This window comes from Conger conger, chromosome 17 (assembly GCF_963514075.1).
Source record: "Conger conger chromosome 17, fConCon1.1, whole genome shotgun sequence".
Taxonomy (NCBI): domain Eukaryota; kingdom Metazoa; phylum Chordata; class Actinopteri; order Anguilliformes; family Congridae; genus Conger; species Conger conger.
In genome coordinates, this window is record NC_083776.1 from 23,309,376 (window position 1) to 23,549,090 (window position 239,715).

At 43.8% G+C, this 239,715-nt stretch overlaps 15 protein-coding genes across 25 annotated transcripts; 10 read left to right on the forward strand and 5 right to left on the reverse strand.

The window, feature by feature from the left end:
• Positions 1-10,319: 10,319 nt before the first annotated feature.
• LOC133116277 (prolactin receptor-like) lies at positions 10,320-31,297 on the forward strand. The gene is made up of 9 exons (XM_061225716.1): positions 10,320-10,573; positions 19,391-19,534; positions 23,812-23,950; positions 26,934-27,103; positions 27,872-28,050; positions 28,202-28,355; positions 29,119-29,206; positions 30,091-30,160; positions 30,590-31,297. The coding sequence occupies exons 2-9, from the start codon at positions 19,399-19,401 to the stop codon at positions 31,295-31,297; spliced, it is 1,644 nt and encodes a 547-aa protein (XP_061081700.1). The 5' UTR covers positions 10,320-10,573; positions 19,391-19,398.
• Positions 31,298-35,928: 4,631 nt separating this feature from the next.
• Positions 35,929-42,460, forward strand: LOC133116946 (serine/threonine/tyrosine-interacting-like protein 2). Its single transcript, XM_061226977.1, has 6 exons — positions 35,929-35,951; positions 36,646-36,772; positions 38,009-38,097; positions 38,378-38,609; positions 38,723-38,940; positions 39,555-42,460. Exons 2-6 carry the CDS (start codon positions 36,660-36,662, stop codon positions 41,846-41,848), a joined length of 2,946 nt encoding a protein of 981 aa, XP_061082961.1. The 5' UTR covers positions 35,929-35,951; positions 36,646-36,659; the 3' UTR covers positions 41,849-42,460.
• A 2,387-nt stretch (positions 42,461-44,847) lies between these two features.
• pou2f1b (POU class 2 homeobox 1b) lies at positions 44,848-74,104 on the forward strand. Its single transcript, XM_061225548.1, has 15 exons — positions 44,848-44,912; positions 57,300-57,365; positions 57,489-57,580; positions 60,387-60,482; positions 64,189-64,368; positions 64,730-64,859; positions 65,222-65,310; positions 65,629-65,802; positions 65,994-66,135; positions 66,521-66,666; positions 68,192-68,371; positions 69,373-69,478; positions 71,344-71,680; positions 71,912-72,012; positions 72,954-74,104. Exons 1-15 carry the CDS (start codon positions 44,867-44,869, stop codon positions 73,253-73,255), a joined length of 2,187 nt encoding a protein of 728 aa, XP_061081532.1. The 5' UTR covers positions 44,848-44,866; the 3' UTR covers positions 73,256-74,104.
• An 8,454-nt stretch (positions 74,105-82,558) lies between these two features.
• LOC133116880 (T-cell surface glycoprotein CD3 zeta chain-like) lies at positions 82,559-97,074 on the reverse strand. 2 transcript variants are annotated; one of them, XM_061226883.1, is made up of 8 exons: positions 96,902-97,074; positions 84,670-84,770; positions 84,515-84,559; positions 84,079-84,156; positions 83,944-83,976; positions 83,627-83,680; positions 83,490-83,525; positions 82,559-83,143 (listed from the first exon to the last, which is right to left on the reverse strand). In XM_061226883.1, exons 1-8 carry the CDS (start codon positions 96,957-96,959, stop codon positions 83,075-83,077), a joined length of 474 nt encoding a protein of 157 aa, XP_061082867.1. In that variant the 5' UTR covers positions 96,960-97,074; the 3' UTR covers positions 82,559-83,074. The 2 variants fall into 2 exon arrangements, with proteins under 2 accessions (XP_061082867.1, XP_061082868.1); XM_061226884.1 differs by lacking the exon at positions 96,902-97,074 and adding an exon at positions 87,094-87,204.
• Positions 97,075-106,465: 9,391 nt separating this feature from the next.
• Positions 106,466-125,689, forward strand: LOC133116278 (uncharacterized). The gene is made up of 23 exons (XM_061225717.1): positions 106,466-106,564; positions 107,818-107,977; positions 108,364-108,533; positions 109,051-109,075; positions 109,237-109,350; positions 109,850-109,996; positions 110,401-110,492; positions 111,525-111,645; positions 111,879-112,425; positions 114,072-114,166; positions 114,679-114,842; positions 115,251-115,275; positions 115,971-116,146; positions 116,626-116,718; positions 116,948-117,068; positions 117,764-118,216; positions 120,929-121,093; positions 122,055-122,075; positions 122,467-122,580; positions 122,714-122,845; positions 123,155-123,411; positions 124,282-124,399; positions 124,924-125,689. The coding sequence occupies exons 1-23, from the start codon at positions 106,487-106,489 to the stop codon at positions 125,475-125,477; spliced, it is 3,942 nt and encodes a 1,313-aa protein (XP_061081701.1). The 5' UTR covers positions 106,466-106,486; the 3' UTR covers positions 125,478-125,689.
• On the forward strand, positions 114,056-119,415 carry LOC133116214 (coagulation factor VII-like). The gene is made up of 8 exons (XM_061225549.1): positions 114,056-114,166; positions 114,679-114,842; positions 115,251-115,275; positions 115,398-115,511; positions 115,971-116,111; positions 116,591-116,718; positions 116,948-117,068; positions 117,764-119,415. The coding sequence occupies exons 1-8, from the start codon at positions 114,091-114,093 to the stop codon at positions 118,333-118,335; spliced, it is 1,341 nt and encodes a 446-aa protein (XP_061081533.1). The 5' UTR covers positions 114,056-114,090; the 3' UTR covers positions 118,336-119,415.
• Positions 125,690-126,615: 926 nt separating the features above from the next.
• Positions 126,616-131,879, forward strand: prozb (protein Z, vitamin K-dependent plasma glycoprotein b). Its single transcript, XM_061227174.1, has 8 exons — positions 126,616-126,874; positions 127,380-127,543; positions 127,999-128,023; positions 128,129-128,242; positions 128,852-128,983; positions 129,088-129,200; positions 129,568-129,685; positions 131,081-131,879. The coding sequence occupies exons 1-8, from the start codon at positions 126,787-126,789 to the stop codon at positions 131,653-131,655; spliced, it is 1,329 nt and encodes a 442-aa protein (XP_061083158.1). The 5' UTR covers positions 126,616-126,786; the 3' UTR covers positions 131,656-131,879.
• A 7-nt stretch (positions 131,880-131,886) lies between these two features.
• pcid2 (PCI domain containing 2) lies at positions 131,887-140,549 on the reverse strand. The gene is made up of 16 exons (XM_061227176.1): positions 140,507-140,549; positions 140,067-140,134; positions 139,797-139,850; positions 139,351-139,440; positions 139,151-139,224; positions 138,559-138,626; positions 138,042-138,081; positions 137,814-137,868; positions 137,292-137,392; positions 136,562-136,637; positions 136,213-136,354; positions 135,879-135,979; positions 134,427-134,500; positions 133,474-133,599; positions 132,688-132,811; positions 131,887-132,150 (listed from the first exon to the last, which is right to left on the reverse strand). The coding sequence occupies exons 3-16, from the start codon at positions 139,830-139,832 to the stop codon at positions 132,061-132,063; spliced, it is 1,197 nt and encodes a 398-aa protein (XP_061083160.1). The 5' UTR covers positions 139,833-139,850; positions 140,067-140,134; positions 140,507-140,549; the 3' UTR covers positions 131,887-132,060.
• A 2,556-nt stretch (positions 140,550-143,105) lies between these two features.
• Positions 143,106-154,226, forward strand: lamp1a (lysosomal associated membrane protein 1a). The gene is made up of 9 exons (XM_061227175.1): positions 143,106-143,477; positions 146,839-146,954; positions 147,352-147,568; positions 147,888-148,055; positions 148,380-148,594; positions 148,856-148,984; positions 149,819-149,885; positions 150,859-151,026; positions 151,663-154,226. Exons 1-9 carry the CDS (start codon positions 143,417-143,419, stop codon positions 151,800-151,802), a joined length of 1,281 nt encoding a protein of 426 aa, XP_061083159.1. The 5' UTR covers positions 143,106-143,416; the 3' UTR covers positions 151,803-154,226.
• A 1,835-nt stretch (positions 154,227-156,061) lies between these two features.
• Positions 156,062-167,042, reverse strand: grtp1a (growth hormone regulated TBC protein 1a). The gene is made up of 8 exons (XM_061226649.1): positions 166,204-167,042; positions 165,135-165,286; positions 163,570-163,728; positions 163,021-163,145; positions 160,480-160,576; positions 157,451-157,623; positions 157,164-157,349; positions 156,062-156,614 (listed from the first exon to the last, which is right to left on the reverse strand). Exons 1-8 carry the CDS (start codon positions 166,281-166,283, stop codon positions 156,522-156,524), a joined length of 1,065 nt encoding a protein of 354 aa, XP_061082633.1. The 5' UTR covers positions 166,284-167,042; the 3' UTR covers positions 156,062-156,521.
• Positions 167,043-176,606: 9,564 nt separating this feature from the next.
• Positions 176,607-182,083, reverse strand: adprhl1 (ADP-ribosylhydrolase like 1). Its single transcript, XM_061227230.1, has 7 exons — positions 181,822-182,083; positions 179,213-179,377; positions 178,660-178,785; positions 178,181-178,321; positions 177,925-178,052; positions 177,224-177,356; positions 176,607-176,764 (listed from the first exon to the last, which is right to left on the reverse strand). Exons 1-7 carry the CDS (start codon positions 182,033-182,035, stop codon positions 176,607-176,609), a joined length of 1,065 nt encoding a protein of 354 aa, XP_061083214.1. The 5' UTR covers positions 182,036-182,083.
• A 3,661-nt stretch (positions 182,084-185,744) lies between these two features.
• On the reverse strand, positions 185,745-197,027 carry dcun1d2b (DCN1, defective in cullin neddylation 1, domain containing 2b). 5 transcript variants are annotated; one of them, XM_061225659.1, is made up of 7 exons: positions 196,892-197,027; positions 194,406-194,622; positions 192,526-192,694; positions 191,581-191,711; positions 190,614-190,696; positions 189,778-189,874; positions 185,745-188,567 (listed from the first exon to the last, which is right to left on the reverse strand). In XM_061225659.1, the coding sequence occupies exons 2-7, from the start codon at positions 194,578-194,580 to the stop codon at positions 188,488-188,490; spliced, it is 735 nt and encodes a 244-aa protein (XP_061081643.1). In that variant the 5' UTR covers positions 194,581-194,622; positions 196,892-197,027; the 3' UTR covers positions 185,745-188,487. The 5 variants fall into 5 exon arrangements, with proteins under 5 accessions (XP_061081643.1, XP_061081642.1, XP_061081645.1 ...); XM_061225658.1 differs by lacking the exon at positions 196,892-197,027 and adding an exon at positions 196,199-196,270; XM_061225661.1 differs by lacking the exon at positions 196,892-197,027 and adding an exon at positions 196,108-196,221.
• tmco3 (transmembrane and coiled-coil domains 3) lies at positions 196,543-209,260 on the forward strand. 3 transcript variants are annotated; one of them, XM_061225653.1, is made up of 14 exons: positions 196,543-197,112; positions 198,407-199,081; positions 200,376-200,555; positions 200,975-201,163; positions 202,207-202,335; positions 203,093-203,185; positions 203,522-203,708; positions 204,114-204,231; positions 204,353-204,403; positions 205,864-206,059; positions 206,237-206,387; positions 206,525-206,604; positions 206,926-207,075; positions 207,870-209,260. In XM_061225653.1, the coding sequence occupies exons 2-14, from the start codon at positions 198,659-198,661 to the stop codon at positions 207,981-207,983; spliced, it is 2,061 nt and encodes a 686-aa protein (XP_061081637.1). In that variant the 5' UTR covers positions 196,543-197,112; positions 198,407-198,658; the 3' UTR covers positions 207,984-209,260. The 3 variants fall into 3 exon arrangements, with proteins under 3 accessions (XP_061081637.1, XP_061081638.1, XP_061081641.1); XM_061225654.1 differs by having other exon boundaries at positions 198,609-199,081; XM_061225657.1 differs by lacking the exon at positions 204,353-204,403 and having other exon boundaries at positions 196,548-197,112.
• Positions 209,261-210,464: 1,204 nt separating this feature from the next.
• tfdp1b (transcription factor Dp-1, b) lies at positions 210,465-225,066 on the forward strand. 4 transcript variants are annotated; one of them, XM_061226243.1, is made up of 13 exons: positions 210,465-210,675; positions 211,704-211,811; positions 213,088-213,181; positions 215,111-215,177; positions 216,974-217,074; positions 219,271-219,392; positions 220,447-220,612; positions 220,712-220,858; positions 221,552-221,620; positions 221,712-221,863; positions 222,772-222,938; positions 223,354-223,432; positions 223,601-225,066. In XM_061226243.1, exons 3-13 carry the CDS (start codon positions 213,170-213,172, stop codon positions 223,737-223,739), a joined length of 1,221 nt encoding a protein of 406 aa, XP_061082227.1. In that variant the 5' UTR covers positions 210,465-210,675; positions 211,704-211,811; positions 213,088-213,169; the 3' UTR covers positions 223,740-225,066. The 4 variants fall into 4 exon arrangements, with proteins under 4 accessions (XP_061082227.1, XP_061082229.1, XP_061082228.1 ...); XM_061226245.1 differs by having other exon boundaries at positions 211,776-211,811; XM_061226244.1 differs by lacking the exon at positions 211,704-211,811.
• Positions 225,067-229,332: 4,266 nt separating this feature from the next.
• Positions 229,333-235,785, forward strand: grk1a (G protein-coupled receptor kinase 1 a). The gene is made up of 7 exons (XM_061226347.1): positions 229,333-230,034; positions 232,181-232,308; positions 232,721-232,878; positions 233,294-233,377; positions 233,680-233,804; positions 234,275-234,476; positions 235,391-235,785. Exons 1-7 carry the CDS (start codon positions 229,333-229,335, stop codon positions 235,681-235,683), a joined length of 1,692 nt encoding a protein of 563 aa, XP_061082331.1. The 3' UTR covers positions 235,684-235,785.
• The last annotated feature ends 3,930 nt before the right edge of the window (positions 235,786-239,715 follow it).

The window sequence follows — 239,715 nt, forward strand, 5'->3', positions numbered from 1 at the left end:
ATCTCCTCTTCAGGAGAAATGCATGCTCAATTTGGTGAATAACGCAGCCAGTCTAAAACCTTTTCTCCCTAATGAAGTCCTTTGTTGTGTTAGTAGTGTGTTTTGAGTCATTGTCTTGTTGCATGATGGACATTGGACATATTTCTCCGTAAATTGGCATACAGAATGTTTTGGATCCAAGCCATGATACTTCCTCCACCGTGCTTCACAGATGACCTTGTATGTTTTGGATCATGAGCAGATCCCTTCCTTCTCCACACTTTGGCCTTTCCATCACTTTGGTAGAGGTTAATTGTGGTCTCATCAGTCTGAACGTTCCAGAACTTTTGTGGCTCATCTCTTTGCATATTGTAATCTCACCTTCCGATTCTTACTACTGATGAGTGGTTTGCACTCCATTATTTAATATTTAACCTCAAATTGTGTTAGAAAATAGATAATTAAATAAATGCGAATGCATAAATAAATAAAAGGGTCACTATTGCTTGCACTCAAGCATTTGGAAAAGACACTAAAGGGTGGCAGGTATTGTTGGAGGGTGTGTTGCCTAGCAACTTGCCAGGAGACTCAAATGGCTTGCAGGCAGAGCAGCTGCTGTTGCTAGTTGAAATTCAAAGTTTAGCCGTGTATAATTAGAAGACATATTCTTGCCTCATTGCATGAATGCGCAATTTCTGAAAGAATTCAAACTGAAAAACCACCCCATTAACAAGTAAACAATGTTTCCTGGTACATGCACAGGGATAACTCTTGATTCAGTAGTTTTGCAGGTCTTATAAGCTTGTGACAAATCTGGAAATCTATACCCATATTAACTGTGTTACCTATGCACTTAAAGAGAGGCAACAGAGAGGGTGTCAGGATTGATAGTGGATTGCCAAGTTCAGTCAGAAGATTGAGTTATTTTAATTTCTGGTCAATCGAAGGCTATAATATCAAACTGACAGTTCTGCGTTGAAATTGAGGCATCCTGAGGGGCCGCGGTGGCACAACAGGCTAAGATGCAGCAGACTTGCGGTTGCAGTTCACTACAGTTGCACACCGGGGACCGGGGCTCGATTCTCGGTCCTGCCAAAAGCCAAGTTTGGCCGGCTCACGTGGAGCAGCATAATTGGCTCGCTGCTCCAGGGGGAGGGACTTGGCAGGGTTAGTAGATCGCTGCACAATAAAGCACCTCGGGCACCTCGGAATCACGGTTACCAGCATGTGGCGAGACGGCTTGAAGAAGGCGCGTCGCTCTCGTAGGGCCGCCGAGGGACGGGGTGTGGGCGGTGCATCTAATACTAGCTCTAATTGAATTAGACGGGGTACAATTGGCTACCAAATTGGGAGAAAAAAGGGAAAAAAATCAGGGAAAAAAAGAACAAAAAGAAATTGAGGCATCCTCAAGAAGCAAGACACTATAACTTTGACTGGAAGCAGAGGAGAAGAAAGCCATAATAGAAGAGGGACTGCACTCATTCCAATCCTGTTAGTTCAACATGCATCTTAAGCAAAATGCAACAATTTTGTTTTTTGTGACAAGTCGAAACAATTCCTTGAAAAAAAAGAAAAAAAGACATTTCACTTAATGTTTAAGGGCTTCCAAACGTATGTTTAACCGGCTTAGCGGGAATGTGTCAAAGGGGATTTGCTTGTACAAAATGTTCTTAAAGCACTGAAAGCACTGAAAGTTCAGGACATAAATCCTGAACATGATGCATAAATAAATGGCCAGCAGCTAGTCAGCATTTTTCACACAGCTCCCAAAAATACAAAATGTATTTTATATTAATGCTAATCGCTAATGTCTTTTTCTATATGCATATTTGTCAGATCAAGACAAAGCTGAAGACTATTTTTGGAGTGGCACAAACCCGGCCCAGACTCCAAATGTGTGAGACATATTGATTTATTTAATGAGTGTTCATTAATTTATCCAGGAGAAAAACACTAATTAGACAGACAAGAGGGACCCACTTTACAGCAGCATGCATTAGTACCGTAATACTTCTTGCAGGCATGGAAACGGGAGCATTCAGCAGTTGCAGTTCTTACCTAAAAGCAGTGTCGCCAAGTTCAGAGTATGGTAAAATGCATGCATCCTTAAAATAGGTCTCTTGGTGTCAAGAGCCATTTAAATGCAATCTAATAAACCTATATATCAGTTACTTTTTGGATCTCATATAAACCAACTTCCAGAAGTGGAGAGTATCAGTGCTAATATCAGAAATACAAAATTGCAATATGGCCAATGAAGCACAGGAGTCAGACTTTGCACAGCTATTCCTATGTGATTGGAAAGAGAATCAATCTCAGGAGGAAATTGAGAGGTTCCTGTAATAATATGAACGGTCGCGCCTTCCATTCCTTTGCTCCCGCAGATCTGCAATTAAGCAGAGTGATTTAAATTCTGCTGGGAATTAAGCTCTGTGATAAATTGATCATGACTGGCCCTGAACAGTTCTGATTGAACCTGATTGGTTGGTAATGAGAGAACTCATCACTAGCATGGCCAATGTAATGAGAGGATAATGGGAGCTGGTAATGAAACATAAGACAGCACGCAAATTAGACCATTAATGTGCCTCCTGTATGACAAGGAATCAGGGTGAACTGATTGGTGTAGGCCTGTCACAGCACCAATAATAAGAGCTGCTAACTCATCACTCTCTCTCCATTACTGCAATAGAAATGTTAGATGTGTTATATATGAGCTTGTCGGCATTCAAATACTTCCTTCTGCTTCTCCACGGTGACCTAGTTTCAAGTCAAAATCAGTTCCTGCACCCTTTCATAAAGCACACACACACAGCCAGTGTGTTCTCACATACACGCTGATGTACACACATGCAGTGTGTTCTCACATACACGCTGATGTACACACATGCAGTGTGTTCTCACATACACACTGATGTACACACATGCAGTGTTACATCGCACATTTATTATAGGTAGCCATTTTCTTTTAGACGGACACTTTCTTTTCAAGAGGGACCTGTGCATAAATGTCCTATCTCTGCTAATTGCACACAAAACCATGGAGTTTGATAGATTGGCCTCTAGTTCTTCTTCCCATCTTGCTATTATAAAAAATTAAAAAAACGGACCTCGACAGACTAATTTCCATTTATCCTTTATTCCAGTTATAGAGGAAGAGACAGGCTTCTGAGAAAAGTGAAACTAAATTATCCTTTTATTTTGATTTTTGGACAGGCAGCTTATGAACAAACTGTCAGGATGAAAGGACAGTCAAATAACAGGGATGTGACTGTATATATTTTACCACTGTGTATGATCATATGATATTCATGTGATTATGTATGATTAAAATGCCCACAGTATTAATCACTGTGTTGTTATCTTCATGTACCCTGTAAAGAAATAACTATTTTAGTGTTATCTGTCCAGGGACAACAGTACACCAAAGCATCTTGACAGTCAATTATGGGAAAGCACAAAAGGCCTGAGAGTAGCTATGATGTGAGTCCTTCAACCAGGGTCAGTCAAAAAAATATGAAATTGAAGTATGAAATTGAATAATACCACTACTAATAATAACATAGTGCCAGGGTGCTGCAGGTACCATATAGTCTGAGGAAGAGGGAATTGTGGGTATACACTCACTGAGCACTTTATTATTTAATGCACAACAGTCTCTAGAGAATGGTGCGAAAAACAAAAAACAACCAGAGAGTGGCAGTTCTGCAAAAACGCCTTGTCAATGTGAGAGGTCAGAGGAGAAGGGCCAGACCGGTCGAAGCTGACAGTAATAGAATAACCACACATTACAACAGTGGTATTACTGAACACAACACATCAAACATTTAAGTGGCTATGCTACAGCAGCAGAAAACCAATAAGTCAAAAAAATAAGTCTAATAAATACCTAATAACATTAAATTACATTATTGGCATTTGGCAGACGCTCTTATCCAGAGTGACTTACAGTTGATTAGACTAAGCAGGAGACAATCCTCCCCTGGAGCAATGCAGGGTTGAGGGCCTTGCCCAAGGGCCCAACGGCTGAGCGGATCTTATTGTGGCTACAACGGGATTGGAGCGACCGACCTTGTGTGTCCCAGTAATTTACCTTAATAACTACGCTACAGGCTGCCCAGTGAGGGCTAATAAAGTGCTCACTGAGTGTACATTGGCCATTCCTGTCAGCTGACTCCCAATACAGTGGACTGTGGAAACTCTATGTTGTAGTACTGCTAGAGACCTGCAGGGGGCTCTGAACTACAGGTGTAGCTCTTGGGCCTGGCAGTCTTGTCTCCCTGCCCACTCTTAACAAGATGGGGTGCATCCCACCGCTCCGTACTAGGGCATGACAGGAGCAGACGAGGGGAGGAAAGGAGGATCATTTTTTTTGGAGTATTGGGAGGCAGCCATGCTGTTATCGCTAGGCTAAACAGCCATTGGGGATGTGTCACACAGTCAAGCACCCAGGTGGTTCTGGGATACGCTTGGGCCAGTTTCACCTTAAACGTCCTGGGGTGACCTGAAAGGTCATGATAAATGCAAAACCCTGTTTAAACTGTCAAAAGAAATAAAATAAACACATTATAGCCCAAATAGACAGTGATGGCTTCTGACAGCGCTCCACACCCCACCTAATCAATGGGCTTCCCACAGTGTCAGGCTCCTCATCTGCACTCCCACCTCATCATTTATAGAGAAACCTGTCATCACTCATTACCCAGCAGCCCCCTGGGCCCGCACAGACTCCTGTGACCTCTGCACATTTAATGAGTCCATCATCACCGCCAGCTCCTCGCTCAGGCAGCAGATCTGCCAGATAAACAGGACCTGCATTTTCTGGTATTCATATATATACACCCCTTAGAGAGAGTTTTATCAGTGTTTATTAATGATTAGTAAAACAATCATTGATATTTGTACTGGTGTGTAAAAATAAAAAGGAGAAAAAAAAGAAAAGCAGTGATTTCAGTGTGTGCATCCTCGTTATCTGTTACATCTTACAGGGTAGTTCCATCAAAAAGTGGACATGGACCAAAGCATTTTATTTTTTGTTTATTATTTAACTGGTGTACTAACATTATAAGACCTAAAAGTTACTGGAAATAATAGATTTTATCGAAAAGGCCTCTTATATTCGTAATGTGGCTCCCACAAATAAGTGGCACTTGAACATCATCACAAACCATAGAATTGCCTTTATGTTTGAAATGTGCTATATAAAGGTGCTATATAAATAAAGCTTATAATTATTATTTAAAAACGCTGCCTTTCAAGTGTTAGAATATCAGTCATGTTTTGTGATGTCAGACACACAAGTTATTTGAATAATTTAACTAAAGCTCTATATAAAAAGACAAATGTTAATTTTACCTAAATCAATAGATACGACCTCATCTGGATGTTAGTTGAAATGTGTTTACATTTTCTGTCATGTTCATACTGCTTATGTTCTACTCCAACATCAATGTACTGTAATTAATTTTTAGTTCTAAGTATTTTGTCATTAAGGAATTAACATGGTGGTTGGTCACACTTTCTTGGTGTTTATATGCTATTTGCACAAGAGGACACTGATGAAACATGATGAAAGTATTAAATATGTCCATTCTTTAGTTTTGGTGAAATATGCCTGTTAAAATTATTGTCCTGTTTTCAATCGGTTGAGAATGTTCTCCTCGTGGTGTGTCACACGAGGGTTGTTTTGTTGTCGCCTAAAGACAACTGGTACAACAGCACAAAGAAGCACATAGCTAAAGATAAATTAAAAATATTTCCATGTCAAACAAGGGCCTAGTATTGTTAGGCAAAAGCCTTGAAATCTAATCACAAATACAATGGCAGCTGTACAATAATAAACTATCCATCAGTCACAACGGATTCGTTCTACATATGTCCTATTCCAACTGATTTTTAGCCCCCTCTTGAACTTATTTTAAGAACGTACATTTGGGAGAGCGCTGACAAATGCCTCAAAGGACTGTAGAGTTCACTTGGTGCTGTTAGCGCAGGCAGACTGCAGCCTCCTGATGGACCAACTGACTGAGGCTACATTCAAATTACAGGCTGAAATGGTCCAAATACATTTTAGCCAACATGTGATCAGATTTTTATCGGAGTTGTGAGAACACAAAAATCTGATTGTTTCATATCAGATTTAGATCAATTTCATATGTGGTCCAAGGTCGGGTCACATAGATGCCTCAGTGTCGTACACACAGTGGCACACCTTAAATTGTTTCTATTAAAATCTAATATTGAAGCCATTTGATATAAATAAGTCAATTTCATATATTCCCTGCATTTGAAGGATCAGAATATAAGGTGCTGAATTGCTTGGACATGGAAAATGACCGTGGGCCCAAGCATGCTTTGCTTGAGTTTTGTTATCACTGCTTTTAACATAAACAGAGAAAAAAAATGAATTATAATTTGTTGGGAGTAAGGGCCATTGAAGTACATGAAGGCTTTGTCCAATGCAATCACTGTAATAATGTTAGTCAGTGCAAGGTTGCTTATACAATATTAGTGATGTACATCAACACTTCAGCAAAGACCCAGAAATCAAATGGAACACAACTTCAGGTTAACATTGCAAAAAGGGGAAATATATTTTTTAAAATTGAGCATGGATACAATTATAATTTAAGTAACAGAACCATTATCTGCAAGATTTCTGTATAACCTGGATTTTGGTTTTCAATTTCTTTTTGAGGGGAGTTTTGTATTACAAGCACCTGAGTGTAATGCCATGAAACAAATCTGCAACATAAACCACACAGACTAGTAGGGTACAGGAACATAATATGATCCTGTGTTACAGAATAGAGTATTAAGAGCAGGTCGCTGTGTTATAAAAGCATTTTTCTCACATGTCGTTGACAGTTTATTTCACATACAGCAGAGACAAGTGGGAAGAGGTTTGCATGTGATGACAAATCAAACCTTATCATATATCAAGTACCTTATCATTTATAACATGTTACAAAACACACTCAGCAGAGCAATATAAAAAGCACTGGATTTATATATTTATCAGCACCTTATATCTTTATAGCTACACTTTAAAGGTTTCTGATTTTGAATCTGACGTGTCATCGCCTCACTGTTCTGGGTTCTTGTCCTAATGTGCAAAAAAGTTTTGTATGCATGCACTGTCAAAACATCAAATTTACATCTCCCTTTAAATTTCATGAATTATTAAGTCGAATTCATTAAATTATTTTTCCATTCATTTTCTCATAATTACAATTGAATTACGATTTTAAGAATCGTAACTCAAATTCAGTACTTTCTCACAATTTCTGAAGTTCAATTCCCTTAAATTCCTCATCTGAATTCCCTTCATTCTGAGGCAGTGCTATATACTGCTGTGCTCAGACACAGGTCTTGTCTAAAATGTTCGTATTCTACCCAGCTGATTATCCAGGTCCTGACGGGACAAGTGGTTTAATTTGGGGGGTTCAGGCCTGTTTTTTCCCTTCTTCTATCTTCTATTTCCACTGTAAAGCAGAGAGTCCCTGTAATAAGTACAATATAAATAAAATTCAATAATGCAATGCTCTCTCCTTCTACCCCTCCAGCTCATTCAGAATGCCGCAGCTGATCTCTTCTGCAATCAGCCAAAATACACCCGCCTCATGCCTCGCCTCCTCATCCACTGGCTGCTTACTGTGAGTAAATAAAAGACCAATCTCTGGTCTTATTTATCTGGTCTTTTATTTATAGGTGGCCTATGATTCTGCAAGAGGAATAATGACCATACGCTCCTGCCAGGCTGTCCTGCATCACGCTGACTGGAGCCCTTACTGTTCCCTCTCTAAGGGAGCCCCCTCTCCTGTCTTCTCTACTGTATTCTGGCTCCCCTCACCCCCAAGACACACACATATATTATCCAATGCTGACTGAAAAGTCACCTATTTAAACTGCACCTTGGCTCAGCTAAAGCTGAACTCTGAGCATTTCACATGGGAATTTTAGCCTTATCTGTGGAATCTAAAATCTCTAACCCTGCCTTAATCCCTTATGCCATTTTTCCCTCTTGTACTGAACATATTATACTACATTAATGGCATTTGACGTACAGTTGATTAGCCTAAGCAGGAGACAACCGGGGATCGAACTACAGGCCGCCCTGTAGGATTATGAATATTGTAGGATTATGCTTTGACTTCTGCAAGCAGTTGTGACTGTGATGACTGGGAATCAACACCCTTTGTGGTCTTTGGCCAAAGTGATACGTTTTTGGCCGAAATATCATGATTCCACTGACCCAGTGCATACGTATGATGTCCATTTTAACACAAGCATCCGTTTTCTCATGAATTCTTATGAACTTCATTTGCCCGCACAAAGCTAGTCTTGGACACAAGACCTCACAACATTACCAACAAAACACATTGCTTCACTTAACAACCCACACACACACACTTACACATACACAAACACATAAACACACACACACACACACACACACACAGCATGACGTCAGTCAATAATTGGTTAATTCTTATACAGAATGCTCAATTCATGTCTCGCCAAACTCACTATTTTTATCTAATCTGACCAGAACACTGTGTGTGTGTGTGTATTATACATACGTTGTATATATCGGCCCATCATTGATTTACATGAGAAATGACACGTGAGTTATACAGAAGAAAATCTATAGCAAATGCAAAAAAAAAGGGGGGCGACCAATACTGATATGCCTTCGATAATGTTTTATGCAAGATATTAATGGTTATAAAGCGCCTTCATCCAAAGTGCTGTACAATTGATGCTTCTCATTCACCAATTCATACACACACTCACACGCTGACCAGCTTGTCAGGAGCATTTGGGGGTTGGGTGTCTTGCTCTTACTGCCTGAGCCATGCCTGAGCCATGTCGCCCCTTACATAACTAGGTTCCTGAGTAATTAATATTGAGTCCTCTGAGACAACATTTGCAGTGGCGCAAAACACGACTCAGATATCACCTTGTTCAGAAAGATAGGATTCGATAAGATACATATTTTCTAGCTCAAAAGGCAATGGCGGGATCTCAGCTTGGCAAAGTCATCTCACCAGGTCTGATTCTGACAGTTTGGCTGGGTGTGTCTCACAGGAAACAGTAAATAACATTACTAGAGCGATTCTCACAAATCTACTCTGCCCGAGTAAAACTTCCTCTTACAGAGTTGTTGATTAGATCAGACTGAAATGGTGCAGCATATACATTGGTGTATATGAGAGTTTTTACTTTGTCTATGAATGCCAGTGAGTGTGTGCTTTTCCCATTCTTGAGTACAAATTTGTATGCACACGTATATGAATGCACATGCATAATTACGTACGAATCTGTTATGTCGCTTGGATCGTGTCTGTGCAATTTATGTATCAAACACCCCACCCCTCGTAAAAAAATCAACAGTATGCATAACAAAAATTATGGATTTATATGCTGATATACATTTCCAGACAATGGCTGCTGTAGTGTATGGGATGCCAAATAGGACACTAAGCACCATCATTTTTTTCTGTGAATACTTTCCTCACTTTTAGAAAAAAGAAATGACACATTTGCCCACATTTACCAACTTTGAAATTACATGCGTAAATGCTAAATGTGTTATCCCAAAATTATATACATGAGTGGTTTTTATTCTTTAGCTAATGTATAACCATTTAGCTAAATGTATGAAACATTTAGATTATATATATAATTTTGAAACGACACATTTTACTTTTAGATCTGTTATTTCAAATACAGCAACTGTGCATTTATTTAATTTATTTTGCTAAATGTGAAAAAACTAAAGGATATTTCGCTTAAATATGGGAAAACATGCACAGAAAAATTATAGTGTTTAATGTCACATTTGTCACCCCAAAGTAATGCTCATAAATATGAGGTGATGAAGCATCATATTAACTTTTTTTTTAAACAACCCCCAACAGCAATCCGAAAATGCATTTAAGAAATCCTTTCAATGTTTCCTACGGACAATATAATATCATATAATATAATATAAACAAATGTACTATTTATATTATGCCAGGTCTCTCGTATTCCATATTTGTACAGTGCATCTATAGAGCATCTTTCGCAATAAATACACGCAAGTGGACAAGCACCGTTCACTGTAATGTTGGACCAAAAGAAAAAACAGATATTGTCGGTTGCAGCGCTTGCAGATTCGCCCGGCGTATTTGATTTTCATTGTCGGATAGGTGATGCGTAGTGAAGTGGAGCGAAGCAAATCCCCTTTGGATCAACGAGATCAACGCTGCACGCACACGCACGCGCGCACGCACACGCACACGCACACGCACACGCACACACACACACACACAAGGGAGGTTACAGTCGTTCAGGACGTGCGACAGGGTCTGAGGATAAGTGCTATACAACATAACTCATAACAAGCTCAATGCCATTTCACCTTCTAAGATCACTTCTCACCTTTACTTTTTGGAATTGGCATAAATCAGATCATTGACGCGTATGACGTTAAATAGGGTACTCTGAGAAGAACGTTTGCCAGGTCCTGTCAAGCTCGTCTTGAGGAGACGACTCCTCGTTACCTTGCGCATAAGTCTTGAAAATAATTGCAGGACACATTTAAAAGGTAAGTTTCAGTTTTGATGATTACCATTTGCAACACGCTGTACAGATTGCAAAAGAGAAAAGTGAAAAATTGTATTATTTTCTTGCTGTTTAGTCTAATTGTGAGAACTTGGGCGACAGCTTTCCTTATTGATTTTATACTTGAGTCAATTATTAAATGTCCATTATCTGTGGCTGAGACAGGGGATAAGCTAGGGGATAAGCTATAGGCTACTCTATGTACCTGGACTTTGGACTGCATCGGACTTTATATTACCGTTCATCACCAAAAGCAGCCAGTCGAGCATCTCCCGTAAATTGTCCGACTAAGAAAACCAAACATATTTTTCCCGTTGTACTTCGGCGGAATGGTAGAAACTGGTGTTGACGGACGTGTCTCGGTGAAGCGTTCGATGCTAATAAGTAAAACAATAGGGTTTCTGGTTGTACAATCCTTCTTACTTTATATACGAAAGCACAATTAATATGAAGTATCGACGTTCTAAAAACACTGCCTGTCTTCCATTGATGAAGTGATGTGAATGTGTTCTTTACTACGGTAACACTTTATGATTTATTACACAATGGAAGCTTTAATAACTCTGAAAAAAAATGTATCTCTCCATTTCTACACCCGACAATCTAATGTGTGTTCCAGTGTTGTAACTCCATCTCTAATGATTCTACAGAACATCTGGCAGCATAACTGGCTTTATAATAAAATAATAATAAAAATATGATATTATTACTTTGATAATAAAAAATAAGACGGTGCTAATTATGACTGGCTTCATGGGGCTTTCTCTCATTTAATGGTGGCAGACTTGTGATCTGCCCTGAAACAACCTTCAGTGTTTTTACTGATTACCAATATTCTGATTCATGTTTCATTCCATTTTCTGCAGCCATTATAGTCAGCAGAATTATTAAGGACCAGTGTGAACAACAAGTGGCACCCATTGCAATTTGTAATGAATTAAGACCATTGTATGCCCTGATGCCAAAAGGGCATATCTTTGTACTAGTGTTAAGTCCTGCTGATCATATATGTGACCTTAACCCAGGGCATCCCATTAGTCATGGCTGGTTGTGATACTGGAAAGGAGGGCTAAAAACTAAGTCTATCAATAGCTCACAATCCACCATTGCGGTTGAAAATATGCCATTCGAATAAATGGCATTTGATGAATGCTTTCATCCAAAGCACCTTACAATGCCATGAGCACATGCGCATACATTTTTCAGTATGGCTGGCTTCAGTGAGTGGGGATTGAATCCATAACCTTTGGCAGTTTTAGTGCCAAGCAGCTCATATTGACTTGTCTCAGACATGCAACTTAGTGACCAGTGTGTTAAACAAGTGATCGGCTAACTAAAAAAAAAAGAGAACTGGTCAACCAGGTCTAGAAACTTGCCCTGGTGTAAATGATGTGGTAGTTTCATCCTACTCAACGCAGAGCAAACTTGTGTCCTCCACAAAAAAGTTCATTCTGTCTCTGTATGTTATGACTGAGTTGCGATTAGTTACCTTCGTCAAGCTGACAGGCTATGTTAACTTTATTAACCAGCATTAACAGATTGACATTTCCAAGTTTCCAATTCGTGCTTCCAATTTTTCTCCAATAAATGTTTCAAGTCTGTAATACCTTACTGAGTCCTTGCCGTGTCTAATCTAAAAAGCAAACATGGGAAGCAGAAATGTTCATTCTTAGCTAGCTTGCTATTAGCTAGCCAGCCCTTTCGTTCGAACCAAGAAACACAAAACTTACAATTTTGTAATTTGTACTTTTGTCTAAGTTGCATATCGTTTTATCCTCAATCTCTTTATTTCAAGTTTTTCCTCCCGCCATTTCATTATTTTGCCAAAATTCACGTGCCTTCTCTGGATAACAAAATGCATGCCACACAAAGCCCTTCATGTAAAGGGCTGAGTAAATTTAGTACACATGGATAACAAATCCAGGAGCGTGCTACTATATGTAAAGAACATCACACACTTGACACTGTAATATGTTGACTAGCCCTGTAGCTAAAATATTGCCCATACCCTATGTTTTTCTTATGACCATTAGATGGTGCTGTGGTTCTTGGTTTCCCCATAATTCAATCAAAACCGCTTCAATGTATTTATTGATATGAAATGAGAGAACAAACAAGACCTACACAAGGGTAATTTTGAGGTGTTTTTGGTATTTGTTTTCAAATTTCTAAGTCAGTGTTCGAGAACTTCATTGTTTTCGGTAAGTAATGGTAATTACATCAGCATTAGAACGTTCAGTTAAGAATCTAATCACTTATTTGTGATGTCATACCTTAGAGGGTCAGTAGGCATCAACCAATGGTCTGATGGGATACCCAGGACTGGGGCAAAGTGAGCCACAGCCTCTGCATAGTTGCCATTTTTCCTGCCTGGTCTACCAAAGCTCAGCCAACCACACAACCCACTGTCCCTTTCCACTGCCATGTACGTTGTTGTTGTGGGGAAAAAAAATGTATCGTATTGATCAGTATGGATTTTCTTCATGCTATTTTGAGGATGGAATTAGCTACTGCCACTGTATCTCTTCAATATTATCTTGGTTGCCATGGTAACAGAAGGCCACGGAATGCCCTGGGTCTTCGCGATTTGCAATGCAACAGGAAGGGGGCGGGGTGATTTTGGTTCACCTGATCAATGACGTTCCTACTGGAGCTCAGCACCAGCTCTGAGCAGAACCATTCATCTCGCACCTTCTCTTGCGCTTTATTCTGCCCATCACTGCTTCTCCTCATCACCAAAACATCATGCTGTACATATGGGCCAGCTTGTAGCCTAGTGGCTAAGGTACATGTCTGGCACCCGGAAGGTTGGTGGTTCAAGCCCCAGTGTCACCACGATAAGATCCCCACAGCTGTTGGGCCCTTGAGCAAGGCCCTTAACCCTGCATTGCTCCAGGGGGGATTGTCCCCTGCTTAGTCTAATCAACTGTAAGTTGCTTTTGATAAAAGTGTCAGCTAAATAACAAATGATTCATTATGTTGGGTATGTGTGTGGGGGATAGCTCGCACACAGAGGTTGAAGTCACCATGGAAATCGATTCCTCCGCTGATGTACTTCCTGGGCTGAAATGATACTGGTTCTGATCACAAGCTGATGATGGTGGAAATACTGCCTTATTTCAAGGCCCAGGACTTTAGACAAGCCCGGCCCTTTTTCTCCTCCAGGCGGGATTATCTTCATCTCCACGTGTGGCCAGCACCACATGCCTCTCCAGCCAAAGTACAGCTGCAGCAAAGCAGGTCTCATACCGTATTTCTTTTTCACAGAATCACACTCTGCAGCACGTGGAGAGGGAGGGAGGGTACAAGACACAGACAGACAGAGAGACAGAGACAGAGAGATTGGCACCCCTAACATTGACAATAAAACTTTACTTTACCTGGTATTTTACATATTTTTAAACAAGCCAAATAAGATAAGCAAATGTTTATCAACAGTTTCAACAGGACAGAATGTAATTAAAGAAAATGAAACCACTTTTGTTTGCTTTTGTTGTTTATTTGTTGCTTTTTAATTAGCCAGCCGAAAAGGCCTGACCTGACTTTTAATGTCTAGTTGAACCTTTCTAAGGAGATCACGTTTCTCTGCAACTTTGTCAATGGCTTTTATTTATTCATTTATTTTTTATTTTTAAAATACTAATTATTACAGTCTCTTAAATGACATAGCCCACTCAATTAAGCACCCTAGTCCTTGCTGGTAATGATATAGGCTTTTATTGTAGACAGGTGATTCTGATTCAAAGGCTTTTGCAATGGAAAGTAGCATACGTCTTTTCCAGGAAATAATGTGATGCCACTTGTCTAAAGGGGTAACATGGCACAGTTTTACAGAATACTTAAAAAACTGTAGATTTACAATCTTCAAATACTCTATACATTGCGTGTCACAATGAGGAAAAAAAAATCAAATCTACCCGACTCAGGTCACATTTCCTGTTGGTCCTCCACATTCTTCTTTGCTGGTACCAGCTGTACCTTTGCAAATTAAGTGGTTGAAAAATACATATGTTAATAGCTGATCCTAAGCCCCACCCACTCTAGTGACCTTGGTTCGGAACACAGTGAGTCTAAGTTAGGCTGCAGTCTATATGAGGAAAAAATATGTAGGCTACAATACCTAGCCCATTGTTTCTGAGCACATGAAACCAATCACTCAAAATGCATTCACTGAAATTAGCCAAGTGATGAAGATGTGGCAAGATTCGTGGGATTAATTCTTGTGACTCATTTTTATTCAAAATACAGTGGTGTCATGTTCCTGTTTATTCTACTTGGCTTGTTGCTGGCGTCTGTGCACCCACTTTTTCCGGTCTGTTTCAAAGATGCTCCAAATAAAACAATTTGCTACACATCATTAGAGGCTACTAAAAAGAACTGTTTAATTCAACAAACATAGGCTAACTTTTACCCATACAATTAAGCCAGCTCCCGCAATAAATAATAGTTTGTTGCTGGAGATCAGATACCATTTCTTCAAGCCGACAGCAAGCCTTAGCATTATGCTGTTGAACACCTCATTTGTGTGTCCAGTCACAAAGTGCTGTCCACAATATTGGTAACACTGTACCTAGTTATGTAGAAAAAAATTAAGTTATTTCATTCATTAGCCTACTTTTGTCATTTTTTTGTCGGATGTGAAATAGATTGGATGTCTTTCTTCTATGGGGAGACAGCAGATAGGGAATTTGGGGTGGAAGAATGGTTTCAGGATGCTAAGTAAAGCTTTTTGAGTTTGACGTTGATGAATGGTACTTTTGAGGTAAGAGGTGCTTCGAGAATGTCTCTGAATGTCCTGAAGGGTGAGCTGAATGCTGATTAGACTCAGACCTTTTCTGGGGGGCAGCAGAGACTGCAGGCTTGCATGGAGTTCAGAAAGATTTTAACCTTTTATGCCATTTAAAGTGCAAGATCACAAATATGTGATAACAATGACAGAAGAATCACATCTGGTGACTGAAAGGACTTCCAGATCACTGACTTTGAATTTTGAAAATATATACTCTTCAAAGGTGTAACATCACAAATATGCTTAGAATGTTCTTAACTGAACATTTGAATGCTGATGTAACAATCAGAACTGGCATTTGAGTTCCAGAACACTGACTTTTAAAAAACTCTCTCTTCAAAGGGTTGAAAATCCTCTAAGAAAATAAAAATAAGATTGGAACTCTCTTATATGCCACATCTCTACCTTATACGAACTGTTACCCGACAGTATTCTTTCGCACCCCACCCCACACCCCATACAAATTACTCTCATTCTTCTCTTTCATTTTGATCCCCAAATACTGTTGGCCTGCTGTCATGTCCTGATCAAAGAAGGAAGGTACAAGGACTGCAGGTAGAAAAAATCTCTGTCTATTCCTCTGCTGCTTTTAAGCTCTTGGTTACAAATTTATTGATGTTTTTGACTCAAGCTGCATTTATAGTAGTCGATGTACAGACTACTGCTGAAAGCAGATCAGCTAACATAAGAACATATACACTCTTGCAAAATACAGGAATATAAAACAATATATTAAAACGCTGTACTTTTGACTTTAAGTGCATTCAACTTTACTAATTGTGTCTTACAAATCAGGCTGGTTTACTTGTCAAGGTTTCCCTCAAAGGTGTATGTTTTGGTCCTTCCTTGGGGATGACTCAAGGAGGATTGTTTTTTCTCCTGCTCTGAAGGGTAACTCATCCTCCTGGAAAAGGGCTCTGGTCAACCCAAGTCACTGACTGCGACTGTGACTGAGGTTATTACCCAGCATCAAAGAAACGGATGGGTGAAGCAGCCACACACTTATCTAGCTCTCAAAGTAGCTCACTTCACTGATGGGACACGCATACTACCTGCCATCTGACAGCGGTAAACGTATAGCCTATATAGGTATTATATACAGTTGAAAGCAAAAGTACTGGGACAGTGTAATTCCTGTATTCCTCTGTATTCCTGCACATTGGACTCGAGATAAACCAATGAATATGAGGTTAAAGTGCAGACTGTCAGCAATTTCCCACTACACAGATGATCTGGTATGGATGTAAATACACTCAAATTAAAGCTGACAGTCTGACCTCATAGTCATTGTTTCATTTCAAATACAATGTGCTGTAGTTGAGCCACTGTCTCAATACTTTTGCATTTATTTTGCACAAGCAGAGAATCACAGTGCTCCTCTGACAGTTATGCACACAGGCAAAAACATTCAAAACTACATATGTGCACACACAGACAATATAAACACACACACAAGTACAAACATTCACAATAACACATAACAATCACGTGCACACAAGCAAAAAACTAGCCATGCACACACCAGTAATTCCTTCTCAATGAGATCTCCAGAGATATGGCAGCCTGTTGTGGGATTTCATTCGCGCACATCACTGAGAGTGAGGTTAATTTGAGGAAATACACAGAGACTCAAATCCACTTAGGCAGGAGCAGGGCGGCGGCCAGTGGCTTTGATCTCCGTCCTGTGACCTGTCCCGTGACTTCGCTGAATGTTCCACCAAATTAAACCAAATTAATTAATTGCTGATCACATAGTTTACCTTTGAAGAGTAGGTTTTTTGGAATGTTATTTTAGAATTCTAAATCAGTGTTCTAGAACTCCCTTCTTCTCAATAATCAGTATTGATTATTACATCAGCATTGGAATGTTAATTTAAGAACATTCTAATCACATTTGTGATCTCACACCTTAAAGGGTTAAAAACCCTCCTGAAGAGGAGAGAGGAGTGAAAACATGATGAGGTATGAGAGAAGGAGAGAGAATAATAGAAGGAAGTAGAGAAACAGAGTGAGAGAGTAAGAGAGAGAGAGAGAGAGAGAGAGAGAGAGAGAGAACTTAAACTGTTCTAGATGCAATTAAAATGACCATCCAGTATTATGTAGACGTTAGTCCTTGGTTACATCCAAATATGGCTTTACCAGAATTTATAATCCTCCTACTACATTAAATACAGTACAGGATTTAAATCTTTTAGTTCTAGGTACTGCTGTAAAGGAATTGCTGTGAAATATTTGGCATATCATAGCACATGGCGGGCAGCTCTTAGTTTTTCCATCTAAAGCCCCACCATGTCCCGTTAAAGGCTTTCAGAGCTGCTGCCCCTCACTTGGTCAGCCTGGGAGCCAGTGACAGGAATGAACCCTGAAACTGGATAAACCACTCTTCATATCTTCATATCTTCTTTCTTACCCATTACATACGACAGTTTTCCAACCCAGTAACATCACTAATCAGCAGGTTTGCTCATGTTCCTCTCAGCAGCCGTATGTCTTAATGCTTTAATCCCCCTCTCCCCATTCTAATCTGACTCTAATCTGCGTCTGTGTGTGTCTGTAGAGTATCGTGTTCTGTTGCTGCTTGCCTGTTTGCATGCTGCATGTTTGCTACCTGCTTATGACCTATCTGCTAATTGCTTGTTTGTAATGATGTGTGCGTGTGCGTGTCACTAGTGGAGTAAAAGATGATTCTAGGGGCCCACATCTTGGGGGAGCGGTGTTGGGTTGGAGGAGGGAGTCACAGCTGGAGAGGGCCCACAAAAATTCCAGTAGGATTAAAAAAGGGAGCAATATTCTTTCAGGGGGCCCAAAATTCCTAGCTGTGCCCCTGTATGTGCATGTCTGTGTTAGAGGGAAGGAGAGTGAGCGGCTTAGTAAGGCATTGTGTTTATGTGTGAGTGTGTTTGAGTGTGTTTTGTCTTCAAGATGCTGTCTGACTTTTTTCAGGTTCTCTTTGTAAATCAGAATTTGCCATGAATTGACTTGCCTTGGTTATAATCGTAAAAAATATATTTAACATGTTAGATGACTTTCTTAAGGCCTGCTGGTTTTGCAAGGACAAGACATAACAGCACATACACCCAGTGAGCACACATACTTATTCATGCAGTTATCTAATCAGCCAATTGTGTGGCAGCAGTGCAATGCATAAAATCATGCAGATACAGGCCTTGAATGGATCTCTATGGGAATTGGGGGTGGGACTAGATTCAGCTGTAAATTACACTGCTTCAGTAAGGAACATATTTGTTGGCTAATTGGCTTTAAGTCATCAAGGGGCCAAGGCAAATGAGCCTCAAACCATCATGTTGCTGCCAGATATGCAGAAGGTTCGAAATTTTGCGAAGATTGGACAGGAAAAACTATTCTTTTCGTATTTACTACATATCTGGGAGCAGCACATTGGTTTGAGGCTCATTTGATTAGCTTGGACCCTTGATGACCCGTCATGTGTTTCTTCCACCCATGAACTCAGCCAGCTGACTTGACTAATCGGTTCGACCTCCTGGCTCCAAGTCATTGGAACAAAACACTGGGGAGGAATTTGAGCCTGGATTTCCACCATTGTTAGTAATCTACTGCAACTATAAATTCCATATTTTATCCAATATAACTGGGAAACAATGAAGGTACCATGGTTTAAATGGAGTTACTATGACGAAGTATGGTAACCACAACACTCACCACAATCACTCATATATACTCAGTTCAGATACTTATCGATAGTCTTTGTACAAGGCTTGTCTGAAATTGTGTGGCCTGCAGGGCTCGGTTCTGGGGCAGCACTAGGTAAGGGGTAAGGGTGCTCCTGTTTGGATGCTTTGTGGGTGGGATTGACGTGCTGAATTTTCTTTCTGCCATGGTTTCTCAACTCTTTTTTGTGCACATCTGTTCGGAGAATGCAATCCTAATTGTCACGATCACAAGGCTCCGAAAGAGAAAGAGAGAGACATGCAATGGTAGTTGAAGAGACAGAACAGAAGGTGCAGTTAATCCTTTCCGCTTTGTTCCCAGTGTCCGGGATGCTGTGGTCTCCGCTCCTGTTTGCGTTGGTGATGGAAGCCTCATCACACAGCCAGAACATAACACACTCTTCAGCCTCCGCCAAGGACCGAGCCACCTCACACACCTGGGGATCCTCACAGCACAGGGAACAAGGCAAGCGCTATCTGAACATTAAGTACTCTACCTGATGGGGCAAGAGAAAGGCCAAGGCCCCCCAATACCTGCAGTGCAACAGGGTCACTGCCAGGTGCGGTGTGAAGGACTGTCTATGGTTATTCAGAGCTGTGGCGAATCCACAGGTGACGATCCCCACTGCAGTTTCCCTTTATGTTCAGCCATGGGGAAGGTTAATGCTGAACTTGTGAAGGGCAGAAGGGAGGCCTTGTGGAGGGTTTACTGGTAAAAAACAAAGCAGGAGCAGTAATGCCGAGGGCTGCCGGAGACGCAGAGTCTGATTAAATCTCCTTATGATTACAGCAGCCAGGAGCATGGGTCAGACCATGGGTTTGTTTCCGTTTATTCAGACAAAATGTCCAAGGGCCCCAGGCAAAGGAAAACAAGAGGCTCTTGTTTGGAGCACTGAGGGTCTGGTGGCAAAGCCAGCCCAGGATCTAATGTGAAATCTGCACAGACGTGGCAAAGGAAAGCACTCGTGACTGCGTGATGTTGGCAAGCTTGGGTGCAGCCAATTATGGCTCGCTCTGTTTTGGAAGGTCAGTACACTCCATGTACAGTTTGGGCCCGTTTGCTGGTTCAGGCCTGAACTTCTCTAGAGCGTGGATCCCAGTGGTCACCCCAGCATTAAAATGTATAAGGTGTTTGATCCATGTGGAAGCACTGGTTTGCCCATGGCTGATTGTTAACCAGTGGCGAGTCTGCTAGGCCGACACATGTCAATTTGAGTCTGCTAGGCCGACACATGTCAATTTGAAGACTGTGATCAAAGGAGACGGTCTGCAGATGCACTGTTGGCTTAAAGTGACATTTCACAATCTACAGTCCTCTCACAGACATTTGACTGGAGCTTTTAAAGGGTGTGTCTCAGGTCAAGAGAAACGGAACCTCTCCTGCCCCCCTTTCTTTAAATCTCAACTATGCTAACCCTCTGTTGATTCATGATCCAATCCCCATAACATAACTTTTTTTTTATTACACAGTGCAAGTAAAGTTTTACCATACTTTTGATTCAAACTACCACCTGTAGTCTGGATATGATACTTAACAGTCAGACCAGGGCATTGCATTTGAAATATTAATTTTGAATCTCTTCCAAATAATTGAATCTCACAAAATAAATATTACTTCAATGGTAAATACTACTCAAATATTACTCTCAAAAGTAACATTTTGTGAGTTTTCGTTCCAAATGAGGTATCTCAATTGACCACAAGATGGTACAAAGTGAAAATGTCAAGGGTTTAACAGTTCTTAGAAATGGTTGGAGCATTTGTACATAGAAAATGCGTTGAACACTTATCAAAACCTCCTAGGCAAGCAGTTGCTCATTCTATTAGCCGGCCAGGCTACAAACCTTCCACTGAAGACCAGTTACAGTGGGCTCAAGAATTATGGGCACCCCTCACCAGCAATGCACAAACAAGGCTTAAAAAAATATATATATATCATTATAGAGAAAGGTAATACACCAACATGTGTCAAATACTGTACTTTATTAATGTTTCAATGGAAACAACCAAAATCATAACAATCATTTAATAAAAAATAAATTTCAACAAAATCAATGTTTCAGAATTATTGGCACCCTTCACCTAGTACTTAGTGCAACCACCTCTGGCAGGGATAACAGCATGGAGTCTCTTCCTGTAATTTTTGACAAGATTAAGGAACACATTTGGAGGGATTTTGGACCATTCTTCTTTGCATATCCTTTCAAGATCCTTCACGTTCTTGGGTTTGTGTGTTATCAACTGACCTCTTCAACTCAGCCCACAGGTTTTCGATTGGATTGAGGTCTGGTGACTGAGATGGCCATTGCAGAACGTTGATTTTGTTGTCACGGAACCATTTCTGTGTGGATCTTGAGGTGTGTTTTGGGTCATTGTCTTATTGGAAAGTCCACCTACGACCAAGTCCCAGACTTCTGGCAGAGGGAACCAGATTTTCAGCCAAAATTGCCTGATACTTGCTGGAATTCATTATGCCATCAATCCTAACCAGTGCCCCTGGACCTCTGGAATTAAAACAGCCCCAAAACATGACTGACCCACCACCATATTTCACTGTGGGTATGAGGTGCTTCTCCTTGCATGCATCTCTGTTCCTATGCCAAACATACCGATGCTGTATCTGACCAAAATGTTCAATTTTGGTCTCATTTGACCAGAGAACCTTGTTCCAGTCATAATGTAAATGTGCTTTCTTCTGTGTCTTGTGGTCAGAAAAGGCTTTCTTCTGGCAACCCTTCCAATGAGGCTATGGTTATGGAGGTGGCGTCTGATGGTGCTTTTTGAAACCTGGTGACCCCAAGATGCCACCAAGGCCTGCAATTCTTTCACTGTGATCCTTGGGGATTTTGTTGCTTCTCTCACCATACTCTGGGGGGCAAGATGCAGTTGCGTCCTCTACCCATGAGATTTTCAACAGTTCCATATCTTTTGAACTTTTTTATAATTGCTCTGACAGTGCTCAGTGGTATATTCAATCGTTTGTGAATTTTCTTGTAGCCATTACCACGTTTATGAAGGTCTACGACCATCTTCCTCTTTTGAACTGCCAATTCTTTTGTTTTCTTCATGGTGTTGGATGACAAAGGGATATTGCCTGTGTGTTACCTAATTTTTATACCCTAATGAAACAGGAAGTGATGTAATCACTCAATACAGTTCCTTAACACATAGATAAACTTAAATAAGCGGAATTTAATACCTGGTTTAATTTTGGTAGGTGTTATTTACAATAATCTTTCAGGGTGCCAATAATTGTGAAACATTGATTTGGAGGAAATAGATTTTTAATTAAATCAGTAAATGATTTTTGTTGGTTCGATTGAAACATTAATATAGCACAGTATTTATCACATGTTGGTATTTTGGGTTTGTCTATAAATATATTGTTTAGAATTTTTTTGTATTGTTTGTTCATTTTCTGTCAGGGGTGCCAATAATTTTTTATCCCACTGTATATGCAATAATGTGTAAAAGATATTAATAGTGCTATGTTGTCAAGGAATGTGAAAGTTTCAAGCCAACTCCAATGAGTGGTTTGAACACATAAAAATCCATTGAGATGTTTTTCATGTGGTGTTGTTGCCAATCTTATGTTTTGGAGGAATATTGCTCCTTCAGTCTCACCCAGTTCATGATGCGCTTGGCAGGACAATCCACAGTTATTTCTGTTTGTCTCCAGTGTGTTACGGCAGCGGCTTGCTTGTCACGGGGTGCTGCTCTGCGTCTGTAGTGCCCTTTTCACTGCCTGACCGTGGAACAAATTCAATTTCCTCTGTCACTGCGAATATCCCCACCAAAGCCCCTGCCTCAGTCCACTGCTCCTCACCCTAGTGTGTGCACATAGTCCACAGTTCCTCACCCTCATGTGTGCACATAGTCCACAGCTCCTCACCCTAGTGTGTGCACACAGTGGCCAAGCTGACCAAGCTCATATCCTCACGGAAGCCCCTGCCTCAGTCCACAGCTCCTCACCCTAGTGTGTGCACATAGTGGTTTACACCGCTTTCATTTGATTTTTTTAGGCAACAATACCCAGGTTATGCCGGTATTTAGATTGCTGACTGTATATATCCATGTGTATTCAGTGATGTAAGTATACCAATAGCTGCGCTTACATGATTCGTTCCATAATCAGAATATGCTCAACGAAAACGGTGTACACGGCAACCACGCTTTGTTTTCATCCGGGATCTTTGACTTCAGCCTGACGTGAACAGTTTCAAAAAGGCAAAATAAATTCCCCCAAAAAAGAAAAGATCCAGGTGTCTTAATTGGGATTTGAATAAATGTTTTGTGGCCTTTTATAAAGGCATTTATATGATAATTTCAATAATCAGGGTAGTGCTAAAATCAGGTTAAGATGGGAGCATTTGTCTGCATGTAAACACATCCAATGTTGTTAGCCTGTCACAAACAGGAAGCCAGTCCCCACTCACACCACATGGCAAGCGAGCCACTGCCTGTGTGTGACCTGTTTTAGAGTGAATACGTGACCCAGGTACAGAGAGAGGGCCAGCAGGATAAACATTGTTTTCATCATTAGATCACCTCCCACCCCAAACGGACCAGAAGTCTGGCACTGTGGAAGGCATCCATGACAGTCCGTAGAAGGCACATGGCTGACATAGGCTTAACAGACTTAATGGATTTCCAAGTAGAGTAATTACTGCAGACTAAATATTTGCTTATTTAGGGATTCCCCGATGGATGATTAAAGATGTTATCGACTCCTTATTTCCACAGATGACCCATCGCTCCTCCGGCCGAGGATCCACTACTGCCGATCACCTAACATGGAGACTTTCACCTGCTGGTGGCATTTCCCTGACAACGGCTCCCATAGCAACGACAACATCACCTACACGCTGACCTACTCTGTGGGGTAAGGGAACATGAGACACCAGCAGAGAAAGAGGAACTGGGTTTCCTGGGATTGTCCCGCATATCCAGCAGATATCTGGCACTCAACCTCAGATGCTGCATGTGTGAACTTCTACTTCTCACTTCACACGATGGACGTCCAGTCAACCACAGCAGTGATTTGGTTGTGTCCAGGGTAGTGAGAAAGCACATGCAGTGCTTCCCTGCAACTCAACACAGCAGGCCATCTTCAGCCCCCTTACCCAAGAAGAGAATGACAGAAACTAATTGTTCCCACTGGCGTAAATTACACAAAAATATTCAATCTTCTAATATTTTTTTTTCAATCAATGTGCACAAGATATCAAACCTTTCGGTCTCTTGGAAAACCTTGTAAATTATGAAAAATTATTCTGTGTACCAAGGAGGCAAGACAAAAAAAATGTAATTGCTTTGGACACACTTGTAAAATACTGGAGAAAAACATAACTGACATTACTGAGAATTGGTTAAATAAAGATTAAAGATATGGGGAAAAGCAAGCACAATGTAGCCAGTAAGATAAAAATTGTTCAGACGGAACATATCAATAATTGGTGACTTGATTCGCGGAGAAATTTGCATTAGAAAATGAAATGGTTGAGCAAGTGCTTTCATGCAATTTGTTCGTTACCATTCTCTAACAATGGAAATTCCTGTCCTGACATATCTACTGATTGAAGTGATGTATTGGGTGAAGTGAAAATAACATGACCACATCTGAGGTCAGCCCCAAACCATCTCCTCTATAATGTTTTCAGTATTGAGAAGCTAATTTTAATTAAATGAAAATTTTGTCAGCAACACACAGCATTTAAATAGAAATGAGTGATGCAAAATAGTCTTAAATGGTGTTTTTCCTGTTGCAGCATCAAAACAAAAATCAGAGCAGACTGCAGGGTGATCACAAGTATCCACAACCAACGTTTTGATCCAGCTTGTTAGCTAGATATTTACTTACTTGTTGCTTAGTTGCCCTCCTGAGCCTCTTGGTTGTGGATACTTCTTCCAATTAATGTGAGAGTGTTATGTGATCGCCTGGATGGGTGGCCGTCCATAAACCAGTCTCTGTGTTCAAGGGTGGAGTTTGAGTGCCAGTTACCTTCTGGCAAACACAGGCTGGAGATTCAAACCAAACTGGACGTGTTTGTTTTGAGAAGTTTTGCCCCATCTTTAGGAAACGGCTACACTGACGGTGATTTTAAAAACGCCTACACACATAATTTAAGCATTTAATCAAAATAAGCTCAACAGAAACACGTGTGACAGTGCTAGTTTAGTAAGTAACAAAGAATAATCCAAAAGGGTTCCCAAACTTTTGCACGGGGCCTTTTCCTTTTTTATAGAAAAAATGAAAGGTTTGCTTTCGATTACATACAGATTCACTGTAACAGACATTTAAACCAGGTTTGGCCAAATGTTGCACCCCACCGTAATAGGCTACTACGTACTGCGCAATGCTAAATGTTCGGTAATCACACAACTAAATGTGTAGCTACTGACCATCAGTGCGAGCCCTGTGTCTGCTCCCGAGGTGAAGCGACGACGTCAGTAGTGTTTTTCTTGCGTCAGTTGTCCTTCCTGGGCCTCATCTTGTAGCCGTCAAGAGTAAGCCTCAAAAGCAAGCCTCAAACAAGCATGTGGGTGGGGAAGGCAATAAGATACGGTGCCTATGTGGCCAGGTCAGGGAATGCGGTCTCTTCACAAAACAAACTCACCGGTTTGAAGAGGGAATGTTTTTTTTTTTTCAGAAAAAGTCGCAGACTACCGTCTCCACGCATAACAGGCCTACAGTTGGGGGCGTTAACATCACCTGTCACAATGAAGCGATATTTTATGTATCTTTTTGGCACCTCCACCACCATCACTTTCATCTTAATTGAGCCTTTACCTGACCGTGATTTAAAAAGGTTTCCCATTGCAGTTTGTTTCCTCTTCTTGTTTTGATCATAGTAGCAAGCAAACAGAAGATTTTAACAATCTTTCATGCAAAATGTTTATGCACGACCAAGACAATTTTGTTGTATCTCTCTGATAATTCCATTGAGTATTCCACTGATCCCACAATATCTTTCCTTGGACAACTAATGGCAAAAGTTTATAATTATAATATATAAAAAAGAAAAAAAGAAAAATTGTTTAATCTAGCCAACATTAGCCAGAGTGTCTTTTTAAATGGCTTCCTTCCTGTGTCCGAAACAACTTATTGTTACAAGCCTACTATTGCATACGTGAATTGAGTATAGTGCATGAGAAAGTTATTAAGTGTGCAAAAAGTGTAGTTTACTTTAAATTCCTGGATGATAAACATATATCCACGGTTTCACTGAGTGTGGGCGTGCACAAGACTACTGTGCACTCAAAATATGTACTGTCCACTAAACACACTGCACTTTCTGACATATACTCTGCACTTGTAATAAAAATGTTATTGATAAATTGAAAAGCATCCATCTCTTGCTTGAAGAATTGGACTAATTGGACCCAGAGATGGCTCCGCCTCTTCCTTTCTGTGGGACCTCCTAAAAAGCATGCTTTACTTCCTGGAAAGTGTACTCCCAAATATATTCAGCAAATATGTATAAAATCTGGGATTCAAAGTACACTACATTACATAGTACCACCTACTTGACAAGTTTCTCATCCATTGTACTCTACATTCGGGGGCACATTGCATACTAAAATAAGTAGGTAGTATGTTTACTAGACAGCACTTATTTGAGGACACTGTAGTGAGCAGCCTGTTTCAGACACGGCAAGGCTGTGTTTGAACCCGCACACTTGGCATACTACTCATACTAAATTTCAATGAAAATCAGCCTGAAATTTAGTACAGGTAGTACGCTAGTTTCGAACACAGCCCTAATATCTGAGCACTGCACACCATCCTTTTCCATAGTATCTGAACTCTACACATTGCCCTGTCTCTCAGTGCTCTGAGCTCTGCCCGCTGTCCTGTGTTCCAGGAAGGGGCGTATGAGGGAGTGTCCAGACTATGTGACGGGCGGGCCCAACAGCTGCTATTTTGACAGCCGTCACACACAGGTGTGGGAGATATACTGCATGAAGCTGGTGGCACACTGCAGCCATGGCAACTACACATCTGAGGAGCACTGCCTGGATGTGGCTGACATTGGTATGACCTGGGGGGGTAACCTGGGCAATCCTTTTAATCCTGTCCCCTCTGCCCCATTTCCTCAGGGCTGCTCATTGTGAAATTATATTGAAATTATATTAAATATATTTATAGTAAAGTTTATAGTTAATATAACTTAAAGTAACCTGTGAGAGGTACACAGCTGCATTTGTTTTAAGTTTATGGTATCACAGTGGAATTTCTGTCAAATGATTGCCATATTTTTTTCAGCGTCTTATTTTCAATATTTTGTGCTTCAATTCTGCCATCTGCTGGTGATTTTGTTCAGTGATTCTGATCGTTTGGCCTCATTTGTGTGCTGTATATTGTTTTGCTTGAAACATTTCTGGGATATTTTTACATTTTCCATTTTGTTTTGATGATGAGAATATGAAAGCGATAACCTAAAGGTCTAAAAAAGACATGTTTTGCCTTGAAGAGTATACTAATTGATGGCAAAGAGAATAATATAGGGCAAAAATCTTCCTAATGATGCTCCTAAACTTCCTAAACTTTTCTAAAAATGAATTCTATTCTATTCTCATAAATTTGGCCAAATTGGAAAAGAGAATTTTGCACCTCTCGTCACTAACCTTCTGGTCTCTAGTGGAAGCTTTTTGAATGTCTGGGCCAAGCTTTTTTCAGCTTATCTAACCTTCTTGTCTGTCCTCCCCGCCCCCCCCCCATTTCTGACCTGCGCTATCATAATCAGTCGTAAACCTACTACTCAAAGGGTTAAGCATTCTCTCCCTGTCCACCTGTCCACAGTGGAGACAGACCCACCCTTCAACCTCACCTACTGGCTGACCAACAGCAGTGGGGAGGGGGCCGGCTGCTCAGCGCTGGTGTCGTGGCTGTACCCAAACGCTGCGGATGTGCACGTGGGCTGGGTGACGCTCGACTTTGAGCTGCAGTACCGCCGCAAGTCCGAGCCTCACAGCTGGAAGGTGAGGCCTCTCCTTTCAGGCCCCGTTAGGGGAGAACAGACTAATGCTCATTAAAATACAGAAAGGGATGAATAGGAAAGATTCATGAAAAAGAATGAACTCTGGGCAGTCTGCCTGTGAAATGTACTGGTGTTTATGTCGCCCCCTGCAGGCGAAGGGGGTACAGCGCGAGCCCCAGCTGGAGCTGCTGGACCTGCCCGCGGGGAGCTATGTGGTCAGAGTGCGCTGCAAGTCCCACAACTCCCGGCTGTGGAGCAAGTGGAGTGAGCTCCTCACACTCAACATCCCGTCCCACCAGACCATAGGTATGCACCCTGAGAGTGAGTCTGTATGTACCCCCCCCCCTCCAGCCCATACCGTCTGTCAATATCCCACCAAAGATCCTATCTACCCTTCCTGCAATGTAGTTCTGAACGTGCCCACTTTGTCATCATCCTGTAACTTGTTCAAATGTACAATTCCGCTACCAAAAATATAATGGGTATAATAGTAAGCTAGGTTGTAAATAACAACAGTGTTTATTGTCATACATTTCCCACAAAGACTGTGAAGTGTTAGACAAAAATCCATAATGTTTTTTTTCTAATAACACATTTCAATGAAAGACATTCTTATAATGAGTAAATACTTGTGATGTTGACCAGCTGCAGTGTTGGATACATTCAGCTATGTATCGCAAAGTAACAGTTGCTTAGTTACTGCTGTGTTTAGTTACCGGGAAGCACCACAGGTGAAAAGGGCAATTTTGGTTGGGTAGGTCAACTTTAAATTGTTCATTAAGATGTTTTATACCAGCCACATCAAGTATACCAAGCACTCAAATAACTTCTTTAGTTTTTTCCCCCTAAAGTTCATTATTTCCCAACTTAACTTAAAGATATACAGTAGCTACCAAATTTAACATGGTACTTTTCTCGGAATTGTGATTTGCATTTTGTCGCTGTGTTGTCATAAGCTTCACTAGTCTCTAGTTGTGATGTTGAGGTGCAGATTCTGAGTGCCTGAGTGATCCTGTGTGTCAGCCATTTTGAGAGGATGTGGAGCTGAGACCCTTATCTGCTCTTCCAGATAAGATGCTGGCTGTCATCCTGGTGATAGGGATTAGCATAGTGGCTTTCCTCATGATTGGTCTGGGAATTATACCAAATGGTAAAAGGTAAGGAAGCACCTACATGCACATATCAGGAAACAGAATCACACTGATACTGAAGCACACTGCAGCACAAACATGCCTACTGCAACGCATTCACTCACACACCTGTACCACAAACAGACATGCACACAGTGCATGGACACACAAACATGCCTACTGCAACGCATTCACTCACACACCTGTACCACAAACAGACACGCACGCAGTGCATGGACACACAAACATGTCTGCATGCACGTTCATAGGGTGATGGTGTGTGCGTGAGCTTTGCTGTTCTCTCAAACAGATTTAATGACTCTACTGCTTTAATCTAATCAACTGTGTTAGGACATTTTTCCCCGGAAGGCGCTTTTAACCACAAAAAGTTTATAAAGAATATTTAAGTTTAAATTTAATTTCATACTTTGGTCTGAGGACATGTAGTATACACTGCAGTTTCTGCTTTAATGATCTGAGCACACAAATGGTGAGATGTATCTTTGATGACTTTGAACTTCTGTCCAGCATATTAAATATACATCACTGAGATGCTGCCCTGTATTGAAGTGCTATACAACATATAGATTTATGTATGCACAGTTATTATACAACTCACTGTGAGAAAGAAGAGAGCTCTAGATTGAACTATGTTGATGAAATGTATGGCGGTTTGCGTTTGTTCTTATGTGTTTATGTATGTTTGTGTGTGCGTGTGTGTGTGCCTGTGTGTATCCGTGTGCCATGTGAGTGTCTGTGAGTGTGTGTGTGTGCAGGCGTGTGTGTTTGAGTGTGTGTATTTGCATGTGCAGACATGTATGCGTGTGCCATGCGTGTGCGCATGTGTGTGTTACAGAGGGAGAGCGAAAGGCTTAATAAGACGTTGTCTTTTTGATGTCTTGTCTTTGCAGGATTAAAGCTTTTCTCCTCCCTCCAGTCCCAAAACCGCGCATCAGAGGGATCGATCCCACCCTTCTGAAGGTATAACCTCATCTCCATAACGAGCATCATCTTCATCTTCATCAAAGCCAACTCTCTGGCCATTTCAATCTTCCTCTTCCTCAGCCACCATTTCAGCATTTCATTCCTTTGGCTAGAACACCACCTCCTGCACACAGACACACATACACACAACTGTGTGTGTGTGTGTGCATACAAACCACTCATACAAGTCCACACACACATCAATGCACCTTGACACATGCTTACATACACGCTCATAAACATGCCAATTACTATGTCCTAAACAGCATAGCAAACCAAACAGTGCTACACTTTATCTGTCGCTGTGTGTGTCGTAATTATGACGAATAGTCTCTCATCACTCAGCGGTGTCGATTATGAGACTGTTACCTTTCACACATTTTAGTAATATCACTGTTATTAATTCTCTCTTTCTGTGTTTCTCAGAATGGGAGGATGGATGAGATAACCCGTCTCTTCAAATCCTTCCATGGCTACAGCCCCCCGCAGTACAGCTCAGAAAGCTGGCTCCACGTCACCACAGAAGAAGAGCCGTCTCTTCAGGGTTGCCATCTGAGTAAGGTGTCTGAGAAGGCCGGGGAGTTTACGCCCAGCACCCTGTGTCCCGGCTCTCCGGTGGACCTGGAGACGCCCCAGGGCTCGTCCCCGTACTGCCAGGTCCCGTCTCAGGCCCCGGGGCCCACAGGGGGCCCCACCTGTGCATGGCCCTGGAGTGCAGGGCTGCTGCCCATCCCCAGTTTGGGCTACACCGTGCCCCCGGCACCCCCCCCGGGCCTGGACTTCTACGCCTGCGTGAACGGGGTGAACACCAGCGGAGCCGTCCAGCTGGTGCCCTGCGTGTCCGCCCGCGTCAGATCAACGCCCCTCCTGCAGGTGACGGACAGCGCGGAGAAGGGCAAAGCCAAGCCCAGGGCATCGGGGGGCGGGGTTCCGTCAGGGGTGGGGGGAACGGGGTCGTCGGGCGGAGGGGTGACATGCTGTTACACGACCATGGATGACCTGCAGCAGGGCAGGGACTGGCCTGTGGATGGGGCCACAGCACAGGGAGACGGACAGGGGGAGAGACTGAGCACAGAGCAGGGTCAGATACCCGCTACCTCACTGTCAGCTGAAACTCAGGGGTTTGAGCCCTGAACACGGCTGTTTAAGCCAGCACACACACACACACATGCATACACACACACACACACACACACACAAACACACACACACATACATACACACACACATCCACAAATGCATACACACACACAAACACACACACATACATACACACACACATCCACAAATGCACACACACACACACACAAACAGACACACACATACGCATACACACACAAACGCACACACACACACACACACAAATGCACACACACATACACACACACCCACAAACGCATACACACACATACCCACACACACAAACACAAACGCACACACACAAATGCATACACACACACAAACACAAACGCACACACACACACACAAAAACACAATCTGTACACGCTTGCACAAACACACATGCGTGCACACACACCCGACATGGGGGCTCAGGCAGTAAGTCGTCTGGCAGTCGGAGGGTAGCAGGTTCGATCCCCCTCCCGGGCTGTGTCGAAGTGTCCCTGAGCAAGACACCTAACCCCCAAATGCTCCTGACGAGCTGGTCGGTGCCTTGCATGGCAGCCAATCGCCATCGGTGTGTGAGTGTGTGTATGTGAATGAGAAGCATCAATTGTACAGCGCTTTGGATAAAGGTGCTATATAAATGCCAACCATTTACATTTTTACACCGACACAGGCCCTCACACACAAACATGCTTGGAGGCACAAATGCAAACTTGTTGCTTTTTTATGTTTGCCAAATTATCGGGTCAGACTGAAAACTGTGGCGACATTCGTCTGTATGCTTAAGGAGAGAGAGAGAGCTGAAGCACTAGCAGCTGCATGCTAATTACCATTAGCCATTCAGCCTAAGAGTATCAGTATTAGAGAGACATCAGTTTGCTCATTGGCTCCCCTTGTTGCCACAAATGCTTCTGTTTCTTTAGGTCTCCAGTAGCTTCCCGGACTGTACGACCTTGTTTGTTCATTTCGTATGAAAATACGGCAACATAGAATTTAATACCGCAACATATACTGTATGTACTGCATTTAGCCTTAAAGGCTAATGTTTGCTAACATACTGAGGGTGATGTCTTTTTGATGTGTCATTTTATTTTTTATGCTTTTTTAATGCTTTTTTTAAAGCACAAAGGTTATGGTATCATTTATTTTATTGCTTTCATCCATAAACACACACACACACAAACACACACACTGTGCTCTTGTTATTGGAATCGAAGTGCACTGTCCATGGTAGCCTTTGGGAGCAACTTGCGGTTGAAATGTGAGCCAATTTTTCAGTCTCTTTTCAATCGTACCAGTTTGGTGCCGTTGAAGGCACAGATGGTAAACATGTCTGACCATACTCACCAAAAAAACCCAACAACCTGCTTTCTGTCCCTGGGTTTTTCCATAGGCCGTGTATATACAGAAGCTTCATATGTTCATGAGATGTCAGCACGTTGACGATCACTCTTGTTCACACTGCCCCTACTGGCCGTTAGTGTCCTTACGGCTCAAACTCGACTTGCAGAGTTGACTGAATTGTTGGAGGCAGAAAGTGGCTGATTTGATGAAATTGATGTCGATCAGTCGGAAGGCATCCGGTTGTGAATCAGAATTAGGAGGAGTCACAGATCTGTGTGATTGCTCTCCTGGGTCAGAGCTGAGACATTGAAATCGACTCGGATGCCACTCCACACCCAAGCCAAGGACAACTGGGAAAGTCAAAGTCTTGAAAAGGATTGAGACATGGCTTCTCCAGGAAGACGGAGGATGGACTGCTGTTGTTATGTGAAAAGCAGCAGATGACAGTGCCTCCAGGCACCATGATGAAAAGGGGGAATATGATGAATTTGGGAGGCTACATTCCTTCAAAGGCATAACACATACACCTGGTATACCAATCATTGTCATTTGCCTAATATATTGAAACATGCTGGACAGAAGTTGGTTTGATGTAGCTGATGTGTGTGTGCAGGCTGATGTGTGGGTGCATGTGTGCGTGTGTGTGCGTGCATATGCGTGCTCCGTGCGTGAGTGTGATATGTGCGTTCATACGCATGAGTGCTGTGTGTGTGTATGCGCGTGTGTGTGAGATATGGTGTTATTATATTAGCATATGCATTCCAGACAGGATTAAAGCACATGCAGCAGAAGGCTAGGATTTTGGCAGCGATGGACTTGTATATCATGCTAACAAACAGATTATCTTATTCTGGTTTGTGCTTTTAAGACTGCTGCCCTAGACTGTGAATTTGACACAGAATCATTGTGTCAGTTTTCATTCCAGATCAAATCACTCCTTTTGTGCACTTGAGGCAGATGAACAGTTTGTTTCTGAATCTGAGATAGAATCACTGTGTTGCATTATCTATTGCACATTTGTCGGTAGGCTTAAAATTGCTTTGTGTTGGTTTGTCAAGATGTACAATTTTAAATGATATAAATAAAGTTTATTTAGGCCTCCAGTGATGGTGTTATATTGTGTGTTACCACAGGCTCGTAATGCTGCAGAAAATGTATTTGTGTTTTTGCCTTATCTGTGTGGACTTTTTTCAAACTCGCTTTTTACTGCTCTGAAAGACGGTCACAGTAAAATCTCAAATTAAAAATCCTGTCACAATTCTCACAGGAGTGCATTCCTGTTCCTTCCCTGATCCCCTGCCCCCCCACATTCCCAAAACTATGGTGGCTCTTTCCAATAAACATTCCTTGTCCCCCACCAGGACCAGAAGTCTTAAAGCTCCCGGCCAGCACCTCTCATGCATCGTCCAAAAACCAGACAACTGTTCTGTCAGGGGCCGTGTGAAAATGTGTGAACTGTTCAAATACAACCTGTCTCTTACCTTCTCTTCTGAGAGCGAATTACACTCTGTTCTGAGCACTTTGATGTAGTGGATGAACTTTCACATATCCTGAATAAATCCTAAAGTTAGCCGACAAGTGTCTGTCTGTCTTTTTAGACATAACTCCTTCCTCGCACACACAGTGCAGAACCCCCCCCCCCCCAAAAAAAACACTGAACTAAAATTGGTAGTCTGCAGTATGTTAAATTGCAGATCCAGATGATTGTGGTGTGTGTATGTGTGTGTGTTAGGCACAGTGACTGGTGTGACTGCACTCCACAGGTTATTAATATAGCACCAATGTCACTGTGAGCTGCAGATAAAACAGCACAGAGAAAAACAGTGCACATATAAAGAGAGGACTCCAAAATAGAGTTTGCATGAGTAAGAGGGCTTTATAAAATGGAGTTTGCATAAGTAAGAGGGCTTTATAAAGTGGAGCTTTCAGGAGGAAGATGTCTCTTTAAAGCAGAGTTTGTGTGAGGAATGGGACTCTTTAAAATGGAGGTTTGAAAGAGAGGGGCTTTTGGTACACAGAGGGCTGCTCTGTGTGGATCTGGCAGAGAGAGAGGGGAGTCCTTTCTCCCGTGAACAGTGGAGACACCAGGAACAGTGGAGACACCAGGAACAGTAACTCACTGAAAGTAAGCCGATGATTTCTTGTAGTCCACTCATGAAAAATGGCTCAGAAAGTTATCTTACACGGTTCAAGAGGAAGAGATGAACAACATTTTGCATTTGTCTGGTATGTTTCACACCTGATCATTATGGAGTTTCTTCAACCGATTGGGGAAGTCTTTGTAGTTCTGTAATATTCACTGCATAGGCAATGCACACTGCAGACATTCCCAGCTCCAGTGCCAGTTACTGCCCTTGAATGTTTAAAAGCCTCCTTGTTGCTTTCACCAGAGCTATGAGATTCTGATTCTCCAATATTAAGGTTTTCATATTGCCCTTCTGGTGGAATTCAATAAAAACAACTGTCAGTATTGTGCTAAAAATCTGCAGACGAGAAATAGTTTAGCGCTGTGAAGAAGACTGCACACCTTTCTCCCACACATTTTCACAGCAACCCAAAAGGTTCAGAACATTTATGGACAATTTGTGAGCACCCATTCGGGAGAATTGTAGAATATGTTGTTCCCAAATTTCTGTTTAAAAGAGGCACCATATGCATTTCATGTTGGAGTTTTGACTAGGTCTCTGCCTTTATTACTTGTTAAAATAGGCAGTGTTTTCAAAGACAGATTCCCACGTGTAATCATCCAGAAAAAATATTAGGATTAAAAAGCTTAGTATATAGATATTTTTCTGCAAAAAGATTTCTTATCACAAGTCATGTTTCTTTTTAAATTAAATGTCTTGGCATGTGTGTGCATGGCTGAATAAGTACTGTAGAGAAGCAGCCATTTTGAATCCTGTCGTGATTCAGTTCAGTTGATTTAATGTAACAATAACAATGCAGGTGATAAACGGCTGAAATACTTCAGTGGTGCTGGACTCGTAAATAAACACCGCTCGGGTATTGTGTGTTTGTGTGCGGTGAGAGTGGTGAGAGGTAATGGCTTGGCACTGCAGAACTCGAGGGGTTAATATTCCAGACAGGCCGTACTGTGTCACGCTGCTCTGGGAGGGTGGGTGGGGGGGGGGGGGGGGGGTCTAGGGGGTTATAGGGGGAAATGGGGAAGGCCCTCCCACTAGAGTTGCCAGTCAGAGAAACCACTAAATTTAGGATTGCCCCCCAACCCTACCGCTCATCCTCATTCTATTTACCTCTCTCTCTCTCTCTCTCTCTCTCCTCAGAGTTGCAGAACAGAAGCCCCGCTGTGGACCCTCAGGTAAGACGAATGTGAGGGACAGGTATTGTGCTGGGGGAAGGGGGAGGAGAGGGGGTAAATCTGATTTGAGGGGAACTAGAGCTTGGGGGTGGATTTGACGATTGGGACAAAAGTCCCGACGGCCCTCGCTCTAGTGTCTTGTGGTTTTGTTTTCAGCCTGCCCCTCGGGTAATTCTTACAGACCTTGTGCAGCTGTCTCAGTCACTATAAATACACACATCTACACGCATCATGCCGTCTGTGTCTCCTATGGGGCTATTCACGCTGTGTTGAGACATTGCACTTCTATTCACTGAAACAGCAGCCAAAGGTAACCAACTGTGTGTGTGAGGGTCTTTCATCTTTCTCCTACTTGAAAGGACCTGTCTTTTAAGTCACAAAATCACAAAAAACCCCCATAAAATAAGCCATGGCTTCATTTGTAAATGCTTTGATTGGTGTGAAGTACAATTTCTTTGTGTTGAAGTCATATTGAGTCATATTGATTGAAAGAGTGTCATTTTATTTTTACAGGAAATGCTATTTCAGGCTTTAAATAGTCAAATGCTAAGTCACGCAGCTAGAAAACTATACTCATTCCTGTTTGTGTGGGTACTTCTCAAAGAGCTATCTTTGGCTTTCCACGTGTAACTATCTTTGTGAGCAGCTGTGCAACTAGTGTGTTCATTTGTTGACTGTATATGCATTTCACCAGTATACAGGGTTGCCATGGCGTCCGGGGGGAATAATGACAATGATCCAGATCAGGAGGTACCAGAAGACAGCAGGGCCGATGTCAGGTCCATCCAGTCCTACTATCTCCGCTGTCCTTCCCCCAGCAGGTCCGTACACCAAACCCTGCTCCTTAACGTTGACCCTCTCAGGCAGGGGTGCACAACTCCAGTCCTTGAGGGCCGGTCTGCGTACTGATTTTTGTTCCAACCAATTGCCTTGTTTTTAATTTGCTGACAGCTCTATAAATTGGGTGCCTCATCTTCCCTTTGCTGGTTTTGTTCCGTAAGGGCACACCTCTGGGTAATGGGTGCCACACTGCTCCTCTCACTCTTGCACGTGGAGGAGGAGGATTATGGCAAGAGTGAGATGAGCACACACAGCTCTATAAATTACCCTGTGACACAAAAAAATAACTTTCATGGCAATGGCAAATAACCAAATTGCATTTTCCTCAGTTTAACTTATAGATATAGCTACCAAATTGAACATGGTGCTTCCTTACCAAAATATCTGATAATTGACAGAACCTTTTTTGATATATTCTTTCATTTCAATTTCACGGGGTATTTTATGTGGAGAAATGGCAAAGAATCAGAATTTTAAGCATATGCATGGACAGGTTTTGCAGTGTTTTAAATAATACATCAATAAAACAAAACTGCAAAAGATCAGCTGTTGAGTCATTCATCATAGTGAAAAAATAAGTCTGACTTAATCCACTGAGAAAATAAAATTTTAACTAATATGCACATTTTCTTCTTTTAAATAATTAATGAGTTAATTTGCATATGTTCAAAAGTTCAAAAAAGTTCACATTTACCCAAAAGTTTGCATTTCTGTCCACATTTACAATATATAATGTCATTTTTGTAATTCTGCTTGGTCTATGGCGGAATTTATATACCAGGTAATATCACCCAGGTGTTCCTGGTCCTGATTTTTAATCACTGGGCCAAGGTTTAAATGTTAAACAACTGGCAACTAGCTATTATTAAAACAACATGCTACTAATTCCCACACAATATTAAGGTACCCTCCTTTGGCCAGTGTAGGCTGTGGACTGACATTCATGTTTGGCCATCCAACTGTATCAATGCTGGTAGCATAACATACATACCTCTGGAACAAAAAATGTATTTAAATCCCCTTAGTTGCAACTACCCATCACGGCTCCACTCCATACGGCCGAGATACTCAAATATGGCCCTCAAGGCCAGTAGTACAGGTGGTTTTTTTAGACCTGAAAGTTATTTGATTAATGCCACTGATTTGCCGGAGATTTAACTCACCTGGTGAATGACAGCAACATTGACCACTGTTTCACTGTTCTCTGACAACTGCAGGTCCACAGTGATTTCAGAAACAGAGAGCATCTTCCTGGAACCCATCCACCTCTCTTCTGCAGTGGCTGCCAAAAAGATTATCAGAGAGGGTGAGGTATTAATAACCAACCACATACACAGTGGCATTTCAGCATTGGCATCATTATTTTAGAGTCACAATGTGTTCAGGTGCACCTTAAACCTCAACTGATCTCAATTACAACACAAAAAACTTCCAATATTTGAAAATATGTTTTTAAAATCATTTAAAGGCCGCAATTTCAGGCTTCCGTGGCTTGCTGGGTGAAGGGTCTCACAACTTCAAAAGTATGTGGTTCAAAATGTGCCTGACTGGTGACTCTAACTGCTCATAAATGCCTCTTTTTACAGAGCTGAAGCCACGAGCAGTCAAGGTCAGGCCAGTTCCAGAGAGCATGCTCGAGTCAGCCAGGCAGCTCATGTTTGAGGATCTGTACATCCGTGTGAAGGACATGTTGGATGACACCAGCTCTTATAACACCCCGTGCCTGCTGGACATTCAGCGAGCCTTGGTGCAAGACCGACTGGAGGCACCCTTCAACCCTGTTGACGAGGTGTGGCCCAACATCTTCATTGCAGAAAAGTGAGTAACCCCAGAAACAGTGTTTGTGTCTGTTATATAGAGCGGTATTTTGAATGTCACACCTCCATTGTGTTGTGTTGCTTTGTCCAATTGGTTGCACATCCGCCTTGCAGAACAGTAGCACTCAACAAGTCACGTCTGAAACGGATGGGAATCACCCACATCTTGAACGCAGCCCATGCCACAGGTGTATATACGAGCAAAGATTTCTACAAGCACATGAAAATCCGGTACCATGGAGTCGAAGTGGATGACTTCCCATACGTGGACATCTCCCTGCACTTCCGCAAGGCTGCAGAGTTTCTGGATGAGGCCCTGCTGACACATCAAGGTGAGGGCTGAGGGTAGGGGCCAGAGGAGCCTTGGTGATTGCAGGAGTGGGGACCTTAAACACCACGACATATAGGAAGCCCGGGTCCTGCCATGCCATAGTGTCTGCTCACTGCTGGGCTCAACACTGATGCAGGAGGGTGCATGAACTAGACTGATCACCACAGCGAGATAGCTCTGCAGTCAATAGTACAGTAAATACCAGGGTCATTTGTGGAATGTTGTGCTCTTGCTATATATTTGTTCTGAGCATGCCACTGCATATCATGCCAGAGTTGTAGGGAACTCTGTTTATAAAAAAAACTTCCAACCCCACAAATATAACAGCATTATTCCATTAGCATTAAGCAGTTGATTTAGACATAAAAAGGTAATTGAGCCCTCAGAGTGCAGTTATTTGATTGTAGATGATCTGAAGTAAATAGCAATGAGGTGTTTTGGACATTATTCATGTTTGATTTAATCAGAAGTGATTTTGCAGTGGGCAAGTGATTATTTAAGTGATGAGCTAAAGAAAAAAATCTATAACTTGTTCAGTCCTAAAGAGTGGAGATCTGAATACAATAGAAGGGATGCTCAGTACAACCTGGTGGCTCTCTCTTTCACCCCCTGTAGGAAAGGTGCTGGTGAACTCCGTCATGGGAATCAGTCGCTCCGCAGTTCTTGTGGCAGCCTACCTCATGATCTTCCATCACATGACCATCATGGAGGCCCTGCTGGTGCTTCGTAAGAAGCGGCCCATCTGCCCTAATGAGGGTTTCCTGAAGCAGCTGCGTCAGCTGAACGAGGCCCTGCTGCAGGAGAGAGATGGGGATGAACGCAGTGACAATCTCAGCCAGGGCTCTGCTATCGAGGCACACACTCATCAGGAAGAGGAGCAGAGTGTCCTGGGTACTGAAGTGCATTCCATTGCCGTGGAGGAGGAGAATTATGGCAAGAGTGAGATGAGCAGTGTGGCACCCATTACCCAGAGGTGTGCCCTTACGGAACAAAACCAGCAAAGGGAAGATGAGGCACCCAATCTGCCCAATGAACAGAAGGTGGATGTCGTCAATGAGTGCATGGTCCGTGAGTGGCAGCAGAAGAATGAAAGGTACCAGGGTGAAGACTGGTGTCAGGCAAAGCTGCCAAGAGAAGATAAGGACACCCTCCTGGCTGGAAGTGACCACCTTCCAGGGAACTTGGAGAGTGTCCGCAGTGTAGACGTTCAGACCCTGAAGGAAAAGCTGTGGGCCAGAGGGACGTGGCGCTACCCACAGGAAGACTCCACATCCACTATGGGAAGCAGCTATGCTGACATGGGGAAACAGCGACTTGTAGAGACTGAAAAGGAGCCAGCGAACCAATACAGGAGCAGACACCAGGATGAGGGCAACATGACTAGGGCCATGTATCAACAAGTAGATGATGGGAGTCTCTCAGAGACTCGCCCCCTCTACAGGTCCTGTTTGAAGAATAAGGACACATTGACACCTCTTGAGTGGAGGCATGTGAGGCGGATCCAGTTTGGGTGGAATGAGGACACTGACATCATGAAGACACACATTACTGACTGGGACACCAAAGTACCTGGGCTGGAAGATGTTGACCTCACAGCATACCAGGCTTGGAAACTGAAACAGCAAAAGAAGATGGGAGCTCAGAATAAGGATGAGATTGTAGATCTCAGCAGAGATCGGGACTCTGCGTCAGCTAAGAGGAAGGAGCACCATGAGAATATCTTGGAGCACTCCCACCGAAGCCTGGAGGAAGGTCAGTCCACATCCGGCTGGGACACAGAGAGCTTGCTGAGCATTGGTAGTGTCCCAGTCTCCACAGCCTGGTCCAAAGTATCCAACAGGAGTGCAAGTGACAATGCCACCTCCTTGCTAAGCATGCAAAGCAGTTGTTCCTCTTTATCGCAGATCCACAGTGAACTGGGCCAATCGGATCCTCCCATGATCCCATCCCAAACTGCACCACAGGTCCTCATAGAGCCTACAGCCCTTTTGCCTGACACTCAGAAGCCTGAGGTAGTAAACTTAACCAGCATTCAGAATTTGATCTCCAATGTCGTAACAGAAAACCTTTTCCAAAAGCAAGATGAGGCGATGAAGATGGAGGAAAATGTGCCTCCAAACATGCTATCATGTGGGGAGAACACAGTGGATGAGGGTAAGACATCAATACAGAGCGAAGCCTCATACTTAAGCTCTCTATCCCAGAGCAGGCCTGAGTCTGTGCTTTCTGCCCATGCGACGTCTAGCTTCTCAAGCAAGGGTGCCTACAAAGGGAAGATCACGGACACTAGCGTACCCCTCTGCAGTCTCTTCCAGGACCAAGTGGACAAGTTGGACGCTGTGGATAAGGAGATTAAGTTTGAGATGAGGGGCAAGATAACTACCTATGAAATGCAGAAGACTGCCACAGACAACAAACGCAGCACCTTGTTCAACAAGAAGCCAAAAGAGGAGAGCAATGAGGATGATGAGGACCACAGTGTTGAAATGTCAAGTAAACACAACCCAACTCAAACCCCAACTCATTCCACTCACCCTGAGTGCCGTAATGCTAAGGGTACTAAGCCTCAAAACTCCAGTTACTTTCCATTTGAAGAGCAGGTCACAGAGGGCACATTTGCTAGGGAACAAGAGGAACATGAAAGGATATCAAGATTTTACCCCAGAGCTGTGAGTGAGCGGTCAGCATCCAATCAATTCCAAGCCGGTGGCACAAATGTTGAATCCCATCAAGATCCTTGTTCAGAACTTCCACACCACTCCAAGTTGCCCCCGGTAGAAGACTTCTTGTCCAATAGTCTGGCAGAATCCAAAAGCAGGAGAATGTGGAGATCTTACACTACTGATGTAGAGGAGAAGGAGGAGGAGGAGCTTCAGGACTACACAGTAAAAAGGAAGGTCAGACACTAGTCTGGGTATAAAGACACAGAGGTAAACCAAGGAGGACAAGTAAAGAAGGAAAAGGAGGAAGATGGGCCCTCCTACATGAGCCAGCATCGGATAAGCTCTTCAACAAAGGCAGAAGAGGATCAGTGGTGATACTGAGAAGATGAGATTTCATACAACCGCTGACAGCTCCTTGGATGCAAATATTTCTTTCAACTTCTGAAAATAGAAAACTTCATAAGTTTGTTTGTTTGGTTATGTTAACTTAAATGAAAACTTGAGGAGCTATGTGCTTTCTCATGTGCAGTCCTTAGTTTTGTTGAGGACACAAAGAACAGCAGTATGACTAGCCATCATTTTCACTCACTATATAGTATTTGGACGGTAGTGATTTCAAATGAAGGAATGGGTGTATGTTCACACAATTACATATAATGTAGAAGAAAATAACATGTGACACATACAGATGCCATTTTCTGGACAATATTTCATAAACTATCACACATGATATGTCATGAAATTTAAATCACAACCTCACATCTATTGTTGCCTCATTCCATTAATGGACAATGCCACAAATATAATACATTTCACCATTTCACAATTGCGTTATCGGTGTATGTCAATCAGGTATAATCGTCCCAAATGTTTTTTTTTCCTTGTCTCTCTGTGCTAGTATCTGAGAAGAATCTAAGACCAGATGGTCTACATGGTTTAAATGTGCTAGGAACACAGTGTGATTTGTGTGTCGAATACAATAGACTTGTGTCATGTTTATATTTTAATGGGAGAGGTTACAATAAGGGAGTACTTTATTTATAGTACCTTATAAAGTGCAGGAAATGGCACCAGGTGAATAGGATACTTCCTTATGGGCCATTTGTCTTGGATTATGTCAAGTGCTGGTAGCATATAATAAATGAGGGTATTTTTTCTTTGCTGTAATATACCAGGCATAAAATACAAACAGTGAACATGAGCTATGACACAAGCATAAGATTGTGCATGTTTGCCAAGCAAAGAGATCTTGACAAACTGTTTAGTTTAAACATTATTAGAGTATTGATTATCAGTGAAACAAAAAGAAAACTCCCTGCTTTTATGTTCTGTTTGAGGAAACAGCAGCAGAACATTGACTCCTGCATAACTTGCTCTCCTTCCAGGGCATTTGCAATAAACTACCTGCGATCCGCCCGGAGTCTGCCTGATAATTCCTTAAGCGGAGGTACCACAAGTAAATTTGACAAAAAAACTTTCCTCCAATCAATCAATATTATATTTTATATTTTGAATGCAGACACAAATGTAAATATGCAAATTAGCTCATAAATAATTAAAAGATACATATTTGCATATTGGCGCATTACTTTTCTCCTCAGTGAATTAAGTAGTTTTCTTAACTATTCCTTTTTCTGTTTTCAGTGTGATGAATGACTCAACAGCTGGTAATTTAGTGTGTGTGTGTGTGTGTGGGGGGGGAAATTTTGTTTTATTGATGAATTATTGATGATTTGTCCATATAAAACTCTACATAACATGACACACTATTTAAAAAAAGTTTTTTTTGTTAAAAAGGAAATCTTTCATTTAGAGAAAATAAGTTTTTTTGGTGCTTACTTGGTATACTTGACACAGCTGGTATAAAATGATCAAACATTCAAATGAAGTGTCCTTCATTCCTACAGTGAAGTATGGTGGGGGGATTGTCTCTGCTTAGTCTAATGAACTGTCAGTCGCTTTGGATAAAAGCATCAGATAAATAGCTGAAATGTAGAAGAAATCTGATGAATAGTGCTTCCACCAAAGATTAAGGTGAAGGGTCTGCGCAAGTAATATTTTCATTTTAATTCTCTTTAAAATATTTGTTGATATTACTAATTTTTTACTGGTTTCGCTACTCAGCACTACAACGTACAGGGTAAAAATGGTAGCGCATGGAGGTGGATTTCTGTGACATTCAACACATACACACCTGGTAAGAGGCACTGGCTCTGCATGTTGACTCATTTATTGATAACGGTTGCAAGTCAAAACGGTTGTTTTGACTTGTAGGCTACACAATTTCCTGTGGCTCACTCACCACAGTTAGATGGTCAATAAATAAATCATATTCTAATATGATATATAATATAATAGTATTCTTATTGCCTTTTCTTTATAGCTATAGGCCTACAACTTCTATTATACACGTTTTACCTCCCAAAGGTAAAACCCAACTAAAACTGATTTTTACGAAGTTAGTTAAAATTGTTGTGGGCTACAATAAGCAATTTAATGTGCACGCCATTTTTTAGTTTCTGTGAAATTTCCTAGAAATAAAAACAGATGCGACCTAGCATTAAAACTCTGGCGTGTATAAATTGGATGTTTTCGACATGTCTGAATTTGTCTAAGTCTTCAAAGGTGCGAGATAACTCAACTTTACACAAGGAAATCAAACCCGCGTTCAGAGACCTTAGCAAGTCTCTACAAGTTCACTTACTTAATCCCTCTCAAATTCACAAGGCAATGGCAAAGTCAGTTGCCCATACCATTTCTGCTTTCGTTGACAAATGAATGTGTTCTGAACACAATTGCCTGCCATCATTCATCATAATTTCTGGATAAAACCAAGTCCACAACCTAAAACTGCAGCTAAGGCTTGACGTTACTTCGTGTTTACTTGGGCAGCTTACCTCTTACTACATAATTATTCAAAATTTCCCGCCCAGGAATAAACACCGGAAATGCTAAGCTAGAGTTTTTGCATAATATTATTTAAAAGTTTTTGCAAATTTGCGTTGTTTTTCTGTTTCATTTTTTCTGTGTAGTTCGTCACTTTCACCATAGGCAGCTGTTCACTTTTTAATTAGATAAATATTTAACACGTGCCAACAGTTTCGCAGAGAGACTCTTGCTGTAGGCGCAAATGATACATGAGTTGAATGTGTTGTATTTTTATTAATTAAAAATAACGATATTCGCACACATAATGCAAATTCTTGTGGTGGCGCGGGTGTAGTTTTCTATCTCGGGGCTGGGATTTCTGGTTAAATATTCAAAATGGCGGATGGAGGAGCAGCGAGTCAACATGAGAGTTCGGGACCAGGTAATCATTACTGCATTTTACATATTCATATTCATATTCAAACGCTCTTTCTCTCAACCTGGATCGGGACGAGAGAGAATCAAAACAAAAAAACTTTACATAATTTATTAGTAATGCAGTGCTATGATTTAGATCTAGCTAGTTGGCTATTTCTCAGACCCCGACGAGGAAACTGGGACAGTGCAATGGCAAATTTAAAGGAAAAAAAGACCCATTTCTTTCTTGTGAGATTATAACCTACTGAGCACGTTACATATTCATATTCCTGCCCAGTTACCGCAATTTTGCATATTTTATTAGTAATCAGCGACACGGTTGTGTAATTTATTTCGATTTTTCTGATGTTCTGAAAGGTAATGTTAAACGCGAGTAGCTACCAAAGGCTAAACGCAAGCATGCTAGCTATGTGCTTTGTGTTTGATATTGCAACGTGACCATTACCTAGCCTAGCTTTTACATATTCATTTGCTCGCCAGTAAGACGCGCATATTTTGCCGTCGTCTTCACATTGTAAATATCTCATCTTCAGGGAGAGGCTTGCTTAGTGTATAATTATAAGAGTGCAAGGATGTGTATATATGCCGATTTATGCTATCCTTTGTGCCATCTTTGCAGCAGGCTTCCAGCTTGTTGGGTTATTCATTCGCGCGTCCCTCCGGACGGCGCCGAGTTCGGCAACATTGGCAAACAAACTAGCTAACAAAACACGATCTTTTACTTATCTGTTGATTATATTAACGTTACTCCGTAGATGCCAGCTACAGGCTGAGATAAATATTCCCATAGAGAACAATGGGAACGGTTCGCTAGATCATGTCACTCCACGCCTTTTTATGGCTGGCCAACTAGCGTTTAATAATAAGCTAGCTAGCCACGCTATCTTCACATTACCATGGTGTTAGCCAGTCGTATACATAAACCGCCGATTTATTTTGATAGCAAAGTTTAACTGCTACATAGGCTACTTCCATGGATAAGTAGGTAGCTGGGCTAGTAAGCTAATGTTAGATGTCTCTCTTGATTTCTGAAATAATAACGCATTAACATGATTATAGCTAGTCAAAAATGTGATTGCGCTATCCTTAGCTAGCTAGCTTATTTTATCCTCACAAGAACCTTTAGCGAGATCCAAACCCCAAACATGAACTTGGACCTGATCACAACAGATCCAAGTGTTTCGAACTTGTCGCTAGACACTAGCTATGAATCGATTTGCCTGTGCACAGCTATCGAGACGTTCTTGATGAATTAAAACTACCCCCCCCCCCCCCCCAGGTCGTTTGAACGAAGCACACACCTACAGCATAATGTTTCTCACTAAATAAGATTTATATAATATGCTGATCAGTTTAGCTGGCTTTAACCTAGGTTTATATTTCAGTTGCTATATTTGGCGTTCAATACGGTTTCTTCAGTGTTGCCCTTGGTGTACTGACTTGCCTTACTGTTGAGAGTAGCTAGTTAGCAATGAAGCCTAGCGCCAGCTAACTAACGTTTGCATTTTTTGTTTTCAGTATTTAAAGTTGTTCGCGACTACCTTGTGTGATGTTGGTTATCTGTGAGATCTGAAGCTGGCTTGGCATAATCTTTAGGTAGCTAGATGGCTAATGATGTCTGGTTGTTGTTTCTTCAGTGTAAACCCCCCAAATCGTCCATTTCAAAAACTCAACTACAGTAGCATGGTTTGCTAGCAGTATTGTGCTTTTGAATGGTAGTTAAAGTTAATGTTTCTTTTGAATTGATAAAATCTAAGTCTGCAAGAAGCTAGCTACATACGTTAGCTGTATGTTTGTCTTGGAGCTAACTTGCACAGAAGACTTGTATGGGGTGGTGTTTGTTTACAATGCGTCTGAATATATTAAAGTGTCTCATTAGAATTTCTAATTTGGGGAGGTTTCTTTTATTTAAAATGGCCGAATTGATCTCCGCCTCTCATGTTTAGTAATGTTTTATCTTGAACAGCGACTCGCTGGTCTTGGTATATTTTTATCGAATAATGTGCTTTGGGATTGTCTAATTTCCTTTTTAGTTTTATTAGCGAATTTCAGGCCTACTACGATGTCCGAGGCCCAAGTCTCCCCTCAAGGCCCAGGCTGTAGTTGAAAAGCAGGCCGCGGTGTTTATTTAATTATTTATGCTATTTTTTAGCTGCTTGTCATGTAGTCTTAACTAGTACGTGATTCATCCTGCTTGGTATATTGCATTTAATATAATTGAATTTATCTAAAATAGAGTTTTTATGATTGAAAAACTGGCGATCTTGTCTATGCTAGGCTTGCTTTTGTTGTATCATCAGGAAAACGTCATTGGTTAACTTGCTGGTTAGCTAACGTTTGCTGCGAGGCAGAAGTTCAACGTTTGAACAACATTGGATGTTTTATAGTTATCGTTACTTTATTTAAAACGTAATGTTTACAATGCTACTTTCTTTGTGTGTAATTGCCTGTATATTGCCAGCCATTAGTAATTCTGCGATTCAGTATCAAATGACGAGACAAGAATATTATCATGTTGATTTCGCGGAGCTAGTCCCAATAATATTTTTTTGCTTTAATATTCATGCAGTTGCTTTGCTTAAGTTATGCGTTATTTTTGTTGGTTACCTAACGGAATCTAATTTAAATATTTTCTGTTGTGAACATGTAGTATAACGTTTACGTTATAGCATGCATGTTTAATTGGCTAACCCCCTTTCCTGCTTGTGAAACTAAATTCAACTAAATGCCTACGGGACTGGTTCGTAAAGCAAGCGATGCGCCTGGTAATGTTTGAGGGTTATTCAGTATGGCTGTACTGATAAACTCAGTGTTGTCAGGGTGTTTTCTGTGGTACGAGTCAAGTAATTATTCTAAAGAATGCAGCATAGATTCAGTGGAATCTCCTCTCGCTCGGAGCCTGGATTCTGAACAGCACTTAAAAAGCTATTCCCTGTAGGGCCGCATTCCCCCTTCTTTGTCCAGAATCCTTTCTTTTTGTCTTCTGGTAACATTTGTGGCAGTTTACCAACAGTGTATTCATTTATTTTGCTACCGACTTCTTTCCCTAAGCACCAAGCTCCTATGTTTTGGGTTTGAGCGACACAAAGCTCTGTAAAGATGAGGACTTTGTGTACTGAGTACTGAATGTTGAACAAGACCCTTTTTGCCACGGACAGGCCTGCTTTTGTTGTGTCTTCCAACGGTGCACATTCTGCTCCCCAAATGCTTAACTATAGCGTTTATGGGCATAGTGATGAGGCTAATATGAAACTATTTCTTATGAAAAGGAACAATTAAGGAGATATGTAATTTCACACAAGAAACCTATGAGCAGTTATTTCAGTCTATAAAGCTGATGAAAACTAGGCTGCTGTTCAGTATTGTAGCTATAGTTCAGAAATGCTTTTAATGTGTAGCAGGTTTCTATTTCTGTTTCCGGGCCAGGGGTCTGAAAATAAATATTGAATTCTTTGCTGCCTTACTGGCATCTGCTGAAGTAAATAAAACACCTTTTCCCCCCCCACTCCATATTACCCAAGCAACTCCAAATGTTTGGGTGGATCACTGTATTAGTGAGGATGAGCAGAGCAGACATGATTGACGGTGTGATTGTGTGTCCCCTGAATAGCTCAGTTAAAAAGGCCCTTTTCATGAGCACAGGTAGGACCTGTGCCCCAGGGGGTCCAGCCCTAATCCTGAAGAGCTGCAGTGTATGCTGGGTATTGTTGGCGCTCAGCACTTAAGTGAGCAATTAAAGTAGTCGATTACACCACTAACTGGGTCCAAGTTGGTGGCTGATTTGGAAGTCTGCAATGGAAGAGTAGTCTGAACGCTCACCCAAAAAAGGCCAAATAATCACATGTGAAAAATTGAAAATTCCACACTTCTTTCCATGCCACTAAAAATATATTTTTAATTAGAAAATAACCGGCGGCACGGATGGTGCAGTGGGTAGCACTGCCGCCTCACAGCAAGGAGGTCCTGGGTTCGAATCCCCGTCGGCCGGGGCCTCTCTGTGTGGAGTTTGCATGTTCTCCCCGTGTCTGCGTGGGTTTCCTCCGGGTACTCCGGTTTCCTCCCACAGTCCAAAGACATGCAGGTTAGGCTGATTGGAGAGTCTAAATTGCCCATAGGTATGAGTGTGTGAATGAATGGTGTGTGTGCCCTGCGATGGACTGGCGACCTGTCCAGGGTGTATTCCTGCCTTTCGCCCAATGTATGCTGGGATAGGCTCCAGCCCCCCTGCGACCCTGTTCAGGATAAGCGGGTTAAGATGATGGATGGATGGATGGATAGAAAATAACCGACATTTCTTTGGCAGTATGCCAGGGTGATTTGGAAGTTTGAACGAAAACCCGGAAGTCCTCCCCAGGACCTGAGTTTGCTAGCTGTGCTAGTGCATGTACATCGCATGGTAGAGTGTTGGCCTTTTCATTTTCTATCTTTGGGCAGAATCTGCAGAGGCATGGCACAATTGAGCCATCTTGCCTTTGATTGACCGATTAGTCATAGGTAGGACTGACCCATCAGGGCCGTCCATGACGGTTATGTGTTTTTGTCATAGACTGCAGAAAAAATGTGGTCCAATTGTCTGGGAAGTCACGCATTGCCTTTCCATGGGGTTGTGAAAGGCGCTTTGAACCTGCAAAAGTGCAGTTTGCAGTCACCGCCATTTTGCGCTGATTGGAGCCAGAGACCGTAGGAAAGGGGGGGCCCTTGTATGGGCATGAAGTCTGGGAGAGTGCTGGTTGTCCACTATGCATGAGAGGCAGTTAACTCGGCGGTGACTTAAACTGTCCCTGATTCGTCCACAAAATATTAAAATGTTTCCCAAATAACACAATACCATAACAAATCAGAACTTGGGGCGGCATTAGATGAAGGAGAATAAACGCCTATTTGAAACAGGTTGCTGAAAGGCCTGTTCTGAAGCCAGCTGCACTGGCATTAGTGAGCTCTGTCTCAACAAGACCATGCAGCAAGCCTGGGGCTGTGGCACAGCCTCCGAACTACTGTCCTCAAAATGTATACTGTCTACTAAACATAGCCTTCTGCTTACTTATATTTGTATGCAATGCATTCTGGAATGCAGACTTGAGTACACGGGATGTGAAAGTTGTTAAAGTCAGATTGCAGGATTTCTTTCCCTGATTCGCTCCTGTTTACCATCAAAAACTCAACCCCATTTATACCGCCAAGATGACGGAGACTCACTCACCAGTGAAACCTCTAGATATTTTGCTCTGGCTGGCTATGTCAGGTAGCTTTGTAACATTGTGTTGCAGACTGCTGGAATTGCACCTCTCTCATAAATACAGTAATGGCTGCATTCCTACCATTCTGGCAGTCAAAGGCATTCCAAAGTCCTGACGTATCCAATTGCAGAAATCATACATTAGACAAGTTCGCTTTAGCTAAAAGGTAGTGGTGATGTTAGTGGATCAGACCTCTGAAGTCCTGGGATGGGCTTCCTGCCCATGAAAATAAGCGGTAGTACCCAGCAAACCCAGCTAAGGTACCCCTGTAGTAACAGATCCATACCTGCTTCCTCTTTCTCCTATTGGCCACATGCCTTTCAGATACAGTACCCAAAGAAAAAAGGGTCACGTCCAGAACACTCTTTAGAATAACAAATACAGGTAGATAAGCATGATATTGGCAGAAGTGTACAGACAGAGATTGCCAGTGCATCATAGTAATGATTGAGCATGCTTGTTTTATGGTCCAATCACAGTCCCAATAAATTGTAAAGGAAGAGGCCGGGGGTTTTTATTACAAGGGAGGGCGTCTTACAACATTTTTGCGGTGTTGTTGGAAAAAAGCATGGGGATACGTTATACACATTCTGCGTATGTTTAGTAGACACCACACATGTTAAGGACACAGTAGTTTCGGGCACGCACTCATAGAGAATCGCTGGAAATATGCATATAATCATGACTACATTTACAGAAACTTTTAACCTACTTAATGACCTACTTCTCATCCAGTGTACCCCATTTACATATGCAATCGTAAGCAAGCAAGCAAGCTGTTTTAGACATGGCCCTGAGTTTGGCTTCTTGGTTTTTGTTCCACACTATACCTGTCCTGGGGTCTGTTTAACAAGTGAATGAGGTCAACTGTTCTGAATGTTTTCACTGTAAAAAGATACATCTGTGAAGCAAAACAGCCAGTGCCTTCAGTGCCCTTCTATATCTATCTGCTGAGAAAACATGCTTCATATATTGAAACATAAATTGAAACAAATCTTTGTATTTATTGTTGTGCTTCTTAAAACTGAACAGCTGTTACATTTTTGCGGAAATAAATGAAAACTGTTGTCAAAATCTAAGAACAGACTCTTGCTTTTTTAACATGGGTTGCGGAAAGCTTTCCTCTCACTTTAAAGTGCGAAAAAAGGATTGCTTGAGCTCTCTTTTTCCCACTTTTTTACATGGATAAATATACACTGCTTCACATGAATATTCATGGACGAAAACATTGAATTCATGAATGTTTTATGATCTAAAAAAAAAGGAAACTGAAGTGCTGTGCAGGCCTGACTGCTGCACAGAATCCATCTCCAGAGCACAGCACAGTTTTCACTGCACAGCACCTCTGACAGCACAGTCTAGGACACAGTCTTGGCATGAGAACAGAGGGGTGAATGCAGCAGACGTAACCCGCTCAGCAAGCCTGGCATAGTTTCACCATCAGTTGATGTATAATTTTTATAATTATTTTGTCCCATAGGGGGGAATTTGACAGCAGCAGGGGTTACAAAGAACATTTAGACATTTAACTGTTTGTAACCGGACAGTAGAGACTGTGATGTGGTCGCTTCACTACATATTATCTGGAGGTAGTGGCAGGGGGAAAAGCTATGATGATTCAAAGGCCCCTGATTGTCATCATAGGGCATAGGATTTCATGGGGTGGCCTGGGGTGGTGGGGCCCAATGTGTGCTATTTGCATGGGGCCCAAAGTCTCTGGAGCCCCTGGGTACTGATAAAATGGACCATTTCTTTGTGTCTGTTCACCCATCTGTAATGTTGCCTGCATTAGCTAAAACAGCCCTACCCTACCCTGTGCAATGGGTTTGGTAGACACAGTGCTATATGATCTCTTTCTGCCTGACAGTTTGGTGCCAAGAAGGCATCTTAAAAACATGCTCCAGGAAGTTTTTGTACGTTTGATCAGGCAGATTGATGAGGTAACCACCCACTATGAGCTCATGGTTTATGCAAATAAGCTCATTTGACAGTGCTGCCATTTCTATTGTGCACTTTGCTTACAAGAACTTAAGTGTATCAAGCTTATGAAATTAACCATTGTAATTTCCCTATTTGTGATTTATTTTGTAAAGGCACTGGTTGAAATAATTTATTCTCCTTGTGTAATGATTATGCACTCATATCACACATTCTGAAGCCTCGCTGCCTGTATCCACCCTTTAAAAAAAAAAAAAGAAAAAAAAAGAAAAAGGTGTGTAATCCTGGTTCTTTTTTTTAATTTTTTTTGCCAGTGCACTTTACTGAAGACTGTGTAGCGGTCAGATCTGTGTATTATCAGTGCAGGTGTGTGTTGGTACAAGCAGGTCTGTTCAAACATCAAAGCCTTCTGAAGCCGGGAGTGGTAAAGGGTGAAGGCCCATAGAAACTCCTGTCTGAAGGACATTTGCACAGAACTATGCTCGCCAAGAAAATGGGTGTGATCCTGCTAAGTGTGTGCCAGCATGTGGCTGTCTCCGTCCAAGGAGCTCAGTTTTGGTCGGTCGGCTTCAGATAGGAGGTCGGGTTGAATTTGAGTCGAGCTCTGCATGTGTCATTTTCTCAGTTTTCTTTTTGTGCGTAGATGAATTAGAATTTTTCTGCGATTTAAATATATGCATAATTTTCTCAATGTCTGTTCTCGGTGCTGCACGAGGAACCATAACTCTGTCCTTTCATATCTGGAACACATTATTCAGTCAGAGCGACAATAAAGGGAAGCTAATTAATTGCCAATTTAAAATTCTATTAATTGAAGTATTTGCATAATGTGTCGTATAGCAATTAGTTTTTTTTTTCCTGAGCTGTGGCAGCAGCGAAATGCAAATTTATTTTCCTCACCTCTGTTTTCATTTTTTCTCCCCATCTTCAAAGCTCTCAAGGTTTGGTTTTTAAAATATACTTGAATAGAAGAGTGTAGTCATGGCAACAATGTTGTTAAGAGAGAAAAACTGCCAGTTTGGAGTTGATGTTATGAGAGAGAAACTTTGGATTTTTTTCTGAGCTACGGACTGATTTCAGTAGTTTTATTTCACACTTTATGTACCTAGTTTTTTAGCTGTACAAAACCACTGTTGAAATAAGCAGGTCTCACGTTATCCAGTGAGTGCAGTTTTAGCTGTTTGTATAAAACCAGCAGTGGTCATGGAATTGGGCTGTTTGAAATAGAAAGGCAAGTGTTTCTTCTTAGAAAGACAAAAAAGTTTCCAAAAGTCACTTCAAAATGTGACCCATAATCCGAAATGAATCTCTGTCACAGCAGTGAAAATGTAAATATGCTCATTTCCCAGCTCCTGTCTGTGCATGTGCATAGGTAAATGCAGAAGATTCTTCATAGATTTTGAAGAATGTTCTGTTGCCTTGTACATTGCTTTTGGCAGAGAGTAATGTACGGCAGTTTTATCATGGTGTCTTGATAGACTGGCTTCTGTGGTCCTAGAAAGAAAAGGATCAGCCTTGAGTTTGGAAGAGATTCCCCCCCCCCCCCCCCCCCCCCATCTCCCCCCTTGCATTTCTTTCTGTTGGCTGCTGCCATGTTAAGTGTGTGTGTGTGTGAGAGAGAGAAAGAGAGAGAAAAAGAATCAGAGAAAGAGGGGAAAGGGGGATGAAAGAGAGGGAGAGAGAGTGAAGAAGTGAGGCATCCACTGCTTCCTCCCGATGGTGCTGGTTCTGCTCGCTCTCTCCCTCACTGCTGTGCTGGGGTGGAATTCCTTTCCCTTTTAAAAAAAAAAAAGAAGCTATCCAATTAATATGCTAATGAGATGATAAATATTTATGGGAGATTTAAATTATGCAGAAAGCTTTCAGTGCTGGGCACGTAATGAATTGCACACAGGACTTCAAAGCACGCTCTGCGGCACTAACGAGAAGGGAGGATTTGCATACGACTTTAATCAGCTGCATACTGATTAAGCCTCATTATGGGAGCTGCCAGCTGCAATCTTTGTTTCTGTTTTATTGGGGAAAAAGGGGGACTTTTCCACACCGGGCTTGTCTCGACGATCACGCCGTGCTGTGTGAGGTAGCGCTCTTAAGACGTGCGGAGGGACGAGCGGCTGGAGAGTTTCGACTTCAGATCCACCCTTCCGTGCCCCCCGTTTTCGTCCGGTAGCAGACACTCTGTCAGGGGCCTTTGAGAACTAGGGGCCGCTTGCTCTGTCCTGTTCGGAGGGTCCAGGGGCCCCGGGGACGCGCTCTTTGCTGTTGGCGGAGCAGAGTTTGCACAGGCGGTTCAGAGGCCATGCTGGAGGACGGCCGTTCTGTTACGTCTGGTGAGCGGGACCGTCGTGCGCCAGCTCTGACGGGAGGGTTTGGTAATGCACGTTGTACGGTAGTGTGTGTGTTTCTTTACAGGGTGTGCTGCTGTGTGCTGTTTTGTGAGAATGTATCACTGTTTTTGCTGATGGTCTGTTGGTCTCTAGTGCTTGAGTGTTTGGTGTGTGTGTGTTGGTGCTGTGCATGACTCAGAACACCTGTATGAGGAGCCTCTTTGGGCAGGACGCCAGAGAAAGCCTCTTTGACCAGACCAGACCTCTTTAGTTGAATGTTCGGGTGGTCTCCCTTAATGCTGCATCTTACGGTGTGTTTCTACTTTTAATGTTTTTACTAATACTGCTGCGGTATACTGTCAGTGTTTGTGTTGAATCCCGCTGTTCCATTGGCACCACACTTGTGTGTTTTAATCGTGGCTCATTGCGTGTCAGTGTGTAAACAATGCTGCATTCTTCAGTTTTGGCATCTAAGCAGAGTTCCTGTAACACTGCATTTTTAGCATTTAAGAAACATGGCACCTCTTCATTTAAGTGCTTTTTTAAAGATATGTTTTTCCAGTCATAATGCGCTTTACCATGCTTGTCATTTTTAATGGCTGTTTCATGAACTGTGCTGTTTATGAAATACCGAGGCTCTTTTAGCTTGGTGAGGGTACGTTTTATCGTAATCTACACTCAGTGAGAACTTTATTAGGTATTTATTAGACTTATTTATTTTATTTTTTTATTGGTGCTGTAGCCTATCTACTTAGAGGTTTGACCCGTTGTGTGTTCAGAGATTCTCTTCTGCATACCACTGCTGACCTCTCATTAACACCGTGTTTTTGCCTGCCAAACTGCTGCTCACTGGATGTTTTTTGATTTTCGCACCATTCTCTGCAAACTCCAGAGACTGTGTGTGGAAATTGTAGGAGATTTCTGATATCCTCAAACCACCCTGTCTGGCACCAACATTCATTCCATGGTCAAAGTCACTTTTCTTCTCTATTCTGACAGCTGAACCTCTTGACCACATCTGCAGGCTTTTATGCATTTAGTTGCTGCCACATGATTGGCTGATTAGATATTTCCATTAACAAGCTGGTGTACAGGTCAACCAAATAAAGTGCTCAGTGAGTGTATATTGGTATCATTCAATTATGGTGGTCAAAAGTATGGTCCAAAAAAGAAAAAAATATTTGCAAAATAGCCCAATAGATATTGATGATTGATAATACGTGTTAACTGATGTTAGTGGCTTGGCTTTCACCGTGGAATGGTTGGTGTGTACCCCATACTGTTTCACTCATTTATGCTGGTTATGAGGAGATTATTACAGATTGAGTCGGGGGAGATCTCATCATGTACATCTTCATTGGTCAGTGGTTTACATTTTCAGTTTAAAAATGTTCTGATGTTCGAGTCTGCTAACTAGAAATGTAGAAAACATGTGACCAGTTTCTCTTCCTATTTTTCACTCCAAGTCCTTGGATAAATGCTCTGAATTTCATACCAGCTCGTTAATATTTGAGTTGTCCATGGAACCCGTCTTTGAAATATATTATGTTTACATTTTGTCATGCACTGGCATTAGTTTTTCATAGCTTAGCACTCCTCGCCTTCTTAACTCAGGTCTACGTATTGGTTAGTAGCGCCTGGTCTTACTGGTTAACTGTTGAAACGATAAAGTTTGATGATTATATTTATGTATTGTGTTTTGAATAATATAAAGGTGTGTATGAACCTCTTACACCTTTGTTGGGCTTGATATGTCTTCTTGTGGATACATCGTTCAAGTGTATGATCAAATTTCAGCTCTACATTAAAGTTTACAGTTAACATGGGTGTCTCATGTATGTTTCCTGTTTTCTAGAATAATCCTTGCTTGTTTCCCAATTGGAAACGCATCATTCAATCCAATTTCTAGAAATGTGTATGTTGCAACACCCTGCATTTTTTATGGTACATACCTGTCTTAAAGCATGCCTGTTATCATCTTTCAGTGTACAGATTTTCTTAAAATAAATAATTTTAAAAAATACATCCTGGTATGAACCACATGTACTTCTAGTTTACAAAAATAGTTCTATAAATACAGATAAAGATGATGGCATAAATAAAGCAATATAGAACATTTACAAGCAGCTGAAGGGGAATAATCCATAATTCATTAACACTCCGGTACTCCTGGTGTTGTTTTCCTGCGTCATATCTTCCATTAAGATTATTTAGGTACCAAATTTAATATCAAAATATACTGAACAGTCTATGTCATGATGGCATTGCATTTAAATGTATTATGACCTGTTCAAAGTTATTAAAAATCCAATCATTTTGAGACTCATACCTTATACATGTGGTAATTTATGATTAATGGGAATTCAGTTGAGTTTTATAGATCAGCAGGTCTTTAATCCGTGCTGTATGCCTGAGGTTTTGCATTGGAGCACATTTACCCGAGCCCAAAGGTTCACAAAGGCTTTGCTTAATATTTTCCAAAATACTCAATAATGGTGGAAAATTCCGTAAGTCCTGACCTTCTAGACCCAGGAGAATGTTTTTGTCTTTGTGTAGGAAGCCCGTTTAGCAAGTTTGAGACTGGAATGTTCATTATTTTGATCCTTGTGTACATTGGTCGGATTCCAAAACTTCTTCTAAATGTAATTTAGCTGTGTTTCTTTTCTTAATAACACTCGGCAGTATGTTCTGTGCATTCATACAGCATTATTTTGTGTTGACCACATCTTTCTGAAAGTGTCTTAAACTGATTTGGAGAGGGGGTCATTTTTAAGTGTGTTTACGAGGTAATGTGTTTGACGGGTTGGTTTTTGCTTTGGGTGCTGACTGTAGTCCATGCATTATTATTCACTGGCCCGAATTCTGTAGCCTACTATTTTTCTGTTTCAGAGTCAAGAATGAGTAATCCGTCAGAAACGAGTAAAGGTGCAATGGAGACTGGGAATGGCAACACAGGTGAATTTTTTTTTAATCTGCATGGATTTACTTTGCACCAGATAGCACTCTTTACCTTCTGTTTGTTTTTTTGGGGTTTTTTTAAACCCAATTTATTACCTCTCTCTCCTCCTCCTTCTGCAGGTGCCCAAACAAATGGACTGGACTTTCAGAGACAAACTGTGCAGGCAACGAGCGCGATCACCAACGCGCACACACAAGCCCTGCTGCAACAGGTAAGCCAATCACCAACGCGCACACACAAACCCTGCTACAGCAGGTAAGCCAATCACCAACGCGCACACACAAGCCCTGCTACAACAGGAAAGCCAATCACCAATGCGCACACACAAGCCCTGTTACAACTGGTAAGCCAATCACCAACGCGCACACACAAGCCCTGGTACAACAGGTAAGCCAATCACCAACGTGCACACACAAACCCTGCTACAACAGGAAAGCCAATCACCAACGCGCACACACAAGCCCTGCTACAGCAGGTAAGCCAATCACCAACGCGCACACACATGCCCTGCTATCAACTGCTAAGCCAAACCTGCTCAGACAGACTCAGTCACACCATTGTGTGTGGACCATAGTGGTCTTGATGAATCTCAGTTCTCACGGCAGTTGTGGTCTGCTCTGACGTGCGGTGGCTCCCCGGGTTTGGGTGCAGCTTGCGGCCTGATCCGAGGCTGAAGGGTGCAGCAGTGTGTGTACAGGGATGATGTATGGGAAAAAAAAGCATTCCTTTCATCCCAGGGACTTTAAAGAGTGGCTAAAGAAGGGAGCACTTTGAACCCTTTGAAGAGTAGGCTAAATGGAAGGTTTTTTTCCCAGAAGTCAGTGTTCTAGAACTCAATTACCCGCAGTGACTGTTAAATCGGCATTAGAACGTTCAGCTTCCAACATTCTAATCGCATTGGATCTCTTCCTGTCGGACACGCCCCATTTTCAGTCACATGACCCTGCCCTGGACAGTGTAAGGAAGTGTGTGTCTGAATAGCATGGTGTGAATTATTTATTATTTTAGGAGCTTTCATATGGTACGCTTTCAGTGATTAGGTAATATCCGTGTTGTAATGCATAACGGGTATATTGATGCTGTATTTATATTGAATTGTGTTTATGTTCATGTATGTCAAAAAACATGCAGTATTCATAATTCATCATGTATTACTGTTTTGGAGAATGGCACCTATTCAGTTATCAAAATAAATTCAGTATTTAGAAATTAAATTCCTATTATCATGTCCGTTTAGTTTGGAGGTATCATAAACTATACCTCTATTTATTTAGTTCTGAAGGTTATGGGTTGTTGAAGGTAATTTAGATGGGGACCTATTCAGATTTTATCGACGCATGTGAGCAAAGTCAGCTTACTTCTGTGCATGTGGGCAGTCTAAGCAAATTCAGAGTCAGATGTGCTGAGTGGGCGGAGCTTGAGGGTGTGTCCCATCGGACCCTGGGAAGCTCTGAGCCGGTTGGGATCTGCCAGAGTTACACAGCAGCTGTGGCGTAAAGCAGGCTTTGAGCTGTGGTGTTGAGGCTTTCACTGCCTGACCTGCGATTGTGCAGCCTTCACCAAGTCAGTCAGGAACCCAAACCAAATGTATTTATTTATTATTAAATTAGATTTTGCACAGCATTGCAAAAAAAAAATATTTGAATCTTAATGAGTATTTTCGACTTAAATTATTCATAATTATATGATTATTTATGTAGATTTTATGCTAAATAAACAAAGATTGCCAATGAGTTCAGCCAGTTGAACTAATTTCAAGATTTGGCAGTGGGGTAGGAAAATTTCACTTGTAGAGCAAGCAGTAACTTAAAACAAGCTAATATTTTCTAGTTGAAAGCTTTAAAAAAAGCGATATCCCCAAGTGTTACCTGTGCACCACGCCGGTCTGAACCGCCATGCTGCGATGGTTCTGCAGGGAACACGCAGGAGAACAAGTCGGCCTGATATGCTAATGAGCTATTCTGCTGTTGCCCAGAAACAGGTGGTGAATATGCAAATCTATGCAGAATTTATATGCGGTGCATATCCAGATTTTAATTAACACCCCCACCCCCCCAAGCACGAACACACACACACACACACGCACACACACACGCACACACTCCCACATACACACACCCCCACCCCCCAAGCACTAACACACACGCGCCCACATACACACACCCCCACCCCCCAAGCACTAACACACACGCGCTCACATACACACACGCACCTCAGATCCTTGCATGTCATTATATTGTAAAAATTGCTGATACTATTTTGGGGTATTTGGATATCTGATTTTTTAAAATATGGTTTATTCAGCTCCATGCTTGCTCATGCAGGTAGGAAGGTTCGGTGTGTAACACTCGGGAGCTCCTGACAAAGGAACCTTTTTAATGAAACTACTCCTATAAGTCAGAGGTGAAGATTGTGGGGTCGACCAACCCATTGTATTTCTGCGGGTATGAGGCAGTTTTTGTTTGTTTCCTCCCTCCACTATCCCAGCATTCCCTCTGTACTGTGTCATGAGCAGGCACAGAGAATGCAGTGCATGTGGGCAATGCAGTGCGTGTGGGCAATGCACACCCATGCTGAAGTTCTGTCACATCCTGTGGGCTGTGTTGTCGAGTAAGATGGTAGAATACACTTCTTCAAAGTACATCAGAACCTTCTGAGTTACAGATTAACCTGAGGGGGGTGGGGCAGGCAGCAGTGTGTAGTTTACCCATGGGATTTGTTGGTATAATCCAAAGAGTTGTAGTAATTCTTTTGGCTGATGCATAGTGTTTGATTGCAGAGAACAAGCTGAAAATGATTCCACAGTGCAGGTGAAGGACTTGCGGTTTGAGTTACAGATTATCGTTTTTCGGTTTTATAGGTGCCCTGAATCTTTGGTAATGCTTTTGTCTCAGTTTTACAACTGAGTCCCCACATCCATTCCCAAACATCCCACAGGGACTGTGTGGAGCCCTCGGGCTGACTGAAACCTCACCCCCAAACCCACACTCTCACCCTGCCCTGTGTTCTGGTTGTAGTCTAAAACCGAGGATTCGGGGGAGCCTGCGGCCTCCAGCCAGCAGGGGGCGCCGCCCCAGACACAGCTGATGTTGACCGGGGGACAGATCGCTGGAGTAAGTGCTCTGTCACGCGCTGTCCGCACTGGCATTTCCCCCCCCCCCATCACACTGCACGTGCTTAGTAGAAGCCCAGGGATTGGTCCCCTGAGAACACAGCTGGCCAATCCCACAGGCTCTGAGAGGCAGGTGTGGTGTGTGGTGTGGTGGAGGAGGAGGATCTGCCTATTGCTGAACTCGCCGGTCTGTTGCATCACGCATGTGAATCGCATGGCCACCGTGTCCCAGCCCACTCAGCTTGCACCTGAATCCTGAAGGCAAAGCACACGTCTGGGGCGGGGATTCTGCTGTTGGAGAGTTGGTTGGAAAAAAATACTGGAACATTTTCATGGATTGGAAGCCTTTAGTTACGGTTATTTAACCCTTTAATAAGTAGGTATTTTGGAATGTTCTAGAACTCTTTGCATCATTGCATTGCAGCAGTGATTGCTACATCTGCATTGGAATATTCAGTTAAGTAATGACATATTTGTGTTTTCACACCTGAAAGGGTTAAAGGACTGCTCGTTCTCCAACTGAAGCATGATGTATGCCCAGCAAGGCAATTACAGAAATGGCAGCCATTTTGTGGCACGTCTATGTGATCCAAGGGGGAATTTTTCAAACGCTTTTCATCGCTCCCTGCTTCGTGACTGCCCAGGATTCTGGTCCTGCTGGCTGCTTGATTAACTGACGTCCAGCCACAGGTGGCCCTTGTGCCCTTTTAGTCCAAAACGTCCTCTGTCCTGGCGTATCCACAATTAAAATAATTTTCCTATTCCCAAACTCTGCTGGTGTCAGAAGGAGATGGCAAGCACGTGGCTCCTATTCTCGCTATTTAACACTGCAGGTGCATCACCAATCACGCACTGCCCATGTCGCTGGTGGAAAACAGCGTTGGAAGTTTGTCTGCCTGGAGCCGCCTGGTCTGACCACAAGGGGCCGTTGGAGAGTGATGAGCCTGAGTTGGCAGCTCCCCCCCCCATCATTCCCCAGAGAGCCAGTGATCGCCATGCCAGAGTGGACCTCCGGCCATAGCCAGGAATTGCTCTGCCAGGACTCAGATACTCTGGGCTGCTGCTCTGGAAGGAGCGGAGTGTAGTCTGGGACCAGGCTTAATCTGTGTCTGCAAAACTGGCCCATTGTGTTCTATACATTAAAAAAAAGAACGTCTTCATAGAAGCACTGTGAATGGCCTTCTCTGTGTGCTTCTCTACCCATATAACGAATGCGACCTCGTCCAAACTTATAACATTTAATCTTCCTACACCATGGTAGTTATTCTGCCCCCTTACAATTGTACATTTGGTGTTCTTTGGGAATTATCAACCTCCTCAACCAGTGTCTCCTTGTGGTGTATAAAACATTTCATTGTGTTACAAAGCAACAAGCTGAAAAGCAAAGGCACCGGTAACTACTGAACTACTTTTCAGTTCTCCTGAGCCACGTCTTGTGCTGCACCTGATCCATGCGTTGCATGCGACCACATCCAGTGAACCTTCACTAGGCACTCTTGCGTGGCATTTGCATGCGATTGATGCACGGGGTGTAGCCCTGAATAAAAACTCTGCACTTTAGCACTGAGCATGCGTCTATAATGCCACATTACCCTATATGGGGTTGTGCTGTCCCCTAAGCTCACACTGGGAAAAATAAGTCCATCTTAACAAGCATTTTAGTTGAATGTTTAGATCTTGTTTCAATTGCGTGTTTGCTAAATAATACGATAATATTGCCAATGCGGACAGTTTGACTCATTTCAAGTTTTGCCGATGGAGTAAGAAAATTTCACTTAACAGCAACTTAAAAGCAAGTTAACATTTTCTACTAGAGATTCAAAAAAAATATTTTTAAGTCTTCGTTTCAAGACTAAGACGCTTGTTAAGACAGGCTTTTTCTTGCTGTGCAGAGGTGAATAAGTTCTTCGCCAACGTCCAAATCAAGTCCCCGGGAGTATGCAGTGAATGCAGCCCTGGAATGTAATTGCGTTAAAAGACTGATCTTATTGTAATGGCTTATTAATGCACTAATGAGGGATAAATTCCAGCAGTGCAAATTATAATCTAAATATTTCAGGGTGCGCTGGCCCTCTGTAAGAAGGATAACGGACGAGCAGAAACTGCCTTTCATCTGCTGAGGGAGAGGAGCTGACGGCCTTTGATAAAGACATTCCTCCCCTCGCTCGGCTACTAATGAGAGAAAGAAAGCTAGTTTCGGTTTCCCTCGTCTGAAGGTCAGCTTTCTGCCATTTCTCCACTGCTAAGAACCTCCCCCCTTAGGAGGGGCACGGAGCCGCTCTGACCGTGCATGTCGGCTGAACTTTCCTTGTCCAAGGTAGACGTCCATGATGGTCTTTAGGATAAAGCGCTAAAAGTGCTATCGCGGGCGGTTGCTTTTCCACGACACCGGTGTGTTTCATTGAAGTTGTTGGTTGGCTAAGAATCCACACACCTTGCTCTCGAGTCCTTAATTTGGCTGGTGGTTGAGAGGAAGCCACAGATACCTGCCGACACCGCGGCCCTCTGGGATTGGAAATGGAGGGCGTGGGAGGTCTCCGGGTGCGAATGGTTAAGGGGAAATGGGTTTTCCACGTAAGCTGTGGTAAAGCGTACATATCTTCTCTTCATTGCTAAGGTTGCGGTTGGTCGACAGCAGTGATGACAAACATCATTCCATCAGCACTGGTGCAAGAGAATTCATGTTTCTTGCAAAGAGAACTTGAATATTCCCACCTTCAGATTCGAATATGAGTGATTTCCTCTGTGCATTCTCCATTCATTTTTTAATTAATCAACGGTCTTCCTCTCTAGCTGACTCTGACTCCCTCTCCCTCTCTCTCTCTGTTTGTTGTTAATGTCTCTCTCACCCTCTGACTGTTGTTGATGTGTCTCTCTCTCTCGTAAATGTCTCTCTCCCCTCTGTGGTGGGGGAATTTTAATTTATTCCTGTAAGAAAACACTCAGAGACAGAGACAGTAAATAAAATCCAATCTTTACTATGCGCATAGGGTCCAAGTTACATGCAAAAACAAGGACCAAGGTTTTTCTCCTTTGTCTGGATATATGTATGTGCAGAGCGCAACAAATGTATGCCCCCTTTGAATATTAATATTCCCAATGATCAATATTCAAAGACAATCCACCACTCTTCTCCTTACTACAGATTGTTTATTCATATCTCCCCCCTTCAAGGTACTGTCTATGCAGATACATGTTCTCAAAACATTCCAGCATGATGTATACGCAGGGGCATGTGCAATTAACTGCGCGGCTGAGAAATCTATTTTATCTTGTTTTAACTCCCTATTTCCAGGAAGATAATCCCCATGGTAGCTTCCGTCATGAGGTCTTGTGTTTTTGGTTCTGCAGGCTCTCAGGCACCAAGACAAGATAATCCAGAACACACAGTTAATGGCCTTGGCCTTGGAGGCCCATGGTACAGACAGGGAGAGACATCTCCATTCACACAGTTACAGAAAATAATATTCATTAGCACAAAGCAAGTTGTGGTACTTTAACAATTATGTATGATCTGGATCACTCCAGCATAAGCAACTAATAATAGGATAAGCAATTAATAATAAAATAATCACATGAATATATAATTTCAACAACACCCTCTCTCTCTTGTGTGCTGTCAATGTCTCTCTCCCCTCTCTCTGACTGTTGTTGACGTCCCTCTCTCTCTCTGTGTTGTTAATGTCTCTCTCCCCTCTCCCCCACAGCTGACCCTCACTCCAGCGCAGCAGCAGTTGTTGATTCAGCAGGCCCAGGCTCAGCTCCTCGCTGCAGCCGTGCAGCACTCTGCCAACCAGCAGAACAACACCACAGGGGCCACCATCTCTGCGTCAGCGGCTACGCCCATCACCCAGATCCCCCTCTCTCAGCCCATCCAGATCACGCCTGTAAGAGCACGACTGCACTACTCTGCCCCTGAAATGCTACTATGCTACGATGCTACTCCATCCCTTATATACTGTACTACTGCATAGGTCTCTACTTCGTTTCAACCTGTATCAATGTATAGGTGGTATTTATTAGACTATCTGTAATATAATTGTGTATACCTGTATATATGTGCCTGTAGTAGTGCTGTAGTAACGTGCGTCTCTCTCTCTCTCTCCCTGTGCTCGGAGGACCTGTAGTAGTGCTGTAGTAGTGCTGTAGTAACGTGCGTCTCTCTCTCTCCCTGTGCTCGGAGGACCTGTAGTAGTGCTGTAGTAGTGCTGTAGTAACGTGTGTCTCTCTCTCTCCCTGTGCTCGGAGGACCTGCAGCAGTTGCAGCAGCAGAACTTGAACCTGCAGCAGTTTGTGCTGGTGCAGCCGGGCCACCCCATCGCCACTCAGCTGCAGCCCGCGCATTTCATCATCTCTCAGACTCCACAGGGGCAGCAGAGTACGTACCCCGAAACCGCCAAGCCTGCCACCGGCGCCAAGCCTGCCACCGGCTCTCTGACGGGCTGTCCACCTGCTGCACGCTGCAAATAACTGTCTTAAGTGCTTTACTCTTGTAAAATGTACTTTTTTCTCTCAAGTAGAAAATAGTAGCTTGTTTAAGCGAAGTTGTCCTACTCCATTGAGATATCTTGAAATTAGTCAAACGGTTTGATCTCAGTGGCAATATTTTTGTCGTATTTAGCAAAGAATTACATTTTAAGTCTAAATATAAGACCAAAATACTTGTTGAGATTGACTTTTTTTTTTGGCAGTGCAGGGCGAGTTGTATAACCCGCGCTGTCCTCTGTGTCTCTCTCGCAGGTCTTCTGCAGGCCCAGAACCTGCTAACCCAACTACCTCAAAGCCAAGCCAACCTCCTGACTCAGCCAAGCATCACCCTCACCACGCAGGTCAGGCTCCCGCCACGCTCCTAACCTCTCCATAAAACGTGCGGGGCACTGTGTCACAGCCACTCCCTGGATGAACTTAACACGGACATTATCTCCTGGAGTCAAGGAGATAATGGAGTTGCGAATGAAACAAAGGGTTATTTTAAACAAAAAGTTGTGTCTGTATGGATGTGTGAAGGCGGGTATTTGTGAAAATGCGCGGGTGTGAAAAACGGTGTCAGGAGAAACGTTAGAAAACAAAGTGGGAAAACCGCGCTCTGCTCTGATTGGTGAGGCTCGGCGACTGACAGTGGCGGTCTGCTCTGTGTGATCCTGCAGCCGGCGACGCCCACGCGCACGATAGCTGCCACGCCCATCCAGACACTTCCGCACAGCCAGACGACACCAAAGCGCATCGACACCCCCAGTCTGGAGGAGCCCAGTGACCTGGAGGAGCTGGAGCAGTTCGCCAAGACCTTCAAACAGAGGCGCATCAAACTGGGCTTCACTCAGGTGGGGGGGGCTGCGGCGGTCACATAGGAATAATAATAACAGTCATAATAATAATAATTCTGTTTATTTTGTTTAGAATTTTATTTGGCTCTTTGATCCAAAGCGACTTCTAGTTGATTAGAATAAGCAACCCCCCAGTTCTCCAGGCTCTGCTGCTGCTAGACGCCTGACCTTTTCTCTGTGTGCCGCAGGGGGACGTTGGCCTCGCCATGGGCAAACTGTACGGAAACGACTTCAGCCAGACCACCATCTCTCGCTTCGAGGCCCTGAACCTCAGCTTTAAGAACATGTGCAAGCTCAAGCCCCTGCTGGAGAAGTGGCTCAATGATGCAGGTTTGTACTTTCTCTGTCCAAGGGATGGGGAAGGGGGTGAGGGGGGCACAAACCAAAACAAGGTGGGTCTTGTGGATCTTGTAGTGTAGAAGTGTTCCCCCACTTCTGCTAGGCCTGGTTTCCCCACAGCATGCCATATGGCCAGGTGCAGAAAGTGGTAAATTCAGGTTGGTCACTCACTCTTTCAGGGACAGTTTGCACGGAGTCTGCTCTTCATCAGATGCCCTCTAGAGACCTCTGTGGGTCTGCACAGAATCTGGGTTTGTTAATCTGACGATGATTGTGAACCTCAGGGGGATTGTGTGTAAATGCGTGCGTACATGCGTGTGCGGATACCCAGGTGTTTATACCCCTCCCTTGCTTTGCGACCCCACTGTGCACGCAGAGAATCTGACGTCTGACCAGGCCATGAGCAGCCCCTCGTCGCTGGGCTCCTCGGCCATGGGGCTGGAAGGGCTCAACCGCCGCCGCAAGAAACGAACCAGCATCGAGACCAACATCAGAGTGGCCTTAGAGAAGAGCTTTCTGGAGGTGAGAGAGATTTCCCATCAGAGTGGGTTTAGAGAAGAGCTTTCTGTAGGTGAGTGAGATTTCCCATCAGAGTGGCCTTAGAGAAGAGCTTTCTGGAGGTGAGAGAGATTTCACATCAGAGTGGCCTTAGAGAAGAGCTTTCTGGAGGTGAGAGAGATTTCCCATCTGAGTGGCCTTAGAGAGAAGCTTTCTGGAGGTGAGAGAGATTTCCCATCAGAGTGGGTTTAGAGAAGAGCTTTCTGGAGGTGAGAGAGATTTCCCATCAGAGTGGGTTTAGAGAAGAGCTTTCTGGAGGTGAGTGAGATTTCCCATCAGAGTGGGTTTAGAGAAGAGCTTTCTGGAGGTGAGTGAGATTTCCCATCAGAGTGGGTTTAGAGAAGAGCTTTCTGTAGGTGAGTGAGATTTCCCATCAGAGTGGGTTTAGAGAAGAGCTTTCTGTAGGTGAGTGAGATTTCCCATTAGAGTGAGTTCAGAGAAGAGCTTTCTGTAGGTGAGTGAGATTTCCCATCAGTGAGTTTAGAGAAGAGCTTTCTGTAGGTGAGTGAGATTTCCCATCAGTGAGTTTAAATAAGAGCTTTCTGGAGGTGAGAGAGATTTCCCATCAGAGTGGCCTTAGAGAAGAGCTTTCTGGAGGTGAGAGAGATTTCCCATCAGAGTGGCCTTAGAGAAGAGCTTTCTGGAGGTGAGAGAGATTTCCCATCTGAGTGGCCTTAGAGAGAAGCTTTCTGGAGGTGAGAGAGATTTCCCATCAGAGTGGCCTTAGAGAAGAGCTTTCTGGAGGTGAGAGAGATTTCCCATCAGAGTGGGTTTAGAGAAGAGCTTTCTGGAGGTGAGTGAGATTTCCCATCAGAGTGGGTTTAGATGAGAGCTTTCTGTAGGTGAGTGAGATTTCCCATCAGAGTGGGTTTAGAGAAGAGCTTTCTGTAGGTGAGTGAGATTTCCCATTAGAGTGAGTTCAGAGAAGAGCTTTCTGTAGGTGAGTGAGATTTCCCATCAGTGAGTTTAGAGAAGAGCTTTCTGTAGGTGAGTGAGATTTCCCATCAGTGAGTTTAAATAAGAGCTTTCTGGAGGTGAGTGAGATTTCCCATCAGAGTGGCCTTCGAGAAGACCTCCACCTTTATTAACCAGGGTGTCCTACCAATGGGAAATATCGCTCACCACCAATGGAGGTGCTGTCACTCTCCTACCCTTGCAATCTGAGTCATTTATGTGTGCAACAGGCAAGTACCATCCGGGAGTCCCCGGCTCTGGACCAGGACTGCCCAGCCCTTTTCCTGAGGATCTACTGTTACCGTCTTGTAGGTTTTCATTTCAACCCTAATTTGGCACAGCTGATTCTACTAAGTAGCATCTCAACGAGATCTCTAGCTGTTGAATGAGGTGTGCTCTGTTAGGGTTGGAGTGAAAACCTGCAGGACGTTAGTTCTCCAGGAGAACAGGGTCGGTCAGCCCTGCTCCAGAGTGTCCTGCTCTAGCCACTACTCTGCATGCTGAGAGGGCCTTTCTGGTCTCTGCCCATTTGCAGCAGAACCAAAAACCTACCTCTGAGGAGATCACCATGATCGCGGACCAGCTCAACATGGAGAAGGAGGTGATCCGCGTGTGGTTCTGCAACCGCCGGCAGAAGGAGAAGCGGATCAACCCCCCCAGCAGCAGTGCCAACAGCACCCCCATCAAAGCAATCTTCTCCCCAACCACCCCCATGGTACCGTTCACACCCAGCCGCACTCCCCCATCAAACCTGCCCTCTCCCCCATCAAACCTGCCTTCTCCCCATGTACTGTACAGGGCTTGACTCCCATTTTAACCGTATTTGCTCCTGACAATTGATGTGTGCTAACTAGAAAAAATATTTAGGAACAAATCTAACTGCAATGCAATAATGTACTCATTCAAGTTATATTCACTTAAAAATTAAGTTAAATATTTAGCGGAGAGCTTTGTAGCATGATTTACTCAGAGCTGTGGGCCCATTGTTGGAGGTTTGTACTTTTCTCTCATCCCCCCCCCCCCTCCCCTCTGGTCCTCTTCAGGGGACATGTGACTCAGACTGCTACTAGAATAGTGACGTTTATCTGGGGGAACTTAATGGGGACTCAGAGTGGTTGTGGCATTGAGTGTTCATCGTGACCAGAATCCAATAAGAAATGTTTGTGTTGAATAGGCCCAGCAGTTCCTTGCTGCTGTATTTGCATACAGATCATGGCCATTGAAATCTCTGCCATTATGTATTGGGTGCTCAGAATGTTGTGCACTTTTAATTAAATTACACTGAAGTGGCATTGATTTCATCAGCAGTATTCCCAGAACACCCACCTCTGAGAAAGCCTTTAGACTTGTTGCATATAAATGTTCTTGAAATTGTCAGTTTTCCGAAAGCACTTTAACCCTTTTGAAGGATAGGGATTTTGTAATGTTCTGAAACTCCACTACTTTCACTTACCGGCAGTGATCTTTACATCAGCGTTAGAATGTTAAGTTAAAGACATCCTACTCACACATTTCTCACCATAGAAAGCTTTCACCTGTAAAAGGTGTTAAAGAAAGAATTGGCTTGTAAAGACAGTTTAAGATAGAATTAGTTTGTAAAGATAGTTAAAGAATTGGCTTGTAAAGACAGTTTAAGATAGAATTAGCGTGTGAAACATGGACCATGTAAGTGTCATGTGGCAGTGTCTGTAGCCCTGCCTCTCTCCCTCCCCTCAGATCCCCAGCACGGCGAGCCTTGTGACCAGTAACACACCGACCACGTTGACTGTAAACCCCGTCCTGCCTCTCACCAGCACGGCCGTCACCAGCCTCGGCTTCACTGGTACGTCCCTGCGCCAGACGAGTCCGTCTTAATGCGGCTTTTAGGCCTTACCATCTTATTTACACGGCTCCTGCTGAGTAAGACAAAACAAATGGCAGTAAGGTGAGAGAGTTTGACACATTTCGAGATGCACCAATATGGTAATACAGTTTCACTTGACAAGTAACTTAAAACAAGGTAGTACTTGAGAGGGAAGCACTTGTTAAGACAGGCTATTTTTGCAGTGTGTAGCCCTTGCCAGGGATAAGTGAATAGTTATTGCTACTGATTGGCCAGACTGTCTTCACACCTGACTCCCAGGTAAAGGGAGAGTGGAAAACCAGCAGTTCTCGGCCCTCGAGTTCTGTGATTCGATGATCCCTGGTCTACGCCCGCTCTGTGGCTACCCGCTGTCACAGACTGGCGCTGACGGTGTTGATGATATGCTGTGCAATATCTGCTGTGTGTTTCCCCGGTGACGCGCCCCTGGCTGGCTACAGGACCCCCCGGTGGAGGAAGCCTTATTAACATTGTCACTGCCGCACCCTCGCTCCACTTCACAGGGCCTTAGGGTCCCGGGAGATTCATTCAAAGGGGATGTTGGTCCAAATATTTTAACTTTTAATCATTTTTATGAAATGGGGGTTCTTAGGTGGAGGCAGAGGCATAACCTGGAGCTATACAGAGGTCGACAGACCCTTCGGAGGTGATTTTTTTCCCCCTTTTGAGGATGCATTTTACAGTGTGAATGCTGTACATATTCCCCAATATTTGGCTTAAATTTGAGAAAATATTATAGATCATGAATTTGTTTCAGAAATGAATTGTAACTGAGGTTCTCACTGAAAAATTAAATTAACTACTGGATTTTTAAAGGACATGAAAATGAAATACGGAGGCCATGACCTCGGTGTCCTCACTGGTGGTTACAGCCCTGGGTGCTGGATAAGGCTTAAGATCAGGCTTCATAATAATAAGCAGATAGTAACATGAGCATCAGACTGTTATTCTTCATGGAATGCTTTGCTATTTCTGACATAATATCGCTTAAGAAGTAAGTAATACCTCTAGACATGAAAAGCACTTACTTGAGGAAAAATGACAGCTTGTTAAAGTTCTGGGATTGCAAATGGAAAGGAAACCAGCATACAGGGGGGGGCCACTGGATCGAGGTTGGGAACCAATACTTTAGACCAGTGTTTCATGGGTGGGGCTTCTGCATGGCGCCCTGGCCTACTGTGCTGGTGTGAAGCCCCGTCCACACCCACAACTATAACTGTCGCTATAAGGATGTGAGCATCCGCAATCAAGAACGATAACGTTCTGCAAATCGTCTTTCGGCTATGTCAACTGCTAATTTTAACGTGACGCCCTGTAAATTCAGACCGACTTTTGATTGTCTGTTAGCATTTCTATCGTTGATGTAGCTGGAGAAAATTGCTCTGAAAGTGGTCCTTATCATTTGTCAAGGTCTTTTTCATTATAGTTGTGATGTGGACTTCGCCATCCACTTCAGTTAGAAGTATTTCTAAAACAACATATTTATAGTTATCGTTATTGTTCTTGAAGGGCTTTAAGCCACCTCGCCCACCTCTGGTGCTGGAGACAGAAGAGCTTGATGCTGTGTGCCACGGTAAATAATAACTTGAAATAATTTGGTATTTAGGTGATGCTTTTATCCAAAGCGACTTACAGTTGATTAGACTAAGCAGGTGACATTGCCCCCTGGACTAATGCTCAAGGGCCTAACGGCTGTGCAGATCTTATCTTAACTTCACCGGGGCTTGAACCACCAACCTTCAGAGTCCCAGTCATGAACCTTAGCCACTCAGCTACAGGCTGGCTACGGTATGGATGTCACTGAAAGGGGTGTTTGTTTGCTCCAGGCACGACCATCGGGGCGATGACCACCAACACGGCGTCGGTGATCTCCAGCACGCCCATGGCGACCTCGGTGGTGACCACGCCGTCTCTCAGCCCCTCCCCCTCGGTGCTGCACACCACGGGGGCGGAGTCTGGGGGCGGCACGGAGGGGGCGGTAGTGACGCAGGCTCCCACCTCGCTGGCCGCAACGCTGGGGGCGGGGCAGGTGATGGTGACGGCCTCCGGGCTCTCCGCCGCCCTCCAGGGGGCCCAGCTGCCCCCCAGCGCCAGCCTGGCTGCCATGGCGGCTGCAGCCGGACTCAGCCCCGGCCTCATGGCCTCCTCGCAGTTCACTCCTGGGTGAGGCTCCAGACGCCACAATAACACTTGCCCTGCCTGTTATACCTACACTCTGCTCACACTTCCCCTGCCTGTTATACCTACACTCTGCTCACACTTCCCCTGCCTGTTATACCTACACTCTGCTCAAACGTACCCTGCTTGTTATACCTACACGCTCTGCTCACACTTACCCTGCTTGTTATACCTACACGCTCTGCTCACATTCTCTCTCTCCCTCTCTCTCTCCAGTGGGGCCTTGCTGAGCCTGGCTCCTGGTGGTTTGGGCAGTGCCCTGAGTCCAGCCCTGATGAGTAACAGCACCTTGGCCACCATTCAAGGTGTGTGGAGCGGCAAGTACACCCCTTTTTTACCTTTACATGTGTGTAGAACGGCTAGTAGGGCTGGGTGATCAATCAAATGTTATTTTCAATAATTGTAGAATTGTATTCTGTGTGCGGTATGGTGGTGTGTGGGGTAGAGGTGTGTGGGGTGGCTGTGTGTGGGGTGGCAGTGTGTGTGCGGTAGAGGTGTGTGGGGTAGCGGTGTGTGTGGGGTAGAGGTGTGTGGGGTGGCACTGTGTGGGGTAGAGGTGTGGGGGGTAGCAGTGTGTGTGGGGTAGAGGTGTGGGGTAGAGGTGTGTGGGGTGGCAGTGTGTGTGGGGTAGCGGTGTGTGGGGTGGCAGTGTGTTGGGTAGAGGTGTGGGGTAGAGGTGTGTGGGGTATGTGGTGTGTGGGGTAGAGGTGTGTGGGGTGGCAGTGTGTGTGATGGCTGTGTGTGTGGGGTAGCAATGTGTGTGGGGTAGAGGTGTGCAGGCTAGCGGTGTGTAGGGTAGCAGTATGCGGGGTAGAGGTGTGCAGGCTAGCGGTGTGTAGGGTAGCAGTATGCGGGGTAGAGGTGTGCAGGCTAGCGGTGTGTAGGGTAGCAGTATGCGGGGTAGAGGTGTGCAGGCTAGCGGTGTGTACGGTAGCAGTATGCGGGGTAGAGGTGTGCAGGCTAGCGGTGTGTAGGGTAGCAGTATGCGGGGTAGAGGTGTGCAGGCTAGCGGTGTGTAGGGTAGCAGTATGTGGGGTAGAGGTGTGCAGGCTAGCGGTGTGTAGGGTAGCAGTATGCGGGGTAGAGGTGTGCAGGCTAGCGGTGTGTAGGGTAGCAGTATGTGTGGGGTAGAGGTGTGCAGGCTAGCGGTGTGTAGGGTAGCAGTATGCGGGGTAGAGGTGTGCAGGCTAGCGGTGTGCAGGGTGGCAGTATGTGGGGTGGCGGTATTGACGGGCGCTGTCCTGCTCCTCTCCTGCAGCTCTGGCGTCGGGCGGCATCACCTCTCTGGACGGCAGCGGGAACCTGCTGTTCGCCAGCACCAGTGCAGGGAGCACCCCCAACCTGGTGACCGCACCCCTGTTCCTGAACCCCCAGAACCTCTCCCTCCTGACCAGCAACCCGGTCAGCCTGGTGTCTGCGGGCGGGGCCGGCGGGGCGGGCGGGGCCCTCAACCTGCAGGTGACCTCTGCCGCCGTCGCCCACGGCGACACCCATCACAGCGTGGTGACTTCCGCCCCCGTTCCCGCGACAACCATCACCACCGCCTCCAAGGCCCAATGAACTCACGGCCACGCCCACTCATATCCCCCCATTATCATTTATTTAATCATTTTTGCTGCCACCAAAAAGAAAAAAAACACTGATAGAGGATTTTTGTTCCTTATTTCTTTTTCGTGTTTGTTTTGCGCCCCTATCAACGCCCTTGACTTCAGACGAGGGCTGTGATTGGAGGAGGGGTGCGGTTGGTTGTTTTTTTCTTTCCCCTGGTGTGACCGTTGGTGTGGTCGTGTGCACCAGTGGCTGGCATCATCTCCAGGGGACCAGGAGGAGTTTTTGCTTAGGTTATCAGGTCCCCTGAGGCCGGCTTTGCTCCGATCGGACCGGACCAGACCGGACCGGACCAGACAGTCCTGCCACTTTCAGACGAAAAAAAACCAACAAAAAAAACTTCATTCTTTTGACTATTTAAAAATATATATATTTCTTCTTTTTATTTTTATTTTTTTTCCCATTTCCTTTTCCTCTCCAGGACTGCCTCTTGAAACTAACTTAACTTATTCTAACCAAAAAAGTGCGATAAGACTTTTTATCAACCGAGATCTCTTATTAACGAAGTTAATATTCACTATCACATGATTGTTTTTTTTCTGTAGTTTTTAGTGTCTGTGATATTACTTTACTGACAGGTCTGTTGTCGAGGCCATCACACTGTTTATATCAGACTTTGACTGAAACAGCACAGTGGGTTTCTGTGTGTGTTCTCTTCTGTTTTGGTCTTAATTGCTGTATCTGCGGACACACGCATTTTATTCTGTCTTTTCTGTTTTACGCCGGTGAGCGTTCGTAAAAACCTTCTCAGAGCGGTACTTAGCTTTAAGTTGGTGTAGCCCTGGTAACAATTATAACGACGGTTAGAAGGCTTTAATATTTGTGATAACTGACTGAACCTGCGTTGCTGTAAGCGAATCATGCAACCGGGGCTGGCTTTCTAATAATATTTGTCTGTCTCTGTTTGAAACACTGATTTTTGCAGCCATTTGTATAATTTAATGTCTAGATATGAAATACAGACTACACTGATCAAATGACTTTAGTAATATTAAGAGCTTTAAAGGGGGCAGAAATGAGACTGGAGGGCAGGAGGTTGTGGGGGTGGGGGTGCGCATAGCTTTAGGGAATGTGAAGACCTGGAGTTGGTTGGTAATTGCTGCACATTCAGTGAGGTGGGATAGTTTCTGAGGGGTGCCTCAGTGCTGTGTTAGGCCCTGGTCTCATTGGGGCGGGGTTGGGGGGGGGTTTGCAGTGACTGAACAAGTCATGGCAATCAGAATGGGGGGGACGGGTGATGTTTCAGGAGTTCTCTCTGAATTATATCGTGGTTGATGTTGGGGCTGTTTTCTACACTTTTCCTGTTTTGTGAAACTTCTCCTACATGTGCACAGTGTCTGTACCAAAAACTGGATTGAAAAACTGCGGTCTGCTTGCTTTGGGAAAATAATATTAGGAAACGTTTGACTATTCGCTTTTTTTTGTTTTTGTTTTTGTTTTTTTATATATATTTTTTTATTTTTGATGATAGTGTCTTTTTGCTTTCTTTATGTTTTGACAGGCCTATAATCAGATATACCAAAAATCTTTTAAGACTATTGCTGTATATTATTACTGTAGCATAGCATAAATAATTTCAGTTATTAATAGGGGCTTTCTTTAGAACAGAAGATGATAATAATGCAATATTTTGATGATCCTTTCCAAAGACTGACGACATTGATTTCCCTGGAGGTGCGGAATACTGCCCCTCCGTGTTCTGCTCGTAGATGCCTGTATATGTGGGGTGGGGTGGGGTGGGGGGGGGGGAAACCCAATTAACCAAATAGAAGCGGAGGTGTGGGTGTGTTCGGGGTGTCGGAGTCGCCCCGTGTGAACACGCCTGAGGACGATGTCGGAAAAGCTTTAGTTTTTATCATTTGGGTTTTAGTTGAAAAAAGAGCAGATTAATTGCATCCCTTCTGTGATCATGAAATTAATATATTTGTGTTTATTTGAAAAGTTGTTCGGGTTCGGGGTGTGGCTGGGTGTTGTCTTTGTGTGCCTGGATTATTATTTTTATTTTGTATAATTTTTTGCATGCCTTTCCCCCCTCTCTTGCTTATTTCAGATGCCAGATTTGGTTGTTTCTTTTCGGGGGTTTTTACAAAATGTCTGTGACGATGGCAGTAGGAACTGTAGTGATGAATTGTAGTGGGGCTGTTTTTTTTCTACCCTTATTCAGCCATCTAACGAAGCTTGAACCAAAGTGTTATTCTCTCTGGCTGCAGTGGCAGCAAGCGTGCATGCGTGTGTGTGTGCGCGTGTGTGTGGGTGCGTGTGACGGCACCATTCTACACGCTACTCTACTGACTACTTAACCTTACACATGCTATATTCACATATTCCTCACTTACCGTATTTACAGTTACTGCTTCTCTCTTTTTGTTTCTGTATCGTACTCTCCCGGAGGTGAAGTGATACTTGCACGAGGAGATAAAGTCCTGGCCTCCGGTCTGGGGATCAGATTGTTCAGTAGTCTGTGACTTTCAGGGGAGCCTAATCTATAGATGGGAGATCGTGAACAGATGACCAGGCCTTGATTGGTTGTGTACTGAAAGTAGTGCAAGACGCCTTTTTTCCTTGAGAAACGACTTTGGAACGGTCTTTGGAAGTATCAGTCGGACGTTCCCGATCTCTCCCCACAGATCTCCGTGTACGCCTCTGACAGAGCTCTGCCGTATGGGGCATTAGTGTCGTAAGGTCACAGAACGTCTGGAGAGGTCAAACGGCCACACCCTGCCTGGGTGACCAGAGCTCGCCTTGCATGCTTTCTCCATTCGTTTCGTTTTTCTAATTTTCTTAATCATGTTACTTTCATTAAATACCTCAGTGGCACTTCTAAGCAAATAAGGTTCACTTTAAGCAAAACTAAACTACGTTGTCTTTGTTATAGACAGTAATAGAACCGCTGATTATTTGTGTGACTTTGCTGTGCATTTTGAAAAAAAAAAAAAAAACAACAAAAAAAAAAATGCTGTTTTTAGGAAATGATAATTAAAAAGATGTTACTACTACTATTACTACTACTACTACTACTACTGCTACTACTACAACTAGTACTACTATGTTTTTGGAGTGATTTCTGGTTAACTGTAAAGATTATCCTTCAGCCTGCTTGCCGAAGCAGAAGCTTTTGCAGGTGTGTGTGTAGACTAACTGGGAGCTGGCTGTGGGTGACTGCACACTTGATGGGGTTCTTTGGCCCAGTGTGTGTTATATCCCTGGTCATTAGACTTGGCGCGCGTGTTATGCTGCTAGTTAGTCCATTGTGTCGATCCAGGAGGTTACTGAAAAAAATATACCTTGAATGAAAATCACAAAATTTGGGGAAAGGTGTTTTTTTTTTATTTTATTTTTTTTTATAAATGTATACGCATACCGAAATATGATGATTATTATTGTTTTCTTTTCTGAATGAGTATGTTAGCAGTTAATGAATGTAGTGGTTTGTAATGCTTATTCTCTAGCAGACAAAAATGCAAAACTTTTATCTTCCTTTTTATGAGAGCAATGCTAAATTCTGTAGAGACCAAAAAACTAAAAGCCCTGCCCAACACTTATGTGGGTGTGGCCTGCGGGTGAGTGGCACTGTCAGGCCCCTCCCCCCTCAGTGAGGTAGATTCGGTTGCTATGGTGCTTCTGTTGGACTCTGCTACAATAGTTACCTGGGGAACCACTCGAAATCACCCAATCTTAAGGCTTATTTTTTGCTTGTGTATCTCTTACAGATACTACTTCTGTGCATGACTGGCTTTTTTGAAAATAGGTGGTTAACAATCATTTAAATTTTTTATTCATTTATGTATTCATTCATTTGCATCATGAGGGAGCAAGATCTCATGAGGGAGCAAAATCACTGGCTTGTGTAATTTATCAAAGCTCTTATAAACAGGTTTTTTTAGTTTTTTTTTAACCTTTTGCCGATGTTCATGAAATGTAGTTCTAAAAGTGCGCGCACACAGTCGCTTGCATTTAATTGGGTACATATCAGCTGACGAAATGGCCGCCGTTTAGAAGGTGTGAACTTCAGCCCACGCGTGTACGTGGGGATTCGTCAGCGTATGTTCATGAGGGAGAATCTTTACACATAACTCCAGTAGGCGTGTGGCAGGGGGAGGGTGTGGCAGGGGGAGGGCTGATTCCTGGTGACGGAATGACCTTCTGCCAGAGAAATGTCTTCTGTTGTGGTTTTACAGGACTGATGGAATAATGGAACAGTGTATGGAAAGCACTTGTGAGGAAACATTTTATAGAGAGTAAAAAATGCAGAGGGGGAGGATGAGATATCTTCTTTTTAAATTTGTATTTTTTTTCTTTTCCAAATGATGATGTAGATATGTCAAAGCTGGCTCAGAATGGGTTTATGGAAACTGGGTGAGGGCCTTTGCCCTTGTCACTGTGAGTGGCAGGAGATTAACCAATAACATTAGCTTTTGTGGGAAGGGCCATGTATGTCACCTCCTGTAGTCACAGTCTTAATTGAGCTGGGGCGGTGGAGAGGTATCTTGTAGTTCCTCTGTGTTGCCAGGACTGTGTCATTCGGGGGGAGGGGAGTGGGTTAGGGGGGGGGGGCTCCTCCACAGGCTGCTGGGGGGGGTTTGGGAGGGTAGGGGAGGGGGGTACATGGGTAAAGAAGCTGTTGTATACCTCATTTCTGACTCGAGACTGAGTAAACTTGCTTTAATCGTTTTTAAGAGAAGAACCGGTCCCTGCGGGGCGGTCCACGGGCGTCTGTGTAGTGTATACCCGCGAGTGCGGAGGGGCTCCGGGGAGACGGCCTCGTCAAACACGCTCACGAATGTCTGCTTTAACAAGGGAACACTGCCATTCTGAACATCTCCCCCGTAATATCCCACACGTCACCCCCCCACCCCCCCACCCCCCGTCCTTGAGTTTTTAAATCCTTTTTTTGATTGGACCCACTCTGTTCTCCTGCGGAGCGTAAACGCAACTCCGGCCCTTATTGGGCACAGGAAACTCAAGAGGCGTGTTTTTATGATTTTGGACAATCCTCACGAGTGGCGTCCCTGCTGATCCTGAATGTAGATGAGAGAGGTGTGAGTGCCGTCTCCCTGGACCCCCCCCCCCACACCTCCGGGGAAAACCAAAGACTTGTCAATGATTGTATCTAAGCCATCTCCAGTCCTGCCTCGCCCTCCAGCGCAGCACAGAGAGCATGGCACCGGGGCAGGGAGGCCCTCTGTCCTCCGACAGGGCACTCCTGACCGCGTGTGCGTGCGTGTGTGCGTGTGTGTGCGCGCGTGCGTGTGTGTGTGTGTGTGTGTGCGCGTGCGTGTGCGCGTGTGCGTGTGTGTGCGTGCGTGTGTGCGTGTGTAGAGCATATCTGTGCTACTGTACTCTCTGAAGCTCTCACCGGCGCACAGGTAAAGCCGAGGGCGGAGCTATAGCGCCGGGGCACCTGCGGTTGGCTGAGGGCCGCTGGGCGTGGCCGCGGGGGGCGGGGGCAGGGGCGTCGTGGACTGCTCTGTGGGGCGCTTATATTAACCCTGTGTGGGCTGGGTGATGTTTATTAATACACACTGAGGGACGACCTGGGTGCTCCGCCTTGCCTCAGGACTCTTTCTGTTTGTGGTCACTATGATCTCTTCCTCTTTCTCTCTCTGTATCTCTCTCTCTCTCTCTCTCTCCCCCTCTCTCTGGTTTTCATTTTGCCTTTCTGGTTTTGTTCCCTGTTTCATAAGACACTGTTAAAATGTGCGACTATGCATCGTATTCCTCAACCCTGTGCGGACCGAGTCTGGTTGTCCTAGCATGTCGGTAAATGGGTTTTAACAGCTTTTTGTTTTGTTTTAGTTTTTTTGTTACAATTTTTCTTTTAGTCTAAGTGGGGGTTGTAGGATCTTACAAGCTCTATTCCAAAGCAAAAATCCAAATATTAACGTTGGCCTGATGCAGATACCAAAGATGACTCTCTGGAGCCCGGCAGCCGTGTATTAAGAGACAGATCCCAGCGTTCGCATTAGACCTAACCTCAGTAATTCCAAAGCTTAGATGTATATTTTGATATTTTTCTGGGATAATTAAGGAAAAAAAAAAAAAAGGTTTTGTGTCGTTTTAACTACTTGTTTGTTTGGTGTATTGCTCTTTTTGTCATGGCATGGAGTTAAATACAAAACTGTCTTACTCTTGGTAGGTATAAAATAGTATTTTTGTATGTTTTGGGTGTGTCGATGTGTGTGATATCCGTTTCACTGCCAGTTATCATGGTTTTAAATACTGGTAAAATAAAGAAAAAAATGAATGAAAAAAATAAAGGTGTACATATTACTTTATCGTACGTTTCAAAGGTGCATTCTCACCCACTGCAGTTTGGGCTGATGGAATGTGTCCCTTTTTTATTTTCATTTTTTAATAAACGACTTTTTCTTTTTTCTTTTTCCCCCCCCCCCCCCCCCCTCTTCAAACCTGGTCCTTGTTGTCATGGTGACTGTAAGCAGGAGTGTTGGGGGGACGGGGGTAACCCTCCATGTTGGGGTAACACCTCTCACTGGGCTCTCTTGGTTGCTGTGGGGACACATCCGTGATCTGGGACTAAAGAGACAAGGATGCTTCATTCTAACCGATTTTGTAGACTTTTCTGTGAATCCGTATATATGGTAGATTTGTGTAGATGCATTCATCTGCTGTATTTCTTTTGGTTTCTTTTTTATTTTGTTTATATATATATATATATATATATATATATATATATATATATATATATAAATTTACTGTAACTGTACAGTACTTTTCTGTTGTAAACATCATTAAACCGTTTTCCAAGTGTTTTAACTTTGTAATGTGTTTAATTGCTTTCTTGCATTAGTCCTGGATCTGAATCTATTCATTCTCTTATATTATTCTTATTCCTTTTCATGGCTTTTTACCTTTTTGAAGACTATTTTGTCAAATCATACATACACCTATGTGTGTGTGTAGATTGTAAAACACAACACAATGTTATGGCACCAATTGCTTGATACAGGCCAGAATAAGTACAACATGCTTGCATCTTGTACATATTTGCTCCAGATTCATTCAAGTACACATCCTGAATAATAATAATTTCATACTCTTCATATAAGAAAAAAAAAAAGAACTTGAACTTGAAAACAATTTAGAACACGAACTCAAAGAATTGAATGGCATGTATGCTTGTAATCCCACAGAAGAAATACAGAACGAACTAGCGGCAACCACTTCTCAACTGAACAATATCATAAACAAAAAGACCCAGTTCCTAATACAAAGACTTAGACATGACAATTTTGAACACAATAACAAATCAAGTAAATATCTGGCAAACCAACTCAAGCGAAACAAAGTCAAATCTCTCATCTCAGTCATGAACTCAGCAGGGGAACCCGTGACCACACCCACTGAGATTAACAATACATTCCAGGAATTTTACAACAAATTATATACCTCGGATCATGAACCAAATTTAGTAGATACCCACTCCTTTCTTGACCATGTAGACCTACCTCCTCTTAATGAAAAACTAGCAATTGAACTAGATGCACCCCTAACACTGGAAGAATTCTATAAAGCAATTAACCAGATGCCTAACAATAAAGCACCAGGACCTGATGGTTTCCCCGCTGAGTTCTTTAAGCACTTCTGGAACACAATCTCACCACTCTTCTTCAGAATGACAGTTGACATCAAACTAAACTCAAAATTACCACCGCACATGAACACAGCCCTCCTCTCAGTATTACTGAAGCCTGATAAAGACTCAACCCTATGTTCCAGCTACTTCCCCCTATCGCTCATCAACACCAATCTCAAAATTATCAGTAAAGCACTAGCCACCCATATTGAAATGGTTAATGGTTAATGGTTGATGGCAGATCAAACCGGATTTATCAAAGGAAGACACTCTTCAAACAATATGCGTAGACTTTTCAATTTAATTCATACATCAAATCAAAACAAAACTAAAACAATAATCGCTTCACTAGATGCAGAAAAGGCATTTGACAGAGTAAATTGGACATTCTTATTTAAAACACTCAACAAATTTGGCTTTGGAGAATCGTTTATTCACTGGATAAAAATATTATATAATTCACCAATGGCCACAGTTTCTACTAACGGATTAACATCACAGAGTTCCACACTGCACAGAGGGACCAGGCATGGATGCCCACTCTCACCAGCTTTTTGTCTTGTTTATTGAACCACTAGCTGCTGCAATACATCAAAACGATAAAATAAAGGGAATCCATACCCCCTCTACACATCACAAAATCAGCCTTTACGCCGACGACATATTGCTCTACCTATAAGACCCATCAACCTCCCTGCATGAGGTCATCAGTCTCATTCATTCAAAATCAGCCATTTTACCCATAAATAGTGCCTACTGGAATGCTACATCTCAGAACTCACCCCTCACCTCCACTAGCAATATCAAATATCTGGGTATACACTCTGTCCATCCCTCTGTCTACTAGGAGACCTCTCAACAATCAACCCACCAAATCAAAATACCAAACCTATACTCATTGCCCTAGCTATCGCCAAGAAAACCATCCTCTTAAACTGGAAAACAAGACACAAAATAAACATAACACATTGGTCTAATCTACTCAAAGAAGACATATCCATGGAACTAATTTCGCACCAGCGCCAAAGTTCACACATGGCAAACATTTGGGGTCCTTTCATAAAATCATTCAATATGCCTGTGGACTAACCCCCCAACACCCAACCTAACCAACATATACTCACATACTCTAGAAACACTATCCATGCAATGCCATATCTTAATCCAACCCATCCATTTCCCCCCCCCCATCGTTACTTTTATTACTATTACTTTTTCTCCTCTTCTCTCCATTTTTCCATACTATCCATTCAAGGCTCCAATCAACAACCACCCACTTGTCCACCTGTCTGTCTGTTCATCTTCCTGTTTATCTGCCCGTTGGTCTGCGTGTTCATATGTATACACAAGTCACTCTTTCCACACTTTATAATTCTTTTTATTATTATTCTTTATTTCTTTTCTTTTTTTTCCATTTATTGTTATTTTTAGTGATTGTCTGTTTTGTTTTACCCTCCCCTCAAAGGCTTCATACTGTTTTCTTCCTTCGCTCTCTCTCTCCCTCTCTCTCTCTCTCGCTCTCCCTCTCTGAAATTTACCAATGTATATATGTTTGTTTTTGTATTATTAAAAATAAAGTTGACCTCCCAAGAGGGGGGGGGGTGGTGGCAAAAAAAAAAAAAAAAAAAAAGTACACATCCTGAAATGACTGAGAATTCTGGTAAAATATCAAAAAGCATTTTATTTCATTTCTACAAATCACATAGAGAAAAGTACAACTTGAAATGAGCATTAAGCTTTTTTTTTTTTTAATGTGGGTGAGCTTATATGTGCAACTTATTTACAACCTGACTTTATAAATGTTTCCTGTATAAACATGGGGATTGCTCTAGATTCCTAACCTCTTAAAAACCCAGGCAATACAATAAAAGGGACAATAACTGGACCTGGTTTTGGACTAACAGAGGAATTTGAAAATATCAATGTTTGGAGGGGAAATGAGTAAATTAGTATTTCAACTGAAATTCATAGGACTCAGCTATAAACCACATGAAAATGTTGAATTTACAACTGGCCCGTGAATATGATTTGCTATTTCTGTGTGATAAAACTGGGCAGGAGGAACGGGCAGTGCCCTGCGGTGCGGAATAGAATGCCGCCTTCTGTGAGAGCAAGGGAGCAGTCGTACAGGCAGGGAAAGGCCAGGGGTCAGGGGTCAGGGGTCAGGGGTCGTGAGGTCACTTGCGAGATGGCAGTTGCTGCATGTGCAGAGTATCGTAGGTGGCCCTGTTGGGTGAGCTCAGACCCTGGGAGGGAGATGGAGACCAAAGTTCAGTTATGTATGAATATTCTGTTACATATTACGCACATGTATTTGAAGTATGTTTACCACTTCTTACCAAATGTGTGAACTCATCAAATGAGCATAAAATATTAATGTACAGTTTCACACGTTATTCAAGCAAACACATAAGGATAACTGGTTCTTCCACTAAATGTTGAAATTTTATTGGCTGTATACTGCATATCTATAAAATCTCAAGGGAAGCCTAATCAAGGATCGTTTGATGGCAGACTTCATACAGCAGAAAATATGGCAGAAAAACTAAGTGTTAACGTCAAATATTTTCCGTTATTGGAAAACATGCTCACCTGGTACACCTGTTCTTTTTTCTCGTTTTTGCGACGCTGTAGAGAGAATTAAATGTCAGTGGAGTGAAATGTACATTACTGTTAATTACATTAAACATTTAACTGCATGGAGTTACTTGACTGAGAGACATGATTACCTCCTTCTTTACTCCAATCTCTTTGTAGTCATCGTCGGTTGGTTTCTGCAGGGCCTACGGATTTAATGACATCCACAAATGAGTTGTGTCGGTTCCCTACACATTTGGCAACCCTGCAGTCCTGCATTCAGCCACAAGGTGGAGCACTTAAGCCACTCTGCTTAATCACCAACTGTGCAGCGGAGGTGGGCTGAGATTGTCTGTCGATCACGTATTACCATGCACTGAATTTCAAATGAATGCAGTGTGGGAACAGCTAGAAGACCCTGCCCCCTACTCTACAGGCTGGTGTTTATTCGGTTCGTATCGCCTCTCACCGTGTACGTCTCATCTCCGGTCCGTCTGCGGTTCTGAAAGAAAGTGGAGAAAACACATGAGGGGCTGTTTCTGATCTCTCAGCGCTCTGTTGTACTGGTGTGTTTTTATGCAGCCCGTGTTGGTCGTGCTCTTACCCCCCGCAAGGCTGCGGCCCCGCTCTCGGCCGCGTTGGTAGACAGCACGTCGTACGTGTCCGCGGCCTTGCTCAGGCCCTGAGAGAACGCGCACAGGTTACCCACACAGCCGAACGCCTGGTCCTACACGGCCACAAACCTCTCACGTGACTACTCTAGAGGAGGATGTCTAATCTGGCCGCTCGCAGACTGGACCCAACACACCGTCCGTTTCCCACCCCACTCCTGGAGGACTGCGGTTTCTGCTACCGTTCCCCTACCCTGTGCGTTTCACTGCTCAATTTAAACTATTAACAAAACATAACTCAATGATGAAAACAGGCCATTCAGCCCATCAACGCTTAACTTAGTTTGCCTAAAAACCAAATAGTATCTAGCACCATATCAAGCCTGGCCGTGAAAACCTCCAGTTTCATTGGCCTACATTGGCACTCACCATATAAATACCATCATCTTTAGAGGTGGCCTGACGCTTGAAGTACTGCAGAGAGAGAGAGAATGAAAACTTGATTACGAGGATATTTAATGGAGCAAAAGAGCAGGTAAGTGTTTCATAATGGACTGTGTTGCCGTAACAACGTTGAGACTCACTCTCTCTCTGAAGAAGAGTGCGGTGATGAACAGGCCATACAGCAGGAGCACCCCATCCAGGATGTAGCAGAGCATGGGGTCGTTCAGCCCAATCGCAGCCTCTGTAGCATATGGAGAGAGGAAGAGCCATTGGCTTAGTCAGGGGTGTCAAACTGAATTCCCAGGGGGCATCAGCTGTCAATTAAGGCCTTGAGAACAAGGTGTGTGGATTCTTTAGCCAATCAAAGACTTAAATTAACCACAGGTGCTGGGAACAACCCGAAAACAAGCAGACACTGTGGCCCTCCAGGACTGGAGTTTGACACCTGCGGCTTAGATAGACTGAGAATGGTAAAGGGCGGGGCCCTGCACCAATAAAGAAACAGGGGCTGGGTTCAATTCCACTTTAACACACTCCCTTCACGGTCTTCTCTCCTGGGAGGTATTTCTTGACTACATTTGTGATGTGCAACGAGCAAACTGAACAGATGCTGTGCCAGGGAGGACAGAAGAAGAATATACCAAAATGGAACTGAACTGCCCTCGCTAGGAGTGCTACCCTACAGTAAAATCTGGTCCCTGCGCATTTTCTTTTTCCGTCGATGACTTTGGAATGTTCAAGAATAATCCTCCCCTTTCATAATTGGGAATGTCAGGAACAAAGCATAAAATTTGTAATCAAACCCAGCCAGTAGACAGTAAACCACAAACCCAGCCGTTTTCTTCATGGAGTGGCCAGGGAGCGGTTACAGGGTCTGTAAAAGGGTAACACTATCGGCAACAGTTATATTCGGCAATAATAATGTGCCATTTTAGAGGAAACTATAGATGGCCAATGCCACCCTGACCACCCCACTGGACACGTCCCTGGCTGTCTCACTCAAAGTGAAATGGAAATTGGATAAGAATTGAGTATGGTATCAGTTATCCAGGAGAGAACTAGGGGGAACTCATTCCTTAGTTTGCCACATGTCCACACGGGTTTCCTCTGGGAGAGTTTTCTCCCACACAAGATATGAGGCTGATTAAGACTGTACATTTTCCATAGTAGGGACAAGTGTGTGAGCGAATGGAGTGTGCGCTGCAATGGGTTGACCCGTCCAGAGTGTATTGCTGCTGATGAATGCTGGGATAGGCTCCAAATAAAATGATTTAAATGTATTATAACATTTTAATACAAGAGACATTTTGTATGTTAATTCAAATAAATGTTTAAACCTGATTGACAATAACTTTACACAATTTGCAATAACGTTGGTCAAATTAATACTTATACTAAATACTAAATGATTAAAACACTAAAAATATATTCAGCTCAATGTCAGATACTAATGCTAAATAAATTATTTAATCTAGCAGTGTCATATTCATGCAGCATTGAACATTCCAGGTATATAGCTTACAGACATTATCATTATGAACCATTAGAAGAATCAGTGAAAAATATTATTGGTACAGTGCCATTTATAAGGGCAGAAAGCAGTTTCATGAAGGCCAGTGAACATCAAACAGCCGACTTGAGACCAGACGAGACGAGACGGTTGTAGAACGTTTTTTTTAAAAAAAATTTTAAAGAAAGTCTTAGCGGTGTGTACTGTCCAGTTTCAGAACGCCGGATCGCGTCGGGCAGCGTTTCGCACGCGTGGGGATCCCTAAGCGTGTTTTTTCGTACAAATGTCTTGGAAAATAAAGATACAAATATAAATTTTCCCTTAAACCTACAAAAACAATGTAGATTTGGCTTATTTGTTTTGTCTTTGATTTATTCATCATCTACCGAAAGGTTAGTTTTAGTGGTCAGGTGTTCACATTCACCAGCCAGAAGCCTATTGATTCACCTCAATCATTTTATTGTTTACCCATGCAATATTTTTTTCAAAATAGAATAAGCGCAACATGAATGGAATAGGTGTGCTTTACAGCACGACTGTTTCGGACAATGTGATTTAGGGCATATAATCCCTCAAACATGAAAAACCTATAATGAGGAAAAACCGGGATGCTAAAATTGTGGAATTACAATTGTGGTTGGAACAAATTCAACAAAGACCAAGTTTAAGAATAAATAACCAACTGTACGACAATGTGAAATAAAGCCCGTCTGTCGCAAGACGTGACAATTAATGTTACGAGGGTCCTGTAGCCTTCACTATTGATGAAAGGCATGAAGGCATTTTCTTTACTTTTTGTCCTGAAGTTTGCATTGGAGAGAATCCCGAGTTTCCCCAATTTGAAAACATATTGCGATGCATTCTGAAAATGCTGGCTTCTCCATCCTAACTTTCAATTCCGCTTGGCGTGAGTCAGCAAAACCTGCACAGAACACTAATAATCGGCAAGGGATATGGGTTTATGCAAAACTGACGTTCGCTGGCGTATCTCTCGCAAAGATTTTTCACAATAACGCAGTCGTGTTGTACGACCAGCAGATTAGAGGTTACCCACTTTTCTACTTTGACAGCGACCATTCAAATAAAATAAACGCATAAATCAGGTGAAAACAGAACCGCTCAAATGGACTGGACTCAGTCATCTTGCCCTCGGAAAAAAGAAAAGTATAAGCGCAAACACGCGCAAAGGTGTTAGGCACATTTTATTGTGTCTTTAAACCAATCAGGCCGCCCATGGCACAGCTGCACGTGGACAGAATTGATTCGGCGTATGCCCTCAACAAATCGAGAGGTGGGCACTGTATTAACATGCATTTTCTTAAAAGAAAATTCCAAATTAATACTAATAAATAATCTCACAAGTTTTCTTTGAGAAACATTTACGCATTGCATCCGTTAAACTATAATTTAAATTGTATGGCCAGAGGTAAATAATTATTCAATCTAAAATGTCTGTGCAAGGGCCACAAAGAGCACAGCTCCACTGGTTAAAATCTGGGGTTTAGCTTGAAAGCATGGGCCCCCATTGTAAACTTCTGTTTCTACTTGTACCAGATTGATGGAATTAGAATTGCAAAACCTTAGATGGAAAAAAACATTGCATAACAACTCAGATGTTTCTCTGAAAGTATGTATGTTTCTGAAAATCTGTTGCACTGACATGAATGAGCATACTATTGAAAATGACACAATAGAGTTACAAATATGCTGAAGCTAAATTACACCAATGTCACTGAGATATACACGAGCCACTGAGGTACCGGGGGAAATATTGTGTATCTAAGAGTTGTGAAAGTGTTGTTTATCCCTCCACAGATGCTCACATGCACACACAGAATAAGGCACATCTCTCTCTCTCTCTCTCTCTCTCTCTCTCTCTCTCTCTCTCTCTCTCACACACACACACACACACCCACACACACACACACACAGCCACACAAGTGCAGCTAGTGCCTAAAAGTGTTGATCAGTTTATCATCAGCCTTGTTTCTGTCACATTTACCACGCTAGTAAACAGAAACCCAGTTATACCTCAGTACTTTATACTATCAGAGCTGATAGCCACATGCACTGGGAGCGAGCAAATGCTGGGTGGTTGATGTAGCCTCTCGCGGTCTGCCTGACTCAAACAGCATGAAGTTCAGTGGTTTTCGTCTGCTGTTGGGCTTTTCGAGTTTGCGTCAGCCCTGGGTATAACTGCCGGGGGTGTGGGGTGGGGGGGTGGTGGTGGGGGGGTGGCGGTGGAGGGGGGTGGGGGGGGGGGGTGGTGCATTGCTAATAAGCTGAGCTGAGCCTGAGGGTCTTAATGTCTCCTCAATCTCCCATCTGTTTAAAAATCTCCTCCAAATATCACCTGTGCTTCCACACTTCTCCATGTTTGGTTTTTCTCTCGGTGAGGGGGTGAGAGTGGCAACAAAGTGTCCCACCCAGCTCCTGCGCCCCCACGCACAGACCCATAAGGGCCCACTGACTCACGAAGGAACCCCCGGCAGATATCCTGATCTTGGGCTAGCACTGACTCACACAGGCCCTGACTCACTCTCACTCCGAGAGGTTACCTGCGCAACAGAAAGCCCTTTAAGGTTTGAAAGGTTTGAAAGTGGAATGTTTTTTTTTTTTTGATCTCCATTGCTTTTCAATTGTCAGTCGTAATTGTTACATAAGGATTACAATGTTCACACATTTGCGATCTTACACTTTAAGATTAATATTCAAATAAAATATGATGCAAAAAATGTAAGTGCAACTAAATTCACACTGTTTGAATGTAACAGATCACATGCAGTGATACTGCACTGTAGAAGTCAGCATACACTTACAATGGCTAAAATGTGTTTCTTAACTTCTACATTTGACCACACTTTGTTCTACATTTCAAATTGTGGTATTCAAATTTTCTTCCACCACCAATTTTTATGACATTTCATACAATGATTCAAAATAAGACAGCCTAAAATAACACTGATTTGCAACATATTTTATAGAAAGTGCATTAAAATAAATAGCGTTAAGTATGCATCAAATTCACGGAATAGCTTGCGCTGTCCACACTCTCCATCAATGTTCACGTATACATTTTTCAGAAATGCAAATTCCACTCGTTATAGTTGTGTTTGTCAGTGCTTTAACAATTTAACCATTATACATTCTTCCATGCCCTAATGTGATTCATTAAAGGAAACATGATAATTTTGTCATATTTTACATTAACTGCTCTTTCACTGATGCTAAGGTTGCTGCATGGATAGAACCTTTGTGTTCTTATATTATGCGTGTTCGCTAGCTGTCACAGGAAGTGTTGAGCTACAGACTCACAGGGTCTCAAAGAGGCCGACACGGCAGTTATCTGATGAGTGGCTTCCTAATATCTATTTTTACGCGCACACAACTTTAGAGGTGATGGTGGTAGGGATTTTAGCAGCCTAGTGACTTTGACAGTGACTTTGGAGATGCTATTCTTAGTTCCCACTCTATGCGCTTCTGTTTGTTTGCATGTCTAGCATAGTTTAAAATGTATCAAAATGAAGAAAAGATAGGTTTGATTCCCATCTAGAAAGTGAGCCATGGTTGGGATAAAAGGTTTCAAAATGAAAACAGTACCACAGTGTTTGAGGTCTTGCTTGATCTTTCCAAAATGTGCACATATGAAAAATGTCCAACTCCCAACAACAACATAGTTGCAAGTATTATCTCTTTTGAGTGAGTGAAGCAGCTTTGGGATGCAAGACAAATGAGTATTAAGTCCTAAGGTACACTACAGGACTTTTAGTCCAGATTTAGCCGTTTAAGGAAATCCTTGGTCTTTGCAAGGTCATTGCTTGCACTCGTCTCCGATGGCTGTTTAATGTGAGATGGTCAGAGACGCAATCGCATCTCTCCCGATTCAGTCTTAAGCTTGTCTGTGATAGTGTCAAACTGATTTGATTTTATCAGAAGTCTGTAGGCATGACTCATGCAGAGTGTGACCCACTGTGACCACATCTGCCCGAGGGTGTGTAGTGTAAGCTTTCCGTGGCCGGTCATTTAACGTGAGATGCTCTCTAGGATTTTGTTTCAATTTTGAAAGTCATGTAGCGTACACAAGGCAAAAGGTAATATAGTGGGGAAGTTTCTGACAAAATTGAATGAATTTCCCTTTTTTCACTAAAGAGCACCATCCTACTCCTTCATATAAAATATAGTGATGAGTCAGAAATGTGATTAAAATGCAATGCATCAAGAGGCTTTATAATAGAAGAGGCAGCCTGCATATACCAAATGTCTCCGTTAACAAATACTGACAAGGCAGTTGATTGGTCTATGGGTTTTCTATTGACACAAGAAATGCTTTATTATAATATTATAATAGTTTTCTTCAAAATGAAATACATTTTATTTTGTCTTCATTTAAAATAAGCTAACTGAAAAGCTTCAAATGCGGACTATAAATTAGTAACGGTCTGGTTAAACATGCTAGTCACATACGTACAAGATTGTATCATCTGCATAAAATTGGACATTACATTACAATACAGTGTTGGACTGCAACTACTATTATTTATAAGTGTGAAGAGAAATGGACCAAGAATAGACCCTTGTGGGACACCTTTACTAATTTCAAGAGAACTTGATTTAATACCATCAACAACAATAGTTTGATTTCTACCCAAGAGGTATACATAAAACCAGTTAACAGAAAGTTCATCTAGTCCGATGGCAGATAACGTATTGAATAAAATAGTATGATCAAAGGTGTCAAATGCCTTTGATAGATTGATAAAAAGTTCACTGTGTTTATATTCACAGCATTAAACAGTACTTCACTGTATATTTAGAATGTGGTTTTATAATTTCATTTGTCAATTTCACATAAAATATTGCATATACTATACACTGCATTTCTTCACCTGTACTCTCTGCACATTGCAGACAATTACACAATTATATTTGTGAATTGAATTACTATTATTCATTCTCAGATATCCTTGATCAGTTCCTTACCCATTGGAAGACGGTGTAGTATAATGGGTAAGGAACTGGGCTTGCCAACTAAAGGTTGCAGGTCTGATCTCAGGCTAGGAAACTGCTGTTGTATCCTTGAGCACGGTAGTTCACATACAGTACTGTGTAAAAGTCTTAGGCACCTGTATAACATTCTGTACAGATAAGGTGAAATGAAAGGTCCGAAATAAACGTACTATACATTTTACATTACATTTTAGTAATTTGGCAGAATAGTTAAAAACTGAATCAACTGAATATTTTTTTTCGTGACCACCCTTCGGCATCACTTCTCTGAGATAGCCAACGCTGTCCTGCAGTTCTATAAGACAGTCAGCTGGGAGGTTGTTCCAAGCATGTTGGAGAACTTGCTACAGTTCTTCTGCAGACTTTGGTTGGCTCCTCGCTTTTGATCTCAGACAGCCTTGATCAAGTTTTTATGTAAAAATTAGTCAATTGCTTACAGTAATGTGTAACTTTTAAAAATTAAATACAAAAATGTCTCTGTAAAAAAAAAAAAATTCTTTTGGAAAATGAATATTTGGAAATCTCAAATATGTTCTTTTATATGAACACACACAAACATATATATATATGGTGCCTAAAACATCTACACAGTACTGTACATTTCTGCAATAGCCTGCTTCTCCAAACAGCAAATCACGCAGCTAAAACTGCATACTGACATGGTGAAGGAAGAGGTTTAGTTGTTGTTTGACCAAAAATTACAGTGGGCAAGACATGCAATCTAAGTGATTTTGACCATGGTATGATTGTTTGTGACAGACATCATGGTTCCAGATTCTCAGACATAGCTACCCTCCTGGGATTCGCCTGCACTACAGTCTGTAGATTTTGCGGAGAATGGTGAGATAAAAAACATCCAGTGATCGGCAGTTATGCGAGTGAAAACATTGGAAAACTGTTGCATGGTCTGATGAATGCTGATGGAATTTGAGGTAAGCAAGCATGGATCCATGGATCCATCCTGCCCTGTATTGTTTTATTTATTTGTTTGTTTGTCTGTTTGTTTGTAAAGGACCATGTACATTAAACATACATGTTGTACCAGATTTTAATTTCCATCTGCAGTCCCTTGGCAGGTTATATTTAATATATACATAAGCCGTGCAATCCACAATAACAATAACAATACAAATATACCGCAGATCATGGCACAAATAGGCAATAGACATTGGAGGATATACAAGTGTACATTATAGTGTTATAGTGCTATAGTGCATAGTGTTATCCATCCAGCCATCCAGCCATTAGCTTAACCTGCTTATCTTGAACAGGGTCGCAGGGAGGCTGGAGCCTATCCCAGCATACATTTGGTGAAAGGCAGGAATACACCCTAGACAGGTCGCTAGTCCATCGCAGGGCACACAGACCATTCACTCACACACACACTCATACCCACGGGCAATTTAGACTCTCCAATCAGCCTAACCTGCATGTGTTTCGACTGTGGGAGGAAACCGGAGTACCCGGAGGAAACCCACGTGAACACGGGGAGAACATGCAAACTCCGCACAGAGAGGCGCCGGCCGACCGGGATTCGAACCCAGGACCTCCTTGCTGTGAGGCGGCAGTGCTACCCACTGCACCATCCGTACCGCCTTGCATAGTATTATAGTGCATTAAAATTACGCATTGTCGATATAATCAATGGAATGCAGACATGTAATGACTACATGCTCGTTTAGCCTTCAGCCATGTTTTCAATTTAGCTGTGAATCTGCTCAAGGAATTGTCACTCTTAATATCTGGAAGTATGGTGTATTCCAATTGCTGATGGCCTTAAAAGAGAGGCAGACTGAACAAATGCTGTGCCTCGCACACGTATTGTGCAATCTCCTCAAGAGGAAGCCCTGATGGATCTGGTAGTGCAGGCTGTGCGTGAATAAATTCAGAGATTCATGTAGAATCTTGTACACAAGACATACATCTGAATAAAATCTAAAACTCTCAAAACTTAATCAATTATACTTCTTGAGTATGTTACAGTGATGATATTGGGGGGGGGGGGACTTTTGACCAGGTAGTTGTACAGTTTGGCATGTGCAATAAAACCATAGCATGCATGTAGATTTTTGCAGCGTCAGTGGAAAGACAGTTTCGTATCAGCCTTTGACAAGTTATATTTGATTATGTTTACCATTTTCTTGACGTGTTTCTTAAAAGTAAGGTTAGTATCCACGACAATTCCAAGATATTTGAATTTGGTGACGATGTAGATTTTTTCCCCTCGAATGTCAGCACAAACTGGGTGTCTGAGTAATAGTAAAAAAACATACCCACAGTTGTGCTGACATTTAGGCTAAGACATGAATGAATAAAGACAATAATAATGAATAAGACACTCTGATACCTGTGCCATAGCTTTTGTTAATTTAGAGGCAGCTTGCTCTGCCGTTTTGGCATGTACGTACACAACGGTGTCATCGGCATACATTTGAACATTTACCCAATGACATTGCTGGGGAAGGCCATTTATATAGATGCTAAATAACAAGGGGCCCAGGACTGACCCTTGTGAGATGATAAAAGCATATAGTTGATTTTCATTCACTGTGTCCTATTTATAAATATGAGATTATCTTTGAACTTTAACAGCTTGGAGACTGACTGTGTGAAACGCTTCATGTAGTTCCCTCTAAAGCCGAACTGCATATGGTGTAAAGGACAATGGCTATTAAGAAATAATGTTAGTTGGTCAATTTTTTCTTGGAAGGTATTGGCAGCTATTGGCAGCTAATGAGTCTGTAGTTACTAACTTCAAGATCATTTCCAGATTTAAAAATAGGAGTGACAATTGCTGTTTTCCCTGCATTGGGAAAATGTTGTTTCAAGATCAAATGTACCTTTGCCTTTGGTCCTTCAAATGTCCCTAAAATGTGTCATAATTGTATTCACATTTCCCACAGTCGCTGGAACCAAATGAAAAACTTTGCAATTGTCATTGTTTGGGGGGAGATGTATCACTTCAAGGCCTATGGTGATTTTTCCATGACTTGTCCTTATCATAAAATGTCAAGCGTAGCCTGGATATGATATGGTTTAGTTGGTGCCAACTAAAGTTGGTACTGTATTGCGTCCAATAAACATTTATATTTTATTGCACAGTAAAAACAGTAACAACAATAAATATCCGATTATAATAGTTCTATTCAGGTTAGTTTAGTTTTCAGTTAGTTCTTAAATGCATGTCATCCTTAGTTGCAACATCATCTACGAATCAACCAACATTTTGCTGAATGTAGGCATGGCAGTCAAACCCCATTTTTACTGTCCTTTTACTGAGAGTCATAAGTTTCACTGGCATAACAAAAAAAGGAAATGATCTTACATTCAGAAATATGAATTATTCAACAGAGATTAAAAGGAGTGCTTTTTGATGCAAATTGTGTCGTTCAGCTTCAAACTCAACATTTTGTGTGACATTTGCCACCAAATCTTTTACGATTCAGTTAGAAACTTTCAATTTTTGAAGTTAAACTTTAGACTTTCAAACGCAAAATTTTTTTTTTACTTTAAAGTCAAAGCTGAGATAAATATTAAAAATAAACTAAAACTTTCATTAAAAACATGTATGTGAAAATTTTTTTATAGATTAAAATAAATTACAACCAGACCCTAGTTTCTACCTGTGTCAGCCACAGGTCAAAGTAAACCTCCTAGTTGTCCATTATTTTCCAAGACCAAGAGCCTCTCTGTGCGGAGCTTTTTCCCTTGCCTACGTGGGTCTAGGCAGGGTACTCCGCTTTCCTCCCACAGTCCAAACAGATGCAGCAGACTAACTAAAGACTAACTTTAATTACCGTTAGGTCTGAATGTGTGAGTGAACGGTGTGTGGGCCAGACTGGCATGCCTGTACAGGTTGACCACTGCCTGTGGGCATAGGCACCAGGCCCCCAAGAATAAATTGATTGTCATTTTCAAGTTTTAAAAGCTGAATCAGAATCGCATCCGTTTGCTGTCCAGCTTCAGTGACACATTTGAACAAAAAATTACTTCGAAATTTAGGCTCTGGCAGTAATCAAGTCAGCACATCCCCATTGTGAGAATGTGTGCTGAAAATCAACAATAATACGAAATTATAAGCATCAAATATATTTATTTATGTTTGAGAGTTTTACCCATTCCTCGTCCCATATATCTTCTGAAGGTTGATGAGAACCCTTAATGTGGCATTTAGCCTATGTATTCATTTATCTAGTGAGACCCTGAGAGCATACCAGAGGTAAATCATTTTGTATTTATAAAAATCATATACATTCAGGTGGAGTACATTATTTCTGTGTGTGTATAATGAATGAAACAATTATTTTTGGGCAAATATATTTGGATTTCTTTCCGTTTTTAAAGAGCACTGCAGGCTTCATACAGGTCCTAACACACAGTGTTACCCCCACAGCCAACTATAATCAAAACATCCACTAAACAACTGCAGGAATGAAACATATACTTAATGTGGAGAGCTGGATTTTGGTGGCCCGAGACAAGAAGCAATCGGGGGCAACTGATCATTCATCAACGAATTGTTAGCAATTCTGGGCTGGGGAATCGGTTCCAAAAATATTCCAAAAATATAGAACATTAAAAAGCTGAGTTGTATGGCCTATCTATTTGTGGTTGTGGCGCTAACTGACCACATCAGCCATTTTGGCCATCAGCTGGCTCTGATAACGGCAGAAAAGGTTAGGATATGCATCTGAATTTCACCACACATCTAACGCATGTTCCTTATATGGTTTCAGAAGATACTTTTTATTTTTTATTTTCATGCTATGCAGAATTTAAATGTACATTTTAAGACATAAAACATATTTTACAAATTAATCCTTATTTCACTTACTAAATTTGTGAAAATGACAATGCACAAATGATGATTCTCTTGCACTGTCCTAATGCTGTTGTAAAATAATTTAAGTAAGCTGCAAGGTTAGTAGAACCTAACCTAACCAAGTTTCTGAAGCGAATATTGTGAACATACCCTTCACAATATATTTTCAAGTCTTTTTCTCTGACCGTGTCGATAAAAAATAGTCACATTACATCTTCGGGAAGTATTGCAATTGTTCATATTTTTTATCCGCTATTGCCTTGAGAAGTAGCTGAAGTGAATTATGATGAAGGGAATGCAATGCAAGTTTTTTTTTTTTCTTTACAAAGAGAGAATAAGCAAAAGATTCACTATCACTATCACATGGAAAACAGATGTTTTTTGCTAGCAAGTGACAGCAACTGAAAGGAAACTGTCTCTCAGCTCAGCTAATGTGAAAATGCACTTGACGTGATGGAGATAAAGGGGGGGACAGAATCAGTTACAGCTCCAGCTTGTAAAACTGTGCTGTTTTTCACACCCCAAAGGTGTGGGTTGCACAGGGCATAGCAAGGCACTCTGGTCCAGATAGTTTCTGCAGACCTGGTTACTTCCACAGACAATAGACATCTAGTGTTTACACTCTATATAGAGTGAATAAAATGTCAATAAAAAGGCCAACAGGCCCTACATTTCTGAACTGCAGCAAAATGTTATGTTGCCCTATCTGACACAATCTCTTGCTGGGGTTGTCGGGGGGACTAAGACAACCTTTTAGATTATGCGGAAGCCCAGATAAAAAATGGCAGCTGGACAATATTCTTTACAATTTCCACCGAAGATACATACGGTTTCCCCCACACACATCACTCACGCCCGGTAAAAGGTACTCATCTCCTCGCGTAACAGTTTCTCACTCGACACATTTATGAACTAGCGTATGAAATAACAATGAGTTTGAGCTGGAAAGTGTACTGTAGTCTGAGTGCTGCAGTGTTTACGCTGAAAGGACCCGTACAGTGCTTGGCAGAGAGCACACGGGTCAGGCGGTTACCTGCAGACGGAACCACCAAGGCCAGGACCAGCAGAAAGGCTGTCGTCCTGAGATCCATCGCCCTTGTTTCTTCGTCCTTCTCTCTCCGTTCTTTGGGTGTGTTGAGTGTGACGGGCTCCTACACAGACTGCTCAGCATGAGGGAGCGTCTGCTGACAGGAAGTGGCTCCTCTCGACAGCTCCACCTGCTAGCTGGGCTCAGTTCTCTAACGCATGGCCCACTTCTCAAATCTGACATAGAGGGGGAACGTGGGAGGGTTGGCTGGGGGCCAGAGGTGGCTAGTGGGGCAGCAATGGGGGGTAGGGGTGCAATATTCACCCTAGCTTGCACAAGGTGCCAATGTCTATGTATCATAGTTAACAGTGCTAATGACACACATAGAGCTAAAGGGGCCTCTTTCTCCCGTCTTGTAGGAATGCATTCTATTATCATGATATATATATATATAGTACATATAGTATAGTACATGATTAAATGTATCCTTACATTACATTACATTACATTAATAGCATTTGGCAGACGCTCTTATCCAGAGCGACGTACAACAAAGTGCATACCCATAACCAGGGATAAGCGCGCTGAAAGACCCTAGAGGGAAGTACAATTTCAACTGCTACCTGCACAACAAAGATAAGGACCAGGGCCTATTTGATCATGTTTTTTATTTTATTTTATTTTTTAACCGCAACACGCAAATGTATGAACAAACCCCTTAACTAGCCAAACACTGCTTACCTAGCCAAACTAAAACATCCTGATACACAGAATGTAAATCACAGAAAGACAACAATTAAGGTTCACAGGGAGGTAGGGAGGGACAGGGAGAGGTGCTGCTTGAAGAGGTGCGTCTTCAGTTTGCACTTGAAGATGGGAAGAGATTCTACAGTTCTGACCTCAACGGGGAGTTCGTTCCACCACCGTGGAGCCAGAACAGACAGTAGTCGTGAGCATGAGGTGGAAGTTCGAAGAGGGGGAGGAGCCAAGCGGCCAGTGGAGGCTGAACGAAGAGGTCTGGCAGGGGAGTAGGGTCTGATTTTTTGGAGGTAAGCTGGAGCTGACCCTTTAACTGCTTGGCTAGCACCAATGTTTTGAATTTGATGCGAGTATTGACAGGCAGCCAGTGGAGGGAAGTAAGCAGGGGGGTGACGTGAGTATTTGGGAAGACTGAAGACCAGACGAGCTGCTGCATTCTGGATAAGTTGGAGGGGTCTGATGGCAGACACTTGGAGGCCAGCCAAGAGGGAATTGCAGTAGTCCAGGCGGGACAAAACCATCACTTGGACCAGGAGCTGGGTCGAGTAGGGGGTGAGAAAGTGGCGGATTCTCCGTATGTTGTATAGGAAGAACCTGCATGACCGGGTCACTGCCACAATGTTCTCGGAGAGGGACAGTCTGTTGTCCATCACCACGCCGAGGTTCCTTGCACAGGATGATGGTGTAAGTGTGGTATCCCCTAGGGAAATGGAGAGATCCAGATGGGGAGGGGTAATGGCAGGGAAGAATATCATTTCAGTCTTACCTGGGTTGAGCTTTAGATGGTGGTTGTCCATCCAGCTCTGGATGTCACTCAGGCAAGCAGAGGTACGGGCTGAAACCTGTGTATCAGATGGTGGGAATGAAATGAAGAGTTGGGTATCATCCGCATAGCAGTGGTAGGATAGACCATGTGTAGTGATAACAGGGCCAAGGGAACGAGTGTAAAGAGAAAAAAGAAGCGGGCCTAGGACTGAGCCCTGGGGAACTCCTGTGGCAAGGAGCCGAGGTGTCAATACCGTACCAGCCCAGGCAACCTGGAAGGAGCGACCAGAGAGGTAGGACTCAATCCAGTCCAGGGCTGTGCCACAGATCCCCGTTGCTGACAGGGAGGACAGGAGGATGGAGTGATACACAGTGTCGAAGGCAGCAGAGAGTCCATGTTATTATCTTTAAATATGAAATATAAAATGGCCTATTTCTAACATCATTTGAAAACAAAATCCTTTTTAATAATGTCACCCTTTTCAAAATTATATATTTAAAATGAAATGAGTTATGCTTTGTAGTCTTCAGTCTGTAACAGTACGTGTATGTGCATGTGTGCACATGTGAGTGCATATGTCAGCTGACAAGAGTGTGTTTTAGTGCATCTACCGAGACCCTGTCTGTTTTTCTATTCCATTATCTAGGCATTCTGAAAAAAAACTGCCAAAACTAGCAAATTCAATCAGAATTAAGTGTCACCAACCATCCTCAACCTAGGCAGCCATTACATAGCCAGCTATTTTGGCATGTGGGTTTGAACCTAGCCTGAATTTGAAGCATCACATTTGACTAAAGAAACTGTTTATTACTGCCATGGATTTTCCATACAAAATTGTGACTGCTAAACAAAAAAAACAGGTGAGATGAGAATTATTACTGTTGTACCTCAAAATCATTTTTTGTGTGCTTAAAACGCCTATTATTTACTATGGAGTCATCAAACTTCTCCTGTAAGCTCAAAGAGGAATATGAGTCTGGACAAAATTGATCATATTACCACAACTCATCCCTCGTGTCGCTGGTATTATAACTAACCCACTGTTTAACCCTTCCCCGGTCTCCACTATACATGCATGTCTAGCCAGTGCACAGTTCCGTTGTATTACAAAAGACGATCAAAAGACAGAACATGGCCTTCTAATATCAAAGGCTGTTAAAACCTGCATTTGCATACAAAGGGCCTCTTGCAGAAACAAAGTAGATCAACGGGCCTCTTTCTCGGCAACCGAGAAGCGTGTTTACCTTTCTTATTTATCGTTGAGATAAACTGTGTTCTCATTCACCAGTAAAGGAGCCAGGACAGCGCACAATTCTGCTTTTGTTTCTTGAGTGTGAAATCTCCCAACACAACAACAGATTTATACAGTTAAAAAGCATGTGCTTTGACGAAAATTCGAACAAGATAGCTACAGCAAGCTCTGTTGGAAATGTAAAAGTCAAGGATCAATGACCAATGAAAAATACAAATGTCGCATAGGCCTACAAACCACCGGCAAGTATTGAAGATGCTCCAAAATTGCAATTTAACATAATATTGGATTATATTCAGATTGAGGTCAATTGGTTTATTATTTCTGAAAATACATACAGTGGATCTGACATCTGCGCGTAACCTGATCCATTCTACGTTCTGGGTAAATAGTCATATATGATATTAATTAAGATTTAATTCATTTTCGAGTAATTTATGTAATTTTCGGGTAACTAAAGAAACTTCTTCAAGAGAGCGTTGCACAGCCATGTAGGATATTTATCCAGAGTGGGGTACAAAAACGAGCGCGAGCGCAAATTATATAACAATGTAGCTCATCAGACAAACGCGAAAAAATACAAATGCCTAATATTACAATTCATATTATTTTGCAAATAGCTCACAAGCAAAGGAAAGCAAAATAAGCGTACAAATGAACTAGCCTACTCAATTAATGATGATGATAATAATAATAATAATAATAATAATAATAATAATAATAATAATAATAATAATAATAATCAAAGTAGTAGTAGTATTAGTAGTACTTCCTTAAACAACGACCAAAAGATACGTCTGAATTTCTGAAAATCTGCACCGTGGACTGCTTGATCTGCGTGAGCTGCTTGATCTGCAAATCATGCACAGTTCCGTCGGCAGCAGCACGAGGATTGCAACATTCTAAGAGAAGTGGCAAGAATTGAGCAATTTACTTGTAAACCCCAGAGATAATAATCAGAATACACAAAATAGGCTTACTCAAGTCGCAATCTGATAAGGAAACAAAAAACGTAAACCTAGTTTTGACCCGTAAAACGCATTTCACATTTCAACAATTCAATATTGTTATGATCCAGTATTGTACAAAATTAACAAAAGAAAATCTGTAGTATACACAAGTATTTCGCTGAAGATAAAAACAAATTGTAACAAAGCGTCATTGAATAGGGGAAGCAGCACGCCGTAAAATGTCCAGTAAATGCTCCAATAGAGTCCATACCAGTGCAATTACCCTGTAAGAGTTGACTTTACTCTGAACATTTTCATCAGTGTACTTTTCAAAATGTTTCTGTGAGTCTTTACAAAGACAGATCTGTGAAAACTGGTATTCTTAAAATAGTTGTTTGTTGTATTACAGTATACACTCAGTGAGCACCTTATTAGGTATTTATTAGACTTATTTTTTCTTATTAGACTTCTACTGCTGTAGCCTATCCACTTTATGACTTATGATGAGTTGTGTGTTCAGAGATGCTTTTCTGCATACCACTGTTGTAAATTGTGGTTATTTGCGTTACTGTCATCTTCCGTCAGCTATGACAAGTCTAGCCATTCTCCTCTGATGTCTCTCATTAACAAGGTGTTTCTGTCCGCCGAACTGCTGCTTTCTGGATTTTTTGTTGTTTTTATGCACAATTCTTTGCAAACTCTAGAGGCTAGTTTGCGTGAAAATCCCAGATCAGCAGTTTCTGAGATATTCAAACCACACTGTCTGCCACCAACAAACATTTTTTTCCCATTCTGACGGTTGAGGTCAACATGACCTGAAACTCCTGACCTGTATCTACATGATTGCATGCAATTACACTGCTGCCACACAATTGTCGATAATCGCATGAATAAGTAGGTGTAACAAAGTAAAAATGTTCCTACTAAAGTGCGTGTGAGTGTATATCTTATACAGCGCAAATATGTGTTTCTTTGGTGTCTGTGAACATAAATCCCTGGCTAAAGTGATTTGGCTGACCCACAGACTCTAGCAATCAGGAGTGGGAAACAGCGGTGCAGCCTCACGCACGGTCTGAGTGATGTGCTCATCTCTGTAGACCTACTGTACAGCACCGCGTCTTTAGAACAAGGCGCCAGTTCAAATAAAAGAACTGCATCCACTTAACCAAGCCAACTATGGGGTGTGTGTAGCATCTTGACTTTGAACTTGATCTTAGCCAAAAGGGCAATAATGCAGAGAATACATTTTTACATTTACTGTTTGTTCATAGAAGTGTGAATAAGCAACTGCCATACAAACCAAAAATACATATTACAGTGAAAATGTGAATGTAGGAAAGTGCTACATAATTGGGTTAAATGTGGCAAAAGACAAAATGATGCAAAACACAAAAGTGAAGTTCTGAAATAGGCTTAGTCAAAAGCCTGACTTAAACCCAATAGACATTCTGTGGCATGCTGTGTTTGAAAACCGACCGATTTGCCTGAATTAAAGCAGTTCTGCAAAGAACATGGGCTAAAACACCTCCATAGCGATGAGAAAGACTGACATGAAATTATAGGCAATTACTTTTTCACAGGGGTGATTTGGGTGTTAACTGAGTAATTACTATTTAATTTTAAAAAGTTATTGAAACAAATGTATTTTGTCATTTACGCAGGTTCCCTGTCCCTGTCTAATATCACATTGCGTCTAAAGATCTGAAAAGATGCAGAGCAGGTGTCTGGGAAGCCCATTCCCTACAGATAATAAGATGCCCCTAAGGCCCCTAAAGTTTTGTTCCAAAAAATTGCCTTTTAATGTGCAGACAGCTCTATAGAGCTCTATAAGCTCTATAAATGACTAGGATACACTTTCTGTCTACAGCTGTAGTTGGTACTCCTAAGATATGACTGAGTCAATCAAATAATTAAGACCAGAAGTTGGCACAAAATCCCGAAACAGATCGGCCCTTGTTGTGCACCCCTGCCCAGGGGAAAAGGCTACGATAATCTTGAACCCGTTTTTGAGTTCACCATTTTAAATAACTGCCATCCATCACAAGAAAGAGCATGGTTTTGAGACACCACACTTTTGATCTTTGAGTCTCCATTCAAGTTTTGAGAGACCGCTACATAAAAAAAATATATATATATATATATATATATATATTTTTTTTTTTCCCCCCCCCAAGTAATTCAAGTGTCTATTTTCGTGTATGAAACAAATGAGACAACAGAGAACAACTTTTGGACAAGCATTTCGGATAGAAACCTATAATTCTAGTCTCAGATACATTTTCAATTAATTGTTTCTTTTGTGGTAGCATTACATTCATGCTCTTCTCCAGATAATGGTAGGTTGGGTGGACTGATCAGTGCGTGTGTGTGTGAATGAGGCCAGGTTTTCAAAGGCTTCACTCTCTGTAGACACAGAGACCACAGAGGATCTGGTGGCCAGCAACCTGTGATGCAGTGCATTGTTGTCTGAAATGAACATCCGTTGGCAGAAAGCGACTTCCCTTGAGGGCGTTGTTTTAGACAGCCACTGTGAAACAGGAGGTGTCAAAGGCTGGAGAGTCTATCCGTCTCTGAGTGTTAATCACCACGCACACCTGTGCACACAGCACACAACACACCATGCAGCACACAATAAATCATGCAGCATGCAGGATGCAGCACACACCATGCAGCACAAACCATGCAGCACACAATACATCATGCATCACGCAGCACACACCATGCAGCACACAGGACGCAGCATGCAGCACACACCATGCAGCACAAACCATGCAGCACACAGCACACACCATGCAGCACACAATACATCACGCATCACGTAGCATGCAGGATGCAGCACACAGGATGCAGCACACAGCACACACCATGCAGCGCACACCACGCAGCCCCCAGACGCAGCACCCAGGACGCAGCACACACCATGCAGCACACAGGACGCAGCACACAGGACGCAGCACACAGGACGCAGCACACACCATGCAGCACACAGGACGCAGCACACACCATGCAGCACACAGGATGCAGCACACACCATGCAGCACACAGGACGCAGCACACACCATGCAGCGCACAGGACGCAGCGCACAGGACGCAGCGCACAGGACGCAGCGCACAGGACGCAGGTGGGACGCGCGCTCAGAACCCTCAGCTGGAAGGGAAGACCACAGAGCTCCTCTCTCTGTGTGTGCTCCCCTCATCTCAAACTAAAAAAAGCTTATTAGAATCATAACATGACCGCCACATTAGCATAGACAACCAGGCCACTATAGTATGAATGTGCTACGCCTACACACATTCCACTACCAAAAGACTGCAATCACATCATGTAAAGTAGAAATACACTACAGTGTGTATCATTATCAGATTTATTCATACATTTATTTAGGTTTTATTACAAAATTGTTTTATTACTGATTCGTGATCTGTGTAAATAGCATTAAAAATATGAAATCTAGACAGGGCAATTTATCTACAATTTTATATCAAAGTAGGTATTAAACTAATAAAAACACTGTCATTTTTTAGAAAGTAACAGGCTCTGTGTAAAATAAATGTGCTGATTGTCATAAAACAGTCCCATGACATTTTCTGGAAGTAAATTCAAGACATCCTTACACAAAATGTTGTTATTAGAACAAAGAGCTCCCTCTTGTGGCCAGTGCACCCCACTGCTATTGGTGACTGCATCAGTTTAATGATAGTGCCCTTTCTGGTGTCATTTGATATTGCCCCTTTAGTGTATGCTTACAACTGGCCAAGACAATTTTTATGTGCAATTAAAAAACATTAAAATGGGCCAATCTAAAGCTTACACTAAAGCTGAAATTATATTTTATATTTTATATTTTATATTTATTTATATATTTATATTTTATTTAGCTGAAATTACATTAATGAGTAGGGACTAGACTAGACTAGTGGTCTGCAACCCTGGCCCTGGATACACACAAGCTCTGCTGGCTTTTGTTGCCACCATAAAATCAGAAAGAAAACATGCAGAGCCCCTGGCTCTCCTAGACCAGGGTTGGCTGTTCAGGACCTGGTGAAATTTGGTGAAATTCAATATCAACCTACAATTGCCATGCCATAATATTGCATTTTCAAAACAGGGCAGTGAAAAAAAACAAAAAAAACCTTATTATTACTGTAAGCTGATCTTCATAATTAGAATATTTTTTATCCTCAGCGAATCACAGGAATAATATACCTTCCCACACATCATTTATTTGTCAAGATCAAGGCACAGCACATCCCAGCTGGAAACCAGGCTGGAGTGGAGAGCTCTTTCAGAAGACTCTGTTCCATAGTTTCCAGTCACTGACGTGCGGTCTCCCTGAAAATGAAAAGCCTTTTAAATCACCAGTAGCCACTGTTTCAAAGTGTTTCAACAATGGCAGACCTAGCCAAGCTATCACAGGCCCTAAGTTCACTCACGGTGGAGACTCTTGTAGGGTGTGGCCTTGAAGTAGTCCTCTGGGGAGACAGTTTTCACTCCACCGAAATAGTCCAGGACCCACACCAGAGTGATGTTCATTTTAGCGAAAAACCAGTGGTGGTCCGGGGGCCAGTCTGCCATCTCTGGGTGGCGGCTAAACAGAGACTTCTTTGCCAGGTCTGCTTCTGTGCCATTTATCTGAACAACAGCAAAAAGAAGCCATGAACACCAGCACCACTGAACACTGACACCTTATCCACAGCAACAGTCCACCCGAACAGGAAAGAACCTGCACAACACCACAATAGACCAAACACGGACCATCCAATCGCAATGGACACCTGTACCACAACACTACAGACCATAGATACTGTGAACAAGAGCAAACCCCAAACTCAGGGGTGAGACGTGCCAAAGCATGCTTTTGATTAGCGCACATAGTATGTATGTGCAGAGACAGATTTCTCACAGGGATCCAAATAAACTTGTAAACATATTTTAGGCATTAATACAAGTTTCTGATGACCTACGGGTTTTACAATTGAGGGTGAGGGGGAATTTTGGATTTGTGGGCAGGGAATACACTTCAGCTAACTCTAAAACAGCTTTACACCCTTTAGACTCTAGAGGCCAGAATGGCCCTGGACGCATCATTGTAAAGCGGGCTGATTGTTAGAAACTTCCACAGCCATTAACAATATCCCTCACTGCACAATCTGGGCCCAAACTGTAAGAATAGCTTTTAGAAGAAAACTGACTTACAGAATTTACATTCTTCACATACAGTCCACCTATTCTACTGGACACCGAACTGAAGGAATTTAGTGCACCCTCATACCTCCAAAACTGTTCCAGAGAAGATTATATGGGCACACAGGGGACTCTGGGGGTCATACCCCTGGTTCTTACAGAAGTCTGTCTGGGCCAGAGACATGGACAGGGAGGCCTGTGGATTCACCTGAGAGAAACACACACAGACTCAACGTTATAAACACATAAACCTGCACATACTGTAACTAACCCTTGAGCTCACAAATATGCAGTTAATAGGTTTTTAACCTTGTAATACTATGAAAATCACAACTTCTAAAGCAATGGAGTTCCAGAACACAGCTCATCGTTTTTTAAAAAGCATCCCCCTCCTTTTCAAAGGGGTAATATCTTACAGTCATGCTACAATCACTCCTTTGAGGACACTGCTTATTGCCCTGAAGTGTATAAAAAGTGCCGTAAGATATTTAGAAACTTTCACACACATCATAAATAGATAAATGCATGTGTCTAGAAAAGCTGTTTTGCAGCTTTCATTTGAATTTACAAAACATGTTGTGTAACAGTTCACCAGCACTTCATAAAATGAATACATGAATCAGGCATTGTGAAGGGTAGTAACTGTCAGCACGGGAAAAATGCTGCGTCATCTCCCAAAATGCGCGGAGTCATGAGGCAGCAGCTGCGTTCTTATCAATCTGTAGCACAGCCAAGATGTGCAACTATCAAACTGGAGGTCATTACGTGCACGTTATGTACTTGAAATGTATGTTGTCCAATTTATTTCAGGCTTAGTTTTCACCGATTATCTTTAGGTCGGATGCATGACTTGCCATTTAGTATATGAGTATATATCACGTGCTTCTGAAGTGCCATCATTTCACAGAGCCAGTTAGCTGAAATATCGATACCTGCAGATCCTGCACCGAGATCTCCATGCGGGTCAGATACATATAGGGCACGCCAGTTCCGTAGCCCACTGGTCCGTCGCTCACGGAAAATGCGTTGGAGAACGGCTGTCCCTTCACCGGGTCACGGGTGGAGATGGTAGCCATCGACGCCCAGTCGCACTGGTTGGCGACGAATCTTGCTACTTTGGCGACGTCTTCGTGAGGAGGAATTTTGTAAAGGTCGCATGGGAGGGCGAGAATTGCCGCAAAAACTACACCTAGTGTTGGTGTGAGTGCCATGTTGCATTCCAGCTTCCTTCGAAGCGTTTGAGCTGTTGTTTATGTTTTATGATCATATGACCACTTGAGTTAAGTCACGTGACAGTCACAATTGAGTCTCATTGGTTAGGTACACATAACTGTATAAGAACAGTTCTGTAGCTGGTTGGATACAATGGATTATTTGGTTGCATGGCACGGTGTTCAGAGGACTATCCCGTCATTTGACCTGCTCATACGCATGTACACATGCACACAAGTTCGTCTCCGGACAAAGACTATTTTTCATTTTGTGGAACATCCATGAAATGTGTTCGCCACAAAATGCAAAGGTTCTATAAAAAAAATCATATTTGGGGATCAATGTGTGTGTGTGTGTGTGTGTGTGTGTGTGTGTGTGTGTGTGTGTGCGCGTGTGTGTGGGTATGTAGGTTAGTAGGAAAGTGGGAAGGCACATGTCCGCATGTGTTTGTGTGAGGGATTTGGGGATCAATGTATATGTGTGTGTGTGTGTGTGTGTGTGTGTGTGTGTGTGTGTATCTACACAGTGTGATGATAATGGTGTGTATGTGTGTGTGTGTGTGTAGGTGAGTGGGAAGGCACATGTGTACTTAGCATGTGTTTGTGTGAGGGATTTGGGGATCAATGTGTGTGTATGTGCATCTATACAGTGTGATGATAATGGTGTGTGTGTGTATGTGTATCTATACAGTGTGATGATAATGGTGTGTGTGTGTAGGTGAGTGTGTGTGTGTGTGTGTGTGTGTGTGTGTGTCTGGGAGCGGGAAGGCACATGTGTACATTGCATGTGTTTGTGTAGGGATTTGTGGTGAGAAGACAGCTGGACTTTGACCGTGGTCCTGAGCCATCCTCCAGAGGCCCTGCAATGAGAGTAATGGAGTCCCGCACACAGAGAGTGACGCTCCGCTGCCTGCTACTACTCCTCTCCTGGATCTCAGTTAGCCTGGGAGCCTACGGAGGTAAGAGCCTTTCCTCACCGTTAGAAAAGCCCCGGAGCATAGCCTGGCACATTAACCCACTGGGACACGGAATTCCAGAGTGATTGACAACTAAAAAAAGAAACCCACACTTTCTCTTTCCCCACACGCAGGTAGGGATTTAGTCCTGTACAGTACCAAATGTCTCATTAACACTGGCTCTATTGCCACCGTGTATAATGTAATGTATAATGTAAATATTGTTGATTCATTTATTGCTGTTGTGGTGGTTGTTGTTGTTGTTGTTTTTCAATGTCAGGTCATCATTGGAAATTATAAATTGACCGTCCCTATTAAAAAAAAAGGCCTCATTATAATGACAATTTTCTTAGATTTTTCTTTACTGTTTTCACTTCTATTCAATTCAGCAACCGTGTTCTTGAGTGGGCCACAGGCAAGTGGTGTACTAACACACAGAATGCGGCGCGCCAACTCCTTTCTCGAGGAATTGAAACTGCCCGATCTGGAAAGAGAGTGTTTGGAAGAGCAATGTTCCTATGAGGAAGCACGAGAAATCTTCCAAGTTCCGGAAATCCTTGTGAGTATTGCAGAGCTCTAAGAATGTGTTGTTGACTGTGATATAGATATATTCTGAGACCCTGGTAATGTAATAAAGGCATTATCAAATCACGGTCCTCAAGGGCTGAGAACTGTTGCTTTTCCACCTTTCCTTTACCTGGGAGTCAGGTGTGAAGACAGTCAGTAGCACTATTTTTTCAGCTAATTACACAGGAGAAAAGAAAACCAGGGCCAATTTGATGATCCCTGGTGTAGCATTGAGTGCTTTGAGTGTGTGAGAATGAATAAACTAAAATATTTTCAGTCCTTCAGAACCAACTCAATATTATAGATGTATCTTTGTCCTTTGCATGCATATCCTTGGCAAAATCTGCAAAAGCGGAATCCCAAATGTACAAGAAGCTCTTGCAATCCAAGAAAAATAACTGATCCAATACCCAGAAATGATTTCTGCCATTGCAAAAAAATGAATTGGTAGGGTCAGCTTATTATAATACCACAGTTGCATCAACATAATAATTTGCCTTGTTTTACAGAATGACTTCTGGAAGAGTTATTCAGGTATGTTCCATCCTTTGTTCATTGAATAGCTTGGAGTTTATGAGGTGTGTGTGTGTGTATGTGTGTGTATCGCTGCATGTTTATAAAGTGTGTACGTGTGTGTTATGAGGTGTGTGTGTATATGTGTGTGTTTATGAGTTCTGATCCGTTTCTCTCTGGAGAGGAGGATGCCTGCGAGTCCAGTCCCTGCCAGCATGGAGCCACCTGTCTGGACCACGTCAGCTCCTACACCTGCATCTGCCCCTCTGGGTTTGAGGGAAAGGACTGTGGCACAGGTACTGTCATCTATGCCTGGATCTGTCTTCTGTCCTGGTGTGGGTGCAGGTTTCTACTAGTCTTGCACTAAGCCTACTTATCAACCAGAATTAGTTAATTAGTTGAATAAGGTGTCAAAGTGCTGATCAATCTGTATAAATGGAATGCAATATGAAAAAAAAAAACAAGAAATTACCACTGAATAAGGGAATCCGCAAGCAAAATAGATAACAGGGCTACTGGGTGGCTCATTTGGTTAAGGCACCATGTTGTCTCGGAAGGATGAGCCTCACAGTCATTGAGCCAGCCAAGAGGACCAGAAGGCCGGGTGTGTGCTTTGTGACATCGTTACATAGGTTCCATTACACCAGACATGCTCAGTAAAGCATAGAAAAGTACTTGGCAAAACAGTGAAAGTGATTTGTACCCAGGCGCTATTTTGACCTGCAGCAGGCAGGTCAGGACAGAAGCCCCCCCCTGATTGGAGTTCCCCGATGCGGTTTCATTCCTGTTTTATAGCCACAGCCGTCCAGAGATCGGTCAGCTGCTTGTACAGGAACGGAGGGTGTGAACACTTCTGCAACGAGGGGCCTGGCTCAGTGTGCCAGTGCAGCTGTGCCCCCGGCTACAGCCTGGCTGATGACAACTCCACCTGCCTCCCAAAAGGTGTGCGCCTCACCTGGGCCTCTGCCACGCCCAAATCTCAGCCACATTGGGCAGACACCAGTGCCACAGGGTGTACTCACAGAACCCTAGGGTGTGCACGGGCAGGAATTGTCTCTCCAAGCATGCTGTGCTGGTGTTCAGTTGTGTAGTGTGATGATGGGTAAGTAAGGGTAAAGAACTGTCCTTGAACTGTCAGAGGTTTAATTCCCAGTCAGGAGACTGCTGTTGTACACTTGAACAGGACACTTAAGTATGTATCCAGCTGTATAAATGGATACTCAGTTAATAGTATCCATTTATACAGCACAATTTGTTAACAGTCAATAAATTGTGTAAGTCGCTTTGGATAAAAGCGTCTGCTAAATGCCCGTACTGTTACTGTAATTATCTCTCTTCCTCTCCAGTCCCTTATCCATGTGGCAGAGTGGTGGGGGGGGCGTTTAGCCCCAGGATAGTCAAAGGCGTAGTGTGTCCCAAGGGCCAGTGCCCGTGGCAGGTACCGTACACGTCCACACTGAACCCACTCATTATATTATGAATAAATTGCCATTTTTGCCCATCAATCTACATGTAATAACCCGTAATGAAGGAGAACATGTTTTATTTCATTTCTTTGCTAATTTATTAAAAATCTAAAACTGAAATCTCTCATTTACTTAAGTTCTTAGGACCCTTTGCTGTGGCACTCAAAATTGTGGTCAAGTGCATCCTGTTTAATTTAATTATCATTGAGATGCATCTTGAACTTGGAGTCCACCTGTGGCAAATTGAATTGATTGGACATAGTTTAAAAAGACACTCACCTGTGTACATAAGGCCCCATTATGCACATTGCATGTCAGGACAAAGACTAAGCCATGAGGTCCAAGGAACTCTCTGTAGACCTCTGTGATGAAATTGTGGCGAGGCATAGACAATGAACTGAAGCATTCAGCCAAGACAACACTGGAGTAGCTTTGGGACAAGTCTCTGACTGTCCGTGAATGGCCCTGCCAAATCCCAGACTTAAACCCCATAGAACATCTGTGGAGAGACCTGAAGATGCCAGTTCACTGACACTTCCCATCCAATCTGTCTAAGCTTGAGAGGATTTGCCAGGAAGTGTTGGATAAATTGCCCAAATCCAAGTGCACAAAGTTTGTAGACTTACCCAAGAACACTTGAAGCTGTAACTGGGCTTCTACAAAGTACTGATTTAAGGGTCTGAATACTTATATAAATGAGAGATTTCAGTTTTTGATTTTGAAACATGTTTACACTTTCTGTTTATGGGTTATTGAGTGTAGATCGACTTCTATCCATTTAAAATTAAATCTACAACACAATAAAATATGCAAAAAGTGAAGGGGTCTAAATACTTTCTGAAGCTACTGTATGCACTCCCAGACCAGCTAATGAATCTGCAGCATCATTAAAGTGAATGACAATTCAAATGTTATTACATCATAATTAAGATACTCTCCAAATAGAAGTAATTTAATATATATAGTACCAGATCTTCTCTCTCTGTCTCCGTCTCTTTCTACAGGCAATGCTGGAGGATGAGGGGAAGTATATATGTGGAGGCATCATCCTGGACACCCTGTGGGTCCTCACGGCTGCACACTGTTTGTTTAGAACCCAGGCATCGAATCTCCGGGTTACCGTGGGTGCGTGGCCTCTGTTTCGGCTGCATGAGTAGGAGACCACAGTGGTGGATTTGACGTGTTCCCTCGTTCGCCGAGTCAAAGTTTGACATTGTTTCTGTCTCCATCCCCATTGGCCTCTCCTCTCCCTTCCCCCCCCCCTCCAAATCATCTGCTCTACCCCTCGTTTCTCCACTTTTACATTCCACCTCTGGCCCATCCTCTCATTTCCTCCCCGCTTCCTCGCCCTCCTCCAGGTGAGCACATCCGGCTGGAGAGGGAGGGCACGGAGCAGGTGCGGAGGGTGGTGCGGATGCTCATCCACCCGAGCTACAACATCACCACCAAGGACGGGGACCTGGCCCTGCTGCGGCTGCATTCGGCGATAGAGTTGGGCCCCTTCGTCGTGCCCGCCTGCCTCCCGCCGCTGGCCGGAGACTTCGCCGCGCGCACCCTGGCGGCGGTGCACAACTCCACGGTGAGCGGCTGGGGGAAGCTGGCCGAGTCGGGCCCGGAGTCTCTCGTCCTGCAGAGGCTGGTGGTGCCACACGTCCCCCTGCAGGACTGCCGTGCCCAGACCAGCCTCACCATCACCAGTAACATGTTGTGCGCCGGGTTTTTGGGGGGCATACACGATTCCTGCCAGGGAGACAGCGGGGGGCCCCTGGTCACCCGCTACAGGAACACCTGGTTCCTCACGGGCGTGGTGAGCTGGGGGAAAGGGTGCGCCCAGTTGGGCTTCTACGGTGTCTACACCCGGGTCTCCAGCTACCTGGCCTGGATCAGCGAAAACATGGCCACGGAGTGACAGGGAAGACCCCCCTTACTGCCGGGCTCTCGCTGGAGCCCAGCTCTAAGGAAACGGTGCCAATAGAAGTACCTCAATTATTCCTGAAAATATGGATTCAAATGGATTATGGAATCTCATTGAATCATGCTATTAAAGAAAATATGATATGAGAACACAGCTAAAAAAATACAATAGATTCTTAATATGTTTCAAGTGTAATATCTGTTAGTTGTAAAGGGGAAAAAAAGAAAACTTTATTTGTATTATTATGTATTATTTTTCTGCACAATTAAGACTTCTATTAAGTTAATCTGAACTCTCCCTGCCAGGCAGCTGAATATACATTTATTTTACAGCTGAATAAAATGAAATGCTGTACTAGAGGTGATGCAGTAAAAACCTTTCAGCAGCTGAATTAAAATGAACACTTTACTAAAAGAGAGAGCAGTTCTAATCATCCAACTAATTAATACAATAAAAAAACTAAAGTATGATAGTGTTGCATAAATTATTTTTGCCCACCACATAATTTATGAACAAGTAAATTGATACTTTAGGCCTATTTGTACATAAAGTGCTGTAGACCCATGCCATCAGCTCATCTCTGGTATCTCCAGATAAAGTTTAACATGGAGGACATACTGACGTACATAGGGGTAGAGGTGCCAGCAGGATCGGTTGAAAGAATAACAATAAATGAATCACACCATCTACAGAAGAAACGTTGGTCTCATGCACAAAAACATAGATACATGAATATATGAATACACCCAGAAATGCAGTGATACTCAAATAATCAATTTTGCGGTGATTGGTGGGCAACATGTGCATCGTATGTACCACTTGTTGAGGACAATATCCTGGCTACATTTGAAGCATTTCATTAATTTAGAACAAAAAAATCTATTTCCATAATCTGGAATGAATCACAGTAATAACACATTTTTTACCCAAAATGACCCAAAGTCTGAAAGTGTTTTCAAATGAAAACTGAAATGAGGGTCGTCTCAAAGAATACCCACCGAATAACTAAATTATAAATGATAATGACGATATTTTCTGCTCTGTTCTGTACACTGATACATTATCAGGCTGAATAAATAAAGGGCATTTTATCAATGGTGATCACATTATATAATTCCCAAGTATTTACAATACTGGACCTAACAAAAAACGAATAAAAACATTATTTACAAAACCCTATCTTGACTGATTTATTACTGCCAATGCATTTTCATATAATGTAAATATGTCCGTCTTTTTGAACAACAAAGAATGACTAAATGATAAATTAATAATTGTTTCACAGCACATTAAGTCAGGCATGAATAATCCATCACTGAATCAATGTTTTGTAGCCTAGCAGAGTGAAGTCAGACATGAATAATCAATATCTGAGAGCAGCACAAGGCCATGCTAGATTAAAGCGTTGGAGAGTGGCCTATGACCAGACATAAATAAACACAGTTTCAGTGTGATCAGAGCCCAGATGTAGCTGCAGTCTAATCATGACAACTGAGAGGATTTGGAGGAGGGGCCAGCTCAGTAGCCAATGGGAGGAGTTTATCTCAGGGTCCAGGGGGGAGGAGATGGGGAGGGGTGAAAGGGGCTGGCACCGCAGGGTAAAGACTGAGGTCAGACTTTGGTCGCTGGGACGCAGAGGGAGAGACTGGTCAGACATGTGGCAGAGTTTCACCATGTGGCTGCGCATCGCCTGTCTCCTTCTGGGGTTATCCTACTCCACTCCTGCCTCAGGTAAAGTGGGACAGCGTGGGGAACGGGTCTATAGACATGTAGACTGGTATCTCTGAGACCCATGTCATTGGTTGGGCAGCCTGTAGCGTAGTGGTTAAGGTACATAACTGGGACCCGCAAGGTCGGTGGTTCAATCCCCGGTGTAGCCACAATAAGATCCGTATATCCGTTGGGCCCTTGAGCAAGGCCTTTAACCCTGCATTGCTCCAGGGGAGGATTGTCTCCTGTTTAGTCTAATCAACTGTACATAACTCTGGATAAGAGTGTCTGCCAAATGCCATTGATGTAATGTAATGTAATTCAGTTTAGGTTCTTTAAAAAAAATTGTTTTTGTAATGTTGCAAATTTAGTTTGTTTTGTCTCCGTCATAGTATCCAGATATGTAATCATGATCTGAATAAAATGCACACTCATGACCTCACTTCTGCTTTAATGGTTGTTATGAATGGGGGGAGGTGGCAACACATACAGTGTATCACAGACGCGCATCTCCTGTGACCCCCTCCCCGCAGTGTTCCAGGGACGGGACCAGGCCCACAGCCTCCTGGACAGGGCCAAGCGGGCCAACTCGGGCTGGCTGGAGGAGATGAAGGCCGGGAACCTGGAGCGGGAGTGTCTGGAGGAGGTCTGCTCATACGAGGAGGCTCGGGAGGTGTTTGAGCACGACCAGGCGACGGTACGCCAAGCCGTCGTCACATCCTCACCACTGTTTGTTCGCTCATCGAGTGGCCTTATCCAGCTTTCATGTATGGATATACTGTATGCATTTGTGTAGCAGCTGACATTATCTAGGGTTGTTTATGAGGTATAATTTTGTATGGTTGGAACGGAAATTTAAAAACATCCTGGTTTTAAGCTGCCACAGTGGACATGGACTCTACTAGATCAAAGATCCAATTTTCAAGAATTGTTAGCTGTACTTATATAATATGGGACTTCCCATATTACGAAAGTTACTCCAAGCCAAAGTTGCGCAAACATGTCCAGGACAAATGACTTTGACATACTTTTTCCCAGGCTTTCAGACACTTGCTTCCTTTGACACTGATCAGCAAAAATGTAATTTTCCCATTTTATTTTGCAGAATGAGTTCTGGAAACTCTACAATGGTGAGAATACCATTTCTTTGGCAGTGGTGAAACACAGCATGTGCCATCAGAAATATCATCACTGACCTGAGGAGCTTAATCACTGAGATGATGCTGCAACGCTGTGTTTTCAATCTTCACAGTTGCAGACTACTGTCATTCCAGTCCATGTCAGAACAATGGAACGTGTTCCAATCAACCATCGTCCTATGGCTGCCTCTGCCCCCTGGGGTTCAGCGGGCGGAACTGCGAGTTAGGTAATATCAATCTTGGGGTGAATATGCCCCCAAGATCACACCCCCTGTTCTGAGCTTGTCCTGGGGCCTTCATAAGCTGCAGTGATAACTGCACTGAGTAAAACCCGGAACAGCTCTTTTTACTTTCGTAATAAAAGATTTGGGAGCATTCCGGGTTTTACTCAATGCAGTTATCCAGCTAACTCACTAATCCTGCTTCATGATACAGGCCTCCTGGAGATACAGTGGCTCAAACCTAGATGATGACTGCTAAAGTGTCATTGTGGCTGGTACAATATGAATGTGTTGAAGCAATTTCATATTCTCTCCTGGGGAGAACATTAGGGCATGAAGACAAGGGATTCTCTTCTTCCCAAGATTAAATTTTGAACAATAAAAAAATATCCCAACTGTTGCCATGTTGTATGCTAAAATAGAACAGCCAGAGCCTCTTTGTCAACATGGTCTTCCTCACCGCAGAGTTCAAGCTTGTTCCAGACACCTGTCTGCACGAGAATGGAGGGTGTGAACACTTCTGTGAGGAGGGAGGAGGGTCGCGGAACTGTTCCTGTGCGGCAGGGTATGTCCTGGCTGCGGACGGGCAGCGCTGTCTGGCTGAAGGTGGGAACCAGAAGCAGGAAGCAGGGGTTCCCTGGGTGCCACCATGGGGAGCCCTGAGTGCCTGAACACAGACCCTAACTTAGGCCTAATTCATAAAAAACATTGCTGTTTGAATGTTGACACTCTGATGAAGGCCACGCCTGCCAATAAAGTGGTATAAAGTGGATAAAGTAGCAATGTTGCGCTTTTTCCTTACTTTTTCCAAATGTGGACAAATAACATGATGTATCATTTGTATTTTTAAATCAGTTGGTGTTAGAGTTGAAATGCATTGCATCTTTAAAATGGACTTGCTTTGTGTTTTTCTAAGCATACCGCTCCATTTCTCACCATATCTTGCACCAATATGTGTGACAGGCTAGCTCAGGTGTTCATACTACGTTGCAAACAGTGTTGTCAAAGCAAAGGTGACAAATATCAGGAACATCAACAACAACCGAAGCCCTCTCTCCCTCCCTCCCTCCCTCCCTCCCTTCTAGAAATGTACCCCTGTGGGACGGTCCCTGTCTTGCAGGGGATCCTCTCAGAGAAGAGGAACTTGCCCGATGACCCTCGGTCAAGGATCGTGGGGGGAACCGAATGCCCCAAGGGCCACTGTCCCTGGCAGGTAAAGGAACCCTCACAAGCCTCACACCTCTACCACAAACATCTGATCACAGTGTTCTTAACTGAATATTTGAATGCTGATATAACAATCCATACTAGAAATTGAAAGCAATGGACCAAAGAAAATCTACTCTTCAATGGGTTCGTACTTGATATTAGTGTTATCTTCGTTGGCAGAGTCTATAACGTTTGTTGTGATGAAGGCATCTGTAGGCTTCTCTGCGCTCCAGGTTCTGCTGGTGTATGGACAAAAGGGATTCTGTGGAGGTGTAATCTACACAGCCACCTGGATCCTCACTGCCACCCACTGTCTGGAGAACATAGATGTCCGCCACCTCAAGGTGGTCGCAGGTACAAACAGTGCACTTGAGTTGTTTGTGTCCACATGCCCTTCCAAACTACCCCAGCCTAGACCTAGAGATTTACCGTCCTGTAGGGCTTGATTCACTGCACCAGGTGCACTCATGATGGAACACATCAAATACCTGGGCTTGGGGTACCTGAGGAGAGATTTGGGAACCACTGGAGTAGTTGATACATTGAGTTGAGGCAGGTCTAGCCCAGGGCTGCCCAACCCAATCTACAGTTCCGATCTCTTGCTGTTGAATGAGGTGTGCTTTCTTAGGGTTGGGGTGGGGGCAGCCCTGCTTTAAAGCATCCATTAATCTTTAGTGATATCTTTGGCATGCTAATTCAGGCGTTTGCAACTCTGGTCCTGGAGAGCCATAAGCACTGCTGGTTTTTGTTTCCACCTTATCATCAGCACCAAATTCAGACCCAAGAAACTAGGTGAAGTTAGTTAATGGTGCTGCTCTAATTGATTAAATAAGTGCAGATTAACAACGAAAACCAGCAGAGCCTGCAGCTCTCTAGGACAAGGGTTGCTGACCCCTGTGCAAATTTAAGATCATTAAATCACTGCACCATGTATTCGTGTGCCCCATTGTATCTTTAAGATGTTTGTTTTTCTCTGTACTGTACTGATTGCATTAGCGGAGTGTTCTTTCACGAGCTTGGCACTGACAGACTGACGCTGTCCGCCGTAGGTGAGCACAACCTGGACGTGGAGGAGGGCTCAGAGCAGACCGTCCAGGTGGTGGAGATGGTGCCGCACCCGGCCTACGTGGTGAAGACGGCGGACAACGACATCGCGCTGCTGCGCCTGGCGGAGCCCATTCGCTTCTCGCCGTACGCCGTGCCCGCCTGCCTGCCCCGGCGGGCGCTGGCGGAGCAGGAGCTGTGGGCGGTCCACCTCCACACCGTCAGCGGCTGGGGGAGGCGCAGCGAGCTGGGGCCCACCTCCCGGATCCTCCGTAAGCTGGACGTCCCGCGCATCCGCACGCAGGACTGCGTGGAGAACAGCGGCGTGACTGTCACCGCTAACATGTTCTGCGCCGGCTACATCGAGGGCAAGCAGGACTCATGCAAGGGCGACAGTGGGGGCCCTCTGGTCACCAGGTACAGGCAAACCTGGTTCCTGTTGGGCATCGTCAGCTGGGGCAAGGGCTGCGCTCGGCCAGGGAATTATGGGATATATACACGCGTGTCAAACTACCTGGACTGGATTCATGAGCACACTGCCAAACAGGCTGTCAATGGCACCGAGACAAAAATATAATCTTATAAAAATGCAACAAACCTGCAAATGTTTTACTGAACTTTCTGCATCATTTTATTTATACCTCTTTAATACTTGGTCATGTAATTTATCTCTGGCATTCTACATACATCCACTAAGCTGAAAAGGGATACCAAGATGCCACACACAAGTAATAATATAATTGGTGCTTTGAGCAATTAGAAAAGGCTCTAAATGAAATTAAATCCGAAGAAATAGTATAAATTCCATTTACAGCCATACTTTCAACAGATTTTTGTCAAAAGGGACCTATAGAAGTTAAATCCATATCAGTAAGTAATTTTGAGCAAAATTAGCTAAGTTAATTTGCATCAGGTGATACACAGTGGCCAAGTTGAGGAAACTGTGTATGAGAATGCCCCTCTAATGTCTGCACACGGATAAACATTTATCTGAGCTTTTGAAAATAAGTCTGTAGAGGTTTAATGTACACTGCACAGGACAACAGATAGCTTTACGTTTTACACACACCAAGTCATCTGACTGGGCAGTGAAAAAGGAAAGACATACAGATTATATGGCATAAACAATCATGCCTTTAGCTCTCTACATACTGTACGTGATAAGAAAGCTCCATTTACCCATGCCATTATGAATCTATTTGTATAAACATAGAGGTGATTAAATGAACAGTACATATAAAAATGTGCAAGTGTATGTTTTTTTGCCAGTCTTTGGAGAAACATTTACACACTGGATACTGAGCACAGGGGTCTCCTGTCCTGTATGTTCCATTTCCTGTGACGAATACGAAGAGAAGGTCCTGGCATCCTGCTGAGGAACATGACCACATCCAGGCTGTGTCTGAAACAGCTTACTTGCCTACTATTGAGTTACTTGCCTACTTGGACAAGTAAGCCATTTCAGATTTCAGTTTTATTTCATTTCAGTGTTAGGGAGGCAGAGAAGTACTGCCACCACTGTTACAGCGGAAATTGATAGAGGTCCGCCGTCTTTAATGACCTTCCATGACATACAGGAAGGAGCGATGTGCAAAACTGACACTTGAAAGAGCAAGGACGTTCCATTTGTCTAATAAATCTTCACTTGATTCCTCTGTCTTTGAGTCCTTTCCTTTTCTTGCCTACTCTGATAGGTGGAGCTAGGAATGAAGAAAAAAGGCAAGGAATGGAAACAAAGAGGTAAAAATAAGGATTTAGAAAGAGCCCCAGGATTGGTTGGAAAAACAAAAACAGATTATGTGATCAGAGACTTGCCCTAATCTGCATTCAGTCTCAGAAACTGGCAGTGCCACTCCACAACGCCACCTGCAGCCCAACATTGGAAATGCGTTCAACACTGTTCTCCAAACACAAGTAACTCAAACATGTCTGAAGCCCTCTCACATCATCCAGGCTGCAATGGATCCCAAATTTTTCTGTTAACCATTGGCAGAGTCAGGTCAAAGAGAACAGAGCAAATATTTACAACATATCTTGTCCTTTTCAGAGTGAGCACATTCCATGCAACCCTTGACCCCAGCAGAAAGACAGTTTCATTGGTGGATTTGCTAACCGTCTCCGTGGTGACACAATAGGCCATCCATCAGAAAATGGCGTTTGTCTAAAATGTGAAAACAGGACACTAGATCAGTACCCGTTAAGGTCAGCGGAGACTTCCCGTCTCATCCCAAATGACCCCACTGAAGCTCATGCCCATCTGGGAGCCAACACCCCCCACTATCTGCCACACAGGTCAATGACCTTTCTTCCCCCCTCCCTCCCCCGCTCTCTCCCAGTTCTCTTGTTCCTCTAGAGTAGTGAAGTCTATTAGCCTTCGAAGCGGCCATGACGCGTCTCACCCACAGTTGTCTTCTCCTCCTTCTGTTTCAACAGGTCTCCGCAGAAGGTAGGTACTGCCATCATTCAATAAATAACTCAGCGTGTCCTTCACAACAGGACCAGACACTCGAAGGAACATTTTAAAGTTAGGCTTAAATCCAGTCATGCCTAATACAGTACTTGTATTTAATCTGTGAACATGTGAAATTGATATATGAAAATGGTAGTGACAAAATTGTATTGTGGTATAGGAACCATTAGGGTTGAGCACTCCTGGATAGTTTTTTTCTATGGCACTTGCTGGGATGTATAGGAGTACGCATTATGTCACTTTGAAATGGTGGATGACTACAGACAGTCCTGCAAGGTCCAGTACTGTGACTGTGGTCAGAAGTTATCGTTTGAAGGTCATTATTTGTTATGGTTTGAAGCTCACAGACAAACGTCTCGCAGCTCAGAAGCTCAAACAGGCCAACAGTTTATTTTCATTTGGCAGATTTTTTAGGTGATAATATTGAAGAGCAAGCACATTCTCTCTGAAGGATACAGTGGTACAATCCGGTTTCATAAATCAGTCTGCCGACTGAATATCTGAGGAAACTAAGGCCAGAGTTGGGCTGTCAAGAAGTTTGGAGAATATTGTTGAGCACAGAGGGATTTGAGTGCGTATTGGGGTGGATGTGGGGGAATTTTAGGAGAATGTTCTGGATGCCTGCTGTCAGGTGGGGGGTGGATTTTTTGGGAGAATGTTCTGGAAGACTGCTGCCGTGACTCTTGTCCCCTGATCCCAGTCTTCCTCCAGGGCCAGGATGCCAGTCAGGTGCTGGTCCGGAGGCGCCGGGCCAACAGCATCTTCGAGGAGATGCGTAAGGGGGACATGGAGCGGGAGTGCATAGAGGAGAAATGCGACTACGAGGAGGCCAGGGAGATATTCGAGAACGACGATAAGACAGCAAGTAGCACATCTTCCTCTCACTTTCGCTCTCAGTGACGGACGTTCATCTTCACACCTCGTCTCATACCATTTACATGCTTGCACTCAGACCGAACGCACAGAACATTCTAAAGCTGGAACATACATTCACTGAGCACTTTATTAGGTAGACCTGTACACCAGATTGTCCGTGCAAATATTTAATCAGCCAATCATGTGGCAGCAACTAAATGCATGAAAGTATGTAGACATGGTTGAGAGGTTCAGCTGTTTTTAAGACCAAATGTCAGAATGGGGAAGAAATGTGATCTAAGTGACTTTGACTGTGGAATGTTTTTTGGTGCAAGACAGGGTGGTTTGAGTATCTCAGAAACGGCTGATCATCTGGGATTTTCATGTACAACAGTCTCTAGAATTGGCAGAGAATGGTGCGAAAAACAAAAAAACATCCAGTGAGCAACAGTTCTGCAGGCAGAAACACCTTATTAATGAGAGAGCTCAGAGGAGAAGGGCCAGACTGGTCAAAGCTGACATGAAGGTGACGGTAATGCAAATAACCACACATTGCAACAGTGGTATGCAGAAGAGCATCTCTGAACACACAATACTTCAAGCATCTCAGTGGATAGGCTACAACAGCAGAAGAAAACTTGAGTCTAATAAAAACCTAATAAAGTGCTGAGTGTATATACCCACAAAACACAATCTAATGCAACAATTATCAAATATCAAACTTGGTCTTGGGGCACCCAGATGTAAACTATTTTTTCTTCCAACCACGGTTCCAGCCACTGAATTGTAAAAGTAAATGTAGTTTCTTGTTCTTATTATAAACTTTTGATGTCTATTGAAAGTTAATAATAATAATAATAATAAGAAGAAGAGGAAGAATAATAATATTCTATGAAGATGGGCCTTACTCTTTCAGGCACTCTATTTGCAATTACTCCTTTAATGGGTTTGTTTCTCATTCCCCCAGAAAGCATTCTGGAACATCTATCATGGTAAGACAAAATGGTGCAACTATATTCTGCTTGTGTGTTTGGGGGGGGGGGGGGGTTCAGCCAAGTTTTTGTGCTTCATGTAAGGTCAAGTGATGTTTTCCTTTGTGTTGACATGTTATTGTTAGTGTTAGGGGTGGTGTAAACACAGCGGGCCGTTACAATGGGGATTTTAAGGGCAGTGTTACTGGGTGTTCAGGGCACTGGGGGCTGGGTGTTAAAAACAAAAAAAACTGTCTTGTTCATGTTAAGGAAATTGCTTGCATTGTCAGGTGGGATAGCAGGATTTAAAAATAAGTATTATTAACTATTTAAAACAGGATTTGTTTATGGCTGTTGGGGCATTACGAATATGTATTATGAGATATACCAAGCCATGTGTCTGGCTTCACAGATGGGGATTCGTGTGAATCGATGCCCTGTGTCAACGATGGCTTGTGTAAGGATGGGATTGCGTCGTACACCTGCTACTGCGCATCCGGATTCCAGGGAGTCAACTGCGAAGTCGGTAGGTACCAATCTGAAACCGCCTGTAGATTCACTCTGAGTCCGCTGATCCCGTAGGTAAAAAGGACGGGTTTAGATGGGCCGGACGGGTCATGCCCTATGGTCGGCCATCTCACATCCGCCCTTCCTCTCAGTCATCCCGCAGCTGTGCCTGAACAAGAACGGCGGCTGCCAGCACTACTGCGACGTGCAGAAGGACCAGATGTACTGCTCCTGCGCCGATGGCTACTACCTGGGAGAGGACAAGAAGTCCTGCCTTTCCGATGGTGAGAGACTATTTGGGTGGTAAAGCCCAATGCAGATACATAAGAGACTGACATACACTTTATAACCGTCAAGTCTAAATAACTCTTATGCCACACAAATATCCAGCAGATGTGACATCAGTTACCATGGAGTTGCCCAAATACTTTTTGATTACAGCTGACAATCTGCAATTTAGACCTCATATTCATTGCTTAATTTCAAATCCATTGTGCTGGAGTACAGAGCCAAAACAACAAAAACTGTGTCACTGTCCAAATACTTACGGACTGCACTGCACGCTGCTGGTTCAACCCTGTTCTCTGCGGCAGACCCCTTTAAATGTGGCGTTCGGATAGCCAAGCATACGAGGAGAATCTTCATCTACAGACCGCAAGACAACGCCACGGAGTCAGGCAATTCCACCAAGGAGATGACCAATGTGACTGACATACCCAACAATGTCCCCAGCCCGAATAGGACAATGGTTGACGACTTTGTGGATGAGGACTACATCATCCCAGAGTTCTCTGCACACACCCGCATTGTGAACGGGGAGGAGTGTCCTCCTGGAGAATGCCCCTGGCAGGTACAGTACAGTACATTATTGGCATTTGGCAGCCGCTCTTATCCAGAGCGATGTACAGTTGATTAGACTAAGCAGGAGACAATCCTCCCCTGGAGCAATGCAGGGTTAAGGGCTTTGCTCAAGGGCCCAACGGCTGTGCGGATCTAATTGTGGCTACACTGGGATTAGAACCACCAATCTTGCACGTCCCAGTCATTCACCTTAACCACTATACTACAGTACACAGACACACACACACACAACACACAGACACACACACACGCACACGCACACGCACACACACACACCTCTAAATTCCAGCTATGCCCGCTTGACTAAAGCTGGTCTAACTGGGTATGAGCTGATCAACCTGCTGGTAGCTTGTCTGAGTTAAAAAATAACATGAGCTGGTCAAACCATGTCAAGCTGGGAGCTGGTCTGAACTGGTCGACCAGCTAAACCGGCGGTTTCAAAATCTTGCTTGAGCTGCTTTTTTCCACCAGGGCACACACATGTACGCACACACTCACTCTCTTTCAGTCTCGCTCACTCCTCGTGTTTTGTGGGGGCTGATGGTTTTTATTAACTGGTGATGTTTTGTGTCATAATAAAGATGTGTTAAGTCAACTCATTCATTCACTCTTTCACACACACACTCTTTCACACACACACACACATGCACCCCTGACACTTCATGCACACCAATACACACACACCTGACAGATGCACACCCCTAAGTGGTACCAGCATGATGCCCTGCCAGTAATTAAATGCACCCAACTGCAGTGCTTTATCTCTGTAGAGTTTCATCTGATTGTGCATACGTGCACTGAAAATGGGTCAGCATGTCTGGCTAATGATGACTTCTGCACTCGTTCCATCTTTCCTCAGGCTCTCCTGGTGAACACAGAGGATATGGGATTCTGCGGGGGCACAATCCTAAACGAATACTTCATTTTATCCGCAGCACACTGCATGAACCAGACGCGGTCATTCTATGTCATAGTCGGTACGTTGCATGGGCAACTCTGGTCATTCACATTAATGCCAATTTAGTTTTCCCATCTAAGACCAGTCCCTAGTCAAATGCTAACAATATTAACAGAGGTGCCAAGAGCAGTTATAACATTCTGAAACAAGGGTTGTATTTCATATTTCATGAAGCAGGAGTGCGGAGTTAGCTTGATAATGGCACTGGGTAAAACCCAGAACCCCCCCCCCCCCCCCGAATCTAGAACACGAATTGAAAGCTGTTCTGGGTTTTACTCAGCGCAGTTATCCAGCTTAATCCTGCTTTGTGAAATACCTCCCCGGTTTGTCTCTGCTCTGATTTTAGGAATAATGGATAATGGCTAGCTGCTTGCTTGATTGACAGTGATCAATCATGATCTAATGAATGCAGTGGGAACTACACAAGGGGGACCACCCCCTCCCCACCTGCCCCCACCCCCGGTTCATGTGCTCTGTCTGATGAACGCTCCTCCCCACCCGCCCCTACCACTGGTTCATGCGTCCGCTCCCCCCTCCCCATAGGTGAATTTGACAGGGAGAAGGAGGAGGGCACGGAGACCATCCACATGGTGGAGGAGGTGCTGACGCACCGGGGCTACGTCCCGGAGACGTACCACAACGACATCGCCCTCATCAAGCTGCAGACGCCCATCCGCTTCACCGCCTACGCCCTGCCGGCCTGCCTGCCCAACGCCAAGTTCGCCGAGGAGGTGCTGATGCGGCAGGAGGAGGGCCTGGTGAGCGGGTTCGGCCGCGTGCGCGAGGGCGGGCGCCAGGCCACGCTCCTCCAGCGGCTCAGCGTGCCCTACATCGACCGCGCCGTGTGCATCGAGTCCAGCCAGTTCAAGATCTCCCAGCGCATGTTCTGCGCCGGCTACGACCTCGAGAGCAAGGACGCCTGCCAGGGGGACAGCGGCGGACCCCACGTCACAAAGTTCGGGGAGACGTGGTTTGTGACGGGCGTGGTGAGCTGGGGCGAGGGCTGTGCCCGGGAGGGGAAGTATGGCGTCTACACGCAGGTGTCGAAGTACATCAACTGGATCATCTACGTCATGAAAAGATTCAAGGGAACGTAGGCCAAAGCTCGATAACCGTTATCCCTTTACGAAGGTGTCAGATCACAAATATGTGACTAGAGTGTTTTTACCTGAATACTGAAATGCTGATGTAACCATCACTGCTGATAGTTCTAGAACAGTGACTTTGAATTTTGAATAAAGACCGAAAAACAACTCTTTAAATGGTTAAATATGACTCACAGAGACAAATAAAGTGGCTTTTTGAATTACCAATGAAGTTGCTCCTCCTTTTCTCTTCACATACACCTACGACAGGGTTACCCAGAATTATTAAATTAGTGGTTTGGTTGCCTTCCCAAGGGATCTTTTTTTGTAATCACATCAACCAATCATGGTGTTCAGAGCCAGAACACAACGCTATCAGCCAGTAAATACAACAATCATCTCCCATCTGCAGCCTGTAAACCGTTCTGCTCATACTTTCTCCAGCAACACAAAAAATAGTCGCTACACACACACACACGCATGCACACACACACACACACACACACACACACACACATACATACATAGACATATACACACACACACACACAGACAGACAGACACACACAGGCAGAGTATTCATCACAGAGGGAGGTTGAAATCTTGTTCAATGTTTGCTCTGCACTGCACTGTTCGGTCAGTGTCCTGTTTACATGACAAGAGTCCACTTGCTGAACAAAGAGTTCCACTGGATATGAAATAAATGGTGCTGTCGTTCCTCACAGTGTATTTGGTACAATATATTCAGAAAGAATCTGACTATTTTTTGCTACACTTTGTAGTCAAGAGAGTTACAATGGTGTACCCATGACATACTCATAAAACAGACTACAAAATCTGCAAAAAGTGCACCATACAGATGGTATTCATAAAAATGTCAGAATGTAAGTGTTCAAAAAAAACATACGTTACACAAGTACATTCTGGAGAGGAGCTGAACTGTGCAGTTTTGGGACTGCAGCCTGACATCGTCTATTCACACCCTTAATTACTGTTGTGATAATGAAGAATGAACATTTTAAATTAAGAGAGGAACAGAAAGGGAGAGGATTGACTGCTGCCTCAGGCCAGGGGGAGGATGGAGGGGGAGGAGAGAGAGAGAGAGTGAGAGAGAGAGATAGAGAGAGAGATAGAGAGGGGTCTACACCTGGCTCTTTTTTAGTGATTTTAGAGAAAGAGAGCATGAGTGAGGGAGATCATCCAGAGTACGGTTTAACAGTGAGCTAGAGAGAGAGAAGGTGAGAGAGACAGAGAGAGGGTGAGAGTGAGAGAGAGAGAGAGAGAGAGAGGGAGAGAGAGAGAGAGAGGGAGAGCTCCTGGCATGGCGTGGATCACAATGGCTTCCCGGACCCACTTCCTTCAGTTCTGTGTGCTCTGCACTTTCCTTCTCACCACCGCGGACAAGAGGGGTAAACATTCCCATTCCACACTCCTTTTATAATACACACTAACGTAAATGCTCCTGTTGCACACCCACTTTACAAAACACGCAACTGTAAATATTCCTGTTCCACACCCACTTTACAAAACACACTAATATTTTTTTAAACTATATTTTCGTAACTTTGTTAACTTTGGTTTTGAGTCCAGGAAGTGTTCATCAATACCATCCTACTGTTATTCTCACACCATTCTTTATGTGCCTGAAGAATCCTGCCTTGACATTAAATTACTTCTCATGTTACCCGAATGACTCTGTGAGGTTACCTGCCTGACTTTCTCAGGTCACCAGTGTGCCTTTCTCAGGTCACCTGAGTGACTTTTCTCAGGTTATCTGTGTGACTGACATTCTCAGGTCACCTAAGTGACATTCTCAGGAAAACTCAGGAGGACTTTCTCAGCATACCTGTGTGACTCTCAGCATACGTGTGCCTTTCCAAGGTTACCTGTGTGACTGACGTTCTCTGTCCGCAGTGTTTCGTTCTCAGTCAGAGGCCGACACCGTCCTTCAGAGGCCCCGGAGGTCAAACTCTTTCTTCCTGGAGGAGATACTGCAGGGGAGCCTGGAACGGGAGTGTTTCGAAGAGACCTGCGACTACGAGGAGGCCAGAGAGTACTATGAAGACACCCCCAAAACAGTTTGTAACCGTCTGCAATTCAAATATCCAACATACCATCAGCCGCCATAATTCCACTCGGCTACCATTTCCTTGAACAACCCTGTTTCATTAAATGGCCAAGCCTAGAATGTGGCTCTGATCCCTCCCTCTATAAAATGAATGCTTCCCAGATAACATCCATCCAATTCTGTTAGGGTAATTAGTTTGCAACATGGATGTCAGAACAATTGAATATAATAAATGGCTAGCTTAGAACCAGGCATTGTAGCTTGACAATGTTAAAATACCAATAATTTGGGGCTTGTGAGTGGGGAAGGGAGTTGAAACCTGACCATCTCAGAGCTGTTCTCCGTTTCGAATCTCAAGAAGTGACTCATAGCTGACCATAGCACAACAATGGTCAACTCATAACAGTGTGTTACAGGTGTTTTTAAGCTCACATATATCCCCATTCACCTTTGTGTTCCCTACAGGATGCCTTCTGGGCAAAGTATCAAGGTGAGTTTCACTTCAGCCTCTTTTAAACTGTCTCCCCTATGTGTAATCTGTGCACCAGCTCAGCTCTCTTCCTCCTCCGCCTCCTCCTCCTCTCCCTCACTACAGATGGGGACCAGTGTATCCCCAACCCCTGTCTCAATGGTGGCAACTGCACGGATAAAGTTGGTGGATACAGCTGTGCCTGCAAAGAGCCTTATGATGGAGTGAACTGTGAGAGGGGTAAGAAAGGGGGTCTTGGGTGGAGGGAGAAGAGAGGGGTATATGGGTAAGAGGGGTACATGTGGTATACAGGGGTTGGACTTCATTGTTTACTGCTGCACAGGGATAAGGGAACTGATCATAACTCGCTAGCTGTATAACTGACTGACCTGCTGTACACAGCTTTACAACAGTGACAGACACACACACAGAGTTATAGAGAGAGGGTGTCCAACCATCGAGCTACAAGAACTGGAGACAGCTTCTGCTTACTAGTTCCATGGATTCCTATGGGAGCAGCTCATTGGCACTTGAAGGCAGTTCATGGAGGCTGCCATTTCTGTCTATGGGCCTCTTGGCATTGGGTACCTAAACATGAAGGGATGAAGGGACATGAAGGGATAATATAATTGGGTTGGGGTAAATGTGGTTGGGGAATTGGGGAAATTTGCTTTTTGCACCAGAGGCTTAATAAACTGCAAAACCAGCAGTAAACACTGGAGTTTGCGTGCTTCTGAGGGAATGTCCATCCCTGGTTCCCTGGTGTGAACAAGCCACATCTGTGTGACCCTGTGCATGCCTCGGTGACTGTGTATCACAGCGCGCTGCTGTGTGTCTCTGTGTGAACAGACGTGACCCAGTGCCATTCAGAGGGACCCCTGTCATGTGACCACTTCTGCAGGCCCATGGACAACTCATATCACTGCTCCTGTGTCGAGGGGTACAGCATTCACACTGACGGACGGACCTGTCTGCCTGAGGGTACACACACACACACACACATACACACATACACAGACACACACCACTCACACACACCTGAGAAGCAGACAGGGAAGTGGTTCTGATCCATGATGTTCTCTCAGCCCAGCATGCCTGTGGGAGGGCACCATTACCAAGGCTCAGTGAGCAGAACCGGCCCAACCCGAAGTCCAGTCTGGCCAGCCTGCTGTGTCAGCAAGGCCGCTGCCCATGGCAGGTCAGTCCCCCTGCGCACACACAGCCACACTCCTTGGCTTTCAAGTGGCATTGGATTTACAGTCCATACAAGTTTTCCACCGGAAAACGGATGATCAAATAGGGGGAAATTGGGTTTCTAGATGCAGCACAAATTGCCGGAGTTGTGACGTCCTCGCTCTTCCCAATATGGCCAAGTCCTCCGTGAACCATAAGAAATGTCATACAACGAAGTCATAAGTGAACCACAGCTACACATTTAAAACACAGAGGCATTCTGTGACGACATGAATGAGTCAGATGATGTTTTGATGTATACCGCATTACATCACATGAAAGCAGGGTTACAGCGTGTGAAAGCTCAGCTGTGCCCTCCTGCCGTTGGCCAGGTCAGGCTGCTGGATGATGCAGGACAGGAGCTCTGCAGCGGAGTGGTCCTGGGGCAGCGCTCCATCCTGACGGCTGCAGCCTGCGTCTCCGAGTCCAAGAGCATCCTGGTCTCGCTCAGTGAGTCACATCCCCAGCAGCTGCTAGCCTGCGACCGCAACGCAGACACAAACCTTCCCGCTCTATTCCTGACTGCAACGCAGACACAAATCTTCCCGCTCTATTCCTGACTGCAACGCAGACGCAAATCTTCCCGCTCTATTCCTGACTGCAACGCAGACGCAAATCTTCCCGCTCTATTCCTGACCGCAACGCAAATCTTCCTGCTCTATTCCTGACTGCAACGTGTACATGTTCTTTATATATTCAATAGAGCACATGCGAAACATGTTGTTTTATACCAGAGAGTATCATTGAGGCCACATTTTTTTTTTTTTGGCCTTTTTCAGCTTTATTGGATAGTATATAGTATAGAGAGACAGGAAGAATGGGAGCGAGAGAGAGTATGCGGCTCGCAATGAGCATGCGGTCAGTGCTCTACAGGCTGCGCCACCGAGACACCCAAGGCCACATTTTTGATGTGAGGGGCGACATGGCTCAGGCAGTAAGAGCAGTCGTCTGGCAGTCGGAGGGTTGCCGGTTTGATCCCACGCTCAGGCTGCGTCGAAGTGTCCCTGAGCAAGTCACCTAACCCCTAAATGCTCCTGACGAGCTGGTCGGGGCCTTGCATGGCAGCCAATCGCCGTCAGTGTGTGAGTGTGTGTATGAATGGGTGAATGGAGAAGCATCAATTGTACAGTGCTTTGGATAAAGGCGCTATATAAATGCCTGCCATTTTACTGTACATGGAAATGTTCTAGTTAATTGTCCTGTTGAACTGACCAAAACATGCCTAGTATGCCTTCTGAAGAACACAAATTTAATCTTAATTGGAAACTTGAAGTTGAATAGGCAACACTTTTTGGTCATTTTCTGCCCGGACCCAACTTTATGTTGCACTGTATACTTTTTTCATAAATGCTCAAATTGACTTCATTTTCCTTGTGGCTGTTCTAAACCAAAATATCTACTCATCTTAGAAGTTTGTAAGTCATACACCAAGTGGTGCTGATGTAGTAAGCAATCAAATATTGAAACAAAATTGTCAAGTGACACAATTTAGCATTTTTGAGCAGTATTTGAACTTTCTTCTGAACAGTGTATACTTTTTTCATAAAGCAGCATTCATCATCTGAAAGTAGACAGAAAAGTACACGATGATGCTCAAAATTTGAGATGAACCCACAAGTGACTTTTTGGGTGCCAATATCTCAAGAACAACAAATCCAATATGGCTAATGTTTTGCATGCTCTCTATTGAGTATATAATGACCGTTTACACAAAGTTTCAGCAAGTCACCCCCTACACCTCTAGCTGATTTTTCATGGAATGACCCCGCTCTTTTCCTGACTGCAACATCGAGACAAACCATCTCAAAATTCCCGCTCTTTTCCTCTGGCTGTGCTCCCACACAGGTGAGCCGACCGTTGACATTGGAGACCAGGTGCAGGTGTGGCCAGACGACAAGCCACGCCCTCCCAGGGTCCTGGGGCAGGTCTCCTCGGTGTCCCGGTTCTCCGTTCACAAGCGGTACCGGACGGGGGAGCCGGAGGACAACCTGGCCTTCCTGCAGGTGTACAGGTCCATACAGTTCGACACGGGCGTCTTCCCCGTCTGCGTCCCGGAGAAGGACTTCAGTGAGAACGTGCTGATGGAGCCGGGTCGGGAGGGCTTGGTGGCGGGGCGGGGGACAGGGGGCAAACGGGGCAGCCCAAACCGCCTGGCCTACCTGCCCCTGGAGGAGTGCCAGGGCAGCCTCAACGTGAGCTTCCCGCTCACCAATAAGATGTTCTGCATGGCGGGGTGGGGGGGTGGAAGCTGCGCCCTGCTGCCCGGGACCCCTTTGGTCAGCGTGCGGAAGAACACGGCCTTCCTCACGGGACTCATCACCTCGCCCCAGAAGCACAACTGCAGCCAGGGCCACGTCTTCACCAAGCTATCCCGCTACCTGCCCTGGATCCGCCAAGAGCTCAGCCTCTCTGAGAAGTGAAGGCGTCCATTGGTCATGTGACCTCCACCTTCAGGGCTCCACAGCTGCCACGCCTGCATCAGCACTTCGTCCATAGTGGCCCTGTAACAGTACTAGTGCCCCAGTGACTGCTGCTGGGAACTTAAAGGTAAAGCAGGAGCATTCGTTGGGACTGACCATTTGTATACACCCTCTGGAACCCACACAATCTTTTACCACAGAGGTATCAAATAAAAGGCTTGTGTTCCAACATTACAAATCAGTCTCGTCTTTATTTCACACTTAAAGTACAAAAAAGAAAGCATAGGAGATAAACAAAAACATTACACCTGAAATATTAACCAGCTGCACAGGTATGGCCGACAGATGGGATTCTGGGTACTAGTTTCATACAAAGAGGACAGAAGGGATTCTGGATACTGTAGTTTAAGACACAGAAGACAGAGAGGGAAAGGGATTCTGTTTGCTAACCACCAATTTCTGATGCTGGTGAGAGATGTAGCCTTTGATGTGACCCTGAGAGAAAGACAGAGAGACAAAGTGCTTCAGACCCCATGCTCACACATGAATCCATCCCCAAGTTGGGTTTCACAGTAGTCACAGGTCAGATTTCACAATGTCTGTCAGTTAGGGATGGGGAGTCGTTTAGATTTCGCAGATACCGATGATAAAACAACACTTTGGAAATGGTGCCTGTTTTTAAACGGTGACTGAACTGATACCTCCTTGAAAATAAAGAGAGAATTACAGATTTTTTATTGCAAAGGCATAGACATTTTACAATTTAATTATACTTATAAATTAAACTGTTTTACTTTTGACATTTTGACCGAGTTTAACATCAGCAAACGTGCTAAAGTAGTCTATATCTGCTGTCGCTGACTGAATTGGCAGAGCAAGTGTGTAAGACAGCTAGTCAGAATGTGTGTATGACCTAACTGAGGCATTGGATTTGCACTGTGATTCAGTCCTGTCGGTTGTATCAGAACCGGTGCCATCACAATAGAGATATGGTTGAAAGGGAGTCCCTGTAGGAGATGGGAGGGGTCTCACCATGTAGATGAGGTTGGCCAGGATACACTGCACCTCGTCGATGTCCACCTCCTCTACCTGCATCATCTTCAGAGAAACCAGAAAGGCATCCAGAGGCAGCTGGTGGGTCTTCAGGAGCTGGTACCTGCACAGGAGAGTCAACACCTCCATCAGCACAGGAGAGTCAACACCTCCGTCAACACAGGAGAGTCAACACCCCCGTCAACACAGGAGAGTCAACACCCCCGTCAAGACCCCCGTCAGCACAGGAGAGTCAACACCCCCGTCAGCACAGGGGAGTCAACACCCCCGTCAACACAGGGGAGTCAACACCCCCGTCAGCACAGGAGACTCAACACCCCCGTCAGCACAGGAGAGTCAACACCCCCGTCAGCACAGGAGAGTCAACACCCCCGTCAGCACAGGAGAGTCAACACCGCCGTCAGCACAGGAGAGTCAACACCCCTGTCAGCACAGGAGAGTCAACACCCCCGTCAACACAGGAGAGTCAACACCTCCGTCAGCACAGGAGAGTCAACACCCCCGTCAGCACAGGAGAGTCAACACCCCCGTCAGCACAGGAGAGTCAACACCCCCGTCAGCACAGGAGAGTCAATACCCCCGTCAGCACAGGAGAGTCAACACCTCCATCAGCACAGGAGAGTCAACACCCCCGTCAGCACAGGAGAGTCAACACCCCCGTCAGCACAGGAGAGTCAACACCCCCGTCAGCACAGGAGAGTCAACACCCCCGTCAGCACAGGAGAGTCAACATCGAGCGTTCCCTTCCCCAGCAGCAGCACTCACACTTTCTTAAACAGGTTCCTGTACGTGATGATCTTCAGCTTCTCCAGGATGAGGAAGATGCCACAGCGGATAAAGAAGGTCTCGTGTTTGGCCAGCGCCTCGTTCAGGAGGAGCAGATTACCCTCGCTATCAGGAGGAGAGGGAGCAGGGGGAGAGGTGAAAGAAAAAAAACAGCAACAGCTTGAGTGGGCCGACAAAGGTACAGTAAAGCCTGCGCTTTTATTTTGAAAGGACGTGATTAAAGCCTAACATGGCCTGTATTTGGAAAGCTTCAGGTGTCTCAGGGTCATGAGGAACATTTACCTCATTACTTCCTTTTAAATCCAGCTACACACTAACTGAGACGGTATCGTGCAAAACACACAAGTAAACTGCTCTTTTCAAACAAACATCTGACAGCTGTTGTTGGATGCCTTTTATCATTTACAGCAAATGCATTGTTATTTTTAGACAGAAATGTATAAACAGCATTGAGAACACAAAAGTGTACAGTGACATTTAAAGATTGCCTAACTGTTACCCAAACAGTCTGTGTCACTGATGTAGTCACCTTCACATCAGTTGCCGCTGAACTCTGAACACAGCATGCTGGGAAATGATTTCGCAATGAACGCACCCCCACCCCTCCCCCACCAAAAAAGAGATCAAAGATGTCTAATTCTCAGGCACAAAAAGATCATACTCTACATTGTTTGGTAAAAGATTATTATTTATCCAATCAGATACAGTTTGCATTATTGAACATTTTGCAATTTCCTAAATTAACAGTAACTTGTTTTCATAAAGAGGTGAATAGTGCATACAAAACATACATTTTCCCCATTATATAAAACGCAATTGAAGTATTTTTAAAGGCATGGTCAATTCATATGCTTCCATAATTAATCCTATGTGTCAGTACAGAGAGCAGGGCATATACTGTGAAGATGAAGAGATGTCATTCGATCAGTTACCTCACACCCTTTGTGACATCAGAGAACTGCAAGAGGTCGTACTTCCTGAGGAGCTGATGAGTGGGCATATGACCCTAAGAACACAACGGTATCATGAAGACATCATCAATGTGAAAACACTGCAGTACCAAACAGAAACACACTGCATAGTGCCAGCTCTCCCTATTGTACAATTCACTGAGTAGTTCAGACACACTCATTACATTTACATTTACATTTTAGTCATTTGGCAGACGCTTTTAATCCAAAGCGACTTACAAGTGCATAGGTTCTACCATAAGTCAGAGCATCACATCCAGAAACTAGCAAAATACACAGGAAATGCTGTTCTAAACATAGTTGTCATCAGAATTTTTTTTTTTTTTTTTTTTTTTTTTTGGGGGGGGGGGGGGGGGGGGTAGACAAGGATAGGGATATCACAAAGGAGGGGCATTAAATACAAGTAACACACCTAATCAATGCCAGCCATTACATTACATTACAGTTATTTAGCTGATGCTTTTATCCAAAGCGACTTACAGTTGATTAGACAGACTTCATTATGTTGATTAGTATGGCAAATATTTAAGGTTTTTTGAAGCGGATACAAAACACTGATCTATTACAGGTGAAAATGTAGTCACGTCATGGCTCAACGTCAATCAGTCTTGTAGCCGTGATGCAGGTTGACAAATTGTTGGGAGGGAAATGTACATTGATCTGCTATTTTTCTAGTCTTCCAAAATAGTTCAGTCACAGACAGTGTATAAAATAATACAGGAAGCACTAAATAAACAACTTTGTCCTCATTTCTACCACATTTTCATTGGTTGTTTATCCCACTTCTCGTCATCTGAGGACATATCTGATTCAGGCAGAATAACAACTATATTGTAAACAGCTAAGAGTTTACACAGCAAACATATGGTACACAACCCAACTTTAACATCACGCTTTGAATCATTTGCTACAGTTCAAAAATGAAGAAAAGCACTCTTTGCTTCAAGCACTCAGCTTCCACACGATGCAAGCAACTTCAAAAAAATGTCTGAAGGTCTATGCGATTGAGGGTTATGTGAAGGTATTCAACAGTGCTACACCTCACTTTCCCACACTGTCATCTACTGACCCCAAACCACAAGTTCCTGTTTAAACCGCGGTTTGTAAAGCAAGTCGAAGTGATCAGTTAAAAGAAAAGGAAACGCTGCCATCTGCTCCTCCCGCTCAAACTATCGGCACACACATTTGCCATCAAGCCTGCGACAACAGTACACATCTCTGTCGCTCCTGTGTTCTCAGTTACCCTCATTTATCCTGAAATAATGATGTCCGTGTTTAAATACCCATGTAAATCAACCTTAAAACACATCAGTGCAGCAGTGTTTTTGTGTGAGTCAGAGTAGCAGCTCACTGATCAGTTTTCAGACATGTACGACAGTGACAGTGTTTGGGGCGCGCTGCACTCAGCCTCACCAGCAGCATTTTCACAGGCAGGAGGTAGATCAGGACCAGACGCTTGTTCCTCTGACAGGAGCGGTGGCAGTGATGGAAGGCAAAGGATAAATATTCCTCCGCTGGGGAAAAAGGGAACCGAGAGGGGGACAGGTGAGAGGGAATGTCTGATGTGTACGGCCTTGGCTTCATATTGGCCATGTTTTAAATATGCACAGGCAATAAACCAGTTATAGACTACTCTTTGACAGGTTGTGACTGTGTATTGTAGACAGGTAGGAAGGATATAGCACAGTTAGTGACTATGTAGGACGGGCAGGGACTGCGTATGGGTCGAGTGGCGACTGGACCTCACCCAGTTTGAAGTCGCTGTCGAACATGGCCTTTCGGCCCACGTAGTACTTGTATGTGACCCTCTGGGCCATGCTGTAGTCGTCCTTCAGGTTGGAGCTGTCGATGGCCCGGATCAGCGGCTTGCACAGGTGCAGCTTGTTAATCTGGGTCAAATGAGCGGGGTTCAGTTACCGCCAAAACTGGGTGTCTCCAAGAGAAAATTCCAGTGGTAAATGAAGACTAATTTGAAATCATTTTGTGTCTGCAAAGGCAAACAACTGTGAATACACATGGCTGAGGAGACCAGCATTGACACAGAATAGAATAGCTTTGTAGACATATGTGTCCACAAACACACAGAGCTCTCCCACCTTGAAGTAGATCTTGAAGAGCTGGTTGATGAGGAACAGCATCCCCCACTTCTTGGAGTCGTCAATGCCAGCGCGACTGCAACAGGATAGACAGGGATGTTGGCTTCAGCGCAGACAGAGAACTGCACACTCCTGTGTTGAAGTGTGTGCGCATATTTTATGGGTCTGAGAGGATTATGAGTCTCCTTTTCAGGTGCTTTCTGTAATCATGGGTCCCCTCATTCTGTATGTGATATTTGGAGCTCCACACTGGGTTATAATAGTTGATTTTGGTGTGCGCTCGCAAGAGATTTGGGGTTCCACCAATATTTTTTAGGTTTAGGGTCCTGCGAGATGCGAGACATGTGGGGTCCTAACGATGAGTGTGTGAGATTTATGGATCTCACATACACTGTAATGGCAAACGCTTGGCATTTATATAGCACCTTTAAAATTGCGGTACAATTTTTCACAATTGTAAAAAAGCGCAGTACAACTGATGCACACACTGACACACTAACAGCGATTGGCTGCCATGCAAGGCACCAACCAGCTCGTCAGAAGCATCTAAGGGTTAGGTGACTTGCTCAGGGACACTTCGACACACCCAGGGCGGGATCGAACTGGCAACCCTCAGACTGCCAGACGACTGCTCTTACCACCTGAGCCAATGTCACACCACTGTGTGTGTGTGTGTGTGTGTGTGTGTGTGTGTGTGTGTGAATAATGCGCTGGGCGGAGGGCAGCTCACTTGTCGCTGGCACACACACGGAAGCAGCTCATGAGCTGCTCAGCTGCCTTCTCCAGCATGTCTCCCAGCTTCCCCTTCCCTTTCTGCAGCTGCTGCTCCGCCTGCAGCACACAGAGCACCGCGGGGATCAGAAACACAGCACACAGAGCACAGCAGGGATCAGAAACAAAGCACACACACAGAGCACCGCGGGGATCAGAAACACAGCACACAGAGCACAGCTCTCACACAGAAAACAGCGTTCACACAGAGCATAGCACTCACAGAGCACAGCGGGGATCAGAAACACAGCACTCACACAGAACACAGCGCTCACAGAGCGGGGATCAGAAACACAGCACTTACACATACATACACACAGATGCATGCACAAACACACACATGAACACACACACACACAGTACCTAGTTTCTATTCCCATTAGCCATCATGCACAAACACTCATCACTCATATGAGACTGCATTAATCCAATAACATGTGTCCAATAATACCACACTGTCACTAGCCTTGTAAACACTTACATTGTTGGCAAATATTCGTAGGTCAAGGGCAACAGCAAACATCACTGGCAAAGCCCTGGAAAGAACAGAAACATTTTCATTTCACCCTGAAAACAGTCTGACCACATTGGTGGTCAAGGGCAACAGCAAACATCACCGGCAAAGCCCTGAAAAGAACAGAAATATTTTCATTTCACCCTGAAAACAGTCTGACCACATTGAACAGTATCCAACCATCCAACTTCTCACCAATTCTCTTCTTTGTGTGCTTGGAATGCCTTTAGGAATGATGTACCAAATTAAGGAAAGAAACAAGACATGGAAAACTCTGACATTTAAGAGCAATAATCAGTAAGTCATTCAGTTAGCAGAGCTTACTAAAAGAACTAGTACTAGAACTTACAAACAGAATTCATACATTTATATTTGTCTTAGCCTGTACATTTTATGAGCCCGTACGATGCTCCTACAGGAGTGCTCACAGTCAAAACTTGTTGAGGAGAATTCCTTCCATCTGCAATACTATGTCGACCACCACTGGCCTAAAGGCTAGAAGAATTCTTGAAGAGCATGAACATTTTCTTGATTGAATGAGAATCAAGCACACTGCTCTACCTTTCTCAGAAAAACAGTGGTACAATTTCTGCACAGTTCCATATAACACTGCAGGCTATACTGCCTCCTAGTGGCTAATGTAATTACAGCAGGGGAAAGCAGGATCGTTGGGATATCCCAGTGATAACACAGTGGTTAGTTAGTGAAGGATATTGAACCACCACTGTCTGGCATCGGTAGGCCTCCACAAAGTCATGGTTCGACACTGCAAACGTGCACCTGTAGCAGAAAGAGGCAAATATGAGGCGTTAGAACCCAGAGATGCACACGCCACACATGCATACCGACACACCGATAAACACTCATCTGCACAGGCTGAGGTTATAACCCTAAGGTTCATGGTTAGGTGGAGCATCTCACAGAGGCAGCTGCTGGCACAAAGTCTGTGCAGTCGCAGTAGCATTTTTGCATCGGAGTGCCTCCAGTTTCTTATTTTATCCTGTTATTTTGTATTTGCACCAAGTTCATTTTGCTTGGTAATCCTTTGTTTAAAAATGATTTATTTACAAGCAGGGGACCAGCTTGCCGTTTAGGATCATAACTGTTATATGAAAGTGAGTTAGTTCATTCAACTGTGAAGGTGACTGTGGGTGTAATTTATGTTGGAGCTCTTTGGCACCACAACAACATTCTTGTTTAGGGCCACCAAAACCCTAGGACTGGCTCTGCTACAGTGCTGTTAAGAGAGGACTGAAGCTCAACGAATCATTCACCTAAAGTCCCAGACCCACTTGCTCACATACCTCAGGTGTGCAGCGACCATTTCATCATAGGGCGGTTCCAACACCTGCTGACACTTCTCCTCTGGACTGGAAAGCTGTGTGCGCACAAAGCTTTGCTCAGGTTACAGCACTCACACTCAGGGATGCATGGAGTTGCATTTCCTGCTTTCTTGACTCATAGCATGTCTCTGTTACGCCATGCTACGCAAACGGCGCCCTACCTGTAGACGCGGGTTGGCAACATGTGGATGTTTGAATGACATTAGTTCTGCGCAGAATGACCCGTCTCTGGTTTCAATGGCCTCCAGTACCTGATGCATCAATTATGAAATATGAGGATATACGTGTCAGTCTCCCACAGGAAAACAACCGAGGAAGGTTGTAAGCTGAATATGTTCAAGTAAAATTTCATTTAACTAACTTATTTCTAAATTAGTCCACATTCATGCCATAAGTTATGTTGGGGTTATATGTAATATATTTTAAATAATAACGGTCTATGTTGGTAAGCAATGCAGAACAGTAATATGATTGTAAAGGTAGACAGCGTATATCACATTAACAAAAAAGAGATTTAACTGTTCCAGCAAGCTAACGCTGAGTTAGCTAACTTAAGATATGTTAGCTACATGTCGATTGCTCTAACGCTAGCAGTTTATGCATTTACCTGTTGTAGGTACTGGTTAATTGTTATATGTGCCATGGTGGTCCTTCAGCGAATCTGTTAAAATTGGAGGCAGATAAGAAAACGTAAATATTAGGCTACTTGACGTTAGTAAGATAGCTAGCTTGTCCCTAGCATGGAATCCGTTACTTGGCTAACATATCAAGTTCTAATCCACTTCCATGAGGTCGAAACTCACAGACGCATACACAGTCCATGTAATATTTCTAAATCTATTTATATTATTGCAGTTATCTTTAGAAAACACATTACCTGGTTATATAGCAATACTTCTAAGACAGCCAGCAGGCTAACATCGCTAACCGGCTCCAGGATGTTGTCAGTGTGTTGAAAGGTCACCATGAGGTTGTACATCCTGTTAAGGATGTCAGTATTAAGCACTGAACTCTATGATAATCACATACACTCTAGCTATATATTTTCACCCACATAACTGATCTTGGTAACGGACTGTGTTCCGTATATTTTTCACTAAATCGAGGACATCCAGAGCAGCATTCACCAGCAAATAGGACATTTTTTTAAAAACAAATCTAGCAACTTGTCACCTTGACGGCAAGCGATTATGAAAGATCTCGTGTGAATCGGCAACTCTTAATCACGTCGTAAAATATAGCTAGATAATCAAGTACTCGAGCACAATTGCTTTGTGTGTCTAAAACAACAAGGTAGGCTATATTAAGTTGTTTTACCGAATCATTTATGTCAACATTCGACTATGTTCTCTAGTTAAGTCACTCAACCCATGAAATACGATAAGGGACACCACGCATACAACAGCAGATATGCGCCACTAGGTGGTAATCTGAGATTGAGCAAGTGGAGAAGCGGCGCAGTTTGGGAAATGCGAACGGCTTCATCCGTCAGACGTCATCGAAAAAGGGGATATGTAGAGGATTCGGAAACAGATGTTGTTTATCATAACCGTGGAGATAGTAATTAGATAGTAGCCGTGTTTGCAAGATTCGATTCTAGCCTGTGCTAGCCTGCAACAAGGACTAGTCCTTCAGCAAGAGTTGCCACTGGAGACTCACGACCTTACAGTATTTGTAGGCCTACATTTATATTCTGATTTATTTATGAAGAGGTCATCAATATTTCAGATAAATAGTGTTGATGAAACAGTGTAGCTTTATGATTATTAATGACAGTGTATTTTGCATGCAAGTAAAAAGAAACTCCAATGAAATGAAAAAGGGCAGCTGAGCAAAATTAGGGAAGAATGTGCCTTCAGACCTACAAGTGCTGTAGGCTACCAGTATAAATGGTGTATAGATATTCTGTGAGTCTAACTCTATATGTGCCTCCAATTCATTTTCCAACATCACCTGATTTTTTTTAAAACTCCACTCTTGTCCAGAAAAGTAATCACTTAAGAGTTAAATGTTTAGCTGGTAGAATCTTGACTGACTGGTTCTATAATCCCCCAATTTGGTCCAACTACTCATATTACTGACAGATCAAAATCTATAAACTGTTCCTTTGGAGTAAACAAGGACTAAATATTAGTAGCGCAATAAAACATAGAGAAGATTCACTACCCGAGTCAAACATCTCTGCCGCTGAGTCTGTGTTCAGTGTGCGTGCCCCCCCCCCCCCCCCCCCCCACTCTCTGATTAGATTTCCACCAGTGTATAACTCCTTAGGAAAACAAATTAAAGCTAGGAAGGGAGAGCTGTGTACGCTGCAGCCCAGGAGTGGGATCTGCTAAGAGGGTCCTAATATCCTGAGTCACTCTGTCGCATCACTGTGGAATGTAGAGGCAGCCGCTGGAACTCTGTGACTGAGTGACTGAGCTGCACGTTTGTACCTCCGTGCCCCAGTACTTCTACGCCGTCTGTTAGCCATGCCTCTGGCCTTCCAGAAATTCACAAAAGGTTGTTTAAAATAATCAATATCTCTACGCTTGGGAGAGGAGAGTTAGGCTCAGGGGTGTGGGTAGAACATAAATAAAAAAAAACGAAAGTCATATTCTTCCTAAGAGATCTATTAACTCAATGAAATCAATTGATTCTAATTCAGTTAAGAAGAGAAAGAAAATCTCAAAGTTTGTGGGTGCAATATACATATAGCAAGACTTCTACTTTCTGATCCCTGGACGTTCCACCTACACAGTTGTCACAACGAATGTCTGTTTCACGGCTTGGACAAGGCTAAGAAAAGTTGTTGAAAATGCCGTTCCACAATGAATTCTGTAGCATTGTCATTATGAGTGCTTCACATTCTATACTGAGCATGCAGTTACTTATCACTAGATTTTTAAAATGAGAGTGTGAAGAGGTGTGACTGAGTGATTATAACTCTCTTACTCTAGGGTGGAGGAATCGTGCGTGTGCCAGTGTTAAACTCAAAATTCAAAGAGTATCTGTACATTTCTTATTTCCAATGTGTTCAAATGTGAGAGAAATGTTCCATTTATAAGTGAGAATATATTGTGTGCGTGTGCACACACAACTGCGCAAATACAAACTGAAAATGGTCAACTTATACAGAACAAATTAGTGTCAATGTTAAGTCTAAAACATCTAGTTTAACTTGTATAAATATTGGCCAGTTGGTCGAAGTAAATCAAAAAGTGTAAAATCTGGCCTGGGCAGTAAAATAGTTGGGTGGCAACCCAACAGCAAACTGCTTGGAATTTCGCCAGTTCACTTCTACATATGACACGGGGGTACCCCAGAGTAACTCACTACATCTTGGGCAGAGAAGCCGGCACATAAGTGAGAAGTTAAGTATCACGGAGTAGTTAGGAATGCAAAGTGCCTCTTTTGAGGTTTAGCATCAACTCGTGAATTGCCGGAATCAGATGACTCTATTCAGAGCGCCTTTCTCCTGACCTCCGGCCTGCGCGTGGGGCCTCACATGGCTTCTGACACTCAGCATAATCTGGCTGCATTAAAATGAGCTGCCGAACTTTTTTTTGTTCAGTACACATTAAATGGATTACCATTTGCTTAACGTTTGAAAGACAGCTTTAAATATTTGCATAGTTATGTGATCAATAGATGACAAACTAAACTAATGAGAATTCCACAGTCCATTGCTGATGTGATGTGATGATTTACAGTTGATCATAATTTCACAGTCGGCCTACATTTAATATTTAATGGCCGCTGATGGCCTATATGAGTCGCCTATTATATATGATAACAGTGAATGCACATGCTTTTCCCCAAGCTGTAAACCAAGTTTTATATAAAACACTTAAATGACCTCTGTATGTAAAGTATTTTAAAAAACTCTCGCGAGGATGGTATGTTGCTCCTGCTCACGTGACGGTGCGGGGTGGGTAAAAAGCTCAGGCTTACAAAACCGAGAATGTTCCTTCTTGCAGTCCGAAGCGCAGTCGTGACACATCTCTAGGCTAAGCGGCGCCTGTGACCAGCTCTTTAGAGGAGAAACAGTAGAGGCAAAAGAGGAGGGACAAATCGGGGATATCCAAAAGGACAAACGGAAAGAGGAGCTGGTATCTGTGTTTGACGTGGGTTCAGCTTGAGGCTCGTCTGCCCCAGAACCGGGCACTTGCTTGCGTGTCCGTCCTGATCTCGTTCCAGTGTCGTCTGTGTTGGTGTGATTTATTGTGGCCATTCTGGATTAGAAACATGGCCCAGTACTCAAATAAACACTCACAGTTCGTCAAGATCGCCTTCGTCGCTGTTCTAGGTGGGTATTTGTTTATGATACTGCTGGGAAATACAGTGACCACTGAGTGCAGCAGCAGCAGCGTCACGCAGTGATGACTGTTGCCAAGCTTCATCCATGAGTGTTGGGGGGAAAAAACGCTAACATTAGTTCCATTTATGACAATTATCCAATGGCGAAATCATTATGCTCATGTACCTAAATTGCTACCTTGCAAGTTAGGTACCTAGCTACTTGAATGACTGTCGTTTTGACCATTTTGTAGCGCGCAAGCTAAACGTAGTCTGTTAACTAGCTATCAGCGAGCTGTGACGTTGTATTTTAATGTAACCTGTATTTTTCGCCTATTTTGGTTTGTCAGCTATACGTGGAAATCTTATGATTACTGGTTTTGCACGCATTGACTGCAGTAACACCAGCAACAGTCAGTAAGTTAGCTAGGTAGCCCCATTGCTAAAATAAATGTGTAACGTTAGTACTATTTGTGAAACAACTAAGTGCGTTTACCATCTGAGTGACAATCTATGTTACTTTAATAACAAGATTAATTTACATACGCCGCCGTAGCTTTGCTAACTTATGCTAGCTGGCTATAAAACAACCAATTCCAAATACAGCGACCGTTAACCTGTTAATGTTAACATTCTTCAGTTTAAGTAGGTAACAATCATATTTTACTGTTGACGCAAATAACATTTATTTTGCGATTCTAATAGTCTAGCAATGGCCAAGTTCACTTTGCATCATTGAAATCATTTTAACATTTTGACAGTACGCCAACGAATTGCCAAAACACCGAGAAGCGAACAGACCGAGTTTGTTTTTCTGGTTGAGTGGCAGCCACGCGCGTTGCTGTCAGCGCGTTGCCGATGCGCTTCCAGAGCCGCCCCATTGTCTCAGCGCCCCTCACGTGACGGCAGCGATGCTTTGTGCGGAGACACTGGCCCCTCTGTTTGCGTTTGTGCACCCAGCGAGCTCTTATCCCGTGTGGGTGACACATACCGGTTTTTGTTGTCACGGATTTTGTTTATCTAGACTGCTACAGTGTATAGAAATGGAACCCAGCACAATGAGTGCTATGTTGGGGTTTTATTCTACAAGGAAACTGTGGTTAATGGTTACTCATTCTGAAGCTGGTATATTTTATTTTAAACCAGCAATGTGGAAGTTAAGAAATGCTAACGTGGATGAGAGGGATGAAGCTTTTCAGCCTTTGTAAATACTGTATTGCAATATTGTCATCTCACAGGGGGGAAGAGGTACTGGTCATTGGTTGGGCCTGGGCGTGGTAACTGGTCTGCGTAGAAGTTTTGCAGAAGATTGTGTATTTTAGATTAAGGCTGTAATTAATTTAGTGAGTTCTCTGCTTGAAGCGCATACCTTGGGGAGTAGCGGTATATATATATATATATATATATATATATATATATATATATATATATATATATATGTGTGTGGGTGTGGGTGTGGGTGTGGGAGGGGGGTTACCAAGGAGCAAACTCCCTGAGTCATCATCCAACTGCAGTGTGAACCTGCGTGTTGCAAAACAGGCCCTGTTGTATATGGAGAAGCTGTGCATAACCCGTATTACAGACTAGCGTTCCACAAGTGTTTTAAAACCCCCATAAGTGGTCACCTGCTCTTTATTTACAGTATATATTGTGATTGGTGGAGGGAGAGAGAAAGGACCGACACCTGTTAAATGATCCAAACCGCATGCACCTGTCTCCTAGCCTGAGTCACTTGGCGACCACTTCTTCTGGTGGGGAAATGTAGCATGAATGCAGCGCACTTTGGTCATGTGGCAGCTGTTTGTGAGTGAGAGTCTGCTGTTAGAGGGGTGTGTGTGTGTGTGTGTGTGTGTGTGTGTGCAAGCAGTGCCACTTGAGAAAGGGCTCTACAGTGCTCCCATTTTAGCAGTATTTGCTCCTGAAAAATTGATGTATGCTTACGGGAAAAATAATTCAGTCTAGTAATTAGGATGCATTAGTGTGCTCCTACATTTTTCATCTTAAGCGCACAAGTGCTCTGTGGAAGAAATGTTAGCGTAGAGCGCTGTGCGAGTGTCCTTGGTGAGCAAGAATGTAGTTTTGAGTTTTGGATGCATTTTCACAACAATGATTATTTGGGAAAAGTTGTCTTGTTCTAGGAGTGATACCTTGTCCCCTCTTGCCACTGTGGGACCTGCAGAAATCATGAGTGATGTAGCTTCCTCTGGGCCAGCCACCCTTCTCCGCGCCCCCATGCCCATCTCTTTTAGTCCCTGCCCTAGAACACCCTCCTTGGTAGGATGCAGGGGCTGCTTTTTAATACATTTACTTGGGTAACTGTTGAATTTCACATGATATTGTGTGGCCCATTTGTAGATCAGGATGTTTTCTACAGTAACTGAAACAGTATTGTCATGGATTTAGCTTTCAGGCTCATTTTTCAGTATCTGCCCTGAAATTATATTGTGAACTGGCAGGTTTTTAGTGATGGTCTTTGTTTCTGTCTCTCCCTTTGTCCTTCGTTCCCTGGCATGCTCTGCATCTCTTATTTCTATCTTCTGTAATCTGTCATTCCGCATGTCTTTACCTTGCTTCACTGGGTTTCAGGGGATTGGACTGTCCTGACCTGACTTGACCCCAGTCGTGACCTGACCTGACCTGACCTCGTCTTGACTTCATTCCTGACAAAGATCTGACCTCAGAACCCCCTTTTCAGTGCACCCTGGCCAGTTTTTCAGCACATTCGTCTTGTACTCCAGATTTGACATATGATATTCCGATTACCTTTCTTTTTTCTTCCGGTTTGTGTTCATTATTTTGTTTGAAAATGAAAATGGTCTCTGCAGCTACACCCACACAGCCCTTGTGTTTGCAGCTGTCCATATCCATGACAATGGGCATTAGAAATAATAATAATTCAGTTTAAATAATTTATGCAGATAATTTGTAGACTGAAGAGAATTGCTGAATCATATATTTGATGAACCTGCAAGCTCCTTGCCACATGTCAAGCCTTTTACACTGCTTCTTTTTCTATTTTTCTCTTTTCAATTACAAATATCCAAACAAAAGTTTATGTCCATCCAGTTTAATTTGCCAGATCATTCCAGAACAAGCTTTCATCTTCGCTGAGCACCATGTTCAGGCCAGCCTTGTTCCATCTCTACAGCGGGAAGGGGATGTTGCTTTAATCTGTTGGTTCCAGATTTCCAATCACTTAAGTGAAAGGTTGACCCAAGAGCTTTGTGCACTGAAATCTGTCCGCCATGAAGATGGCTGTGTATTTGTTTGTTCTGCAAGAACTGGAATGTGGAATGTGGAAATGCCACATTTCTAGTTGTGGAAAGGCACTGATGATGATGATGATGATGATGGTCCGTCTCTCCCTGCAGGATGTGTGGCTGTGGCACAGGCTTTGACCGTGGAGGTGAAGGACGGGAATAGGACCTGCATCAAGGCCGAGCTCTCTGCTTCTCTTTCTATTGTGTACAGCACAAGCAATGCAACGGTACGCCTTCAGGCTCTCAGTCCCATCACCGCAGCGTCTGCTTCATCCCCATGGTTACTGGACTAACTGACGCCTGTTTGCTTGCTGAGAATCTTTCCAGGAGCTTTACAGGAGCAACAAGGAACTGAACAGATCCAATAAAAATATCTATGTACATGTTATGTTCCAACTATATTCTCCATGGAAAATTCCATTTAGATCCAGGACTAAGCTTAATCTGTGTCTGTGAAACCGTAAGCATGGAGTAGGAGTATGAACTTCTGAACTACCAACACCTGTATTTTGTTAAGAGAGACCATCTGTATGTGTACAGAACTGCAAACCCTCATTCCTTTCCGTCGTGTACTGTTAGCAGACCTGACGGTACACTGTGTAACGCCCCCCTACACCCCCACAGAGCACAGCCAGCCTGCCCCTCCCGGACTCGGCCACGCTGGGCAGCAGCAGCTCCTGCGGGGGGGCCGGCCGGGCCCCCTGGCTGGCGGTCGCCTTCGGGAGCGGTCACTCCCTGGGCCTCGGCTTCAGCAGCGATGGGAACCAGTACAGCGTGGACAACCTGACGCTGGAGTACAACCTCAGTGACAGCGCGCTCTTCCCCGATGCCTCTGGCTCCGGTGAGTCTCGCCCATAGAGATGCAGGTGAACCCAGGGACCTCGGGGACACTGCACAAGCACAGGAATTAGTCTGTTTAGTCTGAAAATTGTAGTCCTATTACTGTTTTGCTAAATAAGAGGAAAGATACTGCCAATGGGGTGAGAGTTTTGACTCATTTAAAAATGTGGCAATGGGATTAGAGAATTTCAAGCAAACAGGAACTTAAAACAAGCTAATATTTATTTTTATATCTACTAAAAAATAAAATAAAAGAAATTATTTTGGCTCTGAAGACTAAAACACTGCAGTGTGTGTCTCATCTTCTGGTTTTCCTGCAGGCCTTGTGACCCTGTCGACAGCTTCTACTGGGATCCTTGCTGGGATTAACACCACCTACCGGTGTGTGAGCGACTCTGTTGTAAGGCTGGGCGGAGATGGAGTCAGTGTCACCTTCTCCAATGTAAAGATGGAGGCCTACATGCCGGTGGACGACCTCAGTTTGAATGGTACTGCCCTACACACACTTGCCTGTCCGTACCCTAGCCCCAGCTCAAATGGTACTGCCCTACACACACTTACCTGTCCTCACCCTAGCCTCAGTTCGAATGGTACTGCCCTACACACACTTACCTGCCCGTTCCCTAGCCTCAGCCGCAATGGTACTGCCCTACACTTTCATACCTGTCCTTACCCTAGCCTCAGTGCGAATTATATAAGAATATAATTGCAGCTGGTAAAATGAAAATGCAGCTAATAGGAATTAATTTGTTGACCATTAGAAAAGGGTGAGTAAATTTCAGAACTCAAGTACTCCTGTCTGGTGCGTTCAGAGACCATCTGCACTGCCGATCGGAGTGTCACCACACAAGTCCTGCCCACCACTCCTCCCAAAACCAGCGCCGTGACAACAGGCCCTGCCCCTACCCCTCCTGGCAACCCCGAACGAGGAAACTACACCGTCACCAACAGCAACGGTACCATCTGCCTCCTGGCGCGAATGGGACTCCAGCTCAACCTTACCTATACGCCAAGCTCTCTGAACACGGTATGACGCACACGTGTCCAACTCTTATCCATACTGTAAAAATCAACTCTGGTCGGCTTATATGACCAGGTTGCAGCCATTTTATTTTGAGTGTGAGGTGGCTTGGTGGAAGCTGTGTCATCACGCAGCACTGATTGCTGTTGGTAGCTTTCCACTCTGTCCAGAACTGGACTGGGCTGATACAGTCCAATATGGAAGCACAGAGTTTCGCCAAACTTTCCCCTCATGACATTATTACATCATGCATGATTATTTCTGCAGACCATCCAGCAGATTATGAACCTGCAGCCAAACCAGATGAGGAACACTGGATCCTGCGGTCAAAGCAGCGCCACCCTGTGGCTCCTAGAGGAAGACACAAACACAAACCTCAGCTTTTCTTTTGCACTGGTGAGTTTGTGTTCAAGAAGCTGCTCAATGCTGAGAGCCTAGCTGAACACTGTGGGCCTAGCCACTGAACACTGTGGGCCTAGCCACTGAACACTGTGGGCCTATCCACTGAACACTGTGGGCCTAGCCACTGAACACTGTGGGCCTAGCCAGCTACTGTATACTGAGGGCCTAGCCAGCTACTGTATACTGAGGGCCTAGCCAGCTACTGTATACTGAGGGCCTAGCCAGCTACTGTATACTGAGGGCCTAGCCAGCGACTGTATACTGAGGGCCTAGCCAGCTACTGTATACTGAGGGCTTTGCTACTGAGCAATGAGGGGCTAGCTACTGTATACTGAGCCTAACTGGTTTCCAACCTTTTAAAGTGCAGGTGCTGAAGCTTTGCACATAAAGCTTTCACTTAGCTACTGTATCCTGAGAACATGCATTATATGTAACAGTTGACATCTGACAAAAGAAGAAGAATTACAAACATGGGCCAGTACTTCTAGTCATTTATCTGCTTGTGTACATACTGCAGGTTTAGTTTGTGAATGTTTGATGAAGCTGCCACAAGAGGGCGATATCAGTCATTCATTCTCACTGCTGTAATTCCTCCAGTGAGTATTTTTATTGAGGATTTCAGTCCCAGTGTTTCCTGGTTTTCAGTATTTCCCTCGACTGATCATTGCCATTTTGATTTAAAGTCTGTTTAAAGTCTGCAGATTTGAACAAACATGTCGAATAACTGTTGAATGTTTAAGTGTGTAATCTCAGGGTAATGTCTGACTGGAACCACAGTGCTGTAATTGGTGGATAATTTCCTGTTTATTGTGTTCTTTTTATCTTCAGAACACCACGACTAACAAGTACCACCTGAGTGCAATCAGTTTAACCGCTGCCTGGCCAGACATGTCAGGTTAGTAGTGTGCCCTTTCTCCACTCACCTGTGTACGCTGTTTAGCAGGCACATTTATACATGATTTACTCGACCTTTAGCACACGCAGAACCTTTCTGAGCACATGAAAATGAATAAAACTCATGATTGGTGCTAAACGAATACCCTGGTCATGTTATTGGCTTCGCATGTTCTAAAAGGCTTTGTGCATGCTAAAGGTCTTAGTAAGTGACCCTTAAAGTGTATTTTCCACATTGTCCAAATTCCATGGGGATATTTACTGAAACAAATTAATTAGTGTAAGCCTTGGTAAGTAAGTCAGAATTTGTTGAATATTGAACAAAGCATTTCCCAGAATGGGAAAGATGGCTAAAGAATAGTTAAGAAAAAACGATTGTGTACGGTGTTTTCACAACGCTATTAGACATCGGACATCTAATATTTTAAATGACATGAGCATTGTTGGGGTTCTCTTGAGATTTCTTCCCATCGGTTTCGTACATCACTGCTTGCTTTTTTGGGGTTCAGCTTTGGTTTTTGCCCTATTTTCCTTCTTTTAGGCTGTAAAGCGTCTTGGTCACAGTCCTCTGTAAAAAGCACTATACAAATAAATTAGATTTGATAAGTGGCAGATTTGAGTCTCATGTTCTGTAAAGTAGGCCTTCTTTTGAATGGCATTAAACTCTGCTTCCGAGAATTCAAATTCGGCATCCTGCATGTAAAATGTAAATTAGTTCCAGTTTGTGAAATGTATTGGAATCCCTTCCATAATTCCAAAAACCGATCCCATTCCTGACCAGTACAGTGTAGAGGTGGTGATATTGCTTCCGTATTGATATCATAATATACTATACGTGTACATCCACAGTGTGTTAAATTGTCAGACTTATTTCACCGTACCCTACCCAGCCTGTGTAAACTAACTGTGCGCTTCTGTGGAGCTGTAGTTGTGCAGTCCCGTCTGACCCCTGACCCCTGACCCCTGCTCCACAGAGCCCTTCTCCGGCAGTAACGGCAGTCTGGATTACCTGCGCGGGACTCTCGGACGGTCCTACATGTGCAGCGCGGAGCAGACCCTCTTCGTGCTCTCAAACTTCTCCCTCAACACATTCCAGCTTCAGGTGCAGCCCTTCGGAGTCAGCGGGGACCAGTTTGGAGCAGGTACTGCCGATTGCGTTCCCATTCTGATACAGTAATGGCATGAAGTGTTTTCTGTGTAAGCCCATATTGTATGAAACTAACATATCTGATGTTAAGAATCTAGGTGAGGGATTTTTTGGTAACTGGTGTTCTTTTGCGTCAGTGATCTGTTGTATTTTTTGTATTTACTGACACGACCCTGTTCTGTTAACATAGCTCTAGCAGTAGGTGTTTGCATAGAGCTGGTTAAATATTTGATTCAAATGTTTCCAGGAGCTAAATATTGTGGCAGTAATTCTGGTATGGTATAGTATATTCAGACTGCGTATTTTCCACACCCCACTGTCCATTTGAGAATCTTCTTCATTTGCTCTGTTCATTACGCTTTCATTTCTTTGTCGTGCTCACACACGCCTTCTTGCTGCGGTTGCACCATCGCCGTAGGCAACAACAAACATGTAAAACGGAACGAGAAAAAGAAGTGCGTACAGGTTTTCCCAGGTGTCAGTGCAGGGCCTTTTAGAGTGGAAAGAATGAGCCTATCGTGGCTAGGAGACTACCATTGTGTGCTCGCTGGTGCCTGCTGTGTGAAAGGAGATGCCTGTAATGTGAATGAAAGGACTAATCCCCCCCCATTTTTTCTTTTTGTACTCCCAGCGGAGGAGTGTCAGTTGGATGAAGACAACATGTTAATCCCCATCATTGTGGGGGCAGCACTGGCTGGCCTGGTGCTCATTGTTCTTGTTGCCTACCTGATCGGCAGGAAGCGGAGTCACGCTGGCTACCAGACCATCTGATCACCGCCCGTCACCTGATCAAAGAGAGAGGATGTTCAACAACCACTGCTACTAACGACTTTCACCAGACTCTGTACAAACACCCCCCCCCTCCCTCCCCCTGCCTGTACTCCACCTGGTTTACTTCCTGTCACATGATCGAAGGGAGAGGAAGTTAAACCTGTGCTACTAATGACTGTTGCCAGACATTGCAGATCCCCCCCAGCTCCTGTTATCTTCCCTGTGCATATTGGTTACCCTGTGTTCTTATTAAACAGGGTTTTTGCACAGGGCTGTTTGACCCCTGACCCCTGATTTAAACTGGGTTTCTGCATAGGGAGGTTTGACCCCTGATTAAACAGGGTTTCTGCATAGGGCTGTTTGACCCCTGACCCCTGATTGAATCAGGTTTCTGCATAGGGCGGTTTGACCCCTGACCCCTGATTAAACCAGGTTTCTGCTGCATAGGGCGGTTTGACCCCTGATTAAACCGGGTTTCTGCATAGGGCGGTTTGACCTCTGACCCCTGATTAAACCGGGTTTCTGCATAGGGCAGTTTGACCCCTGAGCCCTGATTAAACCTGGTTTCTGCATAGGGCTGTTTGTACCGTCTTGGCCTCTCGAGCGTGAGGTAACAGCGCTGGATGTTCTGCGCTCCACCGTGTGTGGCTTCTGTTTGCTTTTCTCTGAATAGACTTGCGCTTTCTAAGAATGAAAGGAATTTGCGTTATTTTGTAAATAATTGGACATTTTGTGATTACATGATATAGCTCATTAAAAACTCTCAAGGAGGATGTCTGTTTGGCGGGGTGGGATCAAGGGGGGGGTGGGGTCATCTGTGACAACAGAGCTGCCTGTCACTCATCCCAGGAGGACTCCAGATTGGTTGATCCCAGCACAGCCGTGGTTGACAGGGTAGCCCACCGTTGGCACTGAACTCAGGAGTGGGTCGGGGAGTCTGTAAGCGCGTGAGTAGCGGTAGGGTTGTGTCAGTGGCGTGGATAATGTGTCTTGCTTAAAGTAGAATGACTGCAGTGCTGGGAGAGATGTGAACTTGGCATTATTTGCTCACAGGATATATTTTGAGTTGAAGGTGTTTGAAGATGGCGTTGGGTGGTAGGGATGCTGTTTTTCTCGTTGGTGAGCTCTGCAGTGCGCTTTGGTTTCGGCCTTCCCCCTCCGTCTCTCCCTACCAGCCGAGGCTGCAGCGGGGTCGCAGGGCAGCTTGGCTTTTTTTGCCTTTATTTTGTATCACTTGACGTCACCCAGGAGCCATCGGGACTCCTGTGAAAAGGGAATATTTTCTGGTACCATGCCCTCTATTTGCTCTCCCCCCCCCCTTGTCTGCTAGACCAAGTGCTCTACTGCACCCACCCCTCCCTCCACTTTTCTCATGTGCACGACTGACCTTAGGAACAGAGTTGCACAGTTGAGTAGCGTGTCCTTGCTCACAGTTTAAACGACGCTCAGCCTTTACTGAGGAGAGGAATTTGTTTTGTGTTATTTATCCCTTCATCGTGTAGCAGGTGCTGCAGGGTGCAAGGTTCTCCCACAATTCCCTCTTCCCTGTGGTCCTCCCAGCCACTAGGGGCAGCGTGATGTCACTGCAGCCAGTGGGCCTGGCTGCCCACTAGCTTGCCCCCCCCCCCCCAAAACCCACCATTATGTCACTCATTGTTGTGTGTGTATATGGCTGCACTCTAGTACAGTCAACCGCAGCATGCTTCGTTGAAGATTAAACCCCAGGTTTAAACTTCTTGAGCAGCTAGTCATTTCAGGGTTTTGGATCGCTGTTCCAGTTCATCAACAGGCCCGTACTAAGCTCACTGCAACTGACACAAAGGGTTTTTATGTAAAACTCTTCAGTGTGTAACTATGAGCAGGTACTGCTTTCCAAATCCTCTCACCACTGACTCCTCTCAGCAACCCTAAACTAGGCTGGGTGGTTGAAGGGACTGGAAATGCAGAACTAGAACCACGCTGACCCAAATCCAGGACCGGAGTGCCCACTGTCCCAGAGAGTCTCGTACTTGTCAGTCCAAACACGCCACCACTGTCCCAACACTGCCCATCAGAGATGGACAGTGTGCTTCCCCAATTCCTTTCTCTCCTCATTGGCTGTGTTGGAAGCAGCATACTACTCCTACTAAATTTCATGGAAATGTAATGCGAGTAGTATGCCAAGTATGCAGTTTCGAACACAGCCATTCTGTTTTTCGACACTAAACGGACATTGAACTTGCTTTGACACCATACCTTGGAGGGGAAGCTGGGAAATGGTGTTCTAAAGGAGGTGTGTGGCCTCAAAACGATGTGTAATATTCTTTTCTAACCCCCTGAAAGTTAATATTCACTGTAGCGATTGATCTTTTATTTTTTGTAGAGGAATGCTTTGATTTTTTTTATATGCATCTTGGTGAGGTAAAATAAAGGAAATTGATAGTCTGTGTTTCTCTCCCATTTCAAAGTAAAGAATTTCCAAAAATAATCATTTTGTTCCAAATGTAATAAACGAAAATGTACCAAAAAATCGGTATTGTATTTTGAGGAAAGACTGCCTAAACACAATATTGCCTGACACAGTAATACTGCGCAAGATATCAAACCTAATTTTAAAGGCTCGTTTTGAGTTGTAGGCGCTTGTTCTTTGACATTTCACCATAGGTGTCAAAATGATTAGCACCCCTAAAAATTGTAAGTACATTACATTAATTGCATTTGGCAGACAATCTTTACCAGTTTGACATACAGTTGATTTGACTAAGCAGGAGACAATCCTCCCCTGGAGCAATGCAGGGTTAAGGGCCTTGCTCAAGGGCCCAATGGCTGTGCCGATCTTATCGTGGCTACACTGGGGATCGAATCACCGACCTTGCATGTCCCAGTCATGTACCTTAACCACTATGCTACAGGCCGCCCTACACACATAGTAAAATCAGTTAAATTGGCAATTCAATTTTACTTTATTCAGTTAATCTTGTGTCATTCCATCACTTCACTAGAGTATAGAAATGAGGTAACAAGTGTGCAAAATCCCTTTGTCATCCATCAGCATGGGAAAACCCAAAGAACTGTCCATTCAGAAGTGACAGATAGTAATTGACCTTTTTGAATCTCATAATTGGTACAAGAAAATAAATTAACGGTTCGTTAAGTGGTACACTTAGCATTGTAAGGGGAATAATAAAAAAATGAAAAACATATGAAATGGTTGCAAACTTTCCAGGCATAGGATGCAAGCACACGTTGTCCCCACGGACAGTGAGAAAGATGGTGAGGGAAGCCATGAAAAAACCCAAGGATCACAGTTTCAAAATTGCAGAGATTGGTTGCATCTTGGGGTCACAAAGTCTCAATACCAACAAATTCCTTAAGGGTTGCACAAAGAAAACCCTTGATGAACCTAAGCAAAAAGAAGCATCTGGAGTTTGGCAAATGTCACTGGAATTATAACTGGAAGGTACTATGGTCAGATGAGACCAGAATTTAACGTTTTGGCCATATGCACCATCTACATGTACGACAGCAAGAGGAATGTGTTAGAAGGCCCTCATACCGACCATCAAACGTGGAGGTGGGTCACTGATGTTTTGGAGGTTTTTTGTTGTCAGTGGTCCATGGGCACTATTCAAGATCAATGGCATAATGAATTCATCAAAGTACCCAGAAAATTTCATGGAAAATCTGGCTGTCGCTGCCAGAATGCTGAGATCATAAGTAGATTGTTCCGGCAGGACTCCAAACATACACCAAAATCCACACAGAAATGGCTATCTGAAAATAACCATGTTCTGCAAAGGCCATCTCCGTCTCCAGATTTAAATCCCATCAGAAACCTGCAGTCTGAACTGAAGAGGGCAAGCCAAAGGAGATTAATGATCTTGAAAAGTTCTGCATCAAGGAATGGTGTGTTCTCTAACCTGATCACAAATTATAGGAAAAGACTTAACGGCTGTCATCTTTGCCACGGGTAGTTGCACAAAGTATTAAACCAGGCGTGCCAATAATGTGAAATTATTTATTGGGGAAATATTTGAAAAATGTCTAACTTTTGTTGATTCCACCAAATCATATAAAGCACACTACTTTACACATATTGGAAAATAAAGTTTGTCAATAATGATAATTTTTTTTGTTTACAGTATTTTTTTTGTGCATATTTATAGAGGGTGGCAGTAATCCTGCACCTGACAGAGGAGTGATTTTAAAAAGAAAACGCACATTGATATTGAATGCCAATTCTGAAAAGGTCTCGAATGTTATTTTTTAATATGAAAAAATTATGAATTGATAGGATGCAACAGTTGTGCCCCCTTTTATAACCGTTTCCAAATCTACGGTTCCCCTGATATTGAGGTACGAACGACACATCAACACATGGGACACAGCCGCTTTTTATTGTGGATCGGGAAAACAAAAAAAGGATCACAGTACCATCATCCATGGGCTCATTACGCCATGGGTTTTACCAAAACTATATGGTAAAAAGTGCAAAGTTATGAAAATAGTTTTTAAATTCAAAAATATCTACCACAAATCTTTAAGATCGAATTCACTCATTATGAAATGCCACATGGAATCTTCAGTCACGGGATTGGTGTGGTTCTGTGCACACATCTCTTGAGCTTGGTTCTGTGCATGCGTGTAGTGAATACGTTTAAATCTTTACAATTAGTGCAAATGATAGTTTGGAATGTTCGAGTAGTGTGTGTCTGGCGAGGCGGGTCACGTGGGGTGAGGTCACGCTTCCTGAGCCGTGATTTGGGCCCGGCACTGCTCCCGTAGCTTGTTGATGGTTGCCATGGATAGGCTTCCAGGCTCAGTGAAGATTCTCTGCAGAAGCAAAGGGAAATACTGATAAGAAGCATATGCGCTGTGTAATTAAACTGTGTGTACATGGGTGAGGGGGGAGGGAGGGGAGGGAGGAGAGAGAGAGAGAAGGCTACCGGATTCTCCACCTGCACACGCTCACCTGCATAAAGGTGAAGCAGCCCTCCACCTGCACACGCTCACCTGCATAAAGGTGCAGCAGCCCTCCACCTGCACACGCTCACCTGCATAAAGGTGCAGCAGCCCTCCACCTGCACACGCTCACCTGCATAAAGGTGCAGCAGCCCTCCACCTGCACACCCTCACCTGCATAAAGGTGAAGCAGCCCTCCACCTGCACACGCTCACCTGCATAAAGGTGCAGCAGCCCTCCACCTGCACACCCTCACCTGCATAAAGGTGAAGCAGTCCTCCACCTGCACACGCTCACCTGCATAAAGGTGAAGCAGTCCTCCACCTGCACACCCTCACCTGCATAAAGGAGTGGCAGTCCTCCACCTGCACACGCTCACCTGCATAAAGGTGAAGCAGCCCTCCACCTGCACACGCTCACCTGCATAAAGGAGTGGCAGTCCTCCACAAAGCTGCCCTTGGTGACGTCCTTGAAGCGGTCGCACACGTCGGGGAAGTTCCTGGCCTGCAGGATGTGTGCCTGGTTGTGCTTGATGAGGGTCAGAGCCACGCGGAAGATGATCTTGGAGCCCTCGTAGAAAAGGCAGTCCCAGATCCGCAGCACTGTCTGGAGGGGGGGGCAGGAGAGAGAGGAGAGATCAAAGCGGCTGAATCGGTGTCTGTTTTCAGCCCCAGTGCCCCACCCAACCTCATGCATGCCCCACCAACCTCCACAGGCAAGACGTCGATGAACAGGCAGATGAACCATCGGGACACCACCAGCGTCCACATCACACCGTGCTCGGCCATGACCTGCCACACAGCAGGGACCTTCACCCTCACCAGCTCCCCCAGCACCTCCTGGTCCGTCTTCAGCCCCAGCATGGCCTGGCTGTAGTAGTCTAAAATGCACCCAACAACCCCACTGTCACAGTCTGTTCATCCACACATCCAGGCAGGGAAGACTCCTCTTAAAACTTTACGGTACGAGATCACAATGAGGGTTTGGTGCACAAGGGGCGCACGTGACATTTTGGGCCAAAAGGAGTAAATATACAGTCAGGCCCATACATATTGGGACATCGACACAATTCTCATCTTTTTGGCTCTATACACCACCACAATGGATTTGAAATGAAACGGTGAACGGTGTAGGAATTACAACAGCTTCTATATGTGCCTCCCACTTTTTAAGGGACCAAAAGTAATGGGACAAACTAACAATCATAAATCAAACTTTCACTTTTTAATACTTGGTTGCAAATCCTTTGCAGTCAATTACAGCCTGAAGTCTGGAACGCATAGACATCACCAGACGCTGGGTTTCATCCCTGGTGATGCTCTGCCAGGCCTCTACTGCAACTGTCTTCAGTTCCTGCTTGTTCTTGGGGCATTTTCCCTTCAGTTTTGTCTTCAGCAAGTGAAATGCATGTTCAATCGGATTCAGGTCAGATGATTGACTTTGCCATTGCATAACATTCCACTTCTTTGCCTTAAAAAACTCTTTGGTTGCTTTCGCAGTATGCTTCGGGTCATTGTCCATCTGCACTGTGAAGCGCCGTCCAATGAGTTATGAAGCATTTGGCTGAATATGAGCAGATAATATTGCCGGAAAGCACTTCAGAATTCATCCTGCTGCTTTTGTCAGCAGTCACATCATCAATAAATACAAGGGAACCTGTTCCATTGGCAGCCATACATGCCCACGCCATGACACTACCACCACCATGCTTCACTGATGAGGTGGTATGTTTTGGATCATGAGCAGTTCCTTTCCTTCTCCGTACTCTTCTCTTCCCATCATTCTGGTACAAGTTGATCTTTGTCTCATCTGTCCATAGGATGTTGTTCCAGAACTGTAAAGGCTTTTTTAGATGTTGTTTGGCAAACTCTAATCTAGTCTTCCTGTTTTTTTCCATTGTTTTCACCAATGGTTTACATCTTGTGGTTAACCCTCTGTATTCACTCTGGTGAAGTCTTCTCTTGATTGTTGACTTTGACACACATACACCTACCTCCTGGAGAGTGTTCTTGATCTGGCCAACTGTTGTGAAGGGATTTTTCTTCACCAGGGAAATAATTCTTCTGTCATCCACCACAGTTGTTTTCCGTGGTCTTCCGGGTTTTTTGGTGTTGCTGAGCTCACCGGTGCGTTCTTTCTTTTTAAGAATGTTCCAAACAGTTGATTTGGCCACACCTAATGTTTTTGCTATCTCTCTGATTGTTTTGTAAATGAGATAATGAGGGAATAACACACACCTGGCCATGAAACAGCTGAGCAGCCAATTGTCCCATTACTTTTGGTCCCTTAAAAAGTGGGAGGCACATATAGAAACTGTTGCAATTCCTACACCGTTCACCTGATTTGGATGTAAATACCCTCAAATTAAAGCTGAAAGTCTGCAGTTAAAGCACATCTTGTTCATTTCATTTAAAAAAAGATCATATTTATGGACCTGACTGGACATCAAAGGAAAACTCTTCATGAGATCTGTATGTGCCATCCTAAACTACATTAAAATAAAGGGTAAAAACCTAAAAACTTTGTATTTGTTTTGGCTCTCCTATAAAATTAGGAAAACAGCTATTCTTAACTGAATGTTCTAATGCTGATGCAACAATCACTACTGGTAAGTTCTAAAACATTCACTTAGAACTTGACATTTCAATTAGCAGATGTTTTTATCTAAAGCAACATACAATAAGTGCATACAAAAAGGCCATTCAAACAACTACAGAACAGGTTTGATAGGATACAATACAGATCAGTTGTCTAGAGCCAGGAACATAAAGTCTAGCACACAGTAAGTCAGTAATAATAAGGCAAGCAACTGCAGTACCAGCAAATGCAACAGTGTCAGATTAAAGGACAACAAGACAGGTGATATACAAGTGATAATAGATTAGGGCACTCCAGTTATACCGACTCAACATAGTGTGATTGGTCTTGGGCAGTGGAAACATGTCAGAAAACCTTCAAAGGTATCCTGTACTTGTCAGATAGTTTGGGACAGATACACAGATACACAGACACATACAGGCGCTCTCAACCCTGCTTTTGGCAACGGATACAAAGAGCCCAACGCACTGATCTTGCCAGGAGAACCAAACCTCATATCTGAAGGACTTGTGGGTACTCGGTGCCGATGACAAAGCTCTGGTTTGGGCATCGGGGGCGCGGTGCCAAAGCAGGAAGCTGGCATGGGGTCGGGGTTCGACACTTCCAGCATGGCCGTGGGGGGGGGGGGGATTAGCCCCCCCTCGCTGAGAAGGTCTTAATACGCTCACAGCAGATAAGGACTCATGTGACCACCAGCAGGTTTATTCATAGCCCAGGGGCGGAGCTCCCGAAATAGTCTTCCAGATCCCAGGAGAGGAGCGACAGGCCATCCCACAGCCATCTACCTACACCTCCCCTTCTCCTTACACCACTCTCTCCTTCTCTACTCACCTCCTACACTTTCCATTCTTTCTTTTCCACTCCATCAGGTTCCTCACAATCTTGTCTTCGCACCTCCTCTCCAATCATTCTCTCTCCCTATCCCTCTCTCTCACTCCTCACTCCCTTCACAGAGGTCAAATACTGCACATACACAAGCTGATTGCCTGTGCACAGACAGACACAGACATGCTCACAGTCTCTGACATGTGAGACAGAGTAGGGAAACAAGTGCAGAAACATAGGTAGCAGGGAGACAGGCAGCTGACAGTCCAGTGAGAGTCAGGGAGAGTGACGAGATGGTGGCGATGGGACTCACCAGGGAGGATCCTGCCCAGCAGAGCATCAAGCAGCCAGAAGGACTTCTCCTCATCTTTGGTGATGATGAGGAGGTAGCCGGAGATGAAGTTCATGCCCTGAAACGCAGAACCACCCTGATGAAGGAGCCTGTAGACAGATGAATGCACACAGGAGGACAGAGCCTGGGCGGGCCTCTCTAAAGCTGGTTTCAGCTACACGTGTGAGCTGGTGCTCTCCTGCTTAGTCAAAGTTTAATGGGTCAATGATGGGGTCAAAGTTCAATACAATTCATCAAATCATCCGTCACCATAGTACAAACTAAAGGACCATAAAATGTAATGATTGCCGGCGGCAACGAGAACACATTGCAGAACTATAAACTGGCCTTTATGCTGATGTGATTAAACACTCCTGGTTATTAAAAGCAATGGAGTTTTAGAACACTGACTTCAAATTTTGAAATGAATTAAAATAAATGCATTCTAAAAAACCTCTTCTTGAAAGGGTTAAGGCCTCGGCATGACCAGCAGCCAACCTGACCAGCTGAGAAAGCGCCTCCACACCAAGGGTGTGTCTCATCACTGTTTGTACACTCCCAAGAATTTCCGAAGCTAAATAAGGACTGGTTGGAGCCAACAGTCTCTACACCGCATACTTTTGGGAAGTATATAAAATACAGAGTAATATTAAGCCCATACAAAATCATTATTTTGTCTATTATCAGTTATGAAATAAATTCATTTTGGAGACATCTGATTGTCTAGGCACCAAGACATCAAAGCAATGTAAGAACATGGGTATAAAAACACAGCAGCAGACTGTTTTCCTTATAACACCAAGACATAAGTATATTACTTATTTGCCCAATTAGAATGAATTTCACTGAAATAGTATTGTTGATTTGTTGTTTTCACTATGGAAAACCATGTTAGAAGCAGAAAGATCAAAAAGTCACATGCTGGCAGGCCTAAGTAACCTTTTTGTCGTCCTGACAAACGTCCAGGAATCCATGTTGCTGTGACAACAAATAATGCTGAAGATTGAAAAGCAGAGGTAGGTGGAGATAAGGGGTGAGACGCCAACCTCTCAGCACAGAACACAATAACTTGAAAGTGCCCAAACTGCAGGATCTGGGCATTTCTCTGCGGTTTCCCTTAAGCCTTCCCTTGACAAATCAGCAAATACTATCGCAGCAGCGATACTGGAGCATAGCGTGTCGTTTCCATTTTTATTCTCGTAGTGATAGTGAAGACATCCGGTCCCACAGCACATGGCTGAAATGAAGATACCCCACTCTACAGACACTGATACTTCTCACTCAGCCCAGTGCTGCTCAAACGCAAACCCAAAGGGAAACCCATCCTCCCCTGTCTGAACCAACTCAGCGTTCCCACTCTTCAGGAAATCATATTCCAGGACTTTTCAATGGTATTTTCTATGACTTACATAGAAGAAACAAAAATATGCAACCCCAGCACTAAACATACCGCTTAATAACTTACTCATAGCCTAGCCTACAATTTTCCACGACCTCACAAATATTTCCAGGACATTTTTTCAATTTTCCAGGATGAGTGGAAATGCAGCAACTGCTGTGCAGAATAATTTATTCTGTTATGCTGCTCACAGACAGGGAGTTTGTCCACACCGGGACGTTCAGACACATGAGCAGGAGAGCCGTTCTATCGTCACCATGCTCAGGACCATCCTGGTATCCCGCCGCTCCCAGTGATCAAATGGGACAGAAAACCATCATTTAACCTTTATTTTTACAGGGTAAGTTGACTGAGCACACAAGCTCATCTCCAGCAACGCCCTGTTAAGTCCCTCATCCCCCGCCCTGCCTCAGTAGCCAAATCGGCAAGTCTTTGGACTGAGAGAGGAAACCAGAGTATGGGGAGAGAGCCCAAGCAGATGCAGGGAGAACATGCAAACTCCAAACAGAATGGCCCCCAGTCAAACGTTCTTGCTGTAAGGCAACAGTGCTATCCACTGCACCACCGTGCGGCCAAATCAAACACGCATCTCTTGCTATTTAAGACTCCTCCAAGGTAGGACATAGGAGATCACAGGCTCTGTCTGTCTGTCGGTCAGGGGATATCCGTTTGTCTGTCTGCCAGGAGCTGTGGTGGATTTAATCCCCAGACTTCCTGAATGCAGGAGCAGGAGCAGCGTGCGTCAAAGCGGCTCTTGTTCCCGAAGGAAAACACCCGTGCACAGTGTGTACACACTGGGTTCACCTCAGGGCCTCAAAAGGCTCTGAAGGGCTGTGTAAAACAAACACTACTGTATGTGCCTAATAGGGAGTGGTCCTTACCAGAGGCCTGTATAATGAAGCAGGGTTACAGAGTTAGCTGGATAACAGCACGTAAAACCCGGAAACCTCCCAAATTTGGAACATGGACTGAAGCAAAACAGAAGTGTTCCAAGTTTTACTCGGTGCAGTTATCCAGCAAACTCAGCAATCCTACTTTGTGATACAAGCCACAGAGATGACTGATTTAGAACAGAGATGGTATTAGCCGCAGAGACATGACTAAACACAAAAGACACAAAGTACCTGGCAGTATCCCACCGCCTTGTTGTGGTGCCCGTAGGCCACCAGCACGTTGAAGAGGGTCTTCTGTAGGCACGGATCAGAGGTCTTGCGGAACTGAACATTGTCTGGAAAGGTTCTGTGCAGGTCTGAAAGGGGAAATCGGCATTGTGTTTCATTTCCACCGGACCTTTAGAGTATCTCAGTCAAAATTGGAACAAGGATAATAATGCTCGCATAACAATAGGAGCACAGGTGAGATGGGAAGCACAGGTGAGCTATATCAGGGTTGTGCGTCACAGCTGCTGGGTCACAGTAAAGGCATGCCATGTATGCAAATTAAGCTTCTGCATTGTGTAAATGTAAAAGATTAACGTAATCTAAATAAAAACTGCAGCTTATCTTGAATTATTTAATGCAGTTAAATGCATATGGCTGAATCCATTAATGCAGTAAGTGAAATCAATTAAGGCAGCAATAATTTGCTGGAATGAAAACCTGCACACACACAAAGACCACTGCTTTAAAGGGTGAAAGGCCCCGGACAGGAGATGGAGATGGCAGAAAGCCCACCTGTGCGGATGGTGTCCACCAGCTTTTCGTCGTGCTCGGACTCCAGCAGCTTGTGGTAGTAGCCAGGGTTTCTCTCCATCCTCTCCTGGGCCCCACTGGCCAGCATCCAGATCACAGCGCGGTGTTCATTGGGAATGCCCTTCCGCACATACCGTTTCACTGCAGAACACACGGCACGCCATGACAACCAGAACGGCCATAACAACATCACAATTTCTCCCCAAATCCCAAAAAAAACAGTGACTACGACTGCTGAAGTCACCACTGTGATCAGAGGGGAGGGCTGAGGTCTCGCTACTCTGCATCTCTCACACATAAGCCACGGGCCTCATTCCCCAGTTTTTTTATGTCAACAGATATGGCATTGGTGTAAGACAATGCGAATCCATTTATTTATTTTCAACAAAAAGCATATTGAAATATATAAGGTTCTCCCCAAAGAATGCAACAGTGGGGGTTTGCAGGATGTGCTCTCATTTGCACCACTGTGTAGCCTGTGTCATCTCTGTGGCGTTGATGCTCTACTTGCAGGCGATCAGGGGAGAGTTGTGGCTTCTGTGAAGCAGCGGAAGCAGCAACGCGGGTCTAATCTGAAAAGCATCGCTGCGACTCTTTCCTCCAGGACTGGGCTTTCGGTTTGGCACACACCGTGATTGTTAATATGCCACTATTTACATTTTTATAATATATGAAAAACTGTTTTATATTTTGCATTTGCTCTACTGAACATGTGTCATAACATGAAGTCAAAACAAAGGTACAATGAACCAAGATTGTTTTGTACCCTTACTGGTCACCCATTAAGCCCAGTCTTCACATATTTCATAATATTTATTCTTTTTTATTCTTATTTCGTTTTTTTAAAATAAATTAAGTTATACAGCTTGAGAAGAGATTTAACATTTAATAATCATTTTCCTTTGGAGTTAATTATACATTCTTCTCATAAATCTATGTCTCTTTTGTAGTCCTTTTTATTATCTGTTCAATTTTCTCAGAACAAATAATAAAGATTACTAAATAAAAATTACTTTGATCATTGGATTCAATTATTTATTAACCCTTATTGGTGGAAGGCTTCTTTTTTTGGGTGATTTTAATGCCACAGAATGCAGGAAACGACTTAAGGCACAAAAGCGCATTATCCTAAATAACTAACCACACCTCCTTTGCCAAACACACAAGGCTCGGACACCACTGTGTTGAAACATTCTGGACAGAACCCTGATATATTTTAATCCTTTCCTTCCATTTAAGACAGCAAATTAGACAGGCCTATGCATTAGGAATAACCTAATCTTTTTGTGTAAAATAGGAAAAAGTTTAAACTTTTAAGATTTAACTAGACTTGCTTGACCAAGGCTAGTTAGTAATCGCAACCACCGCTAACTACATCTTCCCTGGAGAATCTAGACAAGCCTCCTCAATTTGTGCGATGTCATGAAATTGAAAATTCCCCAAATGTCCAAAAGTGACCTGGAAGATTCCATCCCTTTGCAACCCTACCTGTTGTGCATGATTGTGCACTGGAACCCGGAGGTCCATGGATATTCAGAGGAACCCACCCTTAAGGCTCCTGTCAACCTTGCTGTGCCCTTGCAGGAGTTTGGACCACTTTATGGACCTCCTGGTGAGGACGACCAGATACTCCGACATCAGATCCTCATACGACTCGTAATCAAAGTCTTCCGGCCTCTCGAAACCATAAGGATCCACCCTGAAGGACAAGCACAGGGTGGGCTAAGAGTGACCCAACAGCTGACACAAATCACTGGGGTTGAACAGCAGCGTTCTAGCCACAAGAGTAATACAAAGTTCTCCTTACATAATGTATAGTGTGATGTTGAGGGCATTTACATTCCAGTGATTACGAAGAGCAAGACATCTCGTTTTTTGCAATAAGTTCGGCAAATTCGTGAAGAAAGACAAAACGGATGTTTGGTTCACTTTAAAAAGTAGCATTTCAAAAGTCAGGACCCAAACATAACCTGTCAGTATTTCTAGGAGCCAAGTAATTTGACACGAGAGGCACGGGAATTTCGGGGGTCTCAAACTCACGACCAGCCGGGTCGTAAAGCACGAATGGCATTCTGTCTCGTGTTGTCATATTCACTTATCGCTAGCGATGAATTAATGAGTTTCTTCCTAATTCAAAAGAAAAAAGCAGCCGTTATGCAACTGCTCCAAGGCCAAGTTTTCCAACCCTTGGCCTTGATGCTCTCCGTCTAGTCACGTTCAGTGGCATCACATGATTCACCAAGTGAAAATCACCGAAGAGTCATCAAATAAAATTAAAAAGCTGCTCTAAATTAATTTAGATGCTATTAATGACATAGAACTCAGTAAGTCAATTCACTATAGGGCTATTTGTATGCATGCTAAAATATTTAGTAACTATTAAAATAAATACCAAGCAGCTAAACAGTAACTACTAATTAAATGTGCAGGTTCACACGTTAAAGATCATAGCCTCGATTATAATACATTTCTACATGATCAAAATTAGCCTATTTGCTTGCCATGAAATAAAATATCTTTGTCAAGTGTGAAGGGAGCCTAATATTTGCATAATGTAAACGTTGTACGTGCTCACAGCCATGGTAGCTTGCTAACACCAGTTAGCCTGTTAGTTACCTCTGAATTCGGTCTTTTGCACTGTTGCTGGTGCCTGCATAGTACGGCGACGGACGAGTTCCATTTGCTTTGTTCTCCATTGCGAACCAAGACTCATCGGCCAGAAAACAAAATTAGGTAGTTTTAAATAACAACCTGGTCGGTTCCAAAAACTTTTTTTTCGTTTACTGCGGACATTTAAATAATATTACAGTCAAAACCATTGCAGAATCTGGTATAAAACAACGAAATGTTGCAACGAAATGACAATTCCATTAAAGTGCAACGGGAACAAATTCCCGCGAGGGCGCGGATGCCTAGCTCACACTCCAAAGTTCATCACTCCAAAGCAATACGTTTTTGTCCCGTACCGTCCCCAGACAAAACAGTTAAGTTGAGGCGCTCCATACAACCAAGATCCTACAGGGTAAAATCCAATTCACTGGATAAATAAAAAGTAGCTAGTTAAGTTGCTGTCCGGTGTCCTCTTCTTCTTAACCTTGCTAGTCCGTCGTACCGTGAGATCCTTTCACGCAGGGTTTATTTTGCACCTGTTGTTCACATTGACGAAACTGTTCAACAGCACTCTTCTTGGTCGGATTCACTCCACTGCCATGAACTGTCATGGCATAACGTTAGTTCGAATTATGTACTTCTGAATACGAGCCGATAATGACTTCGCTATGTCGGGCTCATTCCAGACCTCTCTACCCCACGTTTACCAACACGTCGCCGAAATGGCACACTCAGGTCCCAACTCTAGAGGCGGGGCTTACAAAAAAATCAAACTGAAGCTTCTGTTCTGCTTGGGTGTTGCCGAGCCACCTGGAGCGGTAAGACGAGAACAGGTTACTTTCAGCAACAGGAAGCCGCAAGGTATGTCTTTACAGCAGTCATACGAGTTTATCAACTGTTAAGCCGCGAAGACCCGACCCTCTTAAACCTAAACCTAACCTTAAAGTGCGAGACAAAACACCGTATCTAATGGAATAATTGCAGCCTAAACAAAGCCATGTGTGTTGATACCATGCAGGTCCAAATCTAGGGTTGTGTTTATAATTCCTTTCCTTATCATCCGCGTTCACACCCTGTTTCAGAAAGCTGGTTGCGCCAGCATTCATTTGCTGTATTCTCTCCACTTATTAATTTATTTATTTGAGTCGAGCAGCACTATCTAGTGACGCAAAACGCGCTTTTGCAGGGGCTATGACTTTGACAGAAAAAAAAAAACATTTGAATCCAGTGACACGACGATCTGTCCTTTCTGCTTACGACCCCAATGTGGAATTTAAAATAAGGGGTTTTAAAGTACAATAGGCTAAAGCATTAAGATGAAAGTCAATGGAAGAAGTAAAAGGGAGTGGGGAAATCTCAAAAATGTATTTGCAAAAACGGAATGAAAAAAATAGATTGGATAATGTATGAACAGTCGGTTATGAAAATATAAGATAATTGAATTGAAATTTCCTTGATTTTAGTTGGTTATATGTTATTTATTTGTAAATCAAGTGGTATAATTTTATTTTCAATTTTACAACAGCTATTGAGATCCGGTTTGCAACACAGTTGTTGACACATGCATGAATATGAACATTGTCACAATAATAATTACTTTCTTGCATTTTTCATGACTGTAAATATGAAAATGATCAATTTCACATCACGTAAAGCAGTCTCTAGAAAGATAGACTGACTTGCAATCAGCTCAGACCACAAGTCAGCCACCCAGTGTTCAAAAAGTGACTTATGAATCCATCTCATGTGTATAAAAGCATGTATGTGCACTTCAATAGTATGTAGCATACTTAGTTTATTCAATAATAAAACTGCAACTTTGTGCAAGAAATAATCCTCTTCTCTGAAGCACTTCAGTAGGAAGGGCATCAAGTAATTAATTACTTTCCCCAGTACAGATATCAATTGCCACAGACGAATGTGAATCATTGTTTCTTTTTCACAACAACAGTCATTTTATATCTGACAGATTTCCTGACAAACCCAACCTCAAATCCTGTTGCTTGATCCCTTTTCTGACTGGGATCTAAGTGGATTACCATCGCCCCTCCCATCTGCTGGACACTCTTCAAATTACAGTACCTCCAGGAAGATTCATAGGATGCCTGTGTTGCAAGCCATATTGATCTCCTTTTGCATATAATAATACGAATGATTGATATTCTATAAGGGATCTACTTATTGATCTAAGTAATCTACTGAATAATCACCAGCGTACAGGGCCATGGCTTTTCTGAAACATCCTTTGATTCATTTATTTTTATTTTTATTAGTATTTATCAGGGCCAGTGTACATTAATCAACATTTAAAGTGCCACCGTGCCACTGTGGGTACATCTCAACCACTGTTTTGTTTCTCTCATTTTCGGCCTATAATTTACTGAACATAGCAGAAAGGAAATCACAATAGTGTGAATGAAGTTAATACTATGTTTGTGTATAGAGCAATGAGTGTAAGGGTGTTCTCTTCTTGTGTGTATTGATACATTCCCTGTTTTATCTCTTGCATTGTTTTAGCATGTTGCTTTTGTTTAAAGGTTGTTTTCAGGACAGTCGTTCCTTTGTGTTGTGACAATAGCTTCACCAAGATAGGTAGGCCCCAGTGACATGGTGCTGCTAGACCCAGGTGGCATGGTGTTGTCGGTACACAAACGCCGTGCTGGTGATGGCCATATCTAGGGCAAGTGGAAATTTCCGGCCCACGTAATGATGTTTATCCACTACCATTGCTGCTGGTCCACAAACACTGGCTCCACCACTGAGATGTTATCCCTTACCGCAATCTAATCCATTCTTCTTATGAGTGCTTATTGCTTCAGCTCACCAACAATACCAACATGGTAAAGAGCAGAGTTTGATTCACCCTTAGTCTCAACTGGAAAAACTGTGTTCCTGTACCCTGTTAATTAGGACAAACAGACAGAGTGATGCATCAAGCCAGTCACAAGTCCCTTGGGGAGAGGTTACAAATGACTAACCGATTCTTCACAAAGATTTAAAATAAGTTGCTGCATTTTGTTTTTAGAATTGTAGCTATGTGTTATTTCAGTATAAACATTGAGCACAGTCTGTAACACACATGAAAACACATTTAATCTTCATATAATGCATTTCATTAAAATGAAAAAGTGTTATTACAATATGAATATCTGGTTCTTGCTCATTTGTGCTGACCATTGATGAGTTGTGGTTATGGAAAACTGACTCATGCCTTATATGGCATTTTATTTTGGCTTTATTTATTTTTACTTCCTTTCTCTACAGCAGTAACAAGATAGATTAAAGATAATTGGGCCTCTTTTTTCAGTATGGGTCATTTTGCATTTTGTTTTTGATGCTTATTGAGCCGTCCTTCAAATGAACACCTGAATGGTAATCTTTAAAATAAAAAATAAAGAAGTCAAAGAGAGGATCAGTTTATGGGATTGCTGGAATGACTTTCCTGGATGAGAGGTCTTGAGTTCGAGTCAGACTTCTTTTCTTAATATTAACAGCTTGGATTCCGGTTACACACGCCGTACTTGAGAGAGAGCATAATTTATGAAGGGAAATACAAACCAGCCAGGTTTCGTCTTTCCTACCTCCACCACTTTCTTTTGCTCTTCGTCACGGAGTGAACCTCTAGTAACTCACCAATCAAGTGACAGTCAGATTAATGATCAAATCTTTTCTTTAAAGATTTTAAATGGACTGGCTTTTAGCCATCAAACCGAATGGCTATGTTTTTTGGAACCTAATGCAGGATCACTTTCTCACAGTCCTATGAGTACATTTTCATTGTGATGAGAACAGACCTGGTACGCCTACAGGAGTTGTTGTGACAGAAACAGAAAAGATTCTGTGGCTCGTTGGTGACTCCTGGAAAGACTTTGTGATCTTCTGAGAGATCAAGCTGCTGATTGTTAGTGTGCACACTGTCCTGTGGCCTCCTTGTGTGTGACTTGTTTGTACCAACCATAATTGCAACCCTTCCATCCATCCATCCATTCATTATCTAACCCACTTATTCTTGGTAAGGGTTGCAAGGGGTGGTCGGGGCTGCAGGCTATCCCAGCATCATTGGGCTGGAATACACCCAGAGGAAACCTGGAGAGAACATGCAAGCTTGACCCAGAAAAGTCCTGGCTGGGTGGGACCTTCAAGCGCAAACTGAAGACGCACCTCTTCAAGCAGCACCTCTCCCCATCCCTCCCTACCTCCCTGTGAACCTTAATTGTTGTCTTTGTGATTTACGTAGTGTTTTGGTATTTTTAGTTGACGAGGTAAGCAGTATTTGGATAGTTAAGTTAGTTTGTTTATTTGTTGATTAAAAAAAATAAAAAATAAAAATAAAAATAGGCCCTGGTCCTTATCTTTGTTGTACGGGTAGCAATTGAAATTGTACTTCCCTCTAGGGTCTTTCAGCGCACTTAGCCCTGGTTATGGGTATGCACTTCGTTGTACATCGCTCTGGATGGTAAATGGCAGGCATTTATATAGCGCCTTTATCCAAAGCGCTGTACCATTGACGCTTCTCCATTCACCCATTCATACACACACACACACTGACGGCGATTAGCTGCCATGCAAGGCCCCGACCAGCTTGTCAGGAGCATTTGGGGGTTAGGTGTCTTGCTCAGTGACACTTCGACACAGCCCGGCAGGGGATCGAACCGGCAACAGTCCAACTGCCAGACGACTCCTCTTACTGCCTGAGCCATGTCACCCCTGGATAAGAGCGTCTGCCAAATGCCAATAATGTAATGTAATGTAATGAGTCAAATTATGGACAGTCTTACTGTGAGGCGACTATGCTATGTACTGAACCACCATGACCCCCATAATTGCAATTGAATTGTAATCTTGCCCAATTATAATCGGCAACAGATGATTTGCCCCATTAAAGCCACATTATGTCATAAATAATCGTTGATGAAGGATACATTGCTCATACTCACATCCCAGGACCCTTAATCAACCAGTTCAATTCATGCTTTTATCAGTTGGTCTGTAACATGCTATATGTTAAATAACACCGATTCTTTCTAAAGGACTTTAACTGATTACATTGTACTGTAGATTGACAGGTAATATGGAGTCCTAATTGCTGCAAGGGTGGACACCTGGCCACTGAAACTAAACCAGGTGAGGAAACGTAAGTGTTGACAGAGAAAGAAAATGGCAAAGTGCTAAAAACCAAAACAATTAAGCATAAAATTTCAGGATTAAACATAAGATTTAACATAAGACACAACAGACTGATGTTGTGTATTTAGCATTGTCTGGTTTATTTTGTCTGGCAGATATTTTTTCCTGACTGTGACCCTACAGATCTGATGTTTCTCACAGATTCATGCTGAGAGTCGGTGCTTGTCTTCCATTCACATTCGGCTCTGAGACGCTGATGGCCAGTGACATTTACAGAAAGACTCAGTTGGGAGTTAACTGTAAAATCAGATTATCTGTCAGTCTGTGTGCATGGTTTGTGTCTCACTTTAAAGGGATGGTTCACTTCCTGGGCGTTTTCCATTTTATTTAAGCCTTAGCTATTGTTTGTTTTTTATTGGCCCAGAGAGTTTTGTGTGTTGAAGGATATTTTCGTAATTTACTAAGTTTGTGATGAGTTGCCAGCTTTACAATGGCTATAACAGGGCATTTGGGGGTTTGAGAGAGAGCTTGGGGGATGAGGTTTAAAGGAGACAAGGTGTATGTGTGTGGGGGGTTCTTAAACAAATCAGCCCGTTTGGGATCCACTAGATTAACGTAAGGGCTATTCACTCAGAACTCTGCATGTGGCTCGAGGCGTGGCTGCACTGACTGACAGGTCAGAGCAGAGGAAAAGAACCGTGTCCATGTTTGGCATTAGAACGTGAAGGTGTCTGCAAAGCGGATAGTTTTGGGTTTGAATGTTTTTTTTACGCAGGCTTCTTCATAATTTCGTGTCCTGTACTTTGACAGGGGACCACCATTCTGTGCCTTGTCTGACAGAAGGTTCTGATTGGCTGTTGTCTGGTTGCTGTGATGATAGTCACTGGGGTTGTTTTCCAACAATGCTTCACTGTGAGCTTCACTGCTCACTTGGGTAATCGCCAAAGTATCATTTGGCTTGTTTTGAGAGCTGTTTTGCATGTCTCCGCCCCTCTCTGTTTCCCATGGAAACCTCTGCTGTCCTTCTGTCACCTGGTCTAAGTGAGCAGGTGTAATACAAGACCCTGGAGAAGGGGGCAGGTGGGTACACTGGGATGAAGCACTGGTGTCAGAGGTCAAGGGTTCAGAGGTCAGGAGAGGGGAAGCTGTTTTAGAGGAGAGGTTGTCAGAAAGTGGTGCTGGTGCTGTTGAATTGAAAAGGTCTCCAGAGGTCAGTGTTGAGGGTGCAGGTTTCGGATCAGGGGGCTCAGAAATAGGCAGTAAGGATGCAGTTTTAGGGGCAGAAGGGGATGAGGGAGACTCTGGCACAGTTTTGGTGCTGGTAGGTCTGCTGTCAGAATCGGTGCTTGTAGCGGCACAGTCCCGGTCTGGAGTCAGCGGTCCGTGCGTCTGTGGAAGAGAGCATCTCAGGAGGTTTTCCTGTGGAACATGCGAGAGCAGTTGGCCTGGCTGTGGGTGTGCCATTTTGTCTGTTGTTGAGCTTAGATCTAGCTGTAAACTACGACCTGTGGATACCAGTGAGTTTGGGGCCTGATAGCCAGGGTTGGCACTCTGGAGGCGGGGTGGACCGCTCCTGGGCAGAGTTTCGGTGGGGTGGACCGTCTTGTCTGACAGAAGGTTCTGATTAGCTGTTGACAGGTTGCTGTGGTAATTGTAAGGAGGGTTGTTTTCCAACAATGCTTCACTACTCACTTGCATCTCCAGGGTAATGTTAGGCTTGGTTTGAGAGCTGGTTTGCATGTCTCCGCCCCTCTGTGTTTCCCAGGGAAAACTCTGCTGTCCTTCTGTCATCTGGTCTTGGAATGACAGCTGGGTACATTGGGATGAAGCACCAGTGTCAGACATCAAGGGTTCAGAGGTCAGGAGAGGGGAAGCTGTTTTAGGGGAGAGGTTTTTTGCTGGTGCTGTTGTAATGAAAAGGTCTCCAGAGGCCGGGGATGAGGGGGCAGGTTCTGGAGCAGGGGGCTCAGAAATTGGCAGTAAGGGTTGTGTTGTTTTAGGGGTATTAGAGGGTGAGGGAGACTCGGGCATAGCTGGCTGCTCACAGGGGAATGTAGCTTTGGCGCTAGTACTTCTACTGTGAGACTCGGTGCTCATAAGGACACAGTCCTGTTCTGGAGTCAGTGGCCCACATGTCCGTGGAAGAGAGTATCTTGGGAGGTGTTGCTGAGGACCATGAGAGCGCTGTTGGATAAGGTGTGGGCCTGCCATTTTGTTGTTTGTAGAGCTGAGATCAAGCTGCAAACTAAGGCCTCTGGATACCGGTGAGTTAAGGGCAGGGGGCTCAGGAAGGGGCAGTAAGGGTGTTGTTTTCTGGGTCAAGTTTTCAGTGGAAGGGTGTGGGTCTTCCATTTTGTCTGTTGTTGAGCTGAGATCTGGCTGTAAACTAAGACCTCTGGATACTGGTGAGTTCAGGGCAGGGAGCTGAGGAAGGGGCAGTAAGGGTGTTGTTTTCTGGGTCCAGTTTTCAGTGGAAGGGTGTGGGTCTTCCATTTTGTCTGTTGTTGAGCTGAGATCTGGCTGTAAACTAAGACCTCTGGATACTGGTGAGTTCAGGGCAGGGGGCTGAGGAAGGGGCAGTAAGGGTGTTGTTTTCTGGGTTGAGTTTTCAGTGGAAGGGTGTGGGTCTTCCATTTTGTCTGTTGTTGAGCTGAGATCTGACTGTAAACTAAGACCTCTGGATACTGGTGAGTTCAGGGCAGGGAGCTGAGGAAGGGGCAGTAAGGGTGTTGTTTTCTGGGTCGAGTTTTCAGTGGAAGGGTGTGGGTCTTCCATTTTGTCTGTTGTTGAGCTGAGATCTGACTGTAAACTAAGACCTCTGGATACTGGTGAGTTTGTGGCCGGATAGTCAGGGCTGGGGCTCTGGGAACAGGGTGGACTCATCCAGGGTGGAGACTCCCCCTGAGTGGGATGCACAGTGGGATCAGCAGTGGATGGCAGGTGGGGAATGGATAAGGAGGGCTTGGTTTCTGACCCATGTGTCTGATGCTGTGGTAACCCAGAGGGGGAGATGGGATCAGTGGAAGGGTCGGGATTGGAGGATTCTGGCAGGGTGGTTTTCGGGGGATGGGAGAAGACCTCAGGACTCTTAGCAGGCTGGGACAATGTACCTTCCTCAGACCCAGAGGGAGACTGTTCCACTGTTTCGGAGGAATAAAGTGGCCCCCTCCTACTAAGTCCTGCTTGCTGTTCTGGTACCTCGCCTTGATCCTGTAGCCATGAATCCTGGCTTTTTGCCTGTTGCTCTGAGTGATGATCTTTCACCCAATCCTCACAACTATGACTTTTCTTCTTCTTCACTGAAACCTGATCTTCCACCTGCTTCTCTGGATCCTGGCATCTTTTGTGTTCATTGGCACCTTGTGCGGTCGTGCTGACGTTGGGTTTTGGGTCAGTCTTTGGGCAGGTGAAGTTGCTGCCCTTGTGCACTGTTGCTATGGCTTCAAATTTGCCAATCATAGCAGATAAGACGGGGCCTCTGCCAATCTGCTTGGTGCTTCCTTGCTCTTTGTACACTTGTGTTGGTTCTTTGATCTCCTTCTGCGTCACAGCCGAAAATCTGGCGATCATCTTCTGCACGGAGGACCCCCCAGAGACCTGTGCTCTCCTGCTCCCTTGGTTCCCCACCCCCCCTTCTCCCCCAGAACGCTTCTTCATTTGGGGGGCCAGCCCCCCGACCTCCCGCCTCCGAGTCATGGGCGATGAGGGGGTGTCCCGCATGAACTTTGCCTGCAGCAACTGGAAGGCTTTTATATGCCTTGTGCAGTTCCCAGCTGCTGGTTTCTGTCCGAAATTACGCCTCTGTGCTTCTCCCACAGGCCTCTCTCGGCCCGTCAGGACCTGGGTCAGGTACTCCAACAGAGTCTCCAGAACCCCTCTGATTCCCAGCTGGGACGTCCTTGCGAGTATCGCTCGTTTCAACATTCTGGTGTCCACCACTGCGTTTGGGACCACGCTGCTGTCCCTCTGATTGGCCGGCATCTGTGGTCTGCGTGAAATAAAATTCCTGTCTGTGTTTCCTGAGTTTCAGCTCATCACTTAAAAGTCCAAACCAAACAGTAACGTGGGTGAGGGAAGTGGGCTGGGTATGTGGGTGTGTGGTGGTTAATAACAATTATTGATCTTCATATTCTAAACATAACCAGCTTTTGTTGTTAAATTGCTATGTTTTCCTGTTTTTAATTTTGGTCTGATATAGATTGCTTTGCAAATGAAGCTTGGCAGAAACCCTGAGAGTGTATCAGTACAGGACAGCACGTAATCGATCAGAGACAAGGAGCTCACTCACCACCTGCCTTTCCAGTCAGACTTCCTCGAGTCTATCAAGCCACAATGAACAACAGTTTAAAAAGCAACATAATATCAAAGAGTTTCTACTGTATTATTATTACAATACTAAAGATAACTTCAAAATACCTGTATATTACATTATGTTCATTATGTATGCATATAGTTCTTTCAATAGTCACTCAGGCTAATGCAGTAATCAAACTATAAAACTTAATATTAACTGTCCTCATACTCACATTAGAAACTTTAAAACCTTCATCCTACTGGCTCGACCTGTTTCATGAGACACCAGAGCCATTTTTTGCTGGATCTGGTCAAAATTGGCCATTGTTATTTATCTGCCATTTTTTCATATAGATTTTTTCTATTAATACTGTTGTTATTTCTGTAACTGTTGTTTGTTTATCTGATGCATCATATTAATTGTGCAATTATATATGCACATGAAGCACTCTTATCAGCATCAACACTTCTATATCTTTATTGTCATGGAAAAGTCATTTGGAGACATGACTGGAGACAATGACATTGTCCTGGAGATAATGACATCTCATGCATGTCATAGTTTTCAAAAGCATACCATTATGATTGTCACGATAATTCATATGTATTAACAAAACAAAAGTTATGATTAAAAGGAATACAGTGGCACATATTGCACATGGTTAGCATATACATTGGTGGAGGCTAAAGAGAAGGGGATGGTGTGGACAGTTATGATGCTGGAGAGAAAGATTCTGTGGTGCAGATATGTCAGAGAAAAGGATTACGGGTACAGGTGTGACATCAGAGAGAAAGAATTTTGGTACAGCTGTGATGTCAGAAAGATTGCTGGGTGCAGATATGATGTGAGAGAGAAAGATTCAGGAAGCAGTTGTGATGTCACAGAAGGATGTGAGCCACAGAGGCAGTGTGGGAGCAGCGAGAAGCCTTGGCACTAGCGGGAAGCCTTGGCACTGTGTGCACTTCCGATGGTGGCCAGTAGGGGGACTTTACTTCTCAGGAGCTGTGACCTTGTGGAGTTCTCGCCCCAATTCCTCCAGACGCTCCCTCTTCTCCAGGTTCTGGTACAGCCCGGCAGGGACCTGGTTCAGCCCATAGAGCAGCCCGTACAGACACCCTGCGATAAGGCCTGTGGCAGTGCTCTCACCTGCACCAGAGATGTAGATCAGCACATATACACTGTGTGTGTGTGTGTGTGTGTGTGTGTGTGTGTGTATGTGTGTGTGTGTGTGAGTGACCTGGGTCAAATACATAATTGTTTTGGATTAAATTCTTTTCAAATCTATGAAATACTCTGAATGTGTACTCTTGTAAACATTGTTTTTATTGGTTGCACTTGTTTTTACTCTTGCTATGTGTTGCATCTTTTTTTTTTTTTTCTTAAAATGTTTGTACTATACAGTGGTTTGTTCTTGGGAAAAGCACTTCACAAATAAAATGTAAAAAGTGCTAACCCTGTATTCTGGTTCTCTTGGTTGGTTCAACTACACCAGGCAAGATCTATTGTGCACTGGAAATGTGTGTGTGTGTGTGTGTGTGTGTGTGTGTGTGTGTGTGTGTGTGTGAAGAAGACAGATGGGGTGTTGTGTTGTCATTTGGTCGTTACCTCCATGAAACATGGCACGCTTGCACAGCTCTGTCCAGTCTGACCCGGAGGTCAGCAGGGCATCGTAGGCGATCATGGGGGCATCATGCCCCCTTCTCCCTGGAAGCCCCTCTGAGCTCCAGCTCTTGTACACCTGAGAGGGGGATAGTGTGGAGTTATTCGCTAGTATTAGGTGTGATCACATTTTCCTTAGCCCAGTGGGTGGGCTAGCACCAACCATAGCCCTGGGCTAGCTGACCATGCTCTGGAGCAGGGTTAGCAGCGACATTTTGGGGTTATCATCCCCAAGCACAGCGCCAAAATAGCTACTGTGAACAATTAGCCTAGGGCTAACAAATGCTTGTGTGAACACAGGATAAGATTGAGCTATATTATTATTAGCCTGGGGCTTTAGTAACTTGACCACATCTGTGGTTTTTATTTTCCTCCCACCTCTGGGGTTAATGTTGCTTTTCACACCAATGTATGCACTCATTGCTATGAATAAATATTCTGCCAAGTTCTAGTAATTTAAATATTAATTCACAGCCACACTGAAACTTTCCATATCTTGTTTCAAAAGCATACATTAGCATTTACCGTATCACTATACAGATTATAGTTGTATTCAGATGCGCCATATATGTGTATGTGTGTGTGTATGTGTATGTGCAGTGTGTGTGTGCAGTGTGTGTGTGTATGTGCTTCTGGGCCTGCCTCACCTTGTCCGTCTCCTCGGGGTCATAGCGGTCAGGGAACGTGGGCTTGTTCTGTTCCTCGTTCTCGATGCCTCGCTCTTCCAGGTAGATCTGCCACTTTGCCTCGAAGTAAAACCACTTCTCCTGGTACTCTAGACAAAAGAGACGCCGGCATATTTTGTGTTTTTTATTTTGCAACACAAACCACACACGCACATGCACACACACACACTGTCATACAGCAGAAAACAGTCTCTGTAACCCTAGCTTGCCGACCCACCTGCCATATGTCGTATTGTCTTCCGGCAGTAGTCCTCAGCTTTTGGAATGACCTTCATGAGGTCGCGACCCCAGCGCACCAGCGGCTTGCCCTGCACTGCGTAGGAGGCGAAGAGCGCGGTGCTCAGCGACCCCAGGAAACCTGCAGAGGGGATACCATGACAACCACACCCTCAATGTTCCTTTGCACCATCGGGTGTGTTCTGAGGTAGGTGGGCTGCCTGAGGAACAGGTGTGCCGTGAGACGAGCAGGTGTGCTTTCGTCAGAATGGGCTCGATGTGAGGGGGAATGGGCGTGTGAAGACCGGGAGTAAGGGATGAAAGGGTGTGGTGTGTTATGAGGGAAAAGGAGTGCTTTTGGGACAGGAATGTTTGATGGGAGGAGAACAGTCGTGCTGTCAGGGCCCAGGTACGACAGGTGAGTTATGAGGGGAAAGGTGCGTTATGGAGGAATGAGATTGTGGCCGGTGTGCATCGTACCTATAGGGTGGTTGTGCGTCATGCGGCCCGTCTCGATGCTCACTTCCACCAGGTTGTCCAGCTTTTCCGGCTGCCAGTACCGCATGCCGATACACATGGCCTTGGTGGCTGCTCCAGATCCTGAGCCTGGAGATGGAGACTACAGACTAAAACTACCAGCTACTTAAATACACACAGACCCTAAAACTACCGTCTACTTAAATACACACAGACCCTGAAACTACCCGCTACTTAAATACACACAGACCCTGAAACTACCATCTACTTACACACAGACCCTGAAACTACCAGCTACTTACACACAGACCTTGAAACTACCGGTTACTTAACTGACATACTCTGGAACATACCCTGAAACTACTTGTACTGACATACCCTGATTACTGCAATACACAGTGACCCTAAAACTACCAACTATTTTAATACATGCGCACTCTGAAACTACAGACTACTCAAATACACACAGACCCTGCACTTACACAAGTACATAATGGTCCATTACACACAAACCGTGGACATAGGAACCACAGGCAGGGTATAGATAGATTGCCACCTTTCTCGTTGAAGGGGGTATGCCACGCAAGCAGGAAGTTGTCAGGTTTCAGGTCCATGAAGCTGTCTACAGTGCTTTGATCTGGCGGGCGACCTTGCAGGGATGTCATTGCCTCCACGTACAGCCGCACCAGCTCCCGGTACAGGTCCTCTAGACACCAGAAATCTAGAGAGGAAACAAACAGGTATTGAGCGTACATTCACTGCATGTAAGCCATACGAAATGGCAGATAACTTCCAAAACTTTCATTTCAACCCCCTGCAGCAAAATTGGGAAAAATAAGGGGATAGAATGGGCTATCCCTTACAAGGCTAAAGAAATGCATGGATCACTGCACTGAAGGCTGCATTAATACAGTTACAATTTAATGCTGAGTACACTTCACCCAGGAACAAAACCACCTTGTTCTGGAGTGTTCCAGAATGCTGGGATTATTCTAGATCAATGGTCCTCACTTCTGGGCCTGGAGAGCTGCAGGTGTGCTGGCTTTTGTTGTTACTCAGCACTTAACTGATCAATTAACACAGTTAATTACACCATAAACCCACCTTTCCTGGCTTCTTGGTTCTGAATTGGTTGCTGATATTAAGGCAAAAAAGAAAACCAGGACCAGGCGTGAGGACCCCACTGTTCTAGAGTATTGGAGATTCAGGGTTTAAAAAAGGAATTCTGGGGCCATTGTCAAAACACAAATGCAGACAAGGATGCATACATGTAAGCACACAAACATGCACACACAAAAACAAGCGGGCGAAGGCATTCAGACACACACACAAACACACAGATCAGTTTCAGTACAGAGATGCAGGAAAAATATCAGCTGGCATTCCAACAGCCACACACAGTATCAATAGGCACTTTTCCTGGGATGTTTGTCATTCCCCCGGATGAGCAGTAACACCCCAGGCTAAGTTTAGCTGGAGCCTGCAGCGGGCAGGCAGGCAGACAGGCAGGCAGGACATTCGCGGGTCCTGCAGGGACCACTGAAGTGCTCCTGTCTGGCTTTCAACTCACAGCTGTAACTCACAGGAGGAATTAAGCAAGAGTGATCGGGGGGCATGTCAGTGTGGAAGGTTATGGGTGGGACAAATGTCTCATAAATACTTCCAGTGTCTGTAATGAGTTTATATTAGAGATGGAAACCAAATACAAAGACTGATGAAGGATCTCTCTTATTGTAGAACATGTGTGTTTGTCTATTCTGAGAAGCATTCTCCAGACGTGTGTTTGCATAAAATGTTCTATGCAAACACACCTAAAACCGGGATGATTTTCACAATTTGGTTAAAATTCAATGATGCAAATATTTGTGTTTAAGTAGAGCACACTAGACAGTGTACACTGCAAAAATGGTCTGTCTTTTGTGTTTTAGTATTATTGCAAGATCTTTTCTTTCTCTCAAGTAGAACATTTTAACTAGTTATTTAAAAGTTATTCTGCACTTGACAAGGGACATTTTCTTATCCCATTGGCACATCTTGAAATGAAACTCTCCCCCCATTGGTAGTCTGTTTTTCTTATTTAGCAAAATGTTAACAGAAGTAAGATTTTAAGTCTAAAGATTACACAAAGACTTATTTTTTGGTCTTTGCAATGCGCACATAGGAAATCTCTGAGCGATGGCATCATGTTCAGGATCGGCGATGGTGTTGCTTGCTGTGAGTGGGTGATTCATTGTTTGTTTCCAGTAGAAGACTGTGGAATGTGAATAAGCAAAGTTCTAATCCCAGGGATATCATTCCCGCTTTTAGGAAGGCAGTTGGCTCCGAACATGATTAGGGGTATGGTTTTGGCCCTCAGGTATTTGGACCTCTCCTGTCTGTCAGAACCATTCCGTTACCCGTGGCTGTGGTTCCGGGTTTTAAGAGCATGCTATTTTAGGTCCATTTGTCTGTGGCAAGTCTGCCTAGTTTTCCTTTTGGTGCAATGTTGTCATCACCTCTGTACGTTAGCAGTAGTGTTGAAGATTAACACAAGGCCGCTATGGCATTCGCTGTGTGTATTTATGGCTGGAAGGAAGATTAGACCGCATTGATAACGTGGATCGCCACACAGGCCAGTATCAGGTTTTCCTCACAGTGGCTGATCCTGTTCCATACTGATGCCAGTGTGCTGAAAGGGATGCAATGTTCCTGGGCTCAGTGTGTGAGAAGATGCTAAATTCCTGGTTTCAGTGTGTTTGAAGAGGTGCAGAATTCCTGGTTTTAGAAGGTGTGGCGTTTCTGTACTGCACATATTGTGGACAGTGATAGGTTTGGAAGAGAGTAGATCATTCTGCGTTTGCTACTATGGTGTGGCTGTGGGCTTCATTCCATGTTAGACTTAACTGAGAGTTCTGAATTGTGAGTATGGGTTTACATCTTTGCGTTGTTTCCCAGTGGAAAATATGGAGTTTTGGCTGTCTAGGCCCTGAGCTGTCTACCCATGGAGTAGACAGCTTATGAGAGAAGAGTTTCTCGATGTAAGGCTTAAAACTGAATCAACGTGGCTTTTACAGGGAAATAAATGAAATGGAATTAATCATTGGTATTTTTCAGGTTTTTTCAAACTGGCTGACCTCAGAAACCCCCAGAAAAAAACTTCCTGAAGCTGTGCGGACGTCTCCTTACCTGTGATGAGTGCCTCTGCGGTGGTCATGTGCATCAGTGCCCCGTCGCTCATTGGCCAGTTTTCGGGGTCCAACCTGAGGCCCGCCAGCCCGCCCAACGTGGCGAGCTCCTCCTGAATCTTCCTGCCCGAAGTACAGCCCTCCCAGCGGCCCTTACGGTATCCCAGCGCGTCGCCCGCGCCCGCCAGCACCATGGCAGCCTGAAATTTCTCCATCAGGTCCCCCGGCTCACTCCGACACCCCGTTACGCTGTCTGACACCTGCGTACTCCCTTCTGCCCCGGCGTACACCTGGCTACAGCCTCATCTCTCTCTGAGTCCACTCTCTGTGGCCCCTGCCTCCTTTGTTTGGAACGTCTGACCCCTCGCTCCCTCCCCACCCCCCCGGTCTGGAAGCCCCTCCCCACCCCTCTCTCTCTCTCCTCTTGTCTTTATCAGCAGGCTCTTTGTGACTGTGTGTGAGTGTGTGTGTGTGTGTCTGTGTGTGAGAGTGTGTGAATGTGTGTGTGAGTGTGTGAATGTGTGAGTGTGTGTGTGTGTTTGTGTGCGTGAGTGTGTGAATGTGTGAGTGTTTGCGAGTGTGTGTGCATGTGTGTGTGTGTGTGCGTGTGTGTGTGGGTGTGTGTGCGTGTGTGTTTGCGTGTGTGTGCGTGTGTGTGTGGGTGTGTGTGTGTGTGCATGCCTGTGCTGGTATCAGGTATCTCCTAAAATGGGAATCCCCACTGGCCATGTCGGGGGACCGAAAATCAGCTGACCCTGAGTGCCACCCCTCCTCCCCCTGGAATGGGCCAGTACCGCACCTCACCCCGTACTGTGTCCCAGACTCATCTGACACCCCCCCCCCCTCCCCCCCGTGCTTTTGTCTGCCCCCCTTCCCGTATGATGCCAACACATTGACCTGTCACATTGAGGGATCTCTGCACTCCGCCCCCTCACGCTCTCTCATGAAAACTACATGCCAGGTGTGTTCCAGGCTGATGACCCCAAACGAGTAAAGCATCTTCACACAGTCCTAATGTGTCCAAATGTGTCCTCCTGCCAGAATAAGTGTGAGAGTAAATGGCTGAAATGTGTTTATTGATCTCTGATGGGCGTTTTCAATCAAATTCAAGGTTATTTATTTCTGATAAGTTCACGCAATTACATAACCGCAACTGTGTCCAGCCAAGCACTCATTTAATTTGTGCAACTCTGCTTATGCTTTTATTTTGAATGATACTGCACTGTGCATTCCACTCACTCCCTCCAATTCTAATCATTTGTCCGAATGTTTATGGATTTGCTTCATTAAGCGAATGCAGAAATCCAGCACGGCTGTGTACCCTCCTCCACCCTCAGTGTACACACTGTCAGTAACACACACACACTGTCATCTGTGTTTGGCTCAGGAGTTTCCGATGAGCATTCAGGATGTGTCACATCTATAATCTTTGCAGACAGGTTTTGTAATCCCTTTCCCCTCAAATACACTCTTACAAAAATAGCCGAAGGCCACAAAATCCTGTTTTTTTTTTCTTGCTTGGAATTTTTTGCTTCGTTTATGCCACCCCATCTTATCTTCACTTTTCTATTTGTACCCAGAGGAGTGTGGGAAACATTCAGCATCCACACACAACCAAAATGTATGAAACTATAGTTTACAATAGACAGCATGAACACATACATATGCACACGTACAGGAAATATGATTAATGTAAGTACAGGTGCATCACATGGCATGAATGGCAAAAAGCAGCTGATGGTAAAAACAACTGTCCTTTCGCACTGCGGTAGTACCCACGCCAGAGCAGGCTTTATTGCTCAGAGCCATATTCAAACAGCCTTTCAACAGCAAAGGTCTCGGTCAGGTAAACTATGACCTGAACACACCCCGGTTGTATGTGCACATATGACACCAGAGCTCAAGGTCAGCCTCTCGCACTGTGTATCCCAGTGGGCGATAACGGGAAATGAATCACGGTAAAAATAGAAGGGACTGTCAATCCATGAGCCTGAAATGCATTCAGGATACAGGGAGGTAATGGCTTTTTCCAATTCACCGATTGCATCGAGGGCTTTTTAAGTAGCACATTATTGATACTTTTTCCAATTGTGTGTGTAGTGTTGCACTGTGGGATGTTTCAAATGTTTGTGGTTTTCGGAGCTAATGTAGAACCATTTAAGGTCTTCTTGTAAATGCAGTATCCCATAATTAATCCTGGTGTCTGCTTTGTCCTCTCTTAACCCTCTTTTATTTAAATTATGAATTCTTCAGTGCTTTCTCTTTATTTTGGAGGATGCACTGAATGGATAATTCGAGAATGTGACCATGATTTATGTCATCAAATACAATGACCTCTATTTAACACAAGAAATGCAAATGATACATAACTGAATATTTTGATTAAGTAAAAAACTTTTGAGCACTATGGAAATTAATGATTGGAGTTTTTTTTTTTTTACACAAACATTTTAGTCATTTGGCAGACACTTTTAATCCAAAGCGACTTACAAGTGCATAGGTTCTTCCACAAGTTAAAGCATCACATCCTTAACTAGTAAAATACACATGTTGTCTTAAACAAAAAATACAGTCATTGTAAGTGCAAATGTATTATTATTATTTTTATTTTATGTTTTTGGGTTAGATATGAGGGATATCGGGGGGGGGGGGGGGGGGGGGGGGCACTGCTAGTTCGAGTTCAATTTCCTACTTATGCATATGCACTGGCATACCTCAGGGGATTCTGCATTACTTGTACATCTCTGGTTAAAATTAGTAAAAACACTAGTTAAAACAGCATGTTCTACACAGTTATCTTTAAAAAGGTTTCAGTGATTGACTTGCCTCCATGCCATCCATTTACACAGCACTCAGACTTGAGCAATAGACCACAACAGAAAGGATTATTTTTCACAAACACTTTTTCACTTTGCATTCATTAACGGATCTTAACCCATGTCTCCCTGTCAGACGACAGGCTTCAGACAGCCTTTTTACCTTAACTGCCCATAAATTAGACGTAAATTTAAAGTTTAAACAAGTGGACTATGAAAGCATTCAAAATATAATTACAGCTGCTTATGGGAAAGATGGAATACTGCCACTGAAGTCATTAAGGTGATGCTCAGGGCTGCTTTGTAACACTCTAAATAAAGATTTACACATGGCTGAAGGCATTTAGACTACCCAGTAACAATGCAAGTGTTCCTTTCATTGCCAAAATTAAGGTGCAGTAGCTAAAAAAGTCATGTTCCATCTTCTGTATCAGGACAGAAAATCAGCTTTCAATTTTGCATACTGAATGCACAGTAGGTGACCTGCTACATTGTTGTGAGTATGTTGTGTACAGCGTTTCCTTGGTGCTTCTATGTAATACAAGCAGGCCATATGAATTTAAACTACAATGTAAATCCAATACCTCTGCCCATTTCATATCATTATTGATACAGTATATTAATAGGCTACCTGTCTGACAGGCAGAGCCAAGCCACCAGAATGTATTAAGCAGTATTTGGGTTAAAGATGACTGTGTTGTATTTTAACAGCGTTTTTATGGAATGAAAATGGCTAGCAAACATAGATAAAATACAAAAACATTTGTTGTTCTAATTGTCTACACAATAATGTATCCGTAAGCAATGAAATATGATTGCAGTTGAAGTCTCGAAATAGGCTACATCACTCAGCCCATTTAAAGCTCATATAATGATTGTAAAACAATGAAATACCCTTACAGTCAAGGCTAAATGAGCACATGTTATGCAACTGGAAGTTAAGACAGGCTCAAATGAATCACTGGTTTTCATATGGTAAAAAGTAACTGGAGCCTTGAGCTTTATATATACACATATAAAAAGCTGAAAACCAAAAGGGACTTTGCCATTGCTCTTGCTGTTGAAGGCTGAACTCTCTCAATAACCATGAAAATATCGGACATCAAAATTCAGAGTGGCCTGAAGTAGCTTTATTATGTTTTGCTGAAAAACATGCTTTGACATTCTCCATTTGTGAATAGAAAATATTTGAACAGCAGCAATTTAACAAATGTTTAAAATAACATTTCAACAAAAAAAGACTAATAACAATAATGGACTAACTAATAATAATATTTGGGCTTTGCTTGACCTCTGGGGTGTTCTGCACTCATGTAAATAGACACAGTACCTTCCCCTCTGGGTCTCCCTCAGCCCTCAGTCTAACCTCACACCGAACCCCCACCCCCCAAAAAACTCCCACACCCTAAAACCCCCTTAGCACTCCAAGCCAATGATGCCCAACACCGAGACCTGATTGGTCAATATGACAGTGTATCTGGAAGCCAATGGGAAATGACAAGGCTTGCCACGGCTAAACTCTACATGTAGAATTCTACTCCTGGGGCCTGGTCAGGAGTGCCTCAGCCAGACAGAAGCGTGGCTTTGCACAGGAAGTACCGGCGCAACGCTAAGCGCTGCAGATACGTTTGTTTAATCCAGTACCTGGACTGTATAACTCAATCTAGTTGAGGAGTCATCTTGATCAGTCGTGATCTACTGCGAGCATGGGTTCTGCATGTTATAGTACCTCCCTTTCGCACACACACACACACACACACACACAGAACCAAGCCAGAACCAAGAAGGGATGACAGGGTGGAAGCGAGGAAGACATGATGTAAATAAAAAAAGGCCCATTTACAAAACCTGTTAAAAAGGATGTAAGGTCCAGTGATTGGCTTGAAATAAGTAGCTGTAATTACATCTCATTTTGCCTGCAGTTAAAAAAATATTTTTAATGAAACCCTCTGTCCTCCTGAGCATTGACTTCTTTCTGCAGGTTCAGACAGAGGATGTTGTGGGTCTGAGTGGGGAGATGGAACATGCCGGAAGCCCGTGTGTCCCTGTGGGCAGGAGGCCTTTGGGGCTCCAGGCTTGGTGCACTGCTGGCCTAAACACACAGAGCAGAACTAACACTCGTGGCAGAATAAAATAATATAGAAGCTGATATGCATTTCAAGAAACAACACATTTTGGAAAATTGATAGTGTCCCACTGTGGGTAGACAGAGGGGTCTGTCCCGTCTAAAGAGATGGAGAGCTCCTGAAGCAGGTCTGCTCCACAGCCCAGAGGGGCATGTCACCTAGGAGGTCCAGGTAATAAAGCAACCTTTAGTTGTGGAGTCATTCTGATCAATAACGTGATCTAATGCAAGCATGGGCTCTGCATCTCACTGACATGTAGCCCCCACATGCACCCATTTACTCTCTCTCACACTCTCACTCTCACTCACATACACTAGATCTCACACGAACACACTCCCATCTGCCTCTCCCTCACACGTGCTACCACTGTCTCACACTCACACGCACACACTCACACACAGACACTAGATCTCTCACACACACTCCCTCTGTCTCTCTCTCCCTTACACACACGCATACACTCACGCACACACACACTTTGTCTGGGAATAGCGTCAGGCTGTTGTGCTCCTTGATATTCCCAAAATGGTGCTGGGGGGCTCTAAGGAGGAGGTACCAATGACTACAAAGAACACTACACATTCCCAAATGTGAAAAGGTACATATTCAAAAGATTACCTCTAAAGGCAATTAAAACAGACAACTCCATAACATCTTAAAAATAAATAAACATAATATACAGCAATCTGAATGGGGGGGGGACAAGTGTTTAGTGGCTAACTGACACCGAATCCAACCCTTACAGTTGACAACCCTTACAGCTGATTCTGGGTCAGTGCTTTGAGAGCATATCTCCACACCTTACATGTCTCCACAGAAGCAAAGTGTACATTAAGGGAACACACCGGGTTTGAACACGAACGATTAGGTTTCTGTTCATGTTTGAGCAGAGATTGACAACCAGTGCTTAGCGTGGGGCAGGTGTTAGGAAGCGTTGCGACTTCTGTGATCCTCAGTGACCTCCCAGAGTAAACACGAAATGACAAAAACATCACAAAAATCAAAATGAAATGAAGTGTATAACTGAGGGTTTAATTTACACCACAAATACTTTTCTCTTTCATACCTTTTGCTTATATATGTCATGAATTTATATTATATATATGTATATATATAATACTCTCTACATAGATACATTATATTACAGCTTTAGTTGTAGCGTCGCTGCTGGTGTTGTCAGGGGTTGACCTGCATGCTGCCCTGTCAAACGGTCTGTCTGAGTCAGATCATAGACGTGTCCTGAACACTGTTCACTGTACAAAAAAAGCATGCAGAATCTGCCCTATATCACACAGCCGCCAGCCCCCCCACCCCTCCCAAAACGTAAAGCAAGAGCAGGCGGGGGGGGGCCTCCCCGGGGGAGGGGGGTGCAGTCACAGCGCCCCGCCCAACGGCGTTGCCCGGGCGATGGTGGCGGGAGCAGACGCGTTTTTCGGAGGGGACCGTGTTGGCCCGCCCTCCCCCCGCCTGCTGTAGAGGCAGGTGCAGTGTGTGTAGCAACTCCAGCCAAAGAAAGACAGAAAAAGGCGGTTCTTTTCCACTCCGGCGCCTGATTGGTTGCCTGGTTGTCCTCACCCTGCACTTTCGCGTTACTGACGGTAGAGCGGTTTCACAACTTCAAGTGTTTTTTTTTTTTCTTCTCGTTTTCCTTTCTTGCCACTTTTTAAAAAACCAACAAAAAAAGTCAAAATAAAGGGATAAAAGCCCTCTGTTGCCAGGCAGTGATTATAGAGTTTTGTGTTTGCCCCCTGTCACGATTGGCCGTGCGAACTCCACAAAGTCATCGATGAGGACAGGCCATGCCCCTAGGGAAACAAAGAGGGAACAAAGTCAATTCAATCTTTTCACTGATTTAAGGAGTGACACTTCAATCAAGGGCTCCACCAATCAACCGGCAGCAGTGCCAACTTGGACCAATCAGATCAAGCCAATATCATAGGAGCGTACAATTATGTGGTGAAAAGACCCTGCCTCCAGACAGCTCTCACTGCGTGAGAGTTACAAAGCTATGCGTACATGTTAATGCTGCAGGACTGCAATACAACAAAATGAAAGCTAGTCTGTTAAATGTCACCGGGCTGTAAGATGATAACTGAAAAAGCATAAGCATTCTAATATTATATAACCAACCACAAGGCTGTGCTGTACAAGCATACACAAGTGAATCAGCAGAAGATGATCTTCAACTTTCCACACATTCACACACATGTCCAATACAGATATTTTGTTTGCATTATTTTATTAAAATATGTATAACCTTGATACTGCCATGTTTCTACGCTGCAGGGATAAAATTACAAAAAATCCAAGGACCCAACATAAAATAGCATTATAACACAAAGTAAACTTCAGTCTCATAAGGCATAAGACTCATTCAGCTCGACAGCTTAGATACCTCCAGTTTTTATAACCTTCTTAACTTGAAGTCGGGCTTAGCTAAAGTTTCCTACCAAGCATGCAATTGCTAACTAGACTACAGAGGAATCTCAAATTAGTGGGACAGCTTCATGGCCAACACAATCATCGTTCCAACTTGATCTCAACACTTCATCAGGCAAATACTTTCCAGGTTAAGGCTCTGTAAATAACAAAGCTACATTTAAAAAGTTCAGGGTGTGCTATTGCAGTGCTAGCACATTTATTCTCTTGCCGTCGGTGGGCAGACTATTTGAAAACTATTGTTTGATGGCACATGAATTCCCTCCTCAGCCAGTGGACTGGCTGGTGGTGGTATGCACGCTATGAATAGAACCAAGGCCTATTCTTGTGCAATGCAATGTCCCGCTTCAAAGAGGGCAGACATGTCGGATCAGGAAACAGGGCCTCCAAAAGACCCCTGACACGTACACAGAGACACAATGCTTGTAATGCCAACACAGCATAAGAGTTCACTAAACACCATTTTAAAGAGGCTGAAACTCCCCCTGCTGGTTATCAATTATAAATCAGGTCTGGGGGTTTAGACCATTGACCACTGAATTTTATAAAGCCAAAGAATTGGTCACACACACTCACCCTCCTCATCATAGTTGGACATGTCATCAGCAATCATGTTGCCAAAGTCCAGGAGCAGGTTCCAGGTGTCTTTGGGAATTGAGCGTTTGTGGTGTTCCTTCGAACAACAGAACGAAATGAAGATAAGCGCAGGACCGATGGAAGCCCAGCTGAATCTCAATATTGATGCATCAACAGTATCACAGTATCGCCCCAATATTACAGGAATAACGTTACTGAATACTTTCATTCTACATTCCTCCATTTCGGCAGTTGCATATAAAGGCCTATTCATAAACATGCAGAAAGTATTTAGGCTGAGACTTAATAAGGCAGGCAGAAGATATCGCAACTGCTCTAGATTAACTGACAATGTCACAGCTGAACAATAACAAAACTCCTCCATGTGACTGGCTCTAGTGAGCAGGATCAGAGATACTTTCCTAAACCTGTCTCTGGTCGGATGAGCTTTAAAGGCTCACGCATAAATTGTGATTGCCAATGAAGATTATGCAGATGGAAACCAAGTACCTCAGTGAATCATGGAACTTGTAGTTTTTAATATCTTACAAGAGTCTTGGTAACCTGGGCAACATATTTGCTGAGCCTACTGAGCCTTTGTTACTGTTGTAGTTCACATACGGTTACAATGGAAATATCAAGCAAAGCTCAGATATCTTAACTGAAGCGTGAATGAGAAGTTTGTTTTCCTGGTGCTGGGCAAGGACTCCAAAAACACACAACATCTCTTATATTATCTCAAAATATCTTCATTGTTCTTTTAATTAGGAGAATAAATCTATACTATTGTACCATATCTTTGTCCTTTTGCTCGTTGTAAATGTGTGCACACTCACCAATAGAAACCTGTTCCAGAGGTCCAGGAATTTGAAGCGTCCAGTCAGAACTAAGTTCCAGTAAGCTACAGCCATCTCTAAATCTGAAACACGGAGAACAGGAAAAACACTCTTCAATGTCCACTGACAAATCACACAGCCAAATGAGCATGTCATGAACACCAGTTACTTCACACCACATTGAGAAAAATGTTTAGGCTTGCTGTAGATACAAAAAGAAAATATGAAACATCCCTCCCATAGAGGTTATCTTTGCTTTTACTTTTTTAACCTTTTAAAAAAAGGCTTTTCCTTGAAAACAAGAAAGTGTGCATTCTCTTCTTGAAGTAGACACAGTTACTATCTAGAAATTGATCTGGAAACTGAACAAAAATGCATATCCCTATTCTGAATGGACCTGAGTTCATCTACAAGAATGCATGAAAAGCAAACATATGCACAACACAAACTCATCTGCCCTCAATCACTGCAGACCCTTCTGATCCCAGAAAGCTATTCAGGGCTAGACTTGTTTTGCAGTGTAGGAACGCTGTTTTAACAAGTGTTTTAATCTTGTAATGACACGAAAAACCTTTTTTTTTTTTTTTTTTAGAAAGAAAGTACTAGCCTGATATGTTTTTTTACTTGAGTGAATCTACCCTACCCCATTGGCAAATACTGAAGTGAGTAAAACAGTTTCACCTCATTGGCAATCTTTTTTTGTCGTATTTAGCAAAAACAGAAACAAGATCTAAAGACAAAAATACTCGTTTGGATTCGGTTTTTTGAACTGTACTTCCTCCTCCACTGCCGTGGCGTTCCAGGACAGCTGACGGCTTCTTTCCCACAGCGCTGCTCTCTCCACTCTCCATTCCCAACTCCTCCTCTCAACAGTCAGGGCTGTCACACTGGCTTATCAGCCTCCAGACTGCTCCACAGCCCAAACCGTCCCCCTGCACACCTCCCCCCGTGGGGCTCCTCCACTTACCTAGCCCCTTCTGCCCCGGGTTCTTGGCGAAGTTAAAGGTGAACTGGTAGAAGTCTTTGAACTTTCCACTGTCCTTCAGCTCCTGCTCTAGTCTGGGGAGAATGGCTTTCAGCTTGTCTGGACTGTCACAGCTGAAGAGGAGGGACAGGTATGGGTGAGAACGTCAGAAAACACAGACACACACATAACACACACACACAATTATCATGCCACAACAGTGCAGATGCCGAAACCATGACAGGTCTGTGACATTGCACTGCAAATCACTACAAAACCTAAAAAGTCAATCTCAACAAGTTTTTTTTAGTCTTATAAAAATACTTAAACAGAAGACTTGAAATCTTATTTCTATTATTTTTGTTATTAATAAGACAAAAATATTGCCAATGAGGTGAGCCAGTTTGAAAAAGTAACTTAAAACAAGCCAATATTTCCAAATAAGATTTTATTTCTCATTTGAAGACTTAAACATTTTTTTGCAGCATTGGAGCACCTGTGTATTTGGTTTAAAACCCTTGGCTGTATGCAAATGAATGAACAGCGGGGATACTCAATCTTACCCAGAAAGAGCCAAGCAGTTACACACCTGATTCTACTCATCAAAGTCCTAAGCAAAGATGCTACTGGTTGATTAGTAGGATCAACTGCTTGGTTGGAACAAAAGCCTGCACCCACACTGGCCCTTTCTGGGTAAGATTGAGTATCCCTAAATTAGAGTTGTCAACCAAAAGAACAGAGTGTAATCTGCTCACTGCTCACTGCAGAAGAATCATTGGCTGTGTTGGAAACCACATACTACTCATACTAAATTTCAGGCTGATTTTCATTGAAATGTCATATGAGTCGTATGCAAAGTTGGCGGTTTCCAACAGAGCCGTTTACATTCTGAGCCCAGGGCTTTTCCCGCTCTGCTGAAGGACAGAGCAGCAAGCGGTCAGCGCTCACCCCAGCTCCGCCATGCCTTCCAGGAACTCCTTCCGGCTGAACTCGCACTGGGTGGCGGCCCGGAACTTCCACGCCACCACCAGCACACTCACGCTGGCTGGGTCCAGAGTCAGGTCATCACAGAACTGCTGGATCCCGTCGATGCCGATCTTATTCTCATCATGGGGGTCTGAGGAGAGCAGCACTGCGTTACACATCCCACACAATACACCGCAACATACAATATACAACTGTGCCAATACATTACACACCCCACACAATACACCGCAACATACAATATACAACTGTGCCAATACATTACACACCCCACACAATACACCGCAACATACAATATACAACTGTGCCAATACATTACACACCCCACACAATACACTGCAACATACACACAATATACAACTGCTCCTGCCAAATCCATTTTCCTGATAGAATCTCAGAATCTCAGGATAGTCATTTTCTCCACTCTCCGTTGCTGTTCCCTGAAATTTTATAAAATAATGGAACTGAAATTACACTTCAGTTCACCAGCTGAGTGCTGCCGTTTCAATGTGTTTCAGGGAGGAAATGCACATACTTGTAGATGTTATCAGTGTAAAAGTTTTTCTTGAATAACAAAAACAATTGCGGTGTCAAAGTTTCACACAAAAGAAATGCAACGTATTGGGAGAAGTCCTTTGCATATGCAAATGGGAAACAAGTTTCAAATATTTTCTTATTATAAAATGAAGGAATTTTAGAAATCTTTAAAAGTCTAATTGAATTCAAATCAATTAAAATATATAAAGTGTATTGTGTCATTATTACATTGTCCTATTTATTGAACATCAATAGGTACAGAATAATCATGCCCCATTCTCTGAATGGCAAGCGACAATGTCTTTATTAATGACAATTACCCAATCACTCAGTCATTAATGTTATATTGTAATTAATCTGCAATGTAATAATCCTGAACTACTTCTTGCTCATTGTTTCATTGGCAATAATGGAGTAAAACCCAAATTTGTTTAATTTGAATGTGAATGCAAAACGCCACAGCAAGGCCTGACTGTGTGAATATGGGAAACACATACAGGGCCTATATAAAGTTCAATTATATTCTCGTCACTTTCATAGATTTTCTGAAATTTATAGAATTTTATCTTCAGTTGAAATTGTAGGTAATGTGCGAATAAAGGTAGAAAAAGTCAAGACTTAATGCAATGTAATTCCCAGCTGTAAGTCAAGAAATTGAAAAAATATTGAAAGTAGGGAAAGAAAGGGGCAGCCTGTAGCGTAGTGGTTAAGGTAAATGACTGGGACAGGCAAGGTGGGGGGCTCGAATCCCAGTGTAGCCACAATAAGATCCGCACAGCCATTGGGCCCTTGAGCAAGGCCCTTAACCCTGCATTGCTCCAGGGGAGGATTGTCTCCTGCTTAGTCTAATCAACTGTACGTTGCTCTGGATAAGAGCATCTGCCAAAGGCCAATAATGTAATGTAATGGGTATTGGCTTTCTTTTGCCACTGTATCTGGTCATAGTGCTTCCAGGGAGGAATGGTTTCGGTTTGCAGGGTATTCCCTGCCTCAACAGCCATTAGCTGACTGTTGATGGCTGTGCGGATCGGACAGTCTATGAGGACCTGTTCCAGTCTGTGGTCTCCTGCATTGCCAGAGACTGACAAGACTGTGAGGATGGACTTAGTCGTGACTGGGCCTTCAACTTGTGGGGAAAAATTAAAAGTTAGATGCCCGACATACATTCGGGTCTTGCGAGGGTGTGGGCAAAACCGTAAGCAGCCTCCTGAAGCTCAGGTTGTGGATGCTCTTATTAGCCTTGGGAGTGTGGGTACAGTTGGTGCTCAGCGCTCTTGGGGGGGGGTTGTGAAATGCTGAAAACTTGCCTTTGTACCGGTTGTAAAGCTGTTCCAGCTTCTTTCTGTCCACTGAGTTTTTCATGGATTCCCTGTGGTAGAGGTCTGGGTTCTGGAAGTAGTTGTCTGTAGCCACCTCTAGTTTCCAGTCATTCTGTGTCAGGCAGTATACCGCTGTCTTCTCACCTGCCTGTGTGAAGGACATGAACTGACGAACCTTGTCCTTCTGCGACGACTTCAGTTTATGCTGCAAAAAGAGGCAAAGCAATGTCGATCACACACACACCCCAATCTGCACTGTGTGACAGACCTATGACTCATTCACCAGTCCCTATCCAGCCCCACTACATCTGCACGTTGCACTTGTTAATTTTGACAGGTTCTTCAACGTCACAGAATTTTAGACCATAGGTCTCACAGAAACATCCTTTGATATAATTTGGAGTAAACAGCAGAACAGAATAATAGATGGCCGGACATGGAGTGTTGTCTTTATGTATAAAAAACGGACAGCCAAGGACTGGAGATATTTGTCACTATTTTGTATGTATTCTGGCTGATCAGCGCCAGTATACACATTGTACAGCATAGATCAGAGAGTATAATTAATGCAGTGCATGTACACTGATCTCCAGATGAAACACAATCTCCAAATTATCACTAATCACACTATTGAAGAATGTAGCATAACAACAAATAACAAGTTACTCTCTGTCTCTGTCACAGACACACACACACACACACAGTTGACAGCTGACAATAAGCTAACCAAGTAGGCACTGCTGTTTTTAAAGTACAACAGTGGCCACACAGTTCAACATTGCTCAGAACAACCTGCAAGTGTTGTGTAACGTTAAAACATCTAAAGACGTCATATCAAGCAATGAGAGAGGATTAATCAGCAGCTCTTCGGCAGCACATTGGATCTGCCTTCGAAAGCAACTCGGACTGCATTGCAAAACGTGGATATTTTCGAACTAGCCGAGTCAGCCTTGACAACGCCAAGGATATGACCAGGGTGTACATTTACAATGCCGGAAATTTCTCTTGAAGTTAAGCACATGTATAAGCTACATTCAATACACAACTGCTGATAGCTTTCAGATTTTACCAAATGTGAAATCGAGCAATCGAATTGTAACTGAATTCGGAAGAATATATGTCAAACATGCAGAAACACACTCGTATTGTTACGGCCACTTATATTCTCTGATTTGATGTACGCGGTGTAAACAGTATTCTATCTGCTGTCATAACAAAGGTGGATTCGACTGTCAAACTGGAAACGTCTAGCCATTTACCTAGCTGACTAAAACAAAAATGCCTTTTGTGCGACAGTGATATTAGCCAATAAAAAAACAAGAAAGCAAAAACACAGTCATCGCCATACACCGTGACAACACTGAAACTGATTGGAGGCTCGGGGTCCCTTCGGTTGTATGCAAAAATGTGATCACGTAAATTCCCTTCGTCCTACTTACTAGCCCGGCTCTACAAAAGCTGTAACTCGCGACCCAGTTCCAAACCCTGTACCATTGGATGGCCCCAGCTGTCCCAACTCGCTTAGTAAGAGACCAAAAAGGGAAAGGTACGTATCGAGCAACTGCTGCTGGTGTCAGCTCTCAAAATACCAACAACTCTGACCTTCCTTTTCCACTGATGAATTGCTACTGTTAAATATTGACACTGCAAGAGGACTGCATAAGGACACCCCGCAAACGCAAACACCAACCTTCCTTCTGTACAACCTGACCCTCTTCCCCGCGTTACAACTCGTTGCAGTGCTTAATTCATCATTTTGGCTTTATTTTGATGTTACCTACCATTTTATCACCCGCTGTTTGACCAACTTGATAGTCAGTGGCTCCTTGTACGCATGCGCAGCAGCATGTCTGTATTGCGCTAGAGAGCGAAGGAGCTTGCGCGTACGAGTGGTTAAATACTGGGTTTTGTAGTTCTTTTTTAAAACATGTAGCCAACACTTTATTTTTCCAACATTAGCTAGAGGGCAAATATCATACGTTATTGAAGAAGAAGCAACATGAAAAGCAAACAATCCACTGCTGAGTTAAATTAACCAACTTCACAGGAGGCAAATGTTTTATCCAAAATGTATAAAGGATGTATTAGGACAATCCTAAAGTCTGTTACAACAAGAAAAAGACTACATATCCCATATAAGAGCGCAAGTATGGACCCGATCATATTGATATGTTTCGGAAGTAAATGTAGTAATAATTGTTTTCAGGCATTGACTATGCCATTGTCAGACTAACCAGACTATTCAAAACAGCCTTGCAAAGTTTTAAATGCGGTTATCAGTAGATAAGTTGTAAAAACCTGACGTCAATCAGGTCTGTTGAGCAACGTAGCAAGGAAGGTTGAAATATGTGAAAAAACCTTGTCTGTCGCTCATTTTCAAGTATTTATTATGAAGCCATATCGCCAAAAAACGCATAGATGGCATGCCGAATAAAGCTTAGAAATCACTGATGCTTTCTGTCAGAAAACCATACCTGCCGGACGATATTTCTTGGCGGTGGAAGGGAGAGCTATGGGTCCTGGAACTGAGTTGTGTTGTCAAATCGTACAGCTGTGTACCTACTACAACTACTAGCTACTGTGTGCTGGCAATGTAGGATTCTGGGAGCTAGGGGTGGTTTCACAAGAGGAAGTTTGTTGCCTTCGTTTACTGTAGAGTTTGGGGCGGTCTGGAGGGCTTCGGGAATACAAACCGGTAAGTTGATGAGCTAAAAATTGTGGATTCGACGATGGCACAAGACTGCACACTGATGTGAAACCAATGTTACTGGTGGTACGCTAAGTTATATAATATATATTTCTAGCAAACGTTAAATGCATCGACTTTTCTGTTTCATTAAATGAACACAATTTAATAAGGAGGTATAGCTAACATAACAGCAGGATAGCTTCGTTTGGGATGTAGTTATATCTGTAAAGGCTTGGTAGCTAGCTGCCGTTGCTGATTCATTCCTTAACAAATCGCATTTTCCCCTGAGATGAAACGTGTCAGTGTCCAAGGAAAACCGTGGCTGTATTTTCGCGCAAGACCGAAAACGGACCAAATTTTCCTATTCAGACTGATGTCATAGTCTTTCTGACCAGAGCTGTCAAGACTAAACGACCGTAAAACGCTGTGTCCGTCACAGACGTGAAACTTTTGTTGTCACTGATCATGTTTGCAAAAAAAACAAATATGTTATTTTAATTGAACGTCATAACGATAGCAACTATTTGATTGTATATTCAGAACAATACAGATGTTTCGGTGCGTCGGTTGCACATAATATTATCATTATCACAGTTTATCCATATCCAATATGAACATTTCTTGAGTGATAGACTGATTCCATGGATTTTTTTCTTTGTGACCATTAGACGATGCCATCACGCACTACAGTCCATAATTGCAAACACAAAGGTATAACTACTGGCCAGCTAGATGAGGTCCAATGTTTGGACAGAAATGAACACCATGACAGTACCTAGATATAATGTGAAAACATACGTGCTGTGATTATGAACAGTTTTAAATTCTGCTGCCTTCGCTGTACTATTGATATAGTTAAATTTGATAGCTACATGGTCACTGTTTATTTGTAAATTGCAAAGTACTGTCACTGTTCTTTTTTTAAAGAAAAAAGAAAAGAAGCAATGTGGTTGTTTTAGGGTTTGAATGATACCCTTAAACGCAATTCAGTGTACTCGTGGGAGTACGTGGCTCGCTGATTTACCTTTCTCCGGTCTTTCTGCCCTGTGGTGGGCGTGTTCTATTTGCGAGGTGGAAGGTAAATGGTGCTACTGCATTCTTGAATGTGAGGTATGAGCCCATCCTTGTAACCCTAGGAGGGACGTCCGGGATATTGATAGACTACTGTGCAGTTTCAGACGCCTAGGCTTGGTTAATAAAGTCTTTGTGTATTTAATGAGTGTTAAATTGGCTGGGTGTGGGTGCACACAACCTGTGAGACATACAAATTGTGTGTGTTCTTTTCATATGTGGTTTCCAGGGACGTGGCTGGGAGAATGATTGAATGAGGAGCTCACACTGCTTGGCGGATTTGGCGCTGATGATTTTACACATTTGGAGTTTATATTTAGATCAGTCTAATGAGCTTCTTTGAGCCGCACAAAACCACCTCTGCATCTCTCAAGCACTGCCACTAGGGGGCAGCACTGAAAATGTAGACAGGATCTCTCTGTTGCACACAGTCTCCTGACTGGAGGCTTGGAGTGGGACCAGGCGAAGTGGAGCAGGCAGGATGTGGGGGCTGCTTGCGTTGCTGTACCTGGGCCTGGGGGCGGGGCTACAGGAGAACCAGGTGGCGCAGCAGGCCATCCGGCTGCACCGGGGGCGGGGCGTGGTGGCGACCCAGGCCCGGCAGTGGGTGGCTGAGAACTGCAGGCGTCTCTCCGGCCTCCTGAGGCAGAAGAAGGCTGCGGTGAGGAAGCTGGCCGTCGCCATAGTGGCCACCGAGCAAGACCGCTTTCTCTCCGGCCCTGAGAAGCTCTTCCAGGTGCACACGCTGGAGATCTTCCAGAAGGAGCTCAACGAGAGCGAGAAGTCTGTGTTCCAGGCTGTGGTGGGGCTCCAGCGCGCCCTGCAGGGGGACTACAAGGACGTGGTAAACATGAAGGAGAGCAGCCGGCAGAGGCTGGAGGCCCTCAGGGAGGCTGCCATCAAGGTGAGGGCTGTGAGGGTGACAAAAGTCATGGATCTTATCATGGCTACACCGGGGCTTGAACCACAGACCTTCCAGGTCTCAGTCACTTCCCTTAGCCACTAGGCCACAGGCTGCCCAAGACTACAGTCTCATGTCCAAAATAGGTCTCCCATCCAAGTACTAACCAAGCCCTCACCTGCTTCGCATCACCCATTTGGCAGGAGGAGGGTGCATGGTGTTCTCAGAACACAGTACATTTAAAAGCAAATAACCGATAACAATTCAATTCAATTTTATTTCTGTAGCGCTTTTCAGAGAAGACTGCTACAAAGGTCCTTTACGGAGTAGCAGAAAAAAGGGGGAAACATCAGGCATGAACCCCCATATAGCGAGCACATAAGGTATAAAAAGAATGAATGAAAAAAAACCCAGTGTGGGGAGGAAAAAATGTGAATGTTGACAAAGGAAAAAAATAAAATAAAAATAAAAACAGACCAGCCCTATTGCTTCAACACATATTAGATGAATGTAAATCCCCTGGTGGAGGTTGGCCTGGGACAGCGTTACTCAGCAGAATGTACTATCTCTGTGTGGCAGAGACTGTGGCTGGGAGGGCTGGGTTGGGCTCTGGTGTCTGTTGAGAGATGACAGGGCCCTGACCCTGCTGTCCCAGCTCAAAAAAGGAAAATGCCAATGCGCCGCAAGCCAGCAGTACAGTAGCATTACTCCATAGTGCTGTCCCAGTGCAGGGGATGCAGAAGAAAGCATGTGGTCCTCCAGAGCTGGTCTCGTCCCGCGGCCTCATTAAGATTCACTATGCCTTTTCAGTTTCAGTTCAGTGTCATTCAGTGCTCGGTTGGACTCATACATTTTTGTCAAACCTGTGTAAGTGGTCCCCTCCTGCAGTGTTTGAGAGGTCAAGCTGCCCCCCACTGCCCCATGTGCACCTTTGCCCTTCTCAAAGGTCACTTAAAAAAAGTGAAAACATAGAGAGCGATGGTATTTCATGGTTAAGTTATTGCTGTCATTTGTGTATACTTCTCACTGATATTTTTTATTGTTGTTTTCTGTTTGCTGCTGTACAAGTTCTACTTTTAATTTTTATTACTTACATTACAGCATATCGAATTCCTTCCCTAAATTTTGATTCAATTCACTGCTTACAGCCACATTCATGCAGCAGCATTGAAGCCTTTTAAACACCAACTATTAAACATTTCAGATTATCATTGTTAAAGCAAATGATAGTCCACTGTGAGAACTTATCATTTTTTCCAATCTAATTTCTTGCTGACTTGCCTGTGTGCATTTTCAGGAGGAGCAGGAGTATGTGGAGCTGATCGCTGCAGAGAAACACCAGCAGGAGGCGCTGAAGATTGTGCAGGACCAGAACAAAACCCTGTCTGTACTGGACGAGATCCTGGAGGACGTGAGGCGGGCGGCTGACCGGCTCGAGGAGGAAATCGAGGACCACGTGTTTGACTACAACAAGCAGGTAAGACCATACCTTCACTCACCACCAGGTCAGATCATACCTTCACACATGACACATATGGAAGGCCTCAGCTTTCACCATAACAAAAGACTATACCTTGGGCTACGACAAGCAGGTAAGTAAGGTCATACCTTGGGCTACAATAGAAGTTCTAGTAATAGGTAAAGTTTCACCAAAAACAGGTAAGATCACTGCAAATGCATGGAACCACACCATGTCAGATATTTATGAAACTTGATGGTTGATATTGGTGTGACTATGGCCAGCACATGTCCAGAGTTTTCTTCTGTGTTTGTAAGACATTTCTTGCCTGGAGTCTAGATGTTTTTCCTGAGTTATGAGTAGAGGGGTTTCTGTGTTTTGGTTGTCACTTTTGCAGGAATTGTTCTTAATAATTTTACTTGCGTTTATGTCGACAGATGAAGGGAGTGAACGTGGAGGCGGTTCTCCGGGTGGAGGATGAGGAAGACTCCCAGAGGAACATGTCCAAACGGGAGGTGGAGGATGACCTGGGTCTGAGCATGCTCATTGACTCCCAGAATAACCAGTATGTCCTGACCAAGCCCCGCGACTCCACCATGCCCCGGGCGGACCACCACTTCATCCAGGTCTGTCCCTGACCCGTCACACATCACACTACTGCCTGGGCACAGTGCACTGTGCCTTGTGCCCTACATTTACCCTGATGTCTTGGTCTCGGACAGGGATCAGCAACTCACGGTCCTCAAACTGCTGGTTTTCCACCCTCCCTTTACCTGATAGTCAGTTGTGAAGACAGTCTCAGTCGCACTAATTACCTATGAGAAAAGAAAACCAGGGCTCGATTTTGATTTGGTTTTGGCCTGAGTTGATGATTCCTGGTCGAGGATGACTGGTCTAGTGCAGCAGGCACTTTACACATTATGTATTTCCATATCTGGATATGGAAACTATGTTTGTTCAAGTCAAGTTCCCAAACCACTGTGCTGCTAAGCTGCATTTTTTAGGAGTGAGTGTGTCTACCACAAGATGACAAAAGGCAAGCAAAGTAGCTATAGCCACCGAAAAGTGTTTGTTGAGTCCTTTAAGGGAACCCACAAGTTTGCTATATTGTTATTGTACTTTCCCCTGTGTAATTACACATATGCATGTGGAGAGAGAGAACATTGAAAGCTGTTGTGAGGTTTGTGGTTGTAAGTCTAATTGCCAGTCAGGAATCACCTGTTAATAACAAATTAATTTACAGTTGCAATTAAATGAGCTGGAAGTGATTATTTATGTCTAAAGCAAAGGTAATCGATGAGCAAAGATCAGAGAAACACAAACTGCATTCAGTAATAATGGCATGGTTGAGCAAGATGCATCTTTCTTTTTTTTTTTTTTTGCATTATTCAAAACCTATTCCATTCTCCAAATTACACAAAAGATAAACCATAGTAGCTGTGATTACTATACATGCAGATGTACAATTATACATTATAATTGATTACATTTGGAATGGGAAATCTGACATTACAGTGTCACAAACTATGGCTGGTTTGTTGCTTTTCAGGTCCATTGCTTGACCCAGTTTGTGAAGTATTCAGACCTTTTAGCACACTTTATTGTCAGTGGTAATGCACTGTGAGGTTTTGTTTCGAATGACCGACCTCTTGGATCTGTGATTGCTCAGGACCTGGTGTCACTGTTCATGCTGTCCCTGCCCTGCGGTTGGCTGTGTACTCTGGTGGGACTGCCCACCATGTTCGGACACATCATCTGTGGGGTCCTCCTGGGCCCCTCCGGGCTCAACAGCATTAAGGCAAGTTTAACTTATTTATCATGAGACTTCTGACCCGGACAACTTCACGGGGAGTAGCCCGAAGTAGATGGAGAATGCCAAGCTCAAAGAAATGTACTGTGTTTAATGGACAGGGGAGACTGACATTTTGACATCCAACCAAGTCATCCTCAGAGTCAAAAACTGTCAATTAATCTGTCTCTCCTGTCCATTAAACAGAGTGCATTCATCACATTGTGCTCTACCATCTCTTATTTTGGGCTGTTCCCTGTGAAGTTGTCCGGGTAAGGAGTCTCATATAGTCTCTCTGTCCTGGTAGAGCACCTATTTGATCCTTTTTTTGTTAGCTGGCTTATAGCGCATTAGGTATTTTCCTTTCTGCATGAAGTATCATTTCTTGTTATTTTCTCAAACATTAGGTCTCCAACATCTGCTACTCTAATGCCCATGGCATTAGTTGTTTTGGTGGAAAAGCCTCTAAATAAATCTACACCCCCACATTGACCCCTTTTCTTCATTTGACCTTTTATGATCCCATGTCTTTGATCTAATCCTGTATTTTCTAATCCTGTTTCCATGGTCATCTAATGGGACTGTATGTTTCCACAGTGCATATGTCTGACTGTATTTCCATAGAGTGTGCAGGCATTTCTGCAATTAATGTGCTTTTCTATACAGACTGGGATTATATGTCTAGTTGTGGTGACTGTGTGTGCGTTTGTGTGTGTTTCTATTGTGCCTGTGCATGATTTTGTGTTCCTGTGTATCTTCCTTGCAGTCCATGGTACAGGTGGAGACTTTGGGAGAATTTGGTGTGTTCTTCACTCTGTTTGTTGTTGGCCTGGAATTCTCCCCTGAACGCCTGCGTAAGGTACAGTGGTGTAACACGCAAAAGCTTCCCCTACTCATCACTTCCCTCTGGGATATTACAGCTTGTAGTTTTCCAGAAGTGTAATTGTATGGTGTGTGTGTGATTTGTAAGGTAGTGTGTGTGTAAAGTGTGTGATTTGTATGGTGTGTGTGTGTGTGAGAGATTTGTAAGGCGGTGTGTGTGTGAAGTCTGTGATTTGTATGGTGTGTGTGTGTGTGTGTGTGTGTATGGTGTGTGTGTGATTCGTAAGGTGGTGCATGTGTAAAGTGTGTGTGATTTGTAATGCGGTGTGTGTGTAAAGTGTGTGTGATTTGTATGGTGTGTGTGCTCACGCAGGTGTGGAGGATCTCGGTGCAGGGGCCGTGTTACATGACCCTGTTGATGGTGGGGGTAGGGCTGCTGTGGGGGCACCTGCTGCAGATCCGTTCCACTCAGACAGTGTTCATCTTCAGCTGCCTCTCCCTCTCCAGCACCCCCCTGGTGTCTCGCTTTCTGGCTGGGGGGACACGGGGGGAGAAGGAAGGTAACGATATGGCCTGCCTTACTGGCATTTGCTCTTATTTGGTCATTATGTTGAGAGACAATCGCAACAGAATTCAAATCCAAATGCAAATTCCACTCCTAGAATCAACTCTAGACCTTTTTTTTATGCACCGATACACAGCTGGTCAAGAAACAGCGGAGCTGCCAGCTGTCCCATTACTTTTTCTCCCCTAAAAACGGAGGGATACTGTACAAAAAGGGCTACACGGATCACTGTAAATACCCTCAATAACCTTGTGTTCAATGTTTTCTTTTGAATCCAATGTGCTGGAGTACAGAGCCAAAAAATGTGTCATTGTCCCAATACTTTTGTCTTTAACGGTATATCTGAGGTACGCACGTGTATGCGTTTCAGTCTGATTTGTGTATTCTCTCACCTGTGCAGGTGAGTTGGACTACAGTAGTGTTCTGCTGGGGATGTTGGTGATGCAGGATGTCCAGCTTGGGCTGTTCATCGCCGTCATGCCTACCATGATTCAGGTTGGGAATGGGACCCTAGACAGGTGAGTCTGTTCCTTCTACACCTGAACCTCTCCCCCTGGCCAGTGCCTTCACACAGTTCCAGCGTGGTCAGTGTTGAGTGTTGTCTCTTCCTTGGTCAATCTTTAGTGTTCTCTGTTCCAGGGTGGTCAGTGTTGAGTGTTTACTGTTCAAGTATGGTCAGTGTGGTCAGTGGTGAGTGTTCTCTGTTCCAGTATGGTCAGTGTGGTCAGTGTTGAGTGTTCTCTGTTCCAGTATGGTCAGTGTGGTCAGTGTTGAGTGTTCCCTGTTCCAGTATGGTCAGTGTTGGGTTGTTCTCTGTTCCAGCGTTGTCATTGAGTGTTCACTGTTACAGTATGGTCGGTGTGGTCAGTGTTGAGTGTTCTCTGTTCCAGCATGGTCAGTATTACTTTTTTCCAGTGTGGTCAGTGTTGGGTTGTTCTCTGTTCCAGCTTTGTCAGTGTTGAGTGTTCTCTGTTCCAGCATGGTCAGTGTTGGGTTGTTCTCTGTTCCAGTGTGGTCAGTGTTGGGTTGTTCTCTGTTCCAGTGTGGTTAGTGTTGAGTGTTCTCTGTTCCAGTGTGGTCAGTGTTGAATGTTCTCTGTTCCAGTGTGGTCAGTGTTGGGTTGTTCTCTGTTCCAGTGTGGTCAGTGTTGAGTGTTCTCTGTTCCAGTGTGGTCAGTGTTGAATGTTCTCTGTTCCAGTGTGGTCAGTGTTGCGTGTTCTCTGTTGCAGTGTGTTCAGTGTTGGGTTGTTCTCTGTTCCAGTGTGGTCAGTGTTGGGTTGTTCTCTGTTCCAGTGTGGTCAATGTTGAGTGTTCTCTGTTCCAGTGTGGTCAGTGTTGAATGTTCTCTGTTCCAGTGTGGTCAGTGTTGAGTGTTCTCTGTTCCAGTGTGGTCAGTGTTGCGTGTTCTCTGTTGCAGTGTGGTCAGTGTTGGGTTGTTTTCTGTTCCAGTGTGGTCAGTGTTGGGTTGTTCTCTGTTCCAGTATGGTCAGTGTTGGGTTGTTCTCTGTTCCAGTGTGGTCAGTGTTGGGTTGTTCTCTGTTCCAGTGTGGTCAGTGTTGGGTTGTTCTCTGTTCCAGTGTGGTCAGTGTTGGATTGTTCTCTGTTCCAGTGTGGTCAGTGTTGGGTTGTTCTCTGTTCCAGTGTGGTCAGTGTTGGGTTGTTCTCTTTTCCAGTGTGGTCAGTGTTGGGTTGTTCTCTGTTCCAGTGTGGTCAGTGTTGGGTTGTTCTCTGTTCCAGTGTGGTCAGTGTTGGGTTGTTCTCTGTTCCAGTGTGGTCAGTGTTGGATTGTTCTCTGTTCCAGTGTGGTCAGTGTTGGGTTGTTCTCTGTTCCAGTGTGGTCAGTGTTGGGTTGTTCTATTTTCCAGTGTGATCAGTGTTGGGTTGTTCTCTGTTCCAGTGTGGTCAGTGTTGGATTGTTCTCTGTTTCAGTGTGGTCAGTGTTGGGTTGTTCTCTGTTCCAGTGTGGTCAGTGTTGGGTTGTTCTCTGTTCCAGTGTGGTCAGTGTTGAATGTTCTCTGTTCCAGTGTGGTCAGTGTTGAGTGTTCTCTGTTCCAGTGTGGTCAGTGTTGCGTGTTCTCTGTTGCAGTGTGGTCAGTGTTGGGTTGTTCTCTGTTCCAGTGTGGTCAGTGTTGGGTTGTTCTCTGTTCCAGTGTGGTCATCGGGGGCCTTCGTGTTGTGCTGCTGCTGGGCCTGGTTCTCGTCTCCCTGGCGGTGGTGCTGCTGATATGCGCTCTGCTCAGGTCCTACGTGATTGGCCCGTACTACAGGAAGCTGCATGCAGAGTGCAAGGGCAGCAAGGAGATCCTCGTGCTGGGGACATCAGCCTTCATCTTTCTCATGCTGAAGGTGAGCAGTGCTCCTGTCTTCTCAGGACCATCCTGCACAGTCCTCTTTCTTTCTTCCACCTTTCTCTTTTGCATGGGTGGGAAGTTCCACTGACGCTGGAAAAGATGGAGGAGGAAGAAGTGAGCATTCTCTTCTTCAGACTTAATCCTGCTTCCTCCTTTCCACCAATTTCCGCAGGTGACCGATTTCCTGAGCGTTTCCATGGAGCTGGGCTGCTTCCTGGCTGGAGCTCTCCTTTCCTCCCAGGGTCACATGGTCACTGGGGAGGTCTTGAGCTGCATTGAGCCAATCAGAGACTTCCTAGCCGTCATTTTCTTTGCTTCCATTGGTAAGCCAACTTCTTCTAGCCTCGTCACATTGGGTTAGCAAGCACCAGCTTCATTGTCTTTACTGAAGATCAATTGCCATGATTGACAAGAGCATGCTGATTGAACATGTAATGACGGAGAGTATTCTTCATGACAGGATTCCATGTGTTCCCTACCTTTGTGGCCTACGAGTTGACCATTCTGATGGTGCTGACTCTGTCTCTGGTCATCATGAAGGTACTGAACTGCCTCCCTGTCTCACGGGTTCATGGGCTTGTTTAATATCCTCTGTAGGCCTAGGCTGTCTATTTCTGGCTTGTTTTCAATGAGGCTCCATACAGGATAATCTAATGTGGAGCTGCGTATTAGCACTTTAAGGTATATGTGATAAGAATGTTTTTAACTGAACATTCTAATGCTGATGTAACAATCTATGACTGCTAATTGAAATGAACAGAGTTCTAGAATACCAAAAAACACATACCAGAAAGCCTGCTCCTCAAAAGGTTAAAGATGTGAGTCTGTGTGTGTTATATACGATTCCTCCTGTCCCTCCAGTTTGTCATGGCGGTGCTAGTGCTGTCTGTAATCCTGCCCCCGTCTAGCTGCCACATCCGTTGGATCGTGTCAGCTGGGCTGGCGCAGGTCAGCGAGTTCTCCTTTGTCCTGGGGAGCCGCGCCCGTCGAGCAGGCATCATCTCCCGAGAGGTGGGTGGCCTCTGTTGGTTGTTTTCCAGATCATTCTACTGTGTGTCTTTCTCACTTTCTGTAAACGTCAGGGTGTGGGTCTCTACAGGCGCCTTACTCTTTCTGTCTTTTTGGCTTTCATTTTGTTGCTCTCAATGTCTCTGGCTAAATATATGTATTATTATGGGTGTGAGTGTGCCTGCTTGTGTATGTTCAGTATTACACGGGAATGATGGACAGTAACTATATGTACAGTGTAAGTATGTGACTGAATTATCTGAGAGCAACATGCATGCAGTGTGCTTGGGGGAGGGAAAGATCACTGCTTTATCTCTGTGGAGGAGGCACATCCTTTGCATGGTCATGCATGTGTCCACACACACACGGACACACACACACACAATCGCGTATGTACACACACCTTCTTTTTGCAGCAAATTTCTTCCTAACTAACTTCCTAACTGAACTGAAGAAGGTTCTTTTGTATCTGTCATCATTCCTGTCAGGGCCCAGTTCTGACAGTACTCTTAAAGCTGCATTTGAAACTGCAACATATGACTTTAATCAAAAATGTTTATTTTATTTTGGAAATGTCTTTGAATAAATATTTTTACTGATTCTGTGGTCCTTTTTTGTAGGAAGTACAAGAGTATAAATAAACAATCTGACGATATGTACAGTGTTGTAAATGAAAAGGCAATCTATCGTTCTGTCTGTGTCTCTCTCTCTCTCTCTTTCTTTCTCTCTCTGTCTCTCTCTCCCTCTCCCATTGATTAACATTTGCCATTTAACAGCACATCTCTCCCTGTCTCCAGGTGTATCTGCTGGTCCTCAGTGTCACCACACTGAGTCTGCTCCTGGCACCTGTTTTGTGGAGAGTTGCTATCCTCAAGTGCGTCCCCAGAACAGAGCGGAGGTCTGCCACCTGACCCCTGGAAGAGGAGGCATAGGACATGGGGTTCAGAGGTCATTGTGGTGTCAGGGGGCAGCTGTTGGTTAACTGGACAGTTGGTTTCAATGCTTTATACTTCCACGGTTTTATATCTACAACACTGTGTTCTTTGTGATTGTTGAGTAGTGAATAGTAATAATAATGAACAGTTCAGAAAGGGAACAATAGGAAGGTGATGAGAGTTAAAATGTCACCTATGCACCATGTACCTCGCTATAAACATGATTATCAGCACAGGGTGCATTCGTACCAGTTGGACCAAGGCCTGTCTTAAAGAGGAGTATGTCAGACCCTGAACAAAGATTTAAGCTGAGCATAACCTTTAAGCTTGTTGTACCATCTGGACCAAACCTTTTCTTTCCCATGCAACATGAATTGAAAGGTTGGATTTTTTTATATGAGACGTATATCAACTCCAAAATTAGTTCTCATTTCAGTTAGATCACGTCTGACCATACTTCTGTGACTGTGTCTCACTTGCACGTCAGAGGCCTACTCGTCTGCAGCAAGCTGCCTCTGATGGCAAGGCAAAAATCTCAAAATGGACCTTGACAGGACGCATATTTCGGATGCGCTTTGACTGTGAATAACAGAGAACATTGGCACACACACGTCCTCAGTGTTTACAAAAGTGACAGCAGAGGAATATACAGCTGACATAGCTTTTTTCTATTTCTATTATCTATGTTTTTTACTTTTAACTACAACATCACTCATAGTTTATTTAATCTGTTATTTGACCTTTTATTTTTCATTTAATGCTCCATTATTTTGTCAGTAGACTGAAATGTGAACAAGGAAATGTAGGTGCATGCAACAAGCCAAGCCCAGCAATGATCATTGTGTGTATTCACATGATTGTATCACCAAACACAGCTATTGCCCCGCTAATGTTCAACTGATGCAGTGGGTGTAATGTTGGATGACCGGCTCACCCAAGCTGAAAGTCTTGGCAGGAATATAAGGCCAGATTTTGCACATGGCAGCTGGTGGGGCTGCAAGCCCCTAAAGTCACCCTCTGTGCCCCATGTGCAGGTGGTTTGTTCTGCATCACTGAATGTGTTTTTTAAATTTTAAATTAAATATAGAAATGTTTTGCCTACGCAACACTGAATATTGCACCTCGGTCTAACTTCTACATTTTGTCAGAGCTTTTCTGAATACCTGAATTGCCTTTGTTTCTTCCTGTGACTAAGCAGCCTTAGAAATAGTCGTATCCTTTTCTCTGTCACTTAATTACTGGTTTTTACAGTTTTTTTTTTTGGGGGGGGGGGGGGGTTGTCACATTCCAAAATAGTCAGTGGCCACCTTCATTGTTTCCCTATGACTCCCTAACCTGCGGTTACCCTGCAAGGTTTGATTTCTGTTGCACCACTTTACCATTTCTACCCTGCAGTGGAAGGAATCAATCTCGCCTGTAGCTTTATGCATTAATCAATGGGCTAGCCCTGAAATTGATCACTTTACACAGGACAGTCACAGCTTTCAAAAAGTCATGAAATATACAATGCTGTTTGCACAGGCTATTATTCCAACATATTCATTTCAGTTCATGGGGCTAACAATAAATTGCATTGTATTTCAGGCATAACCAAAGATGCTCCATTTACCCTAATATGATTACTTTCTACAATCATAACTTGATGTGGGAACTAAGTTAGTGGAATGCGTTCCAACACTTATTAATTTTCCAAACGGTTTCCAAAGATAATCATTGGGCTCTGGTGACCCATTTTGTGGCTTGACTGTTGTTGTTTTGTTTTTTTTGATGATGAATGAATGTACTTTTCCTCAAACTTGTGTAAGAGGTGTGGGTAGGAAACTGAAGGAATCTGTGCTGCTGTACTAAATGGATAGTAATGGTACTTCTGATGGGTTTATGAGTTTATTGATGGAATACATTGTTGTTAAAGTATCTTCCTGAAGCTGGGCACTTTATAATTGTACTGTAGGCCCGACGGTATATTGTGTCTTTTGTTGGGCATAAGACTACCTTACATGTTTAAGTTTTGACCTTTTTGCCTTTTATCAACATTCTTGAAAATGCTTCAATATGGTTACTTCCTAGTTAGGTAATGTTATGAGATTTTTGTTGTCCCATCAAAATATATATATAAAATTATTTGGCCCGACGTTGAATCGTCTTTCTTGCATCAAACAAAAATGCATATTTACTTCTGAGTGTTCTCATGACCGTAGTGACCGCTGGAATTACTTCATTTTAACCTCGTTCTTCAACTTTGACAGCTGGATACAGGCAGCACTGCAGACTTGAAGCCGGAAGAGTTCACATATGCCGATGTTCACCGACAATTCAGATGACCAATGAGAAGCTTAGGCAGGAGGAAGCTGTAGCGCGCCAATGAATCAGAGAGCAATAGAGGTGTGGCCAGAAAGGCAGAGCGTACTGACGTAGAATCATGCGTGTCCAATAGGAAGTCTTGATTTTTGGACACCGCCAAGCTCAGTTTGCGAGCAGGACGGAGATCTTTGCACAGAGCTGTAAACGGCAGCAGACCGGTGGGAGACAGAGACCGTTGACGAGTTTAGACGCCTGTAATACTGTCAGATTACAGGAAAACATTCAAAAGCCGGACATATTTGGACGTTATTTTTGTACGCACACTTTCATAGCAACGAAGAGGATATGCGCCGTCTGATTTGAGCAAGTATGTTCTTCCCTTATGTTTCTTTGTGTGACAAGGGGCGATTTTGACAGGCTAATGGACGTTGGGCAAAAATAAAAGAACCGGTTGGGATTCGATATGTCAACCAGTATTATGAGGAGAAATGCATTCAGGACACTGACTGGGACGTTTGTGGGTCACGTTTATTTTCTCATGCAATGTCAACAGCCCTCGAGTTCGCAATGATTTGACCAGCCAAGGTACAAGCTTGCTTTCCAGCCTCATTTTAAGCTAAACGCTTTTACGCCGTAGAATAAAAGATCAGTGTCCCTTCAATCTATTTTGTTAGCTTGTTGACTTGAGTGTTATAAGCTTACCATTATATTGATTTAACCAGCTAGCTTGTTATGTTTAAATTATGGTTTGCCGTTCAAAGTAAAATGGCTGACTATCAAGTGTACCCGACCATGAGGAGTAGCTAGCAAGCTAGCGTTAACTAGTTCGCTAGCTACCTGATGTAGCTATTAATTCTTCTCTTAAAGTAATTCACTCCTGAAATAACATTTTGTGCAGTATTGCATTGCATATAGCTAGCTAAGCTTGCTATTAAAGCAACGTACGGAAAAACTAGGTTTCAGCATGGGACCAAGCCTGTCACTAACATCTCAGAAGAGCTATGGACAAATGTTAATATACAGAAGAGGGCACGGCTTGGAACATAAAATAAGATCATAACTAATGATAATCGGCCATACCAATGCACGAGTGAATAGGCATTGTAATACACCAGAAATCAGTCCTGTCTTTACATTCGTAAAACTTTATTCCTAAATAGCTTTTTAGTTCGAAATGGCTTGTTGTGTTTGGCTAAATTGCAAAGCATCCATTTTGTCGATGCGAGATCGCCAGCAAGCAACACCGAAGTGATTAGCCATTGCACTGGCAGTTGGGTAGCTAACGTTAGCTAATGTGGACATTAATCACTACGATTACCGCGAATGTAGTACATCGCATGTATATAACTGCAGAAAATGTTAGATTTAGAAACATCACGGTTGTTTTGTGTTTAGTTTTTGTTTCCTGTTTGGTGCACGGATTTAGACCTCCTCTTCCTCCCCTTTCCACTCTGCCAACAAAAACAGGAGGCGAAGAGACTGAATTCACTGGAGTGTGCATTTGTAAGTGCAGTACATTTTGCAGTTAATTTTGCTTCGCGTTGTTCATTTTTATGAAAAATGCTACAAAGCTAGCTAACTAAGCTGAATGAGTTAGGATGGTTTCACGAAATTGGTTTCCAACTGTAATTGTCAATCACGCGTCTTTTATAAATGTTTCTCGATGGATTACCATTTATTAATCGGCAGTTAATACGAGCATTAAGCAGCTTTTCAACTGATTGCAGTGTGCAACTGTAGGTACCGTTCTTGCTAAGTTTGTTCTGCTCAAGTTTCGTTGTAGCAATCAAGGCACACTTGTAATCTTGCCAGTAGGCTAACTAGCTAGGCCTCGTTGCATGCATATCTAAAAGTTAAAGCATGTAACTGGAGAGATTTAACATATCCAAGTGTTGGGTCTACTGTTAATTGTTTCATCGGATATGTTTACAAACAGTTTATTGTTGTATTTCGGACAGTAAACGTTGATGATGATTGCTATGGTGCTTTGTGCATAGTGGAAGGAGATGCTGGCTGCAATCCGACAGGCCTCGTTGCATGAACAAAGTAGCGTTAGCTCCACTATGTTGCAACTTATTTTTATACTTTCGACGCGGAATTTCTTTTTGCTGCCTGAAATCGGTCTCGTGTTTGCAGATTTATTATTTTGTGAAGCTCGTTTGTATTTTAACTCTATTTAAAGGAATCGCTAAAACTCAAGAAAACAACCTGAGGCCTACTGTAGTGTTTCTCCCTAGAGAGCAACTCAAACTGTCACACACACGGAGTGAACAGCCCGCTGGTCAATGAATGGAACTTTACCGTGCATGCTCACGGGACATTGTAAGTTACTTTTGTTTGGTCTAACGTGGACGCGGTCGGTTCTTAGCTTGTAAACCAGCCAAGTTATCGTCATTTTCAATCGCTGTGTTGTTTTTGTTCGTTTTTGCTTCGGAAGTTTAAAGTTGCAGCGATCCATTTTTGGTGTTTGGGGCTGTTCACCTCATGTTTACGGAAAGAGCTATACTAACCTGTCTTGTGATGGAGGGTTGCTATCACTGCTTCCATTTTTTTGTTAACCGTTAAGCTTTTTTTAACCACTCTTAAGACCGCAAACGTACAGGTAATATTAATATTAGACTTAAAAACAAAAAACGTGTTCTGGACCAGGTCTAGCCTCAGGCTAGTGCTTCGAGTTATTCAGTCGCCCTCCACGACGCTGCGCACGAGCTCAGGTCCAGAGTACACGAATGTGCCCCACTGCATCACCCAGTAAGCCATTTCATTTTCTGTGTGACAGGGGATCCTGTCTTGAACGTCCTTCACCATTGCTCTTCACTCAGAAGACCCTGTCGCCTCCCTTCGCCCAGGATTTGGTTACCATGGCAAAAGATGTGAGTACAGTAACTGTGGCAGAGTGGTAGGTATTGTAGCGCTTTGGTCTTATCGTAGGCATCTCTGCATTACCCACCCATCGTTGATTTTCATAAAGCTTCAAGCTCATCTACTTACTCATCTAACCTGTATCTGCAGAAACGCCTGGTTAGCCTCAGCCCCGATCGTACTCTCTGCACATTCCTGTTCCACACTTTTTTTTGCAATACTTCATAAGATGCATAATGGAAGATAGATCTGGAAAGCGATACTTAAAAGGATGTGTTCATAAGTGTATGACATGAGAAAGGTGGTGCCAACCCAAAAAGAAACCATTACTCCTGTGACAGGAAGCAGTTGCATTACATGATGCGCTTCCTGCATGCACTGAAGGCCTTCTTTTCTGCAAAGAGAAGAGAACTGGCCACCGCACTGACATTTCATCCAATGCAGTCTTGGGCAGACCAGTGCAGACACCACCAGCAGAGCAGCTCCAGATCCAGTAATATGCAGTGTTCTCCCCTGAATTTTGTCAACAGAGATGTGCTTAGGCCCTCATGTCCTCAAAGCGGGCACACAGGCAACGGGGTGAGGAGGTGGGGTTGGGGTGGAAATGGAGGGTTTATCAGGGGGAAATGTAGTTTTTGCACAAAAATACTGATTCAGTATGCACCTGTGTTTTAACTTGATGGTTCGGTACATTTTCGGTGCAGTACAAAAAAATAAAAAAGCAGCACATACACCTAATTTTCAATTATTATGAAACTGTGAACAGTGGCTGTAATTCCTTGCTGAAAACATTAGGCACGTTAACAAAGTCATCAGGGGAAATTCAGAAGTTTTTTCAGGTGTTAAAGCAGGACTGTAATTATTTGGTTTGCAGCGTGTACCAAACCGAAAGTTTGTTCCTTAAGGATAGAAGAGGAATGTTGTCCAGTGTTTACAATGTAAGTGGTGATGCATTTTTCGTTAGATGCGCTTTGCTGCTTCTGCTGTTTAAGATAAGCCATGTCTCCCCTGATTGTGTGTAGGTAGAGCAGCAACAATATATAGGAGACACAGGCTACTATTTGTGTTGCACAGTGGCGCATTGGACGGTACCATCACTGCTGCATTCTTTCGGGAGAACCTGGATATGCATATCTTTTGACTGTGGCTCTGTTTGTACGACCCACCCAATCCCCGTACAGACCCCCTATGCAACGGCCGGGCTCTTAAATCGTCTCTTAAAGCCTGGGGGCCTGTATGTTATGAAAATGGTTTCATATCTTTGATATGGAAATGGAAATGGAAAGCTTGTTGCTGGTTTTGATGCATTTATCTGCGGACAGTATGCAGATGAGCCTGGATGGATCCCTCTGTGCTGACATCATCCTGAGGGTGACATCATCATGAGCAAACGGTCACTTCATCAGTGAGGACTTGGTAGCTGCCCTGGGGTTGAGCCTCTAAAGGGAAGCTTGTCCCTGTCTTGTTTTGATGGCAGTTAATGACTGCGAGGGTGAACTTCCTGTGCTTGGGGTGGTCTTCCCCTGGGGGGCTTTCTCCTTCCTCTCCTAGCTGCAGTCCCACCCCCACACAGGCATTCCCAATATAATCTGGCTGCAGAGCTCAATGAGCAGATTACGCACTGGACTGACCTACTTTAGGGGAATGGTGGCTGGGGGTTGTGGGGTTGACAGGGGTGGAGGGTGGGGGAGCTGTGTGCAGTCCTTTGGCTGCAGCTGTCTCTGCCCTCTCGGTGTTGGGTGTCGGGGCCTTCCTAACACCACTGTGTTGACTTGGGTTTAGGAGTGTTTCAGGTGAAGGCCTTCATTATCTTCTGTTGTGCTGATATTGAGTTTGGGGGGGTGGGGTCTGAATGTTTAATGTGACTCTGGTTTGATGGTGAGGTGACTGGGCTGTTTGTCTGGTGAAATGGTTTGTTGAATGGTCTGTCTCGTCTACAGGCTGGTCTGATTGAAGCCAATGGAGAGCTGAAGGTTTTCATCGACCAGAATCTCAGTCCGACTAAAGGTAAGCAATGGTTTGGCTTCCGCAGCAATGCCTCCTCTCTGGTGGTTCTGCTGGAAGTGGAGGTGAAGAGTGCTAGTCCCTGGTTTAAGCCCCTTTTCCCCCAATATTTGGTCTCGATTTGACACACCGCCTTTCCTTTCCCACTCTGAGGTGAGCCGTTTTAGGTTTATTTCTGACAGCTGGGGATGGTCGTCATGTTGGAATGGTTCTTTAATATCCGTTTCCATATAGAGACACTCAAGTGTTCAGAACACTGGCTGGTGCCCTTCAGGTCTGGTATGGTCACCTCAACCTGTGAAATGGAAAGGCTGGTCTGGGAGAAGCCAGGCAGTGGGTTTATTATGACTGTCCAAAACCCAAAATGCTGCTGAGCTGCTCACGCCATTGTTTTGTCCATAGTACTGTACTGTAAAAGGTTTCATCTTTTTCTCATAGCTGCTTTTTGAACAAATGTTTGTGTTCACTGATTAACATGGAACGGCATGATCACAAAACATAACTTCTCTATTTTCTCATGTTTTTGTTTTTGTTCTGTTTTATACTTGCAAAATAAACTACAATTTTGCCCACCAATTTAGACCTTGAATGTTCTGGGAGGCCACGTTGGGATGGTTCAATGATAAATTGGGATGGTCCAATGCTGACAATATGGGATGACCCTAGGTGCGGCCACAAGCACTGGCCCAATGGAGGGGAGCACTAAAGAACCTTTTCATGCCAAGAAAAACTGATATTTTGGTTGAAAATCACATTAAGGTGATGTGTAAGATTACTACGGAGATTTGGCCATTTAGTGAATATAAGAATGTACCTATCAGAGTAGCTGGTTATGATTCAGTAAATTCCTCCTTGGTTTCCTGTTTTGTAAGAGACCTGACTGTAAAGAGTGAGGACAGAGTCTTGTCGCAGAAGAGCAGATTATCCCTGAGACCGAGAGAAAACAAGAAGAACAAGCTTTGTGCTTTAAATTTAAAAGGACTATAGTAATAGTAAGATAGCAGTCTTTTATTTTATTTTTTAAGTATAATGAAGTGTGATTTAGAATTTTCTGTTACCGTGCTAACATCTTTGAATGGGCAAACTTTCAAAGTTGAAAAATGTAGGACCACGCTAATGCACCCCAGCTACTTGATTTGCTTGTTTGCTCTTGACACACATACATTTTCAGGAGCAAATGCCTGTAAAATGGGAGCTCTGTAGAGCCCTGTAATATAAACAGGATTATTGATGAAATAGGGATGAGACTGTCTTGTAGAGCACAGCCCTTCACAAAATGTATCTCTCACTGGTTCTGCTTGTCGACCCCAGTGCTTGGGCTTATGGGTAAATGAGTAAGGTTACCAGAACCACAAGACTGCTGTCCGACACCAGGTGGCAGTGTATCCTTACAAAGTGACTTTCATCGATCATGGTATTTCTCTCTTTTGTCCATGGTATTTTCTCAAGCAGCTGTGACTGACTGTGCATGTACGCACGCACGCATGTACGCACGCACGCACGCACGCACACGCACACACCCACTTTGAGCAGGAAGTTGGAATGCCCCTCACTTAATTCCTGTAAATCATCCCCTGTTGTTCTTTGTGCAAATGTTCCATCTGTTCAGGTCATCAGTGACCGTTCTGTGGGATTCTGGTCACACATTCTCTGAAACCTTCTTTATAGATATGCATTTTAAGCTTTTAAGCAGCGATTCTGCTTGTGTAAAGTCTTAAGCATTAGGTGTTTTGCAGTTTAGTGGATCTTTGTGTTGGCCACGACCTTCCTGATGTCACTTCCTGTGCTCCGCCCCTCAGGAGTGTTGTCACTGGTGACTGTCCATCCATCCGTCACACTGGGGAAGCAACTGCTGCCCAAAACACTTGGACCATCTAACGTCAACATAGCGCCCCACATGGTGAGTCCGCTGCCATTATGCCCCATGTTTGCGTGTTAGCAAATGTATGTTAACATCAAGCACACTGGGACCTACCACCACTGTAGCGCTGCATGTCATAACTGCATGCCATCACCCCCATGGCATTACTCCACAGTCAGAACCACGGAATGACTCATAATGCATCATTCCTGCACCACTGCAGATTTGCTGCGCAACAGGGCTGTGAAATCACTGAGCGGCAAGACTCACAACACAGCTGCGAAATCACTGTTGCGTTCACTCATGAACAGTGCAGAAGCAAACTGGTGCAAATATAAAATTACAGTCAGCACCATAATTCATTGGGCAGTCACACATTTTTTATTGTTTTGGTTCTGTAAACTAGCACTTTGAGTTTGCAAGGATACAATGACAATACAGTTGTAGTGCAGACTGTCACCATTCATTTGAGGATAATTTCATCCATTTTGGATGAACCTTTTAGAAATAACAGCACCTTTTGTACATGGTCCCCACATTTTAAGGTACTACAAGTATGTGTTGACTTGGCTTCACGGATGTGTTTCGTTAGGCAGGTGTATTCATTTGTGTCGTTAGTGAATACAGAAGAGAGCTGCTGATGTCTAGTCTTGAATTTTTGCTACTAACTGTTGGGGTGTGACAGCATGAAGAATGCAAAATAAGCTGGCCATCATAAGGCTCAGAAATGAAAATCAATGAATCGGGAACATTGCAAAAACCCTGAGCATGCCAAAGTCAACAGTTTGGTTCATTATTAATTACAAAAAACAACTGCTGAACTCAATTATGTCAAAAGACCCAGTAGACCGAGGAAGACCACTGTAGTGGATTACTCAGATCACCAGATCACTCTCTGGTGAAGAAAACCCCCCTGACAACGGCCCAACCGATCAGAAACACTCTCCTGGATGCAGGTGTAGATGTCAAAGTCTACCATACGTAGAAGACTACTCCAGCAGGACTACTAGATGCAAACCGCTTATAAGCCTGAAGATCAGAAAGGTGTGATGAGCTGGCTATAAAGCACCTAAAAGAGCCCCAAGAGTTCTGGAACAAGTCTTATAACCGATGAAACAAAGTAACATGTACCAGAGTGATGGAAAGAGGAAACGTGGAGAAAAAACGGAAATGTCCATGATCCAAAGCATACCACCTCATACGTGAGACATGGTGGAGGAGGTGTTATCGCCTGTATGTCTGCCTGTGGAACGAGCTCACTTCTCTTCATCAATGATGTGACTGCAGACAGAAGTAGAACAATTCATTCTGAAGTCTACAGAAATATTTTATCTGCTCTGATGAATGGCAAATGCCTCCAAACTTACTGGACGTCACTTCGTCATGTAATAATGTTAAACTGTCCAATATTTTTGCTGCCTGAAAATTGGTATCAAACTATGTACAAAAGGTTCTATAATTTTTAAACGGTTCATCCCTTATGGATGCAACCTCATTGTCATTTTGTCCTGTGAAACTCAAAAGTGTTAGAGTACAGAACCAAAATAAGAAAAAATGCTGCATTCACATGATTTCTGTAGATTTTAACGACAGGGCGGAGTCATCAGAAAATTCCTATATTGCCCACTTACAACTGGGCAGTTGATGTGGTAATTCCAATAGGATGTGAATGCAGCACGGGCATCACTGTGCAACATTACTGCGCGTTACCGTGCCACTTTTCTGCCCAGTCGCACATGGTGAGTGTAAGGGACATGTGCAGGGACAGTCGGACAGGTGTGGGGCCTGGTCGCTGCAGGTCCACGCGTTTCCCCGTTTCCGTGGCGATAAAGCCCTCCATTAACATTGTGTGAGGTGACCTGGCGCCTAAGCCCGTCACAAACGCTGTGGTCAGCAGGATTAGTCCCATCATCCTATTAATGAGACAAAGCCTGTGCCAGGGCAAGCTGCTGCGTTGGAGGGTGGAGACGTCCTCCCCTGTCCCCCCCCTTCAGCCTCCGAGACCCCCTCCTCCACCCCTCCGGCCATCCCTTCATCAATTCTCCTTTTCCCCCTTCTCTCCAGAAGGACTCGTGTATTATGCAATGTTACATGCGCTGTAATCTCTGTAAATCAGGTTCCCGGGCAGCGGTTGTCAGGTGTATTTATGCGAAAGGATGGTGGTGTACGTAATGTGCGCCTAAATGCCACGGCCCTGCCCATTCGCTCACGGGGCTGGGGGGTGTCGCCCTGCAGGTGATTGGCACTCCACAGCGGCCCAGTGGCTCCAGTGCCATCCTGGTGGGCAGCCCGCACACGCCCAACACCCAGTTCCTCAGCCACAGCCAGCCGCCAGACTCCTCCCCCTGGTCCACCGGGTGAGTTTACACAGGGGTCACCCCTTCTCCCTGATGAATAAGGGGCCGTAAAAGGCCTTATCCTCCCTTGGTGTCGTGTATGAGACTGTATGGGGGCTACAGTTATAACTGGGCATGCTAATTTAATGGTATGAAACAGGGCATTTAAAGATATACACCAACATTTTGGGTAATATACCTTTTTTCTGACTTACACAGACTGAGTAGCTGAGTCTTCTGCTGGTTGTTTTGTTGTGAGCGCAATTTGTGCTGGATCTAGCTCTACCTTCAGAAGGTGCGCGGATCACTGCGCTCAACCAGCGAAAGACTGAAGGATCTTGTGTGTTCAGCGGCTATAGTTCCAGCCGTCTTAATTTCTCAGAAAATAATGTCTCTCGTTTTTACAAAAAAACAAAACAAATCCTGCATGTGTGTTTTAAGTACTCATAATTCCTTAAAAAAGACCACTTTGGAGTTGCTTTAAGGTGTATTTCTTCACTTTGAAGGAGGTAAGCTACCGACTCCTATAGGCTTCAAGTCTTTATGCACATTATGCGAACATGAAAAATGAGCCAGTGAATGCTCAAAAATGAACATTAAATCAACCTCTCATCTTAAGTCTGGGTAAGTCAGAAAAAGGTATATTTCCCAAAATGTTTGTGTATTCCTTTAAGATTTGAGATGAATGTAACAATGCTATTCTCTCTCTGGGGTGGAGTGCCCAGACTCCTGTTTTGTGTTCTAAAGCCGTGGTTTCCAAAACCTGTTCCTGGAGATCTACTTACCTGTAGGTTTTCACTCCAACCCTAACAAAGCACAATTCATTCAGCAGCTAGAGATCTGGTTGAGCTGCTAATCTGGGTTGCCAAATTATGGTTCAAATGAAAGCCTACAGGACTGTCGATCATCAGAAACAGGATTGGGAACCACTGCTCCCTTGAAGGGGGTTTGATTGGTTTTTTAGGGATTAGCATCTGTAGGTTGAAATGGTGAAATCATTGACGGGTGCATATTTCCCATCCGTGCTGGATGTGAAGCAGGAGTACGGGCGTGGCTGACTTCCTGTCTCCTGCAGGAAGCGCAGTAAGAAGGGGGAGAAGAATGGGAAGGGCCTGAGGCACTTCTCCATGAAGGTGTGCGAGAAGGTGCAGAGGAAGGGCGTCACCACCTACAACGAGGTCGCCGATGAGCTGGTGGCCGAATTCAGCTCCTCGGACAACGTCGTGTCGCCTAATGACCCGGTGAGGCCACGCCTCCAGCCTTACCAACGCTCCTGTAGCACAGCCGCCCTGTCCCTTTAGTTACCTCGGTAACCACTCTGCGTATTCGCTCCCCTTCAGCACGTGTACGACCAGAAGAACATCCGACGCCGCGTGTACGACGCACTCAACGTGCTGATGGCCATGAACATCATCTCCAAGGAGAAGAAGGAGATCAAGTGGATCGGGCTTCCCACCAACTCCGCCCAGGAGTGCCAGAACCTGGAGGCAAGAGCTTTCTGGAACATGAGCACATATACACTCAGTGAGCACTTTATTAGGTAGCCCTGTACACGAGCTTGTTCGTGCACATTGTTAATCAGCCAATCATGTGGCAGGACCTGAATGCATCAACGCATACAGACGTGGTCAGAAGGTTTAGCTGTTTGTCAGAATGGGGAAGTAATGTGATTCAAGTGACGGATCTACTAGGATTTTCACACACAACAGCCTCTAGAGTTAGCACAGAATTGTGAAACGAAAAACATCAGTGAGCAGCAGTTCTGCAGACTTGTTAATGAGAGAAGTCAGAGATGGGCCAGACTGGTCAAAACTGACCGGAAGGTTACCGTAACACAAATAACTACACATTACAACAGTGGTATGCAGAAGAGCATCTCTGAACACACAAAGCATCAAACCTCTTAAGTGGATAGGCTACAGCAGCAGAAGACCAATAAGTAAAATAAATGAATAAAATGGGTCTAATAAATGCCTAAAAGCGCTCACTGAGTGCATTCTCTCCCTCACACCCACCGGTAGAAAACTGTCGACCTGCAGCTACATTGAAAGCTGCCGTTTCATGGTGGTCAACAGGATTAAATATGGGGAATTAATTATTCACCAGTGATGATGTGATGTCATGAAGCTGTGGCTTGTCTTGGACATGCATTTCATTTTTAGATCCTGTCTTTGTTTTAGGTGGAGAAACAGAGAAGGCTTGAGAGAATCAAGCAGAAACAGTCCCAGTTACAAGAACTCATTTTACAGGTAAACCCTAGTTTCGACTCATGCGAGAGGTCGCCTCTGTGTTGAATGCATTTGACGGGAATGGTGGTGTATCTGACTTTGTTCTCTGCAGCAAATCGCCTTTAAGAATCTGGTCCAGCGAAACCGGCAGGCTGAGCAGCAGGCCAACCGGCCCCCCCCTCCCAACTCCGTCATTCATCTTCCCTTCATCATCGTCAACACCAGCAAGAAGACCGTCATCGACTGCAGCATCTCCAACGACAAGTACGCAAGCCCTGATGGCTGTGTGTGTCTCTGTGTGTGTCTCTGTGTGTGTCTCTGTGTGTGTCTCTGTGTGTGTCTCTGTGTGTGTCTCTGTGTGTGTCTCTGTGTGTGTCTCTGTGTGTGTCTCTGTGTGTGTGTGTGTGTGTGTGTGTGTGTGTGTGTCTCTGTGTGTGTGTGTGTGTCTCTGTGTGTGTGTGTGTCTCTGTGTGTGTGTGTGTCTCTGTGTGTGTGTGTGTCTCTGTGTGTGTGTGTGTGTGTCTCTGTGTGTGTGTGTGTGTGTGTCTCTGTGTGTGTGTGTGTGTGTGTGTCTCTGTGTGTGTGTGTGCTCCTGCACTTGGGATTTGTTCTCAAGGACATCCTTTTTATTGTTACATAGATATTAATGTTGTGATTGATGGTATTTGTTCTGTTCTAGGGCCTGTGCTGTTGGTGATTTGAGCAGAGTGTGATAAGGGATGCATTAGCCAATATTGAGTTAATAGATTGTTGATTTTCATTTGCTTCTACCTGAGAATTGCTTAATCAATATTGTGTGCACATTTTCGCGCTAGCTGTTTTGAAAGGGGATAACAAACCGGATCCACTTCATACTTCAGGACCGTTTTCCTTCCGTAAAAGAAAATTACATTTTGTTAGCCGTTCAACACAAAGTTAATGTAATTAAGGCCTGTGGTTAACTGGGCATTCATACTTGTGGGAATGGTAGCACCATTGCATTCTTGGTCCTGAGGAATTCCGATAATGGATAATGCAGGAATGCTAATGGTCCAGTGGAGGCTGGTGACCGCTTGTTTAAATATGCTGCTTTAATGTGAGGGATTGATTGGCTCAGACATAGATCTGTCAGCATAAGTGGAGTTTGAGCTCTGGGCACCAGCCCTCCTAACCACCCCGCTCTTTCCGCCCAGGTTCGAGTACCTGTTTAACTTCGACAACATGTTTGAGATCCACGACGACATCGAGGTGCTGAAGCGCATGGGCATGGCCTGCGGCCTGGAGGTGGGGAAGTGCTCCCCGGAGGACCTGAAGATGGCCCGCAGCCTGGTGCCCAAAGCGCTGGAGCCCTATGTCACAGGTCTGCCCCCCCCTGCCGTTCCCACCGCTGCCCTGTCTGCTTTCCCTTTGGAGAGTCAGCGCTCTGCAATGTTCTCTTCAGTGTTTTACAACTCCGTGCTTTCAATGACCGGTTGTGATTGTGACTCCCGTATTATCATACAGGGCTAATGCACAGTGGATCGCATTTGTGGCCTCTCCTTAAAAGCGCAATCGTAAGCGGTCATATTCGATGACTGCAATACACTCTACATCCTAAAAAATAGGTTGGAAATGATTTGGTACTCTTTAGTTTAGTCCTGCTCTGTTTGTATGTTGTATGTGCTATAGCATGCACTGCCAGTAGAGGAGCTGTGAATACTGGCTGAACCACCTGTGTGTTGAGTTTGAAGTTAAAATGGAGTAGGCAGTGATGGCCCCTCTCCCCTCTCCTACAGAAATGGCTCAAGGTTCGATAAGTAACGTGTACATCACAGGAGGGACCTCCTCCAATGGGGGGCGCTACCACACAGGCAGGTGAGTGTACCCATATCCCTCCACAAAGGCCATCCAGTTTTTCAGTTTCTTTCAGTTACTGAAGGTCGACATGTTGTGACTGTTTCTCTTTCTCTCGTGCGTGCGTGCGTGCGTGCGTGCGTGCGTGTGTGTGTCTCTCTCTCTCTCTCTCTCTCTCTCTCTGTGTAGTGAGAGCGGGGCGGACGGCACGCTGGCCTCCAGCTCCAGCGGCTCCCACTACAGCGGCTCGCGGGTGCAGACCCCTGTGTCCTACATGGGCGACGAGGACGATGACGACGACTACGAGGAGAACGACGATGAAGATTAACCCCGTCTCTGTGCTCCACCCCCCCGTCACCCTGCCTACTTCTCCCACCCCCTCCCCCTCCTCTCCCTCTTCCCCCTCTCTCCTGCCTCCTTCCCTGTATGCTAGGGTGACCTACGCCGTGGCAAGCTGGGAAACCAACAATCTATAGCTCCCAAATATTGTGTATGCTTTATGGGGGTGTGGGTTGATTTCAGAACCAAGGTCTGATGGGAGTTGTAGTCCTGAACTTGAGGTTTTGGAGTACATGGCTCAGGACCTCCCATCAGTGCCTCTGAAACACACTGTGCAGTGCCCCCTGGTTTGAGCTCTCATAGTGAACTTCATCTTTCAGCAAGCGAAAGACCACAAAGGATTCCCTCCAAAATCTCTTTACAACCAACACCTGTTGGGAGAAATGTGTAGTGTGAAGTAAAGAAATCTCTCGTTTGTTTGTGTTTTTTTTTTTGTTGCGTTTTTGGTTACGGCATGTAGAGAAACACTGCAGACGTGACCGAACCAGGCTGTTTTTAAGATGGCCGCCTCCCAAAGACTGTTAAAGACAGAGACTGGATCTGTGAGCCGGCTGAGTTGGAGAATCTGTTCACGTCTTCAAGCTTGCTGGATCGGAGAGTCTTCCAGATGGCTCAGTCAGAGATGGAATCTCTGAGGCCGGATCTGAGAAGCTAAATCTGTGAGCTGGCTGGAGTCAGAATCCCTGCGAATGGGGGAGCTGGCTGAATCGGAGAGTCTCAGAATCCCAAAGGCGGGCCGAACGAATTGAATGAATCTCTGAGCTGGCTGCAGAAGAGCCTCAACCTTTGCCTGGACGAACATTATTTTTGTATGAGGATTGATTGCAGGTTTTGATCTCATTTGCTCTGTTAGGTTGGCTTCCTGATGTTTTGTGGGCAGCTATGTTTGGTGACTCGGTTGAGCATTTTGGGACGAGTAGATGTGTAGAGGATTGTCTGAGCTCCCTCAGGCCCCACCATTTCTGTTTACAGTATGTACAAATGAGGGACATCGTGGTGAACTCCAAAACCCACACAAAGCTACATTTCGGAAGAAGCTTTTGTGCATGAAAAGACTGGTCCATGAAAGTAGATGAATATTTCTGTGCTTTCTATGGGTCGGTCTGGAAACGGAAAGTGAATGTCACTTTGCGTTTCCTTAATGGTGTCAACTTTAAAAAGTGATTGTGGGTTGTTGGGTTTTTTTTCAGGATTGTCCTTAAATCGCTCCTTTTTAAAAACGAAACAAACAAAAAAAAATGTACTGACTCTTCCAAGTACTTTTTCTGTAATCTAATATAAGTTTGAAAATTAAATATAGGGAATGTTTTAACAAGGTTTTTTGTAACTCAGATTTGTCCTGAAATATTGTAAAGAATTTTATAAAGCAGTTGGACAGACAGGTAGTTCTTCCCTGGTTTTTGTTTAGTTTTTTTGCATGTGGAGCTGGGTTGTGGCCCAGTCCTGGTTGCTGGCTCTGTTGCAGTGACCTGGAAGGGCCTGTTTATTTGCCCTTCACACATTCTCACTGCAGGTTATAAGGGCTACACTCATAAAATGGCCTCTCACTCTACCGAACGTGTGGGCGGGGCCTCTCACCATTGGTGTGGACCGCCGCCTGTCACTCATCCTCTGTTCTGCTGCCCGTTGCTCTGGCTGTGATCCACGTGGCTCATTTATCCGTGTGCTGGGGTCTGCCATAAACCGTAAGCTGTCGTGTAGTATGTTGCCCATAAATGCTGACTACGTTAAGTCTGATGCGCACTTCAGTGTCTATTTTCTCACATCTGTGCTTCCATCCCAAAAGCCTTTATGGGAAGAGTTCTGTCTATTTTGGTGATCTGCCGGCATTGAAATCACATGAGGTCAAAGACCAACAGGATTGGGCTGAGAAGGCTGCCCTTTTGGCATTCATCTCGACTTTTACCACTTGGTAGCTGGCTTGCCAAAAATCAGAACTACTATTGATTTACTAGTAAGTGTGATTAGGATGTTGGATACTGTATCTGTTTTCAAATATAGCTGTCCCTATAAAAGATTTCAGTACTAAATTACTACAGACTTCCTAGCGTTTTATAGGCATTCTAGCCACTTCAGTACAACATAGAAAGACTTTCTGTTGAGCAAAATGGTGTTCTGGGAAGGGAAGCTAGAAATACAACCCCCAGCATGCATTTGCAAATGAGTCATCTAAATTTCTTGCTGCAGGTTTTTAGCACAGAATGCAATATGAAATCTGTGATCAGACTTTGGCCCCTCTCCTCCCGACACATTTCCTGCAGTAATTTTGGTGGTCCAAAGCTCTGAGCGGACTGCGGTAGCACAGCGTGGGGATAAAAACCTCGGAGAGGATATAATGCATATCATAAAATTTGCTACGTATGTTGTTTTCTAGTTATTTAGTACGTCTATTATGGGACAATCCTGATCATTTTTACCGACTAGGGGATAGGATTTATCATTTTAGATTTTTTGTGTATACATTTTTTTAAGTCTAGGAAAATGGACGATTGTAAAATATTTTTGTACATCATATAAAATGTTTGTTTTTAAAATGGCCGTCTGTTGCTGGCTGCGTTGTCCCATTGCTTCGGTCAATACAAACCAAATGGCACACTGGTACTGGTGCTCCAGGTGCCGGGGGTGATCTCTCCTCGCTGTCATGCCAATGAGGGCTGGCTCCATTTCCTCTCCCTGCTCCAAACTGCTCTGTGTTTGCTGCAACAGGGCCTGACTCTTCTGCCTACACAACCACGTCACCATTAGTTTTATTGTATTTTTCTTTTTAAAAAAGAAGAGCACAAGCATTTTTATTAAAGATCACAGGCATTTTATTAATGAGTATCGCAGGTGTTTTTATTAATAAAGAGCGTGGATGTTTTTTTTGGTTTTTTTTTTTACAGATCGCTCACCTGATGTCTTCTCTTGGACTGCGTCAAAATGCCCTGGTCTGGCCACTGATACAAAGCTACGGTGCTGTGAATCTATGGGAGTTGTGGGTGTGTGTCGGTGCAGTCCATCCTTTCCAGAGGGGGGAAAAAGGAAACTTTGTTTTGGAAAAGTCAAAAGGACAAGCCTGTGACTCCAGCTGATTGAGGCTAAAGGCTTGCTGCTAAAGTGCTGATGTAAATCTTTTGGCTGTTAAAGTGTGGTGTAGATGCTTATCTTTCAGATGGTGCTCTGTTTGCAAATGTCTGAAGAAAGAAAAAAAAGTTCATGCCAGCACTCCTTTAATAATTTAATATGCTGTGGAGATTGAATGCGTGGACGTCGTTAGCTTGGTGGAATGAGAATGCAGGGTTTCAGCCCGGGGTGCTGTGATGGGAGGATGAGTCTGCAGTGCTTCAGTATCACACATTCAGGGTTATCTCCTGTTCACACGCCGTAAAGCCATAAACCTGTACAGCACTGATGCAGTCGGCCTTTCTGCTCTCTCTCTCTCTCTTACTGCCAGTTCCTCCTGGTGTGCCTTTTTTACACTTGCATGCCACTACTTTTTACTTGCTCGTGGAGCTGAATTGGGACAAGCTGTTCTGTGATCATGGCCGTGGAGAGACCCTGATCACACAGATTGAGGGGCAGGTGAGAAAAGAGCACTAAAGAACATACTTGTGGAATACAATCTGCAACATACACCAATATACCGTCAACCTGTGGGGGTCTTGAGTGGAGCCTCCCTCCTCCCTCTCGCTTGTTGAAATGAAAGGGAATAACTTTTTTTTTTCTTCATTAAATCAAAGGGACATGTCCTCGGGGAACTTGGAATCTCTAGTTACGCCTGCTGTCACAAAGTATTTTTAGGTTTCTTGCGTGGTCAGTGTCCAGTTCTATCTGAATAGGGCTACTGTGGGTGCAATTTTTTGTTTTAGCCCAGCCTGATGACACCTAATTCAACTAACTATTTAATAGTCTTCAATCAATACCTGATCAGTAGAATCAGGGTTTGTAGTGCTGGGCTAAAACAAAAAACTTGCACTCACCCTGGACCTCTGTGGAAAAGATTAGACATCCCTGGTTTATACAGCTGGTTATTTATTGAAGCGATCCAAGTACTCAAAGGTACAACTGCAGTCTCACCAGGAGCAACCTACAATCTTTGGGCTTTATAGCCAGTTCCCTGACCATTCTGTTCCTCCCACATACCATTACAGCTTTGCACACCTTACACCTCATTTTCTACACCAGGGATACTCAATATTTCCCAGAAAGGGCCGGTGTGGATGCATACTTTTGTTCCAACCAAGCAGTTACACACCTGATTCTACTAAACAAGGTCCTTAACAAAGACTCTTAATGGTTGAATCAGGTGTGTAATTGCTTGGTTGGAACAAAGGTCTGCACCCACACCAGCCATTTGTGGGTAAGAGTGAATATCCCTGCTCTACTCCAGTGGTACACAACTCTAAACCCATTTGCAGGCTGCTTTTGTTCCTACTCTACAATGTTTCACTCCCGTACTTAAGCACAGTACAGTCGTTGGGATACACTTGCAGTCTGCAGCTGTAGCTGGTGCTTATATAAATATCAGACTGATTAAGCTGATTAAATGATTAAGAGCAGAAATTGGCACAAAATCCTGAAACGGATCAGCTCTTGTTGGGTACCCCTGTTCTACACCAAGGCTAGTAATACTCTTGGTCATTTGAGAATTGTATGAAATGTAATTCAGGTGCATAGAACATTGTGACTGAACCTCCACTGTCATCACACCTCCCATTATGAACTGTACTATCTAATAGCCATTTATACTTCAAGGCAGCATCTACTTTATTAACATAATTGTACAATAAATATGAATGGGTTAATAAGATGTAGAACAACCTAAATATATTTTTCCCTCAATGATTGGATGATTTTTGAAAGGAATTTCCCCCACAGGAACAAGTAGCTAAAGAACACACACCCTTCTCTGCACATTCGCACCGTAGACGTGTGCCACACTCCCCCTACACAGCTTCATGAGGTCATGCTGAGGTCACCCAGAAGAGCCGCTTTCTGACTTCAAACTAAATCCATTTCAATTATTGGAAAATGGGAAGGTCAATATCTGCAACCCCATGATTACGTTCTGGTGCGATGCGGAACTGCATTAATAAAGTGGATCGTTCTGACAAAGAATATTGCCCTTATCTGCTGATTTATGTATTTGAAATTTTCATTGTTGTATGTGAACTTGGCTTTGGTTCAGAAAACAGGGTTCACCAGGCCTCAGCTCAAAGTCATTAGTGGTTAATATGGGAGGCATTATAGAGTTAGAGGATAAAGATTTCATGGAAAGGTGTTGAGTCAGGTAGATCTGCGTGTGTCAGAGATAAACCTCTATGTGGGAGCTGAGCTTAGGAGCTAGTGGACGGTCTAGCCCATTTTCCTGCTCGGTCTGCTTTCTGCTACTGACGATTTTCCAATCCCAATACCCAATAGGAGTGGAATACAATCTGCAACATACACCAATATACGGTCAACCCGTGGGGGTCTTGTGAGTGGAGCCTCCCTCCTCCCTCTCTCTCGCTTGTTCTCGCTCTGGGCTCTGATGCTTGCTCTCTGAACCAGTCCTCCATCCCACCACCACCAGCACTGCACACCCTCTCGACTCTCCTCTCGCCATGGATATTGGCGGACTCACCACCGTGGTGGCCAACTCGGCCTACATCTCGGCCCGGGGCAGCCTGGACGGCACGGCCAACCCAGCCCTCAACCGGGAGAAGAAGTACTTCGCCAAGCTGAAGCTGCCACACATCACCGTGTGCGAGAGCCTGCGGGAGACGCTGGACCTGGAGTTCAACAGCGTCTGCGTGGAGCAGCCCATTGGCAAGCGCCTGTTCCAGGAGTTCCTGGAGACGGCCGGCGAGTACAAGGGCCCCTCCCGGCTGTGGAAGGACATCGAGGAGTACGACACCGCGGAGGACAAAGACCGGGTGCACAAGGCTGGCAAGATCATCCAGCGGTACATGGAGCCGACCGCCAAGTACTTCTGCCCCTTCCTGCCAGAGAATGGCATCACGAAGGTGAAGGAGGGGCAGCAGGAGGCCAGGAACTGCCTCTTCGCGGAGACGCTGGAGACCGTCCTGAACTTCCTGAAGGAGGTGCCTTACACGTTCTTCCTGGAGACAATGTACTTAAAGCGCTTCCTGCAGTGGAAATGGCTGGAGAAGCAGCCCGTCGTGGACGACTGGTTCTTGGACTTTCGGATCCTGGGGAAAGGGGGATTCGGGGAGGTGTCGGCCTGCCAGATGAGAGCCACGGGGAAGCTGTACGCCTGCAAGAAGCTCAACAAGAAGAGGCTAAAGAAGAGGAAAGGCTACGAGGTGAGAGAGGGGTTGTCTCTTGTTTGCCTGTCTGTGGCTGATGGTGTGGTTCTCACATGCTGTAGTAGAGAAAGAGTAGTGCAGGGTTTGTAGGGACTGCTGTTACCAGGTGTGTAGTAGAGCACCTCACACAGGGAAATAAGATAAGGTGAGAACACCCGCTGGCTAAGGAGGATCCAGAAGTGCTCAAACTGTCCGGTGACATTCAGTGGATTACCTGTCTCATAAGACGTGTCACTGAACAGTCCGTCTTTGTTCCGACAGTGTCCCTGTCAAGGGCATCACATTGGTGGGAAGCATGTGATTTGCCCTACTACATAGCCTATGAATGCATGTGATTTCCCCTACTGCATAGCCTATGAACGCATGTGATTTCCCCTACTGCATAGCCTATGAACGTATGTGATTTCCCCTACTGCATGCAAGACAATGGGTTTTTTATGCAACAGCATTGGAGTGGCCTCTTAGAGGTAAATGGGGCAATAACTTAATCCTGTGAAAAAGCCGCTTATTAGGAGTATATAATGCATATAATTTACAGATTTCCTAACTCGATTACTGGACTAGGAGTTGGCAAGCTGGATAGCAAGTGCCCTATTGCTACTGGCAGAAACTGCACAAAGTTTAACCATACTAGCTGGCTAGCTAATTCATCTTAGAATAAAATCCACCTGTTACTCTATTCACGGTTGCTGTCCTGAAACACTGAAAAGCTACCGGGGTTAATGTACAGTCAATATCCCACAATCAACATGTATAATCCCCAAGATATGACATGGGAATCATACTTTTTTATGTAACCATACAACCAATTTATTATCCATCGTAGGCCTAAGCAATTTTCTGCATCAGAAAGATTTACTAAATACACCATCACCCAACCTATTTATAGTTTTGTGGCTTGAAAATGATCTTGTGCTATGACTTCTAGACGCAGTGCATGTGGATTACACTATCTGTGTACACCTTGATTCCCACAGCCACAGTGGGCCCAACTCAAATATGGCTACACGGGCTAGCACAGTGGTGTCAGGAACCCCTCACCAATCCCCTTGAAAAGCCCTTTGTCTACTCACTCACTTGAAGGGCATCCTTGCATAGTCAGTGGTCACACAGAAATTGTGACACAGTTGAGTCACAGGTTGGCGACTGCTTGAAAAAAGCCATCTGACTCCTTTTCTGCTGATGCATTTTCTCAAGAAATCCACATTTGTGTTCATTTTGAATCGCTTCAAAGTAGCTCACTCCTCTTTGCTACCTTCCTCCCCGATGTTCAAATTTCACCACCAAAACTGCCTAATTGCATCATTCTGCATCATCACATTATAAAAAATAGACCCTGGACACAACAACATACAGAGGCATATTTCCCAGCAATGTTGGCATATCACGAAAGAGGGCAATACCCCTTTCAAAGAGAGTAGCCTAGCACAGATAAATCCATTGGGTATTTTTTGCAATATATTCTCTGCACGTTTGACATGCTAAGAGGCCCATAGTGAATTCTTAATAGGTATTACAGTGGTCTTTCAGTGATTCAGTAACTTGATGCTTTACTGTTCTTCTTGTCCAGGGGTGTCTTATCTTATCCAAAAAGATTCGGTGTGGGTACAGGCTTCTGCATCCGTTTCAACTCATTAACTAATTGTGGTCTTCAATTAAGCCGTCGACAAATAGAGGTGTTGCAGTTACACCCAGTTACACCCCAGTCCTGGCTAGTTAGTGCTATCCTGTTTGATCAGTGAAACCTGGTCTGTCTGTGATAAACTGAGCTTCGCCCTGATCTATCTGTGACACCTTGATTTTTCTGAGCGTCTCTTACAGTCCACCATGTTACCAATACATTTTAAAATGGAACATATTCCTGTTGGATTTTAATGATTCGGAGTATAACTGTCGTGCTGGATGAAATTCCCTGTGTCGTCATGTCCTCGTCATAGGCCAATGGGAGAACTTGCAGTGTCTTGGGAAAGCCAAGTTAGTTTTTTAACACAATTGTTTCCCTATGTTTTTTTCAACACAATTAAATGTAATTCACATACGCCATTGTTTCAATTCACCGCTGGCCCCTGTGAGTATCAGTCACATGCACACACGTGTGAAAGTGTGACGTTCCAGTGTTTGCTGTTCTCCCTCCCTCCTGTAGGGGGCCATGGTGGAAAAGAGAATCCTGGCTCGGGTTCACAGCCGCTTCATTGTGTCACTAGCCTATGCCTTTCAGACCAAGTCTGAGCTCTGCTTGGTCATGACCATCATGAACGGAGGAGACCTCAGGTCAGATCACACACACAAATGCACACAGACATTCAGACACACACAGACACACGCAGACACACCCACACTCGCATACACGTGCATGCATGCATATTCTAGCTGCCAACTGTGGTATGCTAGTTTGTAAGTTGGTGTATTCTTCAAGGGTTCCGATTGTATCTGTACGGTCACGCCAGGACTCGGAACCGTACTGTCCTCTCAGGTCCTCTTCGCACTTGTTCCTGTGTTTGATCTGCACGTTGCTCTGGATAAGAGCGTCTGCTAAATGCCTTGTAATGTAATGCACACAAGCACACACATGTGCGCATGCACAAATGCAGGCCCTGGCACACACACACACACACACACACACACACACACACACACACGCATACACACTCACAAATGATCAGAGGTGCCATGTTCATTGCAGGTATCACATCTACAATGTGGATGAGAACAATCCTGGATTTGAGGAGTCTCGAGCCTGCTACTATTCGGCCCAGATCATCAACGGCATGGAGCACCTTCACAAGAAGAGAATAATCTACCGAGACCTGAAACCAGAGAACGTACTGCTGGACAATGAAGGTAAACAGACACACACACACACACACACACACACACACTCACACACAGACACAGCCATAGACCAGGGGTGTCCAATCTTATCCAGAAAGGGCCGGTGTGTGTGCAGGTTATTGTTTTAGCACCGGACTAAGACAGCTGATTCCACTCATCAAGGTCTTGATTAAAGACCACAATTAGTTCATTAGTATAATCAGGTGTGTTACTGCTGGGTTAAAACAAAAACCTTTTAGGATAAGATTGGACACCTTTGCCATAGAATATCTGGAGCCTGGGAGCACTCAGGTCTGGGAACATAGTCTCAACACTGCATCAGTATTAGCAGCTCAGTATTAGCAGCACAGTATTCATCAACACAGACTCCCCTCTGATATCTCTGTGTTATGTCTTTGACATTTGTGTCATTTTTCTTGCTCAGGTAATGTCCGTATCTCTGACCTTGGGCTGGCAGTCGAACTGAAAGAAGACCAGTTCAAGATCAAAGGCTACGCTGGAACTCCAGGTGAGTGTCTCACTTTGGTACCTCGCATCTGACTGACAAATTAATTGAATGTTCAGCCAGAAAAAAAAATGATTGCTTACAATGAACTGAGTTTGAAAGTTAAACATTAGGACAGAGATAACTAACCCTATGATCACAGAGCAAGCTGCCTATCCCTTAAGTTTTTAGCTGTTCCTCCACCGGAATGAGTAAAGTCAGGTGGAATAATTATTCACAATGAAATTGGTTGGAAATACTGGAAGAACAGAACTCTGATTGGGGCTGGGCTGAAAACTGCTGACTCTCACCTTTCTTGTGGCCAGGTTTCATGGCCCCAGAGTTACTGAAAAGCGAGGAGTACGACTACTCTGTGGATTACTTCACCCTGGGAGTTACTCTCTTTGAGATGATGGCAGCCAAAGGTCCCTTCAGATCGAGAGGGGAGAAGGTGACTGGTTCCTCTGTAAGACTGTCTGTCTGAGTGTAGGCCATGGTAAGATAAAGATGGATGAAACCGGATTAAACATAAGGAAGAGTAGCCAGACTCAGATCCACCTCCCAAATAGACTCTCAGAGAAACCTGTCTGACTGATGTTCCATTTCAGTTGCTGAAGGTAAAATGGCTTCCTTCCTCTTTGTGTAGTTATGGAGAAGTAATGGTTGATTGATTTCTAATAGGATTTCCAGCATAGCTTCATCCCAGACATTTCAAAACCTCTCTGCCCCCTTGTGGTCAGAAAAGAACACTGCAGTACACAAGGGCCATACACACTGAACTGGGCATATCATATTCGAAAACATAATAGACTTTGAGGGATGTGATGATTCCAAGGGCTGAAGTAGCAAGTGAATCTGGGATCTAGGGGATGACTGTGTTTGTAAAGTTTGTCGTGTTTGTGTGGTTTTGAACTGTATTAGGTGGAGAGCAAGGAGTTGAAGAAGCGCATCATCAATGACCCGGTGACCTACCCAGAGATCTTCAGTGAGAATGCCAAGTCCTTCTGTGAGGGCCTGCTGGCCAAGGATCCGGAGAAGCGGCTGGGATTTAAGAACGGGAGCTGTGACGAGATCCGAGCGCACCCGTTCTACAGCGCCATTAACTGGCGCAAACTGGATGCAGGTATTGGCACACCTGTTCTCCTGGGACCTGTCCTCCCACTCCTGACCATACTCACCACTGTCCTCATATACAGCTCACCTTTACTGACACTCATTCATTCCAGTGCTCAGTCACATGCAACAATGAAGCAGAGAGCAGCTGGAGCCATAGGGTCATCGCCCTGCGGGGCTGCTGCCTGCAGTTGGGGCTGGCATGGACCAGATCTGATGCCAGGCCATGGGCCCATCCATTCAGATGGAACACTGTCTGAGCAGAACGAGTCAGCAGGCAGCCCTGTATTCTCTGTTTTCTTGTTAGTTTTCTGGTTAGACAGCACATTTCACTGTAAGGGCACAAGAAAGAATATCTTATTTTATCTTTAGACACTGATTTCAGGCCTCCGGGTGTCTCAGCCTGTAAATACGCTCGTTCTCAGCAAAAGCATGAACCCTGCTACTGGGTGTTTGAGTCAGTTGGCTCAGCCTTGCCGGGGAATGATAAGCTGTTATTTCCGTTGGTCTCACCGCTCTCTAGCGGGCACTCCCGGTCAGGCCAGGTGGCTGTGGACCCACAGACTAAGAATTACACTGACCTTGTTCTCCACCAGCGGCATGGGCAGTGCGTGACTGGTGGTGCATCTGCAGTGTGTTAAATAGCAAGAATAGGCATCAAGTGTCTGCCATCTCCTTCTGAGACCATCAGGATTGGCTGCTGGTGGGAGATTAACAACTTCGGCTGAGTTCGGGGTTTGGGAAAATCAGAAAAAATGGCGGAATAAAATACAAATTAAAAAATTAATTCTCATTCATTTTCATTCTCTGTGAGTGAAGTACGTCTCGTGAGCGATGAGTCTCACTGACAGTGTGGCCACGGCCTACTTCATGTTGGTAGGCAGCATCTCTTTGAACACTATTTTTGTGCTCTGATTTCCTTAGGAATCCTGCCTCCACCGTTTGTGCCCGACTCTAAGACCGTCTATGCAAAGAGCCTGGATGATGTGGGGGCCTTCTCCACCGTCAAGGGGGTTAACCTTGAGGAACCCGACAAGAAGTTCTTTGACGAGTTCGCCTCAGGGAACATTTCCATCCCCTGGCAGGAGGAGATGATTGAGACGGGGGTTTTTGGGGAGCTCAACGTCTGGGGTCCGGGCGGGAAAGTCCCGGACGACCTCCGCCGGGAGTCCATCTACGAACAGCCTCCCAAATCCTCCACCTGCTGCCTCTGCTGAGGGATCAGCGTAGAAACACACCCTTGCTTTACTTTGGAGGTCGGATCTGTGGCTGTTACTTTCTTACATTTTTTTTCCCTCCTGATCCACTTTTAGTTTCTGCTGAAGGCTTCCGTTCTGCTTATATTCAGATTAAAGCTAAATTTCTCCGATAAATTTTTTTTCATTTTAAAGATACAGCTAAAGCAGCTGAGTCCACATATATATTTAGTCATGAGTATTGGCTAATGCTGCAGAGAGAAATGCACATTGAATAGTTTCCTAAGTGCTCTGTAGCAGTAGAATTATATATTTTAATAAATATAATTTGATTGATGGCTCTGGTGATTGGGTTTGAGAATGAATTGGTCCGCATTGTTCAGCGACATTTTATTATATTTCATTAATATTTCAAATGTATATGATTTAAAAAAAAATATATCCAGTATTTACTTCACCAGTAGTTATTTGGTGAGAGGTTGCTGTTAATGATAACTGGCTACCTGGAGTTAATCTCCAGCATTTTTATGTGTCCATTTGTGTGTGTGTGTGTGTGTGTGTGTACGTGTGTGTGTGTGCATTAGTTTGTGCAAGTGTGTGTGTGACTGGCATATGTATGAAACTGGTCATTTAATAGTCACTGTAGACCTACAGCTAAGCAACAACTCTCAATTCATTTTTCCAACATTCAGTTTTTTTTTTCCATTCTCCAAAAGGTTGTGAGTGTATGCAACCCTAACCATAACCCTGTGTCTCTGTCTAAGACCTCTCATCTGCTTTAGTGTTTTTGGTGAATCTTTGTCTTGTGATTGGTTGGGTTTCCCAAATTTGTTTGGAATGAGGCTACCATTGCACTGTACAATACATGTTATTAAAAGTTATTAAAAATAAGTGTTTTGCTGAGATTAGTTTAAAGACAGAAATCGTTGACACTGATTCATTTCACTGATATCTATGGTTATTTTTAATTGAATGAACTTGTAATGTAATGTAAATGTAAATCTTACAGGTGATATATGAACTCACTGAGTCAGGTATTTATTAGACTTATTTATTTATTTATTGGTGTTCTGCTGTAGACCTATCCACTTTGGTGGTTTGACACATTGTGTGTTCAGAGATGCTCTTCTGCATACCACTGTTGAAATGTGGTTATTTGCATTACTGTGACCTTCCTGTCAGCTTTCACCAGTCTGGCACAACTGCTGCTCACTGGATTTAATTTTTTTTTCCGCCCCATTCTCTGAGAGACTCAAACTACCCTGTCTGGCACCAACAATCACTCCACGGTCAAAGTCACTTAGATCACATTTCTTCCCCTTTCTGACATTTGGTCTGATAACGTGCTCACTGAGTGTATGAGAAATGTAGTATTTGTTGAGAAATTAAATTACCCCCTCTGTACTGGTGCTGACTGGTGCCTTCAGTCATTTAAAATATAGTATACGCAATTGGAAAGATTTCATTTCTTTAATATATCTGCTATATACCTTTTTTATTTTTATTTTCCTTTTCTTAGGTTCCAATAATATAATTTCCTAAGTGCTCTGTAGAGATTTTGGGGGAAATTAATAAATATAATATGATTGATGGATCAGGAAGTAGGGTTTTAGAATTAATTGGTCCGTGTTGAGTAACAAGTTGGATGTGTCAGAAGATGTAATATTTTTGATCTTTAACACTAGATTTTTGATTGCTAAGATTCATCCTTGAAGGACAGTTTCACACCAAATTTTATAGAACGTTTTTGACAAAAAGTTAAGTCTTGTACAGGCTGTTCCTGCCCCTGATTTTATCCTTATCCAGCAGCAGCTGTGAAGGCGGAAGTGGGCGACATGGTTGTTCCTAAATATTGGGATGGGCGTGAGGTGCTCTGAGAGGAAGCCTTAGGCCTGTGTGCGGTCTGTGGAGGTACAGACACTCTCAGTGATGGAGAGCTGGGAGAGACAGCTACTCTCAATCTTCCGGTCCATTTACCATGGCAAGAAAAACACAGCCGTTTATTTCCCATTTAATCCCACCTAGGATGGATGTTACTATGGAAACCATTCCATACTATTTTACGGACAGCCTGTTATTGAAAAATCTGAATGCATTAAAATTAAATAATGTAATGAAATTATCCCATCACCCATTGCTAGTACTACTAGAGTAACATATCAAATGTATAATATAACATATCAGTTGTACAAAATCTTGATAAGATTTTGGACAAAAAGAAAAAGTTCTCCCTAGCACTCAAAATGAGATCTCATAAATCAAGCAGGAACTTGTATAGTTAAGGAGGCAGGTCTCCATAAATAGAGGTTTTATTAATTTCGACACAATTTCCTGATCATGGGTTCTCTCATAGAAGGTCATCACAGTCAATTGAAGACATGCAGGACACAAGGCAGTATTCAAAATGTCCGTGTTGAACTATGCCATAAGCCTAAACGCTGGTTTGACAATGTCTTGCTATGTGCAATTCTAGTATGCTGCTCCAATTATTGAAATCATTAAAATGCTGTATCAATCATTTTACATTTTTGTGTGTTTTTTGTATGCAGAAAGCCTTGCTGACCTACAGTATATTAATACACACACATACATTCAGGCACAAATACACACAACACATGAATAAAAATTAAAACCAAAAATAAATAAAAATAGCCAGCACTTTTTAAACAGTTCACTGTTGTATTGATACATATAGAAGGATATCATTAGTAGATGATGCTTTCATATCCGATTTATGTGATTTGATTATCAAAAACGCGATCTCACAATGTCATTGATGTACTACATTGTAAATTTGGGCACAGTCTGTAAATAACACTCAAGACACAATAGAACTGATAACGAGGTTTCTAGGACCCAGACTCTAAACTGACCCAAGGGCTTGTAAAGTCATCTGTTCCCACCATATTTTGAGACCTTCAATAAAACAGCACTTTACTGTGTCACTGACCCATTCGACCTCTGGAGACTGTGATAGAAAGCAATGATAGAGGCCCAACACCAAGAGAGACACGATTTCAGCAACACGTTTTTCGTGTTATTTAGTCAACACAAATGACACATTTCACTTTATATACATGTGAAAACCTACAGCCCTAATTCAGCACATAATTAAATTATTTTATCAAGATCTGAAGCTGGAATAAAAACCAGTGTATACACACAGCATACCTCCATGGAGTTTGACACCACCGCTTTGAACCGTTAATTATGTTATTAAGAACAGACCGTACCTATAGATGCAGCATAAAACCATTATTGATATTATTACTCCCTGACTGGTTAACATTTACTGACCTATTAATTACACAACTTCATTCCTGTCATTCCGTTAACAGTGTTACCATCTCCACAGCAAGATGCCACAGGTCACCAACTACCTTCAACAGAATATCACAAGCAACATTGTACATGTGCAACCAAAGCAGATTCAGGATTGCTAATATATATAACTTGTTTTTACTGTATCACAAGTTTGAGACTGTGCATAGGCTATTTCCAAGTTCTCTCCAATCCTGCCCAAACCTGGTTGCAAAAAGATAATCCCATTTGTCAGCACAGATTATTTTCTTTAACAGGCCCACACTTGTGCTCACCTGAGGGAGCATTCCAATCAATCAATTAGTTCATGCAGATTAAGTTTATTAGGCAAAATCTTTGGGATTGTATACTCTTTTTTTTTGTGGGAAGATAAAATAATATAAAACAAATATGGGCTTCAGTCTGGCACAATTATTTGAACTCTTAACAACCGTTTGTATTGACAAATCCAATATCAATATAAATGCCACAGAAATCAGAATCGATTATAATTCGAACGCAATCGCGAGTGAAAGTAAGTTCACAATTTCAGCTGGTGATGAGATAATGTGGACTGTGCAACTCCGCAGTACCTTGAGATGACTGAAGACTTGGGGGCGTCGGGTCCTTTTGGGGCAACCGTTTCCTCCTTAGTTGCTCCTCGGCGGTGTCGGGTCACACGAACGTCCCTCAGGGCGAGACTTGATTCTGTAGACACTGCCGCGAGGAAGCGACTGCGGGTGCCGGGTTCTC

Coding starts and splice junctions, on each gene's coding strand:
- LOC133116946 (XM_061226977.1), top strand. CDS start 36,660: ATGGCGTCCGGGGGGAATAATGACAATGATCCAGATCAGGAGGTACCA. Junction 36,773..38,008: donor CGCTGTCCTTCCCCCAGCAG/GTCCGTACACCA, acceptor TGACAACTGCAG/GTCCACAGTGATTTCAGAAA. Junction 38,098..38,377: donor CAAAAAGATTATCAGAGAGG/GTGAGGTATTAA, acceptor CTCTTTTTACAG/AGCTGAAGCCACGAGCAGTC.
- grk1a (XM_061226347.1), top strand. CDS start 229,333: ATGGATATTGGCGGACTCACCACCGTGGTGGCCAACTCGGCCTACATC. Junction 232,879..233,293: donor CGTACTGCTGGACAATGAAG/GTAAACAGACAC, acceptor TTTCTTGCTCAG/GTAATGTCCGTATCTCTGAC. Junction 233,378..233,679: donor AGGCTACGCTGGAACTCCAG/GTGAGTGTCTCA, acceptor TCTTGTGGCCAG/GTTTCATGGCCCCAGAGTTA.
- LOC133116277 (XM_061225716.1), top strand. CDS start 19,399: ATGCTGTGGTCTCCGCTCCTGTTTGCGTTGGTGATGGAAGCCTCATCA. Junction 27,104..27,871: donor CCTGGATGTGGCTGACATTG/GTATGACCTGGG, acceptor ACCTGTCCACAG/TGGAGACAGACCCACCCTTC. Junction 29,207..30,090: donor ATTATACCAAATGGTAAAAG/GTAAGGAAGCAC, acceptor TTGTCTTTGCAG/GATTAAAGCTTTTCTCCTCC.
- LOC133116214 (XM_061225549.1), top strand. CDS start 114,091: ATGTGGCAGAGTTTCACCATGTGGCTGCGCATCGCCTGTCTCCTTCTG. Junction 115,512..115,970: donor CGGGCGGAACTGCGAGTTAG/GTAATATCAATC, acceptor TCCTCACCGCAG/AGTTCAAGCTTGTTCCAGAC. Junction 116,112..116,590: donor GCAGCGCTGTCTGGCTGAAG/GTGGGAACCAGA, acceptor CCTCCCTTCTAG/AAATGTACCCCTGTGGGACG.
- tfdp1b (XM_061226243.1), top strand. Junction 215,178..216,973: donor GAATCTCAGTCCGACTAAAG/GTAAGCAATGGT, acceptor TCCGCCCCTCAG/GAGTGTTGTCACTGGTGACT. Junction 223,433..223,600: donor GGGCGCTACCACACAGGCAG/GTGAGTGTACCC, acceptor CTCTCTGTGTAG/TGAGAGCGGGGCGGACGGCA.
- LOC133116278 (XM_061225717.1), top strand. CDS start 106,487: ATGCGCGGAGTCATGAGGCAGCAGCTGCGTTCTTATCAATCTGTAGCA. Junction 107,978..108,363: donor TAGCCTGGGAGCCTACGGAG/GTAAGAGCCTTT, acceptor TATTCAATTCAG/CAACCGTGTTCTTGAGTGGG. Junction 122,581..122,713: donor GGGAGTCAACTGCGAAGTCG/GTAGGTACCAAT, acceptor CCTTCCTCTCAG/TCATCCCGCAGCTGTGCCTG.
- pcid2 (XM_061227176.1), bottom strand. CDS start 139,832: ATGGCACATATAACAATTAACCAGTACCTACAACAG. Junction 139,441..139,796: donor TTAACCAGTACCTACAACAG/GTAAATGCATAA, acceptor TTGATGCATCAG/GTACTGGAGGCCATTGAAAC. Junction 135,980..136,212: donor CGACAGCGACTTCAAACTGG/GTGAGGTCCAGT, acceptor CTTTTTCCCCAG/CGGAGGAATATTTATCCTTT.
- dcun1d2b (XM_061225658.1), bottom strand. Junction 189,875..190,613: donor TCTGGAACAGGTTTCTATTG/GTGAGTGTGCAC, acceptor TGTTGTTCGAAG/GAACACCACAAACGCTCAAT. Junction 188,568..189,777: donor GTCCAACTATGATGAGGAGG/GTGAGTGTGTGT, acceptor TTGTTTCCCTAG/GGGCATGGCCTGTCCTCATC.
- tmco3 (XM_061225653.1), top strand. CDS start 198,659: ATGTGGGGGCTGCTTGCGTTGCTGTACCTGGGCCTGGGGGCGGGGCTA. Junction 199,082..200,375: donor TCAGGGAGGCTGCCATCAAG/GTGAGGGCTGTG, acceptor GTGCATTTTCAG/GAGGAGCAGGAGTATGTGGA. Junction 206,060..206,236: donor TCATCTTTCTCATGCTGAAG/GTGAGCAGTGCT, acceptor CAATTTCCGCAG/GTGACCGATTTCCTGAGCGT.
- LOC133116880 (XM_061226883.1), bottom strand. CDS start 96,959: ATGGATCTCAGGACGACAGCCTTTCTGCTGGTCCTGGCCTTGGTGGTT. Junction 84,771..96,901: donor CTTGGTGGTTCCGTCTGCAG/GTAACCGCCTGA, acceptor CATATGCTACAG/AGGCTGCGATTGGGCTGAAC. Junction 83,144..83,489: donor AAAAAGAACAGGTGTACCAG/GTGAGCATGTTT, acceptor TCTCCCTCCCAG/GGTCTGAGCTCACCCAACAG.
- grtp1a (XM_061226649.1), bottom strand. CDS start 166,283: ATGGAGAACAAAGCAAATGGAACTCGTCCGTCGCCGTACTATGCAGGC. Junction 163,729..165,134: donor GGTTGACAGGAGCCTTAAGG/GTGGGTTCCTCT, acceptor TGTGTTCTGCAG/TGAAACGGTATGTGCGGAAG. Junction 157,350..157,450: donor TCGACGTCTTGCCTGTGGAG/GTTGGTGGGGCA, acceptor CCCCCCCTCCAG/ACAGTGCTGCGGATCTGGGA.
- prozb (XM_061227174.1), top strand. CDS start 126,787: ATGGCGTGGATCACAATGGCTTCCCGGACCCACTTCCTTCAGTTCTGT. Junction 126,875..127,379: donor CACCACCGCGGACAAGAGGG/GTAAACATTCCC, acceptor CTCTGTCCGCAG/TGTTTCGTTCTCAGTCAGAG. Junction 127,544..127,998: donor ATGAAGACACCCCCAAAACA/GTTTGTAACCGT, acceptor TGTTCCCTACAG/GATGCCTTCTGGGCAAAGTA.
- adprhl1 (XM_061227230.1), bottom strand. CDS start 182,035: ATGGAGAAATTTCAGGCTGCCATGGTGCTGGCGGGCGCGGGCGACGCG. Junction 178,322..178,659: donor GACGCACAACCACCCTATAG/GTACGATGCACA, acceptor TCCCCTCTGCAG/GTTTCCTGGGGTCGCTGAGC. Junction 177,357..177,924: donor ACCCCGAGGAGACGGACAAG/GTGAGGCAGGCC, acceptor TCCCCCTCTCAG/GTGTACAAGAGCTGGAGCTC.
- pou2f1b (XM_061225548.1), top strand. CDS start 44,867: ATGGCGGATGGAGGAGCAGCGAGTCAACATGAGAGTTCGGGACCAG. Junction 66,136..66,520: donor GAAGTGGCTCAATGATGCAG/GTTTGTACTTTC, acceptor CTGTGCACGCAG/AGAATCTGACGTCTGACCAG. Junction 69,479..71,343: donor CACCAGCCTCGGCTTCACTG/GTACGTCCCTGC, acceptor TGTTTGCTCCAG/GCACGACCATCGGGGCGATG.
- lamp1a (XM_061227175.1), top strand. CDS start 143,417: ATGGCCCAGTACTCAAATAAACACTCACAGTTCGTCAAGATCGCCTTC. Junction 143,478..146,838: donor CGCCTTCGTCGCTGTTCTAG/GTGGGTATTTGT, acceptor CTCTCCCTGCAG/GATGTGTGGCTGTGGCACAG. Junction 148,595..148,855: donor CGCCAAGCTCTCTGAACACG/GTATGACGCACA, acceptor TTATTTCTGCAG/ACCATCCAGCAGATTATGAA.